Source organism: Anastrepha obliqua, chromosome 1, assembly GCF_027943255.1.
Source record: "Anastrepha obliqua isolate idAnaObli1 chromosome 1, idAnaObli1_1.0, whole genome shotgun sequence".
Taxonomy (NCBI): Eukaryota; Metazoa; Arthropoda; class Insecta; order Diptera; family Tephritidae; genus Anastrepha; species Anastrepha obliqua.
In genome coordinates, this window is record NC_072892.1 from 77,925,475 (window position 1) to 78,200,964 (window position 275,490).

The 275,490-nt window shown below is 36.3% G+C and overlaps 1 protein-coding gene across 1 annotated transcript; it reads right to left on the reverse strand.

Moving 5' to 3' along the window:
* Positions 1-30,447: 30,447 nt before the first annotated feature.
* LOC129235463 (jerky protein homolog-like) lies at positions 30,448-217,311 on the reverse strand. The gene is made up of 3 exons (XM_054869326.1): positions 216,690-217,311; positions 215,805-216,451; positions 30,448-30,588 (listed from the first exon to the last, which is right to left on the reverse strand). The coding sequence occupies exons 1-3, from the start codon at positions 217,309-217,311 to the stop codon at positions 30,448-30,450; spliced, it is 1,410 nt and encodes a 469-aa protein (XP_054725301.1).
* Between the last annotated feature and the right edge of the window lie 58,179 nt (positions 217,312-275,490).

Here is a 275,490-nt window from a genome sequence, read left to right on the forward strand (position 1 = left end):
CCCCATACCGTAAGATGCTTAATAAGTATAATATAAATATGGAAAAAGCAAATTAGTTATTCGGTAACACCAGAACTTAAAGCTGGGACTTACTGTTTGACTGCCAGACATGTTTTAATCTATGCGTGGACTTGATAATATTGTTGAAAGGAGATCAAAATTGTGGATCGGTAGTAAGTCTATTCTATGACAAATTAACGATAGCAAATATTTTTTTAAATCGTTCAGGATTTTCTTGTATGTAACTTCGTTTCTTTTTATTGCCAAAAGTACGCAGAATCATTACCTTTCTCAGTTTGTTAGAGACTGCTCGCATAAGAAGCTTTTTCTGAGTCATATTATCATTACTAGCTATTACTAGCTATTCGGCCGCCGTAGCTGAATTGGTTGGTGCGTGACTACATTCGGAATTCAGAGAACTTTTAGTGTCTTTTGTGGGGAGGCAAAAAAATCGCCCATTGCTCTGTGAAAATCATATTCTAGGGTTCAAAATAAGAAACTTTACCGAAGGAACCATACCTCTAAAACGAATTCTGATGTCCTCCAATTTGGGTCGAACTTTTTAGTTTCTTTTCTCAAGTGAAGGCCAAAAATGGTGATATTTTGAAATGTTTGTATGGGGAACCCCCCAGGGGAGTTCCAGGGGGTGTGCCACTGGCATGGGTGGATCGTCCGTCCAAAGTTAGTGGAGGTCGGTCATACATTTGGACTCGATTGGAGCACTCTAAATGGGTCAAAGTGGGATTTTTCGTTCGACCCAAATTGGGGGACATCAGAATTCGTTTTAAAGGTATGGTTCCTTCAGCAAAGTTTCTTATTTTGATCCCTAGAATACGATTTTCACAGAGCAATGAGCGATTTTTAAATCGACCCGTCCTAATACATATATAGCTTTTGTTTTTGTTTGCGATTGCTATAATTTTCTTACAGGGATCGTATACGCATATTTAGATAGTCATTTGTGTGTATGTGTTGGAATATATGTATTTTCCATGTTATTTTGAATTCTTGTTTCTCGAATAATTTGCTATTTCATTACATCGTTGTTTTTGTAATTTGTCTGTGTACGTACAAAAATGCGTACATAGAATCGTCATGCTGTACATTAAAAAATCAGCTTCACGTTCTTACTTTGGGTAGTTTGTTAATGTTCCTATTCTCGATATTGGTCTTCTGTTTCGCTTCATTTAATAGTTCCATGTTTTATTTTCGAGCCTTTGTTTCTAGTGTTTCTAGTTCGCCCTTGGCGCACCGCTAACTTGATTTTCGAGTTCATCGCTTAAGTGAATCTCCTAAGATTTCTTCTTCTCGCTGCGCTGGCACTTCTTTATTTATTCATCAATTTGGTGCACTCTGCGACTCATGCCAATGACCGATGCTGTTGGTTGGTTTCGATGAACTACACCTAAAAACTTTTTTTACACATGTTACATACATACACACATGTAAGAAAGTATGTGCATATGTATGTATAAAAGCATATTTTAGTGCAAACGTTTGATCCAATATTTCCGGCACGACATTCTCGTATAAGAAAAACGCGACAGAATTCTGGGCTTATTGCGTTCATTATATTTAAACGCCCTCTTCACATACATATATACATACGCATGTACTCGTGCTTGTTTATACTGATTGAATGACTCGTGGCTATGCTTTTCTGAATGTTTTCAAATTGTGGAATTTATGTAAGACAACTGACGTATTGTAAAAGTTGGGCATCACATAAACAAAAAGTGATGGTTTGTGCCGAAGTGTATTTGAGAGTAATGGAGATGAATGGAGCTTATTCATTATATATGTATATACGTATACGTATGTGTATAAAGAAACATATATATGTATGTATATATAGACAGGTGAAAACTTTGTTGATTGTTGGTGTTGTGCCACAAATACTTAGAAGAACCCACAGTTTTATTTCGCCTCGGAATACTTTTACGGAAACCTTTTTTACGAATTAACATACTCAGAGGTTTTGCCATTGTCCGTGAAGGCACAACTGCTATTAGTTAATAATTATAAGTATATTTACTGAAAACACAAGGTAGCGGCGTACACCGTAATCGAGGGTTATTATTAGTTATTAGCAATAAATTTGTTTGCTTTGTTAATATACCATATTTAAGCTTTATAAATCGCCTTATAGATATATATAGGTCACACATATTAAAGTCAGGTGAGGGTACGAAGGTTGCCATCCTCCATGAGGATGTAGGGGGCGCTCTTAGACCTGGAAGCCCATTAAGGGGGAGCCTGGTTTATAAGGTCAAAAAAATCAATTTTTTTTTTCCTTTTAAGCGATTCCTAATATTTTTCAGAATATTCACACAAAGTTACAGAGCCTATTTCTCAATATTTCCGTAGATACAAAGCCAAAGGTAGGCGAGCGTTAGGTAGTTACGCTGTGACCGGACAGCTATAGTACAAACTTTATCTTCTTTTCTCGACTTTTCATTTTTATGATTTCTTTGAATTGGCGTACATGAATGAAAAAAAACTAATGAACCTTTTCAAATGAATCAAAGCTTGTTCCCTTCAGTATTAAATTCTCTTCTATTTAAACTAAAAAAAAAAAATTTCAAGAATTTTATACCAAGTTGAAGTGAATTTTTTTTTATAGAAAGGCATTTTTTTCTTTAAAACCTCCAAAAAGTTCAAATTTTGGAATTTCTCTCAGTTTTCTTAGTTCATCTAGAATAAAAAATCATGATAATTAGAAATCCACTTGAATTTTTTTGTTGTTTTAGATAATAATTACGAGCTGTATCTTGTACGCCAGTTGGAAACTCCAGCGTTGCAGCGCTCTACTAATTTCTATGTTGAACACTTTTTTCAACTTATTTTTACCAGTACAAAAATTTTTTATTCTTCTTAAATGTTCATTAAAAGATAGAAAAAACTTTGCAGTGCTAAATTAATTTTTTCTTAAAAAAAAAAATCGCAAAGGGATGCAATTTTTAGACCTCATAAACCAGGCTCCCCCCTTAATTAGTGCTGTTGCAACCACTTCAATTCTCTAGTGCACAATGGAAAGCTGTGAATGGCTTGCGGATCTAATTCTACCAGATATCCAAGCAAGTAAAAGTATAGGTAACATGGGTATTGATTAAGAATGTGTTCACCACACATAACGAGGAACGAGGAGAAATCCCTGCAGCTACGACGAAAGTCATTAGAAAGAACCCATACGTTTCTATGTGTTTCCATTATTCCATGTACGGTGGTGATACCAACTTTTATACGAATGAGCAGTTGATCTAGACTGATGAGGTCACTAGTTTATTCCAGTCTATACCTATCTAGTCTGTGCGATCTTTGTTCCATTTACTGTGGGCTGCTTGTGGACGGACATTATCCAGAGTTTGGTTGAGTATAAAAGAATGCCCACGTGCTGCTCAAAATTTACTTATTTCAAATCACTTCCCTTCTTGGATAAATAATTCGCTGCAAATTCCAGGAATGTCTCTATGTCCAGAGACCTTTTGTGGTGTACCACTAAGCCAGCTCATTTAGAATACTTCTACATTTAATTGCTACCTTGGATGAAGGGCTGTACAGATTCGATTACAGCATGATTTTCAGCATAGATAGATTTTAGTAGTCAGGTGGCCGTTTCCCAAAGTTCATCTGCAATTCTTCTGCATCGCATTACAGAAATCGAAAATAATAATGGCAAATATAAAAATTTTGTTGCAATGCCGTGATATCAGACTGTTTTGATGTAATTGTGGTTATCCCTATAATTTACTCAAATGAGTTCGATTCCGCCTGAAACCGTCTCTAACGGTGATTCGACGATGGCCAATACCATTTTCTTCACTTCATCAATTTTTTCGTCTGTTGTTGAAGTCTTCGGGCGTCGGCACGCTTTTCTTCGTACACATCTTCTCGGCCTTCTGAGAACATTTTGTACCACCGCTAAACGTTGCTTTGGTCCAAAGTAGCTTCTCCGTATGACACAGTCAACATTCGGAATGCATCCGCGAACTTAATTTCGTTTTTCACACAAAATTTGATACAGGTTCTTTGATCCATTTTTTTGAATAGGTAAAAATCGAAGACGAGCCGAAACACGTGCAAGCAAAGCAGCTGTCAGCAATTAACTGAACATTCAAAATGGCCGAACTCGTCGGAATGAGTGAGAGACATGAGTACCAACATATCGCCACAAAAAATCGAAATTTGAATATACGTAACCTGCGAAAATTCAAAATTCTCGATACTTTTTAAACATACCTCGTATGTATCTTATATACAAACACGTATTGACTAATCCAGATAACTAAGCCTTTATTTATTAAAAAAAAAAAAAACTCATCTGTCAATAGTAACTTCAAGAAACCTTATTAGCCATTTATCTTAGGAAATTATTAATGCCAGGATTTTGTTTCTCTTATTTATTTGAAATAAATATAGAAATTTAAAAGACACTTTTCAAATTGTAGGAAGCTGCTGATTATCATGAAGATAATTACGATAGAAAAAAATAAATACATTTGTAAGTTATGTTTGCTTATTTAGAGAGTAAAATATGAGTGATTGTATAGTAGCTGCTGAAGTATCATAATTTGTTAATTAAACTCATTATAGTATGAGGAAATAGTTTTGAAAAAAAATAATTTTCAAAATAAATATTCTGCGAATTTTACTTTGGCGAATGTGTCAACTACACAATTTTGCGTTTCTGTCAATGTTGGAAAGAGTATGGAAAATTACACTCTAAACTCATTGGTTGATGAGAACTGGCGTTCCACTCATGTCAGGATATTATGAATGGTATTTTAGAGGTGAGAGCAAACTCGAAAAACGACGACCACTTTCTTTGATTACCTTGGTGTGGTCCACTCTGTAACTCACCAGGCCAAACAATAAATGAGGAGTATTATGTAAGCATATTATAATATAAAGGGTGATTTTGTAAGAGCTATAGGGAAGTTATTTAAAAAACCACAGGTAAAATTCAGAAAAATGCATGCAATTTTTATTTAAATCGATAGTACAGTCCACTACATATAAAGAAGACGGCAACCATGAGTGCATTTAGGTTAAATGAAGCGGGTCGCTGGAAAGGAAAAACTTATGGTCACGCTAGTCTATTATTGCGACAAACTCAGTTAACCTCGGTGAGGACTGACTACATCGTCCCGACGGTAACATTCAATAGGAATTTTGCCACTCTCTTTCCATCTAAGGAAGAGTGGAATAAGGGATTCTCATTAAACAATTTCGACACTACAGTCTATACAGATGGCAGTAAAATGGATTGTGGTGTTTGAGCTGGTATATATTCTCATAGACTTGGAATTGAAAAATCTGTGCGTCTCTCCAATACCAGCAGCGTCTTCCAATTGGAAGTACTGGCAATTGGTGAAGCCTGTGGGTTACTAATCGCAGATTTCTCTTTTAAGGGCAGGACTGTAGACTTACTGCAGTCATAACTGGCTTCTGGTCTATCGGAGAACAAGCCGCCAAAATGGGCAACCCTCACAACACATACTGTCACAGTTGTAAACAACCGGAGGAAAAAGAAACAATCTTCCATTTCCTCTGTGAATGCCCTGCCCTATGAAGGAACAGAATGTTAACCCTGGGCAAACCGCTGTTCGAGAGTCTCGAGTAACTCTCTGGCTTAGACGTCAACAACCTAATAAGGTTCCTAAACCGCACAGACTGGGTATAGTCCTGCTGCAAATAACTGTTAAACAATTTGGTAACGAGGATGTGGCAACAAAATGGAATAGACATGAACTTTAATATCGCCACAAAATATAATCTAAAGGCGTTATATCGCACGATCTGGGTGTCCAATTAACAGGTCCCGAACGTGAAATAAAATGTTCACCAAACTCGCCTCTCAACAAGTCCATTGTTACGCGTGCTGTGTGGCATGTGGCACCGTCTTGCTGAAACCACATGTCATGCAAGTCAAGCTTTTGCATTGTGAGCAAAAAAAAGTTGGATATCATTTCACGGTAGCGCTCACCATTCACAGTTACGTTACGATTCGCAGCATCTTTGAAGAAGTACGGTCCAATGATACCTCCAGCCCATAAACCGCACCAAACTGTGACCTTTTCTGGATACGTTGGGAGCTCTTACAATTCTCCTGGCTGATCTTCACTCCAAAATCGACAATTCTGCTCATTTTCGTACCCATTGTTTCAAATATGAGCTTCGTCGCTGAACACAATTTTTTCGATAAAAAAGTGGATCTTAAACTTTCTTAATAGAACACGCATTTTTATAATAAAATTCAATGATTTGCAAGCGTTGTTCGTTTGTAAAACGATTCGTGGTTAAATTATAGACCCAACTGAAGATGTTTGACAGTGAAACAAAGCACGAAACGTGCGTCAGCTGTTTAAACCAACTGTTTAAAAAGAGAATAGCTAAAAAATCACCCGTTAGTTTGAGGGCGAATTTTCGTCATAAGAGGCCAGAATTGGGGAGGAGTAACCCTTGGCTTGGTAGGTAGGTAGGTAAGATGGCAAGAGTACGCCAGTTACACTACAAGTAGCACTTACGTGCCGTTTTGATACCATAATGTGGACCCCTACCTGTGATAGGATTTAGGGAGGAGATAAACCGTCTACAGCCATCCAGTGCTGTTGATGTAGCGGAGAATTTCATCAGCGCCTAGCCGCCAGAGCCGAGCATTTGCAGAGAAAGTGTTCCACAGTCTCTTTCTCTGCAGGATCCTCACAGTTTCTGCAATGGGGGTTGTACGGAATTCCAAGCTTCTCCGCATGAGTGCCGATCACCCAGTGACCCGTGATCACCGCAATGAGTTTGGAAATTGAATGGCGGGGGGTTCCCATCACATTAAGCATTCTGTTTATATCGTATTGAGGCCGCAGTGCTTTTGAAATGGCACACGATGAGACAGACCTCCATCTGTCTTGTGCTTTCTTTAGAAAGAAGTTGTGTAGTTTCCCTTTAACGACGGCCAAGGGGATACCGACGTCTGAGAAGGGGGCAGCTGGATCCGGTTCTTATTCAACACGACAAAGCAACGGTTCTCGCAACTCATCGTGCATGTGCCTATTTGTCTAAAAAATTGCGCTAGCACCATTCCATAAAAAGTTCCATTAGCTGATAAAGTTCCGTGTGACATTTTGTACCCCCCACTACCCAACTAGCCACTTCGCGCAAAGCGTGGCAGTTGTACTGACTTGTAAAATATTGGTTAATAACTCAATGGACTACTGTTTCCCAGCTTATGTGGCTAATTACTTATCAGCTCTAAACCACAAAATTAAGTTTAATTCGTTATCGAAGTATAGTCTGCAATATTTTAGGGGATTTATTTAACTAGTATTTTTATTTTTAAATTAAAGCAAAGTGCGCATAAGGAAATTGACTATTTTTAGGTAGAAGCGTAAACTTAGAACACTTCAGTACCACATTAAATTTCAATTATTAAACTTACCGTAACCACTATTAATTAACACCTCTACGATTTCTTCTCATATACAGCACGTTGAAAAATTATAAACACACCACTACTTATTTATACTTCAATAATATAGTTCACACTACAGGTTTCAAACTATGTACAAAGTGATGCAATATTTTTCAAAATCTTATTAGAACTTTCAACTTTTTAACCTGAATGTATGGAACTCTTCTTGGTATGTAATTTTATAGTCCATTCAATTTTAGTATAACAAGGTGGAATTTTCAAGTAGCTTTATTGTTATTGTTACCGTTAATTTTGGGATTTTTTTTTTTTTTTGACGGTGCTAGACTTCTGAGTCTTTTGTTGTAAGAAATAGAAAGCTTCTCTTTTTGGAAATAAACTCAATGGGAGCCAACGTGAACAACAAGTCTAAAAGAAACAATCTGACAACATATGGAACAATATTAAACTAGTACGTGTTTATTAGTTAAAAGCCATTTCAGAGCGATGACTGTCTACGATTTTAATGGGACATATCAGAAGAGTAGACCGAACCCACCACCTTTGGGCCAGCCTCCAGTTAGCCCCACAAAAACTCTCAACACATATTGTATGTTTTAAATAGTACCATTCCTCATTAATGTTTACGAAAGAAGCCTGGTATTTATGGGGGCTAGAAAGTGGAACAAATTTTCCGAACCACCTTAAATAATTATTTGTATATACTTTTTAAATATACTAATTTTTTGTTGGTGTTCTAGAGAAGTTACAAAACTATTTGAAAATCCGTTGCTTGGCCTTATATATAATTTGCCAAAATCAAAAGTGCAAAACTATTCTATCACCATCATCATCGAATGATTATACAAGTGCGCATTTACATATTTCTATTTTCCTCTGAAGTGTTTGAGATTATCCTTGTAACTCATTCGCATACAGCTCAGCATAAATATCGGAATCTGATTGCATTCTGATAATTTAGCGCTCACACAAAAATTCGATAGCCTAGCGGCAAAAAGTTGAGTTAACAAATCTTATCTGCCCGCTCCACCAACCTCTTATTGCATTCAAGACTGGAATTCGGCATCTCCTTAGGCAAATAGGAATTTGTGCATGAATAAGTATGGAAAGATGCAACAAAATGCTCGTTAACGCCGCATCTAAGATAAATTACGCCACAGTTTCCCGTCAGATGCCACTGCTAGCGATGTGCTGAATTCCATCTGTCACAGCTGTGCAGCATTTCACAGCTGCTATATCATCTGAGTCGCAGCCATTTTGAATTTATCTATCAAACACCGCATGTACTGTGAAGAACACCACCGTCCAGTAACGCACACTGGCATAATGGAGTATCGTTAGCCGCTCGCATGCAATAGCACTACATCTCTGTCTTTTTTTACCTACCAGTCACTGCTTAACTAACACATGTGCAGAATTGATTGAGGCAAGAGTAGTGTGCGGCTGCCTTTGTGCTATACTCGTTCATAACCCAGGCGTGGCGTTTGCGCTTGAGTGCGTATTTTGTGTTGGTATTAATGAAAATCTGCAAACACCCGTATGTTGAACAAACATCAGCGGAAGAGCAGAGAGTTCCATTCGAGCGAGACGCTTTGAATGAGACGTTTAAAATAAATACAAGGCTGCAAACTCGAATTGGTTATTCCATTAATAAATTTCTTACAGAAAAGTCTAATGCTTTGATCTTTTGAAATATTATAACCAAAATTGAGTTAATACACAAATGCAACCAGATTTTTCAAACACATCTGATTGCCACCTTGTGATTAAATAACATTTCATTTTCACACTTCTAGTGCTAAAATTGCCAGAAATTTGTATAAATTGGATTCCTTTCAGGGCTTAGTTCTTGTGGAGTGCTGAAATTTTATTCAGCGGAAGTAGTGACGGTACCCTGAATATAGTACCCTTATTTTACCTATAACAATCAGTCTGTACAGCTTCAAGAAATGTAGTCATGCACGAGTAAAATCTTCATTCCTTCCCGTAATTTGTGAAGCTGCTACGGAGTTTGTGACACGTTAGCAGCCGTGTGACTGTGGAACTCTTTTACTCAGCGTAAGAAGCAGCTGCGAATGTTTGATTTTTGCTCGAAAATATTATTGATTTTAACTTGAATATCTTCTCAAATTTATTGAAAAAAAAAAAATCGGTTGAAAATAAGGTAATGACTTCTTGTTTATTTAGTTTTATTGAATTTTGTTCAAAGACATGTGATTGTGAGAAAAAATTCCCTTGTTTTTGTGTTAAAAATCTTATAAATTAAATTTGTAAAAATATCGTCTTATCAATTTCTTAAAAAGGAAAACTTTTTAATTTTTAAAACGGCCCTTTTAAATAAATAAAAAAACAGTGTAATATTTATTTTCGGAAGGTTAGGTTAGGTAGCCTGGTTGGCAATAAGCCACGCATAGACCTTTTGGTCCCTAGCGATACCAGATGGAGTTTATTTTCGGAAAATATCACTTAAAATTGATAAGATCAACGGCTTAAGAGCAGATTCTTCATCTGAAAAGATTTTCATCTTATTTTTACAGGTTCTTTTCGTTTTAATTCACGAACCTTCTTAATTACGAGCACGTAAAAAAGGTTTTTAATCTTAGTTTTACAGATTATGTGCTAGATTTCATTGATATGACATATCCATTCGTAATAAGAGATGCTTGAAAAACAAGTTATAGAGAAATCCGCTAAATTGTGTTCTGATTTACAGAGCATTTTAGGTGGTATTTTTGGCCTATGTATTTCACTCAAATTTAGTACACATTTTCTTTCTCCAAAGAAGGTTGAAGACATGTTAAGACTAAATTTCCGTCCGTCCGCTTGAGATGAGATATTTTTGCTGAAATTAGCGAGGACATTACTACTGATACAAGGTCAATTTCTATTGAAAACTACCAAAATCCATCAAAATCCTCCTCAACGTCAATTTCCAAAAAAAGAAGAAATAAATAAAATAAATGAAGCACAAGTCAATAAATGAATTACGGTGCAAAGAAAATATTGGTAAATGTGTGGTGCCACACCCATCATTGATAAAATGCATACATCTATGTATATAACGACGTCTCACCTCATTTAGGTCCCACACAAATATTATTCAGATTTGATTAAAATCACGACCAATTTTATACGTGAAAACTAGATTTCCGTAAGTGCGTTTGATGTTGCAAGCCGTAACTATCATTGTTTATGAGTTGATCTGATACCAAAAATTAAAAGCCAGCCCAAATTAAAGTTTATTAAAATGTGCGTGGGTATTTAATTTATTTAGCAGTTCTTTACATGTTTATATTAAATTTCTATGAGCAAAGGTAGATCAAATTTTATATTCTGAAAAATCAAATATTTTATTGGGTCTACCTTCGTATAATTATAATGAACAAGATCGAAACCAGAATTTCTGTTTGATATAATATTTTTTCCAAATATTGGTATTCGCTCACAAGTCAGATTTTATCATGACAAAGTGTTGAGAAGAAATACCTACCTATAAGAACAAACAGTAACGCCATCCTCTAAAGTAATATTTTTGTGAAAATTACGAAAATGCTAAAGTCTAGCGATAAATAAATAAAATGTTCTACGCACTTACGCACAGGATGACGCATATCAGTGAAGAATCTCCATTACCTTTCCCTGCCTGAATTCATTCACTTGAAGCAAAGTTTCGCCAACTTTCCCAGCCTCTGATAAATAAGCCAAAACTATTTGATTAAATCGAAACGAAAACGCTCTCAATCATGTGCGCAATCGCTAAACTTTTCCGCAACAATAATAATGAGAACAGAAACAAAGACAAGTTAAATAATCATCAAAAGCAAACAATAAAGAAAATGCCAAACTAAACACACATCAAAAAATCTCTGTTAAACACGTTGAGCTTGTCGAAGGCTAAAATAAGGAGAAAAAATAATTCATTATTTCTATTGTCTTGCGAAAAAATTAGGCGACAATATGACAACAGTAACAACAATAACAACAAATTCGTATACTACATTCAAACAGACATACCAACAGACATTAATGACATCTAGAAGAAGAAAATATCATAGCAACATGGTCGTCTTCAAAGGAACCAGACTTGTGCGACTGCGAGCGGCAAAGCAGTATGCCATTTCCTTAAAAGCAGCGTATATAGAACACTGACAAACTCTGATAGGGAAATAAAATCAAAGTAGACAGATTCCGCTCTATTATTTCATCTTCTCTGTGAAATGGAGACATTAATTTTGGAATGCGGGAAATGGACGACAAATTATATCCTTCCGTTCGTTATGGAATGTCGATTGTTATTAATAATAATCAGTATGAATTTATTATTGGAAGCTCTAATAGTAAAGTAATTAAGAAAATACAGCTTTTTATATTTAAAATCACTTTCAACAAAATAAATTATTTGATTAATCGAAACTCTGATCTTTTAGTCACAAGGTCCGCCGTCAAAAGTAGTTCTTAGCACATTCTTTTGATCGACTCTACAAACGGTTCAACTAGGGAATATTGTGAAATGCTCAAAGTTTTAGAGTTCTTTGCCTTCATATTTATTCCTTCTTTCTAAACATTTATATAGTAATTACATTATTATATTAATAGATAGGGGTCTTCAGAAGATCGAAGGCTCAACCATCAGACTTTAATCACGTTCATACATCCTATTTTTAGATTGGTATAGAAAAATCACATTACAACCTTCCATTTTACTAAGTATTGAGACTTAATTGAGTTTTTTCGAGAGCACATTTTCATTTAAAGTAAATTCCATAACCTTTTTTAAGTCATCTTTTTCATTGAACAACAGATATACAACAGATATACAATTTTGCACGTTTATTAAGACTTATGAAATGGTCGATCTTTAAGAAGAAGATAATCAATCGTCCGTATGAGTCGACAATTCAAAAGTTGATGAAAAAATTGCAAGAAACTGATTCTGTCGAGTATAGAAAAAGGCCTGGCAGTGTTACTGAACAACCTTCAATATCAATATTTGCAGACGTGATCATCGTGGACATTTAAATAATGCCATTTTTCACATATAATTGTTAAGAACGATGATCAAAGACGCATCATATGGAGTTTCACCTGGCATCTTGAGGACCTGAACTTCGGCGTTGACAAGCTCCCTGACATGCAAGCGAAGGCGGACAGACAAGTAACACTGGCATGCACTGTCGGACTGAAGGTCAACATCGCCAACACAAAGTCTATGAGACTCAACCACAATAAAGCAAGACCTACATATAATGATTGACGGGTGTACGGTGGAATTTGTCGAAAGCTTCTGCTACATCGGCTGCACTATCAGGACAGACGGCGGAGCAGATGAAGATGCCAATTGCAGGCTGAACAATGCAAGGGCGGCATTCGGGCGAATGCGTACAGAATGAGCGAGTTCGCGAATCTCCAGGTGCACTAAACTGCGAATATTTAGCTCATGTGTCAAGTTTGCATTGTTGTACGGAAGTGAAACATGGCTGGTTTCCAAAACCATCACACAGAGGCTACAATCTTTCGACAACAAATGCCACCGCAACCACGCGCTGTGGTGATCAACGAATTATGAGTCCATCCTACGGCAAATCAAACGCAAAAAGTGGCGATGATAGGTCACACGCTTAGAAAACCATCAGATAGCATCACTGGACTGGAACCCAAAACGGAGCAGAAGCCGCGGTCGGTCAAAGATCATTTGGCGAAGTCGATGTTGCGCAAACCATCAGATGCCGACATAACCGTGTGCGATGGAAGAGTCTTGTCGAGGCGCTATGCTCTCGAGCGGAGTGAACAAGAATATAAAAAAAAAATTGTTAAGAGCCATATTTTGAATAAAAATAGTGAAACCTGAAACTTTTTAAATTTTTACATGTCTTATTTTAAAACAACATCTAGGTGTGTCTTTTGAAAGACCCTTTACAAAAATATTTGCATACCGTTAATACTTTATTTAACATGACTTATTACTATATAAAATTATAAGACATAACTGTGTATGGATTTTTAAACCAACTGGTGTGCAATTAAATAACAAGATTTGGATGTCATACTTTATTTATTCTGATTCTCCTCTGTCTCTTAAAGGCTCCATGCGAATCTTCCATTGTCCGAAATAATCATGAAACCCTTCTTCTGTCAGCTCTTGATCTAGTGAAAGCATAAAGTTCGTATAAATTAGCAATTTTGCCAATATTGCTATCTGCTTTTGACTTGGGAGGCAACCCGGGCGAGATAATCTGCAACGTTTTCCTGACCATCGCGAAAACACTGAAATCACTAAAAACGCCTGTACGCCATAAATATTAGTTTCATTTGCTTTTAATATAATATATAATCGGATGTTGTTTTAAGACCCTGAGAACGTAAAATAATAATACAAACCAGATATATTGTTGGAATGAATTTTTTTACCATATTATAATCTGTTAGCTTATTTTTTGATTATTATATCCGGCATGTACCCGCTGCGGCCACGAGTTACATGGTCTATTGTTCTGGTATTAAACGATTCATGATGGCTGGCCAGCTAAAAAATACCCTTTCAAAATAATTCTTTGTTCTGTATTGAAGAAAAAGGTTTTTCTAATAGCGGTTGCCCCTCGGCAGGCAATGGTAAACCTCCGGGTGTATTTCTGCCATGAAAAATCTCCTCATAAAGAAATATCATCCTTCCATCGTCTTACGTTTAGCTTCTTAAGGTCTACTTCCACATCTTCGCGCCATCTTTTTCCCCTTCCCCATTAGTTGCTTAATGCCAGACACTTTCAGCGTCCAAAGCTCATATCTGTAGGTGAGCACGGGGCGGAATAAGGCTTTATAAATCTTTAATATTTGCAGTTTGGATTTGTTAGCAGCTAAAACTTCAAAAGATCATACGAAAACATTAAAAAATAAAGATAACAGAAATAAAAAATGAAAAAAACTGTAAGGCATTACAATATTTATTACTTTTAATAATCAATTTGTTTTAGTTTTTTTACTTCAAGTATAAGTTACAATATAAAATCTACTATTATTTTCAAATTCATTAAGACCAAAGCGACTACCCATTCCACTTACAATATTATTGTCTTCCAAGCATGCTTTTTGTTTCTCCAAAGGTATTACACGGTCCCTACCAAAGTTTTTATTTAAAGCAAATTGAGGATTTATACTTGATTCATGCCCACAAGAATTTCCATCATCTAAATCATCCATATTTAGTTTATTTTTATCGGAAAAGATAGCCTTGACAAGCCAAAAAAGTAAGATAATGCCCCAAGAGCTTTCATATCTCCTTGAAGAGTTCAAGCTCTTGTGACGTCAACTTCGTGTATGAGCAGCTGAGTTTAATCGGACTCCTACTATATGAGAATACGAGAATATGAGAATACCATTGTGGATCTCTGCATGCCGCCATTTTATTCCTCGTAGCGCTAATTACTTTGGTGACAAGTTTTCCTCCGTGCAGCAATATTTCTTTTAAGTCCGGATCATTTGATTGTTCCGTTAATTTAAGTACTACGTAAAAACTTACAACAATACCTTATTCATGTTTTATCAAGTAAATATGAAATAGTAAAATATATTGAGTTTTGAAAAAGGCTGCAGAACATAGCTGTAAGCAGTACAGCAAACAGACAAGTATGTATTAAAGATGGTATTATTTTGTACTGAGCTAGAGTACTCGTACAGGGATATGGAGAGAGAATATTTTATATTAAAGTAACACAATATACCTTTTCAATCAAATGTAGTAGAAATCTAAAATCTCATTTAGCGAAATAATCAAAACTCGTTCCAAATCTGCATCAGAAAAGCTAGCCAAGTCACCCTAGTACATTTATTTCCAAAAACCATCTTTCAGCTAACTTTTTTTCGATTTCAACACTCCCAAATATGTTAAAAATGCTGACTGTACGAAACAAAAGACTAGAGTAGCAGCATAAAGCAAGAATAGCGAATAGATTAATAAAGTTTTTAGTGCAAAGCGCCACCACCAACTCGGTCAATCAAAGTTGATTTCTCGTCGCCTCGCACAATTTGGCCACACATTCCACAAAAGCTTAAAAGTTAAAAACATTCGTTGGTACACGTACTCATATATTTCGCTCATTTAGTTTGGAATAACGAACAAAGCCAAAACCAACAAAAGGTCGCCAGAAGAAAAAACGAATTTTCCACCTCAGAAGCTGAATGCGACAAATGCTGCACTTATCAAAATTGCATTGGCACTGTGTCGGCAATATTCTCTAGCTGTATGTGGGAGTTAGTCACCCCCTGTGGACGGGCTTTCATTTTCTCACACGTTCTGTAGCTAACAAGATGCTATCCTGATTGCTAATATAAGCTCGTATGCATTACATATTTACATATATATGTATGTACGTGTATGTGGAATGCAGTCGAACGTAGTGTACGTATATGTGAGTATATTTCCAAATTTTATTCACGTGTGCACAACCTGTTATATTTTCAGCAGAGAATGCGAGTTTACTTAACTCATTTGTTTGTATTCACCGTAAAAGCACTTGCTCTTATCGTCAGCTACATTTGCTGGTTGCCTTAAGTTATTTTCTCTTTTGTCGTTTTGGATTTTTTTGGTCATTAGATTTTTTGCTGTTTCTGCTCTGTAATATTTTCAAATTTGCGGTAATGTTGCGGATTAAGACGTTGCTGCATTGTATCCAGCTGCGCGTTCATCAAAATATACATATCCACATTTCCATTTATAAAAATACACATGCATATAAATATATAAATGTATTAAATTCGTGACAAAAAGTTGAGTCTAATAATGAAAATACATAATATCGGAACATTTCTTCTGTTGCATTCAATTTGCCCTCCAGGCAACTTATTTCTCATTCGCACTTTGCTCCGCACGTGCTCAAGTCTTTTCGCTTTTGTTTTTATTTTATTAAACAATTCCATCTTTTCGCTGGCGCAGCGACTCAGCTGGGCCAAAATCACACTTAAAAAGCAAATTGAGTTGCATCAACATGTGGCAAATATTCCTCTACCAAATATGATACCAATGACTTCTGTACTGTTTAGTGGAAATTCTCAGAATACTTCCACACGGAATAATAGTTGCTTGATGCCATCTTTACTTTTATTAATTATATCAGTGATTTCTGGCTGTACTTAAAATAATAAAACAGAATTTCGTAAAATGTGAAGCTTAGATTACATCAGTAGGAAATATTGAAAAGAATGAAACATTCATTTTTTGTGTAAATTCAAGTTTCCGATCAACTATTCCGATGAACTTTTGTACTCAAATAAATTAAAATAAACCCTAATTTCATGTGGAAAGTAGAAAATGTCATTTATTTGACTGATCAGAGTGTAACAGTTTGAGAAAAGAACACGCAACCTCACGATGCAAATTATACAAAGGTGGCGCGTTCTCGAACCGCTGGGTAATTTCAACAATTGAATGACGTCAGTACATAAAATAAACCCTTATGTGCAAATGTGTGTGTGCACGTTATACTCAATCATTATTGGCTTTCTACTTACTTTCTCTTAATTTTGCTCTTCACAATCGTATATTCCATCATTCTTGATGCAATTCAATGAAAATGCTGAGAAAAGTACACGAAAATTTGGCAGCTCTGGTGCAGAAAATAATAAATGCAACATTATTACGAGACAAGAACACACTATAAAAAGCAAAATTCGAATAGCTTTCTCTCCTTTTCATCAGAAAATATTGTCATGAAAATACGCTCCTACTTAAGACGACTTAACTTGAAGCAACAACTCCAAATTTACGAGCATAATAAATATTTCAGTAAACCAAAAGAACAAATCCTTAGTATAAGACCTGTGTACTTTTCTACTTTAGGCTTTTATATACAAATAAATAATTTTATTTTACTATATTGTTATTATAATCACTAGGGAGCTGTAGAGGAATATACAGTAACTTCTGTAGTTTAATTAGTTTCACGAATTGCAATTTTTTATGAAGATTTATTGAAGTATGAACAACACTTAACTTTCTTTAATTGTGGAATTACTGAAGTATTACTCATAAGTTTTCGTTGCAATTCTGGCGGACTTTGTAAATTTTACGCTTAATTTTCTCCGTTTTGTGTTTTTTTTTCAAAGATAAGTATATTACGGCGCTTTAGTGCTACTTGGAAAGAGGCAGGGTGGTACTTCACCCATTTCACCTATATTACCTTGCTGAATATACACCACTTCTGCATGTTAGAAAAACCAGACATTTGACATGAATAATCAGATATTTGACAAGGATAACTCAAAATCTTTGAGTAATATGTATGTATGGACTAGGTATGAGCAGTTAGCCAGAGAACTCATTCACTTTTGGCGAATTGGCATTAGAGCTGGCCCTCATTTTTTTCACTTCTTCAGACTTCCTCTGCTGCACAAAGTTTAAGCAAAACATTTTATTAAAATATCTTCATTTAACTTTGTGTGTATTAATATCTCAATAAATAGATCCACATATGAGTATATACATATATATAGTGTGCATTTAATATATATAATTTATTAAAAAAGTCTTAAGATAATTGAATCTCTTTAGAAGTACAAAAAATTTAAATTGGATTTTTACTACAGAATTTTACTTAGAATTGAAACTAGGGATTTATTTATGTGTATCATTTTGCATTGTATGGTACAAACCTTAAAATAATTTGGGTACTAATTTATTATCTTTGTCAAATAATGCCTATCTTAAAGAGTATTATGAATTGAATAATTTCCGTCGAATTATAAATACCTTCAACTTTTTTACATGGTATTTAATTAATTTAATTTAATTTAATTTTTGTTCTTGCACGAATCTCAAGAAAAAAAAACAAAAATAAAAAAAACCATTTAATCTATATATATAAAAGAAAGTCATGTTAGTTACACTATTTATAACTCGAGAACGGCTGAAACGATTTGGCTGAAAATTGGTGGAGAGGTAGCTTAGATCCAGGAGACGGACATAGGATACTTTTTTATCCCATTCGAACGCGTTTCCGTGAAGTCACTATAAAATGTGGTATAACAAAAACGCATGTGATATGGAATAACAAAAGGCAAATGACAGCCAAACGTAATTTTGTCTATGATTAATTAGAAAAATTTGATAATATAAATTTTGTCAGAAATATATAATCACAGTAATTTGTATTCTCTTTGAATCATCATCATTATCCAAGACGATCGAATCTTTCCCGACAAAGTCTAAATGCAAGAAGGATACGAAACATTGCGAATGAAACGACCGAAGAAGCACAAGGAATTGCCCGTGAAAAGCGCCGCGTTAGTATGGCTCGACTTCGTGCTTCTCAATCACAAGAGCAAAGCGAGGCAGCCCGTGAAACGGCTCGCTTGGTAATGCGAAATCGTCGAGCGAATAACAGAGATCAACAAGTAGATCATTTTCGACGCACAAGAAGAGAATCATCAAGTGCCGATTTGAATCAAGCAGCGTTGGAGAGTGAAATTGCCATTATTGACTTTTTTGGCGACTTCCGCCAAACACTGCCAGTAATTCCAAGATCAGCTGCTGCTGCCATTAACAAATCACAAGGCCAATCCTTGAAAGTTTGTGGTCTGAATCTAGAAAATCAATGCTACTCACATGGCGAATTATATGTGGCATGTTCACGGGTCGGAAAACCATCTGCGTTGTTTGTTCTTGCACCTGATAATAAAACAAAAAAATGTCGTGTATCACAAGGTGCTTAACTCAAGAGTACAATCTATTAAAGCTTCATTGAAATACTTGATTAATAAAAAAATTAGCTTAATAAAATCAAAAATCTGCTTTTTTAATGCCTCTTGGGCGGAACAAAGTTTGCCGGGTTAGCTACTTCTAAATAAAATTAATTCACAAAAGAATACTTTCTTGTACAAATTTTTTGCTGTAAAGATGTTTTGTGCAATGATAAGAAGAGTGCCTTCAAATTTTTATGTAACCGTGGGTCTTTTGTGGTTGGATATCAAGATTTATATATAAACCAAAACAAAAAAAAAAACAGTCGCTAATAAAAGACTTTGTAATGACGAAAAAACCAACATAAGTCGTTAATAATAAATCAAATCCGACAAATTTGTTCGACATATCTGACGTATCTACTAGAGCTCCAGATATCAGAATATCCATCAGCGCAAGTATATGTAAGTAGTTTGATACTAGCTCCAAACCTGTTCATTGCTGTAGGCGTCAGTTTTTTGTTCGAAGTGTTCGATCTTTTGAACAATTTGACCAGCTGATAAAAAATCAATGTTATTTATCAGTTTTTCTTTAGTTTTCCAACGACGTTAGCACAGTGCGCAAATTTGTAAAACGTAAAAAACAAAAATGCTTTCAAAAAAGTCAAAATAATCTATAATAATAAAATATCCACGGTGGGGAAAAAGAGTTGTGTGCGTGTTCGACCTATTTTGTAAGGTGCATAATTTCAATGCCTCACAGGCATAAAGTCCTGGGTAAATTTATTTATTTATTCATTTCATCAATTAAAGTATAACTTAAATAGATTACTAGTACTAAAGCTTAAATATAATATATGGTAAACAATACTGTGAGATACATTAGTATAAAACATAAATTGTTTGGGCAAGAGTCAAAAGAAGAGCATACGTTCAAAAACTGGGTTAATTCAAGAAATATTCTGAATCAAATCGTTGTCATATTTTCAATGCACTAGACTCAATTTTCAAACAATATAATTACTTATAATACAATTTGTCACGTTGTGTGGCCTTGTTCTCAATAATTTCTGCAATAGTTTTTGCCTTTTATGTAGTGCTTTATTGTGGCGCCACCAAGCATTTTCACTTCCATTTATATGCAACGATTACGACTCAATTGACAATTACAGTAGATAATACACTACGATAGAGTAAAAAGTATAATGTATACAAAATATAAAATATGAAAGAGCCTCTACGCAACTGAGGTAACGAGGTAATCAGACAAATCTGCGCTTAGAACTGTATTGTACAACTATTGCTTGTGGTCCTATGAGCAGCTCACGACAAACCCTAATCATTCGCAAAGTAAGCAGTTTAAAATAAAATGTTTCATGATTGAATAACTATCATGCAATTAATACTTTAATTGAATGTCATGCATATTTACTTGGAATTCATATGGTATATATTGTACATATATAAATGTGTATACAACTAAAGCGTTTTTAAAAGCATGCATGTAATTTTTTAGAAAACCACACGAGTTGAAAAATTAAAACTATATACATACCTTTTTTATCTCATTCAGCGGAACACTTGGCCATCGGAGAAATAAATAAAACTCGTTTTTTAAGACGACTTAAACCTAACGGCTTTATTTGCAAAGCTTACCAGTCAATGGTAAAATTCATAATTTGTTGCTTAATGAAAAAATAAAAACTCCATTTTAATTCAAATTTGTAAAATCAATTTAATTTCATAAAGATAGTAATTTACTACTTCCTTACATTGCAGTTGGCAAATGCGCATGTGCGTGTGTTTGTGCGTGCATGCATTCGTGTATCCATATGCATTTCATCCATGTTTAATCCCATATCAAAACCTTCAATTTAATAAGACATACCCACCCTTGAATAAATCTGCAATAAGTTGTAGTATTTATGGGACTGTTTATTACAAAAAGAATTTCTCACGATTTTATATTAAGCATTTATAACTATATAATATTTACACAAATTATCACAAGTTATCGCAACTTTTTGTTAAATCATCCTTGTAATTAAGATCCCCTTCTTCTTTTCATGGCAAAGAATGCTTCTTGTTTGACAGAAAACCGGTGGCAAGCAAAACGTGTATAACTACAGCAGCGACAATTTATCTTTTAAATAAATGAGCCAAGCTCGTTGCGTCGAACGGCCTGCGGCACACAAATTTAGTTTTCCAGTGGGGTCCTACTTTGCTTGCATTAACAAGCGCGAACACATGGCGTCCGAGGAGCACAGTAGATTAAAATAGTAAAATCGTCACCCAAAAACAAAGTACTAAACATAACTAAAGCAGTTGAAATATATTATCGGATCGTCTCAAGCCAAAGTCTCCCATTGCGTTTATATATAATAGTTCTATAACTTAATTTTAAGGATTTTCTGAGTGAATTTGAAGCTTTATTATACAAATTAAGTACAATATATTTTACTCAAAGTATTGTCCATCGTTAGCCACTACTTTTTCCCATCTTTCTGGTAATTTGTGGATACCGCCCCAAAAGAATTGCGCCGGCTTGGCTGCCAAGATGGAGTCAAGCCAATTTTTGATACCCTCAACTGAAGTGAATCGTATTCCAGTTAGTGCGTTCTGCATCGACCGGAACAAATGGTAGTCGGACGGGGCAATGTCTGGGCTATAAGGCGGGTGAAGTAAAATTTCCCATCCACTGTTTTCCAAATATGTTTTGGCCGGTTGAGCAACGTACGAGCGAGCGTTATCATGTTGTAAAATTATGGCCTCGTGCCTGGTCGCATATTCCGGCCGTTTTTCGGCGATTGCTCTCTTCAAACGAATCAATTGTGTTCGGTAGAGGTCCTCTGTGATCGTCTGGGCCGATTTCAATAGCTCATAATAGATCACACCTTTCTGATCCCACCAAATACAGAGCATTACGTTGGCGCAATTAATATTTTTCTTCGACGTCGGTTTCGCTGGTTGGCCGGGCTTCACGTATGATATTTTGTGCTTAGGGTTGTCATAATGGATCCATTTTTCATCCCCAGTCACAACTCGATGCAAAAACGACTTCAATTTGTGGCGTTCAAGCAGCAATTCGGCAATGCATTTTCGCCTTTCAACGTCTCTTCGGCTTCAGTTCATGGTTAGCCCAATTTCCAAGCTTCTGAATGGATCCGGCTGCTTTTAAACGTTTTGAAATGGCTGCTTGAGTGACTCCCAATGATTTTGCTAGTTCTTCTTGAGTTTGACAGCAATCTTCATCGAGTAATGCCTCTAATTCTTCATCTTCAAACTTTTTTGGCTGTCCTGGACGTTCCTTGTCTTCCGAGTCAAAATCTCCATTCTTAAAACGTCGAAACCAGTACTCACACGTTTGTTGCGATGGAGCATGTTCACCATAAACTTCACACAGCAATCGATGACTTTCAGCTGCTTTTTTCTTCCAATTCAAACAGAAAAGTAATGCTTGCCGCAAATTGCGTTTTGTTGGCACAAAAGTTGACATGTTTATGGCTACAAAAAAAATATTGTTTACACTTTAACGAAATGACACATACTGAAAAATAAAGCGCAATAATAACGCTTCACAATGACGTTAATTAATGTATGACCTGTTGCGATTTTATATTGGTAACGCTATCTCTCAGAAATCCTTAAAATTAAGTTATAGAACAATATTTATGTGCACATTTTTGGTTTTTTTTGGAAATACATAAGTACGTGGTTTTATTCACCGGATAGCTTACAAGTTAGTTAAGCCTAACAGTGCCCTAAAGTTGTACACCACTGTATTGACTTTGAATGATTCGGTACGTAATTGCTATGCCATCTACGACTATTGATGTTAAAAAATTTCTACTTTTGGGAATATCGGATGTAAACAAAATATATAAGATTGGAACAAGAAAAGTTACATAGTTATAAATTCTTAAATACATTTCATGCATTAACACCAAGTTACAACTATGAACTACATAATATTTTTCTGTAAATGAGAATGCGACAGTATTTACTGGAAATACGTAAATATACTGGATGGCAGCTAACATCTGTTGGCGCTCCGTTAAATTTCTGGAATAAAATCATGAGGTTTTTCCGTTTAAGGCTTTGGCATAGTAGCGCAGTAAACGCGGTAAAACTTTTGAAATCGTTGAATTTTTTAAGTATTTGATTGGTTAGCACAGTTTCACAGAAGTATGGCATAAGCCCACACGAGCTTAAATACTTGGTTAAAAACTAAACCTTTGTTTTGAATGTTTAAATTGTTTTGAATCATTTGTAATGCAATTAACCTGTTTAATAGTTCCGTGCTTTTCACCAAATCCATGTGTTGATAATATATTATGTCTGACTATTCAAAACGGAGACTTTCAAGACAATTTTTCTAATGTTCAATAGTTTGCTTATCTAATTGGTGAATACAATAATACTGTACCAAGTGTTCAAAGAACGGAGCTAAAAAAATTAAAAAAAAAAACATTTTGTTACATACAACAAATATGGCACAATAAATCGCTTGCGACAAAAAAAGTAGACTGAATTTAACGAAAACTAATTTGATAATTATTTAGTTTATAATTACTTTAATATTATTAACTGATCTAATTTTCACCAAACATATGACATTAATTTATCTGAGCGATGTAATATATATATTTTTTATCATTAGATATGATAGTTAAATGCTTAAAAATGGGGGGATATATGCTCGGAGCGCGAAAATGTTTAAGAACAATATCAGAACCGAATGATGCCTGATATTCAAGCAATTCGACGTCTGGTCGTTCGATTTGGAAATACTGGATCAATCCGAAATCGAAAACTACAATTACACAGTGTCCAACAAGCTGGTCATTAAGAATAGTGCAGATATGATGGATAATTTCGAGGAGAGTCATAAAAATTCGAGTGAAATCGCTCAACGCGATTGGCTCCTCCTCGGCGGTTTCTTCAAAGACCTGGATCATGGATCTGAATGTTCCTCAGAACATTTAGTAGTAGCATTTTTTTTTTTTTTTTTTTTGTCTGGACAACTAGCAGGTGCAGCACTCAGACATTAATTAAGTCCATTGTACTACACTTGGATTCCCTTTTAATTTTCTTTAAACCTACCCGATCTCCGAAGAAATCTGAGTAGATCTTGTGGTGCCAAGGAGCCAAGATGGTCACTTCTTAACACATCAGTGCCAAAGACCTCAAACCTGATTCGAGCGAAGACGGGGCAGACACACAGGAAGTGGTCCGCCGTCTCATCCTCCTCTTCACAAGCTGGGCAGAGTACACTGTCTGAGATGCCCAACCTTTCCATGTGCTTCGCCCACAGAAAGTGGCCCGTCATCAGTCCAACCAGCCGTCTGCACTCCCCTCTGCTTATTGACAGAAGGGTTTGCGACAGTCGATCGGACATGGCAGGTAACATCAGTTTAGTCCTTCTGCAGCCTCTCTCAACCTGCCAAGCTCGCTTGTGGGTGGTAGTTACCCATTTGCTAACCGTGGCCGTGATAGCCGCAGAAGGGAGTGGCAAAACGGGCTCTGGGCCAAAGAAGTTGGCCTCAGAGCCCATCTTAGCTAAGGAGTCAGAGGTCTCGTTGCCTGCGATACCCACGTGTCCCTGGACCCAAGTTAGCATCAGGCTATTATGCCTACCGACATAGTTCAGCCTGGATTTACAGGACTTGACTACCCCTGATGTGGTTGGAGGGCTGTCTAAGGCCATAAACGCAGCTTGGCTGTCGCTGCAGACACATATAGATATGCCTCTCCATCGCTTTTCCACAACAAAGTTCATCGCTAGTAGTATCATACTTTTATGTGGCTTTTGTTTGTCAAGGTAATACTCTAAAGTAGCACTTGATAGCAGGGGCGAATCTCAGTTAGATTTCAAGGCTGAAATAAACTAAGTCCCTTAGAATTTCGAGTTTATAATTATAATATAGGGTTATTCAATAGGTGCGCTTCAACTTTTTTCCGATAGGGAGGGCGAACGACGCAATATTTTTTATTTTTCGCTTGTCATTTGTAAACTTCATTAGTATACATTTCATCATGGAACGCTACACACTTGAGCAACGATTGCAAATCGTGCAAATTTTTTATGAAAACAATCGTTCTGTTGCTGCTACTTTAAGAGCATTACGGCCATTTTACGGTCCATTTAACAAGCCGTCCCGTTTTGGGGTTATGTGAAGTCATTGGTCTACAGTAACAAGCCGGCGACGATTTGTGAGCTCAGAACCAATATTGAACGCGAAATTGCTGGAATTTTGGCCGATTTATGCAAAAGAGTGGTCGAAAATTGGGTTCAACGATTGGACTTCGTAAAACGTGCACGCGGTGGTCATGCAAAAGAAATCGAATTTCATACTTAAATGTATATGTTCAAACTCAATAATAAAAAAAAAATTAATTAAAAAAGTCAAACCGTTTGTGTTTTATTCAAAAAAGTTCAAAAGTTGAAGCGCTCTTACTGAAAAAGCCTATACTTCGCTTGTTCTATCACTTCGCTTTGTCCTCGTTCACTATTAAACCATTTCGCCTTGCTTCTTTAAGCAATTTAGAAAATACTGAATTAACGGCACTGTTGCTGAGGCCGAATCTGCATTAATGGCTCTTATAAAATATGGTGCAACCAATTGAGTTGTTCAGTTCGAATAACCGTTCTCCGTCCCCCCGTTCCCCCTCATACTACTATTTATATATGGAGCCAGTTGTCTAAAAGCCTCGTTAAGCAACAAACGGCTGTGAGAGGTCCTTCTCAGTTTTGACGGATATGCAGATATTGCTCAACGTCATTTAGGGTATAACAAATTTAGAAATCCTGGTAAATATGCAACTCTTTTTCATGCTGTCGAAAGTGGTTTTACAATCTACAAAGATTTGGTTTAACAATTTTGAATATCTTACATGCGTGTTATTAGTTTATAAGTTTACTGACGCACGAGCTTCAGCCTTTCTTTGAATATATTGTATAAGACCTTATATGCGAGATCCAGAAAACTAATTCAGTGATTGTTGGCGCACATTGAAGGTCCACCCATCTTATGGAATTGATAGAGTGATCCCTAAATTTCAGCTGATAGGCATCCGACTATATTTAATTACCTTATGCGGCAGACCATGGCTCATGTTGCTTGTAGTTCTCTATACACATTATTACTATTCGGACTTTGTCATTAGCGATTGTGACATCTGGTCTACAACTTCTCCGCGACTACCCCTCTTCGCATTCAAAAGTGTTTCCTCCATAACTAAAGCCTGCCCTGGATGTTAGTCACCACATCGCCACATCTTTCTTTTAACACATCTTTGTTTTGACAGGAAATGAAATATGTACATATATACACTTATAAATGCGAGTACATATGCTCATTAGTAGTTATGATTATGGCAGGTGGGCACATCTCGAAATAAAAGTAAATTCCTAAATCATATGTCGTCCCACTGTACATGACGTGTATAACTTGTGTCTTCATTATGTTTTTAAATAAAAAAAAAAATGTTTATACATCTTGAATATGAAACAAGTTGGAAGGCAATAGAAATATAGCAGTTACGGCTACAAAACAATACAGTACAGTGATCACTGGCGCCCACCATCAGTTGCTCCAGTGCTCTTTTGGGTATCAGACACTTTTGCCAGCGAACATTTGCATAAAAGTCAGATTGTCATGCAAATACATGAACAAGTGTAACTGCGGCAAACAGTAAAAATATTGAAAAGCTTCCCTATTTCAAAGAGGCATGAAGTCGCCATTCCTTTACAGCTACATCTTCACCGTCAAGTGGCTGTTCCCGCTGGAAGCGGGAATGCGCTCTTTGTCGTGCTAACTAAAGCAAATGTCATTTAATAAATTTATTTATGCGTCTTACATACTAATAAGCTACTGATTTAAATTGCATTCCATTTTCAACCAGCGACGTAAGTAAACATAATGAAATATGGAAAATATGTAATGTCACTGAAATGCGTAGTACAGAAAACAAGAACAACACAATAACGAGGTTCCTGCCACTTATTCCTATAGGAGCCCACTTAGTTCACTTGTCTCCAATTTACAATGGCGCACAAATCACACAGACCAGGTGGGTATAGCATTTATTGAAGTAAAACATTAGATGGCGACACTGCATTGATTTATAGACAGACTTTAACCACTATCGCTAGCTGCCTGCTATACATTCGATTGCACTCCAAATGGCTAGGTGGCGGCATTGGCTTTCAGACCAGTTGTACCGCTTTGAAATCAATACCTTATTACCTTATATATATGCATATACGTACCAGTTCGGGGCATATCATCAAGTCATACATTTACATCGACCAGTTATGGCGGTCGCACCATTTGTACGGTGGTCACGTCTTTGCTATGCATTTCGGTTCAAAAAAAAAAAAACACACACACAAAACTAAGTGTATCTGATTTACCGTCCTGTGATCAAACGAAAATGTACACTTCATAAATGCGCGTGATAAGTTTCAGGCCAAGCAAAGAACATACATATATACCTGCATACGTATACCTAAATACTACCTGCCTATGCGTGCGTGGATGTGTAAGTAAAGACATATGTTCCCTGACTCGAAATCTGTGAAGAAACATTGATAAAATTTATGTTTCGAACATTTATGTATGTGTACCATTCGTTTCCCTCCTATTGCTTGCCTAATCGTTTTTTTAATGAATGTGACTAAACAGTTTTTTTTTCGTTAAATAATAATCAATATTTCTTTCTTTCATTTCAGCAAGAATTATTCATTCTAAAGGGTAAGTTCCAGTTGAATAATATGTTGGGTTAACTGACCTTCAAACTGTATAATGAACGACGGCGAGCTCATATAAGAGTGCCAAGAAAGTAAGTGCTTTAACTTTTACTCAGCATTATTTTGTTCGATTCTGAAACTACTTTGACCTTGAGAAGAAAATGTATTGTAATTTAAAGTATAAAGGAAAACGAAATTTTACTTTCAAAATAAAAATGCGTATCCTAAAGGGTTGCTCAAATAAAGGATGCCTTGTGTCAAATGACCTCAGAGAAAGTGTTGAAATATTAATGGTTAAATATAAAATATTAAAAAGTAACATTTTAAAGGTCAAATACCATTTGAAAAACTATTATAGGAAATCCAGATGGAATTGATGGAATTTATCAAACAAAACTTTTGGATAAATGCGTTTATCTCTATATCTCTTAATAAATTTTGTTCAGACTTGATGCTCGTATTGCATCCCACATAGATACTATTGAGATGATATAAAAATCTCGCTCACCTTTTCTATTTTAGGACTAAATTTCTGCCCGTCTGATGACATAAGTTATAACTCTCATTTTCTTTGAGTTTCTTTGATTCCAAAATTTACAGTCATCCGAAATCAAATTTTACTAAAACGTGCGTGAGTATATAAAGTTCGGTTCGGACCGCATTTGGGCTTCCTTACTTGGTTTAAATTAAATATTAGACGTACTTATTTTTTGTTATGTTTGCTGTATGTGTATACTCACGCAATTCAGCTGCCGTTGGGATATGCACGCATTGATTGCTCTAAACCTAATAACACTTTATTTCTGATAGATATAATTCAGCAATGCCAAATGTACAAAAATTATATCAAATATATCATATAGTAAGGTTAGTTCACACTGAGAGAATAAAATTCATTGTTGTTAGTCAATTTTAATTTGCATATACAACATTTTTAATTACCATTGTTTATAAAGAGCATTCAAAGTGTTTTAGTTCTTAAATCTAAAAGAGATCAAACGCAATGACTCTACAAAATAAGATAAATCTTTTGTAGTGGTTATTATGGTAGCCATAGTTATTTACCAGCTTCACTCATTTTAATTAAAGGTTTACCTACAACAGTAAGTTTTTGTCAAATTATCACTACCACGGACGGACATTCAAATTAGTCAAGTGCCATCACTGATGGTCCAGTGTGTAAAAGCCTTTATGATTTAAATATGAGATACATATTTTTTTATTTAAAGAAAATTTTGGTAACCTTGCTTGGAATTTTAATTAAATTTTAGCTCTTCTTTTTGATTTTGGAAATCTTTGTTAAATTTTGTAGAGGATTTAGATTTTTTGTAAGCCAATAAGTAACAATCCGATTCAATAGTAAAATATGTTAGTTAGTTTATTGCGCCATAGCGCACTTCGACCTCTAATGTAGACTTCTTTGTTCGGCCGCGAGCTTATAAATACAGGTTTCTAATTAATTGAAAACTTTATTGGGTTTTTGTGAACTTACTTTAGTCGTGAGAGTTTAGAGAGTTTACACTGAAGCTCAGGCAATCTTACCGACTTCCTCGACCTCCTCTCCCCCATTGCTAGACAGAAATATATATTATTCCTTTTCCAGTTTCACACTTCGACTATGCACATTTCAGAAACTTTTGTTTAGTTAAAAACTGCTAAGCATATACCAACCCACAGATTTATCAAATGCATGCTCTAAAACTATTCAAAATTTGTAAAGGTCAACATGAATCCACGTTGGTAGATTTTTTAGAAACCAGAAACCAGTTGCCATAGTTTTGAATTCACTTTTAAATGCTCTTTGTCAAGTTTAACACTATCCATTAACATCCATGAACAACAATAAGGGTAGCCAAGCCGTTCTGTAATTGGTATTTCTAGCGTAGCTTCCTCAAATGTTCTTCTCAACCGATTACAAGAATTCTCATTCGAACTCTTTTGCTATTCACCATGGTGATGGCAAAAAGATCATAAGTTCAAAAACACTTCTCTTGTTATTTCCATAGTTACCGTGCTGCAGCAGACAGTCCATTCAAAATCTTTATATAACTACCCTGCAGAGAAATTGAGCAATTCTCAACTAATGAATGTGCTAACTAACTAAGAGCGAACTAACTCCCGCTTATGAAATAACGCATACTTAAATATGATAGTTAAAAAACGGCGAATGTTATAATAAATTAAATTTATAAGCCATATATTGAGTTAAAGCACTTCAATACACTTATTCTCCAGTTCATACGGTTTGCACATACGTATCAACTTGAAATTTGGCGCAATAGCTCAGGGTTTCTCACAGGGCATAAGTGCATATATTCGTAGAAGTGAGAATGTGCTTCACGTCAGACACACATTTTTAAGTATATGTTCGTAGGTATATGTGTGCGTTGGAGTCCCATCATAATATGCCTAATGGCAACACGGTCTCCCAAGTGCGTATGCGTTCAATGTCAATGGCAAGCGGCTTTATTTGCGGCCTGCTCTTGCTCTCGTCGCTGATCACCAACATGATTGGCTTGCTCATTTTGTTTGCACCTCAGCTCACCTCTTCCCAAGCAGTCAGGTGCCATTGCGCTCTACTGTTCGGAGAGTTGTTGTTACCTACTTATGTATGTCCGCTGTTTCTGCTGTTATAGCAGTTGATGTCGCTGTTTAGTTTTAGTTGTTGTTGTTGCTGCTGTTTCTGACGTTTTATGTAATGTGCTAAAGCGCGCCAACATGTCTTTGACATTGCAGACTTCTGTGTCTATAAAAGTGAGAGTCATTAAGAAATTTTTACTGCTTCTCAAGGTCGTCCGAGGGAATTTTATGTGTGCTTTTATGACCATTTGAACGAGCGTTGGTTATTGCCACCCTCACTACTACCATAGGTATGCTTCACTTTTTCTCAATGAAGCGGTTTTTTCTAAAGTATGAATGCTGACTTTTGTTTATGTCCGTACATATGTACATACATTCATGCAGACATTCGAGTTAAATTGTATGGCATTAAAAACCGATAGTACAGCGACACTTATTTTTTTAGTCAAAAAATCAAATGGAACAGACTACTCTTTTATACAAACATAGACAAAAAAAGTTGTCTTATTTATACCTAACGTTTTCTGTACAACCGAACGACATAAATAATATTGCAAAGTAATTATGCGTTATACCTATTTTATAATATTGTAATATAAAGAAATCGAGTACACTTATGCTAAGACTATTGAGGCTTTTTTAGGGTTAAAATTCAAATATAAGCGCGTATATTTAATATAGGCGCGTGCATGGTCATAGTCAAGCCAATGTCGGCTCTAAGTGAGTTAAAACATAAACTACTCAACCGGAAATTTACCTCACTCATTTTTGAGTTAGAGGTGACCTTTGCAAAATAAAATTGCCTAAAGTTGGCACTAAATCAGTTAGCAGGGTCTTAAAATTAAATAGGATAGTATCAAGATTTCAGTGTTGTGCATTTTGGGCCGCACAAGTTAGGTATGTGCTGTTTGTTTCAATACATGAATGACAAAAGCAAAAAACAACAAATAAGGCGATATTCGGTGCGGCACAAACTGAACTTATCCGCGTACATTTTAATAAAATTTTATTCGGGCTGCCTGTTAATTTTTGAAATCAAACAAACTCATAGGCAAGGATAGTTATAACTTGTAACATTAGAGGGGCGACGGAAATTTAGTCTTCATATTTGTAATAAGCGGGCGTGTCTTTTATCTGATATCAATAATATTTTCGTTTTTAAAATAGATGCAGTCCAGTAAGTGTGCCAAGTTTTGGCGAGTTTCATTAAGTTAGTAACTGATAGGTACATTTACCCAAGAATGGGACTGGCGCCAAACATTTTTTTCTTTTGTTGTTTATCAAATTTGAGTAATTTCGTTTCGTTTGTATCTTAAGTATCGTGTTTTTATTTTTAGTTTTCTTAATTATCGTTATATGAAGGTAGGCGGGTTATTTAGGAATGTATTTTGCTCCTATTCAATACCAAACTACCCCGGCAAAGAATAAAATGTGTGTCAAGTTTATTTGAAATATATTTAGCAAAAAGCTATAACGACTCTGCTACTCATTCTGAGCATTATTCATCTCAATTATTTTCTGCTGATGCAAACAACCGTGAACAAAGTTGTGATACTCTTAGATTAGATTAGATTTGTTGGGGGTTGGACTAGTCCAAGCACTTAGTCAGGAGACCATTGTACTATTTACATCCGGATAGATTTCAGCAGAAAGAATAGAGATAGAAGAGATAAAAAGTGGGTGGTAAGACGAATAAACTAGTTTGAGGTCACCCTTCCACAAATCTCTTGGATTCATTGATGAATCTTAAGAGGTCCGGAAGAGGAAGATTATGAAATTTATCCATACTGAGAGAAAATGCTCTGCAGTGTCGTCATTGTCAAGACAGGATAAGCATATCGACCTGTCTACGACCCCCGTGCCAGCCATATGCTGACCACAGACGTTGTGCCCTGTGATTACACCCACCAGTACTCTCAGCTCCTTTCTGCTGAGTTTTAGGAGAAAGGTCGGTGTTTTCCTGTTTGGTTCATTCACAAAGCACTTGGCTACTAAGCACGAGTTCAACCCAGACCAGCGTCCTTTATGGGTAGACCTCCTGAAGTCGTCAATTCATACTTGGATTAATGCGGAATTGACACCGAGAAAGGTTTTAGGGCCAATGGCATACTTGCAGAGCCTTCATTAGCCAATTTATCAACCAACTCGTTCCCTGATATGTCATAATGTCCAGGCACCCAAATAAGACTAACTTTGTTTTGTTTTGTGTTACATTCACCGACCAATTTCCTGAATTTGATTATTTCTGATTATTATTCCTCTTTCTGATTCTGATTAATTTCTAATTTGAGTGTCACTATAAATTCCAATACTGTTATCCCGCCACGTTTTCTCAATTAGCCAGTACGCCACATTCAAGATGGCATAGACTTCCGTAAGGAATACCGTGGTCATCTGACCTGTGGCATAGGAGTACTTAGTGTCTTCGTCTAAGTACCATCCAGATCCGCTACCATCACTGGTTTTGGATCCGTCGGTGTAGAAAGTGTGTTAATATCTCGATAACAGGTTCTCCGAACTTAACCATTGATCTCTATCTGGCATCAAAACATCATATTTCATACCGAAGCCAACGACAGGCACCCGATTGTCCACCGGCATCGAGAATAGTGTGCACCGCTCCGACAACTGGTGGTATATCAGACAGTGGCTAGTGTTTTCTTCATTTCCCCAGACTCCGTTTAATATGAGCCTGTACGCCGCCTTCATTGCTTCCTTTCGAATTTGAAGATCTAGAGGTTGCAAGTTCAGAATGGCATTAAAGACATCACCAGATGTCGTACTCATGGGACCTGTGATATCCAAGCACAGCCTGTTTAGGGGTTTTACCCTGGAATTAACCATTGTGGCTTTCCACCATACTACAGAGGCCTATGTAATAGTGGGTCCAATCAGGGTAATGTAGAGCCAGTGTACTATCGCCGGTCTTAGACCCCATGTCTTGCCAAAGGTTCTCTTACACTGCCAGAAGACTTATAGTGTTCGAGAGACCTCCTCCTCGACGTGCTTCTTCAAGGTAAGCTTACTATCGAGGATTACTCCTAAGTATTTAACCTCAGAAGACAGTTGCAGTGTTACCCCTTTCAATGTGGGTGGTAACAGGCCTTCCATATTGCGTTTCCTAGTGAAAAGCACTAAGGTACTTTTTATCGGATTCACCGAAAGACCAAGCAATTCGCACCAATCAATCTTATTCAGAGCTGCCTGCATTTTATTGCATATAGCTTAAAGTGATCGTCCTGAGATTAATACGTACACATCGTCTACGTGGGATTGGATGTGTCCAATTTCCTGCAGATCATTAATAAGAGAGTCCCCCACGAAGCATCAAAGTAGGGGAGAGAGTACACCGCCTTGTAGGCAACCCTTATTCACCTCAACCCTGACTCCTTCATCGCTTTCTCTATCCATAGTAAGCAGTCTTTTGGATAGCATAGAGTGGGTCCATCTGACAAAGATTTCTTCCACTCCATGACTTCTGATAGAAGAGCACATAGAGTCTAAGGTAGCATTGTCGAAAGTTCCTTCAATGTCCACAAACACACCAAGAGTGTACTCTCCTGTTTCCAGCACTTTTTCGATTAAGCTAACGCACTCGTGCAGAGCCGATTCGCAAGATTTCCCACTTTGACAAGCATGCTGTCTGTCGTTGAGAGGGTTTCGACTTAGAGCCCTCGTCCTAATGTGCTTCTCCACCATACGTTCGATACCCTTAAGCATAAACGATATCAAGCTTATAGGTCTGAAACGTTTTGGTAAAGCGTAGCTTCCTTGCCTGGCTTTGGGACAAATACAACTTTCACCAAACGCCACAACTGTAGAACATAATCGTGCGCAAGAAATGCCGTAAAGATTCTTTTCATGATTGGGTAAATGCCATCCGGTCATGGGGACTTAAAGTTTTGGAATGACGAGAAGGTGAAACTTATCGTTTCCTCGTTAACTATCCTGGATGCAATAAATCAATCACGTTTTCTGGTAATTATATTGACATGATCAGATTGATCGATAGAGCTTTGACCAACAACATTCCTGGAGCCAGGGAAATATGTTGAAAAGAGAACATCGTACACTTCTGATTTTGAGTCCGTATAAGTACCATCTGGTTTGAGCATTGAGTCCAGCCTAGCCGTTGTTTGGAGGGATTTGCATATCCTCGCTGAACTCTTCCGTTCCTCCAGTTCACTGCAGAAGGTTCTATAGTATAGAGTCTGACGAGGATGCACCGTCCAATAGATGTCCATCCTCAACCAGTAGCTTGCTTCCTCCAGGGCCATGATTTTCAGCCATCGGTGATGAATGAGTTATGGGCCTGCACATCCGATGCCCAAGCCGCTGGAGAGCCAGCGGTAGGATTACCATAAGTGTGGGTACCCCGTATAGAGAAGTCCTGGTTTCTACTCATTTTGCATTGGGTGGCCCTATTTATTACTCTTCAAGGGAGCCACTGTTGAAGAGGAACCCGTTATCGACAGTTCATGTCTAGATCCGCAGTGTTCTGTTTTAACCCAGTAATCACTCTATTTGTGATCTGACAGCAAGGGATCTTACTGAGTTAAGGAGCAGGGTCCCCTTACGCAGCATGTGATTCTTCATCACGCTCTAATGGTCTTGGCTTAGTAGAGGCTATGGAGTTGGAGAAACCCTCTGTATTGTGCGTATCTACGCCCGGAAGACTCACACAGTGAGAACAAAACACTTAACCCACTTAACACTAAACTTAAGTTGTGATACTCTTGGCCACAAGTACGCAGGTATAAACAATGGATATGTAAAAAATAGGGATTCTGAATTAGCCGATGAAAGTTTTTACTCTCGGTATCGATTCGACGAAGCCACTAATGAGTTAAGGGGGGAAGCTGGTCTAGAATTTTGAAAAAATCGAAAAATTTTTTTTTGTCTTAAAAGGTGCTTTAGGGTCTTAGAAATAATATACCAAATGAGGGATGCCAGCAAAAATGTCTAAATGCCCAAATTTTTCCTTCGACGGCAGTGCCTCGCAGGTATGCCCCGAACGCTACTTACAACTTTAAACGCGTTTTTCTCGAAATCACTTTTTTTAAACTGGCCGAAGACATAACTCGAACAAATCTTTACCGATTCTTACGAAATTTTGACAATACATTCGAAATACCTTTCTCCGGAGACGTACGTAGGAGTTTTTATTTATATTACATAGTTTTTTTTTTTAATACAATTTTATGTCGTTCTTTATAGTGAAAATTGTAACTTTTTGTTCAAACGTGCACCATTTCGCGAAAAAACAAAATATCGAAAAAATCCTACGTACGTCTCTTTCTGTTGTTATATAGAAACTAAAAAAATTTTATTTTTTGATCCAGGACAAAAATTAAGGAGTTTACGTCTTCGGCAATGGATCCACTAGAAAAAAAGGCGCCTTAGGAGAATTCCTGGACAGCGGCCATTTTGAAATTAATTCAGACGAAAAATTTTGTATTTGTACCATGAAAGCTATATTATTAAACCTATTTCACAGATTTTCGATTGATTCCTTTGTTGAGTCAAAATAAATTCATAAAATATGCCCATTTTTTGCGCTCTAGACCAGCTTCCCCCCTTAATATATCATGTTCTTTCTTCCCCGTCATGTTTCAGCTCCAAATTTACAACTTATTAGTGCAGTTCAACTGATTTATGTTTATTAAAAAGACGATGCACACAGGTTTTGAATTTCAAGTAAAAAATTCTACATCATTTTTGAGTCCTTTCTTAGCAGAAAATCATCTGCATCTTCAAATTTCTTTTTAATTTTTTTTTTAAATTATTAACTTAACAAAAAAACGGGTGTAAAATATATCACCCCTCATGAGCAAAGTGGTATTTTACAATAATTTACAGTTAATACGCGCCACTGTTAAATCTTAGCAAGATCTTCGATCGACCGCTGTTCCAATTCGGTCATGTCTGTCTGCTTAGTTCGCATGTTGTGAGGTTTTGCCAGCTTGTATTTACTTTTTTGATGGGTTCCCTGTCTATAAGTAATTTGCAAGTGGCTATGGGCATGGGTATCAGCGCCTTATCCGGTTCGAGATCGAGCGTTGTGACTGTTCACATAAGAAAGTGTTGAAATAGTTGAAAAAGTACTTTTCTTGCCATGTGTGACTACATCATTATAAGCAACGCACCTCTATAATTGCTTACTTCTTATTCTTATTAAAAACTCACTTACCTAATATTAAAAATTGCATTAGTGCCAAATGAGTAAAATAACAAGAAGCTGTTCGCATACATTTTCCCAAATTCAACAAACTTCTCATTAGATATCTACTTATTGAAATCTTCTCTTTCTTGCGCTGCCCACTTTCTCCTCGCGTGGTGCAAACCAATTTAACATTTCAATGAAAATATAATTCAGCTACTAGTGTTACTTGCAGAGAAGTTGTGAATGAGGTAGTATTTGTAAAAAAACGAATAACTTGGTACGTCTTTTTTGAAATTTCATCCGTTTTCCACAAGGTTCCCAATTCCATTTAATTTATGCTTGCGAACCGAACGCTGTTTGTTCCTCCTCGCCGAACCAGTTGAGATTTTATTTAGATGAAAATAAATATTCGCAGACTTTGCAAGCACTGCGCAATGAGGGTAATTCGAAGGTGTGGATTACAATTTTGTTGGGATACGTTTTTCTAAAAAACAAAAATCCACACGAAATGCAATTTAGAGAAGCAAAATATAAAAACCACAATAATACCAACAGCGAGGTTCAACAACAATCAGTGGCGACTGCCCTATTCTGTGAAAGGGTGGCGATTCGTGTGATTGCTGCACGTGCGGCTGCTTCAAATTGAACGTATTTGTAAATAGCAATCGTCTAACCAGTCTGTCAGTCAGTCAACCGAACAACTAGCCAGCAAGCTACTAAATTGATTGGAGGTGGAGTCTCTGGCAAATGTTGCCATTCACATCTTCACATCAAAATATTCGCATTCACATTTGGTTTTTCTTTTGCTATTCTCATGAATTTTCAAGTAGCCGACAAAGTGATTTTTCAATCTTTCCTCTGTAATTGAAGAAAATATCTTAGCAAAACATTCTCGAACGCATGAAGGTGCTCGCATTGAAAAGAGCATACCAGAATTTATGATTATGTGGGCTTCGGCTAACCTCCCTCCACTTTCGCACCATCTGCAATAAGTAGTTTGTACGTTTCGATAAGGCAATTCCCAGTCTGAATTTTAAATACATGAGTAACTTACATTGCTTTAAATATATTTTGAAGTTAATCTCTTGTTATTAGACATCATCTAAACTATTCGTACATATATTTGCGTATATCCGGTCGTCAAGGCCTAGGTTCGATACCCACCGTCGACATGAAATTTTTTCTAACAGCGTTTGCCTCTCGAGTGCATTTCTATTATAAGAAAGATTCTAAAAAGCTACCTGGTGCTTGGAGGCGACACAAAACCAAAGTCTCTACATTTTTTGCAATTTTTGACTTTGTTCAAATGAACGTAAATGCACGACCAATGACCAAATTCTAAGCTATGCGCCTAGATACTTAGAAGTGATGGAGTCGTGGCAAATGATTTTTTTTTCGGGCATGATGCATCGAACAGAGTGAAGTTTTGTGAAAGTTCTTGCTTTAACAAGAAAAATTAAAGAACTACATTTTATTTACCAAAGTTAGTTGAAAATAGTGAAATAAAAGCAATTTAAGCAATATATTTTAAACAATTCCGTTACACATAGTTTTCATTCTTTTATTCCTTTTGAAAATGATAAAGTTAAATAGAAAAACGTTTCTGGTTTCGACAATAGCTTATCCTACTTGTTTTGGATTTTGTTTCCAATTTTCAATATTTCTTCAATACAATGATTTCATATCGCATGTGGACTAGACCTACTAGGAATATCACGTGAAAAAATAAATAAAGCGCGCCGAGTATGTCATACCTCCCATGTGGTGCGGTAATTAAATGTATTGAAAAACCATTTTCTTGCTTTGATCTACACACTAAATCAGCAAAATATCATTTGAATATCAGGGTGTTTTTTAAAAGTTTTAAAATCCTGCACGCACTACCACACAAGCCAACTTGGCCAAAATTTCAAAAACTAATTTTTCGAAAAATGAATAAATACATTGTCAACATTTATTACAGACACATAAAACTTTAGTGCACATTTGTTTTAATAACTTTTGGTATACAAAAAATTTATTTTAATATATTTTTCTAAAAAGTAAGTGAAGCCATTTTTAAAAAATATAGTAAACATTTTTTTTTCATTCTCTACAATTACTGTTAGTAACAGTTTTTTCTAGGATCAATAGATTTCGAAATACAAATCCCTGGAAAAAAGATTACTTAAACGTTTGATAAGCAAAGAAATTTAATTTTTGCTAAACCCTTTGACAGACCCAACAACAAGAAAAATTGCTAAGTAGTAACAAAATCTGAAATTTAGAAATTCACGGATGAAAAACAAAAAAGTTTCAAAAGTGAAATGAAATGTGATATATCACTGTACTCGAACTCGACCTAAGTCTTAGAAGATAGATGCCACGTTTAGTGTTAATGTTAAATTGTTAATAATAGTAATGAGAGTAAATAATAAAAGAATATGTTTCATTTTGTTTGTGCTACATTATCACTTTTTCAGTTCAATTTACTTGAAATTGTGAGAATTTGTATTTCGTTCTCAAAATATTTTTCACTTAACAATTTATAGAGCTGCAGCAAGAGTTAGCTGTAAGAGAAGCTGTAAAGTCAAAATGTGATTCCGATTCACTATCCCGCTATTTCATGGTTGTTTCATGCACAGTTTTCATTATTAAATCGTAAAATACAGAATTTTTATATCGAATTCGCAAAGGTAATTGTTTTTTTACATATATAAATACGCACATTCGGTTAAATACCCTGCAGTAAAACACCAAACATAGTCCGAACAATACAATAGTTTTCAATTAGAATTTCCTGACTAAAATCAAACTAGTCTAAAAAAGACCATATTAACACCTTTACAAAACGTTTTATTTGATTTCAATCTTTTAATTTACTTTTGGTATGGGGCGGCCGCCTTAGCCGAATGGGTTGGTGCGTGACTACCATTCGGAGTGACCAGAGAGAACGTGAGTTCGAATCTCGGTGAAACACCAAAATTAAGAAAAAACATGTGCAATGGGAAACCTTGGCTTGTATTTCTGCCATGAAAAAGCTCCTCATAAAAATATTTGCCGTTCGGAGTCGGCTTGAAACTGTACGTCTCTCCATTTGTGAAACAACAACAAGACGCACACCATAAACAGGAGGAGGAGCTCGGCCAAACACCCATAAAGGGTGTACGCGCCAATTATATACACAGTAGATTCTGTTTTTAGGCGGTATATACGTTCCGCAAGAAACAACATAAAAAAACAGCATAAAAAAAGCTACCAGCTCTATAGTAAAACTATAGATACGTTCCATAGACCGCATGAATCTGAAATAATTAAATAAAATCGCATAAACAAAAAATTGTATTTTTGAAAATTATATCTTTATTTAAGAAACGGCAGAATCGAAAAATAGATTTACATCGTCAAAAATAGAATCAGACAATACCCGCATGCTGCGCATTCGTTTAGGATTTGGCGTAAAATCACTTCCGTCACTTGAGGAAATGTACACGTCTGATCTAGATGGTGATGCAGGCGGTTCCATACTTGTAGGGTTAGCATTTTTGATATAATCTGTGATGAGTTTTTGCTTAGCTGGTTTATAATATTGTTTATATGTACAATTCCCGATAGGTCCACGTGCATTTTTTAATTTAAAAAAAACCGCACTATTTCAAAACCGCATAAAAAAAAACCGCATAAAATCAAAATCTACTATATATATATATAATACAATTTTATGAAAAACGATTTTACTCAATCATTGGACGGATAACAGTTTCAAAATATTTATATATTTAAGTTTACTTTCTATCTGTGCTTAGAAAATGTAAAACTAATATTATTAGCAAATTTAAGGCTGCTAAATAAAACTATAGTTTTTTAAATTATATTTAGTGAAAAAGATTTTATTGTGTATTCATGAATTGAGTTTATTTTTTAATTGCTCCTTTTAATTTCATATTAGTGGTTTTGGTCCATAATTCTGAACTAGTATGAGGCTGGTATATTTTTGACCGAAATCTGATTGACATCTCACAGGACATTGACATGTAAAAACTGATACCTGAGTAGTTGAATCTGCGGCTCTTATTAATTCTGAGGTAGTCTAAAATTAGTGGTTTGGGTTACAGGGGGTCTATGTATTTTTACCAAAAACTCACATTGCTGATGAATGTAATTTCCATATTCGAACTCGGAATGACAAACAACGCCATTTCTTTCAAACTATGAACCAACGATCGGCAACGTTAATTATCCAATACAAAATTTTTCTTTCATTTCGCGTACAGTACCTCCATTACCACTTTAAATTATTTCAAACGTGCTTAGAATTGAAGCATAATATAATTTTGTGCAAATCTAAACATACGTAGATAAACTCGTGAAAAAAAAAAAAATTCAACACATTCAATACAGCAACAATAATTGCTAAACTTAGTGAAATGAAACCTGAACATTCGAAGCATATCCATACGTACGTATGTATATGAATATTTTGTAAGAAGAAATTTACAATTTTTGATTATTCCCCATTTCTCTAAAACACTCTTTTTTCTTATTCGCTGAAATTTCTTATCCATTTTAATAACGCTCGTTAGCCATTCGAACTTTTTTAATCTTAGAAAACTATATCCGTGTGTCGGCTACTGGAAGCAAGCAATCACTACTTAAGAGTATTTCGTACAAGTCTTTTGTAATTTTGTGGTATCGACAGAGAACTTTCAGAAATGCAGCAAGGGAAGAAAGGACGGATATTTTCCAATTGTTCACATTTTTGTAATGAATAATCATCATTGGCATATAGGAACTTTTTTTAGTTTTGGTTATGATAACAACTGATATTTTATTTGAAAATGAATATAGTATTCTATTCGCCTATTTCAAAAAAATTAAACAATTTATTGAAATTATGAATATTTTTCCTACCACCTAAATACATATGTACATAGGTATTAAGAATTTATAAATAAGTTATAAATAGTTTCGGATACAATGATTTTAGTCCACGCATTATGAAATGTATAAGTTCGTTTAAATTTTGTACCACGATTTCTATAACAGCTAACCTTTTCAATAAATAACGCCCAAGCCTTGGCATCCAAGTGGTTGCTTTATCCGCTTAGGCATACACTTGCGCTCAGACAATTGTGTCAGTTTCCCTTTTTACAATACTCGCAATACTTTTCATGCTGTAATTTTTTCGTTAATCGCTAATTTTGTTAAAATTAAGTATATAAATTAAAGTTCTAAACTTGGTACAAAATTAAAAACAAAATTAACAATTTAAAAGATTTTTTTATCAAAGTGCTGAACTTTTCAATTAGAATCTCTATACACTTTTTAGGTATGCTATTTTATGTCTCATTCAATTTTGGTATAAAAAGTTGTAAATATGAAGACGTTCGGGATAATGGGTATTTTTTTCTATATTATAAAACATATTTTCGAAAGTATTTTATATAGAAGATAACGTTCAACATGCTACGCAAAAAAGGGGAAAAATTTAGAACAATGCATTTTTGACCTACTTTAGTCTAAGCCTTCATTATATTTAAATTTAATGGCCTATAAAACTGCATGCTCAACAGTTTGTACAGATTCTGATTAAAGATTTCAAACATTTATGACAATTGTTTGAAATATGTTCAATTTTTTTGAATTTTTTACGCAATGAAATTTTGATAAAGCAATAAACCTTCTTCTTCTCAATAAACCAACTTCTTTATGTGAACACAAGTAGCAGAAGTTCGTATCAATAAAGAGATGATTTCACACGTCATATCGCTTGTTGCTTTATCTTGTTAGATGTGCAAAAAGTGGCAGACCACTTAGCTCTGGCGCTCTCCATTGCCGATCATTTAGGCTTCAATTTTGAAATTGTATGAACCAATAATGTTTCTGGCACACACATCATACAAATCGTTATTTTTTTGATATTGAGCCAAAAATGATCCTCATTGCGAATTAAGGTGAAGAGATCTGCATATTTGGCGTATAAAACGTGATATTTAGGAAAATTTCAAAAATTTGGTGATGCCCAAGTAAAAAATAAAATAGAAATATCAAAAGTGCGTATTTGTATCGAAAAGTTATGATGGTAACTAATAGAAAACTTGTCGAAATATGAATTTATGTGCATTTTAAGTTAAGATGTAGTGCAGAATTATAAGGGAGCTGAAATACTCTTACTTTTCAAATCTCCAAATTAATATTTTCAAGCTGACTGTTGAACGTGTTGAATTCCACGCCAAACGTTTTTCTCAATTTCTCTAAAGCAATTGAAAAAATGGTTACACAAATGTCTACAGTTGCAAGCCTATTGATCGTATCAAAAGGTAGCTTGAAATCTGCTTTTCAGTGCTCTTAGTGTTGTGAACACCATGGAGTCACGCTTATATTTGAAAAAAAAAAAAAATCTATTTGTATTTTGAAAATATGTTTGAATATGATTAAGAAGAGCATGCAAAAATTAAAACTTGTTAACTGGTGTTATCAACCAGCACAGAACTAAAAATTAAAAAAAATGCTCATCAAACAAAAAATGGTGGTAGTTTCTAAACTGAGTGCATACCCAACTAAAATGATGGAATTTGGTTCGTTGACACATTGAGACTATGACAAGTCAATGCCTTCCCTCATTAGCGACTGATAAATGAATCCATTCCCACCTAAAATTGCATGAATTTGCACTTATCGTTGTTTATAGATAAGTGAATACCTATATAATGTAGATATAGTATTAAGTTAAAATGCAGCAGTTACTCTCTAAATTTGTGAAAATTCGTGATTCGCATAACTTTGACAAATCATAATGGAAAAGTTTTCGCTTCCATCCATGGCATTTATCAGAACAACATTTCACTCTGATACAGCGTATACTTACGTAGATACATGAACTTACTTTCACTGCGATTGTTAGTTGGCACTTGAGTGGGTGGCTTGTTGAATGTCGATGCGCTTTAATATGCAAATTTGGCTTTAATGGATGCGGGGTCGCGCCCATTCAGACTCCTGCCATTTAATTTTACACGCATTCATTCACTAACGCTCCGAGGAATTAAAATGTTCAACTCAGTTGAATGCGCTTCTCATCATCTGACGTCTGCCGCACATGTCTCAACGCGTCTCCAATGCTCCCATTTTGCATCATAATAATGACGTGCTTCGTAAATTTTTGCCAAAACTTCAAAATTGTATATTCAACTTAACCGCGCGATTTATTCCCGTAGTGGTTGCACATTGGGCCAACTAATCCGACACCCTGATGGAATTTTTGGTCGCATTGGGCAGGGTGTGCCCCAGACAAGTCATTCTTTCTTTTATATACATGTATGTATACGCATACATACTTTTGAATGGTATATATCCACACATACATGCATCCACGATGGCACTGTTGTTGATCTGATGTGTTTTTATGCCCGTGCACATTCATGCACTAGGGTACTATAACATTGTGTAAATAACGATTCTTTCTTACAGCATAACTAAACCAAGTAGACATAAGCATACACAAATTTCAGAATGTATGAAAGTGCTAAAAATCGGACGTTGTATTTTGTATACCAGTTATGAAGCAATGGGTTCTTAAGGGGGGTTAATTCCACTAAAAATATGCACTTATTTATGAATTTTTTTTGGAAAGATGATTCATGTAAATTTATTTATCCAATTAGTATACTGTAAACTCATATTTCAAAAATATTTTCAAAAATTTTCACTAGAAAATATACAAAATTGAGCCGTTGACAGCAGATCTACGCAGACGTCTCGAAAAAAGGCAATTTGCCGTGGACAGTTTTTCTCAGCATTGGATCATCTGAAATCAAAAAATCAAAGAGTTTTCATTAGGTAATCAATTGTCCGAGGTAACCCTGTCGAGTTTTTATTAAAAAAAAAAAATTGTTTTCAATTTTTTTTAACATTTGAAGTAGAAGTGCGATTTTTAGACGATAAATCGCATAATATTGTTTATTGTAAAATAAATAAAAATTGAAAAAAAAACCTCCCAGGGTTACCTCGGTAATTATGTAGAAAAAGTGTATACAAAATTTCAGGAAGATCGGTCGAGTAGATTCAGAGAAAAAGTGTCCACCGACTTGAAAAACGTCGTTTTCCAGAAAATCGATTTAAAGTTTTCCATAGCAGGTAGCCGAGTTGGAGCGGCCAACGGTTATAATGCTCTAACTTTGTGAGTTTTGCACCGATTGACTTAAAATTTGGACACAACATTCTTGAGATTATGTATATTACATTCATTTTCTCAAATAAACCAAAATCGATTCTTTTTACCCTAAAAACCCTACCCCCGCCCCCTTAAACGAACCCACTTTGCACATAAAATGCAAAAAAAAATGAATATTTGCAAAAGTTTTAAAAATTTACACATCAAATTCAGTCAACCTTTAGTACAAAATAATCTGGCCTTATTCCAGCATGACGTTCAAATTAATAAAAAAAAGTACCGACAAATAAACTCCAATTCTACTTATATGTAAAAATATCATATCATCTAAAATATAAATTTTAATCACTAATTATTAGTTTGGGGAAAAAGAAACCCATTTTTTCGGTAGGTGGCTGTAGTGATCGATATCTCGTAAAGCATCGATAAAAAAAAAATATTTAAGAGTGGAAATAAAAAAGATGTAAGCAATTACAGACCGATTTCGAAGCTTTCGTCTGTCTCAAAACTTTTTGAGATAACAGTGAATGATAAGTTATATTTTGCTGTCAAAGGCCTAATATCTACCAACCAGCATGGTTTCGTTGCAAGTCGCTCCACTTTCACTAATTTGTCTATTCTCAATGATTACTGCATTTCAGCCTTCCAGAACAGATCTCAAGTTGATACAATTTATACAGACTTCTCTAAAGCGTTTGACAAAGTATCGCACCGAATACTCTTGTCGAAGCTTGCATGATTGGGTATACACTCCACGTTTTTGTCGTGGATCAAATCATATTTGTCCAACAGGCACTGCGTTGTAGCCGTTGATAATACGACATCCCGTGCATTTATTGCGTCCTCTGGTGTCCCACAGGGAAGTATTCTAGGACCCCTTCTCTTAATACTCTTTATTAACGATATTGGTTCTTGCTTTTCTTTTGCAGAACACTTGTTGTATGCTGATGATCTTAAAATATTTGCGGTGATTAACAGTGTTAGGGACTCTGAAAAGTTGCAAACCGACTTACACAATGTCCGGAACTGGTGCTATTTAAACCGTTTGTCACTAAATATTAGCAAATGCTTTCACGTAAAATATGCCAAATCAAACAATACTTTGCATACTTCGTATAGTATTGCTGGCTTACCTTTGCAATCCGTTGAGGAAATTAAAGACTTAGGCGTTATTTTCGACTCTAAGCTGAATTTCACCAGTCATGTTAACCACGTCATAAGACGATCATATGCGATGGTAGCATTCGTACGCCGAAATTATTCTGCATTTACCAACCCACACACTCTCAAAACATTGTATTGTGCTTTTGTTAGATCAAGATTAGAGTATGCCGCTGTTATTTGGAGACCGTACCAAATAGGTCTGTCTAATCGGATTGAGAGAGTTCAGAAAGTCTTTCTTCGTTTTGTGCTCCGTTCTTTAAACTTTTCTGAACCTGTACCATCGTACCGCTCTCGATGTTTATTGATTGACTTAAAACCACTTGATAGCAGACGATCTTTTTTATCGTGCTCATTTATTATTCGTATCATTTCTGGATCCATTGATTGTCCTTCCCTTTTAAGTAAAATTCAATTTGATTTACCCAATATGATGCTCCGAAGTCGAATCCTTTAAAACTGGCTTCTCGAGAACCAACTATGGGGTAAATGCTCCGATTCCTACGGCATGTGCAGATTCAAATATGTTTTTCAATTCTTCTGGTGCTGATTTTACATGGCCGTATGGCATCTTAGTCAATCATCTTAAATCGTTCTTTTCTTAGTAACTACTAAACTATTGTACATTAGCTTAATATAGTCTGTAAGAACGTATCCATTCAAAGACAATAAATAAATAAATAAAAAATAAATAAATAAAAAATAAATAAAAAACTTTTAAGTTCATCTTCGTTGTCACATTTCACTCTAAAAAAATTCTTTTGCTGTTTTTTGTTAGTTCCACTCAGATAAGTTAAAGAACATGTTGATAATGTCGAAAATGTCGATAAAATCACCGAAATAATCGAAGTTGACCGACATGTCAGTAGTCGTAGCATCACCCAGGAGCTAAAGGTCGACCATAAAACAGTTTTAAACCATTTGCACAAAAATGTTACGCAAAAATAATGGATTTCTTTTTCCCCAAACTAATATATACTACTTACCTTTCCAACACTTCTACTTATTTCCAATAATACGATAACGCCATAATTAAAAAAAAGAACGGCGTGGCCTAAATTAAAAAATGTTTTTCATTTTATAGGCATGGCTTAGAAGGAAATTTTGATGAGCTTCAGGCGGCATTAAATCTTTCGTATGAAATAGTGTGTATTATGACGTGCGAGGAGAGGCCAAAATTAGCTGTCGAGACTATGCCTAAAAGATACGCTGCTGAAAATACATATTTAATTTCTTAACTATTCAAGCAACTTTTCCCATAACAACTTGCGAGAATGAAAGATAATTTTTACTACTTCGTCTGTAATATTACAAGAGCGATTAAGCGGGTTAGCACATCTTTATATCTATAGAGAATTAATTCTCACGACGGAAAGAATTCTAGAAAAACTTTTTTTTTGAAATATCTTTATTTGTTCTATTGTGATTTTGATTTAATTTGCTGTAATTAAAAAAATGTTTTATTTTAAATTTTTCTTTTAGAACATTGAACGCGATTTTTATTTCCTTTCTTCCTATATGTATTAAATAAATATACAGTAACTATTGTAAGAGACCCTTTAACTATTTACGTTTATAATATATTTGTTTTTATGAAGAGCTCTTTATACAAAACTCTCCTCTGAAAAAATTTTAGTGCTGAAATGCAAAAATGGTGTAAAAAAAAAATTACTAAAACCAGGCGTAAGGCTAATAAAGCAATATCACCGACATGCCAGCAAAACCTGCGTTGGGTATACTCATAAAGTTCGATTACGCCCGAGCTTAAACACTTATTTTTTTTTTTGTACAATAGATTTGGTGGTGGTTTTTGTACGTTGAACTCACCGGTGGCGGCCATGTCGCTACGTCTAAGCGTTATACTTCGCATTGCTTGCTAGAGTCTCCTATAGCTCTATACTTCCACTCCATCCCTGTGGAAGTCGAAATTGAGCATCGTTTGTTTTCGCTTTCAGTCAGTTGTTTTGTAAGCGTGTGCCATTTGCGCCAACGGCTGCCATTATTTACACAATTGCCTTGCAGCAGCAGTCCCATCCCTTAGCATATCCTGGCACAGATGTGACTGTTACCGTTGTTCTTGTGCTATGCTGTGCCATACTGTCATTGTTGTCGAAACTCTTTCATTTCATATCGCTTTAGTTCGTTGTAGTTAATTCAATTTCGTTGCATTACGCTTCATATCAGCTTTTTGATGAAATGTTTTCGTTTTCATTGAGGTCTTTTTGCTCTGCGTCATTTCTAAAAAAAAAACAACTATAATTCCGGATTTGTTAAACGTATGAACTTTTTGTTGTATGTATATTCATATTACTCGCAGCACTGGACCGACTCACGTCACATTCATTTGCCTTAAATATATATATACATATATGAACTTCACCTCATTTCATCCATTTCATCGATGCTGCTAAGCTATTTTCTTGTTTTGTCATGAGCATTTCATTCTTTCCTCGGTTGTTGTGTTTTCGTTTTTTTACAGTTGTTTGAACGAATATCTGTGCTTGCTTGACAGCAAAAATACTTCGTTTCATTAATTAACTAAAATAGTCACAATGGGGTTTGCACGTTACAACAATAAATAATTTATCCAAATTTCTGTCTGGGATTTTGTCACTTTCCTTCCATTCTCTCTGTGCTATTCACGACTCAACCAACTGTCTGAATATATGTATATATACATAAGTAAATGGTCATGTTGGTATTAGCTCGTTGCTTTGGTGAAATATCTGTTAAGCTAAGATGAATGAAGAACATCGTTTTTACATTATTAGCACAAACTCACTGCGCGATATCCAACTAAAGGCCAAAGTGCTGTGCATGTTTTAGAATTCGGAAGCAAATGCAAAAAGTGATATATGTAAATACGAACTATTTTCTTGCTTCGGATGCATGAATTGAGTACATCACTTCTTAGTCCGGTAGCTGAACTTAATTAGAATGTAACATCATTTATCAATTTAATCTGTTTTTTTTTATCTTAAGTAAATAATTCAAGCAAGTAGGTTGAACTACTTACATATTTTCTTACTAATGAAGCAAGCTAAAGCTTTGTGCCGACCCTAAACGGCAGCTGTTTTTTATACAAGCCCTTTTAGGGCAAAAATGTATTTCGACCAGTACATGAAAAACCATTTCTTTTAGCTGGTGTTTATTCCCACAATGGGTTTCGAACCGCAGCTTTACCATAAGGTTGTCGCGCACAAATCACTCCAATACAACGGTCGCACTCGAAGCTTAGCCTTTGTATGCCCAGGGTGAATTCCGTTAGAAAACATGTTTTGAAATTTTCAGTTCTCTATGAAGATCGAACTCTGAACCCATTGCTCGACTACGGGGGTTATTCGATGTGACATATCTCACTTAACCTAACAATTTCCGGCAAATACAGCAAATTGTCCAACGTTGGAAAACTGAACTTGGTTAGAAATCTCTCGAGAGACGATGTGGCATAAGTCGGCGTTTTGTCTCAGTTGAGAATCCACGACAATTCCTTCCATAGTTGTAAAATAAAGAAGAAGAACGAAGGAAGTAATTTTGCTTAAAACTTTAGCCTTCAGAAAATGATTGAGTTTTCAGCTTTTTGAAATTTGATTTGATCATTTAAAATTTTTTACTCTGAATGTAGTTAAGCTCTTTAAGATCATGGATCAAAGTTTCGTTTCAAGAAAATAAGTAAAAATGCTACTACTGGCCTCCATATTGTTCATTGAGAAGTTTAATCATGATTTTGGTACGAATTTTTCCTACTATGCAGAGTTTTTACAAAAGCAAAACGTAAATCGTTATTTCGACTCAGCAGTTTGGCATTTACAATTATCAATGAAGAACAACAATTCAGTGCAGAAAGTGAAATAATGAACCCAGGCGAACACAAATTTAGTTGAATCGACTGAAGTTGTGAAGTTGCCCTGTCTGTACGCATAATGAAATAATTTTCATTTGTTCTCCACCTCTGTTTTACACAGCGATTCACCGAAATATTCACACAAAGTGTCCTTCCTGTCTGCTCTCAATCTTCCACGCTTTTATAAAAGAAGAGGTAAGGACAAATGAGTGCGTTGGAATCGGGCTTATTATTTCTGTAGTCTCTGCAATAGCTGCGAGTATAAGTTACTGAGGCACTTACAGCTAGTTACATAAAACAAAGTTTTCAATATCTGAAATAGATGGTTGTACCTCTGTGCAAAAATACTCGTGGTGCTTGCTTTTAGACAAGTATATGAGCCTTGTGGTTGTTTTTAGTGTCTTGATAATTTTGGCATAGCCAAATTAAATGCGCTGTCGTTCATGCAGCCAGTGACGGTGTTGTAGGTATGTCCACTGTCCAAATTGCCAGACGCATTCGAATGGCAAAAACAGTTGATGGCTGCAAGAACTTCTGCTAAAATAGGAAAACCAACGCGATATATACATACGTATATTAAATTGAAATATATAATTGCCCCCTAAAACATACACATTTTTGCCCGATTCCCTTGTTTTGTTGTGATATCTTAATTGTTTGTTTGTGAATGCGTTAATCAGTGCATACAATTCGACAAACAACCAGACCCGAAAACGAATCCATCCCTCAGCTGATTATTGCGTGCCCTGTGTCCTTATTGGTCTAGGTTTCCCTTTTTGGTTTCGTCGGTAGAATGTAAAAAAATCCCATCACATTTATATATTGGGCATAATTTCTACCGTATAATTCAATAAATAGCAAAAACGCCTACATACAAATATACGAATATGCACTTATATTTAATGTTGGAATGAAAATGCCCACCGAAAGGGTTGTTTATTAAGGGATCACAATCCTTAACATTTTGTCGTATTTTTCCAGTTTGGGTTTAAAATAAAGCGAACAAACAAAGTGGATTTGTGAAAACTTTGGCGTAGCTGTGGCATTGACACCAGCTGCATTAGCTGTTTTACCGCCTGCCATTATTTAATTAACCCTTCACCGTAGCGGAAGTTATTATTTTATTAAATGTTCTAAATCCATTTACCAAATGTAATTTTCATTTATACATATTTTAGTTACGTAATTAACCCTCAAGCACATTGGAATTTATTATTTTATTAAAATACACATGGCCTGCTCATAAGGACGTCAGAAAGCTTTAATAGTTTTAATTATATTTACTAAATGGAATTGATATTATCTACATATTTTTCTTCGCTATTAATTGCAAACTCATTTAAAATTAGAGACTATGCCGCATGTTTTTAAAATTACTTCAGACTGCATAAAACTGCATGTGATACCTCCATTTAAGGATCAATATCAAGGCGCGTACAACAAATTAGTAAACCCAACAAAAGGCGAAAATATTCCATATATACTATGCATATTAGTTTGGGGCAAAAGAAATTGATTCTTTTTATTATTTTTTTTGCACGAATGGCTTAAAACTGTTTTATGGTCGATCTTTAGCACCTAGATGATGTTCGGATTACTTACATACCGGTCAACTTCGTTTATTTCTGTGATTTTATCGAACATTTGCAATTTTAGCGGCCTGGCCTTAATTTTCGTCTTTATCACAGTTTAATCGAACAAACAAACAACAGCAAACGAATTTTTCAAGTGTTAAATGTCACCTTGACAACAACCATAAACTTACATATGTTCGATCGACACTTTACGAGATATCGATCACTACAGCCATCTCCCGAGAATGGATTTATTTTTCCCCAAACTGGTATTTACATAAACATAAATTATTCTAAAACTTAAGTCAGTTTGTGTCATTTTGGCGGAAACGAGCCACATAAAAAAAAAATTAATAACCCGACGACCTAATTTTTTAAATTATAGGTAAAGGGCAGAAACTATTACCTGCAGTAATTGTGATTACGGTTCATTATTGGGGATTAGTGACGGCTGTTTATAAAGGGTTTTTCAATAAGGGCGGGTAGGTGTTGAAATGGAATGTCGTGGCGTTTGCTGTGTGGCACGTAGCGCCGTCCTGCTGGAACCACATGTCGTCTAGGTCTAGATAAAGAAAAGATTTGACAGATGTCACCAAAACAAAATGGCTGCCACAAGGCGCCAAAATCGAACCGCGCCAATTGAAAAACCCTTTATTTTTCATATGAACTCTTGCTTTTTGTATAATTTATGTACGAAAATTCCAAATTTTAAGAAATACGCTCAAAGTTCCAGGCACACTCAAATATATAATAAACAAATGTTCTACGGTGTATATACAGTAGAGGACGGTTTTTTCACTAAGTATTATACTAAGAAATGTGATTGCACTTTTTAAAAAAGCTATTCATATTTTGCCACATAAGAACCCGTTGTATAGGGTGGGCCATGTAAAATTTGCTTTTTGAATCGGCTATAAAAAAAAAACTAATCAATATTTTTTCAAACTTTTTTTTTATTTTGAAGATTGATCATTGTTATTTATGAATGAAAAATAATATCGTTCAAATGACTGCCACGACTGGCTTTACAGTAGGCCATTCGATCAACCCAATTTTTAAGCACATTTTCGATTGTTTGGGCTCCAATTTCAAGTATGGCAACTCGATTTCATGTTTTAAAGCACCAATCATCTCTGAATGGTTCGCATAGCTTTTATCCTTAACGGGTCCCCACAAAAAATAGTCCAACGGGCTTAAATCACAGCTCCGAGGCGGCCAATTGATATCGGAATTCAAAAACGATAGCCAAAAGTTCGAGTGTAACTATGGCAGTGTGAGAAGTTGCACCGTCCTGTTGAAACCAAATGTCGTCCATGTCATCCTCTTCAATTTTTGGAAACAACTCTTTGAGCATGTCGCGGTGACGTTCGTCACTTACTGTTACCGCGGCTCGTCGCTCATTTTCGAAAAAAATGGCCCGATGATGCCGCCAGTCCAAAAACCGCACCAAACAGTGACTCGTTGTGGATGCATTTCCTTCAGTAATGTGTGGATTTTCTGAGCCCCAAACCCGTCAATTTTGCTCATTGACGCATCCACCGATGTGAAAATCAGAAAAAAAGAAGAGGACTCACCACCTCACCACTTTGGAAATAGGTTTTCCATATTTCCCAATTTTGTTCAAACGTATAGCGTCCCATTTCGTAAATGTCAAACCTTTAAGTAAATTATGAACACATTGGCATGTCATTTGTGTTACCATTCTCAAAAAAATAGGTGGTTCAAAAAGCGAACGCTATATGGCCCACGCGTAGTAGAAACCGAGATGTAAAATATTTGTGTGGAACTGGATTTATATAAATAGAAAGTAAATAAAAAAAATTATTTAACTATAAAAAAATTAGTAATTAGTAAATTCCCTACTGCGCGTACTCGCATATATAAGTATGCACGCATTTAAGTTATTTTTTACCATATTCGGGGTCTTTTTTACTATATATTTGTTGGCATAATGCCTGAATCTTTTAAAAACAGTTATTATGCCAAATCTAAAGAAACATAAATGCAAAAAACCAACACCTACGAAAATCAATCGAAACATTTGTCTCGAATGCTCGGCAGTGCACGCTGATCAATGCTTTTGTCAATAATGTCAAATAAATCAATCATATTTTTATAAATGGTTAGCACAGCGTGGCATAGAAAACTGTTTAGCTTGTGCCAAATACCCGTAACAATACATATGTACATCTATTTGTATGTATGCATGAGGTGGGCTGCTTATTTTTCAATATCATTATTTTTTGATGCGGTTATTCTGGGGGTTGGTGCTCACAGTGAACATGGAAAAAGGATAAATATTTGATACGAAAAAGCCTTCATGTTTTATATAATAAACACCATTCACATAACTCTTTATTCACTAATTCATATCAATGAACATAAATAAAATTATCTGCAAATATCTCTTTTTCTGTAAAAATTTTACAAAAAATTTTTACATTAAAATTTGGACAACCCCACATTTTTTTAGAACTTTCGAAAATATTTTCGGAAACTTTTCAGCCTGAAGAAGATAATGAATTGCATTTCAAATCTTAAGCTTATTCTGAAATTAAAAACACATAAACACGCATACATACGTACCTATCTGAATGTGTTTTTAACCCTTCCCAGTTCTCAATGTCGCCCACAGGTGACGGAGTTTAAAAAAATATTCTTTAATATAAAATAATTCTAATGGGTGTTTTAAAAGATGTGCCTAGATGTTGCTTTAAAAGAAACATTTACCAATTTAGATTCTTTCAGATTTCATTAATATTATTTAAAACACGGCTCTTAACAATTATTTGTGAAAAATTACAATTAAAAGTCCGCACGCCTACAGGGTGTCATATGAGATTTAAAATTTTCTTTCTTTTTTATAGCATTGACTTGAACAATCTCGATCCGAATGTTGTGCTTCATACAAAGTTTGCTTTTAAAAATATCCCGAAAAAAGTAGTCCAGTCGACCCAGATCGCATGAATTAGGTAGCCAGTTTCTGTCAGCATTACGTGGAATTAATCGACCGGGAAACTCAGATCGCAATAGTGCAATGTTTTCTCGTGTTGTGTGACTTGTGGCTCTATTCTGTTGAAAATAAACATCGTCCTTGTCTATTCCTTCAAGCTTCGGTCACAAAAAAATCTTCAATCAGTTGTCTATTGCGATGTCCATTGACAGTAACAGCTCTTTTATTTTAATCTTCGAGAAAACGCGACAATTATTCCGCCCCGCCAGCCCTGAAACCTCACCGAACAGCAAACTTTATGGATCTAATTATTTGTCTGAAATTGCTCGAGTATTGTTTCTTCCCAAATACGGCAGTTTTGTTTCTTGCCAAACCAGCCACTTGCCATGAGCAAAGTTGTGGCTAACAGAAATCTGTGAACTCCTCAAATCTGCCCAAAATTAAGCAATAATTCCTAAAACGATTAGGAGATTGATTAGGAAAAGTCAAACGTGGAGAATTTATGAAATTTATAAAATTTGATGTTATTTGGAAGCAATAATATGTGCATATGTAGTGCATGTACTTGCTTTTATAATTCTATGGTTTGAATATCAAAATTTCGATTAGAATATAAAGAAAGCTACAAAAAATAGTACTTCATATTGACTATCAAACCATCAAATCGCAAAGAAAAATCAAATCAGTAAATACAATACATTGAACGTTCTAAGTGCTAGTAAAGCCCCACCCCATGAATGGTGCAAAACGTACAGTTGATTCCCGAGTTTTTAGATAAGTGTCGCAGTGAGAAAGCAACAGCGACCACCAGAAACTTCAACACATTTAAAAATTATGACCTCGACACCAACACATTTAAACTTCCTAACACTTACTGAAGAGAGTGACATGTATCTCTCTTTTTTCCGAATTATTGCGTAGTTTCTTAGGAACCCTTCCTCCTATAAGGAAGTGCAAGAGAGAAGGAGACGACGAATGTTGTGTCTGACAAGTCTTTGCGAAATCCAAACATTTCGATTTCTTTAGTAAAATAATTCCTGATTTTCTCTGTTCATTTGCGCATTTACAAATGGTGGAAACATTTAATTAGTAATCTAGTTAAAATAACTACTATGACTGTAGTAGACTATGCAAATCATTTTTACCCGGCCTTTCACAAAGTTGCAGTTATGCAATGTTTTCAGTTATACCAATTTATGGGAATTACCTACATAAAAATAATTTACATTCATTTTACATTAACATGCATTAAACCGTTGTGTCAACTTGACACTATTTTCAAATGCTAAAACAAAATTTGTCCACAAGATCGCTTCAGTTTGCGTAAAAAATGTTGGACATAATACGTTTTTTTTATTTTGTATTTATTTCTCGACGGAATTCGATTTAATGTGTTAAAATGTTTCGATTCGTTCTCATTGGTGCCTGAAATACTCGTACGCCATGATGGTACAGGGTGGGCCATATAGCGTTTGCTTTTTGAACCACCTATTTCTTTGAGAATGGTAACACAAATGACATGTGAAATGTGTTCACAATTTACTTAAAGGTTTGACATTTACGAAATGGGACGCTATACGCTTGAACAAAATTGGGAAATATTGAAACTTATTTCCAAAGTGGTGAGTCTTCTTCTTCTTCCGCGGTTAAAGTAAATGGCGAGCGTTACCGTGACATGCTCAACGAGTTTTTGTTTCCAAAAATTGAAGAGGATGACATGGACGACATTTGGTTTCAACAGGACGGTGCAACTTGTCACACTGCCAAAGTTACACTCGAACTTTTGGCTACCGTTTTTGAAGTCCGATATCAATTGGCCGCCTCGGAGCTGTGCTTTAAGCCCTTTGGACTATTTTTTGTGGGGAGCCGTTAAGGACAAATGCTATGCGAACCATCCAGAGACGATTGATGCTTTAAAACACGAAATCGAAGTTGCCATTCATGAAATTGGAGCCCAAACAATCGAAAATGTGCTTAAAAATTGGGTTGATCGAATGGCCTACTGTAAAGCCAGTCGTGGCAGTCATTTGAACGATATTATTTTTCACTCATAAATGACAATGTTCAATTTGCAAAATAAAAAAAAAAGTTTGAAAAACTATTGATTAGTTTTTTTTCATAGCCGATTCGAAAAGCAAATTTTACATGGCCCACCCCATACAAATTTAAAATGCATATGAAAAAGGATTGGCAAGGCAACTAAGAAATACATACTTACATTATGAAAAACTAAAAAATATATTTATTTTGTAAAATATGTAATTAATATTTCAGGATGTATGATATTACTGTAACATTGAATTAAAATGCTTTAAGCAGCTTTATTTTATTAAAATGCTGCACCATATTTTTCACAAATCGCTTAAGGCACTCCATTGCATTTAGAAATCTTACACATAGAGTCCATTTCTCGCTCCAAGGTCCTGGGGTCGATTCAATCTTTTCATGTTTCTAATAGTGAAGCATGTCGCGCAGGATCCTTGTGTAGCAGTAGTTTAAAAAATTATATTTAAATGTGTTTAAAATTCTATTTACAACTAATTAGTTGCAAAGTAGTTCGCGTCAGACGGCGTGTACATGGAAATACCTAAAGTTAGAACTCCAGATCAGTCTTTTCGTCTGTAGGAAAGGGCACAGAGCTTTTTCCCAAAGTTTGTACCCATTTAAACTTATCGCTATTAGCGATATGCAGAGTTTAAACTGACAAAACTCGATAAATCGACTAATCACAGAAACATAAATTTGTTTAAATAACTAATTATTACTTAGCAGGTCTGAGGTTTGTTACAAAAATGTAACATGTGCCACTAAGAGTTAAGCAAATAAATTTTACTTTCACATCACTTCGGTGTGCTTTTGATTCAAATACATTCCTATTAAGCACAGTCGACTGTAATCATCGCATGGGTATATCCCGCTGCCCGAATAACCAACATTAAATTTAATTCGAGTATTATTTTTCACGCGACCATAACCTATCACAACAACTATTTATATACTTTTGTCGTCACATCTATAAACTCAGCTCTTCCACGGACACTCGCCTTCACTGGTGACGCGTTTATAAGTATATAGCCCGCTAACTCATAAAATGCCAAACAAAATTTGTGGCGCTCATCAAACGTTTAGTGCTGAGACTGTGAGGCGACAAGTAGGAAGTGGCAAGCAGATGCAGGAATAGGCAGTGGCACTACGCCAGCGTAATCCATAATAAAACAATTTTATGAGTGAAGTCATTTCGCCTCTTTGGAGAGCACGCTTATTTTGCATTTAATGTATTTGTACAAAGGCTATTGTTGATGTTGCGATATAAATTTTCAAATGTTCAACATTTTTTTATTTCTGCTGCCGGTTTAACTTTGACTTTACACTTTTGTAGTTGTGTGCTTACACCCGCTAACCAAATGCAAGCCCATCAAAAGTCGCGTGAAGTCCATTATTGAGCACTGACCAACTCAGGCATTAATTCATTTCAAAGCAACCGGCGACCATTTACGGTTGGGGATCATTTCACGTTCTCCTAGTATCAACATGCTTTCTGCCTCTGAACACATCAGTTAGAGTAATTCACGTGTTACCGCTGAGAGCTTCAATGTGCGCATTTTTTATTATTCTCGTATTTCAGGCGTGTTTCTTTTTTACGATTCCCTCAACTTTTATTATGCTCCTTAACCCAATATGTATACTCGTATAAATGTTTGAGCCAGTGGCTGATGAGCTTTTAATTGGTGCAATTAACACATCATCACGAGGTCGTAAGTCGGTACAAAATATCGTTACACAAAGACTGCAGATCGCGCCAATTTTAAATATGAATTTGAGCAATTGGAATAAGCAGCAATTTAATGACATCTTTTTTCTGCAAGTGTTATTGTAAGAAAATAATCGCATCATTGTCAATTCGCACATCCAATTGTGCGGATGTTAAGCAAATGTGGACGCGTACATTTCCAGAGCTACGGAAAGTGAGACAAATTCTTGGGCAAGGTCGCTTTGGCAAAATTCAGCACAAAAAGCTGTAAATGTGGGACACCAGTTAGGCTGGTGAAATGGCTAACAAGCATAACGTCGCAGCTTTAGTGAAGACGCGGCGCTGAAATTGTGCAATGAGTCGTAAAATCTTGTATGCATGCCGAGCACCATTAATGGTGCTTCAACATGGCAAATGATGGTGTTGAGGAACTATACATTTTCAGTTGTTACATGTTATTGATTAAGCCCGTGCGAACCAGTATTCTATAATACGTAAATTTCTTATTCTAAGATATATTCATATATATAGAGCGCCTCCTCTAATTGATGGTGTGCGTCTTAATGCTCTCCTACAAATAAAGGGAACTACGGCTTTATGCCGCCTCCGAGTGGTAGATCGTTTTCATGGCAGAGATAACCTCGGAGGGTTGCCATTGCCCACCGAGGGCGACCGGTATAAGATAAATTGTTTTATTACATGGCCCATGCCTACTGTGGATCTCGAAATCAAGGCAATTAAATGACTGTCACGCACGAACCCAAACGTAACACACTTCAAACAAGCCTTATTTCAGCGCTGCGTATTTTTCGGTGGGGTATGGGTATTTCACTAAAAATACTTGCCGTGCTCATGTAGTTATTTCCACCCAAACTTAACTACATACTTTAACTGTTTTTGTATTTATGTAAGAAGATCAATACGAATTTTTGACAATTTCGTACTTGTGCCACATATTTCAGATATTATTTCCGTGTTTATATGCGCTTACACGTTCCTAGTTCGGCAAAGTACATAGAAAACGTTTTTAGAAAATTAAAAATCTCACGTTCCATTAATTACAAGCACAAAAGCGTCAAGCGACACTATATAAAATAACCACACACAGTTACGTACGTGCATTTGCTGCTTGCTAAAACTTTTCGAGCAAAGCTCGAATAGTTTCTTTTATTTGATTTTTAAAAACAAACAGAGCCGCGTGTGCGGCGGTGTGGGTGGCGAAATCCTATATGAAGTCGGTTTACCTTTTGGTTCGAATAAGTTATTCGTAGCAATGGCAACCACTTTATATTATATGAGTATGCCTAGTCAGGTCACTGAACGCCGAATTCGCGCCTGTATCTGCTGTCTCAAAACTTTGTTCGATTTCTAAAGCGTTCCGCTGTTGCCCTTTCCCAAAGAGTTATTTGTGACGCTGCTATTGTCGCTTTTGTTAACCAAAATAGCTCCATTATTAAGTTTCTTTGTTTTTCTTTTATTATGTTTTTGGTGGAATTATTTGTTTTCTTGTTGTTGCTGGTTGATGATGCGCGACAGTTGCCACCAGTTTCCTTTACTTCTGAATTTATAATAAGTATTGTAGTATTTTTTCTGCTTTGCGTTTCTTAGTCAATATATTGCACAGTGGTTATATTTCATATGTTTTCTCTTTTGACAATTTTTCTAAATTTAAAAAACAAAAAAAAAAAACGTAAAAATTGTTACATTTTCATTAAGCACTTATAAGTTATTTAATTTAAAACTAGGAGTTAACTTTTGGTGGCATGTACAAAAATGGAAAATATCATGGCGGGGAAATTAATAGCTATCCCGGTTGGTTGAGTGGTTCTCGGACATCATAAATTTTCCGAGCAAAGCGATTTTAAAAACTGTTCCTTAAACATATATCAGTTTGAAGCTCAGCGTATTGAACATAACAGGGCGATCACATAAGAAACTATATTTGATTTTAAGTTATTGTACAAAAAATTTTGTGAAATATTTTGCTTTTATTTTGAGTCCACGCTTTTCTAATACGATGTGATAGACAATTGGTAAACTGTCAACGTCGATCAGCAGTAAAATCCAAGCTGCGATGCTTTTATTCTTCGTCAAAACTAATGATGACTAAAAGAAATAGAACAAATATTCTTGATTGCTCTTTATGGTTTCCTTATGCACAAAATAATTTTGAAAACTAAACCGAATCCTGGATTTCAAGCGAATTTATAATTTTGAAATTTTCAATTTCAGTATTTTTTTCCTTTCATTTATTTGTTTTGTGACTTATTTTTGTCTAGTGATGCAGACAGGCACTTCAGACTTATATACTAAATGAAGAATGTTCATTACAGAACGAACTTAAGTATTATTGAAAACACAACTTTTTAATGGAAATTGTAGCACCAACTTAATGTAAAGTAAACCCATCGATTTATGAGGAGTATTTAATAGTGCTGTGGAATGAAAACTCCTTATTGAAGTTTGGATCGAACAAAAGTAGAATACAATTTAAATTAGGTTGAATGTGTACTAAAACGCCATTCGAGGAAAAACATCAAGACGCACACCGCAAATTGGAGAGGGGGGCTCGGCCAAACACCCAACTATGGTTGTAACCGCCAATTACAATAATGAAACTAATGGTGGACAAAAAAAGATTTGGCATTTTTATTGGTATGCTTTATTGGTATGCTAGGTTTACATTCAACTGAGTATACATGCACGAGTAGTATTCACGCAGTTTACCATTTCATAAGCCCTCTAAGAGATACAGCGAAATGCTCGGCAAATGGAAAAATGCAGCAGAGGCTTAACCTGCTGCATAGTTACAGACGAGAAGAGAATTTGGCGCAACCATCAACCAATGTCTGGCACCGGTCTGTTCGTGAAATTAGTGTCCAGAAAACAATACAAATTAACTAATTTCGCAGAATCTTTATTAAATAAATATGTCTAATTATTATCTAGATCGCGTCAATGTGTATTGGTGAGCCGAGTGAATTATATCGGGAACCGTCAAGGAAACATTGGTAGCTGAAGTTTCCAAAGAACTTTCTAGGGGCCTGTTCACAATGGTCTTGCTTACGTACTTCGCAACACTGTTGATCAATGCACACCGCTTATATCAACTTGAGTAGACTGTTTTGTATTGTTGCATTCCACGTAATTCACTAAACTGCCTGGTGTTCTTTTGCAGATCGATTGAAAAAAGATTTCGTTACATTTGTCATATAAAGCCACTTATTTAATATTAGCCACACACAAAATTTATATTTGTCGTTTTCGGCTAAAACTCTACTACTGTATGTCGCTTCTTGAGCATTTACACGTTTCTTATGCCTCGGTGAGGCGTGATTCATAAGCGTTATTGTAGTTGCTGTTGTTTTGTGCTTTATTTTTGTTATTTTTCCTGCATTTTTTGTTATTTTTATACTTGGTTGTACGTTCATATGAGTATTTCTGTCGTTAATGTTTGTTGTTGTCATTGGTTTTGTGCACCGTGGCGGTTATTGATGGGGAGTCTTTTATTTTGCTTTCGTTTTGGAAATATCTACTAATGTGTGGCATACATACATATACGATATGACAATGACGCAAACTCAATATGTTTGCATAACTCTTTGCCCATCAATCTGCATTTAGCCAATGCCTTTCCCGCCTTGTTTTTGTCGACATTTCGAACTCAATCCAGTAATCGATTGTCTGATTGTTGGACAGTTTTCATGAAGTCTGGAATTGTGTCCCGTTTGGAATTTTCTTTTATAGAAAGCTTGTTCTGGAATATTGCAATATTCTACAATGTTGATGATTTGACTTATGTTTTAAGTCTTCAACGAAACATAAAACTTGAAATAATATTTTGTTTTCCAAATGTGGTTTCTAAAATGGCTACGTGATGATGTCTGTAACTGGTTTTTAGACTTGAATTTATTTTATTTTGTCACTTGCTTGTTTATCATTACGCAGCAAATCGTATTGAGAATCAATTAGTAAGCTTACCTAGACTTTAGTTATTAATACATATCTCAATAGCTACATTCCCGATATTTGGCTTGGCCAGATATTCACACTAAATAATCTACACTTTCGCTCATAAAATCGGTGTCGGATAGATATATGCTAAGCGTCAGCGCTCCCATAATTTTTTAGCATATCGTGCATGTTTAGTAAAAAAATATGATGGCTATTTATAAATATCAATTTTTTTCGAAGTACAACATAAATTTATGCATACAGATAAACACACAATTTACAACATAATTATATATATAAATAAACACCTCGTACACAGAAGTGTACGCGCCAATTATTAATGTATTTGTATTGAAATATTTGATTTTATTATACAAATATCATAATATCTTTTCCCGTCCTCCAAATAATTCTAAAATTATAAAATACCATTAAGCTTTGAGTCTCGTGCACAAACCAGTCATAAAAAGGTTATTTTTATATAAACATAATTAGTTACTAACTAGCTTTTAAAACTCTTAGCAGCTTTCGGTGAGGTTTTTTTTTCAAATCAAGACATTGAATATTTAAATAACAAATTATGTTAATATTGTGGACCACTAGTCTCCATCTTCCTGCTAACGGCTGGCTATATAAGAAAAAGTAATCTGTGCGTGATTGCCGGTATATGCGAACGGCTGCAGGAATAGTTTAATAAAATAATAAATAAAATTGTTAAGTATTTGGAGGCCGTGACTTTAAATTAAATCAACCACTTCGGGGAAAATTAAATCGAAAAGGCGACAGGAAAGCATTAACTTACGATCGAGTTTGGAGATATAGGCGCTCAAAACTTTTCTTAATATGTAAATATATATGCATGAATGGACATGACTCTCTGCACTTCAGCCTAAAGTAGAATGTTTTGTTAACCGAATTGTTTGACAGGGATTTCTGAAAACCTCAAATAATAATAAACGCAATACAATTAAAAAATAGCGCCTTTGCGACGGTAGATAAAACGTAGATAGCCGTTCAGAAACTGGAATGCTTGTATCTGCTCATACATATGTATATATTTCCACTATCTACTCAGCTGAATAAAATAGAATTGGGCTGGCGAGCGTGAGCGCACTTTGTACACATGGCCGCCGTTGGTTGCGGTCCGACCTGCTGTTGTTATGGCAACGGCCAATGGCGGCCAACGTCAGTATGGCGAACAACTGCCGGCTGTTTATATTGGTGTGCGTGCGCTTGGCTTAGTGTGCGTGACGCTTAGCGCAGGGGCTAATTCTTTTGAATGTGTTGGAATTGCTAAGTGATGCCGAATGTCAGTGTGTTGGTGAGTGGGAAATTTTCCTTGTTTTGCTATGCACTGCCTTCCCTTTGTTCCAAAGCAAAACACGTATAAACGTATACAGACGTTCGCTGAACAAAAGGCTTCATGGTTTCTATGGCTACCTAAGCGGAGCAGCACTGCCAGCTAGCGGAAAAGTGGCAAGACAACACAAGCTTGCTATGTTTACTACCAGGGGGCGCTGTGGTGGCACGTCAAGGTTTATGTCTGCGGTTTGTGTTTGAGGTAGTGTTTAGTTCAGAAACCGCAACAAGAAAGCAAAGACATAAATCAAATCGAGTATTAGCCGACATACATACACACATATGTAGATATATGTACATGCATGCGTTAAAAAGGTGAAAAAGTATTATATGTATTATATAAATTTCAGAAAATAATAGAAGATATGGGTATCACTTTTAATTTAACATCTTCATCCTCTGGTTAGTCATCTGCATTTTGTACAAAAATACACAGCAACAAATTTAAGCCGATTTAAGAAACTTCTACATGCTTTATGCACTTTCGCAGCTTTTGTTTGCAGTTGGAAGAGCTTTTGTTATAGACATAGCAATGACTTGCAGACGAAGCAAGTTGGGAAATAGCAAATGTGGATGGATACATAAGCCCATTTATACCAAAAAATGTACATACATACAAATAATCGTTTTAAGTACAAAATCGCATAAGTCAGGTTACTCAAATTTTACAGGAGAGAGTAAAAACTGTGCTATTTCTTGATTAGCGGTTTTGCAACTAGCCTGTTATTTTGCATTTCATTGCCTAATTATCGATTAGGTGTGAATGGAAGAGAGGGCTTGATGAGAGGGGCTGCCGGTGAGCAAATCTCAATTTTGGCACAAATATTAGTTACGCGTTTTGCACATTAAACGACGATATACATGCATGTACATGGAAAAATGTATGGGTGGGAATTTATAAACATAGCCACATACATTTGTGGAATTTATATAAGTATATATGTATATACAAATGTATGCATGCTATTTCCGGCATATTCCCGTAAGGTTCAGGGCAGTCAACTTCAAGTCTGTTCATTCCTATGGAATGAAGATACGCCAGTATTGAATACGTGAATTATTGTTATATTATATAATACACACATACGTACATATTTACATGTGTACATACATACATATGTGTGTGTGTGTGTGTAAATGCGTGGTGTATTCCTTTATAGCGATGTGATAAAATCGATAAGGATATAGGCATTCTTACCCCGACCACTACTAAAACGACTTAATTTATGCCATTTTGTAAAGATTATGATGCAGAAAATTTTATTACCTTCCTTCTAAAGATTTCGCGATCTACTCGCATGGAGCCAGGCGTCTTAAGCCATCAACGTCGCATTTTATGATATTTTATTACCCCTAAAACATTCCGCTTTCGGGCAAATGCGATTGTAATAAGAAAAGCAGAAATACAAATGCACAGAAAATTCAGCTTGTGAATAGCAGAATTGAGTTTTGGCTGGAAATCTACTGGAAATAAATTGGACAAATTTTGGTTTCTCTCAAAATGCATAGGTTCATAAATTTTGATTAAAACTTTTTCACAAACTTTCTAAAGGCATGTGTGTATGTATGTATGTACCATACATTACCGAACTTTTTAAACCAAATATTATATAATAAGATTCCGGCAGTTATTGTCTAATTCTGATTCACTCAGAAGAAGACTTGCTCAAATTGCGTGATAATTATTTTTAGCTTCCTATACTAGGTTTGAACTTATCGATGTGTGTATTGATATGTAGGGGCATATGAAATTTTTCTGAGGTTGCTACTTAAAATTCACCGAATAGCAAACTACAGTGATGGATATAATTGAGCCAATACATTAAGATTCCTCCAACTATTCTTATGTAGGTATTTCTGTCGCATACCCAGCTTTGCTTTCAAAGGTATTTACGAACAAAGGAATACCTACACATACACAAAAATGCGTGTGTATACGAACATGCTTTAATTTATGCATACATATTTATGTATGTACTTAAGTGCTGTTGGTATTCTTGCTCGATTGCCCTAAGCACATATGTATGTACGTTCGTTTGGGTGTGTGTGTATATTTTAATTTAATTTTCAAATAAAGTTCATAATTTATTGCGGCACCACATCGACCGCTCAGGAACATGACCAAACGCCAATGAGATGGTGGTAACAAGTGTTTTAGCCATGGTTTTCACGATCGGTAGAAACTGGGATTCCAAACGACATCCGCAGGCTTGCAAACGAGTTTAAAGCATTATATTTAAAAGGACATTTGATATGCATGAACAGTCGAAATACTCTGTGCGCCAAATACTAGCCATCTTAGTGGTTTGGTAGCTAATAGCTTCAGCGAGCGATAGGTGAGGTGCTTCACGCTTGTTGTTGCTGGTGCATTTTCTTTTCATTGGATTACTATTGAATCATTTCCATATTGATAACTGCTATAGGGTTTTTCAGTAAAAGAAATCTATCAACGTCTTAAGCAATTAATATAGTACTTTTGATTGAAATTAACTGCAGTTCACTGCTGCCATTCGGATAAACGATTTGAACAAGCGGTAGACCAGTTAATTCGCTCTGGAACCCCCAACGCGTTACACTTATTTTACTAATGAGTCCATTAGAATCCCATCCAATCGAAAATGGCGTGTTAGGTGTCATTTTTATCACTACGGGGTTTATTTATTTGTGACAAAATTATTTCGGTTCGGAGTGTTGCAGAAAACAGAACTGAGGAATGCCGTTTCTAAATGAATATTTATGATGATGTTCGGCGAAACAAGACTTACACAGCTAAAATATTTACTAGCAATTTTCGTATTTTCGTGTTTCGTACGCATTTCCACTTTAAAGCATGGGTGTAACATAGTGTACTGTTAACGAATAGAATACAAGTTTGAGCATTAGATTTCATTTAATTTCCGGCAAATAATATCAAATATAGGAGAGAAAGCTTTTAACATTTTCGTTTTGCGTAGATTATAAAATTTATTTGCACATTCCGTTGATGATCTGTTTGGGGGAAAAGTAAAAAAAGTTGTTTTTATCAAAACAGATCATTATCTTTAAATATATTCATTAAGTCTATGTTAATTAATTCTATCTAATCTAATGTCAATTAATGTAAAACAAATGTTCGAAATCGTTTTTATATGGAAGGAAATCCTTAACACCGCCAACAAACAAAAAAAAAGTTATCCAAAAGCATTCCGCAGTGCATTATATGTTTAAACTTGCACAGTATTGTATCCAAATTTAATGGTCTATACGTCTAAAAATTCTTACTAAAAATGTTTATTAAAGTTTGCTAATTTTTTTTAATTAATTAAATAACGTTTATATTCACACCCAAAACAAGCTGGTGCTAAAGTCGTTTTCAAGCTCATAACATTGCACTTAAATATTGGAAACTAATAAAAATATTTAATTTTCAATTTATTGGAACAGAGTTGCATATAACAAATGATTAAAGGCTGATAAGATATCCTAATCCATTTGAGTTAGATTGAACTGGAAACTACAAACCTGAATTTTTAGAAAAAAAAACAAGTTTTGATTATCCACTCCTTTATGATTTGTGAATAAAATTTTAAAATTTAAAAAATGATAATTGCAAACTAGAAAAAAAATTCAGGTTAACAAGTTTGCAATTATCATTTTTTAAATTTTAAAATCTTATTCACGAATCATAAAGGAGTGAATAATCAAAACTTTTTTTTTTTTTTTTGGCGGTGAGGTTGGGTTAAAAATGCCTTCGCACCATATAGTAACCGTCGCTACTACGTGTGTGGTGATTCCACTAAAAATATACCTCCTCTTCTCTTGGAGTTTTCCCTCCACCCCGGGACTGCTTCCGCATTGCTTCGAGGTAGAGGGCCAAGACGGCGTCCTAATAAGGACACTTACTTACTCACCCTGCGTCCAGGGTCGCCTGTTTTGAGAAACCTATGCTCAATGCTCTTCGGCATAACTTTCCATTTCGCGCTTCTTTTTTCGGATAATATCCCCCACAAAATTTGTGACGGCATTCCATTTTTCTTCGTCTATCATCATTTTCTCGATAATTTCTTCAGGTGTAAATACACCAATAGCTCGTTGCAGACCTGTTCTCTCTACGTTCCACCACTCGCATTTAAAGAAGGTGTGCTCCGCATCATCGTACTCAGTATCTCCATATATGCAGTTTGGTTGGCTCACTTTACCCATTCGCCACAAATACTTGCGAAAGGACCCCCATGTCCGGACAAAAACTGTTTGAGGTAATAGTTAACCTCACCGTGCTTTCTTTCTACCCACTTTTTTAGATCGGGTATTAGTCTCGCTGTCCATCTACCATACCGCTCAGAGTTCCATCTTGCCTGCCAAAGTGTGAGCGTTTGAACTCTAATATCGGGGAAACGTGGTACTGGGATTCCTGTGTTTTTTGCCTCCCATCTCCGTTTGCGCTCATGTGCTAGAATATCTATAGGGATGGTTCCGCTGATAACTAACACCGCTGCTTCAGATACTGTTCTGTATGACGAAGCCACTCTGAGAGCACAGGTGCGTTGCACAGATTGCAGAATTTTCCGCCGGCATTGCACCCTTAGCGAATCTGCCCATATTTCGCATCCGTATAAGAGTATCGAGTTCGTCGTGTCCACTAAAAGTTTTCGCTTGTTCTGCGTTGAACGTCCAAGGTTTGCCATGAGCTTACTCAACATGCCGCTTACCTTGGCAGCTCTTGTGGCAGCATGGTTTATATGCTCCTAGTAGGAGTGCCTAATTGCACTCCTAGGTACTTGACCACTCTTTTTGTCGATAAAGTGGCATCGAGTACTTGTATGTCTACTTCTAATGGGATACGTTCGTTAGAAGGATTAGCTCTGTTTTCTCTGTGGCCAGCTTTAATCCATGGTCTTCTAGCCATGTCTGAACTCGGATCATCACCTGATTTAACTTCCTTTTGGCTTCGTCAGTGTTTCGGGCGATTATTACAGCTGCAATGTCATCTGCGTATCCCACTAAATGCATATCCTCAGGCATCTCTATTCGAAGGATTTCATCGTAGCTTATATTCCAGAGTTCAGGTCCGAGTATCGATCCTTGGGCCGCACCTGCTGTTATTTGTTTGGTCTTACACCCTTCTCGCGTTTCGTATAAGAGCACGTGATTGCTTAGATAGCTGCGAATAATCTTCAATAGATTTTTCGGGATCTTGAATTTTACCTTTAAAGCTTCAATTACGTCGTCCCAACTTAAACTGTTGAAAGCATTTCAAAACTTGTTAAAATGCCGCTGAGTTATTATTCTAACCATGGCTATATATGTATGTATATATGTCTAATTTATATATTATATAAATGCTTTGCTAAATGAATACATTTTTACTGAAGCAAGATTAACAATTTCTACAACATCTAATGATATTTTAAAACGATTAACCCGTTTAGCGTTCATCAAATATGCTTTCATAATCTATGATTTGCCATACTTTATAACTAAACCCAAAACCATGCAAGTATTTGATTTACAACAAAGTTGGCATATGACGAATATAGTCCATAGCTCATGTTTTTTGTTAACTTATTTCAAACAATTGATTTTTGCCAATGGCTCTTTGCTATTCAAAAAACAAAAGGAAAATAATATGAAGAGAGTAACGCACCAAGTCTTATTTGTATTTCCTCTTAATGCCCTTCGCCTTAACATAAGTCGGATTATTTCAGTTGCTAAATTCGAGCAATTTTTGTTATTTTTAGAAGCCTTGAACTTGACTTACAATTGAAGTTGTTTGAAAAGTCCACGCCAAGTCAGAGAGATGCAGGTTATGTTCAGTTAGTAGCATCTCTTGGAAGAATACACATCAAGTTTCAGCTAGATCGGCTTATTTCTTTGCGCTTGTCATTCGTTTGAACCAAGGAAATCTAGTGAATTTCCTTTTCCATCACGACAAATCACCAGCTCACGCCCCAGCAGTTGTGGTCGCAGAATTAATGGAAATAGGGTTCCAACTAGTTTTACATTCGCGCTTTCTCCAGACTTGGCATCCTCGGATCCCTCGGACTACTATTCGTTCCCCAACTTGAATAAATGGTTGACAGGAAAAATATTGTAATTTATTCAAACGAGGAGGCGATTGCAGAAACGAATGGCTGTTTTTAAGATAACTTTGGAAGGAATCAACGAGTAAGAGCAACGCTGGATGAACTGTAAACGACTAAAAGAAGTACATATGTAAAAAAATAAAAAAAAGTTTACCCCAAACAATTAAGTAACTTTTATTTTTTCACGTATTTTCAAACGAACCTCGAAGTGTTAGGCCGATTTCGAACGGTAAATTATTATTGTGCCAAAACACTGTCGGGAATTTGAATGGTCTGTCGAGAAGCGACCACTTTTAAATTAAACTTATTTTATTATTTTGTGTTCCATGTTCTCCCCGAGACCAGATAAACAGCGGTAAAGCGCCTTGCCATGCGATGATAGTATATATTCAGACTATTTATAAAAAACAATTTTACATAGTATGAAAATGCTTTGTTTTAAGCTATGATTTTATAGCAAAAAACATAATTTGCGTCCTGAAGATCATTTGAACTTTTTTACTATTGAATAATAACTTATTTGGCATTTAACTTCTCAAGTTCTGGGTTTTTGAAAAAGTACTATTCTGAGATAGCATTTCAGTCCAGGAACCAAGAAACTATATATCTATTTAGTGTTCGAAGGTAATTTTTTACTAACAGACTTTCTTCGCGACGTCTTATAAGTAAGGACTAAAATAGAATCCTATATACCATAGATAATGTTTGAAATTTTTCATTGAATTTAAGATTGAATCCTTTATAGATAATGTTTGGAATTTTTCATAATCTTCCCACTTCCATTAGAGTCGAGTATGAAATTTTCCACTAAGATTATTTTCATCTAAGTTTTACTTCCAATAGAGTACTGCTCTCTCATTAAAGTGAAATAATTTAAAGTGAAATGGGTAAAATTTCACGATTTCTGATTTTGCATTTTTGGCAGATTCCATCTGCAGAATGATATAAGGGTCCGCAATATAACTTTACGGAATTAAAAATGCTATAAAAAAGAAACTACTCAATATTTTTCCAAACTGTTTTTTTTTTATTTTGAAGTACAATCCTTCCGGTTAATGATGGAATACAACTTCATTCATATGGCTGCCTCGGCTAGCCATGCACCATCCCATACGATCGGTCCAATTTTTCAACACATTTTCGATTGTATGCGGCTGTATTTCAGCTATGACCTCGCGTATGTTGGTCTTCAGTGCATCAATTGTTGCTGGTTTGTTGGTATAACACTGGTCTTTGACGGCACCCCAAAGATAATAATGCAACGGCGTCAAATCGCAGCTCCGAGGCGGCCAAACGATATCAGAATTTCGGCTGATAATGCGATCTTCGAAGACAGTGCGGAAAAGATTGATCGTAGCATTCGCTGTGTGGCAAGTAGCGCCATCTTGTTGGAATCAAATGCCACCAATATCCTCCTCTTCAATTTCTCGGAACAAAAATTCGTTCAACATGGCCCGGTAACGCTCTCCATTGACGGTTACGCTCATTTTCGAAGAAAAATGGACCAATGATGCCTCTCGACGAAAATCCGCACCAAACAGTGACTTGTTGTGAATGCATCGGCTTTTTCTTCGAGTGCGTGCGCGTTTTCTGAGCCCCAAATGCGGCAATTTTGCTTATTAACATACCCGCCGAGATGGAAATGAGCTTCATCCGAAAAGATGATTTTTCGGTAAAAGTCTTCATCACACATTCTGCAACATTACCATAATTTTCAAAGTAATGTCGCAACATTTCCCAGCGTTCTTTGAGCGTATACACAACCATTTTCGTTCAGCGGAAGAATAAAACTAATTTCCTGTCAAATCAGATGACAGCTAAGTGTTACCATTCTTCAAATAATACCTAGTTCAAATTTGTTACGATAGATGGCGAGCCCTTTAGTTAAGGTTAATTACTAAGAATGTTTTCCAACTGCTTTAACTTGTTTTTTTTTTTCTAGGTGTCAAAATATATCACTTACATGAACGTATTCGGTCTGCAATAGTTTATAATTCACGAATAGTTAGCTCACAATATCAAAATATATGATATGTTTGAGAAATTTCCTGGACAAAAAATAAAATCCGGTAAATCCTTTAAACAAATAAAATTCTATGGATCACGATTTTACTAATTTTTCCAGTTTGATATATTTTACATGTGATCAAAGCAGCTTGACGCTTGGCTGAATTTTCCCAAACACTTTCCAGTTCATATAGATATAAATACTATATAATCTTGTACCAAAATGCACAGAGAGAGAAGTGTTGACTTAGCCATACCCGTCCCTCCGTCTGTCCGCACTCAACGATCAAAAATGCATATATATTATTTCAATGAAACTTGGTACGTATACAACATACTGAAAATGACCGGAATAGGTAATTACCCATGTAATGGTAATTTCCAAACACACAAAGTTGCTGTTATATATGTAATATTATAAATTTCATAGAAATGTTGATCCAAAAAAACTAAACCCGGCGCAAGTAAAATTTTGGAAAAATGTGCTTCGCCAGTCTGGCCAGACCCGGCTTCCCAACGGAGTGTTAATAATACGCAGAAGAATTTTGGACAACACTCTGAATCTTATGATTATACTCTAATTTCTTTTTTAAAGTATTGATATTTCAATAATACTGGAAGATGCGGAATTTTTATTATAATAGGCTATTCAATGAGTTGTGGCGATATCAGCGGAACTAAAATCTTACTTTTTTCAACTTTAACTAAATTAGCATATTAACTTTAAATAACATATTACGAAATTTATTAGCATCCATCTGGGACGATGTTTTTGTGACAGAAAAAAAGCTGCACGATTACAAAATATTGAATTTTACTAAACTTATGTTTTGATTGCGGGAAAAACATGTAACTTTCTCTCGTACTCCCAATTCCATTGATTGTTAAGGCATTCTACAAAATTTAATTCAAAAAACTTAGAAATCAAAAATATTTTTTTTATTAAAATGGGTGTAAGTTTTAGTACTTAAATTTTAATTTCGTAGAAATGGGTGTGTGATATTGTGCAAGTAATTGAAAGGTGAGAGCAAGTACAACCGAATTCTTTCACAAAATCGTTACTCCAAGGAATAGCTCGTCTAATGTTCACCGCCAAATTTTTTGGTCACATCTTCACTCCTGTGCACTTATTTTAAAATTTGTTAAAGAAGTTTAAATATCCTTTGGGATATAAAACAAATGGCGTAGACATTTATGAGATGATTTTCTTAATTTTTTCATTTAATTTTAAGTTAAATTTTATGCATACAGGCCATTTTCTTCTTTGGTTTCTTATACATGGATATGTAGACTCAAAATCAATCTCATACAAATTTGTAATTTGGAGTAGATTTTTTATATTTATGTTTAGCTATTTTGTTTTTACTTCACATTTACATGCTCTGCGGTGAAGGACTTTCTAATGCGCGCAAGAACGGTTCCACCTTATCATGGCTGGAATAAATATTTGGCAACTTTATTTCCTATTAATGTCAGGCGTTCAATCTGTCATCGATATTTATATTCCGTACGGTGGCTGCTCTAGCCGAATGGGTTGGTGCGTGACTACCATTCAGAACTCAAAGAGGGAGCGTAGATTCGAATCTCGGTGAAAGACCAAAAAGAAGAAGAAGTTTTTTCTAATAGCGGTCGCCCCTCGGCAGGCAATGGCAAACCTCCGAGTGTATTTTTGCCATGAAAAAGCTCCTCATTAAAAATATCTGCCGTTCGGAGTCGGCTTGAAACTATAGGCCCCTCCATTTGTGGAACAACATCAAGACCCACGCCACAAACCGGAGGAGCTCGGTTTAACCACCAAAAACGGGTGTACGCGCCAATTATATATATATATATATATATCAAGTCAAGTAATGTTATAACACACACAAGGGAAATTTGTTCTCAATCTTCAGAGAAATTCGGACTAGAAATATGGTTTTTCGAAATATGTCTTCGATAATCATCAGTAAAAATGGCAAGTAAAAAAAGTTTCCCTGAAATGTTCTTTTACTTACAGTTAGTGAAAACCACAGCAAAATCGGTTCGATTATTAGTTTTGGCAAAAAGATGCACATATAGATTAAAAAAAATGAATTTGCGAAAGTAAACTTGTTAAGAGTTTTATTTATGAATATATTTCAATATCCACTAAATGTTATTAAATTTATGGTAGTTACATATTCTAATTTCAAACATTATCTTTAGTTAAAATTTAACTCCTTTTAAACGTCTGAAATTTTGGTGAATTTTATTATTATCAATTTTATGTTTATAAGTAAACATTTTAAGGAGCAGTGCAGGTGTATATTAAACTACTTCATATATTTCAAAATATTAAATTTAGGTATGCTCTTCTTCTTCTTAATTGGCGCTATAACCGCTTACGCGATTTTGGCCGAGTTTAACAAAGCGCGCCAATCGTTTCTTTCTCGTGCTAACCGGCGCCAGTTGGACACACCAGGTGAAGCCAAGTCCTTCTCCACCTGATCTTTCCTCTGCTACCACCAGCTGGTACCGCATCGAATACTTTGTATCCATTCGGACGACATGACCCAGCCAACGTAGCCGCTGGATCTTTATTCGCTGCGCTATGTCTATGTCGTCGTAAAGCTCATACAGCTCATCGTGCCATCGTCTGCGATATTCGCCGTTGCCAACGTGCAAAGGTCCAAAAATCTTACGCACAATTTTTCTCTCGAATTTAGGTATGCACTTCCAAATAAAATAAAATGTGCAAATAATGCCAATTATATCAACATTTTTTAGTTTAACTATTCAAAAAACGTACTTTTTACGGTTAATACGTTTAATCATTATTTTCTATAATTCGAAGAACTTTACATGCAATCTTTGTTTATATGTACCTATATGAAGTATATATGTTAAGTTGTAAACATAATTCTTCCAATCGATGTTACGTTGCATATAAATGTAATAAGTCAGTAACGGAAATCTGATCCTGAAGAATACCTCCAAATTCACCATTTCTTTCTAAATTCATTCATAGATCCCATTGAAATATTTTCAAATTTTACAGCAATGGTTGAGGCAACATCCCAGCTTTAAAAAATGCATATATCCATGCAAATCCGAGCCAATTCGAGCTCTACTGGACAATCACAGCAAATGCAGTAACTCGAAATAGTTTGAAGGCATAATTTTCGATTTCAAAAATATGTGTGTACACGTAAGAAACCCACAAATCTTTTAAAAATACATATGCACATGCATACATACTTATGTATGTATGAATGATAATTTCGTTTGCATTAATATCAAAATATTCATATAACAACCTTTGGCGCTTTTGTCTTGGGCCAGCAGATTGAAAATTTACGACGCCACAAATTAAAAAATAAGACAATATGCAAAGACCAAATGTGGGAAGCGGCAGACGAAGAGCCATTGCGAGTAATCCAGCAACGATGAAATGTGTGTATTTGAAGCGCGACTACAACAAAACAAAATTTAAGTAAATGCAAAGAGAATAGAAAACAAATGTAATTTGAATAATGTATTTAAAGTGTTTGAAAAGTCATTCGAAACCCGGGCATTTCGAATTACAATGTTTTTGTTGTGTACGATATGCCAGCGAATAGGAAAATGATGTCTGATTTGGTTGATGTAGAAAGTGTATGTAGGTGATAAAAATATGAAATCTGAAGTATTATGGCTGAAATGTTTTCATATTTTATTACACACATGTGTACCCACACTTATATACGCTACTACATATGTAAACTCTTGAAAAGGGCTAGAGGCAGAACTGACGACGAGCAAACGATCGACCAAAATGAGGAAACAAACTATTGAGGCCATTCGCCGGTCGATTTTCAATGGACTTTCGAGCTCAATTGGCCCCTGCCAGAACCGCTAATGGAAAAGCAGCAAATATAAAAACGAGAAAGAATCGCATGTACGAGTATATATCTACCATACATACATTTACATACATAAATATATGACGTATGATGTACACTTGAACCCAGTTCTATAAGATTCCGGCGGCAATTTATCTGCAATGCAGTCTCACATTTTACAAAGAAAAAAACAATAAAACAATATACTGTAAGAGCAAATCATTTCTATTTATGTATGTATGTACATATGTAAAATTATAAGAATGCCTTTCAAGCATGCTGTTATGGAAAATGTTTGGGTACAAATAACAAGAACAAAATTGATTGAAATTAAAATATTAGACCGAGGGCGTAAAACTCGCCATCACGACGACGAAAACTATAGAGCACTTTAATATATTTATGTATTTATGTTTGTGAATATATAAAATATGTATTTTGAAACGTTAGTTTTCCTAATTCTTGGCAGTCGCTGACAAATAGTTTCGTTTATCTGAAGTATCGTATTATCGATAATAAAAAGGTGTATATAAATTATCATAGCGCCTACAAATGTAAATAATTTTGCTCATTTTTTGGGACTCAAAGTGAGAAAAATACCAGCTAAGTTGTAAAAATTTTCTTGCAAAGGCGTGAACAAAGACTTGACAGGCGTTCTTCGAGGAAAATGTTGTTTTTATAATAGTTCTTTTAGAAATAAGTATAGTGAAAAGGAATGTTTGGATACGCGATAAACAATTTATTAAGGTTGCACCGTTGCGCTATAAAAAAAACTCACAAATAGTGGAGTAGGTGAACTACTGCGGAAAAATGGTCCGCTGTGCAATTGGCTTTGCAAAGCCTGAGCCAGACTAGCAAATATGTTGAAGATTTCAATTCGATATCACAAGTATCCAAAAAGGTCTTAACCATGCAATAGAATGCTGTAAATAGAATTGTCACAGCATTTTATTTATAAGCTCGCTCCCAAATGTAAGCCAGTTACTACATTGATAACTCTAAGCTTACTAACCAATGTGAAATTTCGGTCTTTGGGATCATCTTCGATTCTAAGTTCTTATTTCATAGACACCTAAATCATATTATTGCCAAATCATATTCCATGTTTGTCTTCATCTGCCGTTTTAGTACTGACTTCACTGCCACGCACACTCAGTAATTACTTTTTACTTCATTAGTTCGGTTTAGCTCGAAGTGCAAACCTCCAATAAATATCTAGTTCGGTTTTAACTGAAACATGCAGTATTTATATGAAGACCTTATTACCATTACCATAGTAAAAGGCTTAAGTGGTTACAAAAAAGTTGTGTCACTTTCTGTTGGTTAATCAATCTGAGATGCTTACATAGTACAAGGAGTCTACTATCACTAGGCTTTATGCGCGATATTATTCGTGGTGCTGTAGGCTCTCCTATTCTATTGAAAAGAGTTCGTTTCCTCGTTCCCCATATGAAATAATTAAATCTTCTTTATAGAGTGCATCAATACAAATTATGCATATTCGCCCTAATTAAATATTAGAGCCTTAAGACAATTCATTTGCTACTCGGACTCTTTAGATGTTGACCTTACTTAGCCCTTATTCTCATTTAGTGATAGTTTTTTATATAGTTTCTAAGAAACATTATGCTTGTTAGTTCACTATTACAAAATATATATATATATATATATATATTAGGCCGGGTCGATTTGTGGGGTGGCAAAAAAATCGCCCATTGCTCTGTGAAAATCATATTCTAAGGATCAAAATAAGAAACTTTGCCGAAGGAACCATACCTCTAACACGAATTCTGGTGTCCCCCAATTTGGGTCGAACTTTTTAGTTTCTTTTCTCATGTAAAGGTCAAAAATGGTGATATTTTGAAATGATTGTATTGGGAACCCCCCCGGGGAGTTGCAGGGGGTGTGCCACTGGCATAGGTGGATCGGCCGTCTAAAGTTAGTGGGGGTCGGTCATACATTTGGACCCGATTGGAGCACTCTAAATGGGTCAAAGTGGGATTTTTCGTTCGACCCGAATTGGGGACATCAGAATTCGTTTTAGAGGTATAGTTCCATCGGCAAAGTTTTTTATTTTGATCCCTAGAATACGATTTTTACAGAGAAACGAGCGATTTTTAAATCGACCCGCCCTAATATATATATATTGTATATATATATTTGACTTTAAGACACTTTATGCTCTTCGTAGGTTGTATGATTGTGAATTACAATACTACACTAAGTAAATAAGCAAATAAATTAAATTAAAGTTCGCAGATCCGCTTACCGCAAAATTTATACTTGCGTTGATAAAGCCAGACTATTACTTCGAGTGCTCTAGTATCATTACCTTTGAAATAAACAATAAATACATTATACACAAGTTTTTCAAGCAATATTGTTAATTACTTAGGCACGCAATCTGCCAAAACGTTGGAGTCGAGAAAATATGTTACAAAAAGATTGAAATGGAGAAAATGTCTTAGTCGCTTTGTAAAGAGTGTCATACAAGTTTACCAAATTAATCTCAATGGGAGAACGCTTGTAAATCGACTGAAAGTCAAATACACCAGAATGACGATGGCGGGGGCATGGTGATTTGGAAAACCTTCTCATGGATGGAGTAGCTACTTAGTTGGATAATTTTGGCCGGTGTTGATTTTGAATAAAATACAATTTGTTTTTTAAATTATTGTCGTTTCTCTTTATTGAACCATCAATTACGCATAGAACAAAATATTGGCCAAATGGCCGCCGCGGCCTCGGCGGCACACCTCCATCCGATGGTCCAAATTTTCGATAATGCTGAGGCATAATTGAGGTTTTATGCCGTTAATGTGCCGAATTATCTCATCCTTTAGCTCTTAAATTGTTGCTGCTTCATCGACGTACACCTTTTTTTTTCAAATAACCACAAAGAAAGAAGTCCAACGGTGTCAAATCACATGATATTGGCGGCCAATTGACATCGCCACGAAGTGAGATTATTCGGCCATCAAATTTTTCGCGCAAAAGAGCCATTGCTTCGTTAGCTGTGTGACAAGTGGCACCGTCCTGTTGAAACCACATATCGTCCACATCCATATCTTCCAATTCGGGCCATAAAAAGTTCGTTATCATCTCACGATAGCGACCACGATTCACAGTAACTGCTTGACCGGCCTCATTTTGGAAAAAATTCGGCCCAATGATGCCGCCGGCCCATAAACCGCACCAAACAGTCACTCTTTGTGGATGCATTGGCTTTTCGGCAATCACTCTTGGATTATCATTCGCCCAAATGCGGCAATTCTGCGTATTGACGAATCCACTGAAATGAAAATGTGCCTCATCACTGAAGATGATTTTCTTCGAAAATTGGTCATTCACTGTTACCATTTCCTGCCACCATTCTGACCATTGACGACGTTTGAAATATTCAAGAGGCTTTAGTTCTTGAGTCAATTGCACCTTGTAAGCGCATCTTTATGCATAATGTTCATCAACGACGAGCGTGAGAGGTGCAATTGTTGGGCACGACGACGGGTCGAGGTAGACGGCTCTTCAACCACACTATCGCGAATAGTAGCAATACTCGTATTTTCTGCAGTACGAGCTGCACGAGCATGCACTGGTGTTTTCACATCTCCTACAGATCCGGTTTGATCAAACTTTTGCACAATTTTTCCGATTGTACGCATATTTGGACGATTAAATTGACCGAAAAAATACGAAGTGTGTGATATGCATTTTGATTTGAACGCCCGTTGTCGTAACAAAACCTGAATAACTTTAGAGCGTTGCTTGGTTATGTATCTTTCCACGATTAAAATTGAGTTAATCTAAAATTGGAAAATATTAAATCAAATGCAGAAAAAAACTTGACGGTTAGGTGTGCTTTACATTCAACATCGGGCCTTAAAGTTTAATCACCCTTTACTTGTGCGAATGTGATCACAAGCCAATGTGACGAAATGATGGTTATGAGCAGAAAAAGTGGTCACCACGAAGTTACGATCTTAAATAAATTTCGGGCAAGCTTTAAGCTGGATCCAATGAAGTATTGTAGTCTGGTTGACAGAGCAATTTGCAAACATTGATTTACCACTTAGATGTCGACCGATTCTTAGTAATAGCTGTCTCCCTACATGGCAAATATTCTATGGGTACAATGTTGGAATCTTTAAATTATAAAAACCTTGGGTTTTCATTGAACTTTTAGTTTAGAAATTAGTAAACCGAAGTACGTCTAAGTTTTGTCATAAATATACTTGAAATCATTAACTGAACTAACATTTTACATATGTACGAATAAACATTTTTGCTACATATACATATGCATGTAAAACCAACTACAGTTTAACGATATAGGCTTTGTGTCGCTTGTATATACATACATACATATTACATCGAAAAATATATTCATTTATTGAAAAGCTTGTGATCCTACTTATTATTTTCTCTCAAATTTCATGTTGACTTAATTTTGAAACTGATTTATTTATTTTGAAATGTTTATTTTTCCTAGGTGTCTTCATTTTGGGCAAGATTTGAATATTAAAAAATGGTGTTATGACGTTAAATATTTGTTTTCAAAGTTAAAAGTTGTATGAAGTGTATTGAATACCGCTTATTTTGTAAAAATCTTCTAATAAAACATGGTTGTACACACCATCCCGATGATGAAATTAACGTAAGTAGTTAGGATTATCCAAGTTAGATATTATTTTCATTTTGTTCGATAATAAGAAACGGGGCTAGTCACGGTCAAGCTGCGCTAAGAGCCTTTGCCTACCCACGCTGCTCTTCGAAATTAGTCGGTGTATGTAAGACAAAAATGAACAGTGTTGCAAAACATAACCAGGTTTGTTTTATTTAGGTGACTGGAAATGGAGGGAACAAGTAGACCCTGAACCCTTCCTAAGTGTGATTCTACATTGATTCAACCATGGATTGAGGACTTCATAAGGTTTGCTCATAGAACACGTTAGTCTGAGTTTGGCTCCTGCAGAGTAGCCAAGTGCTTTGTGAAAGAACCAAAGAGGAAACTGCCGACCTTTCTCCCAAAAATTAGTAGGAAGGACCTAAGAAAAAGATTTCTCACAGGAAACTATACGCGAGGAATGCATGCTGTGAGGCTCGGAATCACCTCGAGTCCTTTTTGCGTCGGATGTATGAAGGATGAGGTGGGATCATCTCAGCACCTTCTCCTTAGCTGCCCTGCTCTTACGGGGTCTGAGATTTTAACCTCTTGGTTCTTACTGCTTTGCTACGCCTGCTGATATAGCTGGCGTTGACATTAAAAATCCGAAGAACTTCTGAAATCAGCAGCATAAAGCGGTTGACGCAAACGCAGCACAGTCATTGTTCATAATCCCAACACTCTAAACCCATTCTCTTAACCATCCCACCACCACCTTTCCCCGCCCTCTCCTTTCATCCCATCGGTTTTCTCTTTCATCTTACCTCCTCCGTTGCTCTGTAGCTGCCTAACGATTTCTAGAATCAGACTTAGGCTATTGGGGTACGATTTACTGAGTATGGATAAAGTTCATACTCTTCCTCTTCCGGACATCTTAAGATTCATCAATGAATTCAAAGTATTCGCGGAAGAGTGACCTCAAACCAATTTTGCAGTCCTACCATCCATACTGTATCTATCCCATCTCTCTATCCCTTCCACTGTAATCTGTTCGGGTGTTGTACAATGGTCTTCCTGACTGCGTTCTGGACTTGTCCAACACCCTACAAATCGAATGTAATCTAATCTAAGAAACTTGGAGATTAAGAAACCTTCCATATTATTGTAGTAAGGCTGAATCTTCGGAACCCCCGCCTTGATATCGTACTCTATACTATATTGGATCCATACAAAGCAAACATTTTTAGACCCTCGGCTTCAGTGGCTGACCTTGGTCGTATTGGTACAAATAAATGTAGTGCTTCATCAAATTCAAAACTATTAGAAAACTTCTTTTGAAGCGTAATGCTACCTTGAAATCGAAATAAGTATGACTTGATACAATGCGTATGCACATCGTGACATATGGATATCTAACGGAAAATGGTCAAAAGCTTTTAGCTTACCCAAAATCCTAACGATTTAAATTAGTTTGATGAAATAAATGCGTTAGTCAAAGTAAATAAATAAATAATTGGCGCGTACACTTCTGTTAGGTGTTTGGCCGAGCTCCTCCTCCTATTTGTGGTGTGCGTCTTGATGTTGTTCTACAAATGGAGGGACCTACAGTTTCAAGCCGACTCCGAACGGCAGATATTTTTATGAGGAGCTTTTTCATGGCAGAAATACACTCCGAGGTTTGCCATTGCCTGCCTCAGTCAAAGTACTTTTCTTAAAAATGTGGCTCATATTAAATTAAGTGAGACCCAAAATGAAGCCGTTGTTGTGCATGTACTACATAAGAAATACGAAAAAATATTTGAATTTGATTTATCTCCATACTTCGTTTTTACCGTATTCTGACTCAAATAATGTTAATTCAATGATTTCGCTATATCTTACGTCGCCTTAAGTTGAAGACGCTGAAGTCTTAAATGCTTATTTAATTAAAAAAATATATAATGTATACCTAGTTTTGCTATATAACAAAATTCCATATTTGGTATGTATGAGAAATACAACAAAGTGCAGTAATCAGTACAGTAACAGTAATCGAACTTTAATAGAACAAAAAATGTCTAGCCATTTATTGGTTTTTGTAGTCTACTTGATTCTTTTTTCTATTATTCATATTTAAAATATATATGTACATACTTATATATGCATACCTGAAACTTTTCATAAGATAATTTTGGCTTTGCACATTTTCACTATAATCTAATATCAAAATTGGGAATTACCATAAACTGCATGAAAGCTGTTCCAGCTCTTACCGCCTCTTTTGGCGCTATGTTAAACGTCTTTAACTGTTCGAACTACTAGATATATTTGATGGATTTTTGATTAAATCTACCAAACGTAAACCATTTCCCAACATGCTATTTTTAAACGCTTATTTTCCAATTGCTTGTGCTCGCTAACGCCTTACAGAAATACCTTGCTTACATAGCTATTAAAGTCAATAAAAACAGCAATTAGTTTATACTCATATTTTCTTATTTACACTTTGGTCATGAGCGACCAACAAGCAAAAGCATTATTGGCCGCCAAGCTATTTCTATGTGTACCGAGTCAATTATGAGACATTTCAAGAAATATAGGCTTCTTATACGAATTGATTACGCGTTTAGGTAGGTACTTGAGTAAACCTTTTATTTTTATTGAAATTTAATAACTGGCAAAAATTACATGTTTAAAGGAAATGTATTTGAATAATTATTGAACTCCACAATGCAATTCTCGATGAAAAGCAACAAAGGTATTTATTAACGATAAATGGCTGTAGCACTCAGCTACACATTAGACCATTCACATATGCTTTGATAGGCGTACACAAAAATTTAATTTAGTTTGTCGTTTACATGCATATGGATATGTACATATATGGATGTATGTATGTGTATATGTGCTCATATTATTGCACTTTGAATTGCTTAGTGAATTAGCAAAGAGTTGTTGTAGATGAGTTTGCACTGATCGGTAATATTCAAATTCACCACTAGCAGAAAGGACGGCAACATTGCTGGAAAGTGCCAATTTAAAGAAACTATAAGCACGGAATGGAACGTGCATTGTTTGAAGCACAATTTATTTACATACATATATGGTATTTAAGGCATCTAGCATTTGATACAAATGACATACAAAATATATGCAAATATATTTATATAAAATTGGAAATAATGAAGCAACCGCCAAAAAATATTATAATACTCTGGTATAAACGCAATAAGTAGACATTTTACTAAGGGTTTGCTGCAAATTTCTATATCCGCAGATAGTCGAATTGTAAATATTCCACCAACCATCAGATGTTGAGTGCAAAAGTTTTTTACAGCATCCGTCCCATTTCTAAGTTTCTTCGATGTTGAAATAGCCTGGTACTGGGGCGAGTCGCTACTATGAAATGCATCAAATACTCAAGAAAACCTTCAACCAATCCTAAATAAGCAGAAACTTGATGCTACGTTGCTTTCCTTTCTTTCATTTTTCACTATCCTTATTATGATTATTAGCGTGAATTTTTTTTTTTTCGTTGTGAAACGAAATGGGAGTTTTGCAAAAGTTTGCAGTTCATGAACATTTGCTGCAAATTGAAATGCAAGTCATCCGAGGCGTCAAATGAAACGGCGGAGAGAAGTGAAAAACTCCGAAACTGTGATGGCACTTTGCTTATGCAGCAGGCGACAGCGGGTCGAGGGTATATGTACTGCTGATATAAATTACAATTTTGTGTTGAATCTCTTTGGCAAAGTGCTTTTTTCTAATGCACAGCAAATAGAAGAAGTGAGATAAAAATGAGAAAAAGAATAAATAGAAAAATGCGATTTCTGATATGCGTATATACATATGTACATATTTATGCTCTCATTATAACTGGCAAAATCGTAGATACTTTTTAATGGAATTTACATAGGAAAAGTGAAAGGTTTTAAAACATTTTTAAAACTTCCATATACTAGTTGTTTACTTAAGATTTCCAACTCTAGCAAATATCACGTATTCAAGAGCTGGATGAAATTATTGCTTTGGAATTGGCGTATCATAGTGTTTTTCCTTAGAAGCTAAATATATTATGAGTAAAACTATTCTGAGGTCCTCAATTAGATAAATGTATTTTAAGCATACCGAATATCCACGAACCTACAGTTTTATGCTGTCAAATGGCATATTTGAAACTACATATATCCCTTATTCGACGTTCGACCAAGCTTCGCTTTCAATTCAAGCTTTAATGATGCCTCTAAGCGGTAGATAATTTTTCTTAAACGTTTTCTCACGGCAGAAACCCACTCGCGAGCTTGCCATCGCCCATCGAGTGTGCATTTCTATTAGAAATATTATATTATAAAGGCTGGTTGAAAAATTCGAAAACAACTTCAATACACTTATTTCAATGATTTTCCGGAAACTCTGCAAGCTTGTTGTTGCTCATTAATGTGGCATTTACTTTCCTAATAGCTTTTCCATTCATTCATTAATTAATTGAATACTCGTTCAACTGGCATATGAATGGCATCAGCAGTTTCACGTTTAATCAAATTTGGATTTAAATCAATGTCATACGAGTATACTCGCTAAATGATTTCTGGTGGTATTGCACTTTTCGGACGCACACGACGTGTCTTTTTTGCAATGTTGGGGGTTTGACAAACGCGAATTTTCTTTGGGTTTTTGATGAACGCGCGCGTGTTTATTTTCAAGCATATTTTTGATTATTTATACCTTTATACAAGTTTACACAGCAAGTTTACGCTGGTTGCCTCAGGCTTAGCCAAAAAGGAAAGAAACAGAATATGCTTCCCTGATTTGCATAGTCCAAAAAAAGGAAATCTGAAATTTCACACAATTTATGGTACCTACAAAAGCAAACCAATCCCCAAATATTCTTGTTTTGAAATGCATAAAGCCGTGAAATCTATACGCAAGGAAGTAGCTTCAATATCCGGACTACGAAACGGTAACATTTAGTTAAAAACTCAAATAGCGCAGAAATCAATTTTACCTATAATTGAAATATGAAATCACAAAATATTATCTCTGTATATCAATTTTCGAAAAACGTGAACAGTAGTAGTAGTAGTAATTCTTTATTTATTTATAAATATTTTATTTTACATTTCAATAATTTTTACAATAATTCGTTCAAATATATAAATACATAAAGAAAGAAATAATAAATTTGTGGCAATAACAATGTTGTCTGTCACAACTCAAAAACTAATCAAAAATTGAACTCTGCAATAAGAAAATTTCTATAGCGTAAGGCTGAGTATACCTATAAAGTTAAAGCTAGTCTTTTCCAATTATGGCCATTAAGTATATCTATTACTTCTGCTTCATTTAGCTTCGCTGCGTTTAGGTATTTTATTCTGATCTTCTTCAGTACCGGACATCTTCCTAAGAAGTGCTGTATATTTTCTTCCTCGTTTAAATTGCAGAGGGTGCATATTTTCTGAGCATTTCCATAAGTAGTTGCATTTAGCTTCAGTAAACCACATCTTGCTTTGAAAATTGTCGTAATATCAGCTAGCAGTGAACAGTAAAACCAATTATATTGCAATTTTAGAAGAATTTTGGTAAAGTGCAGTTATAAATTTTTCAGTGTTCACAATCTAAAAAATTTCCAAAATTAAATATCAATATAAATTCGCAATGCGTGGGGTATTTAATGTTTTCAAAGAACAAACATTGATAATACTTAGCTCCTCCTTCGTTGCGGCCGCCAGCGATGACTACAAAACATAACAAAACCCAAACCATCAAATATATGTTAAATCATAAACTACTCCTCTATCTACTCTACCACTTCAAATAAACTCAACTTTACACTTGTTTCTATTCGTGCTTGCCTTTGGAACCTTGAGTCTTCTAAAAATCTATGGGCTTGATTTGACTCATATTCCAGTAAAGTTTTTTCAGAAAAAAGACATAGTGGTAGGGTGTAGATAAATTTATAAAATTCTGTTTATAGGCTGGGAAATGAATTCACTCCATCCAATGTTAACATCATTTTACAATTATATTTATTTGAAAGATTTCGCTGTATGGAACTATCTCAAGTGAATGGATTTCGTAATGAATTAAGTCGTAACTTAGATTTTGTATTTGTTAGCTTTAATTTATATTTTAAGCTTTCACTGGCCACTGGTTATATTTTTTTTTTATTTCCATTGCAAATTACAATCTGTTAATATTAACAATAAGTAATTGGTGTTAGGGTTTGGAATTAAAATGTCCCTTCCTTTTGAAAGAGAACATTATTGTCTTTGGTGGTATTTAGTTACAATTTTACTAATACATAGTTTTCTATAATTTTATTTATATTACAGTACGAGCAAGATCTGTAGGTGTTCTGCCCTTTAGTCTTTTTGGTTGAAGTTCCATTTCCGGTATCAGTCTCATTTCAAAGTTTTTGTGCTCTAATAGTCGCAAGATATGCTTACTGCTGCTTCTTTTTATTGTTTCAGTGACAGTGTCTATGCCGATGTCGCGGTGAATATCGTCATTTCTTATGTAATTGCGTTTGCGATTGTCCTTAACATCTTAGATTGACTTCTCTGTATAATTTGTAGGTTTGATTTACTGCCAGCCCCCCAAATTTCTACTCCGTAGGTCCATATCGGTCTAACTATTGATTTATATATTATATCATTTGTTTATTAAATAAGCTTAGGGTTGATTGTTTTCCTAGTAGCGAGTAGCGTTGTCGGAATTTGTTTTTCATCTCGTTTCTTGTTCAGTATGTGTTTTTTCCATGTGAGTTTTGGGTCGGTCGTGATGCCTAAATATTTTGCACTTGAATGTATTTTTATGTCCTCTGTCTAAATACAGAAGAAGAGGAAACAGTCAGACACCTTTTATGTGAGTGTGAAAGCCTAGCTAGGAGAAGGCTGCGCACCCTCGATACAGCATTTCTAACCGATGTAGCGGATATAGCCCATCTAAAACTAACGAAGCTCTGCTCGTTTATTAAAGCAACCGGATGGTTTGAAAGGGAACACGTAGAGTAAGGATAAGCTCCAGTGGTATCACAATGGACCTGCCGAAGGTCTAAGTGTGTCTTACGACAACCACCCTACCTACCTACCTACCTACCTATGTCCTCTCCGTTAATTTGGATTGGATGTCTTGCAGATTTTCTCTTCGCATATATTACATGTTATGTTTTGTCTTTATTGACCTCAATGCCCCATTTTTCAAACCATTGTGTTGTAGCTGATAGCGTATCTTGCAGTGTTTTTGTTGCTGCTTCTTAATTGTGGTTAGCTGACATTAAAACTGTGTCGTCTGCAAATGTAGCTATCATTGATCCTAGAGTAGTTGGCGTTGGTATATCTGCTGTGTATACTAAGTATAGTATGGAACCCAGTACGCTTCCTTGAGGTACTCCAGCAGACGCCGTCAAGATAACAGAGCACTCATCGTCATATTTTATGAAGAAGTTATATCGCATCTCCAAATCAGCATCATTCTCCATTATGTCTTTCGATAAATTTTTTGAATTACCAACAAATAGTCAGAGGTTAGCTTTTAATTACTCTCTTTGTAATTTTACAATACTTACCTGCAGAACTCTTTAAATTGGATTGGTCTAAGCTTTTTTAAAGTAAGGATGTAACTAGTTGTTATAAAATTCTTTAGTCCAATATTTATGATGCTTCTCTAAGTCCACTACTTAATCTAAAAAATTTTAAGCTTCTGTGTTTCTCAGAAAAGCTTAATCATCTAAGAAACTTGAAGAATAAGTTTTATAAAATGTATGACGACAATCTTGCTGAAGGGTATGTTTTCTATTGAGGCAAATTTGATAAGCTTAGCATACATATTTTACCAGAAATATTATTTTAACCGAAATATATTTGCCAAGTTGAAAACAATGGTAGTTGAAAATAGTCTTAAGTTTTTCAAGAATAAATCAAAAAAGGATTTCTCGAATATTCTTGCGTCTTATTTTATTACGGACAGCCATCATAACGATTTTACGTATGACGCCTATCCATTGCTAATGTAAAACTTTCCACTTCTACGGATGTTGATGGTCTCTCAATAGAGTGTTTCATATATAGGATACCTTGTGAATTTGGACTTCCATTCCATTCTGTATTCCTAAAGAGCATTATGTCTTATTAAAATAATAGGTGCTGTGTTGTTGTAATTGACATAGTCAATCATGCCATTAGCTTATTGCTTCCTCAAATTTACTCCAGGGTAGTGTAATTTTTACTTTTTATTAATGATATTTCTTCTTGTTCTCTAAGTGCAATTTCTTTCTGTATGCGGATGACCTGAAAATTTATCATGAAGTTAAATGCCCGGAAGATGCATTTATTCTCTAAAATGAGCTTGGCAAGTGATACAATTGGTGTATCCATATTCGGATAATTCTGAAAACTAGTAAATGTCGCTCCACCTACGCTAAATTGGCCAGCCTTGTTCGTACATCAGGACTTGGGTGAATATTTCGATACGATTCAGAGCTTCTTACATCAATTTTAAAATTTCTGGCTCGTTTGTGATTTTGACATTTGATCGTCGTAAATGTTCGTCATTTTCTGATCCTATTTTTGAGTTAATATGTGATGAATTGCGATTCTTGGTCGCCGTTCTCAAGCGGTTTCCTTTGAATATCCGATACGATTTGAGACTAGATTTTCGTAGGAAATCTTTCTGCTATATTAATAGATCTGAATATAAATGTAACTTTTTAATTAAATGCGAAAACCCTAACAGCCAGAAAGAAACTGACAATACTCTCTGGATTCATAGAAAATTGGTTTGCAAGTACGTACTCGTATTTTGACACTGCTTATTTTATAAGAAGCGTTGAATAATATTTGCAGGGAGTTTACATTTTACATAAAGTATGGCAAACAATTTACATTAAAAATCAAAATTTATACAAATATGTATATACCTCTTTGGTCATGTTTTATAAAGGAAGAAGAACTACGCCCCTCTTTATATTCACCTTTTGTTTGCTTGCTTTCAAACCATAACTTTCCCTTTTTCTACTTTCCCTCCACATTTCACATTGAAAGCAATTTATATGTTTAATTCTCAGTTACCTGTGAACAGCCTTTCCCATATTTTTCACAAGTATTTTGTTAAATGACTACAACAAATATCATAACAATAGCGGAGTCATAGCACTAACCCTTTTGCAAAATTAAAAACGCTATATATTTGGAAAGTGTTGGTGAATGGAATTTCTGTTAACAGTTGTTTCTATACTTATTGTTATTATTGTTACTTTTTACTACGTATGTATGTTTGTATTTCTGTAGAAATGTCATGTAAAAAGGCGACGCCGTAAAATCGTCTATACGTACATATACCTGTTTGTTGTAGATCCTTACAAAGATTATCTGAACATAAGTCTGCGTTTGCTATTCGATTCAACTATTTTTTAAAACGCCATTTAAGACGGCAAAAAACGAACATAACAATAACCGCCACGTTGCAAAAAGGCCCAGCAGTAATAGTTGTATTTTAGCAAAACAAACATCGGTGTGTTATGCTTCTCACCATTATTCAGCCAAGAAGCCTCGTGAAGGGTAGCTTCTTTCTTTCATTTGGGAAAATGCTGAAATTGCAAGTACCAAGCCAACCCTTTTTCCAGCTAAAAGTGCATTTTTCTTCAGTTTGAGCTGTGACGCAGGCCACGGCCAATCGAAGACCGCGGGTGCGCTGTGTGGAAAAATTAAATGGACACGCAATTCAAAGAGTAAAGCCACCTGATGCGGAACCACTCAGTTTGGTTTTTCCTTTCCACAGGTTCTTTTATGCAATTTACCCTTTTGTTTGCATTATTTTTTGACATTCTGTCATGTTTATTTTGCTGACGGTGTCGGTGGTCGCAGCAGGTGAGCAGCGATGCCACTATTTCGTTTGCCTTCACCCCTGAGCACTTGTATTTTTTACGAATATAGCTTACAAATTAAATTTCTTACATAAAACTTTCTCGTAAGTATTACCTCTGCCTTTGCTGTTTGCTGAAACCCTTTCGTTTATGTATACCGGGCTGAGTGCTTGCTTAAATATTTACGATAGAAGTAAAGTTATTTAATTAATGACGGTTACGCATTTCTATCTGCTTGTAAGTACTTATGTATTTGTGTAGGCATGTGGTTAATTCGCGAGCTTTCCATTATATATCACACAAGCGTCTCTGGCTTATAATTATATTTATTAATTTCATGTTTAGTCCAATTAAGACTCCAATTCCCTGCTGCCAAGGGAGTTTCATTTATTTTCTACTTTATTGCACTGTTTTTATAAGGACCTAATGGGAAGAAAAGGATTACATCGATTTATGTGCACGAGCACATGGGCGGTCCTTCGCTCTCGTAACTGTTGCCATGTGTTTCGTAGCTTTTAGTAAAAAGTCGTGCAATTAAGGAACATAAGAAATTGTTGAACAAACATTGAATCGAACAATTTATTGTATTAGAAAATATTCTTCTGCGTTAGTGCCAATTGCATAGAGTTCCTGGATGACGCAAATCATTGGAATTAAGATTATTACAATATCCGTAATGCTATTGAGGCACAATCAGCTCCTCAGTCGGGAGCCACTTGTCAAAACGTTGTATGTACTTTCACGCCTTTTGGGTGGCAAAAACGGCAGCTTAGTTTGTGCACTAAATAAATAAATCATGTTGTGATATACTGAACTCGCTCTATTCCTACAATAAATGAAAACGTCAGCTGGAGGTATTCGTCAGCAATAGATAAAAAAAAAGTAAACAAAATTCCTTATTGGCTTGCGGACTACTTCGTCACCCACAATTCGTTGTGTTTCTTATGCACTTTTGGGGCCATTAGGCGCTTAGGTCTCATTAGGAAAGTAGATATCACCATAAATTACCATTGCCAATACAATTGTAGAAGTGGAATAGCTGGCATTGGAAGGAAATTGATGTAAGCAATTTTATTAAAATACAGGAGCAAGTTTTACCTTTCAGCGATGTGCTGATATGTATGTGTTTGCAGTAAATAGCAGACACGAAGACTAGGGGTATATACCAAGATTTTTACGTAGTTACAATGCATGTATACTTATATATTTATTGGACAAAGTTGTTGCAGATATCATATCACCATCAGGTGAGCCGAATACGTATGAGCCCTCAGTCGTGAATAGTTCAGTTTTTCCACTTACGTAAACAAAACCTTTCACCTCTCTGTGACTGAACTTTGTTGTATGCAATTTGTAATTTAGCCATCCAAAGATTACTTAGATGAGAAACATGTTATACTCCCTTATGAGTAGCCAACGTTTGGAATCTAACTGTTCGTACATGTATAAATAAAGTACGTGCACATGAATATGCATACCCCGCAAGAAAATCCGTCTTTAGGAAACCGGTGCCCTTGGTGCTCATGAAGCAAATTTGAAATCACAACAAGATCTCTGCACTTCTTAATTTTTATGCAAATAATTAATGAAGCAATCACATCAATGAGCTGAAAATACTTCAACGGAAGTTAGGTATCTTTGAGTGATACTTGATTCCGAACTCCATTGGAAGCTACACATTGAAAATCGGGTAAAGAAGGCCAGTTCAGCTTATACTCCTGCAAATCTATGTTCAGCAAAAAATGGGAACTCAAGCAACAGGTCTTGTTGTGAATGTACAACGCAGTGGTTCTGCCAATTTTAACTTATGGATGCCTGGATTGTGTTTTGACTGGCATAATAGCTAAACTCTGGAGGGTTCAAAGGACTGCCTGTATTGGCATTACCGGAGCATGTCGAACTTGCCCCAGTGCTGCTCTGAATGTCGTGTTGTAATTACTTCCCATCGACTTTTACGTTATTTCCACCGTGGCTTAAAGTGCAGTCAGTTTAAAGGAAGTTGGCCTCTTGGAGGAGATCAAATATCTTGTGTGTACAGAGAAAATTCTCTGATCTGGGTTCCAAGAGATAGGAACATAGAGGGAAATGAAATCCCTGATGAACTTGCGAGGGCGGGGACGGAATGAGTCTCAGAGGCCTCCTACCCGGCCTTCTGCATCACCATGACTATTGTTACAGAGGAATTGAATAACTTCTCAGGAAAGCGCAGAAAAGATGGGGCTCTATTTCTTTACGTGCTATTTCGGAAACTTTTGGCCCCAATTCAATGAATGGAATACTCAGAAAGTCCCGGGGACTCCACGCCATTCAATTTCTAAACTCGTAGCTTTATCGGTCATTGGACGATCGGCACACACGCAGAAAAGCTGCGTATTGCACTTCATATTCACCTATCTCGCACTAAAAATTTGTCTCATTAGGTCTTTTGATCACTGTAGGGTATGTAAGCATCTCAATAGATACAAAAAGTATGTGCATACGTATATGTACAGCCGCACACGGATCGTCCTGTTTGATTAAACTCAAATGTAAGCATAGCAAAAAATCTTCTTGGCCGGTGGTATTGGATAGACAAATGGTGGATGGAAATTTTATATACTCTTGCCCTTTGCCACCAGTGTAAAACGCAAAACCACACCATTCAAAATTTTAGAAAAATACGAGGAAAGTTCTCGAATTTATTTTACCGGAGCTTAGTTTTTACATTTGATTACATATATATATCCTATGCATATATATGTACATACTTACAACGCATACAACAAATTTCTATAATGCGTACACATACCATCACCGGCTCAAAAATTAGAGTAGAATAAAGAGGAGCATCCATAACTACATTGTTGTGAATAACTACAGAATAACTTTTGTAATGGCAAGTTTTTTATTACTATAAACTCACAAAGTACTAACTATACCCAAAAATATATAAATGACAATATTCTTAAGTAAAAATAAATAAATGTAGGACTTGGAAAGATAGATATTAGCAGAGAACTACCTAATTCCGCTTCGGCCATGTTCAGTTGGGTTTCAGTTCGGCTTTGGCTGAAATTGGCGGAAACTCTGTAAGGTTTGGTTCGGCCTTAAAAGGCGATATTCGGTCGTTCTCTCGATATTAAGAAGCCACAAATGAGAATCGTTCTACAACAAATCAATAATTCTATGCACAATTTACAATTTCGTTAATTATCACAAAAATTGGAGATTGGAAAAGCTATTGGTGCTCACTATTTTGGAACATATTTTTATGATTGATAAATAAATATGATTGTAAATATCTTTACAAACAGTAAGAGTGTTGGTTTATGTCGCTTTGAGTTTTAAGAATACTAATTTTAGTTCGCTACCTCACCCGTAACCCGTTTCTGTAACCATTCTCGATCGAGTTCTGCATCGAGTTAGTCGATTTGACGAAACAATGGCATCACTCTCACTTGTTGTATTGTACCGTGGTAGCCAACTGACCATTCTTTTCCATTTTAGCGCGAATACTCGGTTAAAAATTATTACTTTAGAGTTTTGTAATTTATGGAACTTTAGTTTCTGCCATCCAGTTTAAGTCAGATGGTGTTTGTTATTGGTATCCCATGTCCCAATGCGGATCTGTACTTAGGTATTACATTTTGTTGTTTTATTCTTACTCTTTTTATGTTTATATGTCTATTTAAGTGAGCATATAAATAATGTAAAATTTACTGAAATACATTAGCAATGACTACAGATTGTCCTACTAATCTTCCTATAGAGCCATTGGCATTGTATTCATTTAGCACATAGAACTTTAATATGCTAATTTGTCAAAGGAAAATGTAGGGTGTACTTCGCTATATTTCGCACAATACGAAATGATTAGAATACTATAACAAAAAGTGACGTATCTTTATTAAAATTTGTGTATGCACGATTTGTTTTCATGCGTACTTTTTTCAATATTTCCACACACAATTGTAGTTTCGATTTCACACATTCCTTGAAGATTGGCTTACCATTTCTCTCACTGTTTCTCATTTTGTTGATCACAATTTTCCAATCGAGCAATTCAGATCGAACCGACGCGACGTCTTTATAATCGATCTCTTTTCTCGAGCATCTCTCTAGCATCTCTGTGATCTATTGATCATGACCAAAAATAAAAAAAATATTTTAATTTATTTTAATATTTTTTTTAATAAAATTTAGATCAACGGTTCTATTGAAAACAATATTAAAATTTCTTCGCAAATAACTTACCTTAAAATCTATTAATAATTGTAATACAAAAATAAAAAAAATGGTTTCTGAGATAAGCATGCAATAATGGCCATTAGCTTTTTAGGCTGTGCAGTTTGGCCTCCCCTTTTCAATTAACTGGCTGCGCCTTTGGTATCAGATACGTAGCTGTTTATGGTATCTACCCACGTAAATATGTCGGTGTACTATCAGCGGCAAGCACGTGCAAAACGAGATGCCTAAGCACGATTTTTTGTTTGATGAGGAACACAATTTGTTAAGCAAAGACGTTGCCTCAGCTATTCAGTGACTGACATGTTTTCAAAAATGGCCTCATGCGTGTATGGAATACATTGTCATTAACATGTCATGGCTCGATTTCAGTGAGGGACCCTATTCCTGTTTGCCTTCCTCTCTGATGCTTTTTCTACTCCTGTAAAAGTAGCAACACAAAATACCGGAAAGATGTGGATACCTGAAAGAACAAAAGTAATGTAATATTTTAGTAAAATAAATTCTAGTACTTCCTAGCCAAACGAGATGACCTAAAATTCAATTTAAGCTAAACCTGTTTGTGGATACGCTAATAAATCGGTTTGAACTTACGCTGCCATGGTCTAAAAGTATAGTCTTAATGGGAACTAGAGCTTATGGCCATAAATTAAGTATTACTGGAAAAAAACTCAGGCATGAAGGTTTTATGCATTCATAAATTCACTTTTCGTTATTCTCATTGCATATGTGAGCTGTAAACTGCTCCACGGAGTTAAAATTATATCATCAACTGCATTGAATGAAAAAATGGCAATTGGGAGAATACTCTTTAAGACCCCCAAATTATCTAACATAAGACGGCTCACATATTTTCAATTACAATAAATATTTGTATAATTTTACCTTAGTTTTTTAATATCACATCTGGAAGCTGGTATGCACACAAATCCGATTTTTTATTTATGTACCCGCACACTTGTGCAAAAGTATATTATAATTTCGGTCACATAACAGTTGTATATAGCAGCATCAATGAATCGATATAGATGTAGACAGATACATAATAAAATACTTAGAATGAGGAGTGAACTCGATCAAGCCATGTCTGTTCCCGCGTCCGAGCGTACGATAACTCGAGGAAAAATTAAAATATTTCAATGGAACTCAGTTCGAAAATTACTCTTTGTCCAAAGTAGTTCGTTGCGCAAATGGGTGAAGTTGGTCAATATCCTCGCCCACTTTTCATATAACAGTAAAGCGAAAAAACAGCGAAAAACATGGCATCTCTGTAATAAATTACGCGAAATTATTAAAATTTAGTAAACGTATTTAGTAAATACGATGCAACTAAAATTTTGAAAAATGCACATGCAACACCTATTTTTGTTTAAGTGCGTGCATCTCGATGAGGACTTCATGAAAGGCATTAGAGCTTGTACACGGATTGCCTCCCACCTCATTTAGATCCGACATAATTGTTACTGAGATCCGATAAAATATAATTGGGGCTAAAGACAATCGACATAAAACGACAATCGTGCGAATCAGAATTTGCTAGAAATTGCTTCGGAGCCACATTCAAAAACTATTTCGTGATTTGCCTTTTCTATTGACGTCACAAAGCAAAGCAAAAGCAATAATAAAAGTGTTGTTGAACTGCTAAATATTAAAAAAATTTAATACAAAATGTCATTAAAATTGAATTTTCTTCACTCACATTTGAGTATTTTCCCAAAAAATATTGATTCATTTTGTTACGAGCTGTATTTTTAAAACGTAGCCAAAGAAAGCGGGAGTCAATTATGCTTGAATGTGCTTTTAGAACAGCGTCCTAAATCTAATGGATGCACGCGATCAGTATTTCAATTTTGTTGGAGTGTTGACAATTATTTGGATGATATTAGGTTTTTGGATGCGGCCGACGGTATAGGGAAATATTATTTACTAAAGTCAACTAACTGAGTTCACGTCAGCTCAGCGAGTGTTGAGTTGGTGCGTAAACGTGCGAAATCCTCCTGGCCAGCGCAAAGAATTTTTTGGGTAACTTTACTGGACATTGTCAGTCAGGTATGCATGCGGAGAAAATAGGGATTGCTTCTAGTCATTTCTGCTGCAGTTGTCTAGAGGATGAGGTGAAATCATCTCAGCCCCTTCTCCTCAACTGTCTTGTTCTCGCCGGGCTAGTATCCAACATTTTGGCTCTCACGTTTTTGCCTGCAGATCTCGCAGGTTCAGCCAAATGTAATCGTTCAATCGCCATTCTTCTCTAATCTTTATTTTCTCTCTCTGTTCTGTTGCGCGATATAATTTTTTTTTCGTTGCCTACGGATGTAGGGCTTACAGAAAGGTCCATGCAGTTCTGCCGGCGCGCAAACGGATTGAAACCCAAACCGAGCTACGTGTACAAGAGCACATTACTAGTGAAGGCTTACAAAATAATCGACAGTTCGAAGCTTGTCCATTTTAATTCAAGTTGGTATATTTTCTGAATTTCTAAACATTTTGCTATTTTAATTTGATAATAATAAATTCTTTCGCATTGTTTACCAAATTGTTTTCCGAATTCTTCTTCCTCGTTCTTATTCGCGTTTTCACATTTCTCTCTCGCAACATGACACAACGTAACTCTCAAAAATCATCTCTGAAATCAGGCGCATTTTATCTTCAAAAAAATGGAACATTATGCGCAGTTATAGTCGATGGTAGCCAAAGAACAAGGAAACATACAATTCCGGACATAAACGTTTGATACGTGAAATAGCTGAATGTAAGAAACGAATAATTTCTTTTACTTGAAGGTACAATCCTTCCGGTTAATTGAGGAACTCAATTTCATTAAATGACTTCCACTTTTGGCTTCTTAGTATTCGATATATGAATGCAGCATATTTCCGGCTGTCGATGGGGGTTCAACCATTGCACTAATTTCGTTCTTTAGAGCAAATAACGTTACAGAATGATTCCCATAATATGTCGCTGCATTAGGTTTCCGGTGCCCCAAATTCGGTAGTTTTATGAGGGTAATTGTGCCTCCTTACTACACACAGGCATATGACGTTTTAATTTTGGGTTCAATGGTTTTAACACGGAAAGGAGTTCTACGCAAAAATACTGTGGATTGCGTAGCCGGAGTTGGACTGATGAGGGTTATTTTTTTGAAAGGAGTTTTTTAATGAATAGAACTAGGTTAGGTTATGGTGGTAGTCGGTCCATATGACCAACTCACTTACACCTCACAGGTCCGTTATGATACCACTGTGTGACGCGGAAATATTGTTTATTTACTTTTATGAAACCATTTTCAGGCTCTTATGAAGCGCAGTATTGGTCTAATCCCCGCGCCACACAATCTGGAGAGAATTGAAAAAGTTTTTACCTAGATAACCTGCTCTGATTTTAGCTAAGGCTGGACTATTGCAAAGGAAGTGCTCTGCTGTTTCTTTCTCCTCCTCATCTCTACAGCTTCTACAATATTCATGGGAGAATACCCCTAGTCTCAAGGAATGTCTACCAAATAGCCAGTGGCCGGTGACGCAACCCACGACCTTTGAGATATCTTCTCTTGAGATGCAATTCCTTTGTCATTTTCTTGTTTATTTGCGGCCATAGTAGCCGCCCCCCTTCTCCAGGGCCTTGGTGTCTGCCACTCTCTTCTTGACGGTATACTTGTCTTGAAGAGCTTGTCGAAGGTAAGTCTAGGAGTAGAATTGTCTATTTCTTGCCTGTGACTGTTCAGATTGTGCAAAATACAGGTGTGGCTAAACCGCAGTTCTTTCCATAGCGCCATTCCCTACCTTGAGTTGGCAGGTCGCTATTACATGTTTTGAACATTTGCTCGATTTTGTTCGGCTCTGCCGGCTTGGCAAGAATCCAAATTCGAGCTCGAAGTCTGCTTGGAATTTCTTCTTTACTTCCAATTTGGCTCCCGGCCAAATCTCTCCTACCCTGGCTAAGACCAACCTGTAGAGCGTGGCTGACCTAACGTCTTCGCAGGCGATGAGCTTTGCTCTACCTTGATACCAGCCTGCGTCATGGCAAAGGGGAGGGGGTCCGGGGTATTCCTCTAGGATCTGGAGGTAAACTTCGGCGATAACCTTCTCAAACCACCTCCATTTTTCCTTAGGAATGTTCCCTTCCTTCTCTCCCTTGTCAATGACGGCCAGTGTCTCACCGCCGCCTTTTATGACCTCACTGAACTTTGGGTATTTATGGCCACCTATTTTTTGCTTTTTGACCACGTTTTCTTCTGCTTTCTCTGCAGAACGTTGCCTTTTAGGAGTAGCACCCACCGGTTTTCCCTAGTCGGATATTACTCCCTTTGCCCATTACAGCGGCTAAGCCTGTTTTTCTGTTAGCTGTTCTGTTTCTACCTCTCCTAGTTTGAATTAGACCCTACTGGTCGCCTTTTTCTCGTAGTAGCTTTGCTTAGAGGGACGGACATGTTTAGCCTGTCCCCCCTGCCCTACAATAGTACTTCGCCTAGAGGTACTAGGCCCTTCTATGGCAACCTGCCGGTTAATCCTGGAAGCAGGTGCCGACCCCCGTCCCCTGAAAGTGGTTCAGGTGAAATGGGTATTGCTCGCCCTAAGCGGAGTTGGTCCCGTAACTCTTGGTGTTGGCCGCTTGGATACCGGTTTTCCCAAGAATCCTCGTCCCCCGCTGCCTCCTGCAGTACTCGTACTGGGACCAGCCCTATCGCTCAAGCCCCCTCTGTCTCCTATTAATGGCGATCTGACCACTACCTTGCTCGCAGCTGTGGTAGCAGCCGGCTTCACCTTCGTCGGCTTTTTGGGAGAACCTTCCTCCTTGTTAGAAATATGATTATTTAACTTCTTCTCCATTTTTGGTCCCACGAGTGTCGAACAAGGGAGGTCCGCCTGCACAGAGGTCCATGTGCACAGGTAAGGCTAGATAGAGCCGGAGGTCACCAGGTATCCGGACCACTCCGTTCACGACTGGTCTATTTTTGATCTGGGTCCCCAGCCAGGCTGAACCTCGGCACGGGTCGTATTACACCTTGCTCTAACCCAGAGTTTTTTTCAAGAGGTTTGCTCCTCTGGTTGGCAGAACTTGGTCATCGTTGTAAAAGGCGGTCCGAACCATAGGATAGGAGTGAACTCGTTCATTACTGGAATGTACGTAAACGAACCCACTGTCATCCAATGATAAGGCCTGATTAATGATTCGCCTAGGCCCTCGCACCACGGCAAGGTGCCTAGCCTCGCGGAGAAATGAATACAACTACAACCACCCTATTTGTTTTGCAGACATGATAATCGAATTTTTGTGGAGAAAATCTGTTTATAAAAAGCATGAGGACTCGTTTGTAAAACAATATACTTATAAACCGTTATTTTTGGGTTTTAATTACTTTATTATTTTTTGCGATATTAAATATCATTGGTTTTAAGCTTCGATGAGTTAAATACGTGCATAACATAATCCAGATAATCGCACTGTTTTTATTTTAAATTTCCTCATGCAACGCTTTTTTTGTATGTTTATATTTTCAAAAATGTTTCTCAATTTTAAATTACAGCACAAAATACTGCAGATTTACAATAAACCCTCCACTGAACATCTCTGCATACGGACTTCGTTTTTATTTCAGGTGTATGGCAACACCAACTTTTCGCTAAATTACACAACTTTAACATTAAATTACATAACTACTACTATATGTCTCCTGAGGGTGCGGTTTTCAGTTTTAAGCTGGGGATACACCGCTCTATCCCCCCTTTAAACCTTTTTTTTCAAAGCAGGTTACATTATACTAAATTTTTCCCCAGTTTTTATATGACTTACAAATATACGCACATACATAACTATGGTTAAAATTTTTGTATTTTACAGAATAAATACACCTAAGTGGAAACACTGTCAATTATTGTAAAGCTTCTAAGGTGAATATATGTTTTTGCGAGAAGACAAAATGTAGAGTTCGCATTTGCCATTTGCTTTCTTTCTTCCCTGGCATCTGTTTAGTTCACAATCTCGAGACCGCCCATTCACTTATGTATATATTTCGCTCTTCTCTTCTCACGTCCCTCACACCATCTTACGCAACCGAAAATGGCAGTTCAGCGTTTGCAATCAGAAAACAAAACACCAACGCCAACTTTAATACCAATGGCTGGATTTTATACATTTTTAACAAGATGTTTCACTAATTTGCTCGTTTCTGCCACCATTCATTCCAAAAATGTATGCCCTGTACTTTCAAAGTGAACTAAGGCAATTAAAGGCGATATTATTCAATTTTAATTAAACTGATTCCAGGGCGCTGCTCCCATTTCTTACACGCAAATGTATATAGACACATGCATCTGTACATACAAACATATATGAGTATGTGTGTGCGAGTATGCACATTAGGAACAATAAATTGTATAAATCTTGCATTTAGTGGGAAACGCTGACCAAAAATTGAAGAAGGCATACACTTTATGAACAAGAAAATCAGGTCTTTATAGTTTTCATCACGGCTTGTGCAAAAATAAAACATAAATTCACTTCTGGTAAATAAAGTATTTCCTTACTCGTCTCCACTTAGCAGCAATAAAATCTATTTTATAATTTGCGGAGACGACAAAACAACTTTTGAAAATAGTTTTGGATACAGTAAATATTTATTTATTTTTTACATGAAATATAATTAAAAGTAATCACATTACAAAACTAACAGGCGTTTTTCCGCAATATGCCTTGTGCAACTTGTCAGTTTTCTGATAAATTTAGAAAGCATACATTGTTTATACAAAATGAATTCTGCGTATGGCTAACGATTAGAAGCAGGTTCCCCAGGTACTTACACAAGCTAAAGGTGCAAGAATATCACGCGCTTCTGCAGTAAAATATTTGAAAACGTCGAAAACGTTCATAAGTAAATAGTGCAATGGTACACTGAAATTAAGAACGTTGATGGTTTCGCTGGTCGAAGCCCAAAAATACCTCTTCAAAGCAAAAACCGAAGATCATCGATTTGTTTGTGACAAAGCGGTACTTGTTGTTGCGTGAAGCCGAAGCTTAAATTTTGGTGCAAATGCATCCATGGAAACGATTCGAAGACGTTTGCGTACCTCAAATTCTTTGGATTTTACAAGAAGACAATGGCCCCAAGCGTCAAACCGAAGGGATGTGAAGTGGAAACAGCAAAATGGGATTGAAATATTCGATTGGCCTTCACAGCCACCTAATGTCAGCCCAATTAAAAATGTTTTAGAATAGTTAAGTAAAGGCTAAAAACAAAAAAATAAATGTGGACGGTCAAATAGTTATCAAGGGAAATTTGGGTGATTTGGAGCCGTTTTCCTCCACAACTTGCGCAGAAATTAACACAAAGTATGACTTGAGAATGTAAAGCCATTAAGCTAATGTTGGTGACTGTAGATTTTATTGAATTCATTGCGTATAATAAATATTATAAGTCCGTACAATGCATTTTGTTAGAATCAAGTTGGCGAAATAGTTTCCAAGTTATGGCGGCCACGCTTCCATTAGACTGTGCATACATATATGGACATGTGTTGAGTCATGTTGCTATGTATAAATAATTTATATATAGAAATTTAATTCAAATGTGTAGAATACATTAAATGGAATACCAAAAAAATTGCCATCATGACTTAATTATTTTAATATGAAATATTTGCTGGCCGACATAGAAAGAAATATTGATGAGTTTGCTCTTTATTGAGCAGAAATCCTGAGCGTTTCTTAGGCGTTAAAAAAAATAAATAAAAACAAAAAATAAAGCTTAAAAATCACAACATTTTATAAAATGTATAGAAAACAAAGAAAATAAAATCTTTGACGTTTCATAGACACACCACAATGCTGCTTTTGCAGGGTACCCTAAAAATCAATAAACATCGCATATTATTCTTTCGCTTTTAATTCATACCTTGTCCCCTTGTTTACCATTTATTAGGTAAAGAGAAAACCAACGCTGCCAAATAGATTTAACTCCTTTATACGTTCAATAAAGAGTCAGAATATTCTATTCAAAGTGTCGCCATTTTAATAATAATTTTTTATAAGAAAGATTACATGACAGATTAATAATCCTCTTTAGTATTAAAATGCATGACAGTATGGGCGCGACCAACTACGAGTAATATGTATGTATGAATGTATGTATAAGTACACATTTGTATTCTTCTTAGTTTCGATATTACTTGTATGTATGCTGTAATACCATAGCACTGGCTTTGTACTCTCATGACAGCTGCCAAACTAAATTATGGCAACTTCTCTTGAAATAAAATATGAAACCTTGTTATTGGAAAATTTTACAGGAGGCGTGCTCTGCGCAATGGTGCGTATGAACTTTGCTGCGCAGTATTTCCCAAGTCAATGCACGAAGAGAGCCTTTTTCTCACGGATGAATTTGATTATGTAAACATATTTAATACGGTTTCATTTTATTACTTTCTGGGGAGTGTTCTACTAATCGATATTTTGCAAACCAATCGAAGAGTCAAAGGGAGATACAAATATTTACCTTAGAGCAAGTTACTGCAAAAAAATGACAGGGTGTTTTCGCTTTTATCTTAAAAATAAGCATCTAAAAGTAGTTTCCTATTAGGAGTTATTTCTGCGATTTCTTGGCCTACAAAAAATTAGTTCAACCACTTCGTTCGATAGTTCTTACAACAGAGCTCCATATCACCAAGGGTTCCTTTCTCGATTTCACTGTCGACAAATTTAAAAATCAGTCACGGCATTGGTTAGCGTTTGGCACTTTGGTTTGTAAACATGAAACAGCTGTTTGATATGTTAAAATTATATTTGTGACGGACTATGTTTGAATAAATTATAATGGAAAATAGACGTGCTTAAGGAAATTTTTGAAGAAACCTCAGAGCGTCATATAGCTAAGAGAATTTTTCGGAGCCGATTGGACTATTTTGAAAAGTGCACAGACTTCGAGAGCACTAGAGACTTCGGTTGATGCAATCCATTTTCTTATATACTCTGACCAGAATTGGTTTTGCCATTCAAAACAGTAGGCAAATATTAATCATTAGTATAGTTAGAAAAATACGTGCGTCCTAAGAAGTCGGAATTCGTGCTATCTATTTTCTGGCGTGGAATAAATATTAATATTAAATTATTATGTAAGAATTGTCTTAGGATCCTTTTCTTCATCCAATACGATATTAAATATTAATAGTTTTTAAATAATTTCATTTCAAAGGTACGGATTGGATAACTAAAAGCTCGAGCTACCATGCTTAAAGAGATTCAGATTGAAATGCCAATGTAGCTTTTTCCTTTTTGGCACGCGAACTATCTTGTAGCAGAAGTTTGGAACTTTACATATACTACCGTGGGCAAAAAATAAGGTGAATTTGGTTGTAAAATGAAAAATCTTTATTTATTCTTGTAAATCAATTTCATCCCCTTCAAAACAATCCCCTCTCGATGAAATACACTTATGCCAACGATTTTTCCAATCCCCGAAACATGCCAAATAGTCCATTTCCGGTATAGCCATCAGCACCTTCTTCGATTCAGCTTTTATCGCCTCAATCGACTCGAAACGCGTTCCCCGGAGTGGTCTCTTGAGTTTTGGGAATAGCCAGAAGCCACACGGAGCCAAATCAGGCGAACACGGTGGCTGCGGAACGATATGCGTGGAATTTTTGGGGAAATGGTCACGAAGAACGAGTGCAGTGTGAGACGGTGCATTATCGTGATGCAAAAACCAAGAGTTGCTGGCCCATAATTCTGGTCTTTTTAGACGAATTGCTTCACGTAAACGACGCATAACGCTCAAATATATTAATATTCCTTATTAGCAGTTTGGCCAGGTGGAAGGAATTCATAGTGCACCACACCACGAAAATCAAAAAAACCGTCATCATGACCTTTATTTTTGAACGACTTTGACGTGCTCTTTTCGGTCTGGCCTCGCTTTTAGAACGATATTCGCTTGATTGGTCGGTTTTTTCAGGGTCGTAAACATAAATCCAAGTCTCATCTCCCGTAATGATGCATTTGAGCTTGTCCTGATAGTCTGAAAGCATTGTTTCACACACATCAACGCGACGACTTTTTTCCCAGAAATTGAGACTTTTCGGTACCAAACTAGATTTGACTTTTCATAGGCCCAAATGGTCTTTCAAAATGGTTTTCACAGATCCGTTTGATATTCCGATCATATCAGTAACGTCTTTAACAGTTAACCGACGATTTTTGAGCACTAACTCCTTCACTTTATTGACGTGTTGGTCATCTCTTGACGTCGATGGTCGTCCGGAGCGCTCCAAGTCATCAAGACGTTCTCGACCCTCTTTGAAGTCTTTGTACCACTTATAAACATTTTTCTGCGACATGGTCGAATCACCAAATGCCTTTTGCAACATTCTAAACGTTTCCGCAGCCGAAATTTCATTCCGCAAACAAAATTTGATGGCACTTCTCTGCTCAATCAAATCAGACATTGTAAAATTCGAAAAATGCACTCTTGGTCGTTTGGTAAACACAAGCGTAAATATATTACTGATAATGACATTCACATGAAAGTTGGCCCACATGTTACTAACAGTGCTGCCAACTCATAAAAAAAATAACTAGAGCGAAATTTTAATCCCGCGAAGTTTGACAAATAAATTCCCCTTACTTTTTGCCCACAGTAGTACATATAAGGTGGCGCAAAAGTAACCTTGCGATGTTTTTTGGCTGTAATTTAAAAAAAAAAAGTGAAAAACTTTGATTCTTCTTATGGATTATTTTTATTTGGTCTTTTAGTTTTTTTTACATCAAGTCGGGAATATGATGTCATGTAAATGGCCGCCGCCACAGTTGACTGCCATTTGAGCCCTTTTTATGGCATTTTCCATCACTTTGGCCAAAACTTCCGGCGATAGGTCCTCACAATTTTGACGGATATTGTCTTTAAGAGCTGCAAGAGTCTGAGGCTTGTTGACATAACCCCGCGACTTCAAAAAGCCCCACAAAAAGAAGTCTGGAGCGGTCAAATCAGACGATCTTTCTGGCCAGTGCAAATCACCAAAACGGGAGATGCATCCTTCAGCATATCGGTTGTGGCACGTGCAATGTGTGCCGTTGCACCGTCCTGTTGGAACCACATGTTTTCCAATCCCAATTCATCAAGTTGCAGCAAAAAGAACTCTTTGATCATTGCTCTGTAGCGCTCACCATTCACAGTAACCGTTTGGCTCGCGACGTCTTCGAAGAAAAAAGGTCCGATGACTCCTCCAGCAAAAACAGCACACCATACAGTGACTTTGAGCGGTTGTAATGGCTCTTCGTGGGTAACACGCGGATTTTCTTTGCCCCAGAAGCGTAAATTTTGCTTATTTACGTACCCGCTAAGATGAAAATGGGCCTCATCACTCACAATTATTTTTGATGTAAAATCATCTTCCTCTTGGTGGTGATTAAGGATGGCTTGAGCGTATGTTAGACGCGATTGGCGGTCAGTAGCTAACAGCTGATGCACCGTCTGAACTTTGTATGGAAACATCTTCAAATCTTTTACCAAAATTCGCTGTAAAGACCGTCGACTGATACCCATTTGCGTGGCACGTCGTCTGGTCGATGTCGACGGCGCTTCCATGACATCCTCGGCTACAGTAGCAATATTCTCTGCAGAACGGCTACTCCGGGGTCTGCCACGCCTGGCAGCATCTCGTGTTGTGCCAGTCTCTTCGAGGCGAGCGGCTAAACGTCGCAGTGTTTCACCAGTAGGCGTTGGACGACGAGGAAATCTGCGACGAAATTCACGTTGTGCCAAAGTCACCGACCGATTATTGGTCAAATAAATAGTCAGCAATAGTCCGCGTTCTGGAGCAGTGTAGCGTAACATTGTTTATTAACGTGTATTTCGCATGTGTTTACTACACAAATGTCAAAACAGAACTGATATTAGGGGCCAATCGCAAAATTTATTGCATTTTCTGATAGGAGGATTACTCTAGTGCCACCTGTTATCACACAAATTTCGTTTGGTTCGCTATTAAGAATCAAATTTTAAAGAACACTAAAAAACTCATATAACCCCTCAGTGTCACTTTCAAGAAGTTTTCATTATCCTCACTTCTTTCAGAAGAGTCTTAAACAACAATATAATGAAAACAAAAGCTAACAGTAGCAACAATTAATTTCAAAGTTATTTCAAATCTAGGTTTTACTTGTTACCAAGCGCTAGCATATCATAAAAAACCAAGGAGTTACTAGAAACAACGTCACTAACCCCATTATCGGAATGTGTTAGAATTACTTAGCCTTTTTACTGCTTTCCTACTTTCCTGCACTACTCATTACAAATTTCATGCACATATTTGGTTATTTTATAAATGGACCTGTACATATAAGAATAGTTGTTTTTGTAACTGAGTAAATTTATTGACGTGTAGCCTTGGACTTACCCATATCAATTCTTGATTTATAATACGGTCAAGTATCTAAAATAAAATTTAAATAAAAGCTAATTCTTCTTTTGGTGCGATTCTGGCGAGAACAGTAAAATACTCCATAGCGATTGCATGTCTGTATGAATGTGTACGTGAATGGCTCGTATATAATTTATATCTTCATAAATTAACAAAATTCATTTTAGAATATTGGGCTAGAAAAACGATTTTTACTTAGTAGTCTTGTGCAATAGTTAGTAAACACCAGGGAATTGATACGAATGGTACAATAGCTGTGGCTAGCAGTGCGCTATGGTGAAGGTGGAGGCGGATGAAGATAGGAAAACTCTGTTTAATAATAACAAAATTACAGCGGAAATGGCGACAAAGGTACACACAGGTTTCTTGAGGGCGAGCAAAAGTTCAGAAGAGATACTACTTATAAATATATATACATGTACATGCAGGCACGAGGCTGTTCAGTCAGTATGTATAAGAAATTTAAGGCAGCGTTTGCTGCTGTTGTCAAAATATGGTAAACTGCGAGTAAAATTGTATAAAATGCGTTGCAACGGTATTAAGGACAAAGAGAAGAGAGGAAGAAAATAAAAAACGGAAGAAATATACCCAAAAAAATTTAACAATCGAAAATAAGCAATGAAAAACGAAAAAAAATACATATGTATGTTCATATATGTATAAAAAACCAATATTTGACACATTAAATGTGCCGCCTTCCTTGTATTCATCATTCTCGGCTAAAGCTTTTGCTTTTTCTACACCACTTCTTACTTGAGGAGTTTTTCTGTAGTCGTTGCTCTTAATTGCATAAGGGGTTATTATCCCATAAGTGGCTGAGTGCAATGTTCCGCTTGGCTGCGCCCTGCAGAAAAACTCCTTCGTTTCTTCGCTTTTAACAATTTAGATCAACCTACACATTGATGGGGCACGTACGTGCGTATTAATGTTGGAAATTATGGCCAATACAATTGAATATTTTATGGGCGTAAAGTTGACAGTTTTGAAACGAAGCCAAAAACTGCAACACCAACAATTCAGGTAACGTTTTAGCAATGAGGCACCAAGTATCAGACAAACTCTATCCTTTCTTATAACCTGCTGAAACTTTATGTTGCTTGGCTGTCGGTCAACTTTTCAAGTTCGATAAAAATAGCAACAAAATTAATTGAAACTCGTATCTGCGCACGTGTATGTATATTTCTCGTTAGTGTAATTACCTGAATGCGACTGTGTAATTAAATACATTAGTAGAATTGTTAGGTACTTAATTCGCATTGAAACGAATTAAATTGCCTACTCTCGGATACGTATAGCGTTTGTCGGAGGAACGTCATAACTCTAAAAATAAAATATTCGGGAAAACTGGATATAAATTATTCCTTTTAAAGTAAAAAAGTAAAAGTATAGTAATTACACATTTTCTTCTAATGAGGTACTGTTAGCGGATAGCGGAAGAACAATTTTTGCATACTTATCTAAAAAAAAGCATTTTCTTTGGGTTATGCCTTTCTCCAGCAAACGAACGATATGTATAATGTATATGTACATATATGTATAAATGAATAAGTTGGCGGTTGATTTTTCCAACAGTGAAAGTCCTTCTAGCAAAAATCCTCTCAACTTTCTACCGTATGGAAGCGGCATAAAACTGCATGTCCTTACACTTATAGAATAACGTTAAAACGTACACCACAAATTCAAGAAGGAGACGGTCTGAACAGCAGCTAAGAAGTAACGCTTGCACCAGCTATGCATATAAGCCTGTCTCTCTCTAAGGACGACACCTTAGGGATTGGAAAATGTATCCCCTTATAAGAAAAATTAAAAAAAATTTATTAATTTTGTTATGAAAGGTATTCACTAGATTTCAAAAAGTCAGAATTGCTTGCTAGGTTAGACTAACCTTTCATTTCAATATGTTGGAAATGTTTTGAAGATCAGTAAGGAATTCAACGCCTTTCAGGATGCTGTGATAGTTTTCTAAGAGCTCTAAATAAGCCTCTTATTAAGAATGATAGATTTTTTATTTAGTATAAACAGGTGTCTTAAAAAGTTTATATATATATATAATTGGCGCGTACACCCTTTTTGGGTGTTTGGCCGAGCTCCTCCTCCTATTTGTGGTGTGCGTCTTGATGTTGTTCCACAAATGGAAGGACCTACAGTTTTAAGCCGACTCCGAACGGCAGATATTTTTATGAGGAGCTTTTTCATGGCAGAAATACATTCGGAGGTTTGCCATTGCCTGCCGAGGGGCGACCGCTATTAGAAAAATATTTTTCTTAATTTTGGTGTTTCACCGAGATTCGAACCGAAGTTCTCTCTGGAAATTGCAAATGGTAATCACGCACCAACCCATTCGGCTACGGCGTTTGTTACTATCTTTAAAAAGACTGCTGCTAAAATTTCATGATCTGCTATTCATTAGTTCGTGAGTTATTGTGCTGAGAGTGACGCAACTTTTGTTATTTTCAAAAAAATTGATCAAAACGGAGGTTGTGTTTTAATTTTGCACTTATTTTTTATGGTAAAAAAATACCGTTCAAGCGAAGCAATGGGTAGAAGAGTGTTATGGGGCCTCTGCCCCATCAAAATCAACAATAAAACGATGGTTTGCTGACTTCAAATGTGGTCGTAGAGACGCAGTGGATGTGCAAATAAGGCAGTGACACCAGAAAACAAAAAAAAAATCACAAAATCGTTTTGATTGATCGAAAAACGAAGTTGCGTGAGATAGATGGCATCGAAAGATATGAAAAGAGGGTGTTGGCTTTATATAGCCTGAGTATTTGACTATGAGAAAGCTCTGTTGTATGTCGCGTTTGCTCCTTGTTAACCAAAAACGAGGACGTGATGATTCTGAGCAGTGGCAAAACTGCATGAATTGGCCTTCAAACTTGCTTCCACGTCCACCGGCTCCCAGTAACTACTGGCTGTTTGCAGACCTAAAACATGCTAGCCGGTAAGAAATTTGGTTCGAATGAAGAAATTATAGCTGAAACTGAGACCTTTTTGTTCTTGATGGAAGTTACATCAGATTTTTGTCTGTTGCCAAAAATGTTATCGGTGGATGTCCTCAGAGTGAATATGGCCTGGTTTATGTTCAAATTCACCCATACAAAATTTAACTTTTTGAATTCGTGCCACTGTGGGAAAGCACGGTAAATATTTCCATGGTGTCATATTCTATATGTGAATAAAAATATTGATATCTGAAGTAATGAAATGATCCATCCATTGAATTATTTCATAGTTACATCGCATAACCGGTTTGAGTTGAAAGCGCTTAACCATCTGCGACCTGATTGCGGCAGTGTGGCAAAGTAAAAAAAAAGAATCATTGCTGTGAATTGACTTCTGGAAAGTACTTGGACAATTCCAGCTAATCGTCAAACCGCTGTGAACATAAATATAAAGAAAAAAAATATACCTTCTAAAACCAAATTCAATATGATTTATATTTCAGAATAATTAAACATATTTTCCAAATAATATACTTTATTTTGAATTAAAAAATAAATTTAACGATGGTTCTTCCGAATGATTCATTTCATTTTGCTTTTTGTTCACAAATTTAGCAAGCCGAATATATTTTGGCAGATAACACAAGTGTAAAATATAAGTCGTTTTGAGTGTTCTTTTACTGGTAGGATGCAAAAGAATACAGTTTTACGTAGCTGCTGTTTATAAAGCTATTGAATCGATAGCTCACTAAATGGCAGACGAGTTCGGGAATCGATTTACTTAGCTTGCACTTTCTGATTATGTTGGAAAAGTTGTTGGTTTTTTTTTTTGTTTTTTTTTTTTTTTTTTTTTTTTGTCGGGACAACTAGCAAGTGCAGCACTCAGACATTAATTGAGTCCATTGTACTACACGTGGATTCCCTTTTAATTTTCTTTAAATCTACCCGATCTCCGAAGAAATCTGAGTAGATCTTGTGGTGCCAAGGAGCCAAGATGGTCGCTTCTTAACACATCAGTGCCAAAGACCTCAAACCTGATTCGAGCGAAGACGGGGCAGACACACAGGAAGTGGCCCGCCGTCTCATCCTCCTCTTCACATGCTGGGCAGAGTACACTGTCTGAGATGCCCAACCTTTCCATGTGCTTTGCCCACAGAAAGTGGCCCGTCATCAGTCCAACCAGCCGTCTGCATTCCCCTCTGCTTAATGACAGAAGGGTTTGCGACAGTCACTTGTTGTTGGGTTCACTTTTTTATATTTTTCTTTAGATGAGAGGAAAAGGGCTATTTAGATGCATAAAGTACTCTCAGTTCAATTAAAGGTCATTTTGAAGCTCGTATACTTATAAAACTGCCTTAGAATTTTCACTTGTATGCCACATTCACGCCTATTTAAGCCTGAATTATTTGTTCCAAACTAAAAACAGAGGTATGCTAAGCTAATGAACATGGCAAGAGATCGCTATCACATACTTTCCATTAGAGTCCAGTTTGTAAGCTAAACTAATATGGCAAACTTCCATCACAAATGAACATAGGGGTGTCATAAGAATTAGCCAGTTCACTGGAGAAACACCCATATACCTACTAGAGCTCACTTTCCTTTTCAGCCACACTTTCACTATGGATGTGCAGAACAGTGAATTTTAATACTACGGTCAAGGCCTTTAAACGTGGCCTTGAGAAACTATTCGATTTTTGTTAGAAACCCTTCCGAAAATTAAATTTTCATTCAAACCAGAAAAATAAGCAATCAGATGAGGTCATAAAAAACTCAGCTGGCATGAAACAACTTCGAAGTAGCTAATATACCCTACAACTATATGTATGTGTGAAGTGTTTCGTATACTATTGTTTTATTTGTGGAAAATACCTTCATGTATGCAGAGTTGTGCAGACATTAATTTGTTGCAATCTGTTTCAAATATATGTGAAATGCTCATAAAATTATAATCCTTTAGTGTTTTATGTGGAAAGACAATGTTAGTACCTAATGTGCTTCCCGGAGACGGAATTCTCCACCAAAAAGATACTCTCGCTTTCTTCTAAGTATGTATGTATGTGCACATAAAAGAGAAGAAGCAAAGTCATAAAAAATAACAGCAAAAAATAGAAGCGAGGAATTAATGGGCTCGAAATACCTACATCCATACATGCATATGCACATGCACAAGTAGGCGAGTGTGTACATAGATTCAAACAAATGCGCACAATTAGACACACCATATGAACGAAAATGGCCCAGACAGTGACCGCTACATTGTTGCAAGAGTTATGTCGCGCATTGCACATGTGACTCTGTTCCTGACTTAACTATACTTAACTGTACAGACTTAACTAAGCTGTACAGACTTAACTAAGCATAAGATATATGCCTGAATATGTGTATATATGTGTGTGCCCGTGCGTACTTTTGTTTTAGCTGGTCTTTGAAATTCTTCAGATTTGCAATTAAAAGTTTTAATTGCCTTCACGCATGTTCATTTAGCAAAATATTCGGAGCATAAATTTCGCCGCGTCCTCGGAGCACTGCACAAACACCAAGAAACGTGCATTTTTGTACTCCTAATGAATAAAAATAAAAATTGGTCGTACTGCAAGCAGAATATGTGTAAGTGCATGCATCCTCATATAAATATCATATAAAGCGAAATGTATAATGGGCGGCAAACTGAGGGAGCTGTTACTTGTCTATGGTGATAATAATTTACATTGAATGAAATAAATCAGAAAGGACTGTTGTTTACATTTTAAATTCGAGCTGAGACTTGGAAGCACAGATTATTTAATTTTTATAAATGCTCATTTATATTTATCAAATTAATTGTTGACATTTTTATGCAATGCATGCCGCGTCGATTGGTTCGTCAGTAAAATAACACACATAAATGTACCTACGTCAAGTACGGGACAGACGCGCTTTCAATTGTTCGACACGATGATTTGTCCTGGCATTAAATAATTCATTTGATTGCCTGTCATCCATCCGACTGTCTGCCTAGATGTCTGCCAGTTAATTGGGGACGGCAAAATTTATGGTATATAAATTTAAATAAAACAGTGATGTTCCCTCTGTAGCATACTCGTATTATCATTTTCATACAGACAAGTGCCATAACACGAAGTCTGTCTACAAGTCCGGAACAAAGCTTGCGCGCGCAAGAGAAAAAGTCCGCCCAATCGCGCGTCAAAGTAAATGACTTAAGTTTTATAAAAAAATGAACAGAGGGAATGTTATATGAATGCATCGCTTTGATTTAAAATTCAACAACTATACCTATACCATATATGAATATACAAACACGTATACAGTGGCTTCAGTTACGTACAAGTTTTACATATTTCGCTCTCAGTAATATTCATGACATTCAGTCGCTTTGTAGTTTCTATACCCCAGGCGTTGGCTCCAATTATCCATGTGACCACTTGACCTTACTTACCACTACGAAAAATGGGAGGGTATCTCTGATTGACGCACTTGTCGCACAACACAAATATGCTTTTCACTTGACTGGCCATTGCTTTACTTCCATGAATTTTAATTGAGTTCACTGAATCTAAAGCCGTCATAATGCATGGACCTTATGCAAATATAAGTGATATCTCTTGTAAAGAACTTTTTTTCAAAAATTGAAAATATTTAAGAAAACAGGGGCATGAACGTAATATATGACTTCATATTCACAATTTGCTAAATTTAAAATTTTATTGTAAATGTAATATTAACTAATGTTTCAATTTATTTTCAGATTGTGCTATAACTTAATGGATTAAAAAGAAGAGGTATGGTGCATTATATACTTGACATATACTACTGTGGGCAAAAAGTAAGATGAATTTGGTTGAAAAATGAAAACTCTTTATTTATTCTTGTAAATCAATTTCATCCCCTTCAAAATAATCTCCTCTCGATGAAATACACTTATGCCAACGATTTTTCCAATCCCCGAAACATGCCAAATAGTCCATTTCCGGTATAGCCATCAGCACCTTCTTCGATTCAGCTTTTATCTCCTCAATCGACTCGAAACGCGTTCCCCGGAGTGGTCTCTTGAGTTTTGGGAATAGCCGGAAGTCACACGGAGCCAAATCAGGCGAATACGGTGGTTGCGGAACGATATGCGTGGAATTTTTGAATGTTTGGCGAAATGGTCACGAAGAACGAGTGCAGTGTGAGACGGTGCATTATCGTGATGCAAAAACCAAGAGTTGTTGGCCCATAATTCTGGTCTTTTTAGACGCATCACTTCACGTAAACGACGCATAACGCTCAAATAATATTCCTTATTAATAGTTTGGCCAAGTGAAAGGAATTCATAGTGCACCACACCACGAAAAGCGGAAAAAACTGTCATCATGATCTTTATTTTTGAACGACTTTGACGTGCTCTTTTCGGTCTGGACTCGCCTTTAGCACGATATTCGCTTGATTGGTCGGTTGTTTCAGGGTCGTAAGCATAAATCCAAGTCTCATCTCCCGTAATGATGCATTTGAGCTTGACCTGATAGTCTGAAAGCATTGTTTCACACACATCAACGCGACGACTTTTTTCCAAGAAATTGAGAGTTTTCGGTACCAAACGAGATTCGACTTTTCGTAGGCCCAAATGGTCTTTTCGCAGATCCTTCTGATATTCCGATCATATCAGTAAGGTCTTTAACAGTCAACCGACGATTTTTGAGCACTAACTCCTTCACTTTATTGACGTGTTGGTCATCTGTTGACGTCGATGGTCGTCCGGAGCGCTCCAATCATCAACACGTTCTCGACCCTCTTTGAAGTCTTTTTACCACTTATAAACATTTTTCTGTGACATGGTCGAATCATCAAATGCCTTCTGCAACATGCTAAACGTTTTCGCAGCCGAAATTTCATTCCGCAAACCAAATTTTGATGGCACTTCTCTGCTCAATCAAATCAGACATTGTAAAAATCGAAAAATGCACTCGTGGTCGTTTGGTAAACGCCAGCGTAAATATATTACTGATAATGACATTCACATGTAAGTTGGCCCAGATGTTATTAACAGTGCTGCCAACTCATGAAAAAAATAACTAGAGAGCAATTTTAATCCCGCGAAGTTTGACAATTAAATTCACCTTACTTTTTGCCCACAGTTTGTCCACATGAGTGTAAGCTAGTATTATAATTCCTTACTGGTTTCCAATTGATCAAACGAGCATTCTGTGGAGAAGTATTTAAGCATTGAGTTCTTAATGAACACATTACCGATTCTTCAAATAAGATGATTTTTTTGCAAATGAGATCACGCCAATATATAAAGCAACAAAGTCAACAAAGAAGTGTAGGCGTAGGATAGAAATAAAATATTCATATTGCAACCATGGATATGTACAAGAATATATACTCGTATATACGTATCGATATGCATATGTACCTGTATATTATACTTTATATACATTGGCGTGCAAGAAACAATTATGGTATTTATATTAGTTTAGTGCTGGAATCAATATATGTGAAATAGAAGTGAGCTATTGTTGACGGGCAAGGAACTAACGAAATCTTACAAATAATTTATTTATTTTAATTGCTCTGTGAAAATCATATTCTAGGGATAAAAATAAGAAACTTTGCCGAAGGAACCATACCTCTAACACGAATTCTGATTTCCCCAATTGGGGTCGAACTTTTTAGTTTCTTTTCTCATGTAAAGGCCAAAAATGGTGATATTTTGAAATGATTGTATGGGGAATCCCCCAGGGGAGTTCCAGGGGGTGTGCCACTGGCATGGGTGGATCGGCCGTCCAAAGTTAGTGGGGGTCGGTCATACATTTGGACTCGATTGGAGCACTCTAAATGGGTCAAAGTGGGATTTTTCGTTCGACCCAAATTGGGGGACATCAGAATTCGTTTTAGAGGTATGGTTCCTTCGGCAAAGTTTCTTATTTTGATCCCTAGAATACGATTTTCACAGAGCAATGAGTGATTTTTAAATTGACCCGCCCTAATATCTAATTATATACATCTATATATATATATATACAACCTTACAACCTTTGTTGGCTGCTTTGGCCGAACTCCTTCTCCAGTTTGATGATGTTTTTCCACAAATGAGCCGACTCCGCCTGTCGAGAAACGACCACTGTCAGAAACAATTTTTTCTCCCATTTGGTGTTTCACATCTAAGGCTTTGTACCTGGTTCCGTACCCATTCGGCCGCTTCTGACTATAGGTGACTTTATAATTATCTGAATGTACGTCCTTTAAGAAAATGCATATAGATATCAGCAAACCAAATGAAATTTGACATGGTCATATAAGTGAAAAAGGGCCAAAAAGTTAGGATAATATGAATACTATCCCAGTTTCACATATTGAATGCACGATTTTTTTTATGTGTAGAAAATGCGCAATCGATCACGAAAAAAGTTATAAAACGTCAAGTCGATTTTTCTGCAATTTCAAACTTGCATTTTTTTTTCTAAAGTTAATAAGTTAATTAATAATACTAATAAAAAGCTATAACATAAAATAACTTTCTAAAAATTCTATGATAAAAACCCATGTTCTAAAAATTTATGGAATTTTTCTCTCTTTGCATAAGTTCTGACAATTAAGTTTACATATATGGTTTTTGTTAGACAATGAGTAATAATTTTACAATGAATTAATGATCATTCAAATCAAAAATGAAAAATCAAAACTGGTCAAAATATTGTTGTGTTATCGTTTTGCTGCGGGTTGTATATCTACTAACTCTGCTTTATGAAGATAAATATATCAATACTAAATTTTTGCTAAACACTAGACGCGATTCATTCATATTTGAAACACAATATTAGGGTTCTTCATTTAATCAGATAGAGATAGATTATAGTGTGTTATAGTAGTGTATTTTTTTGGCGGTGAGGTTGGCTTGAAAATGCCTTCGCACCGTATAGTAACCGTCGTGACTACGTGTGTGGTGATTTCACTAGTAATATCTTCCTCTTCAATTGGAATTTTCCCCCAACCCCGTTAATGCTTCCACATTGCTTCGAGGTAGAGGTCCTAGACGATGTCTTAAGAAGGACACATTTCCCTTACTAACCCGCTCTTTCGTTCGTCTTACTCGCCGCTCTTCAGCATAAGTTTCCTTTTCTTACCTCTTTTTTCGGATAATACCCTCAACGAATTTTGCGACGGCTTCACAATTTTCTTCGCCTATCATTATTTTTCCAATTATATTGTCTGGTGTACATACACCAACAGCTCATTGCAGAGCTACTCTTTCTGTGCTCCAGCTCTCGCATTTGAAGAAAGTGGGCTCCGCACCATCGTATTCAGTATCTCCATAAAAACTTGCGAAAGGACACGCAAAAACTGTGTGAACTAATAATTAACCTCACCGTGCTTTCTTTCTAGCCATTTTTGTAAATCGCGTATTAGTCTCGCTGTTCATTTTCCGTACTGTTCAGAGTTCCCTCTTGTTTGCCAAAATGTGAATGTTTGAATTCTAATGTCGGGGAAGCTTGGTCCTGGAATTCCTGAGATTTTTACTCCCCTCCCCGTTGACGCTCTTGTGCCAAAAGATCTATCCCTCCGCTGTTAGTGCTGTATTAAAATAAGGTGATGCCAAGAAAGTGGCGTTTGTTAACTCCATCAAACAGCATGCTTTTGTCATCACTTTTACCTCGCTCCACTTTTTATTTCACATTGAACTTTGACTGCTCTAGTCGATTTCGCCAAACAGATCATTTCTTATGTAGGATGCACATACAGAGTGGTCCATACAGTGATTTATTTTCAATTGCGCGGTATTTTCAAAGGGAAAAATCTTTGCCGTTGAAAATCTTGACGTATGAACCGGTTCATTCTTGAATAATATTGGAAAATATTACAAACTTATTTAAAAAATCAATGTTGTGTAGTTCAAACAGTGCGTTTATCGAAAAATCATCCATTTTGATGAAACGCCTTTTCATTTTCGAGGCTGTGCTAACAAAACCTCCGCATCTGGGAATAGGAAAACCCAAACGTGATCATCGAAAAGCCAATGCATCCTTATAGAATAACAGTTTGGTGAGGATTTCGGAGCGCTGGCATCATTGGCTAATTTTTCTTTAAAAATGCAGCTAAGCCGCCATGTCGCTTAATGGTAAGTATAACAGAGGAATCATAAATAATTTGCTTATGGCCCAAATTGAAGACATAGGATTGACAGTTTTTTGGTTTTAACAGAATGGCATGCCATGCCACTCAGCTGTTGCCATAATTGATCTTTTGCGCTTCGGAACTGCGAATTGATACCGTCAGACTTTTTGGGTGGGGTGCCGCGAAGGACCGATAATATGCGAAAATTCCTGTAATAAGTCAGTGCCTTAAAACGAATGTCCAGCAACAAAAGCCTGAGATAAATCCAGAAAGAACTGCCGATGAACTGAATTTAAGTTTTTGAAGGTATAGTCCCAGGTGTTGAAAGCGGGTAATTAATACTTGTATAGCAAACAAGCCTTTGGTTTTGGAACGTATTCCGCAAGGAAGGTTGAATAGTTTAAGGTTTTTTTTTTGCTGTCCCAGCGAAACTTATGTATTGATTGTGTTTCAGTTCTAGATTAATTTGATTAATGGTTGAGAAATATAATTTATTGAAGGGTTGCAGTACTATACATTAGCTTAGTTTGATTTTGCATCTTTTGCATATTGCTTTACACTGTGGTTTTTCACATGAACTGATTTTCAGAGAAAACAATTTATAATTTAATTACAAGTAAAAATACATTTGTTTACGTATTGGTATTTTTTGGTGGGCAAGCTTCAGAAGGGTATATGGAAAAAGTTTTACATGCTAACATATATAAGAATCCAGAAATTTTAAGTGCATCTCCTGGTCAAACAATTATACGGCCTTCTTTATCGACTACTTCATGATTAACGTTGGATTTTCAGTGCCAGTGCCAGTGGACAAAATCGAATAATTTGTTGGGCATAAGTTCAAATACAAAAAGTAATTGTTTCTGCTTCAACTTCTTTGAAAACAGTTTATTGAGTGTTTGTTGCCGTTATGTGGTCAATTTATAGTGCAATTTATTTCTTGTTTGACAACTGCTATCTTCATATGCAATAATCATTCATCACTGTTTGTGGAGGTACATTTATTTGTTATCTAAAATACATATGTACATCAAAGTTAGCTTTTAAAGAGACAACCACCATCCAGCGACCACACCCTGAAATATATAATTTTACTATAAAGACCTCGGGTGAGCTTAGCTACCCTTCAACAATTTCCGCTTCACCTAGACGTGCTCTCTTTTACTACTCGTGTCAGGCATTGTATTTTTGTTTGTCCAGTTCAATGTTGAATCAATTTAAGTAGTCGATTGGATACATACTTCATTCATGTAGGTACATAAATCAATGGGGGCACCCTTAATAATATATGTAGGTCGGCGGGTGTTTTTCAGAATTTTCACTATCCGCTTCAATTCTGAGCAGCTACTAACCAAATTAGAAACGTAAACCAACCGGCTTCTGCAACGCAATAGCAATTAAATTTTGTGTACGAGTTTAGCACATAATAGGTAAAGAAACATTATTTGAAAATTCAAAACAAAATAAAGATTCGTTAAAAATATGAGAGTGTAAATATAAGATTATATAAAAATATAACAATTACTTTAACTCTATCCTGCCTACTACATTAGCTAACTTGCGTTATCATTTAATTATTCCAAGGTCCTTGTATTATATTAATCAATAACTTTGCATTTTGGCGTAATTGCTCGACTTTCTAAGAAATAGTAACTTTGCATCTTGGAATAAGTATATTTGTATGTACATATGTACATATGTATATGCATGCATGCCCGCGTTGGATGGATTGGATGAAGCAAGCCAATGGTATCTACGAAATCAAATATGGCCGTAGAATTATGCAGTTGAAAATTGTTTTTACTCTCCAGCCCTACTATCTCCTTCTGCGCACCCTGAGTAGCCATTGTTGCCATAACAACGTGCGGTACACACCACCATTTCTCACAACCTCTCTCTTGCTTATCGTTGTTGTAAACTGCGCCGTGAATTTGTACTCAGCTGCGCCATTCGTAGCGTAATTACGTCGTTGCCCTAATGCTACTCGTTGTGTTGTTGTTGCCCAACGTAAACAGAACCTGATCAAAAATGCAAAGGCTTGTCTAAGGAAACGAGTTTCATAAGAGACGTAGTGGTGCGATAGCAAGCGACGAGCACAGAATGTTGATGACTCAAATATCTTGCTCTTGTGGATGTTTTTTTGCCTTTGTGAGTGGAAGTGGCTGAATTTCACTTTTTCGTTTGCGCTCCTCTACGGCTCTTCGTGTCATTCCATTTTGAAACGGCGAAATCTAAATGTCGGCTCTGTTGGCACATTGTTGCTGCATTCTACGGTGTGGCCAGTTTTGGTATACTGTTGTAGGAAATTTCGGTGTAATAGTCGTACGTTTGCGAGCGATGAATTAGAGTTAAAGTTTTATAAAGGTGCTTTATTTATTTTTTTGTTTTTTTTTTTAAGTAAAATAATTATAAGTAATTAATGTACTCAAAAGCTAAAGCAGTGGCAATTGTGGCCTTCGGCTTAATGGTGCTTTATAAAATTAATTAATATTTAATATGCAGATAAATATGTATTTACAAACGGGAGCACATATTATTAAGCCCACTTTTGATAATATCGCCTACATCGACTTAGGGCGTTCTGAATTATAAGTTGCACGGACAGAATAATATAATATCTTATTTTTATACGTACAAATGTAGTTCACAAGTTTGCTTAAAAATTCATTTCACAAAAACCACATTAAATTAATCTTGTATAAAACCTCATGAATAAACCGACTTTAGATGTATCCAGTAAATAATTCGACTTATCTGAATCTCTGGATTTATATGAATTTCTTTTTAATTTTGTTCAGCAATATTTGAATATAAAAACCCATGAAAGCCGAAGGCCACTCGCAAATCATCAAATGCGAATTTCTTCTAAAATATTTTTGAAAAGTTAGTTAGAAAACATATTTAATGTGATGATAAGCAGTAATTTTACTGGAAATAGTTAAAACTGTCTTATTTCGTGGTTTTTTTTATTAATTACTGATTTCAATAAAGAATGAGCTTCCAACGAGCAAATCTTTATTTTTGGCACAAGTGTCAGTTGAGCGGTTTTGCACTTTAAACGACGATATATATAAAAAACTCTTACATGATATGTTGATGTTCCACTGAGGCATCCTTAGTTGTATGCCACTTGGAGGTGAGATAGGTGTAATAAAGTAATATTCAATCAATACCAGTGCCGTTTCCTCCCAAAGGCACAGGTATATCATTTGTTCATTTTGCCATTTCCCACATAAATTTCAGCTGATACGTCTTTTTCATTGCCTTCTCTCGAACGTACACATATATCCAGAGGAAGGCATTAAGAGCAGCTTACCAAATTATACACATGGATTCCCCTATGGTAATCAATCATGTATACAGCATTGAATGGATCCACGTGCCTTGGCACCAGAGTCAGAGATAGAATTGTCCAAAACCCTCTTATTATCAGCAAAAAATTCCATTACGTGTCTCTTGCGTCCTGCCCCACTTCGATCTTAATTGCAAGATCTTTTACTTTGGTAGGCATATTGATTTATATTGCAATGTCTGTCCAACAACGCCCTTGACATAATTTACCTTCATACCATAGGTTTCATGCCCCAACGTCTTTGCTCTTTCCTTTTTGGGGAATCGAAACTGTCCTAACTTTCCTACAAATAATAACTTTCCTCCAAAGCAGTTCTCTAAAGATATATATTACAAGGGCTCTAATTAGTTTATTTGCCCAATTCCCAGCGTTAACGGATACCCACGAGCTTGATGTCATCAAAGCGATTAAGCGAAAGCCCACCGACCCGTGGCACTATGCTCAAATATAGTCTGATTCCACTGCCCGTCATGTAATCTACTTGGGTTGATGTTATTCTATAACCTTGAAAATGGGCTTCTAAGAAAGTATTGGAGGTGTTAGGCACCGATCCATCAAACCTTCGAAGCAAGTTTAATTTGGAAAACCGAGTTGGTCTGCTATAATTTAGTATGGCTTCCATATTTTTATGCCTTAAACGATGAAAGCCGTGTAGGTAGTCGAGTAGGTTATTATCGCGATGATTACCTTATGAGAATTTATCTTGCTCTGCGGCCTCTTAGCCTCTTTGGATTCAATCATGTCACCCGACCTAAACCCACCAAGACTACAAGCGCACCCCTGCGAATTTATCCACTTAAAAATAATCACAATGAAATGCGGCGATAGATGATTACTTTTGCATCAGAAGTAGGTAGAAACGGTATCCGTATGCCAAACTAAAAGCCTTTAACGAATGCAAGTCGATAGCTACTACCAAACCAGACGTTTCCGAGATTCCAGTGAAAGATTTTCCTTTGACATATAAATAAATTATTTATTGTGAACATGAATACCCTTGAGAATATTATTTGGTTTTCGAATGGAAACCATCCACACGCTGACTCTCAACCGCTATCTACAACAACTATCTTTTTGAACCAATTTACCAAAATGCCACAGGTTGTTAATGACCCTACCAACTTTTTTGATCCCGCCAGGAGTGCAGAGCCCTATACAGAAAGAAGTTAATCGTCCTTTTAACTCAAATATGAGGCTCCCCTTTTTCTCAAACTTCTTTAGCTGCATTGGGCTCAGCTTTTCCCCGCTTGAGACTATCACTTTCCAGGTTTACATCAGATTTAACCATTGCTAATGAAAATAATTTTTCAAATTCTGAGTTCGTCAGACACCCTAGTTCCAGATCGTGTCGTCGTTAGATTTATAACAATTGGGCCCAAGTGAAAAAATCCTTACATGCTGCTGCATGTGAATTAAATTATAAAAACGTTTAATTAAATTACACAAAAAAAAATTTGAGACTTTAGCTTTACTAGCGTATTTCGAATCGATTCCCAGTTAGCTAATTTGCGTATTTTACAAAATTATCAATGCGCAGTAAGGTTTTCAGCAATACTCCACCGTTTGCCTGCGATTGCTTTCACAGCGGTCCATATATTGTCGCTGTTGTCTCTTACTTTCAGAAGTAAGAAGTAAGTGTGATAATACCACTTGGCTACCTTACCACTTTCTTGTCAAGACCTTGCGATATCTAACCATACTTGCGGCTGATATGTCTTCTTGTCGCCTAACACGCTTAGATGCGAATGTCTGTTAGTTTTCTAATTTTGTTACAATATACGATTTGGAGGTTACCAAATAATAACCATATGCCAGTTAACTACTATAAAAGCATAAAAGTCAAGGCAAAGAAAAAATGATTTTTCAATCTTTTACTCATTGCGCCTTACAGTCAGTTATCAATTTTGACTTCAAATATAATTACATTCAAGTAATTGTGCGTACATATAATTCACACATCAACGAAAGAATAACAGTGGAAATGAATGAATGACTTTTCAAGTTTTTCATGATGTTGTATCTTTGAACATTCTTTATAGTCATTCATGTGAACTGTAATGGAGGGATATATATATATTTTTTTTTTGTCGGGACAACTAGCAAGTGCAGCACTCAGACATTAATTAAATCCATTGTACTACACTTGGACGCCCTTTTAATTCTCTTTAAATCTACCCGATATCCGAAGGAATCTGAGTAGATATTATGGTGCCAAGGAGCCAAGATGGTCGCTTCTTAATATTATACATCAGTGCCAAAGACCTCAAACCTGATTCGAGCGAAGGCGGGGAAGACGCACAGGAAGTGGTCCGCCGTCTCATCCTCCTCTTCACAAGCTGGGCAGAGTACACTGTCTCACATGCCCACCCTTTCCATGTGCTTCGCCCACAGAAAGTGGCCCGTCATCAGTCCAACCAGCCATCTGCACTCAATTCTGCTTAATGATAGGAGGGTTTGCGACAGTCGATCGGACATGACAGGTAACCTCAGTTTAGTCCATCTGCAGCCTGCCAAGCTTGCTTGTGGGTGGTAGTTACCCATTTGCTAACCGTGGCTGTGATGGCCGCAGAGGGGAGTGGCAAAGCGGGCTCTGGGCCAAAGAAGTTGGCCTCAGAGCCCATCTTAGCTAAGGAGTCAGAGGTCTCGTTACCCGCGTGTCCCGGGACCCATGTTAGCATCAGGCTATTATGTCTACCGACATAGTTCAGCCTGGATTTACAGGACTTCACTACCCCTGATGTGGTTGGAGGGCTGTCTAAGGCCATAAGCGCAGCTTGGCTGTCGTTGCACACACATATCTGCCTCTCCATCGGTTTTCCCCAACAAAGTTCATCGCTTCTTGAACTGCATACGCCTCCGCTTGAAACACAGATGCATGCATTCCAAGAGCAAAGAGCAGTTTTGTCCTGCTGGATTTCACGTAGACCCCAGAGCCGGGGGCATGCTTGGTCTTGGAGCCATCCGTGAAAATGCGAAAACAATGTTTGCCGGGGTCATTTTCTGAGTTTGACTACAACTGAGCTTCTGACAGCACTACATTGTATCTCTTTTCAGCGACTCTTGATGACATAGAGTCAAGTCCATGCCTTTTCTGTTTCCCAATGCCGGACAGAGGCCGTAACAGCTCCCTCTCCTCGGATGAAAGCATCAAGGTGCGGTAAACCAATCAGAGCATCTAATACCGGGCCTGAAGTAGTCGGAAAAGCTCCGGTGCAACAGATAGTCATAGTGCGTTGTAGTCTCGATAAAGTCCTCCTGACTTCCTCGAGAGAGAGAGTCTACTCATCCACACCACTGATGCATATGCGATAATAGTCCTTATCATAGCCGTGTAGATCCATAGGTCCTTGCTAGGAGGAAGACCCCACGCTTTCCAGAAAGCTGTCAGTGCTTTGGATGCCTTTTCTTCAACGTGTCACTTCCAAAGAAGTTTACTATCGAGGATTACTACAAGATATTTTATTTCTTTGTATAGCTGGATTGTGACTCCTTTTAGCTTAGGCAGAACGAGTCCATCAAGCTTTTGCGTTCTGGTAAAGAGTACAATACTGACTTGCCGATAGCCAATTCGCACAGCACCAAGTGTCAATCATTTCTAGAGCACTTTTACACATATGTTCATAAGCGAAGGGCCCGTTATCAGACAGGCAACGTAGACTCCAGCATCACTTAAGGTGGTGAGTAGAGGATTGATCACCATGCACAAGAGCAATGGAGACAGCATACCACCTTGGGGACAGCCTCTATTAACACCGGATGACATCTTTCTCGTGCTAACCGGCGCCAGTTGGACACACCAAGTGAAGCCAAGTCCTTCTCCACCTGATCTTTCCAACGCAGTGGAGGCCGCCCTCTTCCTCTGCTACCACCAGCTGGCACCGCGTCGAATACTTTCAAAGCCGGAGCGTTTGTATCCATTCGGACGACATGACCCAGCCAACGTAGCCTCTGGATCTTTATTCGCTGCGCTATGTCTATGTCGTCGTCAAGCTCATACAGCTCATCGTTCCATCGCCTGCGATATTCGCCGTTGCCAACGTGCAAAGGTCCAAAAATCTTACGCATAATCTTTCTCTCGAACACTCCAAGCGTCGCTTCATCGGATGTTGTCATCGTCCACGCTTCTGCGCCATACGTTAGGACGGGCATGGTGAAAGCCTTGTAGAGTGTTAGTTTTGTTCGTCGAGAGAGGACTTTACTGCTCACTTGCCTACTTAGTCCAAAGTAGCACTTGTTGGCAAGAGAGATTCTACGTTGGATTTCAAGGCTGACATTGTTATCGGTGTTAATGCTGGTTCCTAAATAAACGAAGTCTTTTACAACCTCGAAATTATAACTGTCAACAGTGACGTGGGTGCCGATACGCAAGTGCGCCGACTGTTTGTTTGAAGACAAGAGGTACTTCGTTTTGTCCTCGTTCACCACCAGACCCATTCCCTTTGCCTCTTTATCTAGTTTGGAGAAGGCAGAACTAACAGCGCGGTTGTTAAGGCCGCTGATGCCAATATCATCGGCATACGCCAGCAATTGTACGCTCTTATACAAAATTGTGCCTGAGCGATTAAGTTCTGCGGCTCGTACGATGCTCTCCAACATCAGGTTAGAGAAGTCTGACGTCGCTGCTGGTGTTGAGCAACGTCATCTTGCATAGCCGTGTTTGTTTTGTGGGGATACCAAATTCAGACATCGCGGCATACAGGTAACTCCTTTCCGTACTGTCGAATGCAGCTTTGAAGTCGACGAAAAGATGGTGTGTGTCGACTCTGTTTTCGTGGGTATTTTCCAAGATTTGGCGTATTGTAAATATTTGATCGATGGTAGACTTTCCAGGTCTAAAGCCACACTGATAGGGTCTAATCAGTTGGTTGACGGTGGGCTCTACCCTTTCACACAATAAGCTCGCTAGAACCTTATAGGCGATATTTAGAAGACTAGTCCCGCGGTAATTGGCACAGATTGCAGGATCACCCTTCTTATGGTTTGGGCAGAGCACACTTAAATTCCAATCGGCAGGCATGCTTTCATCCAACCATATTTTGCATAGAAGCCGCCATGTTGAATAGCTTAGCCGGCAGTCCGCCGGCGCCCGCGGCTTTGTTGTTCTTTAGCCGTGTTATTGCTATTCTCATCTCGTCATGGTCGGGTAGCGGAAGGATAACTCGGTCGTCAACGATTGGGGTATCGGAATCTTCACATTCTCTGTGACATGCGCAGCTATCACTGTTTAACAGGTTCGAGAAGTGTTCCCTCAATAATTTAAGAATGCTCTGTACGTCAGTCACCAGATCGCCATCTTTGTTCTTACAGGAAAACGCCCCGGCCTTAAAACCTTCTGTAAGCCGCCGAACTTTCTGGTAGAATTTTCGGGCGTTGTTCCTGTTGGTCAGCATCTCAAGCTCTTCGCACTCATGTATTTCAGCCTCTCGTTTCTTCTTTCGGATAATACATCTCTCTGCCTTTTTTAGCTCTCTGTAGTGATCCCACATAGCTCGCGTTGCACCTGATCGCAGCGTGGCTCTATAGGCAGCATGACATTCCTCGTCGTACCAACTGTTTTTTCGGGCTTGCCGGTATCCGATTTCTTCTTCGGCGGCGGTACGCAGGGATCGAGAAACGTTTATCCATTGCTCGTGCATGCCGGTTTGTTGGGCAGTGGTCTCTGAGAGCAGGAGTGAGAGTCGAGTGGCGAATCTTCTGGCTGTCTGTTGTGATTGCAGCTTTTCGATGTAGAACATTCTTTGCGTAGGTAGATGCACGTTTTTTGCTGCACAGAGGCGGGTGCGCAGTTTGGCTGCAAGAAGGTAGTGATCCGAGTCGATGTTGGGTCCTCGGATCGTACGTACATCTAATACACTAGAAGCGTGTCTTCCATCTATCACAACATGATCGATCTGGTTTCGCGTTTTTCGATCAAGAGACAGCCAGGTAGCTTTTTCGTATCTTTTTTTGCTGGAATCTGGTGCTGCAGACTACCATGTTTCGGGCCCCGGCGAAGTCGATCAGCCTCTGTCCGTTACCGGATGTTTCGTTGTGCAGGCTGAATTTTCCGACTGTGGGACCAAAAATTCCCACCTTGCCCACCCTGGCGTTGAAGTCGTCAAGCACGATTTTTATGTCGTTGCGGGAACAGCGCTCATAGGAACGTTCCAGGCGATCACAGAAGGAATATTTGGTCGCATCGTCCTTCTCCTCCGTAGGGGTGTGGGCGCAAATTAGCGAGATGTAAAAAAATCGCGCTTTGATCCGGATTATTGCGAGACGCTCGTCCACCGGAGTGAACGACAGTACTTGGCGACGAAGTCTCTCTCCCACAACAAATCCGACACCGAATTTGCGCTCCTTAACATGGCAGCTGTAGTAGACGTCGCAAGGTCCTATGTTTTTCTTACCTTGCCCCATCCATCGCATCTCTTGGATGGCAGCGATGCCAACCTTTACTCTCACGAGGACATCAACCAGCCGGGCAGAGGCACCTTCCCCATTAAGGGACCAGACATTCCAGGTGCATGCCCTCAAAACATATTCCTTATTTCGTTTGCAGGGGTCGTCATCAGTAAAGGTAGTTCTCATCCGAGGCTTTGTTGCTGTTTTCATTGGGGGGCTTTTTAAGTGGCGGGTCCCAAACCCAGCGCACAACCAGCTATCCTAGAGTGCTTCGCCTTCTTAGCTCACTCCCGAACGCGTCTTCGAAGCTACCCAGAGGATACGTGGGCTAATCCCGGACGTTGTGAGCTGCTTGAACCATATGTAGAAGAATCTTCTGGCCACTCCCAAGTGAATGGCGATCAGTACCTTTTCCCCACTTGCGTGGACTTCTACACATGGAACCATCCTCCATAAATTATACTAAATAGTAATACGAAAAAGAGCCATCACCAAAACACATTTTTTTAAAACCGCTTAAAACGTACACTTTATTATCAATGGGCTGTAAAACTTCAAACTCAGATTAAGAAGTCCGAAATTTAGATGAATAATTTATTGAATTTTTCAAAATTTTTCGAAAAGTATCAAAGTTCGATCTATGTATATGGTTTTGATTAAAGAATTGACAATTTTAAAGAAAAAATTAGTTGCATACCAGCGAGATTTGAAAGTTTTGATGAGATTTTCAAAAAATTTGTACAAAGTTTGTAAATACTTTTTGTTTTAGTATGAACTATGAAAAAAAGACAAAAAATGGTGGTGTGTTTATAATTTTCGAATATATATGTATAAGTAATCGATTATAAAATATACATATATACATACAAATATGCATATAATTAACACATATATTCTTTCGTGGGTGTTTGACCGAGATCCTACTCCGATGTGTGGTGAGCACACAAATGCAGAGACCTACAGTTTTATGACGCCTCCGAACGGCAGATCGTTATTTTATGCGTAGATCTTTAATGGCAGAAATACTCGTACACTCGGAAGTTTGTCATTACCCGTCGATGGGCTACCGCTATTAGAAAGAAATTTTCCTCTCATTTTGGTGTTACCTGACTACAGAGGGTTCCGAACCCATGTATAACCGAATTGTAGTCACACACTAAGTCATTCGTCTACGGCGGCCATCTCCCATAAAATATACTGAGCTGAAAATTAATTTAAAAACATTAGTTTAAATAACTAAAACGGTATACAACTTCTGTTAAAAGTAAATTTGTTCAATAGGTAGTCGTATGAGTACGGCAGGGTCAGCTCTGCCATGCCGAAAATAAGTATTGGAACAAGGGCACTGCGTCAGTAGTAGTCTTACTGGAATGTGTATCGCAATGTTGCTTTGACACTGGTAGGAATTCAAATCGGATTGGCTTGTTGACTGTATTGTTTGCCCTTAATACAGCTATTACATGATAGGTGGCGCTGTCCGCGAAAGCCGCTTGAAACTCCAGTACAAACTGAAGTAAGCGGGGAAAGGCAATGTGAATATATAAATGCGAACTAGTAAAAGTAAATATGTAACGTATTCTTAAATTCATGGAAGTTACGTGGGTAACGTCCTGGACACTTTGAAAAGTAGAGAAATGTTGGCAGATTGTCTTGCCATATATTAGTGGCGCTTTAATGGAGTGTCTTGTTCGTAGCCTCTGCCAGCTAGCTCGAAGTTCCGGGTGTGGACATGAAACATCAATATAATTAAATGAAAAAAGTGATTTTTAGAAAAAATTAACTTAAATCTTAAGTTGTTCAATTTACAAAAGTTATTTCTCTTTAAATCACAGAACTTGCTCATATCTTCACAAGGGTAATTACAAAGGTAATATACATGGTTGCCACTTGTTAAAAACTAGCCAACAAAAAAGTTGATTTGAAAAAAGTACCAATTTTGTTTCTCGCGTATCTATTAACCCAAATACCAGAAAAACAAAGAAATAATTGCAACACAACTCAACTTGTAAGGTTAACAAAAATATTTGTGCGTTCACATGTTTATTTGTATATGTACCTATTTCATACAAGTGACTTTAAAAATAGGTATCTGAAAAACCACAGTGGGTATCCGATTACTTGATAAATAATATTAAAAATAATGCGGCTCGAAACCTGTTTTAGAGCTATTTTTCCATTGACTTTTCCACTCGGAATTGCTAATATTTAAAATACTTCATTCGCCGAAGCAAACTCGTTTTTTTAAACAAATTGGCCACACCATAGTTAGCATACTAAAGTAATGTCATCCAGTGTGGAAACTTAAACTTTTATGCTAAGTGATTTGTTATTAATTTTTATTATTAAAGGAAAAAAGAAGATAATTTCTAATTAAAAATAAAAAACCTAATCAGAACTGCCAAACAGAACTACCAAACTAACAAATTCGAAAAAAAAATTAAAAAATGAAGTTTGGTTGGAAGCAACTAGCAATGGCAGCAGTGGTAATATCAGGAAATCATTAGCATTGATTTCATGGAGTTGCCATATGAGACATTTATTATATAGAGTTTCTCCATCTCGGTAAGGTTTGCAATTGCCGGAGATAACATGTATCCCGGATATGTTCATCAATTTTTCACTTTCTACGTATTTGCTGTGTATGTGAATGTCATTAGGGACACTTACTTGAATTAGTAGAGTAAGTTTTTCTATCTCGTCTGTTATTGTTATATCTGGTATGTTGCAAATTCTTGTCTTATCAGTGTATATGGTTCTGTCCCAGTATAGTTTGAAATTTTCGTTTTCTAGTATAGTTTCGGGTGTATATTGATAATATGGTGATGTGTTATTTGTTAAATTGAGAATTGTGGCTATTTCTTTCTGAATAATTTTGGCTACTGTGTTGTGTCTTTGCGTGTATATAGTCCCCGCGAGTATTGGGCTGGCATCAGGATGTGATCTGTAGCGTCTGTGTGAATGTTGCATTTACGGCATCTGTTTGATGGGATGGTAAAATCTTTCATTATGTATTTTCTGCAGTTTCTTGTTGCTACAATTTGGTCCGGTATACCAATAACGAATCTCTATGTTTCCGCTTGTAGATCTCCTTTTCTTAGCCATGTGTATGTGTTTTGCTGGTCTATGTTGACATTGTTAACGATATGTGGATATTTTCCGTGTACTTGTTTTTGTTTTCATGCTGCTAGGGTTTCTTCTATTGTGTGTTTTGGTAGGGTTAAGTTTTGATTGTGTGTTTTGTCACATTGTTTTTACAGTAATTTTTTCTGATATTTTCTGTGTATGTTGGTATCATTTAAGGTGCTGATTTCTATAGAGTATGTAATTTTGTTTATTTTATTTATTAAAGCAATATCCAGGCTTTGAAATGTAGAAGCCCGCGCAAGTGGAGAAGTTACTTCCACATGTAGAAGTCCACATAAGTGGGGAAAGTTACTGATCGCCATTCATTTGGGAGTGGCGAGGACGATTCTTCTACATATGGTTCAAGCAGCTCACAACTTCCGGAATAGCCCAAGCATCCTCTGGGCAGCTTCCGAACACCCGTTCGAGAGTGAACCAACGTGAGAAGGCGAAACATCCTAGGATAGCTGGATTTGAGGTGGATTTGGGACCCGCCACATATGGGAGAGAGATTTCGTCGCCAAGCACTGTCGTTCACTCCGGTGGACGAGCGTCTCGCAATAATCCGCATCAAAGCGCGATTTTTTAAACATCTGGATCATTTGCGTCCACGCCCCTACGGAAGAGAAGGACAATGCGACCAAAAATTTTTTCTAATCTTTTTTTTCTTTCTATGATCGCCTGGAACGTTCCTATGAGCGCTGTTCCCGCCACGACATAAAAATCGTGCTTAGCGACTTCAGCGCCAGGACGGGTAAGGAGGGAATTTTTGGTCCCACAGTCGGAAAATTCAGCCTGCACAACGAAACATCCGGTAACAGACAGAGGCTGATTGACTTCGCCGGGGCCCGAAGCATGGTAGTCTGCAGCACCAGATACCAGTACCAGCAAATACACTAAGCTACCTGGCTGTGTCTTGATCGAAAAATGCGAAACCAAATCGATTATGTTACGATAGATGGAAGACAAGCTTTCAGTGTTGTAGATGTACCTACGATCTGAGGACCTGACAACGACTCGATTCCTTAATTAAATATGAGCAAATAACTTTCTAGGCTTAAAAAACGATATTTAAAAGCATTTTCTAAAATTTAGGTGAAGGTGATTTTTATCAGACCAATCGGCGAAGTCATTGAGACGTGACTAGAGCTTCCATGAGTAGGAAAGACTTGAAATTGATTGCAATGTTTTTAAATCGTCTGCATATTAAAGAAATTTGAAACTTGAACTTAGACAGATGATAATGAAAAATAACGGGCCCAGAAATATGCCCCGAGGTACACCAGAAGAGACAATGAAAGAATCAGAAGAAGCATTATCAACAACAGCTACACACTTATGGCAAAAAGGACGACTCTACACATTTAAAAAAGGGAGTGAAACCCAAAACTAGGCAATTTGAATACGAAAATGTAGTGATTGACTTTGTCTAAAGCACATGAGAAATCAGTCTAGACTATATAGACTTGGACTCTATTATTGAACGCAGACTTACTAAATGCTGACGTAATAAATGACAGCAGAATTACTGGCGATAGACCTGACAGCTATGAAATCATGCTTAGTATCGGACATGTAACGCTTTTTGTGCCAAATAAAATTTTTTTGTGATAATAAATTCGAGCAACTTGTATGTAGTTGATAGTTTAGATAAAGGCCTGTAATAAGAAACATCGTTTTTATTGCCAGCCTTAAATAAAATCACCTAATTTTGCTGATAATTTCAAAATCGATAAAAGAAAGTATGCAAGGACAGGATTTCCTGAAGGAAAGAGATGAAAACCCCATCATTATCTGTAAGCAAAGAACTTTTAATGCCCTGAATTCTTTCAGAAACGTCATCGACAATTAGCAAAAGAGTGCCAAGATTAAGTGGAATCAGCTCTCCAACAATTACCACTAAACAAAACTAAACTAAAACTAAACTAAACGCGAGAAAACCTTCGGGTTAGTCTAAATATCAGCCTCAAACTTACGAACATAGTTTCGCTGGAGTGTTTAAACTTCTTGACAATAGTTGGGCTAACTCATTTTTCAAGTTCTTTAGTCCTTTTAGTTTTATTTTATACCATGGAATCTTATATTACTTCTTACATGTGGTACGTTTTTGCAGAAGATTTCATACATCTTTGTTTTAGAAAAGAAGAAAAATTACTTCCACCAAAAACTGAATCCCAATCAAGAGCAGAGTATTCGTTATTGACAATGTTAAAATTACAATTAAAATATGCTGGTATATTCATGGAGAAATTAGCTTACAGAATGTATGTAGTTTGGCCGGATGGTTTAAAATACGTGCTCTCACAAATTTAACTCAGAAACGTGTGCAATGAATTAAAAATTGAGTTATGGAATTTATATTTTGGGAATGCAAATCCCGCATTTAACGCAAAAAATGCTAAAATATAATTTTTCTCTTCATCTTGAATTAAGATGCCGGTATATAGGTATGTTATTGATGAAAATAAAACGGCGTGCACTTGCATTTTTTGTCTGACCCTACTAATTACATATGCATAAACGTTTTGAAGCGTTTAATTCTCTTCGCAATTTTGGCTGTACCGATCCATTTATTTTTTAATTTATTTTATGATTTTTACCTGGACTGCTCATTCTTTTAGGAAAAAAGAATTGTTCAAATGGTTCTTGAAAATGGAGTTTCAGTACTTTGAAAATACTATAGAAATCTTGACACATGCGCATCTAACATACGCTGCTTAGCTGCTCACAAATGAGAGAGTAAAGACATATATTATTTAAAAAAAAAACTAGTACTCTATGTGTGTGAAATATATTTATATATCGTCGGTAATTAATATAACACGTAACTTTTTCAATTACACGGGCATAGAAAACTTAAGACCAGCTAATCATTTTCTACAGAGGGTATAAAATGTTGAATTTCTGCCTGGTTAGAAGGCAACAAGTTGGGAAAAGAATTTGACAGCTTTGACGAAAGGCAGAGTATATACAACATTTTAACGTGAAAAGAAAGCGCGATTGGAAAGTACACGGGGCACAGTGTGTACATTAGGGTGGCCAATTTATATGAAACGATTTTTTTCAATCAATCAATTTCGAACCCAACAACTTTTAAAAGATAATTGAGAGGAAGTTATGGCAATAAATAGAAAAATAGAAGAGCAAAAACTAAAATCCAAAGTAACTGTAAATACGATGTTAATTTTAAAATAAATTATGATTAAAAAATAGATTTTTTAAATATTGTAAAATTTAATAGCTTCAAGTTTTGTTGGAAATATATATAATTGGCGCGTACACCCTTTTTGAGTGTTTGGCCGAGCTCGTCCCCCTATTTGTGGCGAGCGTCTTGATGTTGTTCCACAAATGGCGTGACCTAATATACAATTTCAAGCCCTCTCCAAACGGCAGATATTTTTATAAAGAGCTTTTTCATGGCAGAAATACAATCGGAAGTTTGCTATTACCTGCCGAGGGGCGACCGCTATTAGAAATTTTTTTTCTTAATTTTGGTGTTTTACCGAGATTCTCTCTGTGAATTCCGAATGGTAGTTACGCACCAACCTATTCGGCTACGGCGGTCGCCGCCATTACACTATTAAAAAATTCCATATAATTTGCTGTATAGCGCCCTCTTTAAATAAAATATAGATATCCAATATAAATTTTTCATAGAATTTTATTTAGAATCCGAAATTGCTAGGAACCATGTCGAAGCATGGTATATACATATATATGTATATTACACATATTAATATATATATACATATTACACATATTATATATATATATATATATGTTTACATATAATTTAGGCGTGCATCCTTTGCGGAGAATTTGGCTGAGCTCCTCCTTCAATATGAGGCGTAGGTATTGAAATGGCTGAACCTACAGTTTTATGCCGCCCCCGAACGGCTAATGACTTTTATGAGCAACTTTTATGAGTTCATGTCAGAAATACCTTCAAATACTTGAGGCTTTTAGAAAATGACCATTTTCTATCATTTGGTATTTTATACCCACCTCCTGTGTGTTCGAACCCGGGCTCTACCGAGTGGGCAAACCCATTCGGTTTCAGCGGCCACCGGAGCACAGCTTACTCCAAAATAAATATGTTCACCTTCAAAATTACTTCGCAAAAATGTTTATAACTCGGCCAGGGCCGTGGAGAGAGTATTCGAGCCCCGGGGGAAACTTGAGATGCGGGCCCCTTCAAATTTTTTAAATTTATCAAAATGCGTATTATGTTATAGTGATATGACATTGAAAAACTCATTGATAAAATTTTTGATAGAATTAATTATGAAATATTGATTAAAATGAATTTTAGAAAACTATTCAGCAGATCTGAAATAAAAAACGCAGCTGAAAAAAGTTAAAATTTTTTATTCATTTTGTGAGCCTTACAAATATTTGAAAATGACTGCCACGATGCTTAGAATTATGCTTTTCTTGCTTTAGCTGAGGCAAAAGCTCTTATAATATCATCGAAGTCGAGTTTCCTTGCTAACTCAGATTCCAAATACAAAGTTGCCAATCCTGTTACTCGACTCTGAGTTGAACAAGAACGATGGTAGTCTTTGATCCTTGATAAAGCGCTGAACGATCTTTCGGCGCCGGCAACCGATACTGGCAGGGTGCAGAATATTCGCAAAGCAATGCAGATGTTCGGGAACAGAGTATCCAAGTTTTTAGCTGTGATGGCATTCAACAAGTCGAACGGAGGCATACAACATTCCGAATTTCCAGTAAAATTCACCTTGTACACACTCTTCCAGTGACACATCTTAATTGAGATTTCTTCCGACACATCAGAAGGGTATTTTTTAGCAAAATTAAGAGCTGCTGTCTGAAGTTCTGCTTTTTCAATTTTAGGAAATAGCCACAGGAATGAGAAAATGTTGTTTATGTTTTTAATTGCAGTAAACCGATTTTCAATACCAGTGATAACTGAGTCCATGATGACGAGAAATGTGTTTAATCTAATCATCACTATAATTAAATAATTACCTTATAAAGCATAAATATCAAGCATAAAATGTTCCATTTTAATAAGAGCTCAACACTTTTGTATCACCATATTATATTTATTCTTCGTAATCGAGATCATAACATTCGATATGGTGACACCAAAAAAAGTCTGTGCCGGAACTCTGGTAGAAGTATTATTTACTATATTTTTTCAAGCAGGAAATTTCTTGGAATTACCCTCGAGTCCGGGCCCTTTTGAAAACTCCGGGCCCGGGGGAAAAAGTACCCGATCCCCCCCCTCTCGTCGGGCCTGAACTCGGCTCACACATTGCCATCTAACCTACATACGTCCAAAGCAAATAAAATACACGAAAAGTGGTTAGTCGGTTGCAGTTAATTTTTCCACTCTTGGAAACTCTGATTCTTATACTTATATAAATATAGCAAAGTACCATATTTTACTAAAAAAAGTGGTTAATTCCTTACTTAGAAATAATAAAATTTAAATAAGATAATGCATAACATCTTTCTAAATTCGTCCAAATATTTTTTATTAGGATCAACTGGTGACTTTTTATATAATCCATCTTTTGGTTACATAGAAAAGAGAAGGAACACGAATTAAGTACGATTTCCAATTTATACACATCTTCACTCAATTATGTAGGTAAAGTTAGTATATACATACACTAATGTACATATACACATTTTTGCGCTTTACCAGGCGATTGCTAAAATCACTTAATTTTTTATCATAAAGAAGCAATAAAACTCGTGGAAATTTCACAAGACAAGGAATGTAATTTTCGTTTTATTTAAAGCCGGAAGGTTGGTGTTGTTAGTGTTTGAATTGCACCACTGAGATTTGCCATACAGACGCATATCCAGTTCGTACTTGCTCAGTGAACCCTGTAAGGCACTTTGATGACCCTTCTTCCGACAATCTTCAGGCAACGTGTTATGAGATGATGGGTCATTGGACATGCATTTTTAATATCAACAAATTTTATACAATGTAGAGAATTTCGTCGTGGATACATACAAATATCCATATATAACATCTATACATATACAGTTTCATGTACATACATACTACAATACATATGCACACATGTGGCTTTTGCAGTAGCATAGTGGAAAAATGGATATCAGAGCGATACATATCTCAGGGGTAATCAATTTGGAAAAGAGTTCATACCATTTATAGCTTCTTTAATTGAATGAGAAAACTGATAGTCCGTATAACTTAGTTTTCTAAGAGTACTCACCGATGCAATACTTACCGGAAATTTGTGCAAACTTAAGTAGAAATCCCATTTATCGTTTTGCTTTCGACCCATGTAAAAATGTCTGATTCAATTAAATATAATTAACCAGTTCATTGAGTTTAAAGAGAAAAGAACTCAATTGGTGAGCTTCAGTTATAGTTTTACCAAAATCACGTAGAAATTATCTTTTAGCAACTGATGGTTACCACTTTATCTCAAAGTTTGGTCTACCGCATATTTTTTAAAAAGGAATTTTAATTAAAAGACTTTGAGGACCTTTTTAAAAGTTATTTTTACATGTTGAGTCCTTTTTATGTGCTGGCAATGTCAAATCCTTATTAATGGGTTAGATTTAACTAAGTGGAGTATCCCAACGCAAATTGTTTGGAAATTATTAAAAACAATTACTGAAGTTCTGGGTCTGTCGTGTTTAAGATCATTTACTCAAATTTAAGGCCATTTTAATGGACTCACCAGAGAGGCTGAGTGAATAAGTTCTAGCTAAAATATTCACAATTAAATGTTCATACGTCTGTCGAGCAACGCACTGGCCGAGCTACTGATAATATAGCAGAGGTAAGTGCTTCGGTTAAAAGTCAGCCAAATCATGCAATCGGCGTCCAGACAACATTGTTGTAACTTTCGAAAAGATATCTTGTTTGAGCCCCTAAGAGACAAAACTACTCTGCAAAAGTTATGTTATGCCACGATTGGAAACCTTTCCAAAAATGATTATTAAATAAATTTTTTCAAATTAAGCCTTTTGAGGTGGTACCCTTAGAACTGAATTTGACATCTCAGGTGGGCTTCAAAGACAAGAGTAAGGCAAGCTTTTGGAAATATCTGTGAATGTCAAATATGTTTCAAGGAAAAATTTATGTCAACATTTGTATTGATGTAGAAATAAGGGATGGAAGTCTGCTCCCTGCCAGACTGCATGTATTAAAAATGGCAGCGATGTTTAATAATACAAAATTCGTATAAATTCGCAGATGTTTAATTATGTTTCAAGCTACACACATATGTATATGTACATACATACACACATGTATACCAATCTTCATTAAATTTGCCTTCTACAATTCAAAATTTAAACCACACTTCGCTCAAAATAAACACGAAAATAATTAATTTATTTATAATTTAGTTTAAATATATTTTATTGTTATTCATATGTATTTATAATGTGTACTTAGTATATATAAAATTCAAAATAGTATTTTCGATCCGTAGCTGTAATAATAAAAATTATTATTGTTTCAAGTAATAAACCCACATTTGAAGACATCGCATCTGCCAGCTAAGCATTAAACGACGTTCGTGTGTTTGTAGCTAAATCCAACGATGTAAGTGTGGCCTCGTGTTACGTATACTGAAGGTATACCGGATAGGATACACTCAGGATACATTCAGTATACGTATACGAAGTTGCACATTTTCACAACAGCACAAATCCGAATATTAGCAAGTGTTAAAAATAGGTTAAAGACAAAACAAAAAACGGCCACGCCAACGATTGCTATTACGATAACGATTACTGTTACGATAACGATTACTGTTATGATTACGGTTTCGGTCACGATAGCTAATTGAATACGTCGATAAAACATCCGCTAATCGCGTGAGTTAACACTGATTGCCGCTAACGTGTTTTCGAATGTGTGAAAGCGGTGTGTGTGCCAAGTGTTTTCGGGCATTGAAGTGGCGCGGCGAATGGTTACGATCGCGGTTAAAACAGTACGACTTAATTTTTCGAAGTTGAAAATCACATACAAACTGAATATATAATATTACCGAAGTAAGTCTTTGTACTGAAGCCGTTGAATGCTAATTATTAAAGTAATTGTAGTCTAATAAGTGAAAGATAAAGCACGAGCCTAAACAAAGGAACATTTGTGGTTTTTTCGAACTTTAATTTAATCACACGCAAGCACATTAACTGACGTTGCTACTCCGACGTTTCAACAGTAACTAATGAGCACACACGAAAATCGAGGAAAATGCAAGCGCTCCCTGCTTGTGAATTTTCTTCGTCCTTGTTTCGTTTGCTTTGCTCGCTCTGTTTCGTTTACCATCTCGTTTTCTCGATTTTGTTTTCATATTGCTTTTCTAACGGATATGCGCCCTCGAATGAACTGAACTGAATGTGGAGAGCAAGTGAGTATGTAAGAGAGAGAGACAGAGGGGGAGTGGTAAGCACGAGGACATGCCGGAAGGGATGGTATTGCAAGCATTGTTTCCGGGCAGGCGCGTAGATAGTTGATTGTGAAGAAGGGTGAAATTTTATATAATATTTCGTTTCACAAAAATGCTTGCACTAATTTATAACTTCATCTACTTCGATTTCTCTACGGGTTGTCAGAGCAGCCAAAAGTTTCATGTGTAAAATCACAAAGGCGTAAGCAAATATGAATCCCCAATTTCACACTGCAATTCAGATTATAAGAGGAGTGCATTTAAGCGAGTTGTGTTAAATTTCCTTCTCGCCTCTAAGTAGGCAACAAGTTGAGTTTTTTATTTATCATTTCAAGTGTGTCGATTTGCTGCATTTCTCAAGTGATTTATAAAATGCAATATTACCTCCATCAATCATAAGCGAAGGCTTTATAATAAGAGTCTTCCAAGCCATAAAGCTGAATAAATTAATAAAATATTGAGCCAGACATCAAGATCAGTCGCGGTAACTCCGAGGCTTAGGTAACACTAATACTATACTCGGTCTGTACCTCTCACCGCCCCTAAGCAAATCAGAGTCGTAGAAAATTTGACTTTCAGTGCTCCTTTGGAAAGCTTTTAGATCGACTAGAGAGCTTTCATTCTACAGTAGATAATAATACCGGAAATTTGCTAAAATTTTAACAAATATGTTAATATTAAAAAAAATGAAGGAACTTACTAGCTTCCCTTTCTAAGTTTTGTGCTGGTGTCAATACCTCTGCTAGTGCTTTTAGCAAATACTACCCTTGGAAAACAAAATACGTAAGAAATTCGAAGTAAGCCAGTCCCCCGCCTACGCTACTGTTTACGGAACGCCTGTTTAGAGCACGCAGGACACAACCTGGTATAGCGTTTCATGCAGGCTGCGTATACTTAGGTATATACATATATATATATGCACCCGATTTCCTCTGTTTCTTGCAACAGCTGCTTGCGCTTCTGCTGCCGCTGGAGATAATGCGGTTGGCAATGGCAACATTATCTGATTTAATCGAAAAAGAATGCGTGCCTGAAAATGTGAAATGTGTTTGCAAAAATAGAGAAGCTGGTGAAAAAGGGAAACCCAAAAACAAAAACAAAAAAACAAAAACAGCATAGAGTGAGTGAACAGCCGGCAAGTGAATGTGTTAGTTGGGGCGGAAGCGCACACTTGCTATTTCATTGCCACGTACAAAGCCACACCAGACTGCTTTTGTACCCTTGCGCTTCGCGTCGCGACCGCCCTCAATATACTGATAGAACAACAATGGCTTTGGAAATAAAACCCACTATGCCTCTGAGACAAATTCCAGACAGATACATTACAATTTCAACCTAGGCGTCATGCCAAAACCAACCCCATCACTACTTAGAATTGCTGTTGCTGATGATGATTATGAAAATTGTAATGGCGACGACAAGAATAAAGGCAATATTGCCGAAAAATTCAAATCACATTCTGTTGCCAACTAATTTGATCCGCTCACACTTTTAGCTCAATATGTTCAAGCAACGTCGGCCATTAACCGCTTGTCAACAAGTAAAAATGAAAGCTTATGACGTTCTTCGCCATCTATTAAACTTCAATCCGTCGATGGGCTCTTATTTCACGAGAGAGCGCGCAATCCATTCTTTAAATGAAGCACCAAACACTACGGTGCTGTTGGTGTAGTGGGCCATTATACTCGTATTATATGTATGTCGCAATTGGAGCAGCTTGACTGAGATGTTGTTGCAGAAATCGCCTATGCAGTTGTGGTTATTTATTTGGATGATTTCTGCTCCTGCCGCTGTGCACCAGTTGGTTAATACAATTCGCCATTAGTACTGAGCTTGAGACAGTTGGCTGTGGTTAGTTATGCTGAAATAATAAAAAAAAGCACAGTATTTTGATATTGCTGTTAGTAAAATGGGGTGGAATAAATATGGTATAAATAAACTATGAACTAAATTATTTCTATTGTGTAAACATGTAATCTCATCTAATTAATTGTGTACTAAGAATACAGCACCCGGCATTTCAAGCGTTTTACAGTTATTCTTGGGCAGATTTTGGATCAAAATACGGCTCTTAACAATTACACGTGAAAAATTACACAATTTAAATGTCCATTATGAGCGCATCTACAGGTAAACTCCGTCACACAATAGATCCATGAATGCCTAATTTTTGAAAACGTCGAGATATCGATGTCGAAGGGTGTAGGTTATTCAGCAAAACTTTGCGCTACAGCAGCAATATTCTCAACAGATTGTCTAGTTTTGGGTCTGTGAGGCCTTTTTTTATCCTCGATAGAACAATTTTCTTGAAATTTGTTCCAGAACTTTTGGAACTGTCTACTTGATAAATGTCAAAGATGACAAAGATGCCATCTGGGCGTCGCTATTGAAAGACCCTTTATATATTTTTGTGAGCAAAGGTTGGTCTTTTTATGGCTGATAAAACATGGTGGCCGAATTGGTTGGTGCGCGATTATCATTCGGAATTCAGAGAGAACGTCGGATCGAATCTCGGTGAAAGATCAAAAATTTAAGAAAAAGTTTTCTTCTAATAGCGGTCGCCCCTCGGCAGGTAATGGCAAGCCTCCGAGTGTACTTCTGCCATGGAAAAGCTCCTCATAAAAAGTACTACTGTGGGCAAAAGGTAAGGTGAATTCATTTGTCAAACTTCGCGGGATTAAAATTTCGCTCTAATTATTTTTTTCATGAGTTGGCAGCACTGTTAATAACATCTGGTCCAACTTTCATGTGAATGTCATTATCAGTAATATATTTACGCTTGTGTTTACTAAACGACCAAGAGTGCATTTTTCGATTTTTACAATGTCTGATTTCATTGAGCAGAAAAGTGCCATCAAATTTTGTTTGCGGAATGAAATTTCGGCTGCGGAAACATTTAGCATGTTGCAAAAGGCATTTGGTGATTCGACTATGTCGCAGAAAAATGTTTATAAGTGGTACAAAGACTTCAAAGAGGGTCGAGAAAAGTCAAATCTCGTTTTGTACCGAAAACTCTCAATTTCTTGGAAAAAAGTAGTCGCGTTGATGTGTGTGAAACAATGCTTTCAGACTATCAGGACAAGCTCAAATGCATCATTACGGGAGATGAGACTTGGATTTATACTTACGACCCTGAAACAACCGACCAATCAAGCGAATATCATGCTAAAGGCGAGGCCAGACCGAAAAGAGCACGTCAAAGTCGTTCCAAAATAAAGTTCATGATGACAGTTTTTTTCGATTTTCGTGGTGTGGTGCAGTATGAATTCTTTCCCCCTGCCAAACGGCTAATAAGGAATATTATTTAAGCGTTATGCGTCGTTTACGTGAAGCAATTCGTCTAAAAAGACCAGAATTATGGGCCAACAACTCTTGGTTTTTGCATCACGATAATGCACCGTCTCACACTGCACTCGTTCTTCGTGACCATTTCGCTAAAAATTCCACGCATATCGTTCCGCAACCACCGTACGAGTATTCGCCTGATTTGGCTCCGTGTGACTTCTGGATATTCCCAAAACTCAAAAGACCACTCCGGGGAACGTGTTTGGAGTCGATTGAGGAGATAAAAGCTGAATCGAAGAAGGTGCTGATGGCTATACCGGAAATGGACTACTAGTATTTGGCATGTTTCGGGGATTGGAAAAATCGTTGGCATAAGTGTATTTCATCGAGAGGGGATTATTTTGAAGGGGATGAAATTGATTTACAAGAATAAATAAAGATTTTTCATGTTACAACCAAATTCACCACAGTAGTATCTGCAGTTCGGAGTCGGCTTGAAACTGTAGGCCCCTCCATTTGTGGAACAACATCAAGACGCACACCACAAATAGGAGGAAGAGCTCGGCGAAACACCCTAAAAGAAGATTTTCGGTGATGGAAATCTTTATTTTGACCTTTAGGCGCTCCTTTGTTTGTCTGTTTGTATACAGCAGCTGTCTAGTTCACAAGTGCCAAATATGATTATCGTACGAGGCCATTTGCAATAATTATAAATCTTCCGATATAGTGGTTAATTTTACTTTTTTATTAAAGGAGTATGGCCTTCAGTTAGAGTAATTTTGAATTAATATTTTGCTGTTTGGAAGTTTAAATTAGTTTGACGAAAAATTGTGTCCTTACTAACGCTTACTTTAGCACTAATTCTAGTTTATCACAATATCTAAATTTTTACAGTTCGTCAATTTCCACTTTTTCCATGACTTTCCAGTCACACATTGAAATAACGGTTAATAAAAGTATGTGAACTAGGCACTGTCAAAATTGCGAAAAGTAGTTAGTAAATATGTATGTTTCAAACAAACAAATTAAAAAATGCGGTTTCTCTAACACTTTTATCAGTGTGTTTGGCGTTTGGTGCACGTCAATAAAAACTTATAATCCTGTTTCATCCAATATCTATGGATGCGATATCCATTTTTATTGACCATTTATCACATTTAATTTACATACTGTACATTAAATATGCATATCATTTCCTTATTTATTGAATGAGACGAGATGATAATCTTTTTATTGATATCATATCCATACAGTTTTCTCAGTGCATTTACCTTTTTGTATACCACAGTATACCATATTATTAGACACCTGAGTTGACTTCATTCGGTGAATTTATTTGGCGCTACTAAACCATCATTTTAATTGCAAATGTAGGTAAATATTATATGCACGAGTTTAGGTCCATACTGACCTTATTTTGAAAGAAAATATATTGCGTTAACTGGCAATATAATGCGTAGTAAACGTAAAGGTTTATGAGTACATCTTAAGTATAAATTATCCTCTTCATTGCTATTGTTTCTTCTTCACCAGTACCTCATCTCACAATTTTCTCAAGCCTTGAACATTTGCGAGTTAAACAAACTTTCTAAAAGTGATCGTAAATTACCCCTTTTATAAGTTCTATAAGAGCTTGGAGTGAAGATAATGAGGTATTAATATTTGCCTGCAAACTACTACAAATGCTCTTATTACTTATACTGAGCCATTGTACCCCAACCCAACCCAACTTTTCACTGTATCGTATTTATTTTGCTAATATACGTCTTTGTCCTTATGGCTGCAAGAACAAGTTTGCTAATCTCACTAATCACCCTTTGTTTGGGAGACCGCCCCACCAAAACTCTCCCCAACATACTCGCATATATGCAGAGAAGTACAATTACATATATACGAGTATTTATAAGCAAGGTAGGTACCATGGCACCGCTCATACACTCCGATAAATACCGAGGCAATGTCATGCATTATAATCGTTTTATCCGCAACCACAACACCCTCACGTCCGTGTATTTAATATGAAAGACCTTCGAGACTCATTGTGGTCCGCTGTGGCTGTGTTGGCGTTTTGCTCATACTCGTACCACCATTCTCCATTTGCAATCCAGCGTCTTGCAACTTTACAGACCGTCAACTATTCCAGCGATCTAATGTGTGAGATAAAATTCAAAATTTATAATATTGCACAGTTTACCCAATATAAAGCGCAAACTTATGGGTTCGAGGAGTACGTGCTATATTTGCGTGTGTTTTTTGACTTGCACGCCCCCACTTTGCCCACTTTGCTCAACTCATTCTGCTTACGTTCAATGGCGGCTGGCAAAGAGCAATTGACGAAGAAAGCTCCGCCAGCTCGTTATTCGATGCTTTTGTGTGAGGAGATTTCATTCTGTAGTACCCCACCGTACCGCGCCGCGCCGCACAGAAGCACAACCATAACGGCCAGCCGGCGCATTTGCCGAAGTCAACCAGAAGCCTTCAAATACGCTGAAAACCTTAACTGCCAGAACCATCGTAAATATCATTTTTTTATTTGCTGTACTCATTTAAGCAGCATCAACCCCCAGCCATCGGGCTCGAGCAACCCGAATTGGCACACCAGGGTGGAATATTCACCATATGCGTGGACAAATGTTGTGCAGAGGCTAAGTGAAAGAACAGAGCTGCTGTAGACACTTGATATTTGCTTTTGCCAAATCCAATAATGTCTGTCGCAAGCAAATTGTCATGGAAAACAATCAATGTATAACTCAGATACCTATATGCAGTTTTTGCTTTTTTCCAGGTTACTTGTGGCGGTGTGCCACACCTTAATAACTGATGTGAATATGTGCCAAATAATTGCTCTCTCCGAGCTCTAGGAATATTTTAGGACAATTTGCCAGTTGACTGAAAGCGAAGCGTAATCATGGGGTTTACGAAAAAATCTCATTTTGATAGCACTCAAATGTAAAAACGTGACTTTATTGACTTTGGATTGGAGGATGGAGAAGGGCCAGCAAAGTTTTCGAAATATGTGATCGGCGAGATGCAAGTGACATGCATACACATTTTCGCACGGGTTCCATGAAGCGAAACAATGCATAATATTGCAATACTTACGGCTGCCTTTTGTACATATGACATGTTTGAATTCACTACTTTGAAGCATAGAGACAAAACTATCCTCTTGAAGTCTGATTGACGCCAAAGGAAACAAAACGAGAGTTTAGAGAACTCTAAGTGAAATCTTTCGCTAAAACTCAAACAGCACTAGGGTGATCGATTGTTATGCACATGAAAGCAATTTTTCATATTTATCTTTATTTTTATAAAAAAAAATACCGCCTTAAGTAAAGAAACCCAAGGGCTTATTAAAAAGCTTTAGCAGTTTATTTGCTACTTAATTAATTTCAACAATATCTTTCAAAAATTTCAAAAATCAACGCTCGAAATTTTTCTAAAACTTCTGACTAAAAAGTTTGAAATTTTGAAAGCTGAAAATTTATGGACTCTTCCTTTTGAAATTGCACAAGGTGTGAAACTTATACTAATATAAAAAAATGTTATAAAAATTGAATAAGAAACAAATAGATTGTCAAATCTTGTCAGTAAGTCTCTATGATAAAAATAAACACTTGGATTTATGTACATTATATATGATACGAGAATATATTAGTGCGAGAGCTAGGCCCCTATGAAACATCTCTTTTTCATTTTGAATATCACACACTTTTCTTTCATTGGATTGTGTTTCGAATTTATGCTTGGATAAATTTTTGTTTAAGGCAAATATTATATGTATATATAATATATATGTATATACATACATTAAACTGTTATGAATGGAGCGATCTCAATGGAAAACCAGATATTCGACACACCAAGGTTAGATTAAATCATATAAATCATATCCTCTTCACATTTTATGTTCGCTATATAAAAATAACCACCGGCAGAATAGGTGAAAATTTCAACAAAAAAAATCCAAACATCGCAAAATAGAGTCGGAAAAATCAGTGATGGATCTGCCTAATGGAAAAGTATACTACTGTGGGCAAAAAGTAAGGTGAATTTATTTGTCAATCTGGGCCAACTTTCATGTGAATGTCATTATCAATAATATATTTACGCTTGTGTTTATCAAACGACCAAGAGTGCATTTTTCGATTTTACAATGTCTGATTTGATTGAGCAGAGAAGTGCCATCAAATTTTGTCTGCGGAATGAAATTTCGGCTGCGAAAACGTTTAGCATGTTGCAGAAGGCATTTGGTGATTCGACCATGTCGCAGAAAAATGTTTATAAGTGGTACAAAGACTTCAAAGAGGGTCGAGAACGTGTTGATGACTTGGAGCGCTCCGGACGACCATCGACGTCAACAGATGACCAACACGTCAATAAAGTGAAGGAGTTAGTGCTCCAAAATCGTGGGTTGACTGTTAAAGACCTTACTGATATGATCGGAATATCAGAAGGATCTGTGAAAACCATTTTGAAAGACCATTTGGACCTACGAAAAGTCAAATCTCGTTTGGTACCGAAAACGGTCAATTTCTTGGAAAAAAGTCGTCGCGTTGATGTGTGTGAAACAATGCTTTCAGACTATCAGGACAAGCTCAAATGCATCATTACGGGAGATGAGACTTGGATTTATGCTTACGACCCTGAAACAACCGACCAATCAAGCGAATATCGTGCTAAAGGCGAGGCCAGACCGAAAAGAGCACGTCAAAGTCGTTCAAAAATAAAGGTCATGATGACAGTTTTTTCGATTTTCGTGGTGTAGTGCACTATGAATTCCTTCCACCTGGCCAAACTATTAATAAGGAATATTATTTGAGCGTTATGGATCGTTTACGTGAAGCAATTCGTCTAGAAAGACCAGAATTATGGGCCAACAACTCTTGGTTTTTGCATCACGATAATGCACCGTCTCACACTGCACTCGTTCTTCGTGACCATTTCGCCAAAAATTCCACGCATATCGTTCCGCAACCACCGTACGAGTATTCGCCTGATTTGGCTCCGTGTGACTTCTGGCTATTCCCAAAACTCAAGAGACCACTCCGGGGAACGCGTTTCGAGTCGATGGAGGAGATAAAAGCTGAATCGAAGAAGGTGCTGATGGCTATACCGGAAATGGACTATTTGGCATGTTTCGGGGATTGGAAAAATCGTTGGCATAAGTGTATTTCACCGAGCGGTGATTATTTTGAAGGGGATGAAATTTATTTACAAGAATAAATAAAGATTTTTCATTTTACAACCAGATTCACCTTACTTTTTGCCCACATTAGTATATACACATTGTAAAAGTTGTTTGGCGTCGACATATGCATGTATATATACATTCAAGTATACAGAACGGGACTTCCTAAATTACTTTTGCACACAATTATTTAATTAAGACATTCTTGGCCATTGCCAGCACTCACCCGCTGCATCTATACGAGTATCATAGTTTCTAAACGGTCTAAAAGGTTAATAGCCAGTACATTGCATAGGCGGACATTTTTGTCCAACCGAAAGACAGTCACTCAAAAGTTCACTCGGTTATAGTAGCTCAGATCCACAGACGATGGTAGAAGGTGCTGCTAATAGCAATGACTATGGAAAGCTGGTCTTAAACATCGTCTACCAAATGGGGGTGTTACAGGCGTGTGGGCTCCTTCAATGGCAGGACAATATGAAGACGCGTACTACAAAGTGGAGGAGAAGCTCGGCCAAACACTCAACAAAGAATGTGTGCGTTATGTACGTGTGCATATACATATATAAGTGGGTATAACGGTATTTATGCACACTTTTGCTTGCTTCTGCTTGAAGTACGGTGGTAAACTATGCGTTTTATTATCATCTAGCGTCTGATTGGAATTTGTTTTTCATTATTTGTCTATTATTCGGCTCTCATCAACTCGCTTCTTTGTGCTTTGAGACGAGAAGGAAGAATAAATGCCATCCTTGTATTGTATGAATATTTAAGAAAATTATTAACCGGAATAGTTAATAATTCCATCGTGAAATTTTATGAAAAAGTTTTATTTTATAGTCGAAATATATATACGAGTATGCATATATGCAAGCACGAGTACATACATACATTTTTTTATTTCTTATTTAATTTTAGTAATTTTTCATTCTCATACAAAGACCAATAAATCGAATTTCACACTTTGTGCAATTTTAAAAGAAATTCAACAAATTTTTATTTTCATTTTTTTGTTGAATTTTTTTTTTAATTGCACAAAGTTTGAGAATTGGATTTATATGAGATATTATAAAATTTGTCAATACTTGGCAATAAGTGCCTGTGATATAATTATTTAACACTCTATATATGAATTTTTTCAAGTTCGTAAATGAAATATATTAATACTGAGAAGAATAGAACTAGTAGGACTTTAGTTATGTAATAAAAATATATGTTCTTCACTTCTTAAGGGGTAACACCACTGTACACGCGTAAAATAAACACGATTTTTAAAGAATTTTTTTGTATAGAAGGAAAGGGGAAACAATCACTCTGATTTGGGAAATTATTACTTATATACTAAAATACAAAACTACAAAGTTTGATCGAAAAATTTTACAAAATGGCGGCATTGGAGACATTTTTGTAATGTGGTTTCTCTTGAAGGAGCTCCGCGGCACGCAGCACAGAGGGTGCAAATTTTAATCTGGAACAAAGAAACATTTTTTTTCTTAATCTAGATAAGAATAGCTAGAGAAACACGTAGGGGATTTAAAAAATATTTATTTTTGTGGAATTAGCAAGCATTTGAAGGAAAAACTCTATTTTGGACTAAAAAAACGGCACTTAAATAATTATAACAATCGTTTAAATTAATCTATCGAAAATCCCCTACGCTCTTCCCTTAAGAAGGTTATTATACAGACGTAGTGAAAAACCCGATTAAAAATATTTAAAATTGTTTGAGTTATGCTGCGTGCCAATTTCAGAAAACGGGTTTTGAGAAAAACGCGTTTAAAGTTTGGAAATTTGGAGAAGTCGTTAGGTAGCAGTCACTAACGCTTGGTTAAAAGCTTAAAATATTTATGAAATAGACTTCGGTAGCGTATAAAACTTTTTGTTCTGTATTTTAAAAGGTTCAAAGAATTTTTTAAGCTTATAAAAAAAAAAAAAATTTTTTGAAATTTCTACAGTGGTGTTACCCCTTAATATAATATTAAACATTTCTCGCGAAGCAAATGCACATTGTTTGACTTTTGGAACAATTACCTGGGCAGATGGCGGTTGTTATGGCAAGAACAACTGCTATTAAGCATTTTTGTAGAGAACCCAGAAATTAATTTAGTTTTTAGTTTTGATAAATTTTGCAAACATGTAACTATATCACCGAAAATACTGAATTCCTGGAACCCTTTTAGGTGAACTATATTTGGCTTAAGATAGTCAATACCGTTTCGGTGAAAGTACTCCAGTACTGTGAAAAGTCTCCTCGTTTTCAAAGTGATACTCGTTCTTTCTTACATAAAAGTTTTTTTGTTGAGTACTCCATTTGGCCTACTAAGTACATAAAAATCTGCTTTAATACGAGACATTTTCGTCACGAAGGGTTAGCTCGTAGACGGTTTGAGTTTAAGTCCATGTCAAATTGCTGGTCAATAGTAGACGTACGCATAACTGTAAGTCACTCGATTACATTACTGATCCACATGAAGTCGTCTATTATTCACGTGATTGAAACAACGGTAGTTAAAACAGAGAGCAAGGGAGAAGATATGTTGATTCTAAAACACCATTGATCAAATTCAGGCATGCCCACTTTCAGATTTGCCTTCCATTCATAGTAGTGATTAATAAAGCGTAAAGTGAGTAATTGGAAGAGTGGAATAAACCGTATTTTCTCCAAAGACGCTTTTCGCTTTATCTCCGGGTGCAAAGATACAATAGCCAAGATTTGGCGATGAACGTAGTAAAAACAACGACAAATGAGTTTCATAATGTTGAATTCTGATTTATTTCATTTCAGCGGTTTCATATCCGTACTACTTGTTTCATGAATTGACTGGCTGACTGACAGATAAGGCACAGCCGGTCATGAATCTTCTCAAAATTAAGTCTATTAAGAATTAGTTTTAGTGAAGTTTAAGTTTTGATTAATATTCGTAATTTAATTTTAACGACTATGGAAGAGTGCTGTTAGACTGAAGGAGTTTGACCTTTGGAGACAACTCCCTGTAGGGCATAGCAGCATCTTGAAGCAGATCTCCCCTTCCTTCTCTGATATTCGCACCGACCTCTCCATCCGCAAACTGTGCTTTGAGGGTTGTGCTAGGGCTATATTTCCGAGCAGGCAAGATTGGAAAGAGGGGAGAGTTGTTGCGGATATAGATGCCTCTGTTTTCACTGACGGATCCAAAATGGAGTGTGGAGTGGGAGCGGGGGTCTACTCCAAATCAGCTAGCATTTCAGTCTTCTATAAACAGCCGGAGACAAGCAGCGTCTTTCAAGCAGAGGTCTTCGCGATCCTGCAGGCTCGCAAAATGCTTCGGGATCGCTGTTGGGAGGGAGACATTAATATTTTTTCCGATAGCCAAGCTGCAATCAAGGCACTGTCGTCACCGTATTGCAGCTCTCTTCTCGTGAACTCCTGTAAGGAGGAACTTAAACGCCTCGAACGTGCTGGAAACATTTCCCTCATCTGGGTTCCTGGGCACAGGAATATAGAGGGAAATGAAATTGCCGATGAGCTTGCCAGGAAAGGGGCGGCAGAACCGAATCCAGCTGCCCTCTTCTCAGACATCGGTATCCCCTTGGCCGTCGTTAAAGGGAAACTACTCAACTTCTTTCTAAGAAAAACGCAAGACAGATGGAGGTCTGTCTCATCGTGTGCCATTTCAAAAGCACTATGGCCTCAATACGATATAGACAGAACGCTTAAGGCGATGGGAACCCCCCGCCATTCAATTTCCAAACTCATTCCGGTGATCACTGGCCACTGGGTGATCGGCACTCACGCGGAGAAGCTTGGAATTCCGTACAACCCCCATTGCAGAAGCTTTGGGGATCCTGCAGAGAAAGAGACTGTGGAATACTTTCTCTGCAAATGTCCGGGTCTGGCGGCTAGGTGCTTGAGATTCCTTAGCGTGCCCTTTGGGAATGACTTGATGAAATTCTCCAGACTAGATCCCTTTTCTCTCCTCCGCTACATCAACAGCATTGGATGGCTGTAGACGGTTTTCTCTCCTCCCTAAATCCTTTCACAGGTAGTGGTCCACATTATGGTATCAAAACGGCACGTAAGTGCTACTTGTAGTGTACCTGGGGTACTCTTGCCATCTTACCTACCTACCTACCTACCTATGGAAGAGTGCGAATGGGTGCACAAAGAGAAGATTTTTCAAAAAGAGGTGGTAAAGTTTGTATGGATATTCTTCATTGTTAAAAAGTGAAGTCAGCGAGGACTTTATGGAGTCTAAGCTTTTTTTTATAAAATAAAAGGCAATTTTATTAGAGGTTTTGAAAATTCATCAATCGCACGCATTCACCCGGGCGACAATGGGCATGAACAGCTACATAGTTTAATATATATATGTATAGATGCACCTCCTACATTTACTTAAACCACATCTGTGGTAATTGAAACTTTTTCCTAACTTCACCAAAACTTAAAGTGAGTACTTTGCGATGGTGTTGGTAAACATCTTTTGGTGAGTTTGCACAAACGTCGTGCAAATGGGAAGCGGGGTATTAACCGAAATGCAATAGTTGCCGCATGCCACTACTAAACGACCGAGAAAGCAGAGAAGTGAACGAAAATTATTCGAAAGTTTTTAAATTAGTTCTGAAAGTTTCCATCTTTTTATACACCTCCCAATGCCACCAAAAATAGCACCTAGCACAGATTGGCGGAGAACAGAATAGTATGACCAATGTGTACTACCACACCTCTGCATACTTACCGTTTGCATCAAAGCTTAATTTTATTACATAATACATATGCGGTGGTGTTTACCTGTGGCTGAGACTGAGTGGTCAAATTAACACAGATGTTGAGTGAACAGTTGGGCTAAACGAATTTACGAAAGCAAAAGACGATATCATAATAATGAATGAAAATCATAGCTATGTAGTCTTGTAAAAATCGTGTAACGAACAAAAGGTCAAGCAAAACGAGCTAATTAATTCAACGCATACCTAGTTTTAACTTAAAAAAAATCTGTATATGTATACATAAACTAATGCTCAGCTGAATAAATTGAATAAACTGAAGTTCGTCTTGAACATTTGTAATAGGAATTAACAAAAACAACTCTAAGAAGGTGTCCGATATTGAAGTTCTATAAAATGCGTTCACGTTTCACTTAACCTTCGGAAGACACACTGCGTTGTGAGTCACCCCACAAAATAGTAGATGGATTGTAATTTGTTTATTTCTAACTTCTGGAAATATACCGTTATCTGTATTGCAACGAAGCCGATTTTAATCCTCGAATTCATACTGTAAGTCCTCAGTAGTTGGTGCGCACCGAATTTATGCAGATCTTAAAAAGTAACAGGGAAAGACGTACATACTGTCAACGTCAAAGGAGTTTTAATCGCATGTTGATAAATTCTTTTTATTTAATTATTTACTTTTTAATTTGAATAAATTTTATACAAAAATATAGTTCATACTACTACAAAATCCATATAATGCAAATAACTAACTAACCAATTTTTATGAATTTGTTTTTTTCTCGTGCTCCTTCTTTTTAAATTTTAGTTTATATAGTTTTCTAAAGATCAAGATAGTTTTCCGTTATATTTTTTTTTTCTTTGGAAGGAAAAGCCTATTTCTGATAAAAAGTTTCTCTTTGTCGATTTTGTTATTATATTATATTATCTGAAATCTTTTAAATGAATTTTATCTAAATACTTACAAAAAAAGTGTAAACAAATCTTTAATTCTGTTAGGGCAAAAAAGTTTATGAATTGGGGTGATTATAGTCCAGTATGCCGTTTACGTCAAAAAATAGGTGTGTCTACCGAAGATTAGGTTTGCACATTTAACAGCCACTTTGGAAACTAGTGATACAAAATAAATAACACTGTTTTACAAATTACGATTCGTTTTTGTTGAAAGGATGCTAATACGTAATTCCGGTGTAGTATGGTTCGCTGATCCAAAAATTGTATTAAGTTTTGTTTTTATTAAAAAGTTGTCGAGGAAATTGCTATTTATCTACCGTTTTTCAGCCAAAAATAAAAGTAATTCCACTTGATCCCATACAAACTTCGAATTTGTTTTGCAATTTTGAATTGAAATTTGAATTGTAGGAAACGAAAGATAGTATAATTTTCCATAAACTGGATATGTAAACTGGATATGACACCAGTGGAAAGTCTAATGATTTCTGAGAAATTTATTAAACATTTTAGATTTAACTTTTATTTAATTTATGAAAAAATTCAAAAAAATCTAAATTTTCGAATCTTAAATAATTTCAAATGTGTTTCCTCTTTTTTAGCCCATTCATTAGACAAAATCAAACTGCTAATGAACAAAATCGTTTATTAAATAAGAAATTTGTCAATGATCAAATTAAAATACCCAATTCACGATATGTTAATGCATGAAACTACATAGAGTGCATACGACATACCAAAAGCACTACATTTAGATACATTTTTTCGAGAAAAAATTTTTCTTCAATAAAAATTAAGAAAAAAGTGTTTTAACCTAAAAATTAAAAAAAAAACAAAAGTTTTTTTTAATATTAAAAGTAATCGAAGATATTTCAATTTAAATCCATACCAACATTTTCAATATTGAATTAACCGCAAAAATTATATTATAATTTTTTCCTATTTCTTTTTGTATTCAATGTTCAAGCCAGTTTTTTTTAATATTTGGGATTTTTTGTAATCTTGGAAAAACACCAACCCTCAAATTGTGTTCGTATTTCTGTCATTCATATCTGACACTATACAACTGGCGACCGCCGTAGGCGAATGGGTTGATGCGCGACTATCATTCGTAATTCACAGAGAGAACGTTGGTTCGAATCTCGGTGAAAACACCAAAATTAAGAAAAATACTTTTCTAATAGCGGTCGCCCCTCGGCAGGCAATGACAAACCTCCGAGTGTATTCATAAAAAAGCTCCTCATAAAAAATATCTGCGGTCGGAGTCGGCTTGAAATTATAGGTCCCTCCATTTGTGGAACAACATCAAGGCGCACACCACAAATAGGAGGAGGAGCTCGGCCAAATACCCAAAAAGGGTGTACGCGGCAATTATATATATATATATATATGTAACAGTAATCCTTGAAAGTTTCATAGTGGGATTCCCATGATTTCGAGTTATATTCAAATAAGTCCAGCCAACTTTTTTTCACAATTAAAAAAAATCAATTTACTTCGTATTATACTCAAGCCTACAAATAAACCAACATTCACAAAAATTTAAGATAATTTTCAGAATATCTTTTTCAGTTTCACCTTAGAAGAAACTTTTGAGTACCCTAAATGTAATTTAAATTACGAAACAATTACCTTTATAAGAAACAAATGGATAAAAGGGGCATAAACATCTTCTATGTGATAATTTTTTATATAAATGAAAAGCGATATGATGAAGTTTAAATAAATTTTTATTTTTTCCACCACACTTCATAACTATTTAGTAAGTTTTATTATCTGTTTGCAATGTAATTGTTGTATGAATAGTTTAATATATTTTTTAATACGCAAAATGTTTCCCTCATAAACAAATATGACACGTTGAGTTTTGGTCAAATCTCGAATATTAGACTTATACACTTCGCTTACTTATTATGACCAATTAAAAATGAAGGGAAGAGTATTAGTCCTGAGAATGGTAGACACGCTCCGACCTATTCGCCATAGCCATGTGTTAGTATTTGGTTAGAGAAACTAAAAGCCAGCATTTGAATTTTACCGGGTTAAAAATCTTCAGCAAACTTTTAAAACTAACAAATTAAGCGAAACGTTTTGCTATAAGTATATTATATTTTATATTATATTTAATGTCGCTACTTTTTCTGCTCAAAACTACTTTCAAATATTTCAAACTCTGTTTTGGAAATCAAACTCACATCACGAGTATAACTAAAGTTCACTCTTTATGTACAATATAATATCTGTTTTCGGTGAGTAGGCCGTAATTATTTTTAAAGTTCTAAATTTGTTGCAATTACGTAATATAATCTTAGCAAATATATTTTTTTTTGCATTTTAACGAGGCTTGTTTTTGATTCATAAGGTATTACTTTGAAGTGTAAGTGATCAAAATTTATGGTCTGACAACTTGAAAATTAACCAGTCGCACCCTAGGTAAATTGTAATATATGTGTAATCAGATTTAGGATATTACAACTAGTTTAAAAAATAATTCCCCGTCTATTTTTGCAGCTCCCTGAAATTTTTAATGTCCGCGAACGTGTTAACTACACGCAGGACAAATAGGGTTTCTATAAAAAGTGTGGAAAGAATAAATTTATTCCAGATATTAGCGTTAGCCCTTGTAATTCTTCCAAGAGCAGATAATTTTTCCTTGTGCGCTGATATGCTCTTGCTCGTAGCCTTTTCTCTATTTAAGGACTCTCTGGTACCGGATTTGAGACGCCTTTAAGAGCACGCGTGGCCAAGTCGGGACTATCAGGCAAGCGATCACAATTTTTAATTCAATGTTTGGAAAGTGCCTCAATGGTTGGAAAGTGAGGAAAGAGAGGACTGTAATGTACAGTCACGTCAGAAAAAAATGGTTCCCGGTATGTTTTATGCAAACACTGTACAGTGTACACACATGTACATGAGCACTTATGTACAAATGATTTTATATATGTGTGCATATGCGAATTTATCTTTCTTTTTCGTTTTATTTTTTCCAAAGTTTGCAAGAGCAAATAGAAAAGACATAAATAATAGCACCTTGTCAAAAATAAATGCAAGTGAAATTAAAGGGAAGTGCAATGGTTTCGCATCCATATTTTCTCTCCCCTCTCCCCTCGTTTTCGTATTTTCAATATTAAATTACCATTCGTGATATGCACAACAATGTATATACATACTTATAATATATACGAGTATTGATGTAAATCTGAATCCTAGCGCTAGTATGTTACGGATAGTTAATTTTTGCAACATGCATTTCTTGAATATGAAAAAAATTATTAACGATACGAGTTTCGGGCTGCCTGCTGCAAGTATTTTACTTGATTTCCTATCTGTTTTACGCAGCATAATAACAGCCTGCGTACATTGATTTTGGGGTGCATTGAAACTAATCGCATTGTTGTTGGTACGTATGGGGACGTTTTACAGACATTCTGCTTTTTGTTGTTGTTCTTTTGCTCTTTCCTGCCATGCATAGAACAATGAGGAGAGGTGTGATGCTCGTAATTATTATCTGCTTTAGTTGTTCACACAGTCATAAAATCGCAACTCAAATCACCGCTGCTGAACTGTTTTACGATTTTATGATTTTACGATTGTTTTATTTACGACCAGTCCGGCGCTTAGCTTGTGCTTTATTATGATTATTTACCCTTGTTTTATTTCGGACTTTCGCACTTCACCCCGAATTTGTTATGTATGGCTTGGTGCTATGCTCTAATTGGTGAACCCTATACTTTAAGCCACTTCTGGATTCTGCACTTTTAAATTTTCCGACTAGTACAGATATGAATCCACAATGCCAGGACTATGGACTTGGTGCTTTTAAATTTATTAAATCAACAACGATTGAAACGCCAAAATTTATGTAGTTTTCCCTATGTATCCACAATTAGGTAAATATTTACACATATAAAGCATATTTTCAGAGCATAAATTGTTGCGGGCATCACGGCACCATCCCATTGAATTGACTTAAAATCTCCTGTAAATAAAAATATCTCTTAGCATAAGAGGCAAACGCAGGAAGTCTTCCAATGTGGTTATGATGTATATGACCGAGTTCCGAGTCACTGAAGAGAGAATCACCATCTGTGTGTATAGTACTCGTATCCACGTACCAAGGGGTTGTACCATAAAACATCGATGCAAGCAGAAATTTTAACTCTTCTCCATATTGTGCGGCCAGCTTGCATTTTTGCGACCCTGAAGTTTTTAGGTATCTTAGATTATTTTTGTCGCATGGGATCACATATACGTGGAATTAATCAGGTCCAAATACAAGAAAGTATATTCCTACTAATAGAGTCGCAGTCATATTCGAAATAGATATTGTTAATGTTAAGGGAAACATTTTTTCAAAAGATTTACGCACACAGTGGCGCTGTTGAGTCGAATTATTACTAAAAATCATTATTACGGGCCCATTCATCTAATATCCTTCTCTATCTTGGTTCCAGACAATGGGACCGATTGATTCAGCTAATGATACCCGCGCGTTCGTGCGCACGCGCAAGGGTAATATAATTTTATTAATAAAGCGGTTGTATGGAACCATAAAAAAAGTGAGATGGATATAAAAATCGAAAGGGTGATCAGAATGGAGGTGATTTTTCTGATAGGGCTTTTTGACAGATCACGCGTGACTACTGTCAAACAAAATCCTCCACTGAACCCTCCCCGGAGGTGCCAGCTGGTACTAAGTACCACAGTTTTCCTATTTTCAGGAGGTACTTAGCTAAGTTAAGGGTACTATGGGTAGGGTTCGATACTCCTCAACAGTACAGCACTACTCAAAGTACTTTTAACGTCGTCGGGGCTGAAGGGCTGGATTAAGATGTGATGCGACCCGTGCCGAGAATCTGTCAGGTTTGAGGCCCTTCTAATAAATAACCAAGTCTCCAACGGAGCTTACGGATAACTGGCGCCCTCCGTAATAACTAGCCTTACCCGTGTAGTTCGGAGCTATGCACGGGTGGACATCCCTTCTCCGACACTCGTGGGTCCAAAAATGCAATATGACAATCCAAAAATAAACAAAAAAAAGGAGATCGGTCCTCCTTCTAACAGACCGATAGGAACAAACAGTTCCGCAATAAGAGCAACGGTCGCACCGAGCTCAAAGAAAACGCCATCCATCGGCTTAATAAGTGGATCGAAACAAATAGCGACAGCCACAGCGAAAGCGAGGCCAGTTGCTACACAACCAGTACTGGACACAGGCCCAAGTACAAATAGAGGTGCACTAGCCCGGCAGTCAACTGCGATTCAGCCCCGAAAAACGATCCCGACCAGAAGCACTGCTACTGCTAGCTCCGGTACCGAAGGATGGCCGCTTGTGAGGGTGGTAGACCCAGCGAAAGCGAGCTACCAGGATCGCAGAAACGCAGCTAGGCTCCTAAGGAGGGTGTACGAAACTCACCCAAAGGAAAGTGAAATGTCACAGGAGTTGAAAGAGGCGATTGAAAGAGTGAAAGCGATCATTCCTGATTTCAACCCCGACTTCAAACCAGTACAATCTGCTCCAAAACGACAACGGTCCTTGGAAGAATATAAGCCAAGCGCAAAAAGGCATAAATTAATGGGCGTGACGCCCAGAAGATCATTTGCGGAGGTTGCAAAAGACCGCATTATCATAGGAGTTCTAGACGAGAACCATCCTGAAGATATGATCCCCAAGGTAAGACCAAAGGATTGGCCACCAAGATTGTGTGACTTGGGGACTTTTATTTGTGGGGGTGTGCAAAGTCTAAATGCATTGTGGATAAACAAGCTTCGATTAAGGCACTGGAAGCCACCGTTACTAAAGTTTTTCACGAGATACCGGCCGAGATACGGCGCAGTTGTCCCCAACATTTGAAAGAGATTATATTTAAAAAATAAATGATGTGCACGATGTGCATGATGTACACAAAAATAATAAAGATTGTCCATTCAAATTGAATTTGCGTTGTTTTATTTCAATTTAAAATCCGATACCTCTAAATTGGTAGCAAAGTGCGCGAAATGAGGTTGATAGTCGATTTGGCGGTCGATAGACGGACCATCTGCACTTGTCAATTAATATAAAGGGTGATTTTTTAAGAGCTATAGGAAAGTTAAAAAAAAAAACACACGTAAAATTCAGAAAAATGCAGGACATTTTTATATAAATCGTCCAGTCCATATAATTTAAGGTTTGAAGATTATTTCATGCAAATGTTAACCGCGACTGCGCTTCAAATGGTCCATCCGCTTAGTCCAATTTTGGCATACTCTTTCCAATGTTTCGGCCGGTATCTCACATATAAATGCTTTAATGTTGACTTCAAATGCGTTAATTGAAGCAGGCTTGTCTGAATAGACATGAACTTTAACATCCCCACAAAAAATAATCTAAAGGCGTTATATCGCACGATCTGGGTGGCCAATTGACAGGTCCCAAACGTGAAATAAAATGTTCAACGAATTCGCCTCTCAACAAGTCCATTGTTACGCGTGCTGTCACACAGGCACCGTCTTACTGAAACCACATGTCATGCAAGTCAAGCTCTTGCATTGTGAGCAAAAAAAAGTAGGATATCATTTCACGGTAGCGCCCACCATTCACAGTTACGTTACGATTCGCAGCATCTTGAAGAAGTACGGCCCAATGATACCTCCAGCCCATAAACCGCACCAAACTGTGACCTTTTCTAGATACATTGGTAGCTCTTGCAATTCTTCTGGCTGATCTTCACTCCAAAATCGACAATTCTGCTCATTTACGTACCCATTGATCCAAAAATGAGCTTCGCCGCTGAACAAAATTTTTCAATAGAAAAGTGGATCTTGAACTTTCTTTACAGAACACGCATTTTTATAATAAAATTCAATGATTTGCAAGCGTTGTTCGTTTGTAAGACGATTCATGGTTAAATTATAGACCAAACTGAAGATGTTTGACAGTGGAACAAAACACGAAACGTACGTCAGCTGTTGAAATCAACTGTTTAAAAAGATAATAGCTAAAAATTCACCCGTTATTTGAATAATACCGATAAAGGTACACATATCACTTTTTATCCAAAGTAGGTTTCTCAATAACCACGCCTATCTTCAAAACAACGGTAATGAAAAAACAAAAAAGAAAAAACAACGTGATATCTTTATTGTAAATAGAGCAAATTACTCGCTTTTAGTACAAACGATAAACGATGAACAAATATAGAATAGAAGCAAAAATTATTGGTATCACGCGCATTCTTGAAATACATATATCTCGATAAAAAAATATATAAAACTCTCCCAAACTTAGTACTTGTGCTGCCCTCCACCTCATTTAGATCGGACATGAATATTATTCAAATCGCTTAAAAACCCCGCCCACTCTTTATATGTTGAAACTAAATTTCCCTTTGTCGACTGATTTACACGCTATAACTCTCATCATTGCCTATGAGTTTGTTTGATACCAAAACTTAACAGCAACCCCAAATTAAATTTTAGTCAGTAGAGCGTGGGTATATAAATTTCGGTAAGTACCGAACTTACCACTTCTTCTAGTTTGTGTTTTACATAATTACTTAGTTGTTTTATTTATAAAAACATACTGTACACGTGTATTAATCCGAAATGATAATCGTCCACCAAAAATGTTTCCATATTATAGGGGTCACTATATCAGCTATGTCAAAACTTCAAAGCCCTATCCATAAATGTAAGACAAATTTTGAATCTAATGCCCTAAACGAGTTTGATTTCAATAATACTCGTTTAAATATATTGCAGCTTTCAAATAATGGACCACATTTTTCATGTTTCCAGTGGAATGAACGTTGTAATTATTGTAGGAGAATTTGTTTTAATGTTTTATTTTCATCACATGTACCAAATAATCGTTGAATAGTAATATACGGAACAAGGAATTCATCTTTAATTATTTGCCTAATTACAACTTGTTCGGTTTATTGAGGTTAATTGAAAGTGTGCGCAGTAATAGGCACTTTGCGACAGTTTATTTACTCAAACCGAACAAAGACCTGCCCCAACAAAGTTTACACATATATGTATATTTATAAATGTAACATATACTAAAAATAAAAAACAGGTCACTTAGCCTAATGGTAGAAGGGAGCTGTGAAGGGCAAGGAACGATGGCAATGTCAACGTTGTAATCGGCTCGCCTCATTTAGCTCATATTTCTATTTCACTGTAGCATTCTCATTGTGGTTGATTTTATTATAGATATTACAAGGGCGTTTCAATAAGTCCCTGAAAATTGAAATAAGGAACTATCTGCTTGAAACCAATCTTTCACCGCCTGTGTGTAGACTTTTATTAGTGAAACACAAGTTTTCTTGCCAAGTGCGGTTGTTTTGCCCTATCTCTCCAAGACAATCAATGTGTATGGCACAAACTACGGTGTTCTCTTTTTAGTCAACATACTCCGCTTAGACATCTTCCTTTTTCATTCACCGCCATTCTCGCAGATCTGGTGTGATTACCGCATTTTCGATAACATTCCACAAGGTTTGGCGTCGCTAGTACTTGTTCGACTGCACCTGTACTGAACTAACCAGTCGTTGATGATTCCAATCAATGGTGAAGGTTGCTACTTTCCACGCAACCTTTTTTTCGCCTACAATTGTTTTTCTGTTTCAATGTTTGCTTTCTGTTCTAACAGTCAGAGACTTATTGAATCGCCCTCGTAGCCACTGCAAAGTAAAAGTACATACATTAAAACTATGTATGTATTTTTATACTTATATACAAGCGCGGGTTACTCAGCCAACACTAGCCCACAAATGATTTACATTTTTTTTGGAAGTTTATGTTTTTCTTCATAGCATTTCACCACGAAAATGTGAGAATGTGCGTGTAAAATGCGAACAAAAACAAATAAACAAAAAGCTCATGATGAAATCGCTTGGAGATACGGATAAATGTTCATGAAAGTGAGAATGGTGAATATGGAAAACAAACGAGCGAAACAGCCCCTTTGCTTCGCGTTCTGGATCTTTGACTGGTATTCTAACTATCCGACTCGCCGTTTCTTTACACACTGGCTGTCTCGCTGCCAAGTAAAAAATTAGTGACTGCTTGCTTTTTGGCGGAAGTCTCAATTGCAGTAAATTTTTAAAATGTATGTAAGACGTTGCCGTTAAATATCACACGCCTATGTGCGATGGCCAAAAGGGTGGGTCTGGTACTCGTTTGAGCTTAAGAGCGGCGTTGGCGTGGTGTTTCGGAACTCAGAAACATATATACTTTCATATAAAACAAATAAATCCCAACTTAAAAATATGCTCGTGTGCATAGTAGTTCAAATAGTACTACAATAACAAAATTGTGAGGCCTATCAAAAGGAAAAAGAAGTTTCCTTATGAATTTAAAACATTTTGTAACACTTTAATTACTAAGTTGTATCGATTTGGATGTTTGTTACTCATGTGCGCTTCTATGAAGAAGGGGAAACATATTTTTATAAAGTTTGTCAAGATCTCACGACTAGACATAAGATAATAGATTGTAATTAATTAAGCGAATCGTTTTAATAAATTTTGCGACTTTATAATCGAGAAGTGGTCCATGATTTATTTTACTGTGAGGGAAATGGTAGCTTGGAATAGTTCCTAGACAACATCACTGCTTTTTTACCTTAACTATAAACTCAAAAATGCGAATTTTTAAAGCCCTCAAGTTTTACACGTCGTACGCAATTTTTTAATTCTATGATATATCTCAGCTGAGAACTACTCTATTTACTTCAATTTTAAATCCCTTATTTGTATATTGTATATTAGATATATATCTGGATAAATCGCGAAGTAGATCAAAACGCATAAATCGAAGGTTTAGTCTTCCGTATGATTGCAAAGACAAAGGTTTTGATACAAAAATCATTTACATAGACACATTAACGGCAAAGAAGGTAAAAATTAAGACATACTTTGGATTTAATTTAAGCCAATATCTAAGTTAAAAAAATAGAGAAAAGAAATTCAGTTCCATAATGCAAAATTTATGATATAAACATAAAAAATATTACATGAAAAACAAATAACTTAGAAATGCTAAAATTTCAGTATATTTCACGCATCGGGATTTTGTATTTAAGGGGTTACATGGGTTTCGTCGGGTAAAAAAAGGCCTATTTTCAATATTTTTTTTTTCTATTTAAAATATTATTTATTTAACTCAAACCTTTTTCTGTCTTATAGATACATATTGAAAGAATAATTTCTGAAACTTTCAAAAAAAAAAAAAAATTAAAACTCCTCCATTATCACGTCATTTTCGGTGACCCCTCGAAAAAAAGGTGCATCCGCGTTGTCAGCATAACTCCAGACAGGCTCATCAAAAATGAAAAATCAATAATAAGTGCTTTAGCTAAGACCATAAACTCGTGGTTGAACGAAGGAAAGGAAAAAAAGTTAAAATTGGAATTTTGGCAGACATTGTTGCAAAAAAATGAAAATTTCGGTCAAATTTGCTTGACATTTTGTTTTTTTTAAATAGATGTAATTGAAAAAAAACCACAATCCTTCGTTCAAGCACGAGTATATTGTATTTCGAACACCTGCGTAAAATTTCATCAAAATCGGTTGAGTAGTTTTCGAGACAATTTGACAACCGTCTTTGAAAACATGGATCCGAGAAAATCGCGTTTAAAGTTTTGAGTAAAAATAAAAGTGGCTTGGAGCGCACACATTCCAAAGGCTGTATCTCCGAATTTATTATTCGGATCGACTTGAAAATTTAGGATAATATTCCTGAGAAGTTGTAGAAATTAATAAGCAAAAAAAAATAAATCGATTTTTTTAACCAACGAAACCCATGTAACCCCTTAATGTCAAGATTTCAGATATAGACATTTGAATATCATCGTTTGGTAGCCTTCACAACGTAAACTATGTCAACGTTAGGCAAGCGGACGTAAGTCGAGGTATTATATATATATAATTGGCGCGTACACCCTTTTTGGGTGTTTTCCCGAGCTCCTCCTCCTATTTGTGGTGTGTGTCTTGATGTTGTTCCACAAATGGAGGGACCTACAGTTTGAAGCCGACTCCGAAGGGCAATATTTTTTATGAGGAGCTTTTTCATGGCAAAAATACAAGCCGAGGTTTGCCATTGCCTGCCGAGGGGCGACCGTTATTAGAAATGTTTTTCTTAATTTTGGTGTTTCACCGAGATTCGAACCAACGTTCTCTCTGTGAATTCCGAATGGTAGTCACGCACCAAGCCATTCGGCTACGGCGGCCGCCGAGGTATTACTGTACTTCAAATATAAATCTCGTCGCAAAATTATAGCACCACCACCACTTGGGTAATCAATTTCCTCAAAAATTTCATTAAGCTTTCATAATTTTTCTCTCAGGCGGTGTTGCGCATTTTCCCCTTAAGATGCATGCAATACAGTTTTCTTTATGGAGTAAATATGCAATCGCGATGAAAAATAATTTTGTTTTTAAAAATGTTGACTAGAAAATTGGAAAATTTGTCGAATATTTATAAATTCTGTCCAAAGTTTGAAACTTGTATTAATATGGTGTTAGTTATAAAATGAAACTCATATTGGTAAAACTGGTCAATATGCGGTGGTTCTATAATTTTGCAACGGATTGTAGTGTACACATACATATAAAGTTATTTCATTGTATCAGAAATCAAGGTTACTTTTTTCGATTTATTTTAATACAAGACTTTGTAAATACGAATATATGACATACCTTAAACAGAAAAGTAATCTATGACTGTGCAAAAAAGTTTCATAAGGTTAATTTAAAAATATTATAGCACAAATATATTATCTTACGAAATATTTTTTTTTGGACATTTTTTATCTTTTTTACTTGCAAATCGAAGTCCTACTAGCAAACAATGTCACACATAATTAAATTGGTATTTTACCTTATGCAAACCGATATTACAAAAAAATTACATATATCTAATCGCAGAAAGTGGAATTCAAATAAAATATTAAGTGCACTGCGGCTCGTAAGATATTAAAAGAATTACAAATTCAAGTCGAGTGCGAGCAAGAATTTTAAATATTTAACCTCTAAATTAAAAAATATAATATTTGTTAAATTAATCATGGTTTGTGTGGTGTATAGAATAAATTGATAAATCTTTGATTTCGTACGCGATGCAGATGCTTTTCTTTGAGCACGTGTATGGCACTGTGTATTGGAGAGCACACACACACACTCCAACTGGGCACATATTTCCTTCTACACTTCGTCAAGAGAGTGAGGTTAATACTCTAGAAACTTTTTTAGGCATTCCAAAAACAAAGGCATTGTATTTAAAAAGAGCACAGACATGAGAGGTCAAGATCGAGCAGAGAGAAAGCTTTACCTATCGTTGCGGTGATCTGATCGCCTAACAACCTGCGTTGTCGTCATCGGTAAAACCAGTTGTTTTAATTGATATTGCACAGCTGACCGACCAACTGGATAAGCCACTTTGATAACTGTGCATAGAGATCCACCTGGTCAGCGCACCAGCCGTGTGTAGGCGGCTGCCTATTTGTGTGCGTATGGAATCTGCATTTACGTATACAAATATACACCATAGTTGTGTATAAAAGCACATGGACATAACTGGTTGGTCAACAAAAGCACTGGTCAAAATGTAAATTTGATAAGAAAATAAGGGAATAGGGAGAAGTGTAGTAAATGAATAAGAAATTTAGTGATATATTTGATATATGAGATTTCTCACAGCACACAGGCAAACACGGTAATACAGAAATCAGAATTTAAGCACTTTCACTTATATAAATTTATCTAAAGTTGAATAATAGAAATCAGAACAGAATACATATAAAAGTTATTTCGTTAGTCACCTTTTGCGTAGTCGTATTTATAGCACCATCCAGCAGCGGAGTGATAAGAGCAGCGTCCCTCCTCATTCAGCGACATCAATAAAGTTGTCAGCAGCAGTCGCAGTTGCAGCAGCAGCGCGAAACGCACACACACGTACACATTTTTTAGATTTATTACTGAATTTATATTGTTGTTTTTTTTTTCTATTTTTACTAAAGCTTATTTTAACCTGTGTCGGCTGATCATAAGCGCTTTCTTCTGTGTTGCTTTGCACGATGCTTAATGTCTTTTAATTGTGTTTTGTTAGTTTTTGTGTGATGCTTTTCTATTTCAGTCTTTATTAGCAAAACCATGAATTTATGCAATTTGTTGCAAGTAATCTTGTTGTGTTGATGTCTCGCAGCCGATGTGTGTTTTATGGATGATTTTTGCTGATGTTCGCTCTTTTCGACGTTTAGCGTACATTTGAGCCGCAGTCGCAGCCGCGCGTCCGAAACTCGCTCGAATGGCGACTAGCCCGTAGCTAACAGCTACAAAGGAGCGGCGAAAATATCAGCAGCAGCAGCAAACGACATTCGACATGCGCTCGATTATTTCCCTACACATGTATGTATGCACGGGTGCACGGGCGTACCAATTCCGACAAACAGTAGCTGGTTAGCCGGAAAGCAGCAATCCGCAGCGAAGGGTACCGGTGGTGGACTTACGCGCGTATCTTACAAATAGCCGTAACATCTTGAAAGTGAAAAAGCAAAAAGCCAAAGAGAATGGTAAGGGAAGGGTAAGGGGTAGCCGAAGAATGAAGAGTTATGTCGTTGTGTGACGCTATTGTTATTATTGTTTGTGCTGTGTACGTACATTCGTAGGTGTACGACGGCACACCGATACTCACCAACACCAGTGCAGATTTCAACACCGACAACTCTGTCGTCAATGCATGTACGATTGCGGTGCGCTAATGTGGGTGTATACGTGTGCTTACACTTTCCTTCACCGAAATAAAGTTGAGCATGTGTGAATCTGTGTATCACATGTACGTATAGGTACACGGTGGCAACAAGCAATAGAAAATTTCCCTTCTATTGACGGCAGCGAAGCTAAACTTCCCTCATTGGGCAATTTTTGTCCGGTATTTGGTTGCTTACACTTGCACGTAAATATATGTATACGTAAATTGCCATGTGCAAGCGTACGACGGTAGTTTCTGACTTTGTTGGTTTTTGTTTATAGAATTTCTTTAAAACCGTCTGCTTTTAAGTCATCTCGCCAATTTACATCTCTGCTTTTCAAATTTCTGAAAGTCCTTATTGTGGGAAATTCCTTTCGTCATGCTCTAAAGTTCTAACGGGAAATTTATGTTTACATCGTTGCAAAGGCCTCACTGCAAAGTTGACGCAAAAGTTCTTCTAGAACGCTTTTTGTGCAGAAAAAGTTTACAACGTAGTGCTTTCGTCGAAGCAACGAAGTATATGCGGCCGCCTTTGTATGTGCATACATGGTATTTGTGCATATGTATGTATGTATTAGCGGTATGTTCAAATTATATATTTTATATATATGTATATATAAAATCCTTCCAGCTGGAAAGGGCATGGTTTCAACCCCTGCTTTCCGGCTAGTTATGTACATGCAATATATTGACAAATGTAAATATGTATCAATGTATGTATGTTGGAAATTGCGTGGTGGATGAATGCGCTGCAATATATGTATGTATATTGAAAATTGTTCATATGCATGTCTTCCATACATATCGACATTTAAATATGCATATGAGTGGACATAAGTACCTACATATGCATCTGCAATTGCTCTTGGATCATGTGTTCTTTATCTCTTTGATGTAGATTCTCGCTGTGATTTAATTTGGGTACGAGGTTGAATGCATTCTTCAGGCGTTTTTGCGAATGCCTTGCCACTGATATTAAATACGGTGCTATACTGAAATTTTCACCTCTATGTAGATAAGTGAGCATGATGTAGAGCGCATGCACTTATATATTTATGTACTTTCAGTTCAGCTGTTAGTTAATATTGCTTTTGCATAATAATTGTCATTTGCTGCAATATCTAATTTCATTAAGTTTTAGCACAGTTTGCATTTTTTAAATTATTTTGCTTTCCTTCTATTATTTTAATACGTTTACTCACTTTATTCCTGTGGCCCATTCTTTAATTCCCGCGTTTCTTGGGGTTTTTGCTACCTATTTCCATCAGAGAAAAATTTTTTTTTACACTGTTGTATTTGCTCTATATAGCATAGGTACTTTATTGTAAGGATATTAGTTAATGGTCCTGTCCGACCACATATTCCACATTATTTTTTTAATTTTTGAATAACTTTTCCAACTAACTATTAACTGTTTTGCTTGTTAGTAAAAAACTTGTGAAACCAGCTCTTAATCATCGGTTGATGCAAATCTATGCATCGTTTTTGTTTTCCTGGATCAAAGATATAAAATATTTTAATAAATTCTAAGTTAAAACAAAATTAATTTCAATACTAAGGAAAAGTTACTCGACATCAGATAATATACGTAGGTACTTGAGAGCTCGTCTAGAGGTATTGTACGACACATCATTAATATACTAATACAATTGTTTATTGTAGTACTTAATATTATTAGTTGAAAATTAATAAACAAATAAAAAATATAAAAAATCGGTTGAGGCAGGTCGGTGTATACCAGTGAGTGCTATTGAGTACTAGTGCACGAATTGAGTATAAATATAAGTATATGGACTTCGAATGGCGGCTGCCGGCCGGAAATTTAAAAATGTACGATGTCTATCCGTCCACTAGTTTATACTTCTTTCGTTACGATAAGTCGATTACGAATTAAAATTACGGAACGAGGTATACCCATGACCTGTGGGAAGTTGAAATAGAAAATGAAGGAATAACTACACCCATCCTCTGTATACCTGATGTTTTCAAAAATAGAAAAAATTTAATGAAAAAAAATTCAAAAATTCAACCAATGTGATATTACTACGATTTTATTTTTATGTTTATTATATTTCAAAAATTTAATATTTCCTTAACTAGCGAAAGCAAAATTGGGCACTCAGTCCTTAAAGATTTAATGGAAGGCTTAAATTTTCTTTAAATTTTTTTGTTCAAACTTTTAGTATTTGTGACAATTATTGCAAATCCATATTTTCTGTTTGAAAAAATTGCTTCAAAATATCGATATGCATCTGCGTTGAGTGGGACTAGTGCATAATTGTTGAATGCTGCAGTTTAGCTCTATAGTGATTAGGGCAAGTCGATTTAAAAATCGCTCATTGCTCTGTCAAAATCATATTCTAGGGATCAAAATAAGAAACTTTGCCGAAGGAACTATACCTCTAAAACGAATTCTGATGTCCCCCAATTTGGGTCGAACGAAAAATCCCACTTTGACCCATTTAGAGTGCTCCAATCGAGTCCAAATGTATGACCGACCCCCACTAACTTTGGACGGCCGATCCACCCATGCCAGTGGCACACCCCCTGGTACTCCCCTAGGGGGTTCCCCATACAAACATTTCAAAATATCACCATTTTTGGCCTTTACATGAGAAAAGAAACTAAAAAGTTCGACCCGAATTGGGGGACATCACAATTCGTTTTAGAGGTACGGCCCTTGGGCAAAGTTTCTTATTTTGATCCCTAGAATATGATTTTCACAGAGCAATGGGCGATTTTTTTGCCTCCCCACAAATCGCCCCGGCCTAATAGCGATAGATGGGGCCGCTTGGAAAGAGAAAATGTCGATAAGCTTTACATTATAATCTAAAATTATTGGACTATGAGTACACAAGTTTTTTTGTTGTTATATAGTTATTACTACATGTCCACAAGTTTTGTTATTGTTTGTAAACAAGACATTAATGTGATTAAAATTTATGCACCATTTACCCCTATTATGAACAAAAAATTTTGAATTTTTAAAAAATAATTTCTTTTTTATTGCTTTGAACCACGAAAAATTTCGGTTCGGTTCGATTCGACCTTGGAAATCGATGTTCGCTCCTTCCCTATAAGTAGTCATAATTTTACAATAGATTTGTTTTTGTGTTGTCAACCTTTATTCAAATAAAACAAACGTTTGAACAATGTAGAAAAATAAGAAATTATTTATTTATTACTTTTTTTTAATAATCTACAGTACAAACAACCTTACAAACTACACACTGGACAAAAATTAAAAAAAAACAAGCTAAATTTGGCAACTAAAATATTAGCAATTAATATAAATAAATTACAATATTAAGCAATTAACGGAAACATTTTTAAAATATTAGATCCAGATGAACCGAAATCATGCATGTTAGAACTGGATAATGAATTATAGTATCGTACGCAAAGAGGATCGTTGATACAAAATGTTAAGCTTCTGACAAAATATTAAGCTATTACAAAAACAACCCTTCGATCATTTCTTTAACATTAGAACATTTTTTTTATTTAATAAAAAATATAATTTTGAGTGGTAGAAATCTTTATTTTGGCTTTTATGCTCTCCATTGCTTGTCGGTTTGTATACAGCAGCTCTCTGGCTCACAAGCGTCAAATTTGATGACGTAGAACGCCATTTACAAAAATTAAAAATCTTTCGATAGGGTGATTAATTGTGCGCCTCCTTGTACTATATAACGGGTGATCAATTAAGAGGAGTTTTTTTCATTTGCGTTTTTTTTACAGAAGGCGCGCGAGTTGTGGCAAACTGTCATCGTGGATTTGTTGAACAGCGTTTGGCATTTCATCATGGAAAGACTCACACCGCAACAACGTCTACAAATTGTTCAACTGTATTATGAAAATCAGCGTTCTGTGACAAATGTTTTTCGTGCGCTTAGACCCCATTATGGTCAACATAATCGGCCAGCCTTAAACTCTATTCGACATACCATCAACAAATTTGAATCCGAATATTCATTGGTGGATAATTCTCGACCGAATAGACCACGTTGCAAGAAGCATTGAGAATATAGCGGCAGTAGCAGAGGAGAGTACGTGAAAACCGCGGTGAATCGATTCGGCACCGTTCTCAGCAACTTGGACTGTCGCATGGAACAACTTGGTCAATTTTACGGAAGGATCTTCATTTAAAAGCATACAAAATACAGCTCGTACAAGAACTAAAGCCAAATGACCTTCCTGCACGTCACCGTTTTGCTGATTGGGCTCTTGAAAAGATTGAAGAAGATCCGCTGTTTTCGAGCAAAATTTTGTTCAGCGATGAGGCGCATTTCTGGCTCAATGGTTACGTCAATAAGCAAAATTGCCGTATTTGGGATGAAGAGCAACCAGAACAGGTTCAAGAGCTACCTTTACACCCAGAGACAACAACGGTCTGGTGTGGTTTATGTGCTGGTGGAATAATCGGTCCATATTTTTTCAAAAATGATGATGGCCGCAACGTAACTGTGAATGGTGCTCGCTACCGTACCATGATATCGGACTTTTTGCTACCTGAAATTGAATCTGATGATCTCTACGACATTTGGTTTCAACAAGACGGAGCCACTTGCCATACAGCTCATGAAACAATGACTTTATTGAGAAGTCATTTCGGAGAGCAGCTGATTTCACGTTTAGGACCTGTGAGTTGGCCACCAAGATCTTGTGATATCACACCTTTGGACTTTTTTCTTTGGAGATTTGTGATGTCCAAGATCTATGCTGATAAACCAGCTACGATCGAAGCTCTGGAAGCCAACATTACGCGTGTTATTCACGACATACCAGTCGAAATGCTCTAACGATTGATTGAAAATTGGACCTTCAGAATGGACCACCTTAAGCGTAGTTGCGGCCAACATTTGAATGACGTCATATTCAAAAAGTAAATGTCAAAGAATGTCCTTTCAAATGATAAATTAAGGTTTTGAACATAATTTACATTTTTGTTTTTTTTTTAACTATTGAAAAAAGCACCTCATGATTGATCACCCGTTGTTATAATTTTTGAAAATAAGTTATCTTAAAAAATTTGCTCGCTGTGGTGCATTTCTAGAACCTATTCCCTACGCTTTATACTTGAAGCGTATTTGGCCTTTGTTTTAAAGTTTTTCGCAAATAGATCTTTCACTGAGTACAATAACTTGCCTTTTTATTTGATGTCGTGAGTTTAACTAAAATTCTTCAACCTATCTCGCTAGCCATATAATTTGGTATTATAGCTCTTGAAAAACTGTGTGATTAAGTTAATAATTGGAAATCATTAATACCTCCTTCATAGATAGGTTTTACCGTATTATCTTAACTCCCTTGGGAGATCCTTCTTTAAGTTCATCGGTTACACAATTTTTGGATTATATCTCTTCTACCGATTATGCTATCAAAATAAAGTATAACCATAAATAATATGCTTTACTTAAAGCATACAAAATACACTGATTATGTAAAGTATTTTTGAAATTAAATTTATTCAATTAAGTGTTATCGTCAGAACTGTTAATTTTAATTAGGTTACTTTTTACAGGCTAAGCTTCAGAATACCATGGGGCTTCTAAGATTTAGTGTTAATGATGGTAATAAGGATCATTGCTGTTTAGTAAGGTTTGTAACTACATATACAATGGAATACTGGATTACACAAATCTCAAATGCAGTACCAGTTTCTTAATTATTAGACTCAACGTGTTACTAGAATAACGTTTGAATATTCTCTCTGGTACTTACAATAGCACAAGCCAACAACCAAAAAACTTTTTCGATAATTTTAACTAATTACTTTGTAATTTGGTGTCCTGATTACGAAAAAAATTATTAAAACTTTATATCACCCATCAATTTTTCACATTTTACAATTAAGTAAAAATAATTTTCTGTACCAAAATGTATCGGATATATTTCACAGTCCTGCGAGGTACAGTTTCTAAAACGGCTATGGGTGTTTCTGAAGGTTTTTCTATGCTGAAAACGAATATGACCTTGAAAATGCTCCTGCACGTCAGGATTTTTGGCAATTTGAAGTTAAATAGTCAAATCATGCAGATTTTGGCCATTTTTTTAATTTTTTTTTTGAGCAAGGTAAAGTTTTTTTTAATTTTCCACAACGGCATCGCAAAGTACTAGTCTTCAGCTTTAAAATCCAGTTTTAAAAATATTTTTGCGATTAATATAAAAAAAGTTATACTATTTTGAATTCGCCCTTTACAGGGACGTTAGAGAGTTAGAAAGGTTGAATTTGCATATCTAAAAGTCTCCAATTCAAAATAGAATAACTTTTTTTATATTAATCGTAAAAATATTTAAAAAAAAGGACCTTAAAGCTAAAAGGTACTACTTCGCGATGCCGTTGTGGAAAATTAAAAAAAACTTTACCTTGCTCAAAAAAAAAATTAAAAAAATGGCCAAAGTCTGCATGATTTGACTATTTAACTTCAAATTGCCAAAAATCCTGACGTGCAGGAGCATTTTCAAGGTCATATTCGTTTTCAGCATAGAAAAACCTTCAAGAAACACCCATAGCGGTTTTAGAAGCTGTAAAAAAGCGAGATTTTGCAGGCCTGTGTAGTTACTACCGTGTAATTCGGACCGAAAGGAAATCAAATGAATTTTAAGCAATGAGTTAATTTTTCAAAGTCTAGCAAGATTAGTTTACAGGCGATTGTGAGTGGTGAACACGACTAAAAGCTGGTGAACCAAATCAAAGATGCTCAAATGGATTTTACATTTGCTGGATGAGTGATAATACTGTACGGTACTGTAAAAGCTCTTTCTTTTAAAATGCATTATTGCACACTTTTTAAATAAAACTAAAAAAAACAAAATTAAATGGAAAAAGCCTATTTTTTATATAATATAAATTTAACAAAAAAGGAAGAAGATTTGTTCGTTGTACACTATACGGTAATATAAAGGGTGGCGCAAAATTAATCGGGTGGCGCAAAATTAACCATTCAACTTTTTACTAAAAAAAAAATTATTTTGAATGACGGAAATCTTTATTTTGACCCTTACGTGCTCCATTGCTTGTCTGTTTGTATGCTGCAGCTCTCTAGCTGACAAGTGTCAAATATGATTGCCGTAGGACGATATTTGCAAATATTATAAATCTTTCCATAATTGATTATTTTTGCGCCACCTGCTAGTTTTACTAATTTTTTTGGTTCTTTGAGTGTTGATCTATTTAGACTTCTGCGTACATAAGCAAATGATAAGTGCACATATTTAAACATGACATTAGCCCCTGTAAAATTAACAAATCAATTTAACTACCGACACTTTTAAAATATTTTGGAACTCAGATATTTCCTTAATAACATTTCACAAATTTACACCATATCAAAATTGCATCTTTAAGGTCCAAACAAAACTACTCATACATCTTTTAGCTGAGTACGCAGAGCTTAAAGCACTTTCTTACGGTGCATGATCTAGTTGTACTTGTGAGATATTTTATGCCCGCAAGATAGGGCTTGCACATACATACAGATATGTACATATAATATTTTATATATTTTATATATTAATATATGCAAATAGTTTCTCATTTTCACAACCACTGTTTTAATTGTAATTTTATACAAAGCAATCACTTAAAAAATATGTGCACTTATGAAATATATAAATTCACAGATTTCAACTTCAAAAATACTCTGCAACACTATGACTGGTGAAGATTGCAAGTTTTTTGGGACTTACCGCCTTTGCCTGATTGTAAATGAAATCTAATAACAAAAAAAAATAACATCGCACCACTACAAATGGCTTAGCACACCTTGACGTTGCGAAGAGTTGCATTCTTGCATTCAACCCTCGAACGTGAGCGACAACAAGGACATTTGCCAATCGGGTATGTTGGACTACTGATGCTGGTATTGTTGTTGTTGTCAATGGCGCAATTGCTGTTTGAATTTTGTTATATTCGAATACAGTGTAGCGTTTTTATGATGTGTTTGCTAAAAATTAAAAAAAAAATAATAATAATTTAAAAACTAAAAAATCTTGTGCTTGCGTAATTAAGGTTATTACTTTATTTAGAAATTTTTCTCAACAAATTTTGTAAAATTTTTAGACATTCAAGGTCAATGTAAGCCTATATCACTGCTGCATTTTTGGGTTTCTGTAAAAATTTAGAATCGTTAGGAGTTCGAAGACTCTGCTTTCATTAAAAAGTAAAAACAAAAAACTATAGATGCTGTATTCTTTTGCATCAGACCTGCCAAGGAACACCCAGAATTGGTTATTTTTTGCATGTACTTAAAGCTGCTTCATTTTGCTTCATTTTATTTGTGTATTCAACCGTTTGACATTTTGTTTTATTCAAGGCGAATCTATGCAAGGTGAATCCATATAAGATAAAAGCAGTGGTACAAAACTAATACTGGGGTTTTGCAAATTGGTTGTTTGGGTGGTTTACTGAAATCTCCTTGTATGGATGCGCCTTGATTTGAGTGCGTATGCAGCAGTATGAATGGTATTTTAACTGGAATTTTTCAACTACTTTCCAGAGGCAAAGCTCAGAGCTCATTATATGTCCGGTTATATCACCTCAAGTTGTACCTATATTTTGTGATGTTGCTTTCTAAGTAACTCGCCAAATGTCGCAGTGTTCTTTTGCAGGTCGAACACTAAATGATACTATTTTTTCTTTTTGAATGCTAATTTTATGTACGAAATTATAGCTCTTTGCTTCCCATAACTCTTTGCTTAGCAAAAACCATAAAAATTTTATTTTTAAATTTATTCAAACAATAGAAAAATTCAACAAATCTTTTGTTTATTATTCAGTTGTTTATGCCAAATCATCATGGCAAGTTACACGATTGAACAGCACTTTCAAATGAGAAAACTTTATTATCAAAATGAATGTTCATTAACGCAAACGTTGCGCGCATTGCGCCCATTTTTCGGTAACGTGGTGGCCCTTCCAATTTCTTATGGCCCATATTGAACCATATGGACCTAGACGACATGTGGTTCCAGCAGGACGGCGCTGCATGCCACACAGCAAACTCCATTTTATTCCATTTCAACATCTACCCACCCTTATTGAAAAACCCTTTATAATAAAGTGCAAGTTCAAAGTTGCTAAAAAATCCCCTTGATTTTGCATAATGTTTTTTCATAATTTACTCCATATAACGAGGGCAAGAAATATTTCTTATACGGCGCAACACCGCCAAGTTTTTACCATAGAATAAGTTGTACTTTTATGCAAAAACAAAAAGTTAATATATAATCAATTAGCATCAGGTTTTCCCCCTAAATCAGCATCATATCCTAGTTGATATCTCAGCAAAGCACTTTTTAAAGTAGTTTTGTAATTTTAGATTTCAACAGATAAAGTCTGTCCGTAAGAATTCTTTTCTAACTTAAAAATATTAGTCCAATACTTATAGATAGATAAAGGGTGTTTTTTTTAGAGGTTAGGTTTTCAAGATGAAATAAAACGTATATAGTTTAATGTTATGGCCAAGAATTTAGCTTTATTATAAAGATAAGGGTTTGCCATTATGTTTTAAAAATGATTTCGGTCAAGTGGCCGCCGCGGCTGGCTCGAATAAATTCCAGCCGAGAGGCCTAGTTTTCGACCACTTTTTGCAGCAATTGGGGCCGTATGTCAGCAATAATGCGCCGAATATTCTCTTCCAAGACGTCAATCGTCTCGGGCTTATCTGCGTAGACAAGCGACTTCACATAACCCCACAAGAAATAGTCCAGCGGTGTTATATCGCACGATCTTGGAGGCCCCGCCACAGGTCCACGGCGCGAGATAATGCGCTCACCAAAAGTTTCCTTCAATATATCGATTGTTGCGTTGGCTGTATGGCATGTAGCGCCGTTTTGTTGAAACCAAAGGTCGTCCACATCAACATCGTCCAATTCAGGCACGAAAAAGTCATTAATCATGGCTCTATAGCGCTCTCCATTGACTGTAACATTATGGCCGGCTTCATTTTTAAAGAAATATGGACCAATGATTCCCTCTGCCCATAGAGCACACCAAACAGTCACTTTTTGAGGATGTAACGGCGTCTCAGCAATGGCTTGTGGATTATGTTCACTCCAAATGCGACAATTTTGCTTATTGACATACCCATTCAACCAAAAGTGAGCATCATCGCTGAACAAAATTTTCTTGTGATGCGTCGCGCGAACCGAACCATTATTTTCGTAATAAATTTGCACGATTTGCAAACGTTGTTCAGGTGTAAGTCTATTCATTATGAAATGGCAAACCAAACTGAGCATAAATCAAGTGACAGCTGTCAAAAATACCATCTACGAAAAAAGTAGTGCCAACTTAAAAACCTAACCTCTAAAAAAACACCCTTTACTATTATAGATGCCACAAATTTGTGCATCATAATGTACAAGATTACACTTAAATGGCCTTAACGTATGTTTCTTAAACAATTCTTCTTTATTCTTATTTTAAAAACATACTTTCGTGCCTATTTTTTTGGAGTACATGCTAAAATAAACCACTGTTATTTGGTGGGTAACCCTTATAGAAAAGTATAATCACCGTCACACCGCTTGCATGCATGCATGTGTACTTGTGCATATCTATGAGATAGCTACCCCTGATTGCATAGTCATAAAAACTGCAATTCCGCTGAAGGACGTCTTTCTATAAGTTTTGAAGAAGGTAGAAAAGTATAACCAAAGGCAAGAGATGCAGAATGAAAAGGAAGGTAATAAAATAAATGAAAGGAGAAAAACATGCATGCAAAGAGAGAAACGAAAGGCAAACAAAATCCTTTGAACTCGATGATTATAATTGCATTTGTTCTCCGTGGCCATTGTCACATTTTCCTACGAACAAAGAGTTTCCAGAATTTGTTGTTACACTGCATAGCATTCAATCGTATTTGGTTGGGTTGACGTTTAGGTGTAAAACTTTTGCACTGCAAATGCTTTTTAGCTACTTCAACAATTTCGCATTTTTACCTTCTTTCTGTTTCGCTTGGATACTTTAAGTGAAGTGATCTGTGAAGCTGTCAGAGCTGGAGATGATGTGAATGATGAGGTTGTCAGCTGCAAATGATGCGCCAAACGCTAAGCTGGGCATTGGGGCATTAACTTCAAGGCTGAAAGTGGAGAAAAGGGGTTGAATTTTCGCAAGCAGTTTGGTAAAATGCAATTTGCAATAACGTCCGCTGGCGATGTAACGCAGGAGTGAAACGCTGATGCTTGTGATTTCAGTTATGCTCCTTGGACTTACCAGGGTATAGAGAATACAGATTATACTCTATAAAGATTAAATATTTTTTCGAAGAATATAATTCCTTTTTCTTTGAAGCAAAAATCAGTTACATTTTTAATTCACTCCTCATAGAATTTTCACAGTAAATTCAGAAAATTTGCATACATTCAGAAGCTTCGTATAATTTCAGGGATCACCACTTGTTTATTAAAAACTCTTTATACGTTCATCTTTTGTTTCTACTTGATGTGGTATAAAAATGTTACTTCCATTATTAGATCAAATGGTGCAACAATTTCGAATTATTTTGGGATGCTGGTAAAAACTATTTAAGATTTAATGGTAATACCATTTACATTTAAAATTTTATTTTATAAAGGGTGGCGCAAAATTAATCGGGTGGCGCAAAATTAACTATTAAACTTTTTACTAAAAAAAAAATTATTTTGAAGGACGGAAATCCTTATTTTGACCCTTACGTGCTCCATTGCTTGTCTGTTTGTATGCTGCAGCTGTCTAGTTCACAAGTGTCAAATATGATTGCCGTAGGACGATATTTGCAAATATTATAAATCTTTCCATAATTGATTAATTTTGCGCCACCTGTTATAATTCCCCGGTCACAGTTCCATTTTTAATTAACAGCATTCATGTGTCTACGTTGCGGAGCTCAAATGTTGGCTCAAGTCAACGACTTTAGTGTTGCTTCTGAAATAAAATACAATTTTCCAAGTGTATTTCCTTATTCACAGAAAATATTTATTTAAATCTGCATTTTTCAACTTCTTCCAATTATTGTTAAAGGTTTAGCAATTTAATGTTTTTGGGGAAATGCGCCCAACTTGTTTCAATTATATTTGAAGTGAAAATCAAGTTCTTATGAGCTAAAATATATTTTTTTTGTTTTTGTCTCCTTGTCTATTAGATCAGCGTAAACTAGAACACAATGATTTGGTTATCAGTGATGTGAACTGCGTATTAAGAACCTTTTACTGTTTTCCAGTTTAAATATCTGACATTTTGTTCTAAGTTGCTATTGAAAAAAAAGCAGTAATCTGCAAATTAGTTTCGAATTAGAAAATGTAAGTTTCTTAAAGTCTACTGCACTGTTGAGCCACCCTGAATCAAAAGCCAATGCAAATCTTAAAAGAAAATGTTGCTCCAGCTGAGGCAAATGACGAGCAAAATATCTAAAATCTCGATTAGTGCATACAATCAACTGCATATTGCAAACAGCAGTCAAATAAATGACAGCATCAAGTGTCGAGTTTCGAACTATTGCAACACTCGCTCAACAAAAGCAGAAATGCTATTGCTTAAGCTTGTATCCAAAGTCCACACAAAAGGATATCGGGACGAAAGGGAATCGAGCATATTTAGGCGAAGTTAGAAATAAAACACGGAAAAAGAATAACACAACTGGCATGCATAAACTAAAGAAATTAGCAATTTAAGTTGGGCGTAGTGCTGCGTTTTCTTCATTGACAACGAATTCGCAGGCAGCGACGGCAAAAATACGCGGAAACAGCGACGGGTTGGGCCATGACGAGTGGCAACCGCGAGCACTAAAAACAAGAAGTGACGTCTGGTAAATAAAAGACCGATTGAAGATGGGGAAAGTATAGCGCGACTGGAAGCTATTTGTCGATGCCGGCAGGGCGCCTACAAAACGCTTGAATGTGCAGCCATCAAATTGTCACTCTGCCAAAATTCATGCAAATCACTCAAACTTCTCGATAGCGCCCACTACGTAGCCACTTTTGGCGCTTGCTGCCACAAAGCGCCCATATCTAATTCATATATGTGTTCATAACAGCTGTTCCTTCTGCTGCTGCGAAGCCGGTGGGCGTGGCTAAATAGTTGACTGCACAACTGTGTCCCTAAATTTGGTGTACGCGCCGAGGGTGCAGCACAATGAATTCTGTAAGCCATTAAGCAATCAATTATGGTATCCAACTTTAAGTAACCACACTTGTAGCATATAACTTATTCTGTTTATCACATATGGAAACCCTAAGGCAAAATCTGTTTAGCCAAACGTAATCTAGTCGGACCGCACTGCAAATCCGTCAAGGCCGGCCACCACACCAAATAAATGGCACACGTGAGTGAATGCGATGGGCGATGTCATGTGCGTCGACAGCGGTACAGCGTGGCTTTGGCCTGCAATGGTGGCTATGCGGGAGCCATCTTGGCGCGAGAGTGAGATCGCATGAGTCGCAGAGAGCAACAGCTAGCGCTGCCGGTGTGCAGTCAGCGTCGAAAACCCACTGCTCGTTTGATGGGATACTGACGGTTTCGCTTAGGGACCAGTACTGCCGGGCGTACACTTGGGAGTGTTTTGGTTGCGACGCAGCTGAGTCTTAAAAGTTTTCGCAAGCATTTTTCCAAATGGTCGACGTTGGCGTTGGCGAACGATTCATGTCGCTGTGTGAAGGCATGTACGTATAGGCTAAATGGAGCCAGAGGGCCTTGAGCTGGTGTGGAACACTATTCGGAGTGCTTAGTTATATAGTGAGTAAATTTCTCACTGACACTCTTCAATGCAGCCGGAACTTTTCGCTCTGGATGCTGACAAGTATTGAGTGAAATGGGTCGTGAGATGGAAACTTAACAATCGTTTGCGTTATACTTTCTCACACACATACATATGTGAATATTGAAAAGTTATGAAACATTTTAAATTGAAAAAACAAATTAAACTAAAAATTTGTTTCAAACCATAATCAAATAATCAAATAATTGTGGATATACCTGAACTACGAAATGTAGTTTTTATTTTACCTATCTTTAGAATGTGAAGGAATGGTACTTTGTTATTAATTCTGTTTGGAGTCAGTAATACGTTTAGCAATAGCTTTCTGATTAAGTATGGAAATAACCCCCTCAAACGCGTGTCACGTAATTCTGTAGCCCATGGCGACAATCTGTTTTGAGGCCGTTCTGATGTGTTAGCAAGCAAAAACAAATGAATATGTATATACAGTGAAAATTCCCACAACCAGACATTCACGGCCACAATGTTTGTCCGCTTTCGGTGAATGTCTCCTTATGGTAGTTAAAGAACAAAAGTTAAAATATTTTTTTATTGGTTTTTCTGTGGTCGCTGGTACCAGTTAGAAATCACGAGCGGGGCAGGTCCTGCAGCACGTGGTTCTTCGTCTTTCTTTTCGGGATAATGTGTCATAGATTCCCCTTATTGGAGCGGCTTTGTGCATATGGGTGACATGCCCAAGCTCACGTAGCCGCTGAATTTTTACACGCTTAACTATGACCATGTCACTGATAGTTCATGCAGCTTGACGTTCCACCATGCACGATACTCCTCATGAACGCGGAGGGAAAGGAAGGGAGGAATGCATATATGTACATTTTTATTTATGCGGCTTTATTTTTAAACGTTTTACAAAGCACTGTTTTATTTGACGTTCCGAATTTCTGGTGTATTGGAGTGTAGTAATGTCGCCTCTCGCAAAACTGTTAAGGTAGCGAATATGTTGTAAGGCGTTAGGATTAGGAAAAAATTTCGTAAATCCTAGATAGCAGCTTCATTCAAGGTTCATACAACTCTTCATTATGTTATATTATGCTTTCAGCATTAACGACTTCATCAATAACTAAAAAGTGACCAGAAGCGAGCTTTATTGATATTCGTTCACGATCTTCATCAACGCCGGGAGTGTCAATACCGGAAAATCGTCCTGTGCATACAAGTCAGAAATTTAACTCGGCGTATACTCGTTCCGCATACGAGAGGTGATGAAAGTATAAAAATAGGAAAAAATAGTATCTGCGTCTGGTAATTAGAGTGGCTTCTTATCGGAATGGGATTTGTTCTGTTCTTGGACTTTTGTCCGATTATGGGTGGTGTCCGCTTACTGAAAATGTCCGCAAGTGGAGGTTTTACTGTATAACCAAAGTAATTTGGCAAACAGCAAACTGTCATAACCATTTGTCTCACCTGTCGCCAAATTCAATATCTGTACTTTCAGCTATTTTCTCCTTATGCTCCAGTAAATGCTGGTTTATGTTTGCATGTATACACTTGTTTAGGTTTCTATGCAATGCTTGTGTACCATTCAATTCCGCATTCAGCAATCCCAAAGCTAATGCTGTCAGCGTAGATTTCAATTAAACTTAAACGCAACTATAAAAATGTCTGACCACCATTTGCTATTAATGAATTCGCTTAACTCGTCGACATTGTCGAGATTACGAATTATTTACGTGACTTATCAGCTGGATTTAAAAGAGCATGTACATACATAATTATATATATGTGCATTCATGCGAGTACATGCGAAGAGCACCTCACAGCTATTGCCAAATACCTAAAAACGAAGGAGTGTGAAAATGTGCAATGAAATTACATCACATGGATTAAGAAATAAATTAAAATTATTACATTTCTACATGCATAACTAGAAACCAAAAATATATATGTAATACAGTTATAAATGCGCGCCTCACTTGATCTCCTCATTGCGTACGGGTGTGCGCGTGATTCAGGCGCAGCGAGTTCTTAGTTCGAGTTTTACTGCGCTGTACATTATCAAAATACTATATTACAAAGAGTTTATTTTTTATATTTATTAGAAAAGCAACAGTAAACTTCTGGATGTACTTTTCTATAAAAAATTTACCATAAAAAATTGTCGATTCAGACAAACAAATGTAGGTGACAAAATTGTCTTTCAGAAAACCCATCATATGTCGATATAAAAAAAATTTTTGTTCCAGAAAAAAGTTAATAAACTTTGATAATTTAGTAAACAACGTCAAAAATGCCTTTTTTTTAACTTTCAACAGCTGTTTTGCGAAAACTACGACTTCCATTGACACGAATTATATATTGCCACGTAGGTTTTATGTGTGCCTTTCGAAATTTATGCACTTCAAAGAAATGGCACGCCCTGTTTTCGAGATTGCAGGTAATAACTGCACTATTGCCCAAAAAGCAGGTTTTTTGGGAATATCTCGGAAACCGTTCTTCGAAAAAAAAAAAAAATTCATTTTTGGTTTCAGCGACCTCAAATCAGTCTAGAAAACGCTTTTTGGTCGAGGACCATTTTTGAACGTGAAAATTCGTAAACTAGTGTAATAAGGAGGCATAGCTCAAATTTTAGGAAGAAGACTTCATTGTAAATGATAAGAAACAGCCCACCGTATATAGAGCACACCAAATTAGAGAAAATGTTTTACTTGCAGCAGTGACACTTCGATAGGTAAACCTCTGGATGTCTTGTTGCATTAAAAAATCTACTATTTAAAAACCATCTGGCATTCGAAGGTAGCATAAAATGGACCCTAAAGGAGGTTTGTACAACGACATCAAGACATGCGCCACAAATTGAAGGAGAAGAACGACCAAGACCTACATGGATTTCGCGCTCTTATTATCAATTGCTCAAACATACACTTTACTCAGAATATATATCATATATTAGATTGGGGGAAAAACTCCATTAGTTTTATTTTTTGCTTTGCGCAAATGGTTTAATACTACTACAAATAATATGCCTGTACGACTGGATAAGTAGAAAAATAAATAAATAAACCCTTAAAGCTATTTATGTCAATTTATAAAATGTTTTTATTAGTAAGAAGAAAAAGTTTGAAATAAGCCTGCAACGAAGTTACTAAATTAGTAAAACTAGAATAACTTCTCATTCTACTTTCGAGCGCTGCAACACATGCTAAGACCTCACAGTTGGCCGCAGGTACAAAAGGCATGAAATTACAACTGATGCCATGATGTTACATATAAATTAAATATACATTTCAGTATTTCTGCATGCATATTGTTAAAGTACATATCGCCCAGTATAAACCGTACTATGTCACGCCTAATGCACAATTACGGCTTTTAGGGGCAGTACCGGATCCCAATAAATGCACTTAACCGATTTTATTGGTAGGGCCGATTGCTTCATACTTTTAATTATTACAAAAAGAGTTTTCTAAGTTCACTGCCGCGCTTTCGATACAGTAGCGAAAGCGTGACAGTCACACTCCACAGTCGTTTTTCATTAGTTTGAGGTTAGTCACCTGGGTGGGTGGTAGGTAATAATTTGTATGGGGTTGTAACCGTGATACCGTACCATTGTAACGTTGCATGTGTTATGTTATATATATATATATATATATAAATAGTCGCATGTCTGTTCGGCCGCACTCAGCCATCAAAAGCATTTATTTACAAGTTTATGGGCAACTAATGGCAATAATGAATATATTTTATAGCACAATAAATAATTGTTTAAACATGCCGATGTAGCACCGCACTGCAATCCCATCGTCACCTTCATTGCCATCACCAATCCCATCGTCACTACCACTGCTTTTCTGAGCACTCTTGCACCAAATGCTAATTAAAGAAATTACGCCAAAATATCGAGAGGTTGAATAGGAATAAATGCAGTATCAAGCAGGCAGCTAAAAAAATTATATTTATTATAATTAACGAGTTGCTTTATTTACTTGTGTTATGAATACAACTACAAGTGTTATTAAACGCCAAGTGAATGAAGTGAAAAACAATTAAATACTCAAATTCGGAGGCATTGAAAATGGTAGATAAATGTTCCCCCAAAGCTTAACTGCTGTATACAATTTGCCTGTATTAGTTCCACAAAAGTCATGACCAAACTGCCTGAACAGTCGTTTAAATAAATTTTTATGCTTCATTTTAATTTGCATAAAATTAGCACCTCTATCAAACGCCGTAGGTGGTCTGGTTAGATGTTTTCGGAAAATGAGTGTCCCATAAGTCGCATATGCATTTGCGTTTGAATGTTAACGCCAAGTAAGCACATCACGTTAGACATACCATATGTATGTACGTATAAGCATATATATGCAACTAAACTATAAGAATTCAATACGCATAACGCAATTAAATAAAACAGAAATCAAACAACATTTTTTTGGCGGCCATTGGAAGTGTTTGTTGGTGTGGAATGTGGTGCGGGAATGAAAACAACGGTAACCAAACATTCTTAATTAAATCATAATTCCAATTAATTCTTTTATTGAAATTGAAATATCTATAAATCACCTATGTCATACCGATTTAATGAACCAAATTGAAAGCAGCCATATACTTAATTTCGTTGCCATAAAATGGAAGATGAAAATACACATTTTTTTTAAATTGTTTTCAAAAATAAAAGCAGGCAATAAAATCAAAAATTGCTACACTTCACTACCACATTAGCACATCGAAATTCGTTAAATTCACGACAAAGGAGATTATTATTTGTAACAATATCGCCTAAAAATTACGAATAAAAAGTACCAATAAAAAAAGTTGATGGCGCAGGCACTAAGTATTTATTTGCTGTTCCTGTGGAGTAAGTTAGTTCTTCTTACTTCAAAAGTTGGCTTCACATAGCAAGTAGAGTGCGGGAGTGTAGGCGGTAAGCTGGTTCGGCAGCATAAATTTCTTACTTATTGTTATGTTTATGTGCATTTAAAGGGATTAAAATATAAATCTTAGGTGGGCGCACAAAAGATCTCCCTGCGTATATAAGTAGATGAATGGGAGTACCTACAAATAAAATAAGCTGGTTTAAAATTTGAAATTAGATAGATTTGTGAGCCATTTGAACGATCTTATCCAAACCAATATTATAAATTACAAATCGTTGTAATTATTAACCTATTTTTAAATTTATTGATTTTTCCACATCAATATTTAGCCGACTTCTAAGAACAAGCAGGTAACGCAATTCGTTTGTTTGAGGATTTTATTTATTAGTTGAGTTATGCGCGCATTATTGCCTAGGCCAATGCATTATTCGCTTGGGATACTCTTTGATGTCATAGATTAATTGGTAAAATAATGCTGCATTGTTGTAGTATAATTGTGGGAAATCCATTCACATATGCACGCACGCACTCTTGTGGGGAAGTTGCTTTTATGGCCATTTTATGAATGAGCAATAAAATTGTGCCTTATGCAATTTTAAGTGGTCCAATTGAAAAGCCCTGAATCAATCAATCTGGAAAATATTGCATTCATTGAAGGCCACTTAGTTTTAAAATTGATGCAGGTCAATGTTGGGGAAAATAGACCAATTACTAATGTGGAGGATGTGTATATACATACATACATATATATATTAATTTCCATTTCATTTCATTTCAATTTTGTTTCAGCTAAAGATATAAAAATCTTACAGAAACGATTAGATACTATAAATTTAGAGAAAGTGATTTATGTTAAATTGTAAAGGCTAGTTTATAAAATAAAAACAATAATTCCATAAATCGAATAAAACAACTCAAATGTGGATCTTGATAATGAAAATTCAATATCAACTATCTTCAAGATGTTATTAAATTCCAAAGCGCTCTAAAGATTGGAGCTAATGGATACTTATTAACTCTAGGTGTGTCAAGATAACACAGTGGTAGGAAATTTAAGAGTGGCGAAGTGGCGAATATTGGATCCAATTGTTAGATTGGCAATTCTTAGACCAAAAAAATAAAATAAATCTTCTCGAGTACTGAGCAGTAACTGAATAGTTCTTCTCCCTTCTAATGACCGTAAATTTATGACATGATACCACAGTTTTTACGACATGATACGGTTTTTACTTGACAGAAATCATAACATTTCTGGTACCATGCGTCCGAAGTAACTTCTAGGTACTGTTTTACAAGCTTCACCCTTTAACTTATCTAATAAGACTGGTTTGACCGCGAAAAAATTACAATGATCAGTATTCTTCATTATGTGTGATGTCTGACAAATCAGTGGTATGGAAGATACATCTCACAAACTATCGATCCCGACTATTCCCGTAGAATATTTTGATTCGTTGTTGGGTATATGACCCGGAAAACTCAATGGTGTTAGCAGTGTCGAAGTTATATTGCAAAACTTTGTATCTGAACAATTATTCATAACTTTTCAAAAGACACATATCTAAAAAAAAAGGTTCATATCGTATTTTAAGATGGCGATATAAATGGTTTTTTCTAATAGTGGTTGACATTCGGCAGACAAAGGCAAACCTCCGAATGTATATCTGCCCTCATAAAAAACCATTTACCGTTCGGAGCTGACTTAAAAGTTGTAGGTCCTTCCATTTGTAGAACAACATTAAGACGCGCACTACAAAAAGGAAGATACGCACGACCAAACACCCTGTAAAGAGTGTAAGCGCCAATTTTATGTTTGAATATATAAACCGGGTGCAAAACCCATAGTACGTATGAATCACTATATGGTAGAAAATGATTTTTATAAACCATTCACTCCGCAGTAAGCAAACCTCTGTACCACACATGAATATACAATATATATATATATAGGGTTATTCAATAGGTGCGCTTCAACTTTTTTCCGATAGGGAGGGCGAACGACGCAATATTTTTTTATTTTTCGCTTGTCATTTGTAAACTTCATTAGTATACATTTCATCATGGAACGCTACACACTTGAGCAACGATTGCAAATCGTGCAAATTTTTTATGAAAATAATCGTTCGGTTGCTGCTACTTTAAGAGCATTACGGCCATTTTACGGTCCATTTAACAAGCCGTCCCGTTTTGGTGTTATGTGAAGTCATTGGTCTACAGTAACAAGCCGGCGACGATTTGTGAGCTCAGAGCCAATATTGAACCCGAAATTGCTGGAATTTCGGCCGATTTATGCAAAAGAGTGGTCGAAAATTGGGTTCAACGATTGGACTTTGTAAAACGTGTACGCGGTGGTCATGCAAAAGAAATCGAATTTCATACTTAAATGTATATGTTCAAACTCGATAAAAAAAATTAGTTAAAAAAGTCAAACCTTTTGTGTTTTATTCAAAAAAGTTCAAAAGTTGAAGCACTCTTACTGAAAAACCCTATATATGTATAACAACTGCTGTAGATTTTGAACCCGCGGCTACCGAATAATAGTCATGCACAAACCCACTCAGCTGCAGCGGACGCCAAGTACAAACAAATATAAATGTATATGTACAGCTCAGGGTTTTAAAAAAAATGTTATGCAAAAACCAGTACTCTTTTTTAAAACAGCTTCATTTATTTATTATTTTATTTACATATTTATTATAATTTATTGATGTGCGCGAATACATATATTTCAGAGTTTAGAACTACAAGCAATTTTGTTTGCCAAGTATATATTTCATTTCCTAATAACTTTTATAGAAAATATATATTGTTTAAGTTATACAAAATATTATCAACTCGTACTTATAGCCATTGATATAATAAACAATTTCCATAAATTAGCCTCAAATACATTAGTATTATCACATTTTACATAAATATTTCTCCCTTTGTTAATCAGTATTTCACATTACATTGAGGCCTACACTTGAAAAGCTGGAAGCACTAGAAGGGATTTTAAAACGTAGTGTTTTTCATATCTAGCGCCAAGGGCCAATGTAACGTCGATGCACTTGCATTCATTTAACGAGCATCGAAATCAATTGGAACTCATCAAATAAAATGTTTATATTTTGAAAAGTCAAAAGGCAAATATGCGATTCACCAATACGAAAACGCCATTGTGCACACAAACACGCAAAGCAATGGCTTAGGTCAAAAGTTTTACTCTTTCTTTTTCCACGTGGCGGCAAGCCCTATTTGTATGTGGCAAAAAATTTCATGCCGCACATGGCCATAATTGAATTATAAATTATGATGTGTTTTCAGACAGACAGAATGATTGGGAAACAGTTTTGTTGGCTTGTCAATCTTGGCAACCAGTAATGTTTTCTCAACACCCTCACTTTTTTCCGCGCTCCGCTTCCAGACGCTTTAGCTACATATTGTGCGGCAACGTAACTAGAAATTTCACAACAGGAAGTGCACTCGCCTTCAGTATCAACGAATAAGTGAAATCGGGAGAAAATATATATGTACATATATTAATATACTAATACTGAATTGGTTGCACGGATAAATTTGAAGAAGCGGGGTTTTTGCTAAGGATAGATACGAAATTAGTACTGATAAATATTGGTAAATAGTAAAAGTGGCCAATGCATGTTTTTAGTTGATATAGTACTTTTCCACACTTTAATTAAATACAATAATAATATGCGTCAGAACTAGTAAAGCTGGCATAACAAAGTCCGTGATTTGTTACACGTAATAGAGTGATTTAGTCTAGTTGACATAATAGGCATTACTAAAATGGAATAAGAATCCCCCATTATTAGTATTTATTTGAAAAATGTTAATAATTTCTATAGCCTCATAAAGAATATTAGGGTTACAGAAGTCAAAAGGTAATAAAAAATTATCACTTCAGCAATCAGCTGAGCCAGACACAGCAATCTTAGCAACTAAACAATTAAATGGAAATTTGCTTGACTTTCAATAACTTTCATATACTTATATACACTTATATTTTATTTTCTCTTTGAATTATTAAATATAAATTTGAAACATACATATTTTGAAATCTACCAAAATAATAATAAGAATTGGCACCTACATACTTTGAAGGTGGTTGGCCGAGCTCCTCCACCTATTTGTGGGGTTTGTCTTGATGTAATAAATATATTTTTTTCGATAGTGGGTGTGAAGTTTCTTAGTAAACGGATGAAATGATCAAAGTAGGTTTGGTTTCTATGGTTCTATATGGGTAAGGCTTTCTCAAGTGGGCCACAAAATTACCAAAGTGAATATTTTGCGATGAAATTCAGCCAGGAGCACACTCAGAAAATTTTGTTGTAAAATTCTAAATAGTTTTTTTTTTATTAACTATCGAAGTTTTTTGCAGCGCTTGAATAATTATGACATTTCTCGTAAAGTAAGTATCCGATTACAATGATTTTTCAACTGCAGACTAATAAAGGATGATATTTTCCAAAAACGTTATTTTTGTTCTGAAACTTGATGTTTTGTTGTTGTAAATAATTTTGTTTAATAAACAATTAAAAATTTAACTAATTTCTGCGCCTCTGGGATGAAAATTTTTTAAGGATATTGACGTAATAAACATCTGTGAATTTATGTATGGAAAAAAATGCGTGCAATTCGAAAAAGATATGTATATAATTGGCGCTTACGCCCTTTTTGGGTGTTTGGCCGAGCTTCTGTTCCAATTTGTGGCGTATGTCTTGATGTTGTTTCACAAATGGAGGGACCTCCAGTTTTAAGCCGACTCCGAAGGGCAAATGGTTTTTTTTGAGGAACTTTTTCATGGCAGAAAGACATTCGGACATGTGCAATTGCCTGGCGAGGGCGACCGCTATTAGAAAAAATTTCCTATTCATTTTGGTGTTTCACGGCGATTCGAGTCTAAGTTCTCTACGAATTCCGTATGGGAGTCACGCACCAACCCGGCTACGACGACCGGTTAGTGTACTTAGAAAGGTTATGTAAATTGATGTGGAAGTACGGAAGTTTCTGCGTTAATGTTTGTTTTTATCCTTTCAAAATTTTTCATTGCAAAGAGATTGACAATATCTTATACAGTTTTCATACATAAAACCGTGCCGAGCTTCATTATGCACGTACCAAGGAGCTTCAACGATTTGCCTGATTGTTTTGTTTTGGAAATACTGTTTGACATCAATGCTAGCCTTAGCACTTGCTTGTAAATGAGGAGCTTATTTTGAGTTGATATCTCAGAATTTCTGCTAATTAACCACTAAAATTTTTACATTTTTAAATTGAGTTCAACAACTCTTTACACTTGAGCTTTGCATCCAAAGTCGTGCCTAAATACTTGGCACTATTGGCATATATAACTTACGCTGAAAGTACAGGCTTACATCTAAATTTCTTGTTAGTGAACTTCACTTTGGTTTCCTTCAATTTTATTTCCAATTTTTGGTCCAATTAACAACTTAGTCAATGGATTTCTGCAATTTCAGGATGGATTCACTTTGAGTTGATCCAGTTAAGAAAAGCAAATGCGGCTGCACGTTTTCGGTACCGGCAGGTCTGAGGTATACTTATAGAGTAAGTACTGTATCGGTCCGAGTATAGTGCTTTGTTGTACTCTGGCCGATATTTCTCTCATTTTCAAATACGTCCGTTTTTGCTTTACTCTGAATTACCTATTTGTTATGTACGATTTCAGAGTGTCAGTGAACTGCAATGTAATTAGGGTTTTTAGTTTATAAAGCATTAATATAAATAATATTCACAATCACCAAATAAGTTAGTGTGATCTAGGTTTCACCAATTCATTTATTGAAATGAATATCACATTATTAGACTACTCAACAAACTTCCAACTTTTCATTTTAAGTAACGTCGCATTTTGTGATTATAATTTATCTGGTATTGACGTACAAATAATAATTATTATTATTCTTAGTTGCTAGATCATTTGTGACAGCTCAGTTCCCAGAATAAAATCCAAATCTAAAATCATGATTTTCTTACGAACCATATCATCGACTTTTACTAATGTTTTGATTTAAACGTTAATGTTGTTGGTGCAGAGGCCTTTTCATAAGACCCAAAAGTAATCAGTAAATCTCCTTTGTTCTTGGAAAAATTAGAAAGTGTCTCTAACTAACCCATTTTTTATGTCTGGACCTACGAAAACTTGTTCTTAGATTTTCACTAAGCTTGGGATAGTTTTGTTTGAGATAGTAAAATGCTGAACTAGATTTGGCTTTAGTGTTTCACACAATTTTTTATTAACCCCCATTTAAAGGGCAGTGACGGCAAAATAATTTAATGTGGAGTGGCGAGATGTAGCAAGCGACAGCATTGTTCGCTAACTCTTTCCGTATTATTGGTGTACCAAATATTGTTATAATTAATTTTTTCCCTTGAACCAACCATCAAAATTTATATAACACATTAAAAAACTCATTTTCAGAATCCCCGGCTTAACTTGACTTATTATATGAACGTCAAAACAAGCTAAATAATACTGACGATTAAGTCCAGAAGCATCTTTTCCCGATTTTGACGTACTATGAACTCGCCCCATATATAACAAAATAAATCAAAACTGTTTAAGCACACTAGTAATATTTTATTTTTTCTTTTCAATATCTTCGGACCAGTATTTTGACAAATTAACGTAGGTAAACATTTTTTTATATTTTTCTGTGATATATCTCCATTTCCTGATATGATACCCAAATAAAACCTATATATTTAGATATATATTGATATTTATTATTAATCGATATAGTCATGAAACGTGTCAGATATTTTTTACCGTTGAGTAATCATTGACGAAGACTCGAACCAGCAAGACTTGATACCTTCCTATAAAGTTTTTTTCTGTCAGTTTCAATATTTTTTCTTAATAACATGAACACTAATTTACTTGAACACATACGAGTACAAACTTTTTTCTTGAGGTAGTAGGTCTTACTTATTTCAGTGACCTCAACTGCATGCATATAGTCACAATACGTCCTATACATACTACGTATAATGAATCATTAAACAAAATCTTTAATCTGTTGTTAAGTGACTATAACAGGCAACATAAACTACTTGATAAGAAATTTATTTAAATCCATCAAATTTATACGCCAAACAAAAAATAACAACACTCTTTTATTGTTGTACACGAATTCATATAAAGTAAGGTTGCGTTATCATTATGGCTGTCGTTAATTCATTTTCATTCCCATTTTTATTACAATTTTAATTCTAAATGTTGATATTATTTCATAAACACAATATATTTTCATAAATAGTTTTTATTGCTAATTTTATAGTGTAAATGACAAGAATATTTTAATCGCAGCGACATATTCAACGAGCGCGACGCAAGCAGCAAAATCAAACAGCCAAATAGATAACTATAGGTGCTTGGTTAAGCAGCGAGTCAGTCCGTCAGTCAGTTAGTCAACCATAATAGCGTAAGATATGCGAATTAAAAGTTCCGCCCGATGCCACAACGAATCGTGCCATTCCATATATTGCACGCTCTTCAAAACAAACGTCGTGTGAGGCCCATGGCACTGTCATAGCCACACCCGCACTTATCCTCTTGATAGCGGCAGCAAATTGCTGAAATAGTCACACGGAACCGCTGGCATATTTTAAAATTGCTACGTACACTCGTCACATATACGCATTTACATATTTTTGGCTGTTATCGAAAAAATAATATTATAATAGTTTAAAAAAGTGACAGTTCTGTAGCATTGTCAAGTCTTTGATAGTCAGCAATCGCCTTCGAAAGAGTGCATTTTAAATGATATTTATAATGGCGCGTACTTGTGTATAAGTACATAACTACAAGCATATATAAATAGGTATCTATAGATATATAATTATAAAGTACTCGTATGTATGTGTGCAGCTATTTGGGTAGCACGTTTTGCACAATGAAGCCTTCCAAAAATAGACGCATACGCTGCCTAATGGATGTGCTGGAAATAAAAATTTGCCAATAAAATAAAATAAAATTTCAACAAAAAGTTTGATTAACGACTTTAAACTTGGGGAATTAGAGAAGAGGAATACGAATATGAACAAAACTTATTGTAACTATTACCATATCTTTGTATGCCTATAGATATATAAAAATGGGCACTCAAATTACATGTAAAGTTGATACTTATCAAAAAAAAGAAAATTAGTTGTTGAAAAAATCTTTATTGACTGTAACAACAAACTAGACACCTTTTAAGTTCCTTTCGTGATGAAATGACTTATTGAATCTACCTTAAACACTTGACATATTACGAAATGGTCGAACTTTCAAAACAATATGGAAATCATCGTCCAAATGAGTCGCTAATTCATTGTTTGGAGAAAAGCTGTCAAGAAACTGTTTCTGTCGAGGGTAGAAAAATGATTGAGAAACCAAAGCTATAGGTTCTGTTGAGATATGCAAGCCAGATTACAAAACATTTCCAGAAAGCACTGAAAAGTTTGAACTCAAAAGCACCTAAACGTTGATAAATAGAGTGGAGGGCTATAGATTAACATTTTCAAAGTGATAAAATATTAATTTTATATAAAATTTTCTTTCCTGCTAGAGTGATATCTCTTTTTATTAAAAATTCTTTAAATCAAAAGTAGTAAATTAAAAGTTAAAGTAAATATATTACCAACGAAAAAGAAAGAAGTTTAAAGCATTTGACGAATACCTCTTACCATGGAGCCAATTATTCATATTTGCAAACAGATAATAACCGCAAAATCCACAGCTTCGGAAACCGAGAAAATAATTCAGTTAGTTGAACCTTAGCCTCAAAATATCCATTTGGTTTTCTTTTTTGGCCATTTTGAACACAAATGACACCCATACTGTGGATAGTTTCTTGGTATATTATTAAATTTTTGGTGAGTACTACTCCACACGTTTTGTTGATATTTTTACGTTTTTAGCCATCACGCCCTTTTTCACTATTCGATTTTGTATAACAATTTCATTGATGTTTTTTTCTTCTGAAAACAACAAAGCAAACATCCGGGTAGTAGGGGAATACTTATAAAAGCTGCCCAAAACCAAACTGAGCTAAGCCAGGACAAACTGGAATGAAAAATCTACTATACAAATGGAAGCAACAATAGAATGCGCAACAGTGCAGTGTTACGGCCTTCTCTCAACCGGCGTCAGAAAGAAATTTACATAAGCCATATTTTATCATGTTTTGATTCTTACAAAAGGCTGCTCATATTGTCCGCTATATTTGGATTTTATTCCAACTTGTACAGGTTTGTCGCACCATCTAGCACAGTTCATTGGCTCTGAGTTTTTACTAGTCTAACGCACAGTGTTTGTGACTTGACTGCCCAACGGTTTGACGCTTATTATGAATGCAAGGAAGGTTAGGACGTTTGCACTGCGATAAGAATCTTTTAATAACAAATTCTTTGTTTATTTAGGAAAAACGCTTCGGTTGTTGGCTCTTTGGTTCGTGATGAGTGGCATTGGTATCATTATTGTAGATGAAAAGCTCTATTCCAATATCCATAAGGAAGGGGGTTACTTTAATTTTGGCATATTTAGGAATACCACGGATTATTAGGATTATTGACCACGTAAGAAAAGTTCTCACTAAAAATTTAATAGAATATTATCAATATTCTATTTTTTTTGGCAAAAGAATTAGGCGGAAGAAACCAAAAGTAGTGAATATTAAAATATTTTTATTTAATTGAAACACGTGACAAGAAGCAAAAGCAGCTGGATGTTTATCAAGTACGAACAGTTCTTTATTATTATAATTTTTATGAAGAGATGAAGTACTCAGATAAAATCGCTTAAGCGGTGATCGCGCTAATCAAGAAGAGGATTTAGGACTGTGAATTGAAAGATCTGATGTGCCCACTCTACAGAGCCTGCAAGTTCTATTGGAGTATACTCCCTGGCTAGTGAGATAGTCGTTTATAATATCAAGAAGAAGTGAATGTTTTACGACAATTACATACACAAACCGAGTTACATATACAGATTCTTTATATAACGTGGTGAATTAATTGCAAAGCTATGTCTATGGAAGATATAAGAAAATGTTAAAAATTTGCAGTTCGGGAATGAATAGAAAAAAATTACTGAATATAGGATGTAATATATAATAAAATATTTCAAAAGGATATAATAACAGGTGGCGCTAAAGTAATCCTCCTATCAAAAAAATGCTATCAATTTTGCGATTGGCCCCTAATGTCAGTTCTGTTTTGACATTTGTGTAGTAAACACATGCGAAATACCCGTTAATAAACAATGTTACGCTACACTGCTCCAGAACGCGGAATATTGCTGACTATTTATTTAACCAATAATCGGTCGGTGACTTTGGGACAACGTGAATTTCGTCGCAGATTTCCTCGCCGTCCAACGCCTACTGGTGAAACACTGCGACGTTTAGCCGCTCGCCTTGAAGAGACTGGCATAACACGAGATGCTGCCAGGCGTGGCAGACCTCGGAGTAGCCGTTCTGCAGAGAATATTGCTGCTGTAGCCGAGGATGTCATGGAAGCGCCGTCGACATCGACCAGACGACGTGCCACGCAAATGGGTATCAGTCGACGGTCTTTACAGCGAATTTTGGTACAAGATTTGAAGATGTTTCCGTACAAAGTCCAGACGGTGCATCAGCTGTTAGCTGCTGACCGCCAATCGCGTCTAGCATACGCTCAAGCCATCCTTAATCACCACCAAGAAGAAGGTGGCGGGTACGTAAATAAGCGAAATTTACGCTTCTGGGGCACTGAAAATCCGGGAGGCACTTTCCGGGCGCCTAATCTCCCGTTTTGGCGATTTGCACTGGCCAGTAAGATCGCCGGATTTGACCGCTCCAGACTTCTTTTTGTGGGGCTTTTTGAAGTCGCGGGTTTATGTCAACAAGCCTCAGACTCTTGCAGCTCTCAAAGACAATATCCGTCAAGAATGTGAGGACCTATCGCCGGAAGTTTTGGCCAAAGTGATGGAAAATGCCATAAAAAGGGCTCAAATGGCAATCAACTGTGGCGGCGGCCATTTACATGACATCATATTCTCGACTTGATGTAAAAAAAAATTAAAAGACCAAATAAAAATAATCCACAAGAAGAATCAAATTTTTTCATTTTTTCTTTTAAAGTACAGCCAAAACACATCGCAAGGTTACTTTTGCGCCACCTTGTATATATACATACTTAGTAAACCACCGAAAAAAGGGACGGTTATTGATTTTTTTTTAATTTGATAAAGTTTTGTAAAGTCATATTGTGACTTTTATACAATAATAAAAGTTCGACAAAGAAGCTATTTTCTCACTTTTATTTTAATTAGAAACAAAAATACTGCTTAAATTGACTTTTATTTTTCCCAGCAAAAATAAAAGACTTAGCTATTATAAATAAAAGCAAATTCTTCAATTCAATTAAGTAAATATACCAATCGATTCGATTTGAGTTCTGGATTTCAAAAATACTTAGTTATTATTAGGTAATTTTGACTTTTTCGGAATCAGAAAAAATCTCGTTTCGCTTGAGTTGCAAATTGCAAATTTTCTTAAACACCTAAATATTTCGGATATCAGGTTTTTCAATGTCTCTCATATATTTTAAATGGCCATGATTCTAATAATCCATCTCGTGTGACCTTCTCTATAACAAAAAATATTAAATCAATCCACATTATCTTTTTACCTTTGCACTCGTATTAAGTTTGAGGTTTAATTTGAAAGAAATTTCAGAAAAATAAATTTCTCTTTTAAAGCAGATATTAAGAGCTGACAACAGATAAAATCAAGCAACTGTTCATATTGACAGAATACATACGAAAGAAATAATTAATGGATCTTCATTATGACTCAAGCCGTAACTTGTTTTTGTCTTATTTGTAATGTCGGAAAGATCCAATCCCAACAAATTATGCATATTTTTAAAATATTGAAGGAAAGGCGAATCGGTTGATGCATTTACTTAAAAGACATTTTTGTTATTTAATCAAGCCTTTTGTATTTGACGAAAACAAAAATAAAAGTAAATTTTAACGGTTTCTATTGAACCATTTTCGTAATAAAAAAAAGCGTGGAAGATTCTTATAAAGGAGGTATCCTTCCTTTATAATGGGATATGAAAGCTATAATATTTTGTCCTTCACTTTTTATTTTTGAAAAATTTGAAACTGTTATTCTGAGTTCCTTCTTTTCAATCATAAAACAATAAAATAACCAAACTTTGGATTACCATAAATGGTTGCACAAGTTAATTCTGCTGCAAACCATATCGTCAACGCATATGCACATGAACTTTTTTATATGGATGCATTTTTAGTACTTGAGTAAATCAATATTCCATATTATAACAATTTACGAAAGTAATATCTCCCGTTTGCTAATGCAAACGCTTTTTCGATTCCAGGCAATGGAACTTATTCACAAAGGCATTTAATCTGTAATTGAAATTCTAGTCATTTCTTTGGCAGTGTGACACAAACTGTACTTACAATTATACAATTATTCATATGAAAGAACACACAGAAAGACAAAAAGTGAGAAGGCAGCTAATTCAACCCAGTTGGGACTGCAAATAAATCTGAGCGATTTATTCTTGGGCGTCATCCGGTGGCAAAACCACTTGAAGTTTGTACCAATCGTGCTATGCACTTACTCAGGTGTGTCCGTCGTCAGTCAACTAACTACAATTCAATGTGGGCGGCAGTCACGCGAAACGTGACAAGACAAATGTATGCACTTTTCTTTTTTTACGCAGAGTACTTGTAGTACTGCAATTCTTGTTTTTGCAACCTTTTGCTTCATTTGAAAGTAAATTTACGGCAATTGTTGAAATTTCGACAACAATTTGAAACGCTCTTAGCTTGAAATAATATTTTCGAAGTTCGTACCTTGCCACTGCCATTAAAAGTGGGAAATATTTCAGTTGATAAGGAAGTCATAGAGCTCAACTGAAATTAGTTTAATTCAAAATTTCGTGCATTTATCAATCAGTTAATAGCACCTGCTGAACAAAGAAAAGTATGAGCAGATTAAACACAGTAACGTGTTCCTGGGTCCCCTGGACATGTTTTCAATACTGGTATCAAGTTGTTTAGTCGTGTGGGCACTGCCTTTGTAAAACTAAATGATCAACTAGACTTAAGAAGCGAAATATTGAAGAGTTTATTATCATAATTTCTTTATTGGATATGAGAAAAGTGCACAAAAGTACAAACAAGTGAGGGAAAGGGCTTAACAATCGTTTCGCGTGTGGTTCAAGTAGCTCCCAACTTCCGACAGTAAGAACTTTCTGGATAGTGACCAACTACAAGAAAGTACACTCTAGTTATGCCACTCTTACATATGTAGTCCGCAACCTCTTTCTTTGGTCTGAGCCTAATCGAAAAAACCGGAGAACGCAATTTCTATCGATTGAATTTAATTTTTGTTGATCATCAATTGTTCAAAATTGTAATACAGAAGTTAAGTGCTGCTGATAGATATGCATATTTCATTCTAAAATATTTATTAGGTGGGCGAAAGAAATAATTTGTACCCATATCGTTCATTTAACCTTCGTTTGTTTTACTTGTAGGATCACATGCCACTCTTTCGCCAGAGCGGGTCAGTTGCTGGAGTAATGGTCAAAACACCGATCTTTATCGCTGCATTTGTGGGGAAGCGGATTCGCGGGCCGTACATCTTTATGAGTCAGTGTCCTCTGATGGCACCCGCTTCAGCCGATTAGCGATTTAGATTTTCTTTAATCAAGCCTCTTTCCGATCTAACATATCACTCAGTATGTGAGTTCCCTGATCCACCTTCTATTTGTTCTTGCCAGCTATTCTTGTGAGCAGTTTCCAAGTATACACTACGGCACGCATAGCATACATTGTAGCAAGCTCATTCAAGGAACTCCAGTATTCAGCACTGTGATCAACATGAGCCCGCCACTATTTTATTACACATATCTTATTCAATGTTTTTCAGGTAAGATATCTTGAAAATGATAATTTTTAAGATAAGACCTTTTGAAAGAAGAATCCAGATAATTAAATATTATTAGAATATTGCCAATCGTAAGTTATATTTATCTAAGACTGATATTTAAACAGTTGGAAAATTATAAAATCAGATTAGGATATAGAATAAGGTAAGCATATTTATGTATCTCCTTAGCCTTAACCTAATTTTCTTACCGTTTATTTGGATATGTTAGTGGAAACGAGTTTTAGCAGTATTTTGTCTTATTCCTTCAACTCTTTGATTTCGTTTAAGCAACGTTCTTTGAATTTCTTACCAAATGATGCGATCATCTATTTCGCCTTTAAGAAAATCTCTGTGTTCGCATGGGGAATATCAAAGAGATTATCTAGCTTTGATTCAATTATATCTTTTCTTTTGTATTAAAATTTACTTAATACTTGTAACAGGCCTATAACACAATATAAAAATTCAATATTTTTCAAATTGACGGGTGGCAAAACCGAAAAAAAAAATAGTTTTGCGTCTCCAGGCTAGAATTATCGGATGTCGGCGCATCTTAATAAAGGAAATAGAGTATGGAACTTATGTGAAGATGGTCTGAGAAAGAGTGATCGTAGTATCGCCAGTATCTTGTAGTGTTCAAGAAGCTTTTCGAGATCAGCGTGATGTGGAAGACCTATTCTCTGTTAGATGTGGTAAGAGTAGTTTTTTTTCCGGAGTCGCTCTTAGCCAGATCATTTAATAAATTCAAATAAAGTAGAGACTCGGCTTGATGGTTGGTGCCATTGGAGTTCCATAGTATATGGCATCGTCTATCGGGAAGCTTTCCGTGCTTGCCTTCTTCTCCACATCCGGTAAATCTAGGATGATTTTCTCTTGTGCGCCATGCTGATGCACACAGTATATATGTATATATATAATGGCGCTTAAACCGTTTTTGGGTATGTGGCCAAGCTCTTCCCCCTCCATGGTTCTTTGTTCACTTTAAGTCTTAGCTGCTTATGCTTTCCTTGTTTGACCATTCCCTTTTGTAAAAGTTTGCCTCCTCTACTCAGAACCGGAGATCTTGTTACATTTGACGGGCTGAGATCATCAGATCCGCTTACAGTTTTGTCTGGGTGTGGTATGGAGTAAGCTTGTTCAGTAGAGGATTGCCTTTCTTTAGCTTCTGGATACTTCCTTAAATGAACCATTAGTTTCATGTTAAGAGCTTAGGAGGCTCTCCCAATCAAGACCGTACCCAAAGAAGAAGCTACTTTTTCAGCATCTGCAGCAGCAACGACAAAATCTCATGCAGCAATAAGACCAGCAGTTCTCTCGGAAGTAGATTGGTATTCAGGATATATTTAATTCAATTTCCTCCGTGTCTAATCGCGGAGTATTTAGTGAAAACACTAAGCACTAAAGGCCCAAGCACTAAAGGCACATTAAACTACTTTCCAATATGTAGATCCACTAGCAGGTATATGCCACGACAATAAGGATCAACAACTTAAGTAAGGGATCAAAACATTAACTACGGCCCTACTAAGATCCTAACTGGCATTTCGGAGCTTTCCAGACTGGTGGACTATGCACTCCCACTTATAATTTCTATTACATAGTTCGCGGCTTTCCAATTCTAGTGGGAGCGGAATGATGGAAGACTGGGCGAGTCCACTCATGTATACTCAGATCTCTCACATATCGAGTATATGGTGGCCGGAGGTGTATGTTCCGAACATATAGGAATCTTATTCGGTTTTCCGACTACTGCAGTGTCTCTCAGGCTGAACTAATAATAGCAATAATAAAAGCCGTAACACTGACATAGCGCATAGCAGGCGCGGTGCCTGGAGATGATATCTACATTTTCACTGATAACCAAACGGCGATAAAACCCCTCACAAAGCAGTCGACAACTCTCAATGCTAAAAGCACAGAATCTCTGCTAAGCAAAACACTCATAGCCCTTTATGTACATGATTTCCGTTATAACGCCATTCCGTAGGCAATTTTTGAATCAGTTGGAATATTTGAAAACTGGTCTTAGGGGAGACAAGGACAAGTTCCCCACGCGAATTTACGATTGGCTACGAGCCGCTACAACCTAACCTAAGGGCCTTCAGAGGGTTTTAGTGGTAATTTGATTGATTTTTTTACAAACCATATTTTCTTATTAAACTTTTTTCATTTCACTTCCATAAATTAATTTATAAGAGGACGTATATCATATCATCAAATGTATTCGGTTCAAAAAATTTGATTTACATCAATTGCATCTATATGTACGGCAATAATATATAATATATAATATATAATATATAATATATAATATATAATATATAATATATAATATATAATATATAATATATAATATATAATATATAATATATAATATATAATATTAAGTATTTCGTTAGAAAGTCACAGCGTACACTCATAACACGAAAACTTCTTAACACAGAGTATGCAGATTCAAATGTATGAACTAGTAGTAGTATTTATTGCAAATAAAAGTAAAATATACAAAATTTGAAATTTACTTATTGTAATATTAAGAAAAAATAAATATTTACAATAATTTAACGACAATGGCATGAGCCGTCTGTCGATGTATGAACTATTCTCAACTAATTTGGTTGCTGGATGAACTGGGGTAATATTGGAAAATAATTTCGAAAAAAATAACACGAAAAATCTGAACATTTGGTACGAATGTAAATTCAAATTTCAGTATTTTCAAAAAACCTAGTTTAATTTTTGCTTAAAACTTCTCTGATTAAAATTTCATTTGATTTTTAGATTTAAGATGATTTTGACCCGCAATATGGTGGTAGCGCATTTATTGTTTCTTTTTCTGTTTTTGTTTTTTTGTGTTTGTTGCAAGAGAAGATGTGCTTACTTATATCTTAAAGTTGACAATTTCTAAACATTGTGTTTTCTGACGAGAAAATTTTTCAGATTGAGCAATTCGTAAACTCCCAAAACGATAGTGTTTATTTGACCGACCATTTATACGAGAATTTGAGTCATCGATTGGCCACCAGGAGGCATCACCCGCCACAGGTAATGGTTTGGGCCGCTGTAATCGCATATGAGCGCTCTCCAATCTTGAGCCTGGCGTCAAGGTAAATGTGAAATATTACCGAGAAAGTATTCTGGAGGTTGCTTTGAATCCGTGTGCAGACAAACATTTCGGTGGCAGATCATGGGCGTTTCAACAGGACTCGGGCAGCTTGCGATTCGTTTCTGAACCACCTCAAGGCCATAGTCAAGACAAAAGGTGGTCATATCGAGCAAAAGTAAATTAATTCTTAATTTTGTTTTATTTTCACGAATTTTTCACTTTGAATTGAATAAAAGTAATTTTCCAAACTAAATTTATGGCCTTTTTAATTGGTTACACTTCGAGTGCCGGACCCTGTATTCCAACCTTTAAGACTTTCTTCCTAACTATGTAAATGTATTCCTATGTACTTTCGTATTAAATTATTTTACATTTTTGTTGTTACCGTTCCAGGCAAATTGTTTGCCAACAGTGCAGCACTAATTTGTATACCGCCAAAAATTCTATCAAAACATTGCTACAGTCCAGAAAGAAACCTCTGCCATACGCTTTAATATTTGCGTATGGCGTAGTAAAAATGAAGAAATTGCAGAAAACAAAGCCCATAAACAACAAAATACACTTGGACTTTAGAAAATGGAAAGCTGAAATTATTAAAAAACGTTTGCACAAGAGTACCTTAGAAAAAGAGGCAAAGGGATATTCATGGCGGGTATTGGTGGTGGCATGTTGACAATGTGTGGCAACAGAGCTCTGCGTATTAATGCGCGACAAAGAGTTGACGCTGTGCGGTCAGTCCTCGCTTTTTTCCAAATGTGTGTACGCGACAATTTGCTACTATGTTGGTTTGCAACTTTTCCATTTTCTCGGTAAAGGCGCAGTTTTCAACTCCTTTACCATCTGTTTTTTATTTATTTGTTTATTTGTGAAGAATACTTCTCGGTTGGACAGTTTAACCCTTCACAGTAGCACTGCACATGAGCGGACAATCTGTTTGCCACGTTATTAGAAGCGGTGTGAGAAATTTCATTTCTACTTACATACATGGCTTCAAATTTAATATTTTTTCGTTTGCATAAATAGAGGGAGCGAAAAGTGAGAAGTAAAAAATATTCTTGTTTATGATACTAGAAAAACCAGAACATTTAATCGACTTGTTCAATTCCTACCATCCAAGAATCCATTGATAATATTTTAAATTATCAGTTGGTTGTTATATCCGCCATCATTTAAATTAAGCAAAAAAAGAAACAAAAATAATGTATATAAACTTTGCGATCTCCAAAATTTAAGCGACTGAGAGCAATTTAGCAAACCGAAAAAAAGGGTTGAAGCGGTGCAGAATGCAACAGGCAACATTTGTGGCCAGTAAAATTACATTTTAATGTCCGCTAACAGCCATAAGTTCTCCGAGTTTATGAGACATTCTGGCGGTTGTCAATGCGTAGAAGGCTTTCTTGTGCTGCGGCTTGTTATTTCTGCGTTGCTTTTGCGGTGTAGTTATGCTAACTTCTTTTTCTCTGCCAGCAAAATGCATTTGTGACCGTAAAAAATGTACGGTTTTGTATTTTGCAACAAAAAAATCACTCGTTTGGCAGCTGTTGGCCAAACCTTTGATACTCCAGAACTTGTGATTCTTATTAATGCTATATACATATTGCAATGTTTACTAAAAAAAAGACTAACTTTATAAAAATGTAGTTCAAACTACATAAACTCAGGTTTATACAATTCTTGCAAGTAAGAATGTCGCGTTCAGATACCCAAGTTGATTTGAAATTGAAAGCATAATTTCCGAGAATTGTTTTGTGTGAGTTAGTAATGTTTATATTTTTAATCATTAGAGAAAGCTTTTCACATATTTATGACAGTTATTTAATATCTACAATTAACACCTTTACTTTGTAACCCAAACTTCCATGAAACCGTTGCAGGAAATTGCGCTCTTTGAGTACTTTACCTCTGTAAGGTGAGGATTAGGAATTATTAGGTTGTTGACGACTAAGCCAGACAGTTGTTCGAACTAATGCCGCACCACTGTTTTTGTTGAAATATTGGCAGTTTACCTGCCTATTTCTCAAGCATTCGGAAAATTCGAATATTACTCCAATACACAAAAGAGAAAACAGGACCAGGATTTTCAGTTATTAACTAATCTCTAAATTTCTACAATATCAACGCTTTTTAATTTAGCTATCAAGGCTAATAGATTAAATTGAGGTCAAAAATGTAATTAGCCTTTTTCAACATGGATTCGAGCTGGTTGGTCTACCGTTACCAATCTAGCTGCACTTTCGCAGTACTGTATACAATTTGTCAGCTTGGTTGTCACGTGAATACTATAAGGTATATAATATATGGTAAGGTGGTCTGTTTGTTCACTGGAATTGTTAAGTTCTCAAGAGCCTAATATGACTCAGCTAGGGTGCCATTTGCAATAGTATACATCTTCCGATGTATGTTCACAGACTTGTCCAAAGCACATGATAAAGTTGAAAATTGGATTTCATTTCACATGTGGCTTACTAAGGTCCGATAGTAACCGATATTCTGTAGTTGTTGCAGATAATGCTTATCCAGAAGGAAATATTCTATGCCTTAATTTTTTATTTTGCTTTTAACGATATTTCTCAACACTTTTTAAATGTGTAGTATATTTGGCTCGCAGCAAGGTCTCTATAACCTTTATATCGGCTGCTATGAATGTAGCTAACATTTATGGATGACACAGTCCTAATGGTATCTCATAAAGATACAAAACTTGCGAAACTAAATTTACAAAACGAGTTAAATGTAAAATTTATCTGACCTAAAAAATGGAGCCTCGAAATTAATACAGATAAAACGATGCAAGTAAACTACACAAACTTGACACGACAGTACTACGCATCACCGTCGATGCAAAATTAAACTTGCTGGAGCATATAAAGGAAACCGAAAATTAAATAAAAAACCATTTCACGCAATTGTACTGACTGCTTGGAACTCCGATCAAATGAGCATTGCAAAATGTAACACTTATTTATCGAGCGACAATTGCATCGATCTGGAAATATGAGGTGTGCAACACTGCTGCAAAAAGAAATCGAAGCAAACTACAACGAGTCCAGTCTCCTGACTAAAATACTTAAGAACGTGACTGATGCACCTGGCTACATACCTAATGCAGATATGCATCGCGATCTTGATCCCGATGCTTTTGACGAGACGAAACTAAACACAAACAGAAGACACATAAATATAGGGTGATCAATCCTGAGGTGCTTTTTTCAATAGTTAAAAAAAACAAAAATGTAAATTATGTTTAAAACCTTTATTTATCATTTGAAAGGACATTCTTTGAAATTTACTTTTTGAATATGACTTCATTCAAATGTTGGCCGCAACTACACTTAAGGTGGTCCATTCTGAAGGTCCAATTTTCAATCACTCGTTCGAGCATTTCGACTGGTATGTCGTGAATAACACGCGTAATGTTGGCTTCCAGAGCTTCAATCGTAGCTGATTTATCAGCATAGACCTTGGACTTCACGAATCCCCAAAGAAAAAAGTCCAAAGGTGTGATATCACAAGATCTTGGTGGCCAACTCACAGGTCCTAAACGTGAAATCAGCTGCTCTCCGAAATGACTTCTCAATAAAGTCATTGTTTCACGAGCTGTATGGCAAGTGGCTTGTCACAGAACGCTGATTTTCATAATACAGTTGAACAATTTGTAGACGTTGTTGCGGTGTGAGTCTTTCCATGATGAAATGCCAAACGCTGTTCAACAAATCCACGATGACAGTTTGCCACAACTCGCGCGCGATCTGTAAAAAATACGCAAATGAAAAAAACTCCTCTTAATTCATCACCCTATACAACTATTACACAATTGATGACAAGACTCCCAAATAAAGACAACTCTACCCAAAGTCGACATAACCGTCAAACACCAAAAAATCTCGCAACTATATGTAGTTAATTGCCAACTTTCAACTATTTATATGTGTCATTGTTTGTTAGTCACTAGTTCTAAAGACTTTGTATTTTTCTTCTAAATGAGCTTGAGGGCATTGGCTCATCAATATCACTCTCCTTCCATATCTTTGTAATTAAATTACTTATTGCCTAACGACCAGCGTAATATTTTATGGAATCAAATAAAAATATAAAAATATTTGTGGTCGTACGACCACTGTTTTATTCTGCACTAATGAAATACTGAGATTGGGGGTTGTTTTTGTTTCCGAGTTGACACTCGTAAGCGTTACAGGGGCATGGTAAACGATTTTTGTGGCCGTGAATCGATGGCATGGACTTGAACGATCTTTGGTTTCAGCAGGATGGCGCGAGTGTTATATAAAGTCAACAAAACTCTATTTCAATATTACTTATTTTTTTATTAATTTTATAATTTATGTGAGCTTTAATCTAAGTATTCGTATGTAAGGATTTAATAATACGTAGACTTGAATAAGTATATTAATTAAATAACATACCGATTAAATTCCGGATGTTAGTAGAACTAAGATTCGGCAAAAAACTGAAGAAATACCGGCGTAAATGGAGTCGTAATATACTGGCTAGTATTCGACGCTTTGGATATCTTCGTCGTCATGGCAAAACCCATATATGTGTACTTATATGTAGCTATAACTTTCCGAGACCATTGTTTTTCGATTTTTTTATTTTTCTTTGAAAATCACACTGATTTAGAAATTTATATATTTCTTAAGTGCGCTCGTTCATTCGTTCATATTATATATATATATGTATATATAATTGGTGCGTACACCCGTTTTGGGTGTTTGGCCGAGCTCCTCCTCCCATTTGTGGTGTGCGTCTTGATGTTGTTCCACAGCAATGAAGAGCTTTTTCATGGCAGAAATATAATCGGAGGTTTGCCATTGCCTGCCGAGGGGCGACCGCTATTAGAAAAATGTTTTTCTTAATTTTAGTGTTTTACCGAGAGTCTTTCTGTGAATTCCGAATGGTAGTTACGCACCAACCCATTCGGCTACGGCGGCTGCAAACTCCTCACATAACTCTACTTTAGACTGTGTAATCTTGCATTCTATCATTAGTAGTAATAGTAGTAGTAGTAATAGTAGGAATTCTTTATTAAATTTATGGTTAACAATTGACTTGATTCATACATTAATTCATTTAATATATTAAAGTAAATAAAGAAATACAATAAATAAAATAAAGAAGACAATACCGATGTTGTCTGTCACAGCTCTTAATATAATTAATAATTGAACTCTGCTATAAGAAAATCTCTATACTGCCAGGCTGAGTATATGAAACCAAATAGTGTTCTCCAATTTTGGCGTCGTTTAGTTTCTCTGCATTTAAGTATCTTTGTCTGATTTCCTTCAGTACAGGACACCTTCCTAAGAAGTGATACAGTGATATCTTCTTCTTCGTTTGAGTTGTATAGCGTGCAAATTCTTACCGCGTTTCCATAGGCATTCAGTTTTAACAAATCACATATCTTCTCTAGAGTATGATTCTCCTTTTGATTGATCTAAGTGTTTATATATTAGTGTCGTGCTTGATAGTGTTTTTTCTTTTGCCATGTTTAAATTTTGTAGTTTAATGTTTGATAAAAGGTGGATGCAGCGATCTGGCCAGTCCGTAACAGTTATATTTTCTTCAAGCTTTATGCCGAACTCCATACCGAAGTCATTGAGTTGTTTGAGCCAAAACATGTTTTTTCGAAATATGCACTGTGTAAGTTTGTGCGGGAATCTACTGCTGTTGTATTCATAGGTAGATTTCCAAATGTTTTTCGTATGTAGTTCTAACGAATATAAGTAGCTATCTTGTACATTAGTTTCTACCGTTATTGCATAATTGGAAGTGACGTCAGGTAATTTGAAAATTCTTTTAATAAAATAACGCTGAAGTTTATTTACTTCTTCAAACAGCGTATAACCCCAGATTTGAGCTGTGTATGTTTGTATAGCTCTGCACATGAAACAGCTTCCATTTTGCTTGATATGAAATGTATGGTTTAGCTAAGAAATTGCTCAATGTACAATTAATGCTAGCTTTGGTGAATTATTTCTGGCTTGCACATGTTCAGCGAACGCCATTTTGAATGTGAGAATGACACCAAGATACTTATGGTATATTCTGCTACCACTTTTATTTCCTCGCCTTTGTATCACCATTTTTCTGCCTTGGCTAGTTGACCACCTTTTCTAAAGACCATCAACTAAGATTTCATTAAATTTACTTCCATGTTCCACTCAGCGCAATATACTTCTAGTTGTTTAAACATAGATTGCATGACATTAGGATTATCCGCCAAGAGAATAATATCATCAGCATATAGAAGAAGGCATACATTTATTCCATCAATCAGTAGACCACCTTTCAGTCATAATGTGAAGAGTAAGGATGATAACGGACAACCTTTCACCCCTGTACCGGTTTCGAAGTAATCTGATACTTCCGTTCCTGTCCAAACTGCTGTTCTCGTGATCGAATATGTATATTTTCAAACAGGTTTGTTATTTTGTAGGATAATCCCATCTGTCGAAGTTTATAAATTAATGGCCACCTGGATTACCTGTCGAAAGCCGCTTTGAAAAGCATATGCATGAACTTTTTTGTTTTCATTGAACTTTAAATGTACTATAGATGCAAGATTGTACAGGGCCGTCGAGGTAAATCCGGAATGTTGAACTTAAAAACAAAACTATTGGATATTTACTCAATTTTATTTGATAATTTTATTTGCACTTAACTTTGTATAATGTAAGTACCCATATCATAGTTGAAAATTATTCAATGTAACTTCCATCTCGTGCAATTACCTGCTCCAACCGAGACCTGAAGCGCCCACATGCGCGAGCTACCTCCTCTTTGTCCATTGTGGTCATCACTTCCTCGATGGTTGCCTTCGGAGCGTCCTTAGTGTTATGAGGCTTCGCGTTAACTTTTGCTTCAACTGTGCCCCACACGTAATAATCAAAAGGATTGCAGTCTGGGCCAGTAGGTGTCCAAAAATGTGGTGACCAGTGGTAAGGTAGGTTGTTCTGGAGGCAAGCCTGAGTCTTCTTTGCCTTGTGAGCAGCTGCGGAGTCCTGCTGAAACACATATTCTCTTCCAGCAGCCACGCGGTCCATCCAGGGTTGCGTTTTTTTGTAGCCAAACCACTCAATTATCTCTTTAGGGCTTTTTCCGGCGCGAAGTGACTCTAGTATCGCAGCTCTTCTGTCCTGCTCTCGACTCATCGTTTCACTAGCACTTACTCCGACACTCCAATGTAAATCAGGAAACAATACACTAAAAATATGTCCCTTTATCAGCGGTTTTAGACTTAACACTACTGCTCCAGAGCTTTCGAAATGTTTTCCGGATTTACCTCGACGGCCTTGTATATGTTATCCACCGTTGAGTAGTTTTTCTAAAGCCGGCTTGAAACTCAGTGAGCAAGTTGATGTTTTCTATCCAGTTTGTAAGTCTTGCATTAATCAATCCCATTAAAACTTTTGCGATACAGTTGATAAAGGATATTCCCCGATAATTACTTCCTATATTTGCTTTTCCTTTTTTAAAGAATGGGAAACACATTCTATCACTATTGGGCATATTAGGAGCCGAAAAGAAGTATTGGGCTAAAATGTTTAATATTTCAATAATAAGCACCTGCGCTTCGCCACTTTTCTGCTCACTTGATGAGCAATTTGCATGTGAAATCACTATTTCTAATGCTGCCAAACTCTCTTTTCTGATATTAAGCAAGTTTCATAAGACCGCGTTCATAAAGGGAAGCTCTTGCTCAAACTTTGGGAATTCTCTTTTGGTGGAGCCCGTTGTGTTCACACACGGCAGCTCCGTTGCTTGCAGTTGCATAATTTTTAGTCTACCGACAACAACAAGATTGAGAAGAACGAGAACCCAAAGTGTGTAGACAGAGAACCAGCATCACAAGTAACGAGTATTTCTCTGTAACCGAATATTTCTCTGTACGAACGAGGTCTTACTGAATAATACTCACTCAGTGATTTGAAGCAAATTTAATTTTTGGCAGCTCTTTTCCAACGCTACCAACAAATGCTTATTAACTCCAGTTGCTCTCTTTCTCTATTCGCTATTCGCTTGGGGGACATCAGAATTCGTTTTAGAGGTATGGTTCCTTCGGCAAAGTTTCTTATTTTTATCCCTAGAATATGATTTTCACAGAGCAATGGGCGATTTGCCTCCCCACAAATCGACCCGGCCTAATCAACATACTCATAATATTTGCATCTAATATTTGTTTTATGCTATATATTTGAGCTAGGCTTTTTATGTTGTATGTATGTAAATATGTTTTTATGTGAAATGCATTGCCTTTCCGTTTCTAGGCAACTGTTGTTACTACTATACATAGTCGCAAACGGCGCAAAAAACTGATGAGATTTTGAGAAAAATGCATCTTCCGCTTAATTGTCGGCGAGTTGAACGTTACGCTTAACATTAATTGCACACAAATACAATATTTTTCATAATTCCATACAAAGTGTGATTATTACTCTGCACTAAATCGCTTCCCACAAACAAACTCAGACTAAGTAGATCCCTTCAAACCAACGGAGTGTGCCGGCTCGACTGCTTCTCCAGTTCGGTAATATTTCATTTTGCAATGCAATTAAAATTTGTTTGATTACATTCCGCAGCAAAAACAAAGAATGCGAAACTTTAGCAAAACTCCAGCGACTGCCACAGGAAAAGGCTCAGGGCGTTTGAAGCGCCAAGATATCATTTGCACAATCTCAAGAAACGCAAATTTCGTACATTCCCTCACATACTCGAATTCGCATTAACATTGTATTCGCACGCGCTGGCTTTTTCAATCGCCGCTGTTCGTCTGGGGGAGATTCACAAGTGGAGTAGAAGTGGATGGCAGTGGATGGCAGTGATGCCTCAACTACAAATACAAACATAAGTGCAAGTAACAGTCATTGTTGTGGAGATTTTATGGCCGTTTGGTGCATTTTATGAGCACATTATGAAGCGCCGATACAAATACGCGCTATGCATTTACGCAGTTTACGCACGTACTATGTATGTATGAAAATCCATACAAACACGCATACATATATGTATATTTCTAGTCTGTACATGCCTAATTAAAAATAAACGAACATGTTTTCACTGCACTGATGGTAATATGCATACACATGCACGCATATATTCGCATAAGAGCAATCCTCCAGTATTCAGTAACGCGGGAGTACGCAATTATTACTAATTATATCTCCTATCACCAGTACCAGTCGTCAAATGAAAACAATTACAAAAGCTAAGACATGTAAATCGTAAACCTTCTAAATGCATTGAATGGAAGAGTGAGTAAATATGTTAGTCTCTTTTAGGCCTCATTTGAGGTGGCGTTCTGAGTGTAGGATTTCATTGATGTTGTGTATTACGAACCATTCAGGCTTAGAGAACAACAGTTATTGATTCCTGCGTTAGGTTTGAATTGCCTTTATTTAAGCAACTGAGTAATTAGTATCCTTATTTTAGGAAAAGGTCTCTTTTCATTGGCATTTGAAAACTACTCAACCGATCATTTTGAAATTTTGCACACATATTTTACATATAAAAAACCTCCCCCCAACGTTTTTTTTCGCCATTTTTTTTTATATTAAGGTGGTTTTACACCTACAAAATGGCGGCATTTTTTCGTCAAAAATCACTTTTTACTTCAAACGACTACCAAATGGCTGAAAATGAAAATAAATCGTCAAAATAAACGTTGGGGGGAAGTTTAACTCATACTTTAACTAAATTATTCGATTTTTTTGATTTCAGATGATTCTACGCTGAGATATGCTGACTACTGCAAAATGTATTTTTGAAAAGACGTCTACGTAAATGTACTCTCATTCGCTCATTTTGCAATATTTTTACATGAAAATTTTATCAAATATTGTTGAAATGTTACTTTATAATATGCAACAACTTTTAATAAACTGACTTGAACCGTTTCGCTACAATAAATTCATGAAAAAAGTGTTTTTTTTACCGTTTATCCCTAACCCCCCCCCCCCCCCTTAAAATGTATTAATTTTTGCTCGGTTTATCGTCCGCACGGACAGATAGATCGACGAAAGGACGAAAAGACTTGGCTAAATAGACTCTTCCCATCATTTCGAGTCTTTTGGTAAAAATGAAATAAGTAAATAAATATCTACCTCGATGCTTTGGTGCTGTTACAGCCAACCGTTACATGCAAATTAGAATACCCTTATGCGCAAGTGCGTGCATATATAAAAATGTTTGATACTTAAGTTCCGAAGTACTTCCCGCCGTTTGCCCTTACCTTTTCTCATCTTTCGCATAGTTCACGAATTTCGCACTGGAGAACTTCTTGTCTTTTGATGCAATCCCTAAATTGATTCATTTCTTGACGCTTCGTAAGAGTAAAAATTCTGATCAGTCAGATCATGTGCCATCGATCGGAGCAAATAAAAGTTGTAAGATGAAATTTGGCATAATTATGTACCGGATGGTGTAGCAAGTTAAACACTAGCTCACAATATTCTGTATAATTTGACTAGAGGTTACCATCTCGCGAAAAATGGTATGAGCAAAATTGTGCACCTAATGCACCCCTGTTGCAGACCAGTTGTCGTTAATGGCAAATTAACAATTCCCATTATTTGAATATTCTCGATCTAAGTATGATATGTAGGTGAGCTACGCACAGTTCATATATGTGCATACTTATATAGACACATGTGTGTATAATTCTAGTATTATATCTTTATCTTTTTATTAATAGGACTATGAATAAGTTCGTGCGGTTTTACAACAGATGGCGTAACTTGATTATTATTCCATCGATCCACATTTCCAAACATTCATTGGAGAGCTACTGTCGTAAGGCACAAACGTCAGTATAAGTTTTTTATTTGAAGCGTAAACAACAATATTTTTACCACACTTGAAAATGTCGAATTTCGTGCCAAATAATGTGTTTTTGCGGGGAATTCTTCTTCATTATTTTAATATGAAGAAAAAAGCAGCCGAAAGTCATCGTATCTTGGTGGAAGTTTATGGTGAGCATGCTCTAGCTGAGCGAACGTGCCAGAAGTGATTTGCACGCTTTAAAAGTGGTGATTTTGGCTTGGAAGACGAAGAACGCGAGGGTGCGCCGCCAAAGTTCATGGATACCGAATTGGAGGAATTGCTCGATCAAGATCCGGCTCAAACGCAAGAAGAGGTTGCAAAAACTTTGGGAGTTGATCAATCAACCATTTCCAAACGTTTAAAAGCCATGGGAATGATCCGAAAGGTAGGCCATTGGGTGCCGTATGAATTGAAGCCAAGAGACGTTGAACGCCGTTTTATGGCATGCGAACAACTGCTTCAAGGGCACAAAAGAAAGGGTTTTTTGCATCGAATTGTGACTGGCGATGAAAAGTGGGTCCATTACGACAATCCAAAACGTCGGGCAACGTATGGATACCCTGGCCATGCTTCAACATCGACGTCGGCGCAGAATATTCATGGCCTGAAGGTTATGCTGTGTATCTGGTGGGACCAGCTGGGTGTTGTGTATTATGAGCTACTGAAACCGAATGAAACGATTACGGGGGATGTCTACCGACGACAATTGATGCGTTTGAGCCGAGCACTGCGAGAAAAACGGCCGCAATACGCCGATAGACACGACGAAGTTATTTTGCAACATGACAATGCTCGGCCACATGTTGCACAAGTGGTCAAAACATACTTAGAAACGCTCAAATGGGATGTCCTACCCCACCCGCCGTATAGTCCAGACCTTGCGCCATCCGATTACTATCTCTTCCGATCGATGCAACATGGCCTGGCTGACCAGCACTTCCGTAATTACGATGAAGTCAAAAAATGGATCGATTCGTGGATTGCGGCAAAACCGACCGAATTTTTCACAAAGGGAATCCGTGAATTGCCAGAAAGATGGGGAAAAGTAGTAGTAAGCGATGGACAATACTTTGAATATTAAATTTGTAACCATTTTACGTCAATAAAGTTTCAAATTTCGAAAAAAACCGCACGAACTTATTCATAGTCCTATTATATAATAAGAGTACTATAATATGCTGCACGAGAAATGTTAGGGTGACAAACCACAGCAATAAAGAGCATAAAATTCCGCATATAAATAGCGTTTTGAATAAAACGCCAAGGCAGAGTAAAGAATGCATATGAATGAATTAGTTTAGTTCTCAACTTTTAATTTTATTTTTCGATTTGTGGTTTTGAGAAAAAATAAGCGCTGGGCTGTGACTAAAAATAATGTCTAGAGTTATGGCACTTCAGTGCTTAGGCATACAAACAATGTCTTAAAAAGTTTTGAGGAAGATGCTTAAGGCTTACAAGTGGGCGTAATTTAGTTTTATGATTCAGACTATGCTTGAGGTAGATGATTTATTTCAAAAACCTTCTGTTTCCACCTGCTAACACACTCCACTGTTCTTCTAATGTATCCTAGCTGGCATTGCATATGAACGTGTCAGGATTTTAGTTGGAACCCATCTTGAGCTTGCGAAAAAAATGTGCAGTAATTTATGTAGCGTAGCTATTTTGAGCCAACATAAAACATTAAAGTGGTATGTTTAGGCAAGCGCATATGTGTTGGTTCTCACTTTTTCTTTCCCAATAAAGTTTCCCACCTCGCAGCACAACTGAAAATCAAATAAATCTCTCAAGCGACCATACAGTAATCATTAACACCTACTCAAAAAATGTGTGCATTGGCTAAATGAAGTCGTCAATGTTGGCTGGTGTCACTGGACGGTCATGCAATTTGTTACTGCTTCAAATTGTAGTTTTACGTGACCACAATTACATACACTGGCTACTAATTTATGCACTGTCACAGCCAAATAACAATAATTTCATTCAAAGAGTGTAAAGCGATTCCGCCTCAGACTGTTGCCCACTATATAAACCCAAAAGTATTTGCAGACGGAAAATAGTTACCTACTTGTATAAATGGTTTCCTTATGATTGAGTGCAAAAATCGCGTTTGTGCACTGTTTTTTTTTTTTTTTTATTAATTCTATGAAAACAGTTAAGGTGTAGTAGAAGTGTGGGAGCTATATAAGTTCTAGAGAGGAGTAAATATTTTTTCCATAAATTAGCCAATAAATACAAACCATAGTTTTTAAATACAAGAAAATTATTCTCTTACCCAAATATTTTTATCCAAGGGCGTAGCTACATGAGAGCACCACATATTAGAATTTGAAAATCCCATAAAAAAATATTTATGTGTTTAAATGTGTCATTTATTTCCACTAAGAAATTCGTATGCACAGTAATAAATCTTCATAAAAGATCCTTCGTTTTTCCTCTGTGATACCTTTTCCTTAACGAAATTTCTAGGAGACAGAGCATCAGTTTCGCAGCGTCTATTGTAAAACTGTGTTTCTTAATTATCGTTGCATTATTTTCAAATACAGTACAATTCCTCTTAACCGGTCACCTCAGGACTGCATACCTAGCCGGTTGCCGTTTTGGCCGGTTAATCCGAAGTGTACTTGTATAATATATTGTATACATACATATAAAAAAATGGAGAAGCATTTTTTACATATTTATGTATTTCATATTTACATATGTTAATGTGTTACATCAATAAAATATAAGTGTAATAATTATTTTTTGAAAAACCCTGTGATTTTCTTCTGTTTTTTAACCTTCAGTGAATTTCTGAATGCGACATCCCTCCATTTTCTAATCACCAAAACGTCTAATGCTGTTGACTCATGTTGCTGCTCAATGTATTTTAATGCAATTTCCATCACATTTTTGGCTTCTTCATGAGAAACTGTTTTCTCCTCTTCAACGTCATTACTTTCATCATCTTCCTCTTGTTCTTTGTTTGCTAAATCTATGATTTCGTCATCATTCAAAAATTCATTTTCAAGGTGTTCGTCACAGTTTATCATCCAATTTTCCACATCTTCTGCCTGTAATGATTCGTTACCCGATAACTTTTGAAGGTCTTGTAAAGTAGATTTGTTTTCTTCTTCTTCAGTCCCTGCAATATTCGAGATCACAATCAGATTCTCAACATCTGGCCAAAGTTTTCTCCAAGACTTAACAAACTTTGAAGAGGGCATTTCTTGAAATGCTGTAGCGAACATATAGATAACATCCTTGATATTGATCTTTTTGATGACTTCTAAAAGACCTTTGTCTTCACTCTCCGAATGTTGCAGAATTTCAGAAACAAGTTTACGCCTGTATCCTCTTTTTAAGCTTTTGATCACTCCTTGGTCCATTGGTTGCACTAAGCTTGTCACATTAGGAGGAAGATAAACTAATTTTATGTCATCTACAGCGCAGTCATAAGGATGGGTTGGAGCATTATCTAACACAAGAATTGCTTTAATAGGCAAGTTTACACTCTTTAAATGTTTTTTTAACTTTTGGAACAAACTCCAAATTAAACCACTCTTTAAACAAGTCTGAATTCATCCACGCTGATTTTTGTGACTTATAATAAACCGGAAGGGAAGATGGATTCAAGTTTTTGAATGCCCGTGGTTTAGCAGACTGGCCAATAACGAAAAGAGGAATTTTATGAGTCCCTGCTGCCTTCGAAAAAATGGCCACTGTAATACGTTCTTTGTTCTTTTTGAAGCCAGAGGCAGACTGTTCATGACTGCCTAGAAAAGTTGTTTCTGGTAACATTTTAATGTTTAGCCCGGTCTCGTCCATATTATAGACTTGTTCTGGTGATAATTCCTCTGTTTTAACCATTTCACCAAACTTAGTCTTGAATTGTGTCGCACCAGAAGTATCAGCAGACATTTTTTCTCCACTTACATGTGCGAAATTAATTCCGTGTCGCTTCTTCCATCGATTAAGCCAATCATCACTTGCCACAAAGTCACCTCCAATATTAATCTTCTGGTGGATAGCCAAAGCTTTTTCTTTCAAAATTGGGCCGCCAATCGGTGTACCTCTTCGACGTTCCTGAAGAAACCAGATCCACAAAGCTTCATCGACGACCTCGCAAATCGGTTTTATTCTCGTACAACGGCTACCCAGATTTCTATCAGATTCCATTTTCGAGCAAAACTCCTCAATTGAACGCCTATCTCTTCGCCAGTCATTTACAGTGCTTTTTCCAACATTAAATTCTGCACATATTTTCGCTACGGATTCACCATTATCAATCCGCCTTAGCACTTTTAAACGTGTATCCATCGAAACCACAATTCGTTTGCGCTTTGCACTCATTGTTCAGGAAAGAACTATGTTATGTCCGTACCCACAGCAAAAACAAACCAAATTGATCAAAACGACAAACGACAAAATCCTATCTAACATCGTTTATAGTTTACTTCGCCGGGATCTCCCCATAATATCGGGGGAATCCCAGCCGCATCGCCTCGTCGGTGAATTTCTTGGAAAATATTGCATTGCTTCCATTAATATTCTATCAAAATAGGTCGACACTCTTCAGAGTGCGAAAAAAAAACAATTTTATCAAATTTCATTGGTAAGTAAACTTTTATTGGTTAGAAAAAAATTGAAGATATTTTCCGTTCTGTAGAAATGGATGTGGTTTCAGGGAGTTGAAAAATCAAAAATTTGTATTTGCTCCAATAACTTCAATACATAGGAATAATAAAGAAATATAAATTTTGACCTTTGCATTCTTTTGCTTGTCTGTTTGAGTACTACTGCTATCTAGTTTACAAGTGTTAAATATGATTGACTTGGGACGCCATTTGCAAAAATTATAAATCTTCTGATAGGGTGATTAATTTTGCGCCAACTAGTATTTTCGCAATGATACTGTTTTCGCTGCCAGCTCTAGTGTATCATGATTTTTTTTTTGTTTTTTTTTTTCTTTTGTTATATTGACTCCATTATTTACATTTACAATATTTCAACCTTATTTTATAATAATATTGATTCAATTGAAGCGTATTAAAAAAAGGAAACAAATATAACTCAATTATTATGATTGACTTGTGAGAAAGCATCCAGTGACGCAAATGTTCCGATGATGAGAACACCTGATAAGGCAGGAAGATCATGCGTGAATAACAGGTATAATATGGGACCTAGGACGAATCCTTTGGGCACACTTGTTTATAATATTTGGGCGTAGGAATGCGAAAAAAATTTCTTTTGAAACGATTTAGAAATCCTCTTGATTTTGTAGTTGCCTGATCGAGACACATGAGCATCCGTAAAAGTGGCCAATAATTAATTAATTATTAAATTCATTGAATCACCCATGTGATGATTTAACATTTTTGTCCAAGTAGTAGTTTACAAATGTACCCGTACTCTACTACTGACCCATACTCCGCGTTATGTGCTGTCTCTCTTCGATTTCATAAAAACTCATTGTAAATATAGGCATATAGAAATATGTGTAAGATGGAAAAGTGCTTGTCAAAAACAAGAATATATTGTACTTACATAGATCTGATTCATAATGTATTCATTTTTTTTTTTTTTTTTTGAATTTGAAAATTTAGTGACGTCAGTACAGTACAGAAAATAAACAAAGTTTTGTTTACAAGTTACTTGATTGTGAACATTCTGTTATATTGGGATTTTAATATTTGTGAGTTTTGAATATAAGAAATAATTAAATTGAAGTTCGGCGTGTTAAATTGTGGAAACCTGAATGATAATTGTTTTTTTTTTTTATTCCTCATTTATTTTATACATCTGTCCTTTGACATTAAGTATGTTGTTTAACAATTTGGTCAGGATTTATATACATCGCTTTATGGCCAGTGTCAAAAAGCGATAAAATTGAAATAAACGAAATAATATCAATTAAATAATATACAATAATACAATACAAGTTTCACTTTACATGATTACATTTTACAACTATTTTTAATTATTTTTTTTTTTTTCATATACATATTTATGGTTTTTTAGTATTTATCATCGGGTTCTCTTTAAACGCCTTTTCCCGTTTCTTTCCCTTTCAAGAAGTTTGTTGATTTCTGCATTACTGTGTGTTGTATTTTTTCAAAGCCCTTGTTGTTATCTTTTTGATTTCTTCGTCTACTCTTGCTATATTAAAAGTCCTGTGGATGTCATCATTTTTCGTGTACCTGTCAGACATGGTCAAAATTCGAAGAATCTTTGATTGCTGTCGTTGGATTTTTTCTATATGAGGTTTTTTAGCCGTTCCCCGCACCTGTAATCCATATAGCCAGATTGGTTTATTAATGATAATAAAACCTTTAACAGTGAACCGACGTTTTTTGAGCACTAAACTCCTTCACTTTATTGACGTGTTGGCCATCTGTTGACGTCATCAACACGTTCTCGACCCTCTTTGAAGTCCTTGTACCACTTATAAACATTTTTCTGCAACATGGTCAAATCACCAAATGCCTTCTGCAACATGCTAAACGTTTCCGCAGCCGAAATTTCATTCCGCAAACAAAATTTGATGGCACTTCTCTGCTCAATCAAATTAGACATTGTAAAAATCGAAAAATGCACTCTTGGTCGTTTGATAAGCACAAGCGTAAATATGTTACTGATAATGACATTCACATGAAAGTTGGCCCAGATGTTATTAACAGTGCTGCCAACTCATGAAAAAAATAACTAGAGCGAAATTTTAATCCCGCGAAGTTTGACAAATAAATTCACCTTACTTTTTGCCCACAGGTATTTTACCATAAAAATATCAGTTTTATCACTTTTGTAAGACAGTCTTTCCTGCAAATTTCATAATTATTAAATTATTATACATCTTACAATGTCATTTTATTTTGGCTTAAATCACCCTTTCATTTAGATTTCCTCCAGAACTACATTAAGAAGCCTGGCAATGTAGTTATAACTTGGGGATTGACACCACTGTGAAGTTAGTAAAATTAGTAGTTTGAGGTTGACGGAACGTTTGCTTTGTGCTTTAAGCTAGTTTTTCGAACGAAACTGTCTTGCAATGTCGTGAATATTAATATCTTCAGTGACAAGCAACGTATTGTGGTGCAATCTTGGTGGTCCAAACTGAAATAACCTCAGCAATCCTTCGAATTTCGCTTCTCGAAAACCCTGTGTGCTTGAATGAGTGGATCGGTTGAAGGAGGAATGTGAATCGGTAGAGTATCCGTGCGTTGCATAACGAGTTAAACATCACCAAGAAACACAAGATTCACCAAGTCGAGCCCCGGCGTAGAGCTACACGGGATAACTTTGTTGCATAACTAAGAGTGCTTCCAATCGTGAAAACATTATTGGAATCGGTGTGCAGATTTAGAAATGGGCTGTTGTGGAAGCCATTGAAAAAAGTTTGCTCTTCACTTAATTCCGCAGAAAGCCCAAAGACTTAATGTACTAACCACACCTTAGCGTTAACTATTGTATATACCTTATTTTCTAAATTCTAAACAAATTGCTCGTTAGTTAATAAAATTTTTTCTTTGTAACTAGTCGCAATGTAAAATTAAAAAAAAAAAAAAAAACTTAAATTCCTTATGCTTTTTTGACAAACTCCCCGAGTTTTATTGCCATACCTTGTAAATAAAGCATTTATCAATAAAAAACATTCATTTGTTCATAAGCATTCCGTTTTTCCTTAGTTTTTTGCACAACGCTATTTAAGATGTTTTTCTTCCAAAACACTTATTTTTCATTTATTATTTTTAGTGTACTTATGCACCACGCGTGAACTCATTTCACAATCGGTAATTTGTAAATCCAATCTAAACATTTAACGCTTTAATTCCTATTGGACAAGAAAAACAAGATGAACCGCTGCATATTTGTTGTTTCGAAAATTTGGAAATGTTGAACATAAATTTCTACTCATTGTTAGAAAAGCATACGATTGAAATGATTATAAAACTTTCAGTGTAGACACATTTATAGCCCTGCAAGTAATTTCGTGAGATTTCGTGAGAACTTATTTTGAAGCAAATGGGAAAAATGCAAATATTCACAGCTTTTATTAGCACATCATCCAATAGAAAATTAGAACGAAAATCAAATAGTAAATGTAGTACAAACGAGTTAAAATAATAACGAGTTTATTGTACTGTTATTTGTTGTACGAGTAACCCATAAATACCACCTAGCGAACACACAAGCGCTTACCCAAGTTGCGAGAGCGAAAAGTTCGCCTATTCAAATACTCGTACTGAGAAAAATAATTGATCTTAAAATAACTCAAGAATTCGGAATATTTAATTAGCTATTTCGTAAAATTGTGTGCCATCGGTTGACGGAATTTATCGGACACATTGTACCTACACATTGAAAGCTGACGATATGTAAGCAAGAGCGCGCTGCTACAAAACATGAATAATAACTTTAATGATAATTTAAGTGCCATTTTATTGATAGTAAAAAATACGAAATGAATTATGTATGAATATATTTGTTCGCTTCAGCTTCTGCAAAGTCGCTTGCTCACACTCCAGCTCCGCCTCCGTCTCTGTCTGTTTTTCACCTTCCGCTTGCGGCTGCTGTGCGGCTTTTGGAGACAACGCTGATGGTGGTGCTGGTTGTAGTGTCACGGCTATAAAAATAACACTTGAGTAAATAAATTCTGCGATTTTCGTTTGGCTAACATTTAAAAACCAATTTCGGCTTGTACGCCGGCGATCTTCCTGCTTAATTTTATTAAAACTCGTAAACTCTGGCTACTACAATTGTGAACAGGTACCGTCGAGAGTATGAATGTTGTAGAGGTTATATGAACAATACATGAACACTTGCAGTCGGAATTAGCGGGCGTTAATGGCATTAGCAGTGGTGCAAACACTGCATGATGCGCATTGCACATAGCACATTACGGACTATTATGGTTTAGTTGTTGTTTCTGTTTCCTTACCTACCCGCATATTTACTTTCGAAGAGTTAAATGTAGAGGCCGTCTGTTGTTGCCAAATGGGCGTGAAAAATCGCTGATATGTCTATGAGTAGTTAGTCTTTTTGTACATTATTCGTTGCATGCTGCACAATTAGAAGGTGGAACTGAGTAAATACATCGCCCTTGACCCCTCGCAAGAAGTTGGTTGAGCTGCATTCTTTAATGCTTTACGTAACTGTCGTTTTTTATCTGCACCTTGTCCTCGAAGTATTTGCACTTAAATGTTTGCTAACCTGTGCACCGAGTTTTTTACTATTTTATTTTACCATTATTTTGTTAATGGGTTATTTTTATGACAAATATGACCTTGATGAAGTTACTCGTTTAAAATTCTGGGACAAAATGTAGTTTCTGATAGTGACGGTCCACGCTCTAAGCAGTAATTGTAAACTGCTGCAGCTACAAGTTTTTTTTAAGTTAAAAACAAATTAAATTAAAAGTGGAAAGTCAGCAAATCAGTTGATTCATTCTAAATTAGTGAGAGCCGGTTAACGATCTGATGCTGGCTGTTCTTCACAATGCGCGAAGTGTGTCGAATACTGAAATTTATTTAGAGCTGCTCGTGCTCTGGTTTTCTTGTATGGTCGCAGAATTGCACGTTCGATAATACAAAAAGAGTATACAACTGTAGGTATGAGCATCATAATACATAATGGAGTTGCATTCACATCTGCTTCAGCTAAAATTACTGTTATTGGCTAGGTGTTCCTTATGGCTGTAGTAAGTAGGAGTTTAAGTAGTGTTTTGCTGTGCAGTGTTCGGAAACGCCTGCATCCTCGACCCAATCCAAGGCAGACAAACCTTTGCCTGACAAGGCAGAGGCTAAGGGACCTCAAATGTCGAATGACACTCTTCCGTCAACGTCTGGCGAATCATTCGCGAGAATCGCAGCAAAGGCAATGACGGTGGAGATACATACCGACAAACAATATGGTCTACTGTCCAAAGGGCAACAAGACTATCTTGACAGCTATCTTTGGAAAGCTATCGGTGAGTCGAAAGACGCGCCGACTTTCGAGGGGAAAAGCGTGGTGGACGGCATCGTAAAGGTGCACTGTTCCAATGCTTTTTCCCGAGAATGGCTAGAAAAAGCGATAGCAAAGATTCCAGCCTGCGAAAACAGCAAGTTTATTCTTGTTGAGAGTAGCAAAGAAAGGCTGGTACGAGCGTGTGTCTGGATTCCGGGTCCTTCCTGTAATTCAGCAGAACTCCTCAAACGCATCCGTGTTCAGAATAAGGATCTTGACACGACTCTCTGGAGAGTATACTCGTGCATCAGGCAGAAATCCGCTACCACTTCGGAGGCGGGTTCCCACCTGGTACTGGGTATCGATCTTGAGTCCCTCAAGGTTCTTGTGCCGTAGGCATGCAAAACTGCAAACAAACCCACACATAATACTTATATAGGGTTATTCAATAGGTGCGCTTCAACTTTTTTCCGATAGGGAGGGCGAACGACGCAATATTTTTTATTTTTCGCATGTCATTTGTAAACTTCATTAGTATACATTTCATCATGGAACGCTACAGACTTGAGCAACGATTGCAAATCGTGCAAATTTTTTATGAAAATAATCGTTCTGTTGCTGCTACTTTAAGAGCATTACGGCCATTTTACGGTCCATTTAACAAGCCGTCTCTGTTTGGGGGTTATGTGAAGTCACTGGTCTACAGTAACAAGCCGCCGACGATTTGTGAATTTCGGCCGATTTATGCAAAAGAGTGGTCTTACTGAAAAACCCTATACAAGAACCATGGGTATGTCACAAGCGTATCTGTGGTCTAAGTGCTATGTCGTGGGGACAAATACTTCATTGTGAAGGGAATGTGAGACCGCGAGCATGTATTATCATGCCGAGGTTGATCGAACACACGATGTTAAAAGAGCTATGCTCCGGAGATATCGTTGCTGCAAAAATAAAGTACTTGAAAAGTGGGAACAGTGTCGAAGCTATCATAGTTTCGGCCTACCTACCCTACGACTCTTTACAGCCACCTCCTTCGAGGGAGCTAAGAGAAGTGGTCAAGTACGACGTCTATACGACGTCTGCTAAAGTGCAGAGGATACTTGATAAGATCGATGACTGGTGCATGAGACAAGGTCTTTCCGTTAACCCGAACAAAACAACCATAGTCTTCTTTACGAGAAAACGGAAATTGGATGGAATCAGTCTTCCAACACTGAAAGGTGTGACACTTGGCCTTTCCAACGAAGTTAAATATCTAAGAGTAATCTTGGATAAGAAGCTGGCTTGGGAGACACACGTTTCACTGAAGGTGAATCGTGCATTGAAGATTTTTCAGCAATGCCGTAGAGCCTTTGGCAAAACTTGGGGTCTGAAACCTGCTGTGGTCCTATGGATATACACAGCACTTATCAGACCAATCATCACTTACGCTTCTGTGGTCTGGTGGCGCCAGAGCATGGTTAAGTCCACAATCCGGGAACTATACAGGCTGCAAAGAAGTGTATGTTTATGCATCACGGGTGCCATGAGTACAACCTCTGGTGATGCCCTAAATGCTATGCTTGATTTGCTCCCCCTGGATCTTAAGATACAACAGGAAGCAATAAAAGCAATGTGTAGACTCCATAAATATGGTTTATGGCAGGAAGATGGAACTTCGGGACACAGAGAAATCTTTAAGTTGCTGTCGGAGCAGTATCCACTGTTCTTGGCACCTAAAGATGACCTGATACCTACAGTTTCATTTGGAGGGAAATTTGATGTCAGATTTCCATTGCGTGAGCAATGGAGCAATCCAGGAGGCATGCAGGGAGGTTTGACGGATATTTTCTTTACCGATGGGTCCAAGACTGAAATAGGGTCTGGAGCCGGATGGTACTTAAACGATAGTAATAAGTATCACTACGCTATGGGGGGAATGGCAACTGTTTTCCAAACAGAAGTTTTTGCCATCCTAAAAGTAGCCGAATGGATAATCGAGAGGAGATGGAGCGGGAAACAGATTGGAGTCTTCAGTGACAGTCAGGCTGCATTGAAGGCCCTGGAGAACGCGAAGCAAACCTCAAAGATTGTTCAAGAATGTAAGAAGAAGCTTAATTCTGTCGCAAGACAAAACAGGCTTGTACTTATATGGGTTCCGGGACACTCCGGTGTTCAAGGAAATGAAATTGCCGACGAATTGGCCAACCGTGGATCAGCGGTGCCCCCACAGGGGCCAGAGCCAATAATCGGAATCAGTCCCGCAGGAACCAAAAATTGGATCAACGATTATGTAGGCAATCTACATAAAGAGCGATGTTCCGGTCTAGAACGCTGTAGAACTGCAAAGTGTTTTGTGACAAGTCCGAACAGAAAACAGTCAAACTTTCTACTAAAACTTAGAAGGAAAGACATTCGTTTGATGGTCGGCATCATTACAGGACACAACCCATGGGGTCAGCATATGACCACCATTGAAATCATCGTGGACCCGGTATGCCTGTCATGCTTGGAGGAGGCGGATAGCACTGAGCACTTTCTCTGTGAGTGTCCTGCCTTTGCTAGAGCGCGACTACGAGTATTGTGTTCCGATGTCATGAGAATGAGTAATATTCGTTCACTAAAACTGGAGGATATTTACAGATTTGCCAAAGAATCTGGAAAATTCTCACAGGACTAACTCCTGCTATGAAACTATCTATTAGTAATGTTTGAATGTTTGAGGTAAGTTTATAATGCGAAGGGCTTGTAACGAAAGGCTTAAGTAGAAGTAACTGAAGTATTTAGGATATTTATAAATGCAAACAGATGTTTGGGGCTGAATTATCAACTGAAACTAAAGTTTGTACTTCGTTGGTTATTTTTAATGACTAATATTTTTCTTCCATTCTGTTCTTTGTATTATTTTTCTGTATCGATTTTCGCAAGTCTGCTACAGGTGGGTTGCTTTAGATTTTGTTTTGCTGTGGAAGTCAAAAAAACTCAGCTTTCTTTTAGCATAGCAAGTATTTTTTCTTTTTGTATTGTAATAGGTTTACGCTCACGGCACTTCTTATACGGCTGGGAAAAAAGTAGTCATATACCCGAAAATATTTACGATTCCCAAACCTCATAAAGTTTGAAAACGTATGAAGTCGAAATGTAAGCCATTTCATAGTTTCACTGTTTTATTAACACTCATTACACTTCGAATAAAATGGTTCTAATAATAAATGCAATTCGTAAGTCGGCGGTTTGGAATGCAACCAAATGACTGGAATGCTTCTTCAATACTTTAGGTACCATGGCCATATTTCGCTCCGATAATAGTAGAGTTGAGTTTTTCAGTATCGTAAGTTGTAGTAAATTTGAACGATCAGAACATTGACCATTAAGCACAGACGCTATGCAATCAGAACTTGGTATAACAGGGTGCTTCTTTAATTCCGCACATATAGAAAATATTGCGTAGTCATTACAAGAAATCAGCAGGAAATGTTTGAAATAGAAGTTGATGCAGCTAATAAAGAACAAAAAACCAATGGAAATTTAATACCATTTTTATTACCAATCCATAAATATATTGATTAGAAAACCGATAGAGAAGAGTTAAATTATTATAAGTTACATATTTACATATCTAAACTTCTTGTTTATAAGGAAAGGAAGTAACTAAAAATAACAGGCAGACATTGTCGAAATGTATAGTTTGCAGTCTAGTGACATCACCATGTATGTTTTATGTTGTTTTATGTATTAAAAGTAATCGAATAAGGAAAGCGAGCTTCGCTAAAATCTATTTACATGTATAAAGGGTGATCAATTTAGGGACATTGGATTTTATATTGAAATAAAACAACGAAAATTCAAATTGATTGAACAATCGTTATTAATTTTAATAGCGCCGTCTTGTTGGAACCAAATGTTGTGGAGATGACGAACTCCAATTTCCGGTATCAACAACCGTTTATCATGGCGCGATAGCGTTCACCATTTACTGTTACCTTGGCGCCAGCTTTGTCTTTGAATAAATATGGGCCAATGATTCCTCCAATCCATAGGCTGCACCAAACGGTTGTTTTCAATGGATGTGATGGCTGTTCTTGAATGGCTTCGGGTTGCTCTTCAGCCCATATCTGGCAATTTTGCTTATTGACATAGAAGTCTGGACAAACATGAGCCTCATCGCTGAATGGCATCCATATGATAAGCGTCGAGTTTCGTAATACAATTGTACAATTTGTAAACGTTGTTGAGGCGTAAGTCTTTCAATGATTAAATGTCAATAAATACTGAAAGAAATATGTATTTAGTTTAACAGTAGTCACGCGTGATCTCTCAAAAATACCCGATTGAAAAAGTACCTCCAATCTGTTCACCCTTTATATATATGTATGTGTATCCGCGTACACAGCAGTTTCAATTATTATTCGACTTAAAAATTAAAATTATAAGATTAATCGACATTTTAGTACTAAAAGCTGTTATGAATATATCGAAAATATTTCCGTAAATATGTAAATAGTGGCAGTTTTGAACATACTTCGGTAAACATTAGATGCCAAGATGAAGATTGAAAAGACGGTATTATTTTTTTTTATCTGAAAAAATATGCACACCTTTCTACAATATTTAAAATAATTCATTGTCTAAGTTTTTACTGATATTTTGACCCACTACAACTAACAATAAATATTATATCAAAGCGTTCGTGAATTTCACATGTTTGTTGACTGCCAGTAATCGAAATGTTATTGGATCCTTACGTTTTTATTTTATCTTCCATTCAATCGTCAAGTGATACATTTACTTCATTCTTTTATTGCATCATGACAAAGATATACATTTTCTTACTTGTAGAAATGCTCATACTTACGTATAGTATGAACAAGCAAACCATCAGCGCCATTATACAACAGCAACAACCTCAAGAAGTGTAACAATGTGAATGACATCCAACCATAAAGTTGAATGCCATCACATCGCATTCATTGCATTGCTTCGAATCAGAGTTGAGGGGCCTGCGATGCACCAACACACTCAACAGAAATGGACACGTCCCTTTGGCCAAACGTGAGCTTGCCCGTACAACAAACATATTTGATTTTATCCAACCGATGAATCAATGGCGTGAAACGAGTTCTTATAACAACAAACGTATATATGTATGTACATATACGAACACACACAGATGCAAGCAAAAATAAAAGGAAATACCATGAGGGACATATTCGTACATGTATGGTAGTTTCAAAGAAAAATATACGTATTTTGTCTGTTTTGTTTTTTTTTTTGTGCGGGGTAAGTGTGTGAAATGAGGACGCCGAAAATAGTTGAGATCGGTCGCTGCTGCACAGTGGCATGATCTTAATGAAAAATGTGGAATTTTTTACCTTTCGACTGCTACTAAATAGGTTTAATGTTTGACAACCAGAACTAACAACTAACTTTATTAAAAATATATTTTAAAATAAATTTTCATTCCGACTTAAAACATGGATGATAGATTACAAGATTTGGCCATCCAAAGCAAAATTGTTCGCGTAACTTCGGCTGCCACGTCATCGGGGATCGGCAGTAGAATTCTGTCCGCATCTGTCCACGTATTCACACACTCGTCAAATCAGTCGTTTTTCAGACAGCAACAAAGTCAATAGCTGCGTTGATCTTTTTCGTATAACACCAACACAATCGCAGTTTTTTTGTAAATAAACCTCTGTTAAGACCCTGGTTACGCCAGCAAATCTAGCGGTCTGATGTTTGCCACACCTCTGCATTCTCTACATCGTGGACCTATGCCACACGGCTACAGATATAAACATATTTATGTATCTAATTTTTTTAGTTATAGCTTCTACATATATATTGTACCTACATAGTAAATCCTACTTTGATACCCTCTGTGGACGTAGAACATCAGAAAATGCATACTAACAGCACATGTGTCACCGAATTCGACAAAAATATTTTTTACTTAATTTTTAATAAGTAGCGTACATTTTAATATTAGAAAAAAAAATTTTTCAGAAAAGTAAAAGTAGTAATATTATGCAAAAAAAGGCCATACAACTGAATTATTATTATTCGATACCATCGTCGTCCTCTGTGCTATATTTTATACTATTATTAAATGGTAACTCATATGGAGATCCCTCCGTGAACAAGACTAATAAATCGCATTATAGAAGACATTTTTAATTTTATATGAATACTAGCAAACCCCGCCCGCTTCGCTGGGCACACTAAAATAGAATAGATATGGTTTAGAACAGAAAAGATATGGTTTTCATATTATTTATTCCTTTATTCTTTATTCCAGCGCTTTGGCATACACAATATTTTTTGTTTTTCTATTTGTTTTTGAGTAAATATATAATGCTGTTGGCTTCCCAACACGTGAACAGCCAACGTATAGTTGACCATGGGTGAATACTGGTTCTTCTAAATTCATCCCGCATATTTCTAAAGTTCGCCCTTGTGATTTATTGATAGTTATTGCAAATGTTAAGCGAATGGGTAGTTGCAAACGCTTGAATTCAAATGGCAATTCAGGTGGAATCATTGGAATTCTCGGTATTAGAACGTCTTCATTTGATGCCCATATTGTACATACACAACCAAAGGTTACCCGGGTCCACGTTTTGACCTATATCTCGAGATCCCAGTCACGGAGCGGCATGAAAAATACTCAGAACTAAAGCATTCACCAACAGCTTCCATTTGATACCCATATTGTACATACACATTCTAGGCTCCACGTTTTGGTCTCTATCTCGAGACCCTAGTCACGGAGCGGCATGAAAAATACTCTGAACTAAAGCATTCATCAACATCTTCCATTTGATACCCATATTGTACATACACATTCTAGGCTCCACGTTTTGGTCTCTATCTCGACACCCTAGTCACGGAGCGGCATGAAAAATACTCTGAACTAAAGCATTCACCAACAGCTTCCATCTGATATCCATATTGTACAAACACATTCTAGGCTCCACGTTTTGGTCTCTATCTCGAGACCCTAGTCACGGAGCGGCATGAAAACTACTCTGAACTAAAGCATTCATCAACAGCTTCCATTTGATATCCATATTGTACATACACATTCTAGGCTCCACTTTTTGGTCTCTATCTCGAGACCCTAGTCACGGAGCGGCGTGAAAAATACTCTGAACTAAAGCATTCACCAACAGCTTCCATTTGATACCCATATTGTACATACACATTCTAGGCTCCACGTTTTGGTCTCTATCTCGAGACCCTAGTCACGGAGCGGCGTGAAAAATACTCTGAACTAAAGCATTCACCAACAGCTTCCATTTGATACCCATATTGTACATACACATTCTAGGCTCCACGTTTTGGTCTCTATCTCGAGACCCTAGACATTTTCCAGGAGACCAAATTGTGAATCTAAACCATTCTCGAATCCCATTGAACACACACAAAAAATTTCATCAAAATCGGTTCAGTCGTTTAGGAGGAGTTCAGTGACAAACACACGAACATAAGAAATATATATATAAAGATTTGTTTATTTATTTTCCTATTTAGTATTCGTAATATTATTTTCATTATACGTAAGGTGAATTTATTTGTCAAACTTCGCGGGATTAAAATTTCGCTCTAGTTATTTTTTTCATGAGTTGGGAGCACTGTTAATAACATCTGGGCCAACTTTCATGTGAAGGCATTTGGTGATTCGACCATGTCGCAGAAAAATGTTTGTAAGTGGTACAAAGACTTCAAAGAGGGTCGAGAACGTGTTGATGACTTGGAGCGCTCCGGACGACCATCGACGTCAACAGATGACCAACACGTCAATAAAGTGAAGGAGTTAGTGCTCAAAAATCGTCGGTTGACTGTTAAAGACCTTACTGATATGATCAGAATATCAGAAAGATCTGTGAAAACCATTTTGAAAGACCATTTGGGCCTACGAAAAGTCAAATCTCATTTGGTACCGAAGACTCTCAATTTCTTGGAAAAAAGTCGTCGCGTTGATGTGTGTGAAACAATGCTTTCAGACTATCAGGACGAGCTCAAATGAGATGAGACTTGGATTTATGTTTACGACCCTAAAACAACCGACGAATCAAGCGAATTTCGTGCTCAAGGCGAGGCCTTTTTCGATCTTCGTGGTGTAGTGCACTATGAATTCCTTCCACCTGGCCAAACTGTTAATAAGGAACATTATTTGAGCGTTATGCGTCGTTTACGTGAAGCAATTCGTCTAAAAAGACCAGAATTATGGGCCAACAACTCTTGGTTTTTGCATCACGATAATGCACCGTCTCACACTGTACTCGTTCTTCGTGACCATTTCGCCAAAAATTCCACGCATATCGCTCTGAAACCACCGTATTCGCCTGATTTGGCTCCGTGTGACTTCTGGCTATTCCCAAAACTCAAGAGACCACTCCGGCGAACGCGTTTCGAGTCGATTGAGGAAATAAAAGCTGAATCGAAGAAGGTGCTGATGGTTATACCGGAAATGGACTATTTGGCATGTTTCGGGGATTGGAAAAATCATTGGCATAAGTGTATTTCATCGAGAGGGGATTATTTTGATGGGGATGAAATTGATTTACAAGAATAAATAAAGATTTTTCATTTTACAACCAAATTCACCTTACTTTTTGCCCACAGTAGTATTATTTGGCACATATTTAAACCATAAAAAAACGTTAACCATCTCTCGTTAGCGCGATCCATTCACCGTTAGTATTGATTCAGCTTCATTTTCGAAAAAGTAAGGTGCAATGACTCCGCCGGACCATGAACCGCACCAAATAGTCACACGTTGAGGATAGAGAGACTTTTCAACAATAACTCGTAGATTTTCTGAGCCCCTGATCTGACAATTTTGCTTCTTGACGAAACCACCGGGGTGGAAATGGGCCACATCACTCAAGATGATTTTTCGATGAAATTCTGGATCATTTTCATGCATTTTAACGACCCAATCAGCAAAGGCACGATGTTGTTGATGATCGGCCGGCTTGAGTTCTTGTATTAACTGGACTTTATAAGCCTTAAGACCCAAATCTTTATGCAAAATACGGTGTAATGACGTTCGTGGAATGCCTAACTCCAAGGAACGACGAGGAATGGACAAACCTGGGTTTTCTTCAACACTTTCGGCTACAACAGCAATATTTTCGGCTGCTCTTGAGCGACGTGCACGGGCTCCATTCTTCACATCACTAACTTGTCAGCTCGAATTTTTTCACCAATTTCTGTATTGCGGTCCGACAAGGTGCTTCAGAATGACCCGAAAATGTTCGAGTTTTAACCCTCTCTGCGAAATTTTCACCATTTTTGTAATGAGTTTTAATAATTTCAATGCGTTGTTTAAGCGTGTATCGTTCCATTTTTATTAACGGCGCAGTTTCTACTTGTCAAATATCAAAAAATGACAGCTTCAAAGTGTCATCTACCGAAATAGTGGGGTATTCAAAAAAACATCGGTTATTGGAAAACATTTCGATAATCGGTAAGTTCCATCTGAATTTGGCTCTATAATATTAGCTCTTTTTTTGCGCGTGTATATAAGTATATACATATTATATCTGGGCTTAAAAATTGTATGAAGCGATGTGCACAGTTTTATATGCGCTTCTGAAATAGGGGCGGGTGAAATCGGTGCTGACACTGGTTTTTGAAATCTGCTTTATCTGCCGTAAATATTAAACGAATGTAGAAAACGATTAAGATACATATATTCAATACACATTTTTCTATTAATTAAAAACTTTTCTTACCGCTGGTATTTTTCAGTTCGCAATTTACTTTAAGAAATATTAAGCGTCTTTTTTTTAATTCTGGTATTAAAGTAACTTTTTTTAAATTGCTTTAAAATATCTACGCGTATCTGCTTCTTTATTGAGTGTGACTAGTAAGCAATATTCCAGTGCTCTACAAGTATGTCGGTAAACAGTGCTGCTAGTAAGATGAACGGGCGATAAGCTGAAATATGAAATTTGAAAAGGTCGAGCCAAGGGCACCAGGAGATTTGGTGGCTCCTAAAACACTCAGGCTAAAGAGCCCATTGTATTTAAAGCTCTGGAAAGGGGGTCGATAGTCAAGGAGGGAAGGAGAAAAGTATCAGAGAAAGAGATAGAGATAGTTAGTCCTGTGAGAATTTTCCAGATTCTTTGGCAAATCTGTAAATATCCTCCAGTTTTAGAGAACGAATATTACTCATTCTCATGACATCGGAACCTAATACTCGTAGCCGTCCGTGCTCTAGCAAAGGCAGGACACTCACAGAGAAAGTGCTCAGTGCTATCCGCCTCCTACAAGCATGACAGGCATACCGGGTTCTCGATGATTCCAATGGTGGTCATGTGCTGACCCCATGGGTTGTGTCCTGTAATGATGCCGACCATCAACCGAATGTCTTTCTTTCTAAGTTTTAGTAGAAAGTTTGACAGTTTTCTGTTCGGACTTGTCACAAAACACTTTGCAGTTCTGCAGCGTTCCAGACTGGACCATCGCTCTTTATGTAGATTGCCTACATAATCGCTGGTCCAATTCTTGATTCCTGCGGAACTGATTCCGATTATTGACTCTGGCCCCTGTGGGGGCACCGCTGATCCACGGTTGGCTAATTCGTCGGCAATTTCGTTTCCTTGAACACCGGAGTGTCCCGGACCCATATAAGTACAAGCCTGTTTTGTCTTGCGACAGAATTAAGTTTCTTCTTACATTCTTGAACAACCTTGACTGTCACTAAAGACTCCAATCTGTTTCCCGCTCCATCTCCTCTCGATTATCCATTCGGCTACTTTCAGGATGGCAAAACCTTCTGTTTGGAAAACAGTTGCCATTCCCCCCATAGCATAGTGATACTTATTACTATCGTTTAACTACCATCCGGCTCCAAACCCTATTTCATTCTTGGACCCATCGGTAAAGAAAATATCCGTCAAACCTACCTGCATGCATTCTGGATTGCTCCATTGCTCACGCAATGGAAATCTGACATCAAATTTCCTTCCAAATGAAACTGTGGGTATCAGGTCATATTTAGGTGCCAAAAACAGAGGATACTGCTCGGATAACATCTTAAAGATTTCTCTGTGTCCCGAAGTTCCGTCTTCGTGCCAGAAACCATATTTATGGAGTCTACACAGTGCTTTTAGGCGATAAGCTAATGTTTTTACATTGCGATGAAAAGTACTGAACTATGAGTACTAAATAATTACTACATTTTTGTAAACATAAGTATATGTTATGAGCTGATATTAATCTGATTGAAACTTAACTACCATTTTTTGCTTTTTATAAATAAAAATACTGCATTTTTATAACATCATTCTGGCTTATTACTTGTATCATTTAAAATGTTCGGTTCAATTTCGCTTCGGGTTGGGCTGGGATAGGTCGAAGTTCGGTTCGGTTAAAAATCGATGCGCGGAAATTCTCTATTTGTAGGTAAACAATTAATTAAACCCGAATATCATTAGCAAATTATTATTCTTGCTTCAATATATTTTTGTATGATTTATCATTGCCGTCCCACTGTGTATATTACTGTGAATTTAAAATAGCTTCCACCCAGAACAACCTCTCATTTTGTTCTCCGCCTTACTTGGCCTAATACCCAAACTTATTTCGGATTCGTGACAGCCATACAAAGGGATGAAATTGATGACTCCCAAATTTTCATTATTGAACTTAAAACAAAAATAAATGGAAAAAACGTAACAAGCACACGAATATATATTTAAATCCATACTCGTACGCGCATAGATGATAAAATGGTAAACCACAAAAAGAAATAGCAGCAGCAATAGGAAATTATTCCAACGTTCAATATCATCTATATAATTTTAAATATAAGGACTTCTCCATGGCAATGAACGATTCCTCAAACGAATGTATATTTACATACCTTGTTTCGAAGTCTACTGTTCCCAAATAGAGGTATAAAAAATGAAAAATTCCCTAAATTCGTAAACAACAGTTAAAATTGGTTTTGATTCTAAGCCAGGTTTTCTCAGCAGGGTACTTTAACAAATTCATGCATATGTGTGAGTAGGAAAAAGAGCAAAGACGTAGAAAACAAGTCAAGAATGACTATCCGGTTTCATAAGTGTTTTTGTATTGTATTAAGGTATCAATAACTCGTTAACAATTTGCATATACCCTATGTTTATATGCTTATGTATATATATAGCTTTGAGCATTTATATATGTCTCGTATCATTCTTGCCGCTCCGCTCGTTTAACTGGGTGCTTATGTACCTTTGTCTTTTTGGCGCGTTGTTTTCATTTAAAGATGGGTTTATGATGTTGCTAAGGTTTTTACTTTTATTATACATTATTATAAATCGCTTCTTAAAGCTTATTCAGTAGTACATCAAAAGCTTATAAAGATGTAAACTTGTGAAATACCTGTATCGATAAATGATTTAAATTCTGTTTCATTTCAAGGATGGTATTGGAATTCGAAAACATATTCGTGTGGTAAAAAAAAGGATACGTATATATTTATAATTGGCGCGTACACCCTTTTTGGGTGTTTGGCCGAGATCTTCCTCCTATTTGTGGCTTGCGTCTTATTGTTGCTCCACTAATGGAGGGACCTACAGTTTCAAGACGACTCCGAACGGCAGATATTTCATGGCAGAAATACATTCGGAGCTTCGCTATTACCTGCCGAGGGGCGACCGCTATTAGAAAAATGTTTTTTTTTTTTTTTTAATTTTGGTGCTTCACCGAGATTCGAAAATAAGTTCTCTCTGTGAATTCCGAATGTCACTACCATTCGGCTACGTAGGATACAAACTTAATAAATTAATAAATTTTCACGGGCATGAATGTTAGAAATACCTGAAGTTTTAGCTGAATTCGTTCCACACCTGCTTTATTTAACGCAAACGAGGGCTTTCTGCTTTCCTATACTGCGCTCCAGCCCTCAACTCCGTTGGGCTGAATGTTATTGAAAAGCAATTCCGGTAGTAAATACGAGCACTACACAAATCCACCAGAGAATATCTTTTCAGAACACTTCAAATACCGCATCCTTAAATGTTAGCGAGCTTCTACTCCATATAATGGATTCGTAAAATGGGGGACATGTTAATACAGGTGATGGTGATAGGATTGAACTTAAATTTTTCTTTACGTAATATTTGTAAACAAAACTAATTATTTTGTATGACAGGGTGGTTAGTGGGGTCGATGATGTTGATATCAGCCGCATACGCTGGTATTTTAACACTCTTATAAAATATGGTATCTGAACGAGTGCTCTATGAACTTCGTGAACATATTAATTTTTTTTTCAAAGTAAATTTCCACAATTTGGAAGCGTTGTTCTGGCGTTAAGCTATTCATGATACGTTGCCGTACTTTACTGAACAGAAATATCAGCACAGTTTGCCATTCTCAGCTGTCAAATCTTAGTTATCGATATCGATAGTTCTTATGCAGCTAAAAAAACACCGGATATAATTGAAGAAATCACAAGAAAACACCGGATATAATTGAAGATATCATATCATATCCTGACACAAGCTTCATACGGCTCATTACCATTTCTCGCCCGCATTCGGAAGTACATACATAAATATATTGTATATAATGGTAGGTATGTATTTATAGGAATTTTCGAATTTTTAAAAGTAAATAAAGAAGGCTCAATTCGATACGGATCGAAGTTTATATAATCGCGCACATTTTTAATAAAATTTAATTTGGGCTGGCTGCGAATTGCTGTCAAATACGCTTAGACGATCAAAGTGATAGTTTGTAAAATCAGAGAGATGGAAACTTAGTTTTAGCATGTAGAAGATTGGCGTGGTTTTATCCTAACACAGTAATATTTAAAACGGATCTAAATTAGCTGGGCAGCAATACACATTCGCAAACTGCATTGGACAAGAAATATTTAATATGAGTAAGACATTTCATTGGTTAATTTTTGCTCGAGTTATCGTGCATACAGCCGGACGGACATACTTATACATAACTAAATAGGCTCATTCATCATTCTGAGCATTTCGGTTTACATATTTCTATATATATATCTCGATTTCTTTACGTGGTTCTTTTCTAGCGGGCATATACATATATGTAAAACTGAAATTTATCAGTTTATTCGTGATTCGCTTTTCTTTATGTTCCTGAATGTTCATAACATACATAGTTTCACGTAATATAATGTAAGTTGTATCAAGTATTTTCTTAGGTTTATTGAGAGAGCGGGGCTTCGATCAAGTAAATAATTTGGGCTTGAGATGAGTAGAGGGCAGAAAAATCTTAAGATCAAAGCAAACCTACCCCTTTTTCATTTAATTTCATCACGAAATTTTAATAAATTGTTTAAACATTTTTAATTTTGTATCCATCTTTATCAGCTACACTTGAAATATATTTCGTTTTCATAAAACTTGGGGTCGATGACTACTTGACGGTTATTACCACGCTTCAAATGAAATGTCCGTTTATGCGGGAATGTCTTTTTTGTCGTTAACATTTTTGCAGCTAACATTAACAGGATTGTTGCACGTTTGTGTACACATTTCGAATTGTCATTTACAGTGAGCGTCACGCTCCAATGGTTGTAAAGCCAGCAGTTTCTAAGCATTCGGCTGTTGCAGGACATGCGCATCGAGGGTAACAATTTTAACACCTTTACCATACACTGCCTTGCCGACAATTAACTGCCTTTGTCCATTGATTTGTCATTAGCTCAATAGATGGCGCCCTGAGCATTCAAATTGGAATTGTATATTTACGATGAAAGAGTTGTTATGTTGTTGTATTTGTTATTTGCACAATATGTATGTAGACACACCTACACCGATGCATAAGTATGTACTACATAATAAATACATGAAAGGTATAATAATAATTCATTTATTTCACAGGTTTCCAAGTGTACTCCATTAGCAATATGAAAATTTGTCCATTAATTAAACGGAAGTCTATAGTATTTATTTTTATACCCGGGCGCACTTGTGGGAATTACAATTTTGTTCAAGTAACGGACATTTAATCCGTAAAGACCTGGTAGGGACCGAAAAGTTAACCATTTGTAGAAGAGAGGAAAACCCAATCTCACCCCTGATAATATTAAACAGAAAAGACAGCGACAAAATCGATCTTCTACTTTCTTGCCCTTTGAGATTAATTAGAAGTAGGTGAGAATGATATGACGTTACAGGAACAAAGCAATTTGGAGAAGACAGAGCATACTTAAGAAAAACTTTTTGAACTCCTTCAATTCTGTCGAAAGAGAATTGGTGATAGGGCCTCCAAATAAACACGGCATATTCTAAAATACATAGAAATAAATAGTAGCTTAGGAGCATAAGGGTCTGCAAAGTTCGAACTATTCCTTCTTATAAAGCCTTCTTATGTAACTCGTGTTAAGTCCAACTCGTGTAGAAAGAAAATTAGGTGTACTTCATTGTTGTTTTATGGAAACATGCAACAAGAAATTTTCCACAAGATCAGTCACGAAAGTATGAACTTTTGTGACCGATTCCACTAATCTGAAACTCCAAAGAAAATATTATACAAATAATACACAAAATAAGATATAGGACTTTTATTACTTTTTCCTACACACGAAAGTCTTAAAGAGACTTTTATTACGATTATTAAATTTACTGTCATGTATTGAAATACAACTATTACGAATAAAGAAGAAAAAAATATGTCAGAAAAAGGTTTTTCCTTCTGCTGCAAGAAATAAGTCTCATAAATTAAGATACTGGATTGAATTAAATTTAATTTTTTGAAATAACTAATACTTCTTAGCTTGTTTGTCAAAATCTAAAATCAAAGCGAATTTGAAAAAAGGAAAAAAATTAAGCATTTCTGTAATTGGAAGTATATAAATTGGAAGTAAATAAATGTATATGGGTGATTCAGCTTTTTCTTAATGATTTTTAATTAAGAATTTTAACAGCTTAGTTTAAATCATAACAGCTGTTTTCGGTCCCTGCTAAGTTTCCATACGTCCGTATGAGTTTATTGGATTCCAAAAATTAACAGCCAGCCAAATCTAAGTTTTTTTAAAATGTGCGCGGTTGTATAAACTTTAGTCCGTACCGAATTTAGCTCTTCTTAACTCCGTATATTGGTATTTACTTTTAGCACTCCACAGTTTCTAAAGTATGCTCAAAATCAGAGACATTTAATTTACGTCTACTTTTCTTCAATAATTTCTTCAGCGTTCCATGAATGAACAAGTAGTAGAAATTATAATCGCCAATCACCAGCAGGTTTTGTTTGAGTCGCAAAGTATGTAATTGAGGCAAAATTTCTGAAATGATTTGTAGCTTACGGTAATTACAGAGCAGCTTCAAGCCGCCTTTGACGCGACCGTCTTTCCAAATAAAATTAGAAAAATGAATACAAAATATCTACAACCGCACCCGCAGTAACGCCCTGCTGCAGGCTAAATTCTGTGAGGCGTATGAAGAGTGTTTTTGGCGACCTACGCAAAACACTTCGCTTCTCTTACCACTATTGTGTGCACCGAATATACGCACATATGTAGGTACATACGTACATATATATAAATGTATCTATGCAGCTTTTTGATCTTGACTGCTCAGCAGATATTATTCACCCGCTCGCTTACTGTAAGAGTCCATTAAAAGATCGTAAAAATTTTACGATCCCCAATATGAGATTCTTCTTAATTCGAAATTTTATTATATTGGAATATCTTTCGTTCGACATGATGCCTGCCATACTCAATGACCAGTAACAAAATCAAATACCGGACCATTCCTACTACCACCAAACCACACACACATGCCCAAATTCACTAGAGGTGGTTCCGGCCTCGGCGGCATATCACCCGAGTTTACTCTTCCATTTAGGCCAATGCAAAACTGTAAAACGAAATACAGCCGGCAAAGTGCTTCGCTTTTTTCATTTGTCTGCAGATACTATTTACAAATCACTCGCATTCATTGATGCTCAACTTCTGGCTATACAAAACTTTAATACGATAGTGTTGAGCCTACAAAATGGCAATGTGAACACATTCATATGTACATATATCCACTCATATTTGCCTCCGCCCAACACGTAAAGGCACTGGCTTTTACTTCTATCCATTTTGGACTTTTTTTTGCAATTTACAACCATTTGTGTAGAAGCAACAAAAATTCATAAAAACTATGTTTTTATTTTCACTCAATACATTCAGTGGGTTTGGTATGACAATTGCTACATTAATAGGTTTTTCTGAAAGGAAATGAAACAATAACTTAGTATTTAATGTTTTTTTTTACTTTTTCCTACGTATGAAAATTTATTTCATAGAATATTCAAAATAAGTAACCTTTCTTACAACACAATATTTCTAAACATCCAACCCCCTTATAGTAGGTAATTAGTAAAGCTTACAAGCATTTAGTCAAAGTGCTCTACTTTTTAAGTTTAAAATAATGCCAATCTGGTAGAACTCCAGTTTGCAATCCAAAGTAAAAGTGACAAAATTTTCAATGGAAAAATGAAATTCTTCCAAATATCGTAGAACAATTTCGAATATATAATATAATATATACATATATATTATGTATATTATATGCTCTTTATAAGTTCGAAGTTGTGTAGCCCATTGAAATTTGAAACAATAAAGTGCAAGTTTGAAATCGCTCAAAAATAGTTTTGATTTCTTATAATTTTTCTTTTGCTGACAGTACTGCCTATTTTCTTTCAAATAACACATGGTTCTGATTAGAAAATTTGAAATTTTGATGGAAATTTATTAAATTGTTTTTGATATTGCACAACTTGGAACTTGGATTTTTATGATTTTTCTGGTATAATTAACTATCTTTTCAAAGTTATAGTTATGAAACGCACTCTATGTTATGTGTACATATACGTCTGTATGTAGAAGGGAAGTTGAGGTGAAGTGAGTTAAAGTGAGTTGAGATGACTTCAGGTGAGGTGAATCGGGGTGAGTTTAGGTGAGCTGTGGCGTTTTGAGTTTTCGATTTTCGAGTTTCGAGAAAAAAAATTATACTTGAAAACTAATTTTTACTTCTGAGAGCTAAAATAACGCTCAAGAAATTAGTTTTATTACCAGAAAAATTTTTGATCAAAAAATTCAACTCAACACTTGATTTTATTTTCTGAACAATACAACTTATACACCAATACGATAAAACTCAGAAATTTACTATTATTATTGATCGTAAATCTTAATATCTCCCACTATTTATTAAATATCAATTTGTTTGAAAAAACTCATACTGCCTACGGTACCAGCTAATTAGCACTTACAAAATAAAGAAAGAAATCATGTTTGCTAATTCTAGCAGGGCATTGTAGATTGAATTATCCCCTTACTGATCTGGTAATATATTCAATAGAACTTGCAGCTTCCTTGCTGTGAACGTATCAGAAAAGGATACCAAATTAAAAAAAATAGGAAAATACTACATTTTATTGAGAAAGCTGAGGTTAGAAAAATAATCTGAAACTATAAATTTTATTGTAATTTCAGAACGCAGTGTTAAATCCGCTTATACTAACAATATTCTCGACAAAGTTTAATTAAATTGTCAGGATCATAATGTGGCAAGCTTAGCATAAGCGACAAAAGGTGGCACCAAATTTCAGCTGACAGCAAAATGAAAATTAGCAACCAAAGCTGTAATTGGGCATAAAATATATGTTAGACATTCTACCCTAAAAAAACACATATGCAAAAATATTTAATACCCTCAGATACTCCATATTCTTCTTATCCTTAATAGGCGCAATAACCGCTTACGCGATATTGGCGAGTTTATCAAAGTCGTTTCTAAGAGAGCGTTTGTATCCAATCGTATGACATGACCCAGCCAACGAAGCCGCTGTTGTGCTATGTCTATGCCGTCGTAAAGCTCATACAGCTCATGGTCCCATCGCCTGCGATATTCGCCGTTGCCAGCGTGCAAAGGTCAACAATTTTCCGCAGAATTTTTCTCTAAAACACTACAAGTAACGCCTTGGCGTATTGTGAATATCAGATCGATTTTAGATTTTCCAAACCTAAAACCATACTGATAAGGGCCGTTTAAGTTGGTTAATAGTGGACTTGAGCCTTTCCCACAATATGCCCGCTAGAACTTTATACGCGATATTTAGAAGAGTAATCCCGCGGTAATTGGCACAGATTGTAGTATCACCCTTCTTGTGGATTGGGCAGAGCACACTTAAATTCCAAATAGGCAGGCATGCTTTCATCCGACCATACTTGCATAGAAGCTGATGCATGCACCTTACCAGCTCCTCGCCGCCATGTTTGAATAGCTTAGCTGGCGGTCCGTCGGCGCTCGCTGCTTTGTTGTTCTTTAGTCGCGTTGTCTCACCTCGTATCATGGTCGGTTAGCGGAACGACAACGATTGAGGTATAGGAATCTTCACATTATCTGTGACATGCGCAGCTGTTACTTTTTAACAAGTTCGAGAAGTGCTCCCTCCGTAATTTAAGATTGCTATGTACGTCAGTCACCAGATCGCCGTCTTTGTTCTTACAGGACTACCGTCCATAACATTCTCGTCGTACCAATTGTTTTTTCAGGCTCGCCGAAATCCGATTTCTTCTACGTGAAGAACAAGAAACTTTTCTCCATTGCTCGTGCATGTCGGACTGTTGGGCAGTGCTCTCTGAGAGCAGGAGTGAGAGACTTCTGGCTGTCTGCTGTAATTGCAGCTTTCCGATATCGAGCATTTTTGCGTAGTTAGATGTATGTTTTTTGCGTGTGTATAGTATGGCTGCAACCCTGTTCGATGATCCGAAATCGATGTTGGGCCCTCGGATCGTGCGTACATCTAAGCACTAGAAGAGTGTCTTCAATTTATCGCAACATAATCGAACTGATTTCACGTTTTTCGATCAGGAGACAGCGAGGTAGCTGGGTGTATCTTCTTATGCTTGAATCTGGTGCTGCAGACAACCATGTTTCGAGCCATGGTTAAGTCAATCAACCTCTGTCCGTCACCGGATGTTTCGTTACGAAGGCTAAATTTTCCGGCTGTAATGGCGCAAATGAGCGAGAGGTTAAGGATTCCTGCTTCGATGCGGATTATTGTGAAACGCTCGTCCACTGGAGTGAACGTAAGTACTTGACGACGAAGTCTCTCTCCCACAACAAATCTAAAACCGAATCGCAAGGACCTATTTTTTTCTTGCCTTGCATGGTCCATTGCATATCTTGCATGGAAGTGATGTCAGATTTTGTTCTTACGAGGACTTCCACCAGCCTTGCTGTAGCATCTTTCCAGACATTCCAGGTGCATGCCCTCAAATCATTACCCTTAGTTCATTCGCAGTGGTCGTCATCAGTACATGGCGGGTCCCAAACCCAGCGCACAACCAGCTATCCTGGATTCCTTCGCCTTCTCACATTAGCTCGCTCTGCAACGAGTGCTCGGAAGCTACTCAAAGGATACTTGTCTAAGCCCAGAAGTTGTTCGCTGTTTGGATCATATGCGGAAGAATCGTCTGGCCACTACCACGTGAATGGCAATCAGTTACGTCTCCCACTTGCGTAGACATGTGGAAGCTACATAAAGCTTTAAAACAATTAATATACATCGAATCAATATTTATTCATATCACTTTTTTATTTTTTACCATTTTCGCTTGTCTTGCCTTTCCGGTGCACATTTTGCAATCGATCGTAAACAGATATTTAGAAAAAGGTGCTTTTAGAAATAACTCCGCTGTAGATGATTGGGGCGCCAATTATTCAAATAAATCACTAACAATCCTATTGCTTAGCGCATTATATATCTATCAGATGAGTCTTCTTGTCAAATGCTACTTTCTATAAAACTCTGCATAAACATTTGAGTTATTATTTTTATTTTATTTAACTACTTTTACGAGGAACTCAAATCCATGTACGAAAATGAATTTTACTTTTAAACATTTTATTTTTGTTTTGACTCGTTAAAGGTATATTTCGGATTTTTGCTCATAGATATATGCTTTAATTTTGAAGATTTTTTAAAACTTCCTCTTCAACAAAATAGCTATTTTTTTCTAAACTTAAAATTATTTAAATAAATTTTATAAATCAAATAAATTTCGCCTTTTAAATGCAGTATATTTATGTTAAATCCGGCTTTTAATCCGTCTTCATGAAGTGAATCCATTTCATCAATATATAAAATCTTCGATCTTAAAAAGAATTACACAAAATTTTGAAAAATTTTTGAAGCTTATATTAGATAATGCGTAGTGTCGCTTCACATAGTATTTCAAAGCCATATGTTGGATTAATATAAAAACTACTAGTTGTAATTGATGATTTGCTCTCTAGCGGAGGGTTTTGAGCAAAATAAATATCAAAAATTTAATGCTTTGTACCTAAATGCTAATGAAATAATAAAAATATATATGCATTTTCTGCCAAAAATATAGTAAAATTAGAAAAAAATTGATAGGGGAATCATATATAAAAGGGCGGTTCAATAAGTATAAGTGTTTGACGACAGAGGGCATTCCTGAGGGAAGTTGATGTTAGAATCGTGCCATCTGTCAAACGACGGCAAAACAAATTTCAGACTCATCGGTAGGTTAGTTTCGATGTGGCATCTATGCGAGTAAGACATATTTCGTGATTTTCGCTAAGATGGAAAAAGGGATGTGTATGGGGACGCTTCGCTATCTATAACCACAGTTAGATATTGGTTCAATGAATTTAAACGTGGGCGAACATCCGTTTTTGATGAGGAACGACCAGGACAACCGACAGACGTGGTTACCGAGGAAATCATTTAAAAAGTCCACAACATGATTCTCGCTGATCGACGAACGAAAGTGCGCTAAGTAACAAAGGTCATAAGTGTCTAGCGATTGCTCATAAGCAGCAACAGGAAGGCAGGAGCTATTTAAGCGAAATACAAAGGAATTTTTGCATGGAGTTGCCGCTTTGATGAAACCTGGAATCAGAAACCAGAAACTAAGCAGCAATAAAAACAATGGATTTCCCCCGGTGAATCTGCTCCGGCGTCATCCCCATGGCCGGAGCGTTGGGAGAAGTGTATCTTTCTAACTGGGGACTATATTGAAAAATAAAAATAATTTTTTTTTCAAAAATGGTGTCTTCATTTCTAACACAGGTACTTATTGAACCTCCCTCGTATATATATGTATATATAGTATAGTATGTATGTATATATGTATACATATAAAGGTTGGCAAAAAAGTCTTGCGGTATTTCCGGAAGCTTGTCTTTGCAAGCGCGTAGTTCTAGTTGTATTCGTCGCATCGGTTCACGCTAGAGCTTTTTGGAAAGCTCTTTTCACGTGCTAACACGTGTTTGATTAATTGTTGTTTGCTTTTAGTCGTTCGTAAGTTATAGCGTCGCAAACATGGAGCAAAATAAAGAGAAAATACGGCATATTTTACAGTACTACTACGATAAAGGCAAAAATGCATCTCATGCTGCCAATAAAATTTGTGCAGTTTATGGACCCGATACAGTTTCCATTTCCACCGCACAACGATCCGCCACGGTCCGGAAGGCCTGTCGTCGAAAATTGCGATAAAATCGCTGAATTGATTGAAAGAGACCGGCATAGTAGCAGCCGTAGCATCGGCCAAGAGCTGGGCATGAGTCATCAAACCGTTATAAACCATTTGAAGAAACTTGGATTCAAAAAGAAGCTCCATACGACTTGACGCAAACAAAACATTTTTGCCCGTATGGATGCATGCGAATCGCTTCTGAATCGCAACAAAATCGACCCGTTTTTGAAGCGGATGGTGACTGGCAATGAAAAGTGGGTCACTTACGACAACGTGATGCGCAAACGGTCGTGGTCGAAAAGCGGTGAAGCTGCCCAGACGGTGGCCAAGCTTGGATTGACGGCCAGGAAGGTTCTTCTGTGTGTTTGGTGGGATTGGCAGGGAATCATCCACTATGAGCTGCTCCCCTATGGCCAAACGCTCAATGCGGACCTGTACTGCCAACAACTGGACCGCTTGAATGCAGCACTCATGCAGAAGAGGCCATCTTTCATCAACAGAGGCCGAATTGTCTTCCATCAGGACAACGGCAGGCCACACACATCTTTGGTGATGCGCCAGAAGCTCCGGGAGCTCGGATGGGAGGTTCTTTTGCATCCACCGTATAGTCCGGATCTCGCACCAAGTGATTACCACCTATTTCTGTCCATGGCGAACGAGCTTGGTAGTCGGAAGTTGTTCACAAGAGAGTCTTGTGAAAATTGGCTCTCCGAGTTTTTTGACAATAGGGAAGCGAGCTTCTATAAGAGGGGCATTATGAAGCTGGCATCTCGTTGGGAACTCGTCATCGAACAAAACGGCGCATATTTGACTTAAATCGCATTATTATAACCAATTTTATGAACAATTGAAAATTCAATAAAAATACCGCAAGACTTTTTTGACAGCCTATATTTTATTTGCGCTTACACATTTATTGAGTGTTTTGCCGAGCTCTTCCTCCTATTTGTGGTGTGCGCCTTAATGTTGTTTTACAGCTTTAAGCCGACTTCAAGAGGCAAATGGCTATTGCCTGCCGGGGGGTGACCGTTATAAGAAAAAACTTTTTCTATCATTTGATGATTCATGCCCGGAGATTCAAACCTAGGCACTTTTGAATGGTAGTCACACACCAACCCACCTCGGCTACCGGGGACGCATATATTAGACTTGGGGAGGAATAAGTAAAATTTAAAATTAGGGCGCTCAACATTAATGTTAGATCGTATTTGTATATACTCTTTTGTTCAGAGTTCTTAGTGGAATACTTCCGTTGCCGAAACAAAAGAGAGAAAAAATTTAATATTCCCTAATGTGCATGACGGCCATGGCGGTCGCCGTAGCCGAATGGGTTGGTGCGTGACTACCAGTCGGAATTCACAGAGAGAACGTAGGTTCGAATCTCGGTGAAACACCAAATTAAGAAAAAACATTTTTCTAATAGCGGTCGCCCCTCGGCAGGCAATAGCAAGGCTCCGAATGTATTTCTGCCATGAAATATCTGCCATTCGGAGTCGTCTTGAAACTGTAGGCCCCTCCATTAGTGGAGCAACAATAAGACGCAAGCCACATATAGGAGGAAGAACTCGGCCAAACACCCAAAAAGGGTGTAAGCGCCAATTATTTATATATATATATATAATGTGCATGACCCACGTTTATTATTAAGACTTAAGAAATAATAAATGTGAAAAAGTTGGATACGCAGGCATAAAAGCTATAAAGAAGTATTGATTGTTAAAAGTGGTTTGGGATACTTCGACTCAGGAACACAGAATAAGTGTTAGCACCGTCAATAATGTTAGCCTTGAAGTCCAACGGAGAATCTCTGTTATCAGCAAGTACCACTTTGGACTTGGTAGTCAAGGAAGCAGTAAAGTCTTCTATAGACGAACAAAAACCGCACTTTATAAGTCTGTCATAACTCGCGTCGCATTGGCAGCAGCGAATATCGCAGACTATGGAACAATGAACGAAAAATATTGGATGCTGTGCTTGCTGGTAGCAGAGGAAGACCTCCAAGAAGGAGGACTTGGTTTCACCTAGCGTGCACTCTACTGGCGCTGGATTGGCGTGTTACCCAAAAGATCATTTCTGTGAACATATCAAGTTCTAAGCAAACATAAACAACTCATATTTGCATGTGTATGGGTACGAATGTCAAAAACAATAGTTTCTTTATCCTTTCTTTTCTTAAGCTTATTTCTTGCAGTCAAAGTTAAAAGTGATGTTGTTATTTTTCTCTCTCTTTTAGGATATCAAATTTATTAATCGGTTAAGTCAACAAGTATCGGTATCGGTAAGTCAAAACTATTACTTATTCGCTTAATAAACAGAATTTGCCTATAAACTTTCATACTCGTGAAAGGTTTTTTATTACGAACTTCCTACATATGCATGTATACATATACAGTCATGTGAAAAATAATAGGGACACGACCTTTGAAAAATTTCAAAATATAACTCTGCTTCAGCTTTACTAAATTGTATGAGGTTATTTGTGTGATTGCTTGCTGGGATGCCGTTGAAGTAAAATACCGTTATCAAAGCAAACACTTTTTGCTTCGTTTCATAATTTTTGATCATTTTGTGAAGTGAGTTCAATTTAGTGTGTGCGAAATAATAGGGCCACGAAAATTAAATTAATATTTATTCAAAAATACTGAGGATTTTAAATAACTACAAAGAATAAAAGTGTTATATAAAAGATAGAGTGTGTGCATAAATTAAAGAGATAAGCAAATAATACAATTTATGCAACCATAATGGGCAGAGGAAAACATTGCGGCGTCCAGCTTCGAGAGCAGATAAAAGCATTGCGAAAAAACTAATTTTCATATAGACAGATAGCCGAAATATGCCGGAAAATACACGCCACATAAGGAAACACGTGGGCGAAAAACAAAAATATCTCCAAGCCTTCAAAACAATATAGTGAGATTTGTTAAAAAGAACCCCTTGGCAACTTCAACTAATATTAAAAGTGAATTTTCCTTAAATATCGACACATCTACTATTCGCAAAAGACTAATTAAAAAGAATCTAGAGTCAAAAAGACCACGTAAAGTATCTCTTCTGTCGAAAAACAATACTACTACAAGGTTATTTTTTGCGAACAAGCATATCAACTGGTCAGTGCAGAAATGGCGGAATATCCTGTGGTCGGATGAGTCTAAATTTAATATGTTTTATTCTGACTGTGGTTCCCAACACGTTCGAATGCCAGTGAACACCGCTTTCAAACCGCAATATACAATTAAAACCATTAAACATGGTGGAGACTCAATTATGATATGAGGATGTTTCTCCTACCAAGGTGTTGGTCCGGTATACCGAATCGAGGAGAAAATCACAGCTGCGACTTATTGTACTATTTTAAATGTAATGCTACCTTATACTGAGGATAATGTGCACTTCGATGGGTGTTTCAGCAAGACAACGATCCGAAGCACACATCGAAGCTGGCCAAGAAATGGTTCACCAATAACAAAATAAACATACTGTATTGGCTTTCTCAATCACCGGATCTAAATCCCATTGAGAACTTGTGGCAACATGTAAAGGTAGTTTTGAGAGGGAAAAAAGTGACCAACAAAGGCCAACTCTGGTCAATAACAAAGGAAGCTTGGGAAAGTATTCCTCAGGCCACATGCCAGAAGTTGGTTGACTCCATGCCTCGACGGTGCATGGCTGTTATACAAAGCAAAGGCTGTGCAACAAAATATTAAAAAGCGAAAATAATTTAATTTATAAACAATTTATAAATGTTGAACTTTTGTAGCTGTCCCTATTTTTTTTCACAGCGTGAAATAACTTCAGCTTTTAAAATTTTGTTTATTTTTATTGCTTGCAAAGAATTTGAGTATTTTATTTTATTATTTTTAAACTATATTATTGGCCTATTTAAAAATAAAACACTAACCTGAAATAACTGAAAATAATGGTTTTATTTGTATTAGTATGAAATATTTCTGTGTGTCCCTATTATTTTTCACATGACTGTACATATCTATTTCGCTTTTTTAATAATATGTCAGAGGTTTTAGATACCGTACAAAAAATGCATCTCGGTTGAAACTACGTTTGTACATACATCTCATGCTATTACGAATGTGTCTAAACATAGCTCATACGTTTTCCATGAAAGCGCACTTTGAGCGACTGATTGAAGTAAATTTTCGATAGTTCTTCTACATCGCAAACCTGTTCCTCCATTATAAGACAATGGCGTGCTGGGTGACCAGGGTATTTCTGAAGTGAATCTGTTGAACAACCCTTACCTTAACGTTCTGAAGCTTTAAGCTAGATATCTTTAGTGAGTCGCCACGACGTTATTGTTTACCTCGGTTTAAAAAAAGTTTTTTAGTTTGGTTGAGTTTGCGAGTTACAATGTACAGGCAGGAAAGTTACAATTTTACGCATTCTCCGTACGGAGCGGGCTTCCAAAAAGATTCGTATGATTTATGGGTGCATTATATTAGGAATTTTGATGACTGACAAATATATGTAAATTTCTGTCAGCTGTCTTCCAGTTATATACGTATTTCCTGTAAATACTGTCGAATTTAATAAAATAATATTACTAGATAGTTGTGAACTAGGTGTAATAGAATGAAATGTATTTAAATATGGGTAAGACTCCGTCAGAAAATATGAGATTTGCAAGTGGTCTTTCGATTTCTTTGAAACTTTGGGAAATATTAGTTCTAGGTAAGATACATTCGAGCCTAAAAGGATTTTGAGAAATTTTCAAAATTGAGTCATCTACGCCATGTTGAAAATCGGGACCGTGTTTTTTTCAAAAATCAATATTTCTTAAACCGTTGGATGGATTTCAATGCAATTTACAGACAATATAGAAACAAATAAGTAGTTTAAATTAGTATTATGTTAAAAAAAAAATTTCGAAATTTTGACCAAAAAAAAGTCAAAAAATTTTTTTGAATCAATTTTTAGTTGATTTGGCCAGTTTTTTAGATTTTCTGTTATACACGTAACGATTCCTTATGATTTAACCTTTATTTTGAAAAAAAAAATTTTATGGTGTCTATAATAGTTCTCGAGATATTGCGATTTTAGTGGAAGCGCGTACCGTGAAGTTCGCGGTTACGCAGCGCGGGAGTAGAAAAACGCGCACAGACCTGCAGCAGTCTGCTCCAGTCACTTCATACAGGAACACATAACGCAGCGCGAACCGTGCGTGCGTATGCGAACCGTGCGTGCGCGCTCCCACTAAAATCGCAATATCTCGAGAACTATTATAGACACCATAAAATTTTTTTTTTCAAAATAAAGGTTAAATCATAAGGAATCGTTACGTGTATAACAGAAAATCTAAAAAACTGGCCAAATCAACTAAAAATTGATTCAAAAAAATTTTTTGACTTTTTTTTGGTCAAAATTTCGAAATTTTTTTTTAACATAATACTAATTTAAACTACTTATTTGTTTCTATATTGTCTGTAAATTGCATTGAAATCCATCCAACGGTTTAAGAAATATTGATTTTTTTGACTTTTTTTTGGTCAAAATTTCGAAATTTTTTTTTAACATAATACTAATTTAAACTACTTATTTGTTTCTATATTGTCTGTAAATTGCATTGAAATCCATCCAACGGTTTAAGAAATATTGATTTTTGAAAAAAACACGGTCCCGATTTTCAACATGGCGTAGATGACTCAATTTTGAAAATTTTTCAAAATCCTTTTAGGCTCGAATGTATCTTACCTAGAACTAATATTTCCCAAAGTTTCAAAGAAATCGAAAGACCACTTGCAAATCTCATATTTTCTGACGGAGTCTTACCCATATTTATAACTTTTCAATAAAAAAAAAAAAAAATTAGGAATCCTTCTGATATTTGAGTCTCATTGAACTTAAGATACAAAAGTCTCTATGCACACACTTAAGCGAGGCCGATATTGCTTTATATTACAATTAGCTTACAAGGTTTACTCTTTGAGTCAATTTTTTAAATAAATAACAAGAAAGCTAAAAATACCTATGTTAATTTTAGCGTCAAAGTGCAGCAGAAAGCGTTAATATTTGCATGAGTTGTATCTGCCTAAGCAGAGAATAGAATGTCCAGTAACAACTGTGGTTGAAGGAAAAAGAATCGGTTACATTTCGAATTTTAGAGATGTCGTATTACTTTGGTCAACGCAAAATTATTTGACATTTGACTCAATGTGATTTTATGGTTCGATACTTTCCGTCTTAGAATACACCATAGTGGAATGATAGACTTCCATACCAAGAGTTAAAAATAGTCTTAATTAATGATGTCTTCAGATCCAAAACAAAAGAATAAATAATTTTTAATATCTAAATGGAAACCCTTATCTTTGTATTTAGAGCTAATAATTGCATACAACAAATTTTATTTTTAAATTAAAATTACTATATGTGCGTTTATAAAAATATGCATAAGAAAATAAGTTTATAAATGTTAACATTAAGTGTGTTTAAAACACAGCTAATTTATATTTGCATCTAATTGTAATGTGAAATAATGTGATGAAATAAATTAATTCATAGACATGTTTTGTAAGAGTTTGTAAAGTAAAATGTTATTAGTGCACAATCGATTAAAAAACCAAAAACAAAACGATTTCATCATTGAGGCAATTAAAAAGTCATGAAATGTTTATGACGCCTTTTTATAACAGTAACAATCGCAAGCATATACTAACAGGGGTAATGATACTCTCATACTAACATAAACAAACACATACACAGATGTTCATAAGTATACATAATGAAAAACCAACTGTTTTCTTTTGATTTATTTATCTTGCTTTGGGAAAGAGACAGGGTAATAAATGCATATATGGAAGCATCAACGCCTTAATACTACGAGTACGGCATCAAAACTTACAGAATAGGTGTATAAAACACGAAAGCACGTGCCCACCTACCAAATACATACAAGAGAAGCCGCACTGGTTACAATTAAAAAATCTGGGTGGTAGCAGTTGGGAGAAGCGTTACAAATGATGGCGTGTTAAGGCATTTTATAATCGTCATCTGCATTACTTTAAATCACTTAAGTAACATTTGTTTAGTTGTTGTTTAATTTAACTCATTCAGCTATGAGTTTTGTCAGATTAGACCCATTTTCTTTATGTTACTATGCAATTGATGGTCATAAATTCCACTCCACTTGTAGCTGCTTCTTGACGATCCGAAACGGTTACTTTTCTATTATTTGGAGCTACTGCATGAGTTAGAGGCACATGAAAGTAATAAAGCGCTTATGCACTCAAAAATTATTTGAAATAACTCATGTATAAACTAAAGGATACAGAAGCTATGAGCTTTGAAGGTTATAGTTTTCAAATAATTTGTTTCTGAAGAGTAATTTTTTTCACTTATTGCACTGTGCTGAATGCCGCGTACAGTCGTTTCTTGCTGGTGCTAACTGGTGCCAGTTGGACACACCAAGTAAAACCAAGTCTTTCTACACCTGGTCTTTTCAACGTAGAGGAGGGCTTCTTTTTTCTCTGTTAACACTGTTAAAACCGCATCCAATACTTTTAGAGCCGGAGCGTTCGTATCCATTTGCTGCACTATCTCTATGTTGCCGTAAAATTCATACAGCTCATGGTTCCATCGCCTGCATACTCGGCGTTGCCAATGTGCAAAGGCCCAAAAATCTTCTGCACAATCTTTCTCTCAAAGACTCCAATTAAATCTCTCAAAGACTCCATCGTATGTTGGCATCGACCAAGCTTCTGATGAAACCCTTTAGAGTGTTAGTTTTGACTTTTTTTATTTAAATGTTACATCACTTTTTTGTGCAAAGATATATTGCAGGGATCAAATATCAGATCTTTAAAAAATAAAAAAATAAACTTTAAGACTTTTTTCTATTATTTATTTATTAATTTTATAAAAAGCGCGGGATTAAGAGAATGCTTAGAATCTAGTTAAACAATTCATTTAGTGACATTTTGAAGAAGTACTTTGTGGAAGAAAAATCTATGCCAATATGATTTAAAAGCATAGTAAATTCTCTAAAGCGTTCAACTTTTTACACTAACAGAATTATATATCTTTATGCTGAAGAAAAGAAAATTTCAAGTTAGTTTTTTATATAGCGAAAAAATCAATTCTACTAATGCAAATTACACTAATGCAGAAGCCAAAAGATGTGCATATGCCTCCTAAATGTATGCTTTAACTTTGATTCTGGATTAAAGAAACGTGTTAGGCAGCGTTTAAAAACAAGATTTGGATTAGTATTAGTGCAAGGATAATGGTAGAGGTGAATTTGTAGATGTAGAAAAGGGTAAAGGCAAAGATAAAAATAAAAATAAAGATATAGACAAAGGTGAAGGTGAATATGTAAAAAAAGAAAAATATGAAGGTAAATGCAAAATTAAGGATAGAGGCGCCGAAAAGAAAATGACAAAGAACAGAAGAGATATATAGACAAAGATAGAATTAAAAAGAGTGAAAGAGAAGAAAAGAGAACACTAGTTACATTGGGCAACAGTAGTTACTCAACATGCACAAACACTAATAGTTATGAAAGAGAATGCCTCTCAGGCACACTTTGGCGCTGCGAGTACTAGTCTCGAAGGTTGTTTTTTAACGTGGAGCTAAAGTTTTAATATTTTGACCGAAAGTAGGTATTATATGTGAAATGACTTCTACGTAGAATTTAATGAGGAATTATTTTGAAGTGGAGTTTAGCTCTCTAACTGCTACTTAAATTGATACTTTTAACCCGTTTTCAAAAGAGCTATTATGTAAAGTCGTTAAAAACGGCTAATAGAGGTTTAAAAAGGTCGGGGGGTCACCGAAGAAAAAAATCCTACGGCTTAAGGTAAATGCTTTAGTTTACTTCAAGTTAATGTTTACACACTTGGCACAGATATATTGCAAATACCTACACTTATGGACGTTAAGGTGGGTCGATTAGAACTGGGTGTGAATTTTACACCTAAATATAAATACCAGTAAAAATACAATTAAACTAAATTTAAGATATTAGCATTTTTTATATTTACGGATTGTAATTTAATCGCTTTTAAAAGAAGTTAAACCCTATAAAACTGTTACTCGCACCTTCAAGTGCACATATAATTGGTTCTCCATAATCCTAATAATATATTGTTATATAGAAAATACTATCACCTCATTATATGTCTACAATATGAAAATATTGTTTTCCGCCATGTGAGAATGCTGCGTATTTCATGCGAGAATAGAAACAGTAAAATTCAACAGTTCAATAAAATATATAAGTATATGCATCCATATATTGAATACTATGAAATTGAATGGTTAGCTTTTTTTTAATTTAAGTTTTCGCATAGTTATTTAGACGAACTTTTATACACAGACAAATTAGAATCAGCTTGCCCCAACGTTCTCGCACCCGCACTTTTTGTGTAGGGAAAAAAATTGCAATATTGAAGTATTTCGATCGACTAGATTCAACAATTTAAGAAAAAACACGCAACTCCATGCGCAATGCCCTTCGCAAAGACATCAAAAATTTTACGGCTCGGGCGCAGGGCGGAATAAATTGCGAAAAAAGAAAGCAGCATTAGTAAATATATATATATATATATATATGTATATATATCGATGGTTTTCGAGAAAAGCGACACAACTCAAAATTAACTCAAATTCGGAGTTTTGCCGTTAAAAGCAAAAATCAACTACAGAGTTTATAAATTTTTATCTGGAAAAGCGTCATAAACGAATCTTGAAGCTATTCTGAGAGATGGCGTTAGTGTCGTTTTGTCAGGTGATCGAATTGGCGCGTCACTTATCTAGAAAACTGACCCAACTCAGTATTTTGTATTTTTGAATTATGTCACTTTTCTCGAAAACCATCGATATGTTATATGAATAAGTTCGTGCGGTTTTACAACAGATGGCGTAACTTGATGATTATTCCATCGATCCACATTTCCAAACATTCATTGGAGAGCTACTGTCGTAAGGCACAAACGTCAGTATAAGTTTTTTATTTGAAGCGTAAACAACAATATTTTTACCACACTTGAAAATGTCGAATTTCGTGCCAAATAATGTGTTTTTGCGGGGAATTCTTCTTCATTATTTTAATATGAAGAAAAAAGCAGCCGAAAGTCATCGTATCTTGGTGGAAGTTTATGGTGAGCATGCTCTAGCTGAGCGAACGTGCCAGAAGTGGTTTGCACGCTTTAAAAGTGGTGATTTTGGCTTGGAAGACGAAGAACGCGAGGGTGCGCCGCCAAAGTTCATGGATACCGAATTGGAGGAATTGCTCGATCAAGATCCGGCTCAAACGCAAGAAGAGGTTGCAAAAACTTTGGGAGTTGATCAATCAACCATTTCCAAACGTTTAAAAGCCATGGGAATGATCCGAAAGGTAGGCCATTGGGTGCCGTATGAATTGAAGCCAAGAGACGTTGAACGCCGTTTTATGGCATGCGAACAACTGCTTCAACGGCACAAAAGAAAGGGTTTTTTGCATCGAATTGTGACTGGCGATGAAAAGTGGGTCCATTACGACAATCCAAAACGTCGGGCAACGTATGGATACCCTGGCCATGCTTCAACATCGACGTCGGCGCAGAATATTCATGGCCTGAAGGTTATGCTGTGTATCTGGTGGGACCAGCTAGGTGTTGTGTATTATGAGCTACTGAAACCGAATGAAACGATTACGGGGGATGTCTACCGACGACAATTGATGCGTTTGAGCCGAGCACTGCGAGAAAAACGGCCGCAATACGCCGATAGACACGACAAAGTTATTTTGCAACATGACAATGCTCGGCCACATGTTGCACAAGTGGTCAAAACATACTTAGAAACGCTCAAATGGGATGTCCTACCCCACCCGCCGTATAGTCCAGACCTTGCGCCATCCGATTACTATCTCTTCCGATCGATGCAACATGGCCTGGCTGACCAGCACTTCCGTAATTACGATGAAGTCAAAAAATGGATCGATTCGTGGATTGCGGCAAAACCGACCGAATTTTTCACAAAGGGAATCCGTGAATTGCCAGAAAGATGGGAAAAAGTAGTAGCAAGCGATGGACAATACTATGAATATTAAATTTGTAACCATTTTACGTCAATAAAGTTTCAAATTTCGAAAAAAAACCGCACGAACTTATTCATAGTCCTATTAGTATTTTAAAAAATGTACTATAATATTTTCTCTTTTTTCTATCAAACTGTATTTTATTAAAAAAACATTGCAAGGCTTTAATTTCAGAGAAAATATGCTAGCTCATAAGTTTTACTTTTTTGTTTGTTTCAATAAAAACAAAAAATAACATTATTTGAATGACACAAAAATCGAGTTAATTTTAATGATTTACAATAATATTTTTGTATAAACACTAATACAAAACATTTTTTTCTTTGAACGTTAAGTCCGTCTGCTATGACTGTTTGAAGTTTCCCTTACTAAAAAACGGTTGGCTTGACACAAATTTTGAGGCTTTAAAACAAAGAAAAACCAGAAATAGTAATAGCCACGAACTAAGATGATGACAGAAAATATTTAAAAAAAGTTAAGTATTAATTAATAATTAGAAAATGTTTCTGGTCCTACAATAACGATGGAGGAAATCAAGGAAGCGATGAAGCTAGTGTGTGATAATAAAGAAGCGGGGCCCGATTCCCGTACAAATTATAAACTTAATATTGGGTAGTCGAAAAAGTCTTTTCGTATTTTGTCAATAGATGTCGTTGGAGTCACCTATCTCCAGTGCTACCAATCACATTGTGTCATATCATATGGTGTTAGAAAGGTGACATTTTAAGCTTCATTTGACCAAAAAAAATTAAATTCGGAAAAGTTGAAAAAAAGTTATAGCTGTTCAAAAATGAGTGAAAATATTGAAGAAATTCGCTATATTTTGAAATTTTTGAAATTTGTGAAGTTTACGGAGACGATACTGTCTCAGTTCGTGTAGCACAACAATGGTTCGCTCGCTTCCGTTCTGGAAATTTCGATGTGAAAAATGCACCTCACTCCGGTCGACCTATCGTTGAAAAAGTCAATAAAATTATGGAAAAGATTGACCAGGACCGTCACATAAAATGCCATGACATCGCCAAGGCACTAAACATTCATCATCAAACGGTTTTGAACCATTTAAAAAAGGTTGGTTACAAAAAGAAGCTCGATGTTTGGGTACCACATAAATTGTCTGTGAAAAATTTAATGGACCGAATTAGCATCTGCGATTCTTTGCTGAAACGAAATGAAATCGAACCATTTCTGAAGCGAATGGTAACAGGAGACGAAAAGTGGATCAAATACAACAATAATGTGCGAAAAAGATCATGGTGCAAGGGTGGTGAAGCTCAACAAATGGTCGCAAAGCCAGGATTGACGCCTCGAAAGGTTATGTTGTGTGTTTGGTGGGATTGGAAAGGAATCATCCACTATGAGCTGCTCCAGCCTGTCAACAACTGATGAGATTGAAGCAAGCTATCGAAAAAAAAACGGCCAGAACTGATCAGCAGAAAGGGCGTCGTCTTCCATCAGGACAACGCTAGGCCACACACATCTTTGATGACTCGGCAAAAACTGGGAGAGCTTGGCTTGGAAGTTTTGATGCATCCACCATATAGCCCTGACCTTGCACCATCGGACTACCATTTGTTTCGGTCAATGCAGAACTCCCTTAATGGAGTAAAGTTGGCTTGAAGAGAAGCCTGTGAAAATTACTTGCCGCAGTTTTTCGCCGAGAAACCACAAAAGTTTTACACTGATGGAATAATGTCTCTAGAAGAAAAATGGCAAAAGGTGGTCGACCAAAATGGTACATATTTGGTTTAATAAAGTTCATTATAAATATTAAAAAAATGAGTTGAAGTTTGATTAGAAATACGAAAAGACTTTTTCGACTACCCAATATATTATATTAAAACACCCTTAACGTTCTGTTCGTGCCGTTCTATGCTGTACCCAATTAATTTTCTATTAAAAGTCTAAAACTAGGTTAGGAAATGTATAAAAAGTATACTAAATGCTAAATTTGTAAATACTTATTATATTCTAATTGAAATATTTTAGTATAATACCTATAAGTGTAAGAATCTATGAAGGGTAAAATAGGTATAAGTGTGCCTAGTTTTGTGTCAATTATTGCATTAACAGACTGTCTATTTTGTTTCAAAATTTGACTTGATCAAATTATTGTTGTCATACACCGTTTAAAATTAACTGTAGAAACTAATTTCTTACATTTATAAAATAAATACACATATCCTTAGAATATAATACATCCACAAAAGGCTGCTTACCTCTCAATACTGTGACTTTTTCCTCCCTTCAATATGAAATCGTTTTGTAGAAAATAATGAAAATAATTTGCATAAAAACCCTTCCACTTCTCGCTATTTATTTTCTTTTGTTTTCCACTTTCAGTTTTAATTACAATCTTTTGTTATCATTCTAATTTTCCACACAGGAGTCAACATTGCAGCATCAAAAGCGGCAGCGGTAAAACGTTAGATGAATGTAAACGGGTTTCGGAGATCACACAGTTAGGCGTATGTGTTCTTTCGTATCCTATCATCCTAAATCGCTGTGTTTAGTTTCATTTCATTTCAGTTTGTTTTGTTGAGCTTAATTGTGTTTACTCTTTTTCATTACTTTTGGGAGTTTATAGCTTTTTACGGTTTTTTCACGCTGACAATCCTGCAGCGGCAGCGGTTTTATTGCATTCAAGCGGTTTTCCGGCTGCCTGTCTGACTGACTGTGTAAACGATGATACCTGATTTGTTGATTTTTAAACGTTCAGCGAGTCATGAATTTCGCGCTATTTTCCTTCTCTTTCTTTCATGCCCACAACACGCAGTGGCAATCAAAATTATGGCATTAAGTAGGATTTTATTGTTATTTTATTATGTTAACGCCAATACTACTCAACGAAGCATGACACATGTGAATCTCAGACCTACTCGAGCCCCGCCACTTGCCTATGTGGCTCACCGCTCAAGCGCTGTATTATAGCGTCATCCCAGCTCACCCAGTTTCTGTTTTATTAGTTTATTACGATTATTACCTTTTAATGACACCGTTGGACAGACAAATGTGGTACATCGCCGAATAGTTGACGACGACGTTGTGCACTCCTTAAAAAAAAACACAATAACAATAATATAATGACAAACAAGACGGGTAAAATGAGAAAAAAGTGAAAAACAAAATAAAACCACAAAAGTTGTAGTTAAAACGAATAATATCCGAAGCTGTTTTATTATTTGTTTTGATTATTAAAATGCAATCAGCGGCTGCAAATTCTGCTTTTTTCTCTTCCTGAGCTCAGACAACAAAGCTCGACATAAAACATTCAAGTTTAATCACTGAGCCAAGAAACAGTTACACTGGCTGCACATGCGCGGCGCCGTTTTGTGCTCTATTGAGCAACTACGAAACTGCGACGAAAGCAAAAGTGTGGCAGTATATTTAGCTAATTTGAAATTTATGAGCAATTAATCTTAAAGTACTGCAGTTCATGCTTAGAGTTGTTCATGTTGCTTGTGTAAGCTGGAAATACTTAAGAGCCTAGCAAAGTTACGAAATATTTGTATGTATGTGTGTACCTTACATAACTAAATATTAACATTACGCTTAACAACTTACGTCAGAATATCTTCACATATTGTATTTATACTCGTAGAATAGGTTACAATTCTAGAACATACTGATATGTACATGGAACGTGAAATAAAATGCACTCACATATTTTTATGTACATATGTGGTTACTTATAGTTATTACCCTGGCAACCCAAAATACGCTCAGGCATGTTTCTTGTCACGCATGCTTAACGACTTAATTCGGAATTATCTCAGGAATCAAGTGCAACTAATGCCTAATTGACAACTAGACTTACTTTATCTAATTTAAAATCTATTGTGAATGGAAAATAATGGAAATTTTAAAGGGAAGAACTGAAAAGACTGAATGCAATGCGCTAGGTTAGGTTAGGTTAAATGGCTGCCCTATCTAAGGGCTCACTTGGACAAATATTAAGAAATTCGTCCGTTGTGGTGGCATACATGGGAAAGAAGAAAGGAGATGGGAAGGAAGAAGGAGCCTTGGGATTAGAGACGACGATGACCATACATTTTACGACGACGCCGACGGTGGCTGATTTGCGTTCGTAGTTAGCCGTAACAAGCTACTGATGAACTTCACCAAATTTATGATATTTACATCGGCTATATCCGCAGGCGTAGCGAAAAAGTGAGAGCCCAGATGTCTAAGTCTTTGCCAGACGAGAGCAGGGTAGCTAAGAAGGAGGTGTTGAGATAATTCCACCTCGTCCTCCAGACAGTTTCTACAGAACGGACTTGAGGCAATCCCAAGTCTCACGGCATGAACACCTAACGGACAATGTCCGGTAAGGATGCCCACCAAATTCGAGAGCTGGGGCTTTGTTAGCCTTAGGAGTTCCCTTGAGCGTCCCCGATCTACCCGTGGCCAGAAGGACCTCGCGACCTTGCACGTTTGCGCACTAGCCCAGCGCTCGCTGAGTTGACTCGGGGCCATCTTTCCAGGAGTACACCACAGGTTCTCAGGGGAACTCCAATTCTCTCATTTCACGACGAAACCGTCTCCAAAGTTCCCTGTCTAGCCAGCTCATCAGCCCAGCAGTTTCCCTCTATGCCGCTGTGCCCGGAAACCCAAATGAGCCTGATGACGAAGTATTCGGATGCAATCGAGAGAGAAGCCAGACATTCCCCGACCAATCTCGAACGCACAAACAGCGAGCCCAAAGCCCTAATTGCCGATTGGCTATCGGAGTAAATATTTACTTCCTTAACGGTAATTACCGAATTAAGCAACCAGTCCACAGCTTCCTTAATTGCGGATACCTCCGCTTGGAAAACATGCGCTAACTCTTTCGAAATTACAATAATTGCTTTGCTATTCCGGAGTATTTTGAGAAATAGCAATTTAAAACTTTTTTTTAATAAACAGTTATTTCTTAGTATCAGGGCAGCTAATACCTGTATTTCTTGTTTGCCGTCCATCTTTTACTGACAAAAGTGTCAAATAAGCAAATCAGCTGTTCACTAATCACACTACAATTTTAATCAGAATTAACTGTGCCGGTAATCCCGACTAACGCCTCCGTTGTTCTTACATCAGAACTAATAATACAAATTTCCGCAATATGCGTGAGAAAGGGTGTTGCGGCCTGGAAAACAAAAATTATCAAAAACCTGCGCGATTTTTGAGCCACTTCAACTTGCATCTTATTGTACCAAAATTCATACCCGAAATTTTCTAAGAATTTTCATTATGAGTTTGATGAAAATTTTTTTGTGAAAATATAATATATATTATATATGTATATATATTATATATCCTATTTTTAAACTTTTACAAAAAATTCAACAAATTCTCATCAGACATAGTTAACTGTCCCACAAAAAGGGCATAAACCCAAGTTTTAACAAAAAAAAAATTGAACAAACTCTCATCAAAAAGTTTGATGAGAATGTGTTCAATTTTTTTATAAAAGTTTAAAATTTGGATTCATACCTTTTTCGTGGGACAGTGAACTACGTTTTTACAAAAAAAAAATATTAAAATTAAATAAGAAACAAATAAATTGTCAAAACTTATTAATTAGTCACCGTGGCATAGTTATTAAATGTGTTGAATACGAAATATAAGGGACTTATAAAGATTCGAGAAGCGTTTCTGGAGCATAAATTTGGAATTTTATAAATCCAGAAATTCATGGTTTCTTATAGACGAAATAGGACTAACAGTATGTTTAGCAATTATTTGTACATATTTACAGCTGATGACGATTTTTTAAGAGCTATAGAAAAGTTTTTCAAAAAAACACACGTAAAATTCAGAAAAATGCATGCAATTTTTATTTAAATCGATAGTGCAGTCCATATAATTTAATGTTTGAAGATTATTTCATGCAAATGTTGACTGCGACTGCGCCTCAAATGGTCCATCCGCTTAGTCCAATTTTGGCATACTCTTTCCAATGTTTCGGCCGGTATCTCACATATAAATGCTTTAATGTTGACTTCAAATGCGTAAATTGAAGCAGGCTTGTCTGAATAGACATGAGCTTTAACATAGCCCCACAAAAAATAATCTAAAGGCGTTATATCGCACGATCTGGGTGGCCAATTGACAGGCTCCGAATGTGAAATAAAATGTTCACCGAACTCGCCTCTGTGAGTGCTGTGTGGCATCTGGCACCGTCTTGCTGAAACCACATGTCATGCAAGTCAAGCTCTTGCATTTTGGGCAAAAAAAGTAGGATATCATTTCACGGTAGCGCTCACGGTAGCCATTCACAGTTACGTTACAATTCGCAGCATCTTTGAAGAAGTACGGTCCAATGATACCTCCAGCCCATAAACCGCACCAAACTGTGACCTTTTCTAGATACATTGGTAGCTCTTGCAACTCTTCTGGCTTTTGATGTCCAATAATGTAAATTTGGTTCTAAATTTAGTCACAATAGCTCGAATAGCCGCTTCATTGGGTCGATTAAACTGACCATAAAATGGAAGAACCGCGCGATAAACTTTCTTAACAGAACACGAATTAATAAAATTCAATGATTAGCAAGCGTTGTTCGTTTGTAAGACGATTCATGGTTAAATTATAGACCAAACTGAAGATGTTCGACTGTGAAACAAAACACGAAACGTGCGTCAGCTGTTTAAACCAACTGTTTAAAAAGATAATAGCTAAAAAATCACCCTTTGCTTTAGAGTGTGAAAAATCAAAAGCCGAGGGACTTGAAATCTTGTTAAATTCATTCGATGTTCTAATCAAAGATACGTTCGAGGCATAGACAGTTCTAGCCCGCTCTAGGAACAATAAAGCATTGCCCCGGAGACTTTTTAAGGTATGTGAAAATGAATGCGCTCTAAGAGTAAAGGCGAGTTAACTATCCCATTTATAATATCGAAAACAAAACAAAGTGAAAGTATACTTCTTCTACTTTGCAACGATTTTACAGTTTTTAATGCACGCCTCGCGTTGTATAAAGGAATCGGATCCGCGAAGATTAAAGATCTGAGTGCAAAACGAAAAAAAATCTTTTGAAATATTACCCACAAATAAAGATGGCATGCACCTGCTTAGACCAAACGAACGAAGTAAATATTTTAGAGTGTATGGTCCATAAAATCAGAAGCAAAACGCCGAATGAATGAAAGTGTAGAATACGATTTGGTGCTGACAAAATTCAAATGACTAAGAAACTGAAAAGTTGAGTTAAAGATTGCTCCCAGATTAGAAATTTCATTAAGAGTATTTAGATTAAAATATGAATTTAATCGCATATTTTAAGTTGTTAAAATTAGTTGTTAAGAGCTTAGTTTGGGTTGTCCTGGTTATTAGATAAGTGACGCATAAGCGTACAAAGTTTTCTAAGCACTTTAAAGTTAATATGCACTTAGTTTTAAGCTATTAATAATCAACCTGATGTAAGCATTGCATGAATTGTACATGAAATTAATAAATATAATTGACTATTACCTACTTTATAAACTGTATTACAAATGTTAAGTAATTATAAATAAATGTTTAAATACCAAACTTATTTCTTCTCATCAAAGCTTTAGGGAAATAAAAATTTTTTATTGGTATTGTTTCCTTTTTACACAAATATGTGCATAGCAAGCTGACTTACGGAATTCCAGAGTAAGTTTTATGTAATAACTAATTTAACATTTTAATATTAAAAAACCATTTAATGTCGATTTTTAGTTGATTTTTGAAAAAACACTTGCGCGAGGTAAATACTTGCGCGAGATAAATACAAAAATCTCTGATCGGGATTATATCAGTGAGAATGAGTTTTTATCTTAACTTTTGTTTTTGGAGAAAATATTGGCACTGTGAAAATACACTTTTCTACTGACTTAGTAGAAGCCGTAGATTAAGTTGAGTAGTTCAAAGAAATATGTTTGGAAATTTTCCAACAACCTTAAATTCGCATTTTATTCATAGAAAGCCAATTTGGCATGATCGCACCTACGAAATAAGCTTTAGCTCCTTTGATTTTTTAACAATTTTAAGTTTTAGTATTTCTTTGGAAAGAAGAATTTTGGCATTTCAATAAAGACTGTGGTGAAAACACGTTTTATATTTCACTTTTATATATTAAATCTATGATTACAGCCTGAATGCATATATTTACTTAAAAGTTATTCTTACAAGCTAGAACAAAATAGACCTTTATGGATAGTGAGACGCAATTCTCAAATGGAAAAGAAGTCTTGGCATATCAAAATCAATGTCGAGCAGTCTGTAGATACTATTTAACCTCGTAATAGGGGCAAAGTCATGGTAGTTTGATTTTACTACTTCGTGCATAGTAAAATCGTAAAGGTTTGCAAGGAACATTGAAGCCAACCTATTCAAGAACTTCGGAACAATCAACAGAACCATAAATAACATCAAAAACAAACATCACGGACTGATGCGTACGTCTATCAGCAAGGGACCTCAGATTTATTAACATGCATCGAGCACTCTAGGTTGTAGGCCTATTCGAGTTGAGAACGAACTAGGGAGTTATATAAATTCTAGTATAGCGGTCTTCAAAATCCTGCGCATAGAAATATTAAAGTATCATAACCCTTCGGCACTATTTAACGAACATGATTTACAAATATAAGGAGTCTACATCTTAAACATCTTTAACTTTACAAAGAACAACTTTTGATAAAGTATAAGAGTGTGGAAAAAGATTCAGCGATTTTGAAAAGGTGACGTAAAAACAATTCTTTATATTAAGTGAAAGCTTATTTTGCACACTCCACGTCATTATTGCCATCAGTTCAGCCTGAAAGACACTACAGTAGTCGGGGAGCCGAAAACGGAAGGAAATCCCCAGATGCTCGGAGTATACACCTCCGCCCAATCTGCCCCCAAGCTCTGAGCCATCTGTGTACACATGAATAGACCTACCCTGTCTTACATCGTCCCATTCCCACTCTTCCCTTGAGGGTAGGAGAGTTGTGAACGTTGTAATGGAAATGCAGGCAGGAGTGCTCCCAGTCTGGGAAGCTCCGAAGTGCCAGCCAGGATTTTGCCGTGACCGTAGCTCTTATTTGACCATTTACTTAAAGTGTTCAGCCTTATAGTTGCACTACGCGCGATATATTTTGCCTGTAGAAGTTTAGTGTCGCATATAAAGCTTTCGATGGTGTGGTTGACATCGCGCCAGTTATGAGAACAGATGCTAGTCTTTGAACTTTGTCAAGCTTTTTGATGTTCACACCCTTCTCAAGGGCATCCCACCATATTACAATACCATAGTGGAGAATAGGCCTAACCACTGCTGTGTACAGCCAGTATATCATTCTGGGTTGCAATCCCCATTTCTTTCCAATTAGCCTTTCGCAGGAGTACAACGCCATCATAGTTTAGCGTACTCTAACTGCGACTGTGAGTCTCCAATTTAGCTTCCCATCCAGTACAAATCATAGATATTTTCTGTTACTTTAAGTGGCTGCCCCCCCTAGGAATATGTGTTTAAGAGCAGGTGTTTTATGTTACGTGCTAAACAGTATCAGATCCGTTTTTTCTGAATTTACCTCAAGTCCTCGACTTTTACACCAAAGTGATATTCTGTTGAGAGATCTTTGTTGAAGATCACATAATGTTGGAAGGTGTTTCCCCGAGATTGCTATAAAAATATTATCGGTGTATAAGAATATTTTCCCTCCCATTTTTTCAAGTTCTTGAAGAAGATTATTTACAGTTAAGTTCCACAGAAGTGGGGAGATTCCCTTATCGGCAATTTCTTAGTGAATTGTCACATTCCAAATTTGCGCTTATCATTCGCCTAGTTAGCATTCCTTCTATAAACGAGACATTCCCTCCTTTAGGAATGAATACCACTTTTACTGCTGCCCATTTTTTGCGTATATAATTGAGTCTACTGGTCTCCGAAATACTTTCTATCTTTTGACAGAAGCCTCCCCAAGACGCTGTCCTTATGGCATACTTCAATCTACGTTGGCATTCTTTGTATCCACGAGTTAGTTATACATAGTTCTGCATTCTTTTTTAAGGTCTGCTATATCAGTGGACCACCATGGAGGTTTCGGTTTCCCTCTTCTCGTTCTCTGATGACGTGCTGCTTTTGCCGCTTGTTGAAATGTTGAAGTCAGCTCATCGACCCCTGAGTCGAGCTGTAGTTTGTTAGGAGTTAGTTTGGTATGTCGCGGCAGGGAGATTGCTGGCCAATGTGGTTTCAAACACCCCCAGTTTCCGCGTCTGCGGCTTATGGCCGGCTTTCATTGCTTAGTTGTTAATGAAATATTGTACATTAGGTACCTATGGTCTGAAAAAAGAAATGTCGTTAAACACTGTCCAGTCTTGTAAAATTTGCGCACCTCGTTCGTTGACACAAGTGATGTCTACAACTTCCCTTCTCGTAGTTGTCACAAAGGGGTACCACCTGTATTACAAATATAAATATTGTTGCACATAACAAATTCAAAAATGTACTCACCACTTGCATTTGTGTCTGAACTGCCCCAGACATGATTATGTGTATTAGCATCTGCTCCCAGTATGAATGGGGTACCACATCTTGATGCTTTCTCAACTACACCTCTTATGAGTGGTAATGGAAGTGGTTGCTCCGCGTTGTGTGCCATATTTGAGGGGCCGAGCCATATTGTCCTTCCCCAGAACTCCACCGATATGATGACGTTATCCGCATCGCTAAATTGTATTAAGACATATGCATTAATACATTTTTTTACTAGTATGCATGGCCTGGGTTTACCTTTGACAGTGACATATACCAATTTGTATTCTTTATTGCTCAAACCGCAAACCCGATCTTTTACGACCCATGGTTCTTGGATGAGAACGATATCCTCTTCTCTTTCTGCGAGACGGAGGATGAGTACGGCTGAGTACGGCTGAGGCCGTCTTACTTTGGTGAAGATTGATTTGTACAACCCTCACCATCGCTTGTATGCATTATTGGGGCAGCCAACCACGGTTTGTTCAGCGTTCTCTTCATTGGATGTAGAGGGGAGAGACCCCTCATCCTCCATAGCAGAGAGATCGGAGTACTCCCCTATGTCCTCTAAGGTAACCCTTTCAAAGAGTTCGCCAACCATGTCGGAGTTGGATGCCACCTCATCATTGTCTGTAACAACCTCGTTCGCCTCTGCAGATGCTGTCGTATTTTCTGCGGAGGTGTTTTTGCTAGCTACAGCCCGTCTGTAGACATGGAGAGTCAGTGCTTGGAAGTCATATTTTATCTTCCATTTTCTGTTGGCGAATGGGTCTAATGATTCCTCGTTTAGGATTATCACTGCCTCCAGTCGCTGGTAGGTAGTTCAGGGTGGCCTAGTTTTATCAATTCCACAACTTCCTCTATATCAGAATGGAAGTCTGGTATCCAGGGTCTTGATATTGGCCGGTTGGGGATGTCTTCTCGGGGGATCACATCAAGGCGAGTCCCCGGCCAAGGTTCCCCTATGCGATTAATCGCCAGGGCGTAAAGGTCCACGGATCGCTGATTAGCGCACCTTATTAGTTTGACGCGGGAGCAACTGGGTGGATGTTCTGGATTTTCTTTCAGCATATCTCTGTACGCTTTCCAAAGACTCCTGTTTATCAGGTCCAAGTTCGTTTGAGAGATCTCACCATCGTAGGAACTGCGATCAATCACCGCCTGTATACGAGTATAGCTTTCTTTCGCTATTTCCGCAAAAGGCTTCTTTGCCGTGACATTAATCGTCAGAGTGGCGAACACCTTGGTTCTTTTGGATTCAGCCGAAGCCCCTTCCCTCGATCGTTTGCGCTTGCCTTGCGCAGAGCCTATTTTGACGCTACAAAGAGGAGGAGGAGCTCAGCCAAACACCTACTTTTATGTAAAAGCTCTTTGTGACAGATCTCGTCAAATGCTTAGGCAACGTCAAAAAAAATTTCCAAAATAAAAATATTTTATTCAAATGAATTTGCTAGTTCCAATCTTCCCACGAAATTCAAATTTATGTATGGTCATAGCTATTAAGAAAAGGATTTATTTTACATATCAACAATGAGAAGATTTGTGATAAGAAAGCTAGTAGTATTAGGTAATTCAATTGGCACCTTTGTGAGCTTTTATTTTTTGTTTGGGATCCAACATTTGTTTAATTTTTTTAAATTTTGGACACTATTGTTTCATAGAGCATTTTTATTTTCAGCAGGAAGGGTATTTTCTCTACTTTCTGTATTCATTGCCATAGCCTCCTCTTAATTTTCGTATCAGTGTTAGATACTTTTAAAATTAGGGGGGCTCGAAATATCTGCTGAATTACTACGATATCTGCTCAGTAGATTTACCTCTTGTTTTCTATGGACCTATGAATCTAACATATGGGCTGAAAATTCACGGGCGTAACAAAGAAAACACGTTTTTTTATTGTTCAAATTTAGCTTTATTCATCAATGTAATTTCCATCAAGAACAACGCAATCATTATAGCGCCGATTTAACATTTCAATCCCACTTTTGTAGAACGATTTATCGTTTGCCTCAAAATAGACCTCAGTTTCAGCGATAACCTCTTGATTCGAACGAAATTTCTTACCGGCGAGCAGTTCCTTAGGTCTGCGAACAGCCAATAGTCGCTGGGAACCAAATGTGGCGAATACGGTGTATTTGGGAGCGATTCGAAGTTCAATTCATATAGTTTTGCGGTGCGTTGTCTTGAAAGTGAGCAAACGCGGCATCCACTTTGAACAGAGCTTTCTTATAGTCAAATGTTCAAAGAACTCACAACCTAATGAATAAAATATCATACAATTTTAACAGATGTCTTTTTAAGGTTAGTAATGAAGACTAGTGCCATCTATGTGTTAGGCTCGGGACTTTTCAGCCCATGTTTTATATGTTATATACAAATATTTACATAATTTCAGTTTGCACCTTTTTCGGGTGCTTGGGCGGGCTCCTCCTCCTATTTGTGGTGTGCGTCTTCATGTCTTCCACAAATAGAGGGAAATACACTCAGAGGTTCGCCATTTCTGCCAAAAGCAACGGCTATTCGTGCACGGTGTTTGGAACCCGTACACTTCCGAACGGGAGCCACGCACCAGCTCATTTGCCGACGGCGGCCGCCTTTAGTTTCTGAGTATATTTTATTTCAAGTTATAAAATCATTTAGTTGTAATTGTAACTGTAGAAAACTATGCTGTATTAAAAATTCTCTACTAAAATTCTAGTTGTTCAAATTCTGTATTACAAATTCCACCACCACCATTATCGTCATCCAACCGTTTGCGTCCTCCTTCATTGATTTCCAATTTTCTCTTTCTTGTGTAATTTATTGTTATTCTTTTGATGTCATCGCTTCATCTTGTGGACGGTCTTCCATTTCGACAATCTTCTTTTATTTATTTTTATTCTAATTCCAAAATCTGTATTGCTGAAATGGTTGGTTCGTTGGTTTTTTGAAGTCGGGATTCATCCAGCATTTTGTTGCCACATCCTCGATATCAACTTGTTTAATGGTTATTTACAGCAAGACTATATCCAGCCTATCCTTATTAGATTGCTGACATCCAAGCCAGACAGTTGTTGGAAACTCTCGAACAGCAGTTTGCCCAAGGTTAACATTCTGTCCTTCCATAGGGCAGTGCATTCACTGAGGAAATGGAAGATTGTTTCCTTTTGCTCCGGTTTTTCACAACTATGACAGTATGTATCGTGAGGGATACTCACTTTGGCGGTTTATTCTCCGATAGACCAAAAATACCGCCTTGCAAAATTTCATATAAGAAATTCTAAGAATCGTACGGTTATGATGGAAGATTGCATTATTATTAAAATATCTAGTGGTGTTTTCTAAACGGCACCATATACTGAAGAAAATACGTAGGTCTCACAGGTTTGCAAAATCGTTTAAGTAATCTGAGCTATTTTTGGATTTATTAGACCCATTAGATATACCTAACTATTTTCATCCTAAACATTTCCAAAATTGTACATCCTGTAGTTACAAGTACTAATACGTATGTATAAGTATGTATTTTGTCAACGACATATTGTTGTTGATTTGCCAATTGGTTTCATTTCTTTTTGAGTCTTTTTTTATTCGAAACATACGAGGGTGGATTGATAAGTCTTTAGAATTGCGACATCTATCGGTCATTAATTTACTTAATTATTGTGATCGTTAAAAGTGAACTGTCAAAAGCGAGCTGTCAAAATTTCATAACATATGGTCAAATGGTACTTTTTTGAGAATTATTTTTGCAAAACACTATTGTATTTTTATTAAAAATGGAAAAAAGTGAACTTTGTGCTGTTATAAAGTACTTTCATTTGAAAGGTTTAAACCAGAAACAAATTATTGAGGAGTTGCAGATAGTATTAGGGGAACATGCACCCTCAAATGCAACAGTTTACAATTGGGTAAACGAGTTTAAAGTGGTCGGATAAGCACCAAAGATGAGCCACGCTCTGGGAGGCCAAAAGGGGTAACGACTCCAGAAACGGTGGAAAAAGTGTACAAAATTGTCACACAAGATCGATGAATTAAATTGGGAGAGATTGCTGACATTGTGAACATTAGTTATGATTGTGTGCATAACATAATACATGATGAATTGGGTATGAAAAAGCTTTCAGCAAGATGGGTGCCGTGTTTGCTAACTCCTCCGCAAAAAATGAACCGAGTGTCGACTTCAAAAGTTGGTTTAGACATGTTTAACACAAATCCATCGAAATTTTTACGTCGTTTCATAACGATGGATGAAACGTGGATCCACCACTATACACCAGAGTCTAAAGAACAGTCCAAACAATGGGTAGAACGTGGCTCAAGTGCTCCAAAGAAGGCAAAGGTCGTTGCATCAGCTGGTAAGGTATCTATTTTTTGGGATGCACAAGGTATAATTTTCATAGATTATATTGAAAAGGGTAAAACCGTCACAGCTGAGTATTATTCATCTTTGTTGGATACATTGGACCAAAATATTAAGCAAAAACGGCCACATTTGAAGAAGAAGAAAATCCTCTTTCATCATGATAACGCTCCTTCACATTCATCTTGGAAAACGCAGGAAAAAATAAATGAGTTAGGCTATGAATTGCTCCCTCATCCGCCATATTCGCCAGATTTAGCTCCCAGTGACTTTTGCCTTTTTCCAAATATGAAAAAATGGCTCGGCGGATAAAGATTTGTGTCAAATAGTGAATTTATAACTGAAACAAATGCTTATTTTGAAGGTTTTGAAAAAACTTATTTTAGAGAAGGAATAAATATGTTGGAAAAGCGTTGAAAAAAATGTATTGACTTAAAAGGAGATTATGTTGAAAAATAAATCAATTTTTTGTTAAAAAACCAATGTCTAGTTTTTCATTCTAAAGACTTATCAATCCACCCTCGTATTATACGAGGTGTGTTCGTCCCAATGGAGAGTCCAGGAAAGCCAAAAAAGCAGAAAATCGCCGAACACGCAAAACGCTTGTCTTATTTATGCGTCTCACAAACAAACTAAACATGCTTTATTGCTAAAACGTTCAATATATCTTCGAGACGCGTGTACCAAAATAAAAAAAATAATAATCGAAAGTCGAATGTACGTAGCTCGCGAAATTTGAAAACTTCACCTAATTTTTTGAACACACCTCGTACTCTGCTTTCTTTGTAGTACTTTAAAAATATAGAACTATGATCAAAACTGGCTTTACTGAGTTTTGAAAATACAGAATTATGACCTAAAAAAATGTTGGCTCTTCAGAATCTATTTTATATTTTTGAAGAGTTTTTACTAAAACAATGTTGTCAAGCATACTTTAGGACCGCTTCATTTAATAGGTATTTACATAAATATCAATAAAGCAACACATCATAATGAATTATTTCTATTATTACTCCTAAAATAGTAAAATATATATGTTTCGTATCTCTCAACTTTCTTCATTCAGCTCTATTTGGGTACAAATGTATGGTACGTATGTATACGCACCTTCAATATTGTTACCTTAAAATAATAATTACCTTATTACATGGGACCATTACCAATTGTCAAAGCCTATATTTTTCAAACAGTTTTACAAATAGCTCGCGCCAAAAGATAGCAAATCTATATGTGGCTGGCCCAAATCCAAGTTTCTAACTTTATATAAAATCTAGGAAAATTCCATACATTTTTCATCCTAATTCAAGGGTTTTGGTTAGAATTTCTGGAGAAATTTTTGCACGACATTTTTATGTATGAATCAAATGCATAGCGCACACAGTATCAAGAAAAAAATTATAAAAAATCCAACAGCCATTCCAATCACCAACTTCTTAATGGACTAAAAAATTGCAAACCAAAAGTTTGTAAAAAATTGCAGAATTCGAATGAAAAGTTTGTGGAATTTTCCTAAGTGCTGAGTAAATTAGGATAGGATTTTAATAATTTTTGTTAGACAAAAACAAAATAAAAAACAAAAATTGTCATGTGCTATCCTTTTGTTGCAAGATGTATTTTGTGATCTGATTGAGTTGGTTGGTTGAAATGGTGGTTCTGTTTGTGCACTTGAGAAACCTCATAAGGTTGTTTACGTCAATATCGGCCAGCTCTTCGAGGTTTTCAAAAAGCGGTTTGCCAAGGGTTAATATCCTCGCTTTCAGTAGAGCAGGGCATTCACAGGGGAAGTGGAATATATAAGTAGTTTTCTTTTTCTCCGGTTGATTACAACTGTGACCGTATATATTGTAAGGGATACCCATACCTATGAACCAGAAGCCAGTTATCACTGCCGTGAGTCTGCAAGCATCTCTTCATTTTATATTTGTCAGTGTTGACGTTTTTTTGTGGTTATAGGAGGGTCATATCGTTCCGCTAACTTTGCGTGTGAAAATCTGCCATGTAATTTTAAAAAGTGGGAACTAAAAACAATATAAACAAACAAATGCATAAATATTTAGGCAGTATTATATATATGTAATTGGCGCGTACACCCTTTTTGGGTGTTTGGCCGAGCTCCTTCTATTATTTGTGGCGTGCGTCTTGATGTGGTTCCACAAATAACAGGCAGTAAGCTCACTCCTTAAAGAACTTTCTAGCCAATTTAACTGTATTATGTTTCAGCGGCCGCCGTAGCCGAATGGGTTGGTACGCGACTACCATTCGAAATTCACAGAGAGAACGACGGTTCGAATCTCGGTAAAAACACCAAAATTAAGAAAAAAACTTATCTAATAGCGGTCGCCCCTCGGCAGGCAATGGCAAACCTCCGAGTGTATTTCTGCCATGAAAAAGCTCCTCATAAAAATATTACCGTTCGGAGTCGGCTTGAAACTGTAGGACCCTCTATTTGTGGAACAAAATCAAGACGCACACCACAAATAGGAGGAGGAGCTCGGCCAAATACCAAAAAGGGTGTACGCGCCAATTATGTACTCGTATATATATATATGCTGCAGCTTCACAGCTTGTGCTGAATATAGCATCCTTTACATTGTGCCGTCTGTCTGTGCAATCAATTTTTCAATCAAAAAAATGTAAATTTTTAAAAGTACTATAAAACGGGATGCACTAATGCACGAGACTTAGGAAACTAACGCCAGCGGCCTAGTATTTCTTTTAACTCTCATATGATTGTGTATGTAATTTTTGTGTTTATAGTTGTGCATAATAAATCATGCAAAAGTACTTATATTCTTACTCGATACTTTTCAATACTTCCTTTGTTTTACATGTGAATATTTCTTATCAATTCCTCCATGCAATGATTAGCTGTGGATTTCCATCAGCAACTCAGCTACACAGTTTACAAAAATAAATATATAGCAACTGAATGCTTAATAAATTATTAAGGACAGATTTGCCGTTAAGGAGCAACAGTCTACGAGCAAGACGAAGTGATGATAATTGCACGGCTGTCGCTATGAAGTGCATGAGCGGCTTTTTGATTTACAATCCATTATGACAACCATATAGCAAATCTGTTTTTACTATTTATTTTATTTTTTTAATGGCAAGTGGAACACAACGAAGTGTGATAAGGCAAATCATTTTTCAAGCCAATCCAAATTGTGCGCACATATATCTGTACGTGTGTACACACATATGTATATGTATATACAATGTCAAACATTTTTAATTTCTAACAGTTTTTCGAGTTGACTACACATAACTGCTTGTTGACTAATAATGTGCGTGTTAGGGCTCGGCCTACCTCTTACATCTAAATTCATTTCTTGCACAATACACTTGCATATATGAAGGCGATCAACTGCAGTGGCAATCAGTCATCTCCGAATCCTCACGGTATGGGCAGATTGTTTATTGTGAAAGAGAAACGGCCACAATACGCCCGCCAGGTAGCAGCTTATCGCAAATTGCTACAGTTGGTCAAAAGTAATGCTGCAGTAGGTATCCATCCATCCGGCTGTCAACCGTGCGGATTTGATGGTGAATTTACAGCAGTTTGCGAAATCTATGCCACAAATGCGTTAAAAGAGTTCAACCCTACATATACGGAATGCCCCAAAATATATATTATATTATAGTACAGCAACAATTACTATGTAATTGCAGCCGCCCATCATTTAACGCCCGCCTCACCGAGTTGGGTCGAAATGATTGGATTTGCAAATGATTAGAGAGAAAATGCGGAACCAAACGAAATGAAAATGCTCCCCACCATGTGCATATGTACGAGTATGTATGCTGTTGTCTGTGCTTTTTTACGAATTCTTGCGCTGGTACGGCGCCTCTACACACATACATGCATACATAGTTCAAGTGAATTGCCAGCCGAAATTGCTCGAAATGGCTTGTTGTCCAATCGTAAATTTGAAAATTTTCATAAAACTGTCATAACAATAATTTTAAATCGCAACAACAACTACCACCACCAAAACAACAATTATGCATATAACTGCGACAACTCAGAAACATTTAGTAACCGCATCAATGAAAGTCCTCAGTCAGCGAAATTACTATGCCGGCGTTTTTCATGTCGTTCCAAATCCAAGTTGCACTCCAGCAAAATTTTACTTCTGTCAGACGGCACGTCTGCTTGGATACTTTCTGGTCGGCCCGCTGCTGGCTTTTCACCTCTGCTACTGTCTGCTACTGATATGAATAGGACGCGGTCGGTTTTTTTCAATGTATGCATAATTTTTGTCGTGGCCGCC

What these genes read in the sequence shown, in the direction of transcription:
- LOC129235463 (XM_054869326.1), bottom strand. Translation starts at nt 217,311, where the DNA reads ATGAGTGCAAAGCGCAAACGAATTGTGGTTTCGATGGATACACGTTTA. An exon ending in CTTCAAAAAGAACAAAGAAC is followed by an intron (nt 216,452 to 216,689) that starts GTATTACAGTGG and finishes TGCCTATTAAAG; the next exon opens with CAATTCTTGTGTTAGATAAT. An exon ending in CAACAGCATTAGACGTTTTG is followed by an intron (nt 30,589 to 215,804) that starts GTGATTAGAAAA and finishes TCACTTTTATAG; the next exon opens with ACACAGAAGTCTGCAATGTC.